Genomic DNA, 220,948 nt, shown 5'->3' with positions numbered 1-220,948 from the left:
GGGTTGGAACCACTTTACCCTCCTTTGTAAGTCTGGCAAATGTTCTTTGGTCCAGCGTCGCCAAAACAAGTCTGCCAAATACTGGACTCTGCGCCATCTACGTCGGGAGTACAGGTCATTACTGTCAAATCATCCAGGTGGTGATGATGTTTTGGCTTTTATCAGCAATAGATGCTTGGGAGTTAAGGCTTCCACGTCATTTGGGTCAGTAGGGACGCTTGAGATGGGGCGGCTGTTGATAATTGCCTTAACTTCACACAACAAAGTACGTCGTCCTTCTTCATCAACCGTTTGTTGTCTCCCAATGAAACTGAGAACCTTCTTTATTGTCCGTATTTGCCTCTCCCATACGCCTCCAAAATGTGAAGCAGCAGGGGGGTTAAATATCCATGTGATGCCTTTCTCCAACACGGTACTTTGGTTCTTTGCGTTATCCAAAGCACTCACAAAGTGTTTCCCATTATCAGAATGCATCAACTGGACTTGCCCTCTTCTTGCTATGAACCTCTGCAGCGCGTGACTGCATGAGTCCGTGTCCAAAGAACTTGCCACTTCCATGTGTACGGCTCTTATCGTCAAGCAAGTAAAAATGACTCCATACCTCTTCACTATGGTCCTGCCCCTTTTGATTTCAAATGGACCAAAATAGTCCACAGAGGCGCATCTGGCTCGAGTCTTTGACTGGGGAGGTCTGCCATTGTTTGCCTTTCTGGTTTTCTGTGCTGACGTCTGCAAGTTACAAATTGTGACAGAATTATTCTGACAGCTGCGTGGGACTTCAATATCTAGTACTTCTGCCGTACCTTTGACAAGACATGATTCCTGCCACTGAGTCCAAGTTTTTCGGGAACATATTGAAGGATAAGTAAGGTGATATGCAGATCTTTGACAGGATGTTTTGATTCCTCTTGCGTTGTTGACCTGTTTATCCTGCCACCCACTCTTAAGACCAAGGCCACTGGCCGTGACAATATCCCCTCCAGATTCCTCAGGGACTCTGCCACCACCATTGCCCCAATCATCACACATAATAAACCTCTCACTTAAAAGCCTACTGAAATGATTTTTTTTTATTCAAACGGGGATAGCAGATCTATTCTATGTGTCATACTTGATCATTTCGCGATATTGCCATATTTTTGCTGAAAGGATTTAGTATAGAACAACGACTTTTGGTATCTGATAAAAAAAAAGGCTTGCCCCTACCGGAAGTAGCGTGACGTAGTCAGTTGAACATATACGCAAAGTTCCCTATTGTTTACAATGATGGCCGCATGAAGTGAGAGAGATTCGGACCGAGAAAGCGACAATTTCCCCATTAATTTGAGCGAGGATGAAAGATTTGTGGATGAGTAAAGTGCAAGTGAAGGACTAGTGGGGAGTTGAAGCTATTCAGATAGGGAAGATGCTGTGAGAGCCGGGGGTGACCTGATATTCAGCTGGGAATGACTACAACAGTAAATAAACACAAGACATATATATACTCTATTAGCCACAACACAACCAGGCTTATATTTGATATGCCACAAATTAATCCTGCATAAAAACACCTGCGTGTTTGTTACGCTAGCTCCTAGCTCCTCTGCTAGCTCCTAGCTCCATAGAACACGCCAATACAATTCAAACACCTGATCAACACACACAATCACTCAGCCCAAAAGACCGTTCACCTAACCCAAGGTTCATAAAGCTTATATATTTTTAAAAAGTTACGTACATACGCAAAAAAAAGTTGCGCACATACGGTCAAGCGATCAAATGTTTAGAAGCCAAAGCTGCATACTCACAGTAGCACGTCTGCGTCTTTGTCATCCAAATCAAAGTAATCCTGGTAAGAGTCTGTGTTGTCCCAGTTCTCTACAGGCGTCTGTGTATCGAAGTCAAAAGTCCTCCTGGTTAGAGTCTCTGTTATCCGAGTTCTTCCATCTTGACTGCATCTTTCGGGAATGTAAACAAAGAAGCGCCGGCTGTGTACGTGTTGTTGCTGACTACGTTCGAAAAATACGTCCATTTCGCACCGACAACTTTCTTCTTTGCTTGATCAGCTTCCTTCTCCATAATGCAATGAACATGATTGCAACAGATTCACGAACACAGATGTCCAGAATACTGTGGAATTATGAAATGAAAACAGAGCTTTTTCGTATTGGCTTCAATGTGGAAGGCATACCCGTGTTCCCCGGTCTACGTCACGCGCATACGTCATCCTCAGAGGCGTTTCGAACCGGAAGTTTAGCGGCAAATTTAATATGTCACTTTATAAGTTAACCCGGCCGTATTGGCATGTGTTATAATGTTAAGATTTCATCATTGATATATAAACTATCAGACTGCGTGGTCGGTAGTAGTGGCTTTCAGTAGGCCTTTAAACAAAGCCAAGTACCAAAAGATTTCAAGATAACAAGAGTAACTCCCCTTTTTAAAAAAAGGAAGCAAATTAGAACCTGGTAACTACCGACCTGTTTCCATTCTCAGTTCCATTTTGAAAGTAATGGAAAGAATAGTTATGAACAAGTCGATAGATACCTTGCCACTAAAGAACTCATGTACAAATTCCAATCCGGCTTCAGAACAAAGCACTCCACTAACACATGCCTTCTCTATCTGAGCGACCACATCAAACATGAGGTGGACGCGGGCAAATACTGCGGCATGGTCATGCTGGACCTTCAGAAGGTCTTTGACACCGTTAACCACGCTATACTGTTGGATAAGCTCAGAGCAATCGGATTTGATAAAACCTCATCGAGCTGGATGCAATCTTATTTGGAGGGGAGGAAACAGGTGGTAGAGGTGAACAGCACCCTGCCCCCCTCTCAGTAAACTGTGGAGTCCCCCAAGGCAGTATATTAGGGCCTTTACTGTTCCTAATATACGTTAATGACATGTCATCAGCATGCGACTGTGAATTGTTCCTGTTTGCGGATGACTCGGCCCTGCTGGTATCAGACAGGGACAAGTCACAGGTGGAAAAAATCCTCAGTGCTGAACTCCTTAGTATTTGCACCTGGCTCACTGACAACAAGCTATCCATACACTTAGGTAAAGCGGAATCCATCCTATTTGGGTCCCAAATCAACCTTAAGAAAGTCAGTGACTTCACTATTAAAGTGGGTGACATTGTTATCACCAGGAAAGATGAGGTCACTTACCTAAGTTCCATTCTAGAGGCTAATCTTTCCTGTGATAAAATGGCAACCAAGGTAATCAAAAAGGTCAACCAACGAACAAGATGTCTCTACAGAATCTCCTCTCTGGTCAACAAAAGCACCATGAAGATTCTAGCGGGAACTCTCATTCAACCCTTTTTCGACTACGCATGCACCTCCTGGTACCCCATCACCTCCAAAAAACTCAAATATAGACTCCAAACATCCCAGAACAAGCTAGTCAGGTTACTTCTAGACCTCCACTCCAGATCACACCTCACTCCTACCCACTTCTCCAAAGTGGGCTGGCTCAGGGTGGAGGACAGAGTAAAACAACTTGCACTGAGCCTAGTCTATAAAATCCGCTACACCTCCCTGATACCGAAGTACATGTCAAACTACTTCCTTAACGTAAATGACCGCCATAACCACAACACCAGGGGGAGCTCAACAAACCACGTTAAACCCAGATTCCGATCTAACAAGGTCTTAACTCATCTTCTATGCCACATCAATATGGAATGCACTCCCAACAGGTGTAAAAGAAAGTGAATCTCTATCCTCCTTCAAAACCTCACTAAAAGAACACCTCCAAGCAGCTAAAACCCTAGCCTAACACCCTCCCCCCACCACATACCACCTCCCCGGAATAGTAAATAATCAAATGTATATACTTGTTCTTATGCTTTCTGAGCTCACTAATGTTCACTGCTCGCTGTACATATCCTACCAAGTCAGACCTACACTGTTACAATGTCCTTTTTTCAGATGGTATAATTGTTGATGATGTTGATATCAACCCAACCTAACTGGTTGCTTGTTTCTCTCGCGAGATCTGACAATTGATAGGTTGACAACATCCAAACAAACCAAGTCATCTCCAATACATCTCAACATTACACACATCCTCCAGGCTGAGTTAGTCTAGATGATGAAGTAAGCTGGAAACTACATGTAAGTCATATAAAGAAAACATTTAAAAAATTGACTATTATAATAAATAGAATAAAATACATACCCACAGATATTAACTACATTTATTGTACCCAACTTTAGTTGAAGCATACATTGTTTATTGCATAAAGGTCTGGGGACATACATATAAAACAATCACACAACAATATTCATATTACACAAGAGAGTAATAAAGATAATTAATAGAATGGATTATAGAGACCCAACAAATTATTCAAAAAGTCACACATATTAAAAGTAAATGATCTTGTATAAAACACAACTGCTCAAATGATGTATAAAGTAAATATTAATATGCTTCCAGAAGTGGTCCAGAAGATGTTTCAGATGTGAACCAGTAAATATGAACTAAGAGGGATTTATGTGTACTCAAAAGCAAAGGTATGAACACATGTAAAACAAATATGTATATCTTATAAAGGAGTTCATCTATGGAATCATCTACAATTAGAAAATAAAATATGTAACCCTTCATTATTTCAAAAAACATATATAAAACACTATTATGAATAAGTATAAAAGTGAACTATGAATATCTACACATAAAATGTTTATTGTATGTAACATATTTTATGTACTGTTTATTCTCACAATTTCAGTCAAATTGTTCTGTTATTTTAAAGTACACAAATGTGTATATTAACTCATGTACTTGACTGAAATAAAAGCACTAATCTGAAGTGTCTAATCTATAAATGTTAGAATCATATTAACAAGATTGTGTTACACACACAACAATGATGTCACACATGTTATATGTGCTGATGTTGTTAGAAAGTTGATTTTAAATCCTGCATCTTCATTTGCTGCTGCTGTTCTCACCAGCACACTTGTGTTTCTTACACTGGTACTTAGAAGAGAATCTTTCACCACACACACTGCAACTCAACACTTTCTCTCCTGTGTGTGTTCTCATGTGTGCTCTAAGAGTGTTTAGGTAACGGAAGCTTTTGTTGCAGCTTGAACAGGCGTATGGTTTTTCACCAGTGTGTGTTCTCATGTGTACTTTTAAACTTACATTTGTTACAAAACTTTTACCACATTCTGAGCAGGAAAAAGGTTTTCCTCCAGTGTGTATTCTCATGTGTGCGTTGAAACTGGAACTGTGAGTAAAATCTTTACCGCAGACTGAACACGAAAAAGGTTTTTCACCGGTGTGTATTCTCATGTGTTTTTTTAAACTTTCATTTACTGCAAAACTTTTACCACATTCTGAGCAGGAAAAAGGTTTTTCTCCAGTGTGTTTTCTCATGTGTCTTTTCAAATTGTGCCTTTGAGTAAAATCTTTACCACATTCTGAGCAGGAAAAAGGTTTTTCTCCAGTGTGTATTCTCATGTGTATTTTCAAATCGTGCCTATGACTAAAATCTTTACCGCAGATTGAACATGAAAAAGGTTTTTCTCCAGTGTGTTTTCTCATGTGTCTTTTGAAATCGTACCTATGAGTAAAATCTTTACCGCAGATTGAACATAAAAAAGGTTTTTCTCCAGTGTGTGTTCTCATGTGTCTTTTCAAATGTTGACTATGAGTAAAATCTTTACAGCAGATTGAACATGAAAAAGGTTTGTCTCCAGTGTGTGTTCTCATGTGTACTTTTAAAGTGTGACTTACTGCAAAACTTTTACCACATTCTGAGCAGGAAAAAGGTTTTTCTCCAGTGTGTGTTCTCATGTGTGTTTTCAAATCGTGCCTATGACTAAAATCTTTACCGCAGATTGAACATGAAAAAGGTTTTTCTCCAGTGTGTTTTCTCATGTGTATTTTCAAATCGTGCCTATGAGTAAAATCTTTACCGCAGATTGAACATGAAATAGGTTTTTCTCCAGTGTGTGTTCTCATGTGTACTTTTAAAGTGTGACTTACTGCAAAACTATTACCACATTCTGAGCAGAGATAAGGTTTTTCTCCAGTGTGTGTTCTCATGTGTAATTTCAGGTGACTAGGGTATTTAAAAGTTTTGTCACAGTGAGAACATGTGAAGTGTGTGTTGTCAGTGTGACATGTCTTATCATCTTTAGAGTCTTCATCATCAGTGTCAGGAGAGTGTGACGTTGTGTCCTCACTATCTGATAGTGGAGCTAAGAGCTTGTCTGCTTGTGATCCTCCACAGTGGTCTCCATCAGCTTCTGTTGTCATGTGTTGAGTTGAGCTGCTGCTTGGAAGCTCCGCCTCTCTCTTCTCCTCACTCTCACCTTTGACCTCATCATCTTCACTCTTCACACTGATGAGGTGTCTCTTGTCTTCCTCTATGAAGTGGGGGGACAGCCGCTGTTTTTCTTCCTCTTTGACGTAGGAGGGCTGCGGATCCTCCGGTTCCTCTTTTACGTGAAGGGACTGTATATTCTCAATGTGAGGAGTCTGTGACTCTTCCTCTTCATCTTTAAAGTGGGGGGGCTGTGGCTCCTCTTCTTTCACGTGGAGGTTCTGTGACCTCTTCTGCTCCATACTGGAGGACCCCTCCTGCTGCTCAGGTGGACGATATTTTTCACAGACGTCTGCAGGACACAAGAAGACAAACACATGCTGGGATCGACATAGATAAGATTTTACCAATTCAGATTTCATTTTCGATTCTGCTTTACGATTCGGTTATTTGTGGACTCACTTTTGCTTTCACATTCAGTAAACAGGAGAAGAAACAGGTCGATTAGCATCAACTTTGACTAGTTGAGAAGTAACATGAGCGTACAAAGCCAACAGTGACGTCTTAAGAGGCACAGATTTTACGGGTCCCCCATGAGGTGCCAGGGGGCCCTAAGGACAATATTCTGCTTTGAAAATATCTATAAAATAAAAATATTTTTGGCAAGAAATTAACAAAATACTACACGTTATTTTGTGGCAATTACAAAAGAATGTCCAGTATAATTATCAGGACATTCAATCAATCACAACTGGACTGTTAAACTGAACATATATACAGTATATATATATATATATATATATATACATACCCCGCCTTCCACCCCATTGTAGCTGAGATAGGCTCCAGCACCCCCCGCGACTCCGAAAGGGATAAGCGGTAGAAAATGGATGGATGGATATATAAACATGCATATATACAGTCGCGATCAAAAGTTTACATACACTTGTAAAGAACATCATGTCATGGCTGTCTTGAGTTTCCAATCATTTGTACAACTCTTATTTTTTTTGTGATAGAGTGATTGGAGCACATACTTGTTGGTCACTAAAAACATTCATGAAGTTTGCTTCTTTTATGAATTTATTATGGGCCTACTGAAAATGTGAGCAAATGTGCTGGGTCAAAAGTATACATACAGCAATGTTAATATTTGCTTACATGTCCCTTGGCAAGTTTCACTGCAATAAGGCGCTTTTGGTTGCCATCCACAAGCTTCTGCTTGAATTTTTGACCACTCCTCTTGACAAAATTGGTGCAGTTCAGCTAAATGTGTTGGTTTTCTGACATAGACTTGTTTCTTCAGCATTGTCCACACAACTTTGGGAATTTCCCGACGGTAAGTGGTACGTAAATGGTTTCAATTACAGCAAATTGTCATTTATGAATACATTTTAGGCAACACAAAGTCAGGCACATGTGCACTAGCGTTGTTTGGCTTGATAATCATGGCGGAAAAGCTACACGGACTTTGCTACGGTGATTTGCCCTCGGAGTAAACGGAGCCAAGCGCTTGGGTTAATGTAATTTTCCCTCGCTTCCCGCCGTGCATTTAAGAGCGCACTGCTGTGTTTAGATGGAGACAGGTGTGGACAATATTGGAGACACTTCAATCAATCAATCAATCAATCAATGTTTATTTATATAGCCCTAAATCACAAGTGTCTCAAAGGGCTGTACAAGCCACAACGACATCCTCGGTACAGAGCCCACATACGAGCCCACTTGTTCCCACACTAAAAGTATACAGCGAAGGAAAAAACTATTTGATGTTGCTTTTATTTTCTCAATACATTGTCCATCAGCTGCTGTGACTGAGAGTTAATGAGGTGAGGAAACATGCAGCAGGTGATGTGTCGTGAACGTTGTCGCAACTTGTTTATAAAGTTTTTTGTTTATTTTACTGGGATGTTCACTTCTCCTTTATTTAACTGCAAACTGTATCAGTGTTCAATTAACATCAATACTAGCTCAAATGTTTTGTCATCTCATTGAATTGAACGCTGGCTGTGAAGATTGTGTATTCGATGTGAGAGGTGTCACTAGTCTTTATTTTTGTTGGCCAAACTGTTGCACTGAACTACAAGGAGGCGTTGTTGGAGAAGAACAAAGCTTGTTTATTAGACTTCATCTTCATTAGCCAAACTGCTTTGAGTTTTATATTAATATCAAAAAGTAAACGCCATGATTTAATTGTGTTTTTTTCATGTCACAAAGGTGTTATATGTTTGACATGACATATTTCTGCTCTAACTCTTAATGGATCTGTCCCGATACAGCATCCATATATATATATATGTATATATATATATATATATATATATATATATATATATATATATATATATATATATGTATATGTATATATATATATATATATATATATATATATATATATATATATATATATATATATATATATATATATATATATATATATATATATATATATATATGCATGGATGCTTTGGAGCCCCTGCCTCGAAAGAAAATAATGTTTGTTTATAATAATGTTTATTGTTTCACTGTCCCACTGGGGTGAGTTTTTCCTTGCCCGTATGTGGGCTCTGTACCGAGGATGTCGTTGTGGCTTGTACAGCCCTTTGAGACACTTGTGATTTAGGGCTATATAAATAAACATTGATTGATTGATTGTTTGTATATCCTGTAATCATGTTTATTGTGTGTATGTCCTACAATAATGTTTGTGTGTATGTCCTATAATAATGTTTGTGTGTATGTTGTTCTGCCCTCACTATATGTGTTGAGGTTGTACAGCTTGGCAGACAGCTAACAACCAATCCAGGACGTTCTCATAAAGTTCCAAAGCAGATGAATCCATTTAGGCTCTTTATTGTTGTTGATCTTGCTTTGTCTTGCACTGGACTTTTATTTTTTATTGTAAAAAGACTTATCTTTTCCAAGGCTTGTAAGAGCTAACACAACTTGTCTGACTCTCATTGTCTCATAAACTGGACTAACGTCGTAAACCGGAAGTGCCAAAACTAATGACGCGCAGCATTTCCCATCGCCACAAGGTGTCAGTAATAGTCCTCAATCAAACGGGCACAACACTCCCCACCTGGTATAATGTTTTATACCACTATACAGTCTCTTTACGGAGGAGCAACACGACCTCTGATACAGGTCTAGTGTAGATTCTTGGAGTACCTTGTCGGATGATCTTGACGTCTACTTTTCTTTATTTGTTGTCATGGCTGTTGATAGACTTGACCATGAGTCCAGTGGGCCATTCATTTCTTCTCACCTGGCCGTCTTTCAGTAGTACTAGGTCTCCAACTTGCAGGTTAGGCCTTTCTGCATACCATTTTCTCCTAGGTTGTATGGTTGACAGGTATTCTTGTTTCCATCGCTTCCAGAATCTATCAGAGAGAAGTTGGACTTTCCGCCATTGTCTTGAGTGGATGTCTTTCACATTGAAGTCTCCTGGCGGTGCAGATATGACGCCTCTCTTCTGCGTATGATAAAGGGATGAACGACGCTTTGATGCTTGCTCCCGATTGTTTGAGAGGTGGCGACGAGGTGATCGAAAGGGTAACGGGGCAACCCAAGTCTTTGACTCATCTTTGTATACTTCTCTGTTCATAATGTCAAGGAATGCTTGACCATCAGGAGACAAACCTGGTTTATTATCATTCTTAGCTTTTTCAAAAACTTGGCTGCCGAGGTTGTCCATCTCCTCCAGATGTTTGGGGGGTTGCAGACCATGGCACGGATTAGGGCTGCTGAACTTTTCACCGACAGAGAACATGGACTTAGAAATGTTTCTATTAGTCCTGAAGACGTTGATGTTTGCTGGCTTATGAGCTCCTCCAAGACATACTTCCCCGACTATGACCCACCCTAGGTCAAGACGTTGTGCATAAGGTGCCTCGTCAGGTCCATTGTACTGCTCCCTTACTTTATGCACTTGGATGATTTCTCTTCCGAGTAAAAGCAAAATTGCTGCATTGGGGTCAACTGCTGGTATCTTTCCTGCCAGTGGAGCTAGATGAGGATGATGCTGAATAATCTCTGGTGATGGGATCGCCGATCTGTCATCGGGCATCATGTCGCATTCTATAAGTGTGGGGAGAGGTACTGTGGTTTGCATGTCCAATGACTCTATAATGAAGTTGCATGCACGTCTTCCTGCTGTCTCCATTACTCCAGAACATGTCCTCAGTGTGTATGGTGCTGAATCTGATTTGATGCCGAAGAGATAGAAGAAATCTGTTTTAGCTAGGGATCGGTTACTTTGCTCATCAAGGACTGCAAACATTTTGACAGCCTTCTCTCTTTGGCCAGCAGGGTATGCTCTGACTAAACACATTTTGGAACAGGATTTTGGAGTCACTGAATTGCCATAGATCTCAGTACACTTTGATGTCACTGATGGGATGAGATCTTCATTATTCTCCCCGCCTTGATCTTCCTTCACTGGGGAGTTCTCTGTTGTTGGTGGTGGACCAGGGTGAAGCGCTGTTATGTGCCTAGTGCTGTCACGCTCTTTACATTGCACGGCTTTTTCACAATCCTTCGCCATGTGTCTCGTAGATGCGCAAAATCGATAACAGTTGTGTTGCTCTTTCAGATAAGCCTTTCTTTCTTCGAGTGGTTTGTTTCGGAAGCCACGGCATTTACGTAGAGGGTGAGGCTTATTGTGGATGGGACATATTTTATCTGGGTCTTCAGATTTATTTTCTTGGAAGTTGTACTTAGCTTCAAGTACTGTCGCCACTTCAGTTTTCTTTACGGACACTGGTGTCCTGTAATTCGGTTGAAGTCGTTCTTGTCTAGCATTAGTTACGCTACCACTGGTGACACATGCAAAGCTGGGATCATTGCGGATCCTAGCTTCTTCCATAATGAAGTTCACAAAGAAGTGAAATGGTGGATAAGCCACCTTTTTGTCCCTTTTGTATGCTGAGCCTGCACTAACCCATTTTTCTTGGAGACGATATGGTAGCTTGATCAGGATGGGACTAATGCCATGAGCTGTGTCAAGATGAAGAAGACCGGGTAAGAGTTCATTTGACTTTGCTGCGTCCAACTCAAGAAGAAGGTCCCCGAACTCTCTCAGTCTTTGGTTGTCTGTGTTTGAGATATTTGGGAAGTTCTCAAGTTTTTTAAGTAAAGCATGTTCAATTATTTCAGGTGCACCGTATGACTCCTCTAGCCTCTGCCACACCATTTCGAACCCAGCTTCTGCATTATGTATGTACACAACTCTTAATCTCTTAACTTGTTCTGCTGATTGAGGTCCAAGCCATTTAGCCAGCATATCCAATTCCTGGCGTGCACTGAGATCTAGGTCCCTTGTGGAGCCCATGAATGATGCCTTCCAGGCACAGTAATTTTGTGGTTGGTCATCAAACTTGAGAAGACCAGAGCTAACCATCTCTTTACGCATTAGGTATTTAGCCAGGTCTGATGCACCCCGATTGTCGAAGGAAGTTGCTCCTTGTGCGGAAAAGTGACGAGGCTGGGTATGGTGGAATGATTTTTGATATGAAGAATCTATCCTTTGAGTTGCATCATTCCTTGTGAAGGTGTCTTTTGATGGACTTGCAGTAATACGAAGCGGTGGAGTCCCCACGTCTCCCCGATGTGGTTGTTTGTGGTGCTGGACAGGTAGGTAATTGGGCACATGGTACTTTACATTATCCATCTCTTGTTTATTAGCCGTTGTGTTGACCTTAACATCTTCATGGTTGTCCATTGTCTGCTGGCGCGCTGAGGAAGAGGTCAGTCAGTATTGGCTGATTTCAAGAATGGAGTGAGTGTTGGCCATGAGATGCCTCTGACAGTTGCTCCACAAACTCTTTAGTGCTTCTACTGGGCTTAGTACTGGCATATTAAATTCAAATTGGCTTCTTTGGATATCACTTTCTTCTTGAGCTGATATGTCTAAAACATGTGCTTCAGCTGCTGCTGCTTCAGCGGCTTTTGCTGATTTTAACAGGAGCAGATTAGCTTGTATTTCCGCTTGCTGTTTTAGCATTTCTGCTTCTTTTTGTGCAAAGGAAAGTTTAAAGGCCTACTGAAATGAATGTTTTTTATTTAAACGGGGATAGCAGATCCATTCTATGTGTCATACTTGATCATTTCGCGATATTGCCATATTTTTGCTGAAAGGATTTAGTAGAGAACATCGACGATAAAGTTCGCAACTTTTGCTCGCTGATAAAAAAAGCCTTGCCTGTACCGGAAGTAGCGTGACGTCACCAGAGGTTTACAATGCAGCGAGAGAGATTCGGACTGAGAAAGCGACGATTACCCCATTAATTTGAGCGAGGATGAAAGATTTGTGGATGAGGAAAGTGAGAGTGAAGGACTACAGTGCAATGCAGGGTGTATCTTTTTTCGCTCTGACCGTAACTTAGGTTCAAGGGTTCATTGGATTCCACACTTTCTCCTTTTTCTATTGTGGATCACGGATTTGTATTTTAAACCACCTCGGATACTATATCCTCTTGAAAATGAGAGTCGAGAACGCGAAATGGACATTCACAGTGACTTTTATCTCCACGACAATACATCGGTGAAACATTTTAGCTACAGAGCGAACGTGATAGCATTGGGCTTAACTGCAGATAGAAACAAAATAAATAAATCACTGACTGGAAGGATAGACAGAAAATCAACAATACTATTAAACCATGTACATGTAAATACACGGTTAATGCTTTCCAGCTTGGCGAAGCTTAAAAATGCTGTTGCTAACGACGCCATTGAAGCTAACTTAGCAACGGGACCTCACAGAGCTATGATAAAAACATTAGCGCTCCACCTACACCAGCCAGCCCTCATCTGCACATCAACACCCGTGCTCACCTGCGTTCCAGCGATCGACGGAAGGACGAAGGACTTCACCCGATCATCCGTGCGGTCAGCGGCTAGAGCGAACTTGCTAGCGTCGGCTAGCGCGTCTGCTATCCAACAAAGTCTTCCTGGTTGTGTTGCTGTAGTCCGCCGCTAATACACCGATCCCACCTACAACTTTCTTCTTTGCAGTCTCTATTGTTCATTAAACAAATTGCAAAAGATTCACCAACACAGATGTCCAGAATACTGTGGAATTATGAAATGAAAACAGAGCGGTTTTGTATTGGATTCAATGGGCTCCGAATACTTTTGTTTAACTAGTCACGTCACGCGCATACGTCATCATACATAGACGTTTTCAACCGGAAGTTTAGCGGGAAATTTAAAACTGCACTTTATAAGTTAACCCGGTCGTATTGGCATGTGTTGCAATGTTAAAATTTCATCATTGATATATAAACTATCAGACTGCGTGGTCGGTAGTAGTGGCTTTCAGTAGGCCTTTAACACGTGCACGTTCTGCTTTAGCACGTGCTTTTGCAGCAGCAACGCTCACTGACGTCATCCGACTTGAGTGAGATGAATGTGACGATCTTGAACTTCTTTCATGTTCGCTTACGTCTTCTTTTGAATGCTCCATGGTGTGCTGTTTACCACTGGATGTTGAAGAGAATGCTGCATTATGTCTCTGTGAAGCCCGCTGTGCTTTTAGTCTTTTTACAGCTTATACAGCTTCCGGTTCACCGTGCGCTGTTGCGAAAAAGCTAAGTATCGCTCTATCTGTGTGCTTTTAACTGTTCTACAGCTTTCTTTATCACTTCTCAAACATATTTAGTGGCACTATTTAACTTGCAAATCACCCGATCTCTGTCCCACCACCCTTTCCTCAGCTAGCTAGCTGCTAAGCTAGCGCGGAGAAAGGCAGCGCCGGTCAGTAGGAAGCTACTCCCGCAGACCGCGACCACTTCCCTGAGGACAGCAGGAACTTCACTCGGTGACAGAAAACACTGTGAGTAATGGCTTCCTGCGCGTCTTGCACCATACTCACGGAGAGGTTGGCTCTGCTAGAGGGCCGTGTCCGCCAGTTAGAGCAGAGTAATGTCGTAACTTTAGATGTTGCGGACACATCTGCTAGCGTTAGCTGTAGCGAGCTAACTAGCCCAGCTTGTAGCAGTCCTAAGCGGCCTACAAGCTACGGTGTACCGGTTGAGACGCATAATAGATTTAGCTCTTTAGCTAGTCCTACACCCCAGTCTACCGGGCACCACACCTTAGTCATAGGGGACTCCATCACCCGAAACATAAAGCTTAGCAAACCAGCCACAATAAAGTGTATCCCCGGGGCCAGAGCACCTGACATTGAAGCTAATCTTAGGGAGCTAACTCGCAACAGGCCTAGTAAACACGTACGACAGGCTAATCGCACCACTAATTATGCGAATATAGTTGTACACGTTGGCTCCAATGACACTAGAATGAGACAGTCAGAGATTACAAAGAGAAACATAGCCAGGACTTGTGATCTCGCCAGAAAGATGTCCAGGCATCGAGTAATTGTCTCTGGCCCCCTGCCTGCGAGAGGCAATGATGAGAGATATAGCAGATTAGTCTCGCTTAACAAGTGGCTGGCTAACTACTGTAGGGAGCAGGGACTAACGTTTATTGATAACTGGCCCTCTTTCTGGGGCAAACCAGGCTTGCTGATGAGAGACGGCCTTCACCCTAACCAGGAAGGCGCCATCATCCTGTCTAGAAACATAGACTACTATTTAAGTCTCACTTGACTGACTACACTAGAGCAAGCCCGGTCACAGGCAATTACAATGTCTGTTAGTCCGGGTGAGGAGTCAGTTAAGCTAGAACTAGCCAACGCCAGGCTGGATAATCCATGTACGCATAGCAATTCTCTTAGAATAATACACAATTCACATAATGTTTTTTCTGTTGTGTTTGTGTCAGAGGTGGACATGCATTCTACTGAGGTGGCAAATTATGATATGTCCAGTCTATTGCAGCACCAAGCAAACAATCGGAAAATTCCCGTCATATCAATTCCTAGATATGGTCGAAACTATTTAAAGTGCACTACGCATAATAAACGCAACATTGTTAATATTGCCACTACGGATAATCTTAACAAAAACTCGTCAAAACAGCCCAATACCTATAATATGGGCTTTTTAAACATAAGATCATTGTCTCCCAAGGCGTTATTGGTTAATGAGGTCATTAGAGACAACAATCTTAACGTCATTGGTCTTAGCGAAACCTGGCTCAAACCGGACGAATTTTTTGCGCTCAATGAGGCATCTCCTCCTAACTATACGAATGCGCATGTTGCCCGTCCTCTTAAAAGGGGAGGGGGTGTCGCACTAATATACAATGAAAATTTCAACCTTACCCCTAACCTAAATAATAAATATAAATCGTTTGAGGTGCTTACTATGAGGTCTGTCACACCGCTACCTCTCGACCTGGCTGTTATCTACCGCCCCCCTGGGCCCTATTCGGACTTTATCAGTGAATTATCAGAGTTCGTTGCTGATCTAGTGACGCACGCCGACAATATAATGATAATGGGGGACTTTAATATCCATATGAATACCCCATCGGACCCTCAGTGCGTGGCGCTCCAAACCATAATTGATAGCTGTGGTCTTACACAAATAATACATGAACCCACGCATCGCAACGGTAATACAATAGATCTAGTGCTTGTCAGGGGTGTCACCACCTCCAAAGTTATGATACTTCCATATACTAAAGTAATGTCCGATCATTACCTTATAAAATTTGAAGTTTTGACTCTTTGTCAACAAGCTAATAATAATAATAACTGCTATAGCGGCCGCAACATTAATGCTGCCACAACGATGACTCTTGCTGACCTACTGCCTTCGGTAATGGCACCATTCCCAAATTATGTCGGCTCTATTGATAACCTCACTAACAACTTTGACGATGCCTTGCGCGAAATTATTGATAGTATAGCACCGCTAAAGCAAAAAAGGGCCCCTAAAAGGCGCACCCCATGGTTTACAGAAGAAATTAGAGCTCATAAATTATCATGTAGAAAACTGGAACGCAAATGGCGCGTGACTAAACTTGAGGTTTTCCATCAAGCATGGAGTGATAGTTTAATAACCTATAAACGCATGCTTACCTTAGCTAAAGCTAAATACTACTCAAATCTCATCCGCCTCAACAAAAACGATCCTAAATTTCTGTTTAGTACAGTAGCATCGCTAACCCAACAAGGGACTCCTCCCAGTAGCTCCACCCACTCGGCAGATGACTTTATGAATTTCTTTAATAAGAAAATTGAACTCATTAGAAAGGAGATTAAAGACAACGCATCCCAGCTACAACTGGGTTCTATTAACACAAATACGACTGTATATACGACGGACACTGCCCTCCAAAATAGTCTCTCTATTTTTGATGAAATAACATTAGAGGAATTATTACAGCGTGTAAGTGGGATAAAACAAACAACATGTTTACCTGACCCACTTCCTGGGAAACTTATCAAGGAACTGTTTGTATTATTAGGTCCATCAGTGTTAAATATTATAAACTTATCACTTTCCTCCGGCACTGTTCCCCTAGTATTCAAAAAAGCGGTTATTCATCCTCTGCTCAAAAGACCTAACCTCGATCCTGACCTCATGGTAAACTACCGACCGGTCTCCCACCTTCCGTTTATTTCCAAAATTCTCGAAAAAATTGTTGCACAGCAGCTAAATGAACACTTAGTGACTAACAATCTCTGTGAACCTTTTCAATCCGGTTTCAGGGCAAATCACTCTACGGAGACAGCCCTCGCAAAAATGACTAATGATCTATTGCTAACGATGGATTCTGATGCGTCATCTATGTTGCTGCTTCTTGATCTTAGCGCCGCTTTCGATACCGTCGATCATAATATTTTATTAGAGCGTATCAAAACACGTATTGGTATGTCAGACTTAGCCTTGTCTTGGTTTAACTCTTATCTTACTGACAGGATGCAGTGCGTCTCCCATAACAATGTGACCTCGGACTATGTCAAGGTAACGTGCGGAGTTCCCCAGGGTTCGGTTCTTGGCCCTGCACTCTTTAGTATTTACATGCTGCCGCTAGGTGACATCATACGCAAGTACGGTGTTAGCTTTCACTGTTATGCTGATGACACTCAACTGTACATGCCCCTAAAGCTGACCAACACGCCGGACTGTAGTCAGCTGGAGGCGTGTCTTAATGAAATTAAACAATGGATGTCCGCTAACTTTTTGCAACTCAACGCTAAGAAAACGGAAATGCTGATTATCGGTCCTGCTAGACACCAACATCTATTTAATAATACCACCTTAAAGGCCTACTGAAACCCACTACTACCGACCACGCAGTCTGATAGTTTATATATCAATGATGAAATCTTAACATTATAACACATGCCAATACGGCCGGGTTAACTTATAAAGTGACATTTTAAATTTGCCGCTAAACTTCCGGTTCGAAACGCCTCTGAGGATGCCGTATGCGCGTGACGTAACCCGGGGAACACGGATATGCCTTCCACATTGAAGCCAATACGAAAAAGCTCTGTTTTCATTTCATAATTCCACAGTATTCTGGACATCTGTGTTCGTGAATCTGTTGCAATCATGTTCATTGCATTATGGAGAAGGAAGCTGAGCAAGCAAAGAAGAAAGTTGTCGGTGCGAAATGGACGTATTTTTCGAACGTAGTCAGCAACAACAGTACACAGCCGGCGCTTCTTTGTTTACATTCCCGGAAGATGCAGTCAAGATGGAAGAACTCGGATAACAGAGACTCTAACCAGGAGGACTTTTGACTTCGATACACAGACGCCTGTAGAGAACTGGGACAACACAGACTCTTACCAGGATTACTTTGATTTGGATGACAAAGACGCAGACGTGCTACTGTGAGTATGCAGCTTTGGCTTCTAAACATTTGATCGCTTGACCGTATGTGCGCAACTTTTTTTTGCGTATGTACGTAACTTTTTTAAAATATATAAGCTTTATGAACCTTGGGTTAGGTGAACGGTCTTTTGGGCTGAGTGATTGTGTGTGTTGATCAGGTGTTTGAATTGTATTGGCGTGTTCTATGGAGCTAGGAGCTAGCATAGGAGCTAGGAGCTAGCATAACAAACACGCAGGTGTTATTATGCAGGATTAATTTGTGGCATATTAAATATAAGCCTGGTTGTGTTGTGGCTAATAGAGTATATATATGTCTTGTGTTTATTTACTGTTGTAGTCATTCCCAGCTGAATATCAGGTACCGTGAGTATGCAGCCTTGGCTGCTAAACATTTGATAGCTTGACCGTATGTGCGCGTCACGTACGTAACTTTTTAAAAATATATAAGCTTTATGAACCTTGGGTTAGGTGAACGGTCTTTTGGGCTGAGTGATTGTGTGTGTTGATCAGGTGTTTGAATTGTATTGGCGTGTTCTATGGAGCTAGGAGCTAGCAGAGGAGCTAGGAGCTAGCGTAACAAACACGCAGGTGTTTTTATGCAGGATTAATTTGTGGCATATTAAATATAAGCCTGGTTGTGTTGTGGCTAATAGAGTATATATATGTCTTGTGTTTATTTACTGTTGTAGTCATTCCCAGCTGAATATCAGGTCACCCCCGGCTCTCACAGCATCTTCCCTATCTGAATAGCTTCAACTCCCCACTAGTCCTTCACTTGCACTTTACTCATCCACAAATCTTTCATCCTCGCTCAAATTAATGGGGAAATTGTCGCTTTCTCGGTCCGAATCTCTCTCACTTCATGCGGCCATCATTGTAAACAATAGGGAACTTTGCGTATATGTTCAACTGACTACGTCACGCTACTTCCGGTAGGGGCAAGCCTTTTTTTTATCAGATACCAAAAGTTGCAATCTTTATCGTCGTTGTTCTATACTAAATCCTTTCAGCAAAAATATGGCAATATCGCGAAATGATCAAGTATGACACATAGAATAGATCTGCTATCCCCGTTTGAATAAAAAAAATTCATTTCAGTAGGCCTTTAACATTTGACAACCAAACAATTAAACAAGGCGACTCGGTAAAGAATCTGGGTATTATCTTCGACCCAACACTCTCGTTTGAGTCACACATTAAGAGTGTTACTAAAACGGCCTTCTTTCATCTCCGTAATATCGCTAAAATTCGTTCCATCTTGTCCACTAGCGACGCTGAGATCATTATTCATGCGTTCGTTACGTCTCGTCTCGATTACTGTAACGTATTATTTTCGGGTCTCCCTATGTCTAGCATTAAAAGATTACAGTTGGTACAAAATGCGGCTGCAAGGCTTTTGACAAAAACAAGAAAGTTTGATCATATTACGCCTATACTGGCTCACTTGCACTGGCTTCCTGTGCACTTAAGATGTGACTTTAAGGTTTTACTACTTACGTATAAAATACTACACGGTTTAGCTCCAGCCTATCTCGCCGATTGTATTGTACCATATGTCCCGACAAGAAATCTGCGTTCAAAGAACTCCGGCTTATTAGTGATTCCCAGAGCCAAAAAAAAGTCTGCGGGCTATAGAGCGTTTTCTATTCGGGCTCCAGTACTCTGGAATGCCCTCCCGGTAACAGTTAGAGATGCTACCTCAGTAGAAGCATTTAAGTCCCATCTTAAAACTCATTTGTATAATCTAGCCTTTAAATAGACCCCCCTTTTTTAGACCAGTTGATCTGCCGTTTCTTTTCTTCTCTCCTCTTCTCCCCTGTCCCTTGCGAGGGGGAGTTGCATAGGTCCGGTGGCCATGGATGAAGTGCTGGCTGTCCAGAGTCGGGACCCCGGGTGGACCACTAGCCTGTGCATCGGTTGGGGACATCTCTGCGCTGCTGACCCGTCTCCGCTCGGGATGGTTTCCTGTTGGCCCCGCTGTGGACTGGACTCCCGCTGATGTGTTGGATCCACTGTGGACTGGACTTTCACAATGTTATGTCGGACCCACTCGACATCCGTTGCTTTCGGTCTCCCCTAGAGGGGGGGGGGGGGGGGTTACCCACATATGCGGTCCTCTCCAAGGTTTCTCATAGTCATTCACCGACGTCCCACTGGGGTGAGTTTTTCCTTGCCCGTATGTGGGCTCTGTACCGAGGATGTCGTTGTGGCTTGTACAGCCCTTTGAGACACTTGTGATTTAGGGTTATATAAATAAACATTGATTGATTGATTGATACTTTTCTTTATTTGTTGTCATGGCTGTTGATAGACTTGACCATGAGTCCAGTGGGCCATTCATTTCTTCTCACCTGGCCGTCTTTCAGTAGTACTAGGTCTCCAACTTGCAGGTTAGGCCTTTCTGCATACCATTTTCTCCTAGGTTGTATGGTTGACAGGTATTCTTGTTTCCATCGCTTCCAGAATCTATCAGAGAGAAGTTGGACTTTCCGCCATTGTCTTGAGTGGATGTCTTTCACATTGAAGTCTCCTGGCGGTGCAGATATGACGCCTCTCTTCTGCGTATGATAAAGGGATGAACGACGCTTTGATGCTTGCTCCCGATTGTTTGAGAGGTGGCGACGGGGTGATCGAAAGGGTAACGGGGCAACCCAAGTCTTTGACTCATCTTTGTATACTTCTCTGTTCATAATGTCAAGGAATGCTTGACCATCAGGAGACAAACCTGGTTTATTATCATTCTTAGCTTTTTCAAAAACTTGGCTGCCGAGGTTGTCCATCTCCTCCAGATGTTTGGGGGGTTGCAGACCATGGCACGGATTAGGGCTGCTGAACTTTTCACCGACAGAGAACATGGACTTAGAAATGTTTCTATTCGTCCTGAAGACGTTGATGTTTGCTGGCTTATGAGCTCCTCTAAGACATACTTCCCCGACTATGACCCACCCTAGGTCAAGACGTTGTGCATAAGGTGCCTCGTCAGGTCCATTGTACTGCTCCCTTACTTTATGCACTTGGATGATATCTCTTCCGAGTAAAAGCAAAATTGCTGCATTGGGGTCAACTGTTGGTATCTTTCCTGCCAGTGGAGCTAGATGAGGATGATGCTGAATAATCTCTGGTGATGGGATCGCCGATCTGTCATCGGGCATCATGTCGCATTCTATAAGTGTGGGGAGAGGTACTGTGGTTTGCATGTCCAATGACTCTATAATGAAGTTGCATGCACGTCTTCCTGCTGTCTCCATTACTCCAGAACATGTCCTCAGTGTGTATGGTGCTGAATCTGATTTGATGCCGAAGAGATTGAAGAAATCTGTTTTAGCTAGGGATCGGTTACTTTGCTCATCCAGGACTGCAAACATTTTGACAGCCTTCTCTCTTTGGCCAGCAGGGTATGCTCTGACTAAACACATTTTGGAACAGGATTTTGGAGTCACTGAATTGCCATAGATCTCAGTACACTTTGATGTCACTGATGGGATGAGATTATTCTATTACTATTATTTTATTAATATTACATTATTCTCCCCGCCTTGATCTTCCTTCACTGGGGAGTTCTCTGTTGTTGGTGGTGGACCAGGGTGAAGCGCTGTTATGTGCCTAGTGCTGTCACACTCTTTACATTGCAAGGCTTTTTCACAATCCTTCGCCATGTGTCTCGTAGCTGTGCAACATCGATAACAGTTGTGTTGCGGTACAGCTTGATTGGTAGAGCGGCTGTGCCAGCAACTTGAGGGTTGCAGGTTCGATCCCCGCTTCCGCCATCCTAGTCACTGCCGTTGTGTCCTTGGGCAAGACACTTTACCCACCTGCTCCCAGTGCCACCCACACTGATTTAAATGTAACTTAGATATTGGGTTTCACTATGTAAAGCGCTTTGAGTCACTTGAGAAAAAGCGCTATATGAATGTAATTCACTTCACTTCACTCTTTCAGATAAGCCTTTCTTTCTTCGAGTGGTTTGTTTCGGAAGCCACGGCATTTACGTAGAGGGTGAGGCTTATTGTGGATAGGACATATTTTATCTGGGTCTTCAGATTTATTTTCTTGGAAGTTGTACTTAGCTTCAAGTACTGTCGCCACTTCAGTTTTCTTTACGGACACTGGTGTCCTGTAATTCGGTTGAAGTCGTTCTTGTCTAGCATTAGTTACGCTACCACTGGTGACACATGCAAAGCTGGGATCATTGCGGATCCTAGCTTCTTCCATAATGAAGTTCACAAAGAAGTGAAATGGTGGATAAGCCACCTTTTTGTCCCTTTTGTATGCTGAGCCTGCACTAACCCATTTTTCTTGGAGACGATATGGTAGCTTGATCAGGATGGGACTAATGCCATGAGCTGTGTCAAGATGAAGAAGACCGGGTAAGAGTTCATTTGACTTTGCTGCGTCCAACTCAAGAAGAAGGTCCCCGAACTCTCTCAGTCTTTGGTTGTCTGTGTTTGAGATATTTGGGAAGTTCTCAAGTTTTTTAAGTAAAGCATGCTCAATTATTTCAGGTGCACCGTATGACTCCTCTAGCCTCTGCCACACCATTTCGACCCCAGCTTCTGCATTATGTATGTACACAACTCTTAATCTCTTAGCTTGTTCTGCTGATTGAGGTCCAAGCCATTTAGCCAGCATATCCAATTCCTCGCGTGCACTGAGATCTAGGTCCCTTGTGGAGCCGATGAATGATGCCTTCCAGGCACAGTAATTTTGTGGTTGGTCATCAAACTTGAGAAGACCAGAGCTAACCATCTCTTTATGTAGTAGATATTTAGCCAGGTCTGATGCACCACGATTGTCGAAGGAAGTTGCTCCTTGTGCGGAAAAGTGATGAGGCTGGGTATGGTGGAATGATTTTGGATATGAAGAATCTATCCTTTGAGTTGCATCATTCCTTGTGAAGGTACTTTACATTATCCATCTCTTGTTTATTAGCCGTTGTGTTGACCTTAACATCTTCATCGTTGTCCATTGTCTGCTGGCGCGCTGAGGAAGAGGTCAGTCAGTATTGGCTGATTTCAAGAATGGAGTGAGTGTTGGCCATGAGATGCCTCTGACAGTTGCTCCACAAACTCTTTAGTGCGTTCTACTGGGCTTAGTACTGGCATATTAAATTCAAATTGGCTTCTTTGGATATCACTTTCTTCTTGAGCTGATATGTCTAAAACATGTGCTTCAGCTGCTGCTGCTTCAGCGGCTTTTGCTGATTTTAACAGGAGCAGATTAGCTTGTATTTCCGCTTGCTGTTTTAGCATTTCTGCTTCTTTTTGTGCAAAGGAAAGTTTAAAGGCCTACTGAAATGAATGTTTTTTATTTAAACGGGGATAGCAGATTCATTCTATGTGTCATACTTGATCATTTCGCGATATTGCCATATTTTTGCTGAAAGGATTTAGTAGAGAACATAGACGATAAAGTTCGCAACTTTTGCTCGCTGATAAAAAAAGCCTTGCCTGTACCGGAAGTAGCGTGACGTCACCAGAGGAAGGACTCCTCACAATTCCCCATTGTTTACAATGCAGCGAGAGAGATTCGGACCGAGAAAGCGACGATTACCCCATTAATTTGAGCGAGGATGAAAGATTTGTGGATGAGGAAATTGAGAGTGAAGGACTACAGTGCAGTGCAGGGTGTATCTTTTTTTTGCTCTGACCGTAATTTAGGTACAAGGGTTCATTGGATTCCACACTTTCTCCTTTTTCTATTGTGGATCAAGGATTTGTATTTTAAACCACCTCGGATACTATATCCTCTTGAAAATGAGAGTCGAGAACGCGAAATGGACATTCACAGTGACTTTTATCTTGACGACAATACATCGGTGAAACACTTTAGCTACGGCGCTAACGTGATAGCATAGGGCTTAACTGCAGATAGAAACAAAATAAATAAACCACTGACTGGAAGGATATACATAAAATCAACAATACTATTAAACCATGGACATGTAAATACACATAATCTTATTGCAATCTTTACTTGAATAAAAAAGTTTGACATCTACTGACGTAGTGACATTGTAAACTACATTGGCAGACACCATTTTGTTATACCCAAACGGCGTCTGCTCATACATCGCGCTTCCAACAAGATCATGTTTGTTCCCCCCCGAGTTAGAAAGTTCCAGAACTGTTCACGTTATACCATCTCATCTCATTGTGGATCATGTGAATGTTTGAAGTGGAACTAAATGTGATCTCTGAAAGGGGTACACATTATTTCCAAAGCAGGGCCCCCATCCACATATATAATACTGGCATATATCTGATGAAAAACAACATTATTTTTGTTATTTTAATTATAAGTGTGCCAAATCACCTATATTTGAACATTATCTAATGGAAAGGACTGCTGTCTGATAATCACATTAATAACACAATAACAATCATGTGTCTGAGTACACCTATTAATCAAAATTAGTCTAACACGTCATGTTCATGTTAATGATGGAATATAAATTTAGTAAACATGTGAGAGTAAGAAGTAAACAAACCTGTTCTGTGTAACACAACTTGAGGTTTCTTGAAAACAGCCTCCAGTAGTTGACGTAGTCTTTTGTTCTCTTCTTTTGTTCGAGAAAGTTCCTCTTTGTACTCTGCTATCGTTCTTTCGCACATTTTCACACAATCACAACACTTTACACTCACACTTGATCTTAACTAAGCGATGTGTTGATCAAATCCGCGTCTCTTTGTTAGCAGCTAACAAGCTAAGCTAACTAGCATGCTAAGCTAACTAGCGCGCTAAAACAACTAGCAAGCTAAGCGGGCCTAATAATCTCCAAAGTTTACTGAGACGAGTGGAGTTTATCCTGACACGGAGGATGAATAAAGTGTAGTTAGTAGCGATGTGAGGAGATGTGCCGAGGCTTAGAAGCGTTTTTGGAGTAAAGGAGGACTTTGCTGTAGTGTTGTGTCGTTCGCGAACGATTCGTTCGAAAGAACGAATCTTTTGAGTGAACGTACTGAACCGAATCACTTCATGAACTGATTCGTTCCTTTCTCAGTTCAGTTGAGCTCCGCCGCGACCATGCCGGTATGAGTGGAACTGGCGCATTCTGTGACTCACTGAACCCTCGACGTCGGCGAACGACGCAGCCAAGGGCGGGGGGAGGGACTGAGCGAACGATTCGTTCACCGCGGATTAACGACATGAATCACTCAGTGATTCATTTCGTTAAACTCAGCTTGCCCCAATGCCGCGAGTGATTCTCCCCCCGTCGCGGGAATATGTTTCATGCCATTGGCATCCGTTCTCCATTCATTCTCCAAGCTAACGGCTAATGTTGACTCAAGCCACATGAAAACAAACACACGTCCCCATTATCTCAACACATAAAGTTAAAGAAAATCCGTGCAGGCTGAGCAGCAGCGACGCGAGGGGGGGGGGGGGGGGGGGGGGGGGGGTAACGTGTAGGGCAGGCTGTTTTGAGAAAATTTAAAATAAAAATAATAACTAATGTATGTACACATACATAGGCTATTATTTACACAGTTATTGTAACAAAAATACATTTCTCCTTGGGGATTCTGATTCATATTATTATTATTATTATTATTATCCATTCTACTGCAACTGTTGTTGATGTTGTTTAGTAGCTATCATCATCATTATAATAATGCTGATTTGCAATTAAACTGTACTGCTGCTGCAGAAGAGATTCGGTACACGTACTGAACTGGCCACCGTGTGGCGCTGTCAGTCACTGATTCTAGTGATCCGTACTGTCAAAAGAACTGCCGATCCCATGAAAACAAGCCAGATGAAAACAAAATGAGAGTAGACTAGTAGAGGAGACAGAAAGAAGGGGCGGGGGGTAAAGTGTAAGCAGGCTATTTTGAGAAGATTTAAAATAAAAATAATAACTAATGTATGTACACATACATAGGCTATTATTTACACAGTTATTGTAACAAAAATAAATTTCTCCTTGGGGATCAATTCTGATTCATATTATTATTATTATTATTATTATAACTTCTACTGCAACTGTTGTTGTTGTTAGATTAACGCGAGTCCCTACGCAGTGCGCGAATGTCTGCACTGTACTGTCTGTACTACGCACGCCCCCCCCCCCCCCCAATTTTTTTTTTTTTTTTTTTGGGGGGGGGGGGGGGGTGATTCGGTGAACGAATTTTTTGAACGAATTTTAGGAACTGATTCTAGTGATTCAGTACAGTCAAAAGAACTGCCGATCCCATCACTACTTTGCTGCAAAGCGCATATCCTCCACGCATGCGTCACTTAGGGGCGGGGCCAAAGAGTCATAGTGATGGGCAAGTCATGAACGAACCGTTCAAAATGTATATTTTCATGGTGCCCACACAAAAAACATGGCAACTAATGAATGATATTTCAAATATATCAACCGTATTTGACTTTCAATCAGATAAATATGAAAATAATTAACGAGTACTGTTTTTAATACACTTACCGAATTTACTGTATAAGCTGTTCAAGCTAATAGCATTGTTCTTTACTTAAAAAACAACAACTTGACAATAGTTATTGTTTGCACTTTGGCGTAAAATGCACTGAGTGTATTTTTCTGTGAGTGTTTGGAGTTATTACAGGGAACTCAGCTACCATTATACTTTAAAATGCTAATTGCTTCTCCTCATAAATTGTAGCCTGAGTGTTGGAAATTGTAATATTTTTTTAGGGCTGTTTGGCTCGACTGTAATGTGTGCACTAAACACATGGACTGATACATTCTTGCATTTGCACTTGTTGCGTTGACCAGCATTCCTCCAATGGGGAATTCAAATTGCTAGTCTCTCCCAGATTCTTTTTATGGCAATACGCTAATATGTTTATATTCAATCAACAGGCAGTAATTGGTATTTTGTGGTTTATTCTCCAAGCTTAGAGGACAAACTGAGACCAATCCAGCATACCAGCGTTCCCCAGCCCGGTCCAGATCGGTCTAGCTCGGTCTCCCCCCCCCCTGTCCCCCCAAGCTCAGCACTGCCCTGTGCTCGTTATCTTAGGAATGTTATGGCAGTCTCAACAGCGCTCTGCCTGTCTACTCAAGGACACTCGAATCCAAGCACTTTGTACCACACGAGACATTAGCTGATGTAAATATGACTATAGGAGTTTTAGAAAGAAGTAACACTTAAATATGGATATGATTCTGATCTGCTTCCATCACACTACAAGCTACATTATTGCATTCCCCTTATATTGACTCCTACTAGTCATGCTGCATCCTTTCAGTTATATTGAATGTATATGGAACTGTATGTCTGTATGGAAATGTTAATGTTTATTACTATGCTGGAGTGTAATTGTGTTTTATTTGTCATCCAGAGTGTGTGTGCTCCTTTAAGAATGGCAGTATGTGAGGTGAGTGACTGAGTAAGTGAGTGGGCAAGTGAGGTGAGGGAGTGGAAGCAGTTAATGTGCAGGAGCGTTAGTAGCTTAGTGGATGTCCGGTTGGCTTTGTGGAAAACATAAATAAAGTGACAGAGTTGCAACGAATCGACAACTGTTGGGTCGTCATTCCAACCCAACAACGGAACTGTAGGACCCACTGCCGGGTAAAGTGGAGGGTGTTACCCCCGACGATACATCGGCCCTGGAGGGAATGTCTCCCCTGCGCTCCTCGACCACTGTCTGGGAGCTGACAATCAGGAAAGGTGTACAATTCTGCATCCGAGAGAACACAACCATTGCAGCCCAACCATCCATTCATCCATTTTCTTCTGCTTATCCGAGGCCGGGTCGCGGGGGCAGCAGCCTAAGCAGAGAAGCCCAGACTTACCTCTCCCAGCCACCTCATCCAGCTCCTCCCGGGGGATCCTGAGGCGTTCCCAGGCCAGCCGGGAGACATAGTCTTCCCAAAGTGTCCTGGGTCTTCCCCGTGGCCTCCTGCCGGTCGGACGTGCCTGAAACACCTCCCTAGGGAGGTGTTCGGGTGGCATCCAGACCAGATGCCCAAACCACTTCATCTGTCTCCTCGATGTGGAGGAGCAGCGGCTTTACTTTGAGCTCCTCTCGGATGACAGAGCTTCTCACCCTATCTCTAAGGGAGAGCCCCACTCATTTCGGCCGCTTGTACCCGTGATCTTGTCCTTTCGGTCATAACCCAAAGCTCATGACCATAGGTGAGGATGGAAACGAAGATCGACCGGTAAATTGAGAGCTTTGCCTTCCGGCTCAGCTCTTTCTTAACCACAACGGATCGATACAGCGTCCGCATTACTGAAGATGCCGCACCGATCCACCTGTTGATCTCACGATCCACTCTTCCCTCACTCGTGAACAAGACTCCGAGATACTTAAACTCCTCCAAATGGGGCAAGATCTCCTCCCCAAATTGGAGATGGCACTCCACCCTTTCCCGGGCGAGAACCATGGACTCGAACTTGGAGGTGCTTATTCTCATCCCAGTCGCTTCACACTAGGCTGCGAACCGATCCAGTGAGAGCTGAAGATCCTGGCCAGATGAAGCCATCAGGACCACATCCTCTGCAGAAAGCAGAGACTGAATCCTGCAGCCACCAAACCGGATCCCCTCAACGCCTTGACTGCGCCTAGAAATTCTGTCCATAAAAGTTATGAACAGAATCGGTGACAAAAGGCAGCCTTGGCAGAGTCCAACCCTCACTAGATACAGGTCCGACTTACTGCCGGCAATGCGGACCAAGCTCTGACACTGATCGAACAGGGAGCGGAGCCCCAAAATCAGACAGTCCGATACCCCATACTCTCTGAGCACTCCCCACAGGACTTCCACGGTCGGCCATGCATCCAAAATGTAACATCATCTTGAGGACAAGCAAAGTGTCTGTTGTTTTATAATTTAATAATCTATTTAATAAGGAATGTTCAGAGAATTATTATTTTTTTTAGTATTTATTGGAGGCTTCAAAAGACACAAGTTGTCCGTTTACAGGAGAGTGTCGGTGAGGCACACACATTTTATCTTAGCTCAGGAATGCATGGGGGAAGGGTTGGAGATAAGCGGGAAACTCTTAGTTAGGAAAAGTAAACACACTCTAAGTAAGGCGAGACATTAGTCTGAATATGATGCATCTAGCAAAGTGAGACAGGCAGAAGAAACAAAGCAATACAGCATAAACATGTCAGAAAAAATACTTGAAGAGGAATCTTTAAAGGCCTACTGAAAGCCACTACTAGCGACCACGCAGTCTGATAGTTTATATATCAATGATGAAATCTTAACATTGCAACACATGCCAATACGGCCGGGTTAACTTATAAAGTGCAATTTTAAATTTCCCGCTAAACTTCCCGTTGAAAAAGTCTTTGTATGATGACGTATGCGAGTGACGTCACTAGTTAAACGGAAGTATTCGGAGCCCATTGAATCCAACACAAAACAGCTCTGTTTTCATCTCATAATTCCACAGTATTCTGGACATCTGTGTTGGTGAATCTTTTGCAATTTGTTTAATGAACAATGGAGACTGCAAAGAAGAAAGTTGTAGGTGGGATCGGTGTATTAGCGGCGGACTACAGCAACACAACCAGGAGGACTTTGTTGGATAGCAGACGCGCTAGCCGGCGACCTCACCTTGACTTCCTACGTCTCCGGGCCGCCGACCGCATCGTCGATCGCTGGAACGCAGGTGAGCACGGGTGTTGATGAGCAGATGAGGGCTGGTTGGCGTAGGTGGAGCGCTAATGTTTTTATCATATCTCTGTGAGGTCCCGTTGCTAAGTTAGCTTCAATGGCGTCGTTAGCAACAGCATTGTTAAGCTTTGCCAAGCGGGGAATTATTAACCGTGTAGTTACATGTCCATGGTTTAATAGTATTGTTGATCTTCTGTCTATCCTTCCAGTCAGGGGTTTATTTATTTTGTTTCTATCTGCATTTGAGCCCGATGCTATCACGTTAGCTCAGTAGCTAAAGAGCTTCACCAATGTATTGTCGTGGAGATAAAAGTCACTGTGAATGTCCATTTCGTGTTCTCGACTCTCATTTTCAAGAGGATATAGTATCCGAGGTGGTTTAAAATACAAATCTGTGATCCACAATAGAAAAATGAGAAAGTGTGGAATCCAATGAGTCAGCTTGTACCTAAGTTACGGTCAGAGCGAAAAAAGATACGTCCTGCACTGCACTCTAGTCCTTCACTCTCACTTTCCTCATCCACAAATCTTTCATCCTCGCTCAAATTAATGGTGTTCTCGTCGCTTTCTCGGTCTGAATCTCTCTCGCTGCATTGTAAACAATGGGAAACTGTGAGGAGGGGGCGGACTAATCGACAGTCCTAGGAGAACTTTATTCAAAGTACTAGAACAAGACTGCAGTTCCTGTGAGGAGCCAGGTCAGATGTATACTTCCATTTGATGTCATCGACCCTTGTCTGAAAGTTGGACCTTGAAAAATGCTGAATGTCATCGTATCAAATAGGACACAGATGGTGCCATGTCTCTCTTACACAGTGTCAGTCAGTTTACAATTTTGGGGCCCTGTTGCTGACCAAAATACTGACCCCCCCCCCACTTGGCCGTCAGTGGCCTGTCCGTTACAACATCTTCACAACTCCCCAAGATAGGAGACACTCAGCATCCTTGGGAAGTCGACCCCAGGGGCTGGCCTATGTATGTTTATGTGGTGTTTTATGAGCCCTCACATTCAGTGGATGTCAGCATGATGGGACATTGTTTACCAGAGACTGGCTGGGTGAGGACACACAAGGCCGATGCAAAAGAGGAACAACATTCTTCCTACAAAACACCAATTCTGATGCACCATTAGATACTGAAGTGAACTAATTAACTCATATTATGTTTTGCTTATGGTGAAGGTTTATATTCACCTTGGGGAAAGCTAAGAACCAAGTTTAAGTAAATAGTAGTATTTCAGTTTAAAAACATAATAAGATAAGGCCCCTTAGTTTGACATTCGCAGGTGGGCTGGATCACTCCTCATAGGGAAGAAGCCCTAATTTGGACTTCGGAATGCAGAAGTGATAGCCCTATCCTTGAAGCCCTAACCTTGAGAAGAGACTACATGTCATAATTCTTTCCCTTGAAGCAGAGACAAACGTGTGTGTGTGTGTGTGTGTGTGTGTGTGTGTGTGTGTGTGTGTGTGTGTGTGTGTGTGTTTTGGAGGGGTCCAAAGTAGTCATAGTGGGGGCTGTGCCCTAGTCGAGCTTTATGCTTAGCAACACCCCTAGTGGGAGGTTCCAGTTTCTGGATCATCTGAGAGGTCACAGACATGTTCTCTTCTGGAGGAAGATGTAGGCTATTCCTGCCCTTTTCCAGCTAAAACGAAGAGGCATAGTACCTAAAAATAATAATAAATACCTTCCCTGTGATTGATAATATCTACATTCATCATTGCTGAAGGACTTGTGATGACACATCTAGTCCTTGGAGGTGAACTGGTAACGTCAACATGAAGGACTGAAATCATTTCTGAGTCAAACAATATTTTCTGTCTTATCAAAACCACCACACTGAGAAATTACTTGCAAATGTTTATTCCTTCTTCAAAAGCACATCCCACTTTTTACTTTCATCCTCATCTTTGTGTAAACTTCAAAATGAAAACAGGAGATTTGAGAGATTATACACAAAATCATTTTACAGAGGAGATCAAGCTTATTTTATTCCTTCATATTACTTACATTTCTTCCACAAAACTCACATTTGTATGCACATCTGTATAATGGATGATAATGAACCAAAGCTGCTAAAATTGCAAGCCAACAGCCAGTTCTTAGAAATAGTGGTCCATCTTTGTGGATAGATAATGAATCATGAGCATACAACACTATAAAACGCATATGGCAAATAAAAACAGCAAAAATAAGTGCATTAAAAACAATAGTTTTTCATTATTTTCATATATACCTGATTAAAAGTCAAATACGGTTGATATATTTGGAAATATCATTTGTTGCCATGTTTTTTGTGTGGGCACCATGAAAACATACATTTTGAACGGTTCGTTCATGACTTGCCCATCACTATGACTCTGTGGCCCCGCCCCTAAGTGACGCATGCGTGGAGGATATGCGCTTTGCAGCAAAGTCCTCCTTTACTCCACACACGCTTCTAAGCCTCGGCACATCTCCTCACATCGCTACTAACTACACTTTATTCATCCTCCGTGTCAGGATAAACTCCACTCGTCTCACTCAACTTTGGAGATTATTAGGCCCGCTTAGCTTGCTAGTTGTTTTAGCGCGCTAGTTAGCTTAGCATGCTAGTTAGCTTAGCATGCTAGTTAGCTTAGCCTGTTAGCTGCTAACAAAGAGACGCGGATTTGATCAACACATTAGAATCAATGGTTGTGACGTTGATTTAACATTGAATTTTGGTCATTTCCAAACCAATATTCTACAACAAAAATACAACGTTGAAACAACATGCTTTTTGACAACGTTTATTCAATGTCAGGTTGTGACGTTAAATTGACCGTTGAAATTTGGTCATTTCCCAACCAATATTCTACAACATTGAAACAACATGCTTTTTGACAATGTTGGGTTGGGACGTTGATTTAACATTGAAATGTGGTCATTTCCCAATCATTATTCTACAACACAAATACAACGTTGAAACAACATGCTTTTTGACGACGTTTAATCAATGTTGGGTTCTGATGTTGATTTGACCATTGGAATGATGCATTTTGTGGCTTTTAATGCCTCACAATCAAACTATTTTATGTTAAAATACTGAACAGATGTTTATTAGGGTAAAGTAAACATCTGTTCAGTATTTTATAGGGGTGTAACGGTACACAAAAATTTCGGTTCGGTACGTACCTCGGTTTAGAGGTCACGGTTCGGTTAATTTTCGGTACAGTAAGAAAACAACAAAATATACATTTTGGGGTTATTTATTTACCAAATTTGCAAAATCTTCCACCAAAAATATTTTTCTTAGTGTAATATTTGATGTGAAGTAATGGGAACCTTGGATAGGTCAATAATTCATAATAACGTTGATTTTGATTCAATATTATGTTTTGAGCAATGACAGTTTGAAAGAAAAAAAAACCCAGCTTTGTTTTATTAGTCAACATTGCAACTTTTTCTAAATCACATTTAAAGGCCTACTGAAATGAATTTTTTTTAATTTAAACGGGAATAGCAGATCCATTCTATGTGTCATACTTGATCATTTCGCGATATTGCCATATTTTTGCTGAAAGGATTTAGTAGAGAAAATCGACGATAAAGTTCGCAACTTTTGCTCGCTGATAAAAAAAAGCCTTGCCTGTACCGGAAGTAGCGTGACGTCACAGGAGCTAGTATTCCTCACAATTTTCCGTTGTTTACAATGGAGCGAGAGAGATTCGGACAGAGAAAGTGACGATTACCCCATTAATTTGAGCGAGGATGAAAGATTCGTAGATGAGGAACGTTACAGTGAAGGACTTGAGAGGCAGTGATGGACGTATCTTTTTTCGCTCTGACCGTAACTTAGGTACAAGCTGGCTCATTGGATTCCACACTCTCTCCTTTTTCTATTGTGGATCACGGATTTGTATTTTAAACCACCTCGGATACTATATCCTCTTGAAAATGAGAGTCGAGCACGCGAAATGGACATTTAAAGTGACTTTTATCTCCACGACAATACATCGGTGACACACTTAGCTACTGAGCTAACGTGATAGCATCTGTCTCAAATGAAGATAGAAACAAAATAAATAAACCCCTGACTGGAAGGATAGACAGAAGATCAACAATACTATTAAACCATGTACATGTAACTACACGGTTAAAAATTCTCATCCTGGTAAGGCTTAACAATGCTGTTGCTAACGACGCTAAGGCTAATTTAGCAACTTAGCAACCGGACCTCACAGAACTATGATAAAAACATTAGCGCTCCACCTACGCCAGCCAGCCCTCATCTGCTCATCAACAGCCGTGCTCACCTGCGTTTCAGCGATCGACGGCGCGACGAAGGACCCAATGTGTCACCATACAAACTGCTCTGTTTTCATCGAACAATTCCACAGTATTCTGGACATCTGTGTTGGTGAATCTTTTGCAATTTGTTTAATGGACAATGGAGACTGCAAATAAGAAAGTTGTAGGTGCGATCGGTGTATTAGCGGCGGACTACAGCAACACCAACACCAGGAGGTTGTGTTGTGTTTGAGCAGGATAACAGACGCACTACCGTGAGTACAGCTTTGGCTTCCAAGCATTTGATCGCTTGCCCGTACGTGCGTGTCGCTATGTGCATGTCACGTACGTAACTTTGGGGAAATATATGTTTCTTGCCGACTCTGATGGCGGTCGGGGTGTCGTCGAAAGCTACAACGCCCGCCGCCGCTCTGTAGCTAAGTTAGCTTCAATGGCTCGTTAGCAACATCATTGTTAAGCTTTGCCAAGCTGGAAATTATTAACCGTGTATTTACATGTTCATGGTTTAACAGTATTGTTGATCTTCTGTCTATACTTCCAGTCAGGGTTTTTTTAAATTTTGTTTCTATCTGCATTGGAGCCTGATGCTATCACGTTAGCTCCGTAGCTAAAGAGCTTCAACGATGTATTGTCGTGGAGATAAAAGTCACTGTGAATGTCCATTTTGCGTTCTCGACTGTCATTTTCAAGAGGATATAGTATCCGAGGTGGTTTAAAATACAAATCCGTGATCCACAATAGAAAAAGGAGAGAGTGTGGAATCCAATGAGACCTTGTACCTAAGTTACGGTCAGGGCGAAAAAAGATACACTGCACTGTACTCTAGTCATTCACTCTCACATTCCTCATCCACGAATCTTTCATCCTCGCTCAAATTAATGGGGTAATCGTTGCTTTCTCGGTCCGAATCTCTCTCGCTCCATTGTAAACAACGGGGAATTGTGAGGAGTCCTACCTCTTGTGACGTCACGCTACTTCCGGTATAGGCAAGGCTTTTTTTTAATCAGCGACCAAAAGTTGCGAACTTTATCGTCGTTTTTCTATACTAAATCCTTTCAGCAAAAATATGGCAATATCGCGAAATGATCAAGTATGACGCATAGAATGGATCTGCTATTCCCGTTTAAATAAGAAAAATTCATTTCAGTAGGCCTTTAAAGTTAACTGGTCCTGAAGGTACCTTGCATGATAAACATGTACTTTGAAATAGGCATGTACCTTGGTGTTAGATACATACACTTTGATATAGGCATGTACCTTGGTGTTACACACATGTACTTTGATATAGGCATGTACCTTGGTGTTACACACATGTACTTTGATATAGGCATGTACCTTGGTGTTACACACATGTACTTTGATATAGGCATGTACCTTGGTGTTACACACATGTACTTTGAAATAGGCATGTATCTTGGTGTTACACACATGTACTTTGATATAGGCATGTGCCTTGGTGTTACACACATGTACTTTGAAATAGGCATGTACCTTGGTGTTACACACATGTACTTTGATATAGGCATGTACCTTAGTGTTACACACATGTACTTTGATATAGGTATGTACCTTGGTGTTACACACATGTACTTTCATGTACCTTGGTGTTACACACACGTACTTTCATGTACCTTGGTGTTACACACATGTACTTTGTTATAGGCATGTACCAGATAAGTGTTTTTACACCATTTCCTTACTGTGTACAAAACTGGAACTATTTTGCATGTATGCTGGTGTGGAAGATACAACAAAAGGAAAAGGGGATGGAGTCAGAGGTCACCAGCACATGGAGGAGATCAGCCTTTACCACTGTTTCAAGTGACATAATAAAGGGTTTACACGTCACCTTCGACCAACAAACAGAGCTTAGTCACAGGTCTCAGGAACACACCGATGCTGGTCCTCAACCGGGCCTGTCGAACCCGTCCTTGGTTGTCGTTAATCACGTCGCTCACACGGCCCATCGTCCATGAATTTCGTGGGGACGAGTCATTCACAATAAGGACAATATCATCTTTGCTGATATTCCTCTGGGGTTGGAACCACTTTACTTGCCCTCTTCTTGCTATGAACCTCTGCAGCACGTGACTGCATGAGTCCGTGTCCAAAGAACTTGCCACTTCCATGTGTACGGCTCTTATCGTCAAGCAAGTAAAAATGACTCCATACCTCTTCACTATGGTCCTGCCCCTTTTGATTTCAAATGGACCAAAATAGTCCACAGAGGCGCATCTGGCTCGAGTCTTTGACTGGGGAGGTCTGCCATTGTTTGCCTTTCTGGTTTTCTGTGCTGACGTCTGCAAGTTACACATTGTGACAGAATTATTCTGACAGCTGCGTGGGACTTCAATATCTAGTACTTCTGCCGTACCTTTGACAAGACATGATTCCTGCCACTGAGTCCAAGTTTTTCGGGAACATATTGAAGGATAAGTAAGGTGATATGCAGATCTTTGACAGGATGTTTTGATTCCTCTTGCGTTGTTGACCTGTTTATCCTGCCACCCACTCTTAAGACCAAGGCCACTGGCCTTGACAATATCCCCTCCAGATTCCTCAGGGACTCTGCCACCACCATTGCCCCAATCATCACACATAATAAACCTCTCACTTAAACAAGGCCAAGTACCAAAAGATTTCAAGATAAGAGTAACTCCCCTTTTTAAAAAAGGAAGCAAATTAGAACCTGGTAACTACCGACCTGTTTCTATTCTCAGTTCCATTTTGAAAGTAATGGAAAGAATAGTTTATGAACAAGTCGATAGATACCTTGCCACTAAAAAACTCATGTACAAATTCCAATCCGGCTTCAGAACAAAGCACTCCACTAACACATGCCTTCTCTATCTGACCGACCACATCAAACATGAGGTGGACGCGGGCAAATACTGCGGCATGGTCATGCTGGACCTTCAGAAGGTCTTTGACACCGTTAAGCACGCTATACTGTTGGATAAGCTCAGAGCAATCGGATTTGATGCAATCTTATTTGGAGGGGAGGAAACAGGTGGTAGAGGTGAACAGCACCCTGTCCCCCCCCCCCCCCCCCCCTCAGTAAACTGTGGAGTCCCCCAAGGCAGTATATTAGGGCCTTTACTGTTCCTAATATACGTTAATGACATGTCATCAGCATGCGACTGTGAATTGTTCCTGTTTGCGGATGACTCGGCCCTGCTGGTATCAGACAGGGACAAGTCACAGGCGGAAAAAATCCTCAGTGCTGAACTCCTTAGTATTTGCACCTGGCTCACTGACAACAAGCTATCCATACACTTAGGTAAAGCGGAATCCATCCTATTTGGGTCCCAAATCAACCTTAAGAAAGTCAGTGACTTCACTATTAAAGTGGGTGACATTGTTATCACCAGGAAAGATGAGGTCACTTACCTAAGTTCCATTCTAGAGGCTAATCTTTCCTGTGATAAAATGGCAACCAAGGTAATCAAAAAGGTCAACCAACGAACAAGATGTCTCTACAGAATCTCCTCTCTGGTCAACAAAAGCACCATGAAGATTCTAGCGGGAACTCTCATTCAACCCTTTTTCGACTACGCATGCACCTCCTGGTACCCCATCACCTCCAAAAAACTCAAATATAGACTCCAAACATCCCAGAACAAGCTAGTCAGGTTACTTCTAGACCTCCACTCCAGATCACACCTCACTCCTACCCACTTCTCCAAAGTGGGCTGGCTCAGGGTGGAGTACAGAGTAAAACAACTTGCACTGAGCTTAGTCTATAAAATTTGCTACACCTCCCTGATACCGAAGTACATGTCAAACTACTTCCATAACGTAAATGACCGCCATAACCACAACACCAGGGGGAGCTCAACAAACCACGTTAAACCCAGATTCCGATCTAACAAGGTCTTAACTCATTCTCCTTCTATGCCACATCAATATGGAATGCACTCCCAACAGGTGTAAAAGAAAGTGAATCTCTATCCTCCTTCAAAACCTCACTAAAAGAACACCTCCAAGCAGCTAAAACCCTAGCCTAACACCCTCCCCCCACCACATACCACCTCCCCGGAATTGTAAATAATCAAATGTATATACTTGTTCTTATGCTTTCTGAGCTCACTAATGTTCACTGCTCGCTGTACATATCCTACCAAGTCAGACCTACACGGTTACAATGTCCTTTTTTCAGATGGTATAATTGTTGATGACTGAAGTATGCTGATATCAACCCAACCTAACTGGTTGCTTGTTTCTCTTGCGAGATCTGACAATTGACAGGTTGACAACATCCAAACAAACCAAGTCATCTCCAATACATCTCAACATTACACACATCCTCCAGGCTGAGTTAGTCTAGATGATGAAGTAACCTGGAAACTACGTGTAAGTCATATAAAGAAAACATTTTAAAAATTGACTATTATAATAAATATAATAAAATACATACCCACAGATATTAACTACATTTATTGTACCCAACTTTAGTTGAAGCATACATTGTTTATTGCATAAAGGTCTGGGGACATACATATAAAACAATCACACAACAATATTCATATTACACAAGAGAGTAATAAAGATAATTAATAGAATGGATTATAGAGACCCAACAAATTATTCAAAAAGTCACACATTTTAAAAGTAAATTATCTTGTATAAAACACAACTGCTCAAATGATGTATAAAGTAAATAATATGCTTCCAGACGTGGTCCAGAAGATGTTTCAGATGTGAACCAGTAAATATGAACTAAGAGGGATTTATGAGTACTCAAAAGCAAAGGTATGAACACATGTAAAACAAATATGTATATCTTATAAAGGAGTTCATCTTTAGAATTATCCACAAATAGAAAATAAAATATGTAACCCTTCATTATTTCAAAATACATATATAAAACACTATTATGAATAAGTATAAAAGTGAACTATGAATATCTACACTTAAAATGTTTATTGTATGTAACATATTTTATGTACTGTTTATTCTCACCTTTTCAGTCAAATTGTTCTGTTCATTTTAAAGTACACAAATGTGTATATTAACTCATGTACTTGACTGAAATAAAAGCACTAATCTGAAGTGTCTAATCTATAAATGTTAGAATCATATTAACAAGATTGTGTTACACACACAACAATGATGTCACACATGTTATATGTGCTGATGTTGTTAGAAAGTTGATTTTAAATCCTGCATCTTCATTTGCTGCTGCTGTTCTCACCAGCACACTTGTGTTTCTTACACTGGTACTTAGAAGAGAATCTTTCACCACACACACTGCAACTCAACACTTTCTCTCCTGTGTGTGCTCTCATGTGTGCTGTAAGAGTTTTTAGGTAACGGAAGGTTTTGTTGCAGCTTGAACAGGAGTATGGTTTTTCACCAGTGTGTGTTCTCATGTGTACTTTTAAACGTACATTTGTTACAAAACTTTTACCACATTCTGAGCAGGGAAAAGGTTTTTCTCCAGTGTGCATTCTCATGTGTGCGTTGAAACTGGAACTGTGAGTAAAATCTTTACCGCAGACTGAACACGAAAAAGGTTTTTCACCAGTGTGTATTCTCATGTGTTCTTTTAAACTTTGATTTACTGCAAAACTTTTACCACATTCTGAGCAGGAAAAAGGTTTTTCTCCAGTGTGTTTTCTCATGTGTCTTTTCAAATTGTGCCTTTGAGTAAAATCTTTACCGCAGATTGAACATGAAAAAGGTTTTTCTCCAGTGTGTATTCTCATGTGTGTTTTCAAATTGCTGCTTTGAGTAAAATCTTTACCACATTCTGAGCAGGAAAAAGGTTTTTCTCCAGTGTGTGTTGTCATGTGTTCTTTTAAACTTTGATTTACTGCAAAACTTTTACCACATTCTGAGCAGGAAAAAGGTGTTTCTCCAGTGTGTTTTCTCATGTGTCTTTTCAAATCCTGCCTTTGAGTAAAATCTTTACCGCAGATTGAACATGAAAAAGGTTTTTCTCCAGTGTGTATTCTCATGTGTGTTTTCAAATTGTTGCTTTGAGTAAAATCTTTACCACATTCTGAGCAGGAAAAAGGTTTTTCTCCAGTGTGTGTTGTCATGTGTTCTTTTAAACTTTGATTTACTGCAAAACTTTTACCACATTCTGAGCAGGAAAAAGGTGTTTCTCCAGTGTGTTTTCTCATGTGTCTTTTCAAATCCTGCCTTTGAGTAAAATCTTTACCGCAGATTGAACATGAAAAAGGTTTTTCTCCAGTGTGTATTCTCATGTGTGTTTTCAAATTGTTGCTTTGAGTAAAATCTTTACCACATTCTGAGCAGGAAAAGGTTTTTCTCCAGTGTGTTTTCTCATGTGTCTTTTCAAATTGTGCCTATGAGTAAAATCTTTACCGCAGATTGAACATAAAAAAGGTTTTTCTCCAGTGTGTGTTCTCATGTGTCTTTTCAAATGTTGACTATGAGTAAAATCTTTACCGCAGATTGAACATAAAAAAGTTTTTTCTCCAGTGTGTGTTCTCATGTGTACTTTTAAACTTTGACTTACTGCAAAACTTTTACCACATTCTGAGCAGGAAAAAGATTTTTCTCCAGTGTGTGTTCTCATGTGTGTTTTTAGACGACAACGGTCATTAAAAGTTTTGTCACAGTGAGAACATGTGAAGTGTGTGTTGTCAGTGTGACATGTCTTATCATCTTTAGAGTGTTCATCATCAGTGTCAGGAGAGTGTGACGTTGTGTCCTCACTATCTGATAGTGGAGCTAAGAGCTTGTCTGCTTGTGATCCTCCACAGTGGTCTCCATCAGCTTCTGTTGTCATGTGTTGAGTTGAGCTGCTGCTTGGAGGCTCCGCCTCTCTCTTCTCCTCACTCTCACCTTTGACCTCATCATCTTCACTCTTCACACTGATGAGGTGTCTCTTGTCTTCCTCTATGAAGTGGGGGGACAGCCGCTGTTTTTCTTCCTCTTTGACGTAGGAGGGCTGCGGATCCTCCGGTTCCTCTTTTACGTGAAGGGACTGTATATTCTCAATGTGAGGAGTCTGTGACTCTTCCTCTTCATCTTTAAAGTGGGGGGGCTGTGGCTCCTCTTCTTTCACGTGGAGGTTCTGTGACCTCTTCTGCTCCATACTGGAGGACCCCTCCTGCTGCTCAGGTGGACGATATTTTTCACAGACGTCTGCAGGACACAAGAAGACAAACACATGCTGGGATCGACATAGATAAGATTTTACCAATTCAGATTTCATTTTCGATTCTGCTTTACGATTCGGTTATTTGTGGACTCACTTTTGCTTTCACATTCAGTAAACAGGAGAAGAAACAGGTCGATTAGCATCAACTTTGACTAGTTGAGAAGTAACATGAGCATACAAAGCCAACAGTGACGTCTTAAGAGGCACAGATTTTACGGGTCCCCCATGAGGTGCCAGGGGGCCCTAAGGACAATATTCTGCTTTGAAAATATCTATAAAATAAAAATATTTTTGGCAAGAAATTAACAAAATACTACACGTTATTTTGTGGCAATTACAAAAGAATGTCCAGTATAATTCTCAGGACATTCAATCAATCACAACTGGACTGTTAAACTGAACATATATACAGTATATATATATATATATATATACATACCCCGCCTTCCACCCCATTGTAGCTGAGATAGGCTCCAGCACCCCCCGCGACTCCGAAAGGGATAAGCTGTAGAAAATGGATGGATGGATATATAAACATGCATATATACAGTCGCGATCAAAAGTTTACATACACTTGTAAAGAACATGATGTCATGGCTGTCTTGAGTTTCCAATCATTTGTACAACTCTTATTTTTTTTGTGATAGAGTGATTGGAGCACATACTTGTTGGTCACTAAAAACATTCATGAAGTTTGCTTCTTTTATGAATTTATTATGGGTCTACTGAAAATGTGAGCAAATGTGCTGGGTCAAAAGTATACATACAGCAATGTTAATATTTGCTTACATGTCCCTTGGCAAGTTTCACTGCAATAAGGCGCTTTTGGTTGCCATCCACAAGCTTCTGCTTGAATTTTTGACCACTCCTCTTGACAAAATTGGTGCAGTTCAGCTAAATGTGTTGGTTTTCTGACATAGACTTGTTTCTTCAGCATTGTCCACACAACTTTGGGAATTTCCCGACGGTAAGTGGTACGTAAATGGTTTCAATTACAGCAAATTGTCATTTATGAATACATTTTAGGCAACACAAAGTCAGGCACATGTGCACTAGCGTTGTTTGGCTTGATAATCATGGCGGAAAAGCTACACGGACTTTGCTACGGTGATTTGCCCTCGGAGTAAACGGAGCCAAGCGCTTGGGTTAATGTAATTTTCCCTCGCTTCCCGCCGTGCGTTTAAGAGCGCACTGCTGTGTTTAGATGGAGACAGGTGTGGACAATATTGGAGACACTTCAATCAATCAATCAATGTTTATTTATATAGCCCTAAATCACAAGTGTCTCAAAGGGCTGTACAAGCCACAACGACATCCTCGGTACAGAGCCCACATACGAACCCACTTGTTCCCACACTAAAAGTATACAGCGAAGGAAAAAACTATTTGATGTTGCTTTTATTTTCTCAATACATTGTCCATCAGCTGCTGTGACTGAGAGTTAATGAGGTGAGGAAACATGCAGCAGGTGATGTGTCGTGAACGTTGTCGCAACTTGTTTATAAAGTTTTTTGTTTATTTTACTGGGATGTTCACTTCTCCTTTATTTAACTGCAAACTGTATCAGTGTTCAATTAACATCAATACTAGCTCAAATGTTTTGTCATCTCATTGAATTGAACGCTGGCTGTGAAGATTGTGTATTCGATGTGAGAGGTGTCACTAGTCTTTATTTTTGTTGGCCAAACTGTTGCACTGAACTACAAGGAGGCGTTGTTGGAGAAGAACAAAGCTTGTTTATTAGACTTCATCTTCATTAGCCAAACTGCTTTGAGTTTTATATTAATATCAAAAAGTAAACGCCATGATTTAATTGTGTTTTTTTCATGTCACAAAGGTGTTATATGTTTGACATGACATATTTCTGCTCTAACTCTTAATGGATCTGTCCCGATACAGCATCCATATATATATATATATATATATATATATATATATATATATATATATATATATATATATATATATATGTATATATATATATATATATATATATATATATATATATATATATATATATATATATATATATATATATATATATGTATATGTATATATATATATATATATATATATATATATATATATATATATATATATATATATATATATATATGCATGGATGCTTTGGAGCCCCTGCCTCGAAAGAAAATAATGTTTGTTTATAATAATGTTTATTGTTTGTATATCCTGTAATCATGTTTATTGTGTGTATGTCCTACAATAATGTTTGTGTGTATGTCCTATAATAATGTTTGTGTGTATGTTGTTCTGCCCTCACTATATGTGTTGAGGTTGTACAGCTTGGCAGACAGCTAACAACCAATCCAGGACGTTCTCATAAAGTTCCAAAGCAGATGAATCCATTTAGGCTCTTTATTGTTGTTGATCTTGCTTTGTCTTGCACTGGACTTTTATTTTTTATTGTAAAAAGACTTATCTTTTCCAAGGCTTGTAAGAGCTAACACAACTTGTCTGACTCTCATTGTCTCATAAACTGGACTAACGTCGTAAACCGGAAGTGCCAAAACTAATGACACGCAGCATTTCCTATCGCCACAAGGTGTCAGTAATAGTCCTCAATCAAACGGGCACAACACTCCCCACCTGGTATAATGTTTTATACCACTATACAGTCTCTTTACGAAGGAGCAACACGACCTCTGATACAGGTCTAGTGTAGATTCTTGGAGTACCTTGTCGGATGATCTTGACGTCGACTTTTCTTACTTTGTTGTCATGGCTGTTGATAGACTTGACCATGAGTCCAGTGGGCCATTCATTTCTTCTCACCTGGCCGTCTTTCAGTAGTACTAGGTCTCCAACTTGCAGGTTAGGCCTTTCTGCTTACCATTTTCTCCTAGGTTGTATGGTTGACAGGTATTCTTGTTTCCATCGCTTCCAGAATCTATCAGAGAGAAGTTGGACTTGCCGCCATTGTCTTGAGTGGATGTCTTTCACATTGAAGTCTCCTGGCGGTGCAGATATGACGCCTCTCTTCTGCGTATGATAAAGGGATGAACGACGCTTTGATGCTTGCTCCCGATTGTTTGAGAGGTGGCGACGAGGTGATCGAAAGGGTAACGGGGCAACCCAAGTGTTTGACTCATCTTTGTACACTTCTCTGTTCATAATGTCAAGGAATGCTTGACCATCAGGAGACAAACCTGGTTTATTATCATTCTTAGCTTTTTCAAAAACTTGGCTGCCGAGGTTGTCCATCTCCTCCAGATGTTTGGGGGGTTGCAGACCATGGCACGGATTAGGGCTGCTGAACTTTTCACTGACAGAGAACATGGACTTAGAAATGTTTCTATTAGTCCTGAAGACGTTGATGTTTGCTGGCTTATGAGCTCCTCCAAGACATACTTCCCCGACTATGACCGACCCTAGGTCAAGACGTTGTGCATAAGGTGCCTCGTCAGGTCCATTGTACTGCTCCCTTACTTTATGCACTTGGATGATATCTCTTCCGAGTAAAAGCAAAATTGCTGCATTGGGGTCAACTGCTGGTATCTTTCCTTCCAGTGGAGCTAGATGATGATGATGCTGAATAATCTCTGGTGATGGGATCGCCGATCTGTCATCGGGCATCATGTCGCATTCTATAAGTGTGGGGAGAGGTACTGTGGTTTGCATGTCCAATGACTCTATAATGAAGTTGCATGCACGTCTTCCTGCTGTCTCCATTACTCCAGAACATGTCCTCAGTGTGCATGGTGCTGAATCTGATTTGATGCCGAAGAGATTGAAGAAATCTGTTTTAGCTAGGGATCGGTTACTTTGCTCATCCAGGACTGCAAACATTTTGACAGCCTTCTCTCTTTGGCCAGCAGGGTATGCTCAGACTAAACACATTTTGGAACAGGATTTTGGAGTCACTGAATTGCCATAGATCTCAGTACACTTTGATGTCACTGATGGGATGAGATCTTCATTATTCTCCCCGCCTTGATCTTCCTTCACTGGGGAGTTCTCTGTTGTTGGTGGTGGACCAGGGTGAAGCGCTGTTATGTGCCTAGTGCTGTCACACTCTTTACATTGCACGGCTTTTTCACAATCCTTCGCCATGTGTCTCGTAGATGCGCAACATCGATAACAGATGTGTTGCTCTTTCAGATAAGCCTTTCTTTCTTCAAGTGGTTTGTTTCGGAAGCCACGGCATTTACGTAGAGGGTGAGGCTTATTGTGGATGGGACATATTTGATCTGGGTCTTCAGATGTATTTTCTTGGAAGTTGTACTTAGCTTCAAGTACTGTCGCCACTTCAGTTTTCTTTACGGACACTGGTGTCCTGTAATTCGGTTGAAGTCGTTCTTGTCTAGCATTAGTTACGCTACCACTGGTGACACATGCAAAGCTGGGATCATTGCGGATCTTAGCTTCTTCCATAATGAAGTTCACAAAGAAGTGATATGGTGGATAAGCCACCTTTTTGTCCCTTTTGTATGCTGAGCCTGCACTAACCCATTTTTCTTGGAGACGATATGGTAGCTTGATCAGGATGGGACTAATGCCATGAGCTGTGTCAAGATGAAGAAGACCGGGTAAGAGTTCATTTGACTTTGCTGCGTCCAACTCAAGAAGAAGGTCCCCGAACTCTCTCAGTCTTTGGTTGTCTGTGTTTGAGATATTTGGGAAGTTCTCAAGTTTTTTAAGTAAAGCATGCTCAATTATTTCAGGTGCACCGTATGACTCCTCTAGCCTCTGTCACACCATTTCGAACCCAGCTTCTGCATTATGTATGTACACAACTCTTAATCTCTTAGCTTGTTCTGCTGATTGAGGTCCAAGCCATTTAGCCAGCATATCCAATTCCTGGCGTGCACTGAGATCTAGGTCCCTTGTGGAGCCCATGAATGATGCCTTCCAGGCCCAGTAATTTTGTGGTTGGTCATCAAACTTGAGAAGACCAGAGCTAACCATCTCTTTACGCATTAGGTATTTAGCCAGGTCTGATGCACCCCGATTGTCGAAGGAAGTTGCTCCTTGTGCGGAAAAGTGACGAGGCTGGGTATGGTGGAATGATTTTTGATATGAAGAATCTATCCTTTGAGTTGCATCATTCCTTGTGAAGGTGTCTTTTGATGGACTTGCAGTAATACGAAGCGGTGGAGTCCCCACGTCTCCCCGATGTGGTTGTTTGTGGTGCTGGACAGGTAGGTAATTGGGCACATGGTACTTTACATTATCCATCTCTTGTTTATTAGCCGTTGTGTTGACCTTAACATCTTCATCGTTGTCCATTGTCTGCTGGCGCGCTGAGGAAGAGGTCAGTCAGTATTGGCTGATTTCAAGAATGGAGTGAGTGTTGGCCATGAGATGCCTCTGACAGTTGCTCCACAAACTCTTTAGTGCGTTCTACTGGGCTTAGTACTGGCATATTAAATTCAAATTGGCTTCTTTGGATATCACTTTCTTCTTGAGCTGATATGTCTAAAACATGTGCTTCAGCTGCTGCTGCTTCAGCGGCTTTTGCTGATTTTAACAGGAGCAGATTAGCTTGTATTTCCGCTTGCTGTTTTAGCATTTCTGCTTCTTTTTGTGCAAAGGAAAGTTTAAAGGCCTACTGAAATGAATGTTTTTTATTTAAACGGGGATAGCAGATCCATTCTATGTGTCATACTTGATCATTTCGCGATATTGCCATATTTTTGCTGATCGGATTTAGTAGAGAACATCGACGATAAAGTTCGCAACTTTTGCTCGCTGATAAAAAAAAGCCTTGCCTGTACCGGAAGTAGCGTGACGTCACCAGAGGTTTACAATGCAGCGAGAGAGATTCGGACCGAGAAAGCGACGATTACCCCATTAATTTGAGCGAGGATGAAAGATTTGTGGATGAGGAAAGTGAGAGTGAAGGACTACAGTGCAATGCAGGGTGTATCTTTTTTCGCTCTGACCGTAACTTAGGTACAAGGGTTCATTGGATTCCACACTTTCTCCTTTTTCTATTGTGGATCACGGATTTGTATTTTAAACCACCTCGGATACTATATCCTCTTGAAAATGAGAGTCGAGAACGCGAAATGGACATTCACAGTGACTTTTATCTCCACGACAATACATCGGTGAAACACTTTAGCTAAGGAGCGAACGTGATAGCATTGGGCTTAACTGCAGATAGAAACAAAATAAATAAACCCCTGACTGGAAGGATAGACAGAAAATCAACAATACTATTAAACCATGTACATGTAAATACACGGTTAATGCTTTCCAGCTTGGCAAAGCTTAAAAATGCTGTTGCTAACGACGCCATTGAAGCTAACTTAGCAACGGGACCTCACAGAGCTATGATAAAAACATTAGCGCTCCACCTACACCAGCCAGCCCTCATCTGCACATCAACACCCGTGCTCACCTGCGTTCCAGCGATCGACGGAAGGACGAAGGACTTCACCCGATCATCCGTGCGGTCGGCGGCTAGAGCGAACTTGCTAGCGTCGGCTAGCGCGTCTGCTATCCAACAAAGTCTTCCTGGTTGTGTTGCTGTAGTCCGCCGCTAATACACCGATCCCACCTACAACTTTCTTCTTTGCAGTCTCTATTGTTCATTAAACAAATTGCAAAAGATTCACCAACACAGATGTCCAGAATACTGTGGAATTATGAAATGAAAACAGAGCGGTTTTGTATTGGATTCAATGGGCTCCGAATACTTTTGTTTAACTAGTCACGTCACGCGCATACGTCATCATACATAGACGTTTTCAACCGGAAGTTTAGCGGGAAATTTAAAACTGCAATTTATAAGTTAACCCGGCCGTATTGGCATGTGTTGCAATGTTAAGATTTCATCATTGATATATAAACTATCAGACTGCGTGGTCGCTAGTAGTGGCTTTCAGTAGGCCTTTAACACGTGCACTTTCTGCTTTAGCACGTGCTTTTGCAGCAGCAACGCTCACTGACGTCATCCGACTTGAGTGAGATGAATGTGACGATCTTGAACTTCTTTCATGTTCGCTTACGTCTTCTTTTGAATGCTCCATGGTGTGCTGTTTACCACTGGATGTTGAAGAGAATGCTGCGTTATGTCTCTGTGAAGCCCGCTGGGCTTTTAGTCTTTTTACCGCTCTGCCCTCACTATATGTGATGAGGTTGTACAGCTTGGCAGACAACTAACAACCAATCCAGGACGTTCTAATAAAGTCCCAAAGCAGATGAATCCATTTAGGCTCTTTATTGTTGTTGATCTTGCTTTGTCTTGCACTGGACTTTTATTTTTTATTGTAAAAAGACTTATCTTTTCCAAGGCTTGTAAGAGCTAACACAACTTGTCTGACTCTCATTGTCTCATAAACTGGACTAACGTCGTAAACTGGAAGTGTCCAAACTAATGTCACTAGTTTGGGCACTTCCGGTTTACTATGTTAGTCCAGTTCATAAACAATGAGAAGTAGACGAGTTGTGTTAACTCCTATGTCCTATAATCATGTTTATTGTGTGTATGTCCTATAATCATGTTTATTGTGTGTATGTCCTATAATCATGTTCACCTATAAAAACACCATAGTTAAAGGTCAGTTATTTTCATGTTGCTGCTGACATTTAAACGTGTCCTCTTAAACCAGCGCACTTTATTTCAATGTTGTTTTTTTTAGATTGGAGATTTAATTGGACTTTTCTTATATTACTTTCAAGGCTTTTAATTTTTTTCTTGTCTCAAAACCCCTCTTAGGTTGGGATTCTATAATACAAAACCTACTTTTCTTTCTTGTTGGTACCTGTTTTTGTGTATTTGGATTCAGGAATTATCTTTTTTTAGAATGCTTTTCGATCCGAAACGATGCAGTTAGTTGAAAATTCAGTACATAAAAATTCAGTTAAAAAAATGCAGCGCTGAAAAATGTGCTGCTTCAAAAAGCAAGACTCACTTCCGTTAAAAGACTAAAACCATGGAGCCTGTCTCAGAAGCAGCCAATGAGGTGTCAGGTTTAAAGTCACGTGACTCGGGTCTTGCAAAACAGCACAAAAAAGGAAATGAACTTTGCTACCTGGGGATAATACAACATAATTAACATTTAAATGCTGCCTGCTGGATGTTTTCAAACTATAGAAATGATTCCAATGGTTAAAATCTGCACTTTTGAGTGACATACGAGTTAGTAGGTGTCATGACATGCAGTTCAAGTGACTGTGGTACACAATGTGACCAGCAGATGGTGCTGGATAATGATGTTCAAGTAAACGTAAGGAAGAAGACACAAGCGCTGTTTCAACCCTCTGCGCATCCACTCGGCGCAGACGTGATCCCATGTACAAATATCGCGACATGCTAATTTAGCCGCTATCAAAACAACTAGCCCGTCACTGCTGATTTCATTTCAACAATTAAAAATAGGAACTTGATAGTAAATAAAGCCACGTTTCCACTGCTGGATGCTGTGTTCAATCGTGTCCATGATGTTTTAACGTTTAGGGGACGTGCTGTCATGAAATAAATAAAACATATTCCGGTGGTGGTGGTCAATGTCACTACTCCATAGGTACCGGAAGACTACGTCACTTCCTGGACTTACAATTGTTTTTACAAAGGTGCTTTTGAAACGTCACATTCTGTGATATTTGAATATTTTATTAATGTTTTGTATAAAAACTAGCTTACATAGGAGTAAAAGGGAACAAAATATAAACATGAACAAGGGGTAGATGTAAAAAATCAGGGAGTATTATGGCCACCATTTCAATCACTTTCACTCTTCTGTCATTGCAATGAATGACGTAAGGGGGCGCCACTGACTCACATCATGTGATTTATTTTTTAAATGTTGATTTTTTTTTTTTTAACAATCCACTTACTTATTTTTAAAAGATCAGTATGTCATCTTTTATGTGACATTGTTATTCAAGTAAAGATGACAAAAAAGAAAACTATGGTAGTGACAACATGCAGGAACATAACTGACGTAAAACAAGTAAAAAGGAAGTGACGTTGTCTTTGTGCACGCGTGCATTGATCAAGTCTTCCTGAACCGACCGTGCAGGGATTCTAAAACTGTGGTACGTGTACCACTAGTGGTACGCAGGCATCACCTAGTGGTACGCCAAATATCATTTCATTATTTAAGTACAGTGTTTTATTTTCCTACATGCAAACACAGTGTTACTGTTCAAACTGTGTGTAATGTTACAGTAACTAAAAATATTAAATATGCTTGTTAAATAACATTGGTATGGTATGGTATAGTATAACGTGTCTTTCTTGTTTTTAATGAATAATTAAGGCCTACTATGCTACTGTATTTTAATGCTGTTCATGATGGTGGTACTTGGAAATCCAAGTATTTTCTGAGGTGGTACTTGGTGAAAAAAGTTTGACGTAGTGACATTGTAAACTACATTGGCAGACACCATTTTGTTATACCCAAACGGCGTCCGCTAATACATCTCGCTTCCAACGAGATCCCGTTTCCCCCCCGAGTTAGAAAGTTCCAGAACTGTTCACGTTATACCATCTCATCTCATTGTGGATCATGTGAATGTTTGAAGTGGAACTAAATGTGATCTCTGAAAGGGGTACACATTATTTCCAAAGCAGGGCCCCCATCCACATATACAATACTAGTACATATCTGATGAAAAACAACATTATTTTTGTTATTTTAATTATAAGTGTGCCAAATCACCTATATTTGAACATTATCTAATGGAAATGACTGCTGTCTGATTATCACATTAATAACACAATAACAATCATGTGTCTGAGTACACCTATTAATCAAAATTAGTCTAACACGTCATGCTCACGATGGAATATAAAGTTAATAAACATGTGAGAGTAAGAAGTAAACAAACCTGTTCTGTGTAACACAACTTGAGGTTTCTTGAAAACAGCCTCCAGTAGTTGACGTAGTCTCTTGTTTTCTTCTTTTGTCCGAGAAAGTTCCTCTTTGTACTCTGCTATCGTTCTTTCGCACATTTTCACACAATCACAACACTTTACACTCACACTTGATCTTAACTAAGCGATGTGTTGATCGAATCCGCGTCTCTTTGTTAGCAGCTAACAAGCTAAGCTAACTAGCATGCTGAGCTAACTAGCGCGCTAAAACAACTAGCAAGCTAAGCTGGCCTAATAATCTCCAAATTAGCTTGCCTAATAATCTCCAAAGTTGAGTGAGACGAGTGGAGTTTATCCTGACACGGAGGATGAATAAAGTGTAGTTAGTAGCGATGTGAGGAGATGTGCCGAGGCTTAGAAGCGTGTGTGGAGTAAAGGAGGACTTTGCTGCAAAGCGCATATCCTCCACGCATGCGTCACTTAGGGGCGGGGCCAACGTGTCATAGTGATGGGCAAGTCATGAACGATTCATTCTAAATGTATGTTTTCAATGTGCCCACACAAAACATGGCAACAAATGATCTTTCAAGTATATAAACTGGATTCGACTTTCAATCAGAAAAGTATGAAAATAATTAACTAGTGCTGTTTTTAATGCACTTATTGAATTTACTGTATAAGCTGTTCAAGCTAATAGCATTGCTCTTTACTTAAAAAACAACAACTTGACAATAGTTATTGTATGCACTATGGCGTAAAATGCAATTTATGTATTTTTCTGTGAGTGTTTGGAGTTATTACAGGGAACTCAGCTACCATTATACTTTAAAATGCTAATTGCTTCTCCTCATAAATTGTAGCCTGAGTGTTGGATATTCTAATATTTTTCAGGGCTGTTTGGCTCGACTGTAATGTGTGCACTAAACACATGGACTGATACATTCTTGCATTTGCACTACAAGCTACATTATTGCATTCTCCTTATATTGACTCCTACTAGTCATGCTGCATCCTTTCAGTTATATTGAATGTATATGGAACTGTATGTCTGTATGGAAATGTTAATGTTTATTACAATGCTGGAGTGTAATTATGTTTTATTTGTCATCCAGAATGTGTATACTCCTTTAAGAATGGCAGTATGTGAGGTGAGTGACTGAGTAAGTGAGTGGGCAAGTGAGGTGAGGGAGTGGAAGCAGTTAATGTGCAGGAGCGTTAGTAGCTTAGTGGATGTCCGGTTGGCTTTGTGGAAAACATAAATAAAGTGACAGAGTTGCAATGAATCGACAACTGTTGGGTCGTCATTCCGACCCAACAACGGAACTGTAGGACCCACTGCCGGGTAAAGTGGAGGGTGTTACCCCCGACGATACATCGGCCCTGGAGGGAATGTCTCCCCTGCGCTCCTCGACCACTGTCTGGGAGCTGACAATCAGGAAAGGTGTACAATTCTGCATTCGAGAGAACACAACCATTGCAGCCCATCCATCCATTCATCCATTTTCTTCTGCTTATCCGAGGTCGGGTCGCGGGGGCAGCAGCCTAAGCAGAGAAGCCCAGACTTCCCTCTCCCAGCCACCTCATCCAGCTCCTCCCGGGGGATCCCGAGGCGTTCCCAGGCCAGCCGGGAGACATAGTCTTCCCAAAGTGTCCTGGGTCTTCCCCGTGGCCTCCTGCCGGTCGGACGTGCCCGAAACACCTCCCTAGGGAGGCGTTCGGGTGGCATCCTGACCAGATGCCCAAACCACCTCATCTGTCTCCTCGATGTGGAGGAGCAGCGGCTTTACTTTGAGCTCCTCTCGGATGACAGAGCTTCTCACCCTATCTCTAAGGGAGAGCCCCACTCATTTCGGCCGCTTGTACCCGTGATCTTGTCCTTTCGGTCATAACCCAAAGCTCATGACCATAGGTGAGGATGGAAACGAAGATCGACCGGTAAATTGAGATCTTTGCCTTCTTCACCACAACGGATCGATACAGCGTCCACATTACTGAAGATGCCGCACCGATCCACCTGTTGATCTCACGATCCACTCTTCTCTCATTCGTGAACAAGACTCTTAAGTACTTAAACTCCTCCAAATGGGGCAAGATTTCCTCCCCAAATTGGAGATGGCACTTCACCCTTTCCCGGGCGAGAACCATGGACTCGAACTTGGAGGTGCTGATTCTCATCCCAGTCGCTTCACACTCGGCTGCGAACCGATCCAGTGAGAGCTGAAGATCCTGGCCAGATGAAGCCATCAGAACCACATCCTCTGCAGAAAGCAGAGACCTAATCCTGCAGCCACCAAACCGGATCCCCTCAACGCCTTGACTGCGCCTAGAACTTCTGTCCATAAAAGTTATGAACAGAATCGGTGACAAAGGGCAGTTTTGGCAGAGTCCAACCCTCACTAGATACAGGTCCAACTTACTGCCGGCAATGTGGACCAAGCTCTGACACTGATCATACAGGGAGCGGACCGCCAAAATCAGACGGTCCGATACCCCATACTCTCTGAGACCTCCCCACAGGACTTCCCGGGGAACATCATCTTGATGACAAGCAAAGTGTCTGTTGTTTTACAATTTAATAATCTATTTAATAAGAAATGTTCAGAGAATTCTTTTTTGTTTTAGTATTTATTGGAGGCTTCAAAAGACACAAGTTGTCCGTTTACAGGAGAGTGTCGGTGAGGCACACACATTTTATCTTAGCTCAGGAATGCATGGGGGAAGGGTTGGAGATAAGCGGGAAACTCTTAGTTAGGAAAAGTAAACACACTCTAAGTAAGGCGAGACATTAGTCTGAATATGATGCATCTAGCAAAGTGAGACAGGCAGAAGAAACAAAGCAATACAGCATAAACATGTCAGAAAAAATACTTGAAGAGGAATCTTTAAAGGCCAACTGAAAGCCACTACTAGCGACCACGCAGTCTGATAGTTTATATATCAATGATGAAATCTTAACATTGCAACACATGCCAATACGGCCGGGTTAACTTATAAAGTGCAATTTTAAATTTCCCGCTAAACTTCCCGTTGAAAAAGTCTTTGTATGATGACGTATGCGAGTGACGTCGCCAGTGAAACGGAAGTATTCGGAGCCCATTGAATCCAACACAAAACAGCTCTGTTTTCATCTCATAATTCCACAGTATTCTGGACATCTGTGTTGGTGAATCTTTTGCAATTTGTTTAATGAACAATGGAGACTGCAAAGAAGAAAGTTGTAGGTGGGATCGGTGTATTAGCGGCGGACTACAGCAACACAACCAGGAGGACTTTGTTGGAAAGCAGACGCGCTAGCCGGCGACCTCACCTTGACTTCCTACGTCTCCGGGCCGCCGACCGCATCGTCGATCGCTGGAACGCAGGTGAGCACGGGTGTTGATGAGCAGATGAGGGCTGGTTGGCGTAGGTGGAGCGCTAATGTTTTTATCATAGCTCTGTGAGGTCCCGTTGCTAAGTTAACTTCAATGGCGTCGTTAGCAACAGCATTGTTAAGCTTCGCCAAGCTGGGAATTATTAACCGTGTAGTTACATGTCCATGGTTTAATAGTATTGTTGATCTTCTGTCTATCCTTCCAGTCAGGGGTTTATTTATTTTGTTTCTATCTGCATTTGGGCCAGATGCTATCACGTTAGCTGAGTAGCTAAACAGCTTCACCGATGTATTGTCGTGGAGATAAAAGTCACTGTGAATGTCCATTTCGTGCTCTCGACTCTCATTTTCAAGAGGATATAGTATCCGAGGTGGTTTAAAATACAAATCTGTGATCCACAATAGAAAAAGGAGAAAGTGTGGAATCCAATGAGCCAGCTTGTACCTAAGTTACGGTCAGAGCGAAAAAAGATACGTCCTGCACTACACTCTAGTCCTTCACTCTCACTTTCCTCATCCACAAATCTTTCATCCTCGCTCAAATTAATGGGGTAATCGTCGCTTTCTCGGTCCGAATCTCTCTCGCTGCATTGTAAACAATGGGAAACTGTGAGGAGGGGGCGGACTAATCCACAGTCCTAGGAGAACTTTATTCAAAGTACTAGAACAAGACTGCAGTTCCTGTGAGGAGCCAGGTCAGATGTATACTTCCATTTGATGTCATCGACCCTTGTCTGAAAGTTGGACCTTGAAAAATGCTGAATGTCATCGTATCAAATAGGACACAGATGGTGCCATGTCTCTCTTACACAGTGTCAGTCAGTTTACAATTTTGGGGCCCTGTTGCTGACCAAAATACTGACCCCCCCACTTGGCCGTCAGTGTCCTGTCCGTTACAACTTCTTCACAACTCCCCAAGATAGGAGACACTCAGCATCCTTGGGAAGTCGACCCCAGGGGCTGGCCTATGTATGTTTATGTGGTGTTTTATGAGCCCTCACATTCAGTGGATGTCAGCATGATGGGACATTGTTTACCAGAGACTGGCTGGGTGAGGACACACAAGGCCGATGCAAAAGAGGAACAACATTCTTCCTACAAAACACCAATTCTGATGCACCATTAGATACTGAAGTGAACTAATTAACTCATATTATGTTTTGCTTATGGTGAAGGTTTATATTCACCTTGGAGAAAGCGAAGAACCAAGTTTAAGTAAATAGTAGTATTTCAGTTTGAGCACATAATAAGATAAGGCCCCTTAGTTTGACATTCTCAGGTGGGCTGGATCACTCCTCATAGGGAAGAAGCCCTAATTTGGACTTCGGAATGCAGAAGTGATAGCCCTATCCTTGAAGCCCTAACCTTGAGAAGAGACTACATGTCATATTTATTTCCCTTGAAGCAGAGACAAAAGTGTGTGTGTGTGTGTGTGTGTGTGTGTGTGTGTGTGTGTGTGTGTGTGTGTGTGTGTGTGTGTGTGTGTGTGTGTGTGTGTGTGTGTGTGTGTGTGTGTGTGTGTTTTGGAGGGGTCCAAAGTAGTCATAGTGGGGGCTGTGTCCTAGTCGAGCTTTATGCTTAGCAACACCCCTAGTGGGAGGTTCCAGTTTCTGGATCATCTGAGAGGTCACAGACATGTTCTCTTCTGGAGGAAGATGTAGGCTATTCCTGCCCTTTTCCAGCTAAAACAAAGAGGCATAGTACCTAAAAATAATAATAAATACCTTCCCTGTGATTGATAATATCTACATGCATCATTGCTGAAGGACTTGTGATGACACATCTAGTCCTTGGAGGTGAACTGGTAACGTCAACATGAAGGACTGAAATCGAGTCAAACAATATTTTCTGTCTTATCAAAACCACCACACTGAGAAATTACTTGCAAATGTTTATTCCTTCTTCAAAAGCACGTCCCACTTTTTACTTTCATCCTCATCTTTGTGTAAACTCCAAAATGAAAACAGGAGATTTGAGAGATTATACACAAAATCATTTTACAGAGGAGATCAAGCTTATTTTATTCCTTCATATTACTTACATTTCTTCCACAAAACTCACATTTGTATGCACATCTGTATAATGGATGATAATGAACCAAAGCTGCTAAAATTGTTGATAACTAAATGACAAAATGTTCTACAATCAGGCGTTCGGTTGTTTGTAATTTCAAGTATAGTATCTGCTGGAATAGGAAATCACATGTTCTGTAGGACTGTGTAAGGCAAGCCAACAGCCAGTTCTTAGAAATAGTGGTCCATCTTTGTGGATAGATAATGAATCATGAGCATACAACACTATGAAACGCATATGGCAAATAAAAACAGCAAAAATAAGTGCATTAAAAACAATAGTTTTTCATTATTTTCATATATACCTGATTAAAAGTCAAATAAGGTTGATATATTTGGAAATATCATTTTGCCATGTTTTTTGTGTGGGCACCATGAAAACATACATTTTGAACGGTTCGTTCATGACTTGCCCATCACTATGACTCTGTGGCCCCGCCCCTAAGTGACGCATGCGTGGAGGATATGCGCTTTGCAGCAAAGTCCTCCTTTACTCCACACACGCTTCTAAGCCTCGGCACATCTCCTCACATCGCTACTAACTACACTTTATTCATCCTCCGTGTCAGGATAAACTCCACTCGTCTCACTCAACTTTGGAGATTATTAGGCCCGCTTAGCTTGCTAGTTGTTTTAGCGCGCTAGTTAGCTTAGCATGCTAGTTAGCTTAGCTTGTTAGCTGCTAACAAAGAGACGCGGATTTGATCAACACATTAGAATCAATGGTTGGGACGTTGATTTAACATTGAAATTTGGTCATTTTCCAACCAATATTCTACAGCATTGAAACAACATGCTTTTTGACAATGTTGGGTTGGGACGTTGATTTGGCATTGAATTTTGGTCATTTCCAAACCAATATTCTACAACAAAAATACAACATTGAAACAACATGCTTTTTGACAACGTTTATTCAATGTCAGGTTGTGACGTTGATTTGACCGTTGAAATTTGGTCATTTCCCAACCAATATTCTACAACATTGAAACAACATGCTTTTTGACAATGTTGGGTTGGGACGTTGATTTAACATTGAAATTTGGTAATTTCCCAATCATTATTCTACAACACAAATACAACGTTAAAACAAAATGCTTTTTGACAACGTTTATTCAATGTCAGGTTGTGACGTTGATTTGACCATTGAAATGTGGTCATTTCCCAACCAATATTCTACAACACAAATACAACGTTGAAACAACATGCTTTTTGACGACGTTTAATCAATGTTGGGTTCTGATGTTGATTTGACCATTGGAATGATGCATTTTGTGGCTTTTAATGCCTCACAATCAAACTATTTTATGTTAAAATACTGAACAGATGTTTATTGGGATAAAGTAAACATCTGTTCAGTATTTTATAGGGGTGTAACGGTACACAAAAATTTCGGTTCGGTACGTACCTCGGTTTAGAGGTCACGGTTCGGTTAATTTTCGGTACAGTAAGAAAACAACAAAATATACATTTTGGGGTTATTTATTTACCAAATTTGCAAAATCTTCCACCAAAAATATTTTTCTTAGTGTAATATTTGATGTGAAGTAATGGGAACCTTGGATAGGTCAATAATTCATAATAACGTTGATTTTGATTCAATATTATGTTTTGAGCAATGACAGTTTGAAAGAAAAAAAAACCCAGCTTTGTTTTATTAGTCAACATTGCAACTTTTTCTAAATCACATTTAAAGGCCTACTGAAATGAATTTTTTTTTATTTAAACGGGAATAGCAGATCCATTCTATGTGTCATACTTGATCATTTCGCGATATTGCCATATTTTTGCTGAAAGGATTTAGTAGAGAAAATCGACGATAAAGTTCGCAACTTTTGCTCGCTGATAAAAAAAAGCCTTGCCTGTACCGGAAGTAGCGTGACATCACAGGAGCTAGTATTCCTCACAATTTTCCGTTGTTTACAATGGAGCGAGAGCGATTCGGACCGAGAAAGTGACGATTACCCCATTAATTTGAGCGAGGATGAAAGATTCGTAGATGAGGAACGTTACAGTGAAGGACTAGATGAGGCAGTGATGGACGTATCTTTTTTCGCTCTGACCGTAACTTAGGTACAAGCTGGCTCATTGGATTCCACACTCTCTCCTTTTTCTATTGTGGATCACGGATTTGTATTTTAAACCACCTCGGATACTATATCCTCTTGAAAATGACAGTCGAGAACGCGAAATGGACATTTAAAGTGACTTTTATCTCCACGACAATACATCGGTGACACACTTAGCTACTGAGCTAACGTGTTAGCATCGTTCTCAAATGAAGATAGAAACAAAATAAATAAACCCCTGACTGGAAGGATAGACAGAAGATCAACAATACTATTAAACCATGTACATGTAACTACACGGTTAAAAATTCTCATCCTGGTAAGGCTTAACAATGCTGTTGCTAACGACGCTAAGGCTAATTTAGCAACTTAGCAACCGGACCTCACAGAACTATGATAAAAACATTAGCGCTCCACCTACGCCAGCCAGCCCTCATCTGCTCATCAACAGCCGTGCTCACCTGCGTTTCAGCGATCGACGGCGCGACGAAGGACCCAATGTGTCACCATACAAACTGCTCTGTTTTCATCGAACAATTCCACAGTATTCTGGACATCTGTGTCGGTGAATCTTTTGCAATTTGTTTAATGGACAATGGAGACTGCAAAGAAGAAAGTTGTAGGTGCGATCGGTGTATTAGCGGCGGACTACAGCAACACCAACACCAGGAGGTTGTGTTGTGTTTGAGCAGGATAACAGACGAGCTACCGTGAGTACAGCTTTGGCTTCCAAGCATTTGATCGCTTGCCCGTACGTGCGTGTCGCTATGTGCATGTCACGTACGTAACTTTGGGGAAATATATGTTTCTTGCCGACTCTGACGGCGGCCGGGGTGTCGTCGAAAGCTACAACGCCCGCCGCCGCTCTGTAGCTAAGTTAGCTTCAATGGCTCGTTAGCAACATCATTGTTAAGCTTTGCCAAGCTGGAAATTATTAACCGTGTATTTACATGTTCATGGTTTAACAGTATTGTTGATTTTCTGTCTATCCTTCCAGTCAGGGTTTTTTATTATTTTGTTTCTATCTGCATTGGAGCCTGATGCTATCACGTTAGCTCCGTAGCTAAAGAGCTTCAACGATGTATTGTCATGGAGATAAAAGTCACTGTGAATGTCCATTTTGCGTTCTCGACTGTCATTTTCAAGAGGATATAGTATCCGAGGTGGTTTAAAATACAAATCCGTGATCCACAATAGAAAAAGGAGAGAGTGTGGAATCCAATGAGCCAGCTTGTACCTAAGTTACGGTCAGAGCGAAAAAAGATACACTGCACTGTACTCTAGTCAATCACTCTCACGTTCCTCATCCACAAATCTTTCATCCTCGCTCAAATTAATGGGGTAGTCGTCGCTTTCTCGGTCCGAATCTCTCTCGCTCCATTGTAAACAACGGGGAATTGTGAGGAGTCCTACCTCTTGTGACGTCACGCTACTTCCGGTATAGGCAAGGCTTTTTTTTAATCAGCGACCAAAAGTTGCAAACTTTATCGTCGTTTTTCTATACTAAATCCTTTCAGCAAAAATACGGCAATATCGCGAAATGATCAAGTATGACGCATAGAATGGATCTGCTATTCCTGTTTAAATAAAAAAAATTCATTTCAGTAGGCCTTTAAAGTTAACTGGTCCTGAAGGTACCTTGCATGATAAACATGTACTTTGAAATAGGCATGTACCTTGGTGTTAGATACATACACTTTGATATAGGCATGTACCTTGGTGTTACACACATGTACTTTGATATAGGCATGTACCTTGGTGTTACACACATGTACTTTGATATAGGCATGTACCTTGGTGTTACACACATGTACTTTGATATAGGCATGTACCTTGGTGTTACACACATGTACTTTGATATAGGCATGTGCCTTGGTGTTACACACATGTACTTTGATATAGGCATGTACCTTGGTGTTACACACATATACTTTGAAATAGGCATGTACCTTGGTGTTACACACATGTACTTTGAAATAGGCATGTACCTTGGTGTTACACACATGTACTTTGATATAGGCATGTACCTTGGTGTTACACACATGTACTTTGATATAGGCATGTGCCTTGGTGTTACACACATGTACTTTGATATAGGCATGTACCTTGGTGTTACACACATGTACTTTGATATAGGCATGTACCTTGGTGTTACACACATGTACTTTGAAATAGGCATGTACCTTGGTGTTACACACATGTACTTTGAAATAGGCATGTGCCTTGGTGTTACACACATGTACTTTGATATAGGTATGTACCTTGGTGTTACACACATGTACTTTCATGTACCTTGGTGTTACACACATGTACTTTGAAATAGGCATGTGCCTTGGTGTTACACACATGTACTTTGATATAGGTATGTACCTTGGTGTTACACACATGTACTTTCACGTACCTTGGTGTTACACACATGTACTTTCATGTACCTTGGTGTTACACACATGTACTTTGTTATAGGCATGTACCAGATAAATGTTTTTACACCATTTCCTTACTGTTTACAAAACTGGAACTCTTTTGCATGTATGCTGGTGTGGAAGATACAACAAAAGGAAAAGGGGATGGAGTCAGAGGTCACCAGCACATGGAGGAGATCAGCCTTTACCACTGTTTCAAGTGACATAATAAAGGGTTTACACGTCACCTTCGACCAACAAACAGAGCTTAGTCACAGGTCTCAGGAACACACCGATGCTGGTCCTCAACCGGGCCTGTCGAACCCGTCCTTGGTTGTCGTTAATCACGTCGCTCACACGGCCCATCCTCCATGAATTTCGTGGGGACGAGTCATTCACAATAAGGACAATATCATCTTTGCTGATATTCCTCTGGGGTTGGAACCACTTTACCCTCCTTTGTAAGTCTGGCAAATGTTCTTTGGTCCAACGTCGCCAAAACAAGTCTGCCAAATACTGGACTCGGCGCCATCTACGTCGGGAGTACAGGTCATTACTGTCAAATCATCCAGGTGGTGATGATGTTTTGGCTTTTATCAGCAATAGATGCTTGGGAGTTAAGGCTTCCACGTCATTTGGGTCAGTAGGGACGCTTGAGATGGGGCGGCTGTTGATAATTGCCTTAACTTCACACAACAAAGTACGTCGTCCTTCTTCATCAACCGTTTGTTGTCTCCCAATGAAACTGAGAACCTTCTTTATTGTCCGTATTTGCCTCTCCCATACGCCTCCAAAATGTGAAGCAGCAGGGGGGTTAAATATCCATGTGATGCCTTTCTCCAACACGGTACTTTGGTTCTTTGCGTTATCCAAAGCACTCACAAAGTGTTTCCCATTATCAGAATGCATCAACTGGACTTGCTCTCTTCTTGCTATGAACCTCTGCAGCGCGTGACTGCATGAGTCCGTGTCCAAAGAACTAGCCACTTCCATGTGTACGGCTCTTATCGTCAAGCAAGTAAAAATGACTCCATACCTCTTCACTATGGTCCTGCCCCTTTTGATTTCAAATGGACCAAAATAGTCCACAGAGGCGCATCTGGCTCGAGTCTTTGACTGGGGAGGTCTGCCATTGTTTGCCTTTCTGGTTTTCTGTGCTGACGTCTGCAAGTTACACATTGTGACAGAATTATTCTGACAGCTGCGTGGGACTTCAATATCTAGTACTTCTGCCGTACCTTTGACAAGACATGATTCCTGCCACTGAGTCCAAGTTTTTCGGGAACATATTGAAGGATAAGTAAGGTGATATGCAGATCTTTGACAGGATGTTTTGATTCCTCTTGCGTTGTTGACCTGTTTATCCTGCCACCCACTCTTAAGACCAAGGCCACTGGCCTTGACAATATCCCCTCCAGATTCCTCAGGGACTCTGCCACCACCATTGCCCCAATCATCACACATAATAAACCTCTCACTTAAACAAGGCCAAGTACCAAAAGATTTCAAGATAACAAGAGTAACTCCCCTTTTTAAAAAAGGAAGCAAATTAGAACCTGGTAACTACCGACCTGTTTCTATTCTCAGTTCCATTTTGAAAGTAATGGAAAGAATAGTTTATGAACAAGTCGATAGATACCTTGCCACTAAAGAACTCATGTACAAATTCCAATCCGGCTTCAGAACAAAGCACTCCACTAACACATGCCTTCTCTATCTGAGCGACCACATCAAACATGAGGTGGACGCGGGCAAATACTGCGGCATGGTCATGCTGGACCTTCAGAAGGTCTTTGACACCGTTAACCACGCTATACTGTTGGATAAGCTCAGAGCAATCGGATTTGACAAAACCTCATCGAGCTGGATGCAATCTTAATTGGAGGGGAGGAAACAGGTGGTAGAGGTGAACAGCACCCTGCCCCCCCCCCCTCCTCTCAGTAAACTGTGGAGTCCCCCAAGGCAGTATATTAGGGCCTTTACTGTTCCTAATATACGTTAATGACATGTCATCAGCATGCGACTGTGAATTGTTCCTGTTTGCGGATGACTCGGCCCTGCTGGTATCCGGCAAGGACAAGTCACAGGTGGAAAAAATCCTCAGTGCTGAACTCCTTAGTATTTGCACCTGGCTCACTGAAAACAAGCTATCCATACACTTAGGTAAAGCGGAATCCATCCTATTTGGGTCCCAAATCAACCTTAAGAAAGTCAGTGACTTCACTATTAAAGTGGGTGACATTGTTATCACCAGGAAAGATGAGGTCACTTACCTAAGTTCCATTCTAGAGGCTAATCTTTCCTGTGATAAAATGGCAACCAAGGTAATCAAAAAGGTCAACCAACGAACAAGATGTCTCTACAGAATCTCCTCTCTGGTCAACAAAAGCACCATGAAGATTCTAGCGGGAACTCTCATTCAACCCTTTTTCGACTACGCATGCACCTCCTGGTACCCCATCACCTCCAAAAAACTCAAATATAGACTCCAAACATCCCAGAACAAGCTAGTCAGGTTACTTCTAGACCTCCACTCCAGATCACACCTCACTCCTACCCACTTCTCCAAAGTGGGCTGGCTCAGGGTGGAGGACAGAGTAAAACAACTTGCACTGAGCTTAGTCTATAAAATCCGCTACACCTCCCTGATACCGAAGTACATGTCAAACTACTTCCTTAACGTAAATGACCGCCATAACCACAACACCAGGGGGAGCTCAACAAACCACGTTAAACCCAGATTCCGATCTAACAAGGTCTTAACTCATTCTCCTTCTATGCCACATCAATATGGAATGCACTCCCAACAGGTGTAAAAGAAAGTCAATCTCTATCCTCCTTCAAAACCTCACTAAAAGAACACCTCCAAGCAGCTAAAACCCTAGCCTAACACCCTCCCCCCACCACATACCACCTCCCCGGAATTGTAAATAATCAAATGTATATACTTGTTCTTATGCTTTCTGAGCTCACTAATGTTCACTGCTCGCTGTACATATCCTACCAAGTCAGACCTACACTGTTACAATGTCCTTTTTTCAGATGGTATAATTGTTGATGACTGAAGTATGCTGATATCAACCCAACCTAACTGGTTGCTTGTTTCTCTTGCGAGATCTGACAATTGACAGGTTGACAACATCCAAACAAACCAAGTCATCTCCAATACATCTCAACATTACACACATCCTCCAGGCTGAGTTAGTCTAGATGATGAAGTAACCTGGAAACTACGTGTAAGTCATATAAAGAAAACATTTAAAAAATTGACTATGATAATAAATAGAATAAAATACATACCCACAGATATTAACTACATTTATTGTACCCAACTTTAGTTGAAGCATACATTGTTTATTGCATAAAGGTCTGGGGACATACATATAAAACAATCACAAAACAATATTCATATTACACAAGAGAGTAATAAAGATAATTAATAGAATGGATTATAGAGACCCAACAAATGATTCATAAAGTCACACATTTTAAAAGTAAATGATCTTGTGTAAAACACAACTGTTCAAATGATGTATGAAGTAAATAATAATATGCTTCCAGAAGTGGTCCAGAAGATGTTTCAGATGTGAACCAGTAAATATGAACTAAGAGGGATTTATGTGTACTAAAAAGCAAAGGTATGAACACATGTAAAACAAATATGTACATCATATAAAGGTGTTAATCTATGGAATCATCTACAATTAGAAAATAAAATATGTAACCCTTCATTATTTCAAAAAACATAAATAAAACACTATTATGAATAAGTATAAAAGTGAACTATGAATATCTACACTTAAAATGTTTATTGTATGTAACATATTTTATGTACTGTTTATTCTCACCTTTTCAGTCAAATTGTTCTGTTCATTTTAAAGTACACAAATGTGTATATTAACTCATGTACTTGACTGAAATAAAAGCACTAATCTGAAGTGTCTAATCTATAAATGTTAGAATCATATTAACAAGATTGTGTTACACACACAACAATGATGTCACACATGTTATATGTGCTGATGTTGTTAGAAAGTTGATTTTAAATCCTGCATCTTCATTTACTGCTGCTGTTCTCACCAGCACACTTGTGTCTCTTACACTGGTACTTAGAAGAGAATCTTTCACCACACACACTGCAACTCAACACTTTCTCTCCTGTGTGTGTTCTCATGTGTGCTGTAAGAGTGTTTAGGTAACGGAAGCTTTTGTTGCAGCTTGAACAGGAGTATGGTTTTTCACCAGTGTGTGTTCTCATGTGTGCTTTTAAACTTACATTTTTTACAAAACTTTTACCACATTCTGAGCAGGAAAAAGGTTTTTCTCCAGTGTGTATTCTCATGTGTGCGTTGAAACTGGAACTGTGAGTAAAATCTTTACCGCAGACTGAACACGAAAAAGGTTTTTCACCAGTGTGTATTCTCATGTGTTCTTTTAAACTTTGATTTACTGCAAAACTTTTACCACATTCTGAGCAGGAAAAAGGTTTTTCTCCTGTGTGTTTTCTCATGTGTGCTTTGAAATTGGAACTGTGAGTAAAATCTTTACCGCAGACTGAACACGAAAAAGGTTTTTCACCAGTGTGTATTCTCATGTGTTCTTTTAAACTTTGATTTACTGCAAAACTTTTACCACATTCTGAGCAGGAAAAAGGTTTTTCTCCTGTGTGTATTCTCATGTGTGCTTTGAAATTGGGCCTGTGAGTAAAATCTTTACCGCAGATTGAACACGAAAAAGGTTTTTCTCCAGTGTGTGTTGTCATGTGTTCTTTTAAACTTTGATTTACTGCAAAACTTTTACCACATTCTGAGCAGGTAAAAGGTTTTTCTCCAGTGTGTGTTCTCATGTGTACTTTTAAACTTTTACTTACTGTAAAACTTTTACCACATTCTGAGCAGGAAAAATGTTTTTCTCCAGTGTGTTTTCTCATGTGTGCTTTGAAATTGGAACTGTGAGTAAAATTTTTACCGCAGACTGAACACGAAAAAGGTTTTTCACCAGTGTGTATTCTCATGTGTTCTTTTAAACTTTGATTTACTGCAAAACTTTTACCACATTCTGAGCAGGAAAAATGTTTTTCTCCTGTGTGTTTTCTCATGTGTGCTTTGAAATTGGAACTGTGAGTAAAATTTTTACCGCAGACTGAACACGAAAAAGGTTTTTCACCAGTGTGTATTCTCATGTGTTCTTTTAAACTTTGATTTACTGCAAAACTTTTACCACATTCTGAGCAGGAAAAAGGTTTTTCTCCAGTGTGTGTTCTCATGTGTGATTTCAAATTTCCATTTCTTACAAAACTTTTACCACATTCTGAGCAGGAAAAAGGTTTTTCTCCAGTGTGTGTTCTCATGTGTACTTTTAAAGTTTGACTTACTGTAAAACTTTTACCACATTCTGAGCAGGAAAAAGGTTTTTCTCCAGTGTGTGTTCTCATGTGTATTTTCAATTTACTAGGAGATTTAAAAGTTTTGTCACAGAGAGAACATGTGAAGTGTGTGTTGTCAGTGTGACATGTCTTATCATCTTTAGAGTGTTCATCATCAGTGTCAGGAGAGTGTGACGTTGTGTCCTCACTATCTGATAGTGGAGCTAAGAGCTTGTCTGCTTGTGATCCTCCACAGTGGTCTCCATCAGCTTCTGTTGTCATGTGTTGAGTTGAGCTGCTGCTTGGAGGCTCCGCCTCTCTCTTCTCCTCACTCTCACCTTTGACCTCATCATCTTCACTCTTCACACTGATGAGGTGTCTCTTGTCTTCCTCTATGAAGTGGGGGGACAGCAGCTGTTTTTCTTCCTCTTTGACGTAGGAGGGCTGCGGATCCTCCGGTTCCTCTTTTACGTGAAGGGACTGTATATTCTCAATGTGAGGAGTCTGTGACTCTTCCTCTTCATCTTTAAAGTGGGGGGGCTGTGGCTCCTCTTCTTTCACGTGGAGGTTCTGTGACCTCTTCTGCTCCATACTGGAGGACCCCTCCTGCTGCTCAGGTGGACGATATTTTTCACAGACGTCTGCAGGACACAAGAAGACAAACACATGCTGGGATCGAAATAGATAAGATTTTACCAATTCAGATTTCATTTTCGATTCTGCTTTACGATTCGGTTATTTGTGGACTCACTTTTGCTTTGACATTCAGTAAAAAGGAGAAGAAACAGGTCGATTAGCATCAACTTTGACTAGTTGAGAAGTAACATGAGCGTACAAAGCCAACAGTGAGGTATTAAGAGGCACAGATTTTACGGGTCCCCCATGAGGTGCCAGAGGGCCCTAAGGACAATATTCTGCTTTGAAAATATCTATAAAATAAAAATATCTTTGGCAAGAAATTAACAAAATACTACATGTTATTTTGTGGCAATTACAAAATAATGTCCAGTATAATTCTCAGGACATTCAATCAATCACAACTGGACTGTTAAACTGAACATATATACATAAATATACAGTATATATATATACATATATGTATATATATATACACATATGTCCACACGACTTTGGGAATTTCCCGATGGTAAGTGGTACGTAAATGGTTTCAATTACAGCAAATTGTCATTTATTAATAGATTTTAGGCAACACAAAGTCAGGCACATGTGCACTAGCGTTGTTTGGCTTGATAATCATGGCGGACAAGCTACACAGACTTTGGTACGGTGATTTGCCCTCGGAGTAAACGGAGCCAAGCGCTTGGGTTAATGTAATTTTCCCTCGCTTCCCGTCGTGTGTTTAAGAGCGCACTGCTGTGTTTAGATGGAGACAGGTGTGGACAATATTGGAGACACTTGTTCCCACACTAAAAGTATACAGCGAACGAAAAAACTATTTGATGTTGCTTTTATTTTCTCAATACATTGTCCATCAGCTGCTGTGACTGAGAGTTAATGAGGTGAGGAAACATGCAGCAGGTGATGTGTCGTGAACGTTGTCACAACTTGTTTATAAAGTTTTTTGTTTTTTTTTACTGGGATGTTCACTTCCCCTTTATTTAACTGCAAACTGTATCAGTGTTCAATTAACATCAATACTAGCTAAAATGTTTTGTCATCTCATTGAATTGAACGCTGGCTGTGAAGATTGTGTATTCGAAGTGAGAGGTGTCACTAGTCTTTATTTTTGTTGGCCAAACTGTTGCACTGAACTACAAGGAGGCGTTGTTGGAGAAGAACAAAGCTTGTTTATTAGACTTCATCTTCATTAGCCAAACTGCTTTGAGTTTTATATTAATATCAAAAAGTAAACGCCATGATTTAATTGTGTTTTTTTCATGTCACAAAGGTGTTATATGTTTGACATGACATATTTCTGCTCTAACTCTTAATGGATCTGTCCCGATACAGCATCCATATATATATATATATATATATATATATATATATATATATATATATATATATATATATATATATATATATATATATACATATTACGGTTGTGAACGATAAACTGATGCGACCGAGTATTCGGTTCAACAAGTGAGCGATTAGATTGCATCGGTAGCAGACTCCTCAATCAATGCGAATAATCCATGAATTCCTATCTGAATCGGTTATAGAGTCATGGATCGGTTATCGCGAGACTTTGCATGGGTTGGCTAGATTACAATATGCGTCAGCGTCTCTAAAACAACGCGAGAGCTGAAGCTACTCGCCAACGCGGTAGCCGCCTAGCTGGTATTAGCACGAGTGATAAACAAGAGACAACACGGAAAATGAATGTGGAGGAGAACGAAAGCGTCAGTCTGACCGAAGGTGATAATGGACCGAGAAAGATGTTCAAAAAACCCCACTACAGTGGTGGAAAGAGCAGCAGGACTTGCCACTGCTGTCATCTCTGGCTAAAAGATGCTGCATCCCGGTGTTGTGCCAGGAAACTCACCCCTGCCGTAAAATGCACCCCCTGACGCGGGAGCGCGCTGACGTCACTCGTCTCGAAAAGTATATCTAAACTCTGCTGTAAAGACCGAAGTGGCTGAAATCGCCTCTTTTAAATCGCCTCTTTCGGCATAAAAAAGTACATAAAGTGAAATAATCAAAGTTTTCTTTACTTGTGGATGGATTACAAATTGTGAGCCTTTAATGATTTCGTCGTCATTCAAGTGGCTGAAATCGCCTCTTTCGGCATCAAAAAGTACATCAAGTGAAACACACGGAATCTGAACGTGTGTTCAGTACTGCGGGAGACATTGTTTCCCAAAACGTAGTCTGCTCAAACATGAGCATGTGGATCTGTTGATTTTCCTTAAAAAAATTCTGCCCTCCAAAAAAACAGAGGACAGTGATGATGAAAATGCACAGGCATAGTGTAGTGAACTGCTGCTTTTTGACCTGGGAAACATTACCTCTCACACAGTAGTTTGATTTTTCTTTTTACATATGTATTTATTTTCTCTATTCTTTTACACAAAGCACTTGTCACTGTCCTAATTGTTGCCACATTTTGAGATGTGTACTAGGTGTGTAACTTGTTTACATTGCACCTTTGTTACCTACCTCTAGTGTTCATTGTTACCTACCTCTAGTGTTCAAAACACTATATGCTCAGGTTGAAATATTGAATCTTTGTTACCTACCTCTAGTGTTCATTGTTACCTACCTCTAGTGTTCAAAACACTATATGCTCAGGTTGAAATATTGAATCTTTGTTACCTACCTCTAGTGTTCATTGCTACCTACCTCTAGTGTTCAAAACACTATATGCTCAGGTTGAAATATTGAATCTTTGTTACCTACCTCTAGTGTTCATTGCTACCTACCTCTAGTGTTCAAAACACTATATGCTCAGGTTGAAATATTGAATCTTTGTTACCTACCTCTAGTGTTCATTGCTACCTACCTCTAGTGTTCATTGTTACCTACCTCTAGTGTTCAAAACACTATATGCTCAGGTTGAAATATTGAATCTTTGTTACCTACCTCTAGTGTTCATTGCTACCTACCTCTAGTGTTCAAAACACTATATGCTCAGGTTGAAATATTGAATCTTTGTTACCTACCTCTAGTGTTCAAAACTATGCTCAGGCTGAAATATTGCACTTTGTTGTTACTATTCTGTGCTACTTTTACCTCTGGAGTTCCCATCCTACAATTCAGCCAGAATTTTTTTGGTCCAAATCTAAAGATAAATACATTGACATGTGATTTTGTTGTTCTGGTTTTTTTTTGCCAGTGCCATAAAGCCACAATGCTTGGGGATTTGGAGTCTTGAATATTAACCGTCAAATCGAATCGTATCGTTCGGAATCGAATCGAATCGGTCTGTAATAAAAGGATATCGTTTTTGAATCGAATCGTAACCTGTGTATCTAGATGCATATTGAATCGTTTATCAGAGAGAGATGTGCAACCCTAATATATATATATATATATATATATATATATATATATATATATATATATATATATATATATATATATATATATATATATATATATATATATATATATATATACACATATATGCATTGATGCTTTGGAGCCCCTGCCTCGAAAGAAAATAATGTTTGTTTATAATAATGTTTATTGTTTGTATATCCTGTAATCATGTTTATTGTGTGTATGTCCTACAATAATGTTTGTGTGTATGTCCTATAATAATGTTTGTGTGTATGTTGTTCTGCCCTCACTATATGTGTTGAGGTTGTACAGCTTGGCAGACAGCTAACAACCAATCCAGGACGTTCTAATAAAGTTCCAAAGCAGATGAATCCATTTAGGCTCTTTATTGTTGTTGATCTTGCTTTGTCTTGCACTGGACTTTTATTTTTTATTGTAAAAAGACTTATCTTTTCCAAGGCTTGTAAGAGCTAACACAACTTGTCTGACTCTCATTGTCTCATAAACTGGACTAACGTCGTAAACCGGAAGTGCCAAAACTAATGACGCGCAGCATTTCCCATCGCCACAAGGTGTCAGTAATAGTCCTCAATCAAACGGGCACAACACTCCCCACCTGGTATAATGTTTTATACCACTATACAGTCTCTTTACGGAGGAGCAACACGACCTCTGATACAGGTCTAGTGTAGATTCTTGGAGTACCTTGTCGGATGATCTTGACGTCGACTTTTCTTTATTTGTTGTCATGGCTGTTGATAGACTTGACGATGAGTCCAGTGGGCCATTCATTTCTTCTCACCTGGCTGTCTTTCAGTAGTACTAGGTCTCCAACTTGCAGGTTAGGCCTTTCTGCATACCATTTTCTCCTATGTTGTATGGTTGACAGGTATTCTTGTTTCCATCGCTTCCAGAATCTATCAGAGAGAAGTTGGACTTGCCACCATTGTCTTGAGTGGATGTCTTTCACATTGAAGTCTCCTGGCGGTGCAGATATGACGCCTCTCTTCTGCGTATGATAAAGGGATGAACGACGCTTTGATGCTTGCTCCCGATTGTTTGAGAGGTGGCGACGAGGTGATCGAAAGGGTAACGGGGTCACCCAAGTCTTTGACTCATCTTTGTATACTTCTCTGTTCATAATGTCAAGGAATGCTTGACCATCAGGAGACAAACCTGGTTTATTATCATTCTTAGCTTTTTCAAAAACTTGGCTGCCGAGGTTGTCCATCTGCTCCAGATGTTTGGGGGGTTGCAGACCATGGCACAGATTGGGGCTGCTGAACTTTTCACCGACAGAGAACATGGACTTAGAAATGTTTCTATTAGTCCTGAAGACGTTGATGTTTGCTGGCTTATGAGCTCCTCCAAGACATGCTTCCCCGACTATGACCCACCCTAGGTCAAGACGTTGTGCATAAGGTGCCTCGTCAGGTCCATTGTACAGCTCCCTTACTTTATGCACTTGGATGATATCTCTTCCGAGTAAAAGCAAAATTGCTGCATTGGGGTCAACTGCTGGTATCTTTCCTGCCAGTGGAGCTAGATGATGATGATGCTGAATAATCTCTGGTGATGGGATCGCCGATCTGTCATCGGGCATCATGTCCCATTCTATAAGTGTGGGGAGAGGTACTGTGGTTTGCATGTCCAATGACTCTATAATGAAGTTGCATGCACGTCTTCCTGCTGTCTCCATTACTCCAGAACATGTCCTCAGTGTGCATGGTGCTGAATCTGATTTGATGCCGAAGAGATTGAAGAAATCTGTTTTAGCTAGGGATCGGTTACTTTGCTCATCCAGGACTGCAAACATTTTGACAGCCTTCACTCTTTGGCCAGCAGGGTATGCTCTGACTAAACACATTTTGGAACAGGATTTTGGAGTCACTGAATTGCCATAGATCTCAGTACACTTTGATGTCACTGATGGGATGAGATCTTCATTATTCTCCCCGCCTTGATCTTCCTTCACTGGGGAGTTCTCTGTTGTTGGTGGTGGACCAGGGTGAAGCGCTGTTATGTGCCTAGTGCTGTCACACTCTTTACATTGCACAGCTTTTTCACAATCCTTCGCCATGTGTCTCGTAGATGCGCAACATCGATAACAGATGTGTTGCTCTTTCAGATAAGCCTTTCTTTCTTCGAGTGGTTTGTTTCGGAAGCCACGGCATTTACGTAGAGGGTGAGGCTTATTGTGGATGGGACATATTTTATCTGGGTCTTCAGATGTATTTTCTTGGAAGTTGTACTTAGCTTCAAGTACTGTCGCCACTTCAGTTTTCTTTACGGACACTGGTGTCCTGTAATTCAGTTGAAGTCGTTCTTGTCTAGCATTAGTTACGCTACCACTGGTGACACATGCAAAGCTGGGATCATTGCGGATCCTAGCTTCTTCCATAATTAAGTTCACAAAGAAGTGAAATGGTGGATAAGCCACCTTTTTGTCCCTTTTGTATGCTGAGCCTGCACTAACCCATTTTTCTTGGAGACGATATGGTAGCTTGATCAGGATGGGACTAATGCCATGAGCTGTGTCAAGATGAAGAAGACCGGGTAAGAGTTCATTTGACTTTGCTGCGTCCAACTCAAGAAGACGGTCCCCGAACTCTCTCAGTCTTTGGTTGTCTGTGTTTGAGATATTTGGGAAGTTCTCAAGTTTTTTAAGTAAAGCATGCTCAATTATTTCAGGTGCACCGTATGACTCCTCTAGCCTCTGCCACACCATTTCGAACCCAGCTTCTGCATTATGTATGTACACAACTCTTAATCTCTTAGCTTGTTCTGCTGATTGAGGTCCAAGCCATTTAGCCAGCATATCCAATTCCTGGCGTGCACTGAGATCTAGGTCCCTTGTGGAGCCCATGAATGATGCCTTCCAGGCACAGTAATTTTGTGGTTGGTCATCAAACTTGAGAAGACCAGAGCTAACCATCTCTTTACGCATTAGGTATTTAGCCAGGTCTGATGCACCCCGATTGTCGGAGGAAGTTGCTCCTTGTGCGGAAAAGTGACGAGGCTGGGTATGGTGGAATGATTTTTGATATGAAGAATCTATCCTTTGAGTTGCATCATTCCTTGTGAAGGTGTCTTTTGATGGACTTGCAGTAATACGAAGCGGTGGAGTCCCCACGTCTCCCCGATGTGGTTGTTTGTGGTGCTGGACAGGTAGGTAATTGGACACATGGTACTTTACATTATCCATCTCTTGTTTATTAGCCGTTGTGTTGACCTTAGCATCTTCATCGTTGTCCATTGTCTGCTGGCGCGCTGAGGAAGAGGTCAGTCAGTATTGGCTGATTTCAAGAATGGAGTGAGTGTTGGCCATGAGATGCCTCTGACAGTTGCTCCACAAACTCTTTAGTGCGTTCTACTGGGCTTAGTACTGGCATATTAAATTCAAATTGGCTTCTTTGGATATCACTTTCTTCTTGAGCTGATATGTCTAAAACATGTGCTTCAGCTGCTGCTGCTTCAGCGGCTTTTGCTGATTTTAACAGGAGCAGATTAGCTTGTATTTCCGCTTGCTGTTTTAACATTTCTGCTTCTTTTTGTGCATAGGAAAGTTTAAAGGCCTACGGAAATGAATGTTTTTTATTTAAACGGGGATAGCAGATCCATTCTATGTGTCATACTTGATCATTTCGCGATATTGCCATATTTTTGCTGATAGGATTTAGTAGAGAACATCGACGATAAAGTTCGCAACTTTTGCTCGCTGATAAAAAAAGCCTTACCTGTACCGGAAGTAGCGTGACGTCACCAGAGGTTTACAATGCAGCGAGAGAGATTCGGACCGAGAAAGCGACGATTACCCCATTAATTTGAGCGAGGATGAAAGATTTGTGGATGAGGAAAGTGAGAGTGAAGGACTACGGTGCAATGCAGGGTGCATCTTTTTTCGCTCTGACCGTAACTTAGGTACAAGGGTTCATTGGATTCCACACTTTCTCCTTTTTCTATTGTGGATCACGGATTTGTATTTTAAACCACCTCGGATACTATATCCTCTTGAAAATGAGAGTCGAGAACGCGAAATGGACATTCACAGTGACTTTTATCTCCACGACAATACATCGGTGAAACACTTTAGCTAAGGAGCGAACGTGATAGCATTGGGCTTAACTGCAGATAGAAACAAAATAAATAAACCCCTGACTGGAAGGATAGACAGAAAATCAACAATACTATTAAACCATGTACATGTAAATACACGGTTAATGCTTTCCAGCTTGGCAAAGCTTAAAAATGCTGTTGCTAACGACGCCATTGAAGCTAACTTAGCAACGGGACCTCACAGAGCTATGATAAAAACATTAGCGCTCCACCTACACCAGCCAGCCCTCATCTGCACATCAACACCCGTGCTCACCTGCGTTCCAGCGATCGACGGAAGGACGAAGGACTTCACCCGATCATCCGTGCGGTCGGCGGCTAGAGCGAACTTGCTAGCGTCGGCTAGCGCGTCTGCTATCCAACAAAGTCTTCCTGGTTGTGTTGCTGTAGTCCGCCGCTAATACACCGATCCCACCTACAACTTTCTTCTTTGCAGTCTCTATTGTTCATTAAACAAATTGCAAAAGATTCACCAACACAGATGTCCAGAATACTGTGGAATTATGAAATGAAAACAGAGCGGTTTTGTATTGGATTCAATGGGCTCCGAATACTTTTGTTTAACTAGTCACGTCACGCGCATACGTCATCATACATAGACGTTTTCAACCGGAAGTTTAGCGGGAAATTTAAAACTGCAATTTATAAGTTAACCCGGCCGTATTGGCATGTGTTGCAATGTTAAGATTTCATCATTGATATATAAACTATCAGACTGCGTGGTCGCTAGTAGTGGCTTTCAGTAGGCCTTTAACACGTGCACTTTCTGCTTTAGCACGTGCTTTTGCAGCAGCAACGCTCACTGACGTCATCCGACTTGAGTGAGATGAATGTGACGATCTTGAACTTCTTTCATGTTCGCTTACGTCTTCTTTTGAATGCTCCATGGTGTGCTGTTTACCACTGGATGTTGAAGAGAATGCTGCGTTATGTCTCTGTGAAGCCCGCTGGGCTTTTAGTCTTTTTACCGCTCTGCCCTCACTATATGTGATGAGGTTGTACAGCTTGGCAGACAACTAACAACCAATCCAGGACGTTCTAATAAAGTCCCAAAGCAGATGAATCCATTTAGGCTCTTTATTGTTGTTGATCTTGCTTTGTCTTGCACTGGACTTTTATTTTTTATTGTAAAAAGACTTATCTTTTCCAAGGCTTGTAAGAGCTAACACAACTTGTCTGACTCTCATTGTCTCATAAACTGGACTAACGTCGTAAACTGGAAGTGTCCAAACTAATGTCACTAGTTTGGGCACTTCCGGTTTACTATGTTAGTCCAGTTCATAAACAATGAGAAGTAGACGAGTTGTGTTAACTCCTATGTCCTATAATCATGTTTATTGTGTGTATGTCCTATAATCATGTTTATTGTGTGTATGTCCTATAATCATGTTCACCTATAAAAACACCATAGTTAAAGGTCAGTTATTTTCATGTTGCTGCTGACATTTAAACGTGTCCTCTTAAACCAGCGCACTTTATTTCAATGTTGTTTTTTTTAGATTGGAGATTTAATTGGACTTTTCTTATATTACTTTCAAGGCTTTTAATTTTTTTCTTGTCTCAAAACCCCTCTTAGGTTGGGATTCTATAATACAAAACCTACTTTTCTTTCTTGTTGGTACCTGTTTTTGTGTATTTGGATTCAGGAATTATCTTTTTTTAGAATGCTTTTCGATCCGAAACGATGCAGTTAGTTGAAAATTCAGTACATAAAAATTCAGTTAAAAAAATGCAGCGCTGAAAAATGTGCTGCTTCAAAAAGCAAGACTCACTTCCGTTAAAAGACTAAAACCATGGAGCCTGTCTCAGAAGCAGCCAATGAGGTGTCAGGTTTAAAGTCACGTGACTCGGGTCTTGCAAAACAGCACAAAAAAGGAAATGAACTTTGCTACCTGGGGATAATACAACATAATTAACATTTAAATGCTGCCTGCTGGATGTTTTCAAACTATAGAAATGATTCCAATGGTTAAAATCTGCACTTTTGAGTGACATACGAGTTAGTAGGTGTCATGACATGCAGTTCAAGTGACTGTGGTACACAATGTGACCAGCAGATGGTGCTGGATAATGATGTTCAAGTAAACGTAAGGAAGAAGACACAAGCGCTGTTTCAACCCTCTGCGCATCCACTCGGCGCAGACGTGATCCCATGTACAAATATCGCGACATGCTAATTTAGCCGCTATCAAAACAACTAGCCCGTCACTGCTGATTTCATTTCAACAATTAAAAATAGGAACTTGATAGTAAATAAAGCCACGTTTCCACTGCTGGATGCTGTGTTCAATCGTGTCCATGATGTTTTAACGTTTAGGGGACGTGCTGTCATGAAATAAATAAAACATATTCCGGTGGTGGTGGTCAATGTCACTACTCCATAGGTACCGGAAGACTACGTCACTTCCTGGACTTACAATTGTTTTTACAAAGGTGCTTTTGAAACGTCACATTCTGTGATATTTGAATATTTTATTAATGTTTTGTATAAAAACTAGCTTACATAGGAGTAAAAGGGAACAAAATATAAACATGAACAAGGGGTAGATGTAAAAAATCAGGGAGTATTATGGCCACCATTTCAATCACTTTCACTCTTCTGTCATTGCAATGAATGACGTAAGGGGGCGCCACTGACTCACATCATGTGATTTATTTTTTAAATGTTGATTTTTTTTTTTTTAACAATCCACTTACTTATTTTTAAAAGATCAGTATGTCATCTTTTATGTGACATTGTTATTCAAGTAAAGATGACAAAAAAGAAAACTATGGTAGTGACAACATGCAGGAACATAACTGACGTAAAACAAGTAAAAAGGAAGTGACGTTGTCTTTGTGCACGCGTGCATTGATCAAGTCTTCCTGAACCGACCGTGCAGGGATTCTAAAACTGTGGTACGTGTACCACTAGTGGTACGCAGGCATCACCTAGTGGTACGCCAAATATCATTTCATTATTTAAGTACAGTGTTTTATTTTCCTACATGCAAACACAGTGTTACTGTTCAAACTGTGTGTAATGTTACAGTAACTAAAAATATTAAATATGCTTGTTAAATAACATTGGTATGGTATGGTATAGTATAACGTGTCTTTCTTGTTTTTAATGAATAATTAAGGCCTACTATGCTACTGTATTTTAATGCTGTTCATGATGGTGGTACTTGGAAATCCAAGTATTTTCTGAGGTGGTACTTGGTGAAAAAAGTTTGACGTAGTGACATTGTAAACTACATTGGCAGACACCATTTTGTTATACCCAAACGGCGTCCGCTAATACATCTCGCTTCCAACGAGATCCCGTTTCCCCCCCGAGTTAGAAAGTTCCAGAACTGTTCACGTTATACCATCTCATCTCATTGTGGATCATGTGAATGTTTGAAGTGGAACTAAATGTGATCTCTGAAAGGGGTACACATTATTTCCAAAGCAGGGCCCCCATCCACATATACAATACTAGTACATATCTGATGAAAAACAACATTATTTTTGTTATTTTAATTATAAGTGTGCCAAATCACCTATATTTGAACATTATCTAATGGAAATGACTGCTGTCTGATTATCACATTAATAACACAATAACAATCATGTGTCTGAGTACACCTATTAATCAAAATTAGTCTAACACGTCATGCTCACGATGGAATATAAAGTTAATAAACATGTGAGAGTAAGAAGTAAACAAACCTGTTCTGTGTAACACAACTTGAGGTTTCTTGAAAACAGCCTCCAGTAGTTGACGTAGTCTCTTGTTTTCTTCTTTTGTCCGAGAAAGTTCCTCTTTGTACTCTGCTATCGTTCTTTCGCACATTTTCACACAATCACAACACTTTACACTCACACTTGATCTTAACTAAGCGATGTGTTGATCGAATCCGCGTCTCTTTGTTAGCAGCTAACAAGCTAAGCTAACTAGCATGCTGAGCTAACTAGCGCGCTAAAACAACTAGCAAGCTAAGCTGGCCTAATAATCTCCAAATTAGCTTGCCTAATAATCTCCAAAGTTGAGTGAGACGAGTGGAGTTTATCCTGACACGGAGGATGAATAAAGTGTAGTTAGTAGCGATGTGAGGAGATGTGCCGAGGCTTAGAAGCGTGTGTGGAGTAAAGGAGGACTTTGCTGCAAAGCGCATATCCTCCACGCATGCGTCACTTAGGGGCGGGGCCAACGTGTCATAGTGATGGGCAAGTCATGAACGATTCATTCTAAATGTATGTTTTCAATGTGCCCACACAAAACATGGCAACAAATGATCTTTCAAGTATATAAACTGGATTCGACTTTCAATCAGAAAAGTATGAAAATAATTAACTAGTGCTGTTTTTAATGCACTTATTGAATTTACTGTATAAGCTGTTCAAGCTAATAGCATTGCTCTTTACTTAAAAAACAACAACTTGACAATAGTTATTGTATGCACTATGGCGTAAAATGCAATTTATGTATTTTTCTGTGAGTGTTTGGAGTTATTACAGGGAACTCAGCTACCATTATACTTTAAAATGCTAATTGCTTCTCCTCATAAATTGTAGCCTGAGTGTTGGATATTCTAATATTTTTCAGGGCTGTTTGGCTCGACTGTAATGTGTGCACTAAACACATGGACTGATACATTCTTGCATTTGCACTACAAGCTACATTATTGCATTCTCCTTATATTGACTCCTACTAGTCATGCTGCATCCTTTCAGTTATATTGAATGTATATGGAACTGTATGTCTGTATGGAAATGTTAATGTTTATTACAATGCTGGAGTGTAATTATGTTTTATTTGTCATCCAGAATGTGTATACTCCTTTAAGAATGGCAGTATGTGAGGTGAGTGACTGAGTAAGTGAGTGGGCAAGTGAGGTGAGGGAGTGGAAGCAGTTAATGTGCAGGAGCGTTAGTAGCTTAGTGGATGTCCGGTTGGCTTTGTGGAAAACATAAATAAAGTGACAGAGTTGCAACAAATCGACAACTGTTGGGTCGTCATTCCGACCCAACAACGGAACTGTAGGACCCACTGCCGGGTAAAGTGGAGGGTGTTACCCCCGACGATACATCGGCCCTGGAGGGAATGTCTCCCCTGCGCTCCTCGACCACTGTCTGGGAGCTGACAATCAGGAAAGGTGTACAATTCTGCATTCGAGAGAACACAACCATTGCAGCCCATCCATCCATTCATCCATTTTCTTCTGCTTATCCGAGGTCGGGTCGCGGGGGCAGCAGCCTAAGCAGAGAAGCCCAGACTTCCCTCTCCCAGCCACCTCATCCAGCTCCTCCCGGGGGATCCCGAGGCGTTCCCAGGCCAGCCGGGAGACATAGTCTTCCCAAAGTGTCCTGGGTCTTCCCCGTGGCCTCCTGCCGGTCGGACGTGCCCGAAACACCTCCCTAGGGAGGCGTTCGGGTGGCATCCTGACCAGATGCCCAAACCACCTCATCTGTCTCCTCGATGTGGAGGAGCAGCGGCTTTACTTTGAGCTCCTCTCGGATGACAGAGCTTCTCACCCTATCTCTAAGGGAGAGCCCCACTCATTTCGGCCGCTTGTACCCGTGATCTTGTCCTTTCGGTCATAACCCAAAGCTCATGACCATAGGTGAGGATGGAAACGAAGATCGACCGGTAAATTGAGATCTTTGCCTTCTTCACCACAACGGATCGATACAGCGTCCACATTACTGAAGATGCCGCACCGATCCACCTGTTGATCTCACGATCCACTCTTCTCTCATTCGTGAACAAGACTCTTAAGTACTTAAACTCCTCCAAATGGGGCAAGATTTCCTCCCCAAATTGGAGATGGCACTTCACCCTTTCCCGGGCGAGAACCATGGACTCGAACTTGGAGGTGCTGATTCTCATCCCAGTCGCTTCACACTCGGCTGCGAACCGATCCAGTGAGAGCTGAAGATCCTGGCCAGATGAAGCCATCAGAACCACATCCTCTGCAGAAAGCAGAGACCTAATCCTGCAGCCACCAAACCGGATCCCCTCAACGCCTTGACTGCGCCTAGAACTTCTGTCCATAAAAGTTATGAACAGAATCGGTGACAAAGGGCAGTTTTGGCAGAGTCCAACCCTCACTAGATACAGGTCCAACTTACTGCCGGCAATGTGGACCAAGCTCTGACACTGATCATACAGGGAGCGGACCGCCAAAATCAGACGGTCCGATACCCCATACTCTCTGAGACCTCCCCACAGGACTTCCCGGGGAACATCATCTTGATGACAAGCAAAGTGTCTGTTGTTTTACAATTTAATAATCTATTTAATAAGAAATGTTCAGAGAATTCTTTTTTGTTTTAGTATTTATTGGAGGCTTCAAAAGACACAAGTTGTCCGTTTACAGGAGAGTGTCGGTGAGGCACACACATTTTATCTTAGCTCAGGAATGCATGGGGGAAGGGTTGGAGATAAGCGGGAAACTCTTAGTTAGGAAAAGTAAACACACTCTAAGTAAGGCGAGACATTAGTCTGAATATGATGCATCTAGCAAAGTGAGACAGGCAGAAGAAACAAAGCAATACAGCATAAACATGTCAGAAAAAATACTTGAAGAGGAATCTTTAAAGGCCAACTGAAAGCCACTACTAGCGACCACGCAGTCTGATAGTTTATATATCAATGATGAAATCTTAACATTGCAACACATGCCAATACGGCCGGGTTAACTTATAAAGTGCAATTTTAAATTTCCCGCTAAACTTCCCGTTGAAAAAGTCTTTGTATGATGACGTATGCGAGTGACGTCGCCAGTGAAACGGAAGTATTCGGAGCCCATTGAATCCAACACAAAACAGCTCTGTTTTCATCTCATAATTCCACAGTATTCTGGACATCTGTGTTGGTGAATCTTTTGCAATTTGTTTAATGAACAATGGAGACTGCAAAGAAGAAAGTTGTAGGTGGGATCGGTGTATTAGCGGCGGACTACAGCAACACAACCAGGAGGACTTTGTTGGAAAGCAGACGCGCTAGCCGGCGACCTCACCTTGACTTCCTACGTCTCCGGGCCGCCGACCGCATCGTCGATCGCTGGAACGCAGGTGAGCACGGGTGTTGATGAGCAGATGAGGGCTGGTTGGCGTAGGTGGAGCGCTAATGTTTTTATCATAGCTCTGTGAGGTCCCGTTGCTAAGTTAACTTCAATGGCGTCGTTAGCAACAGCATTGTTAAGCTTCGCCAAGCTGGGAATTATTAACCGTGTAGTTACATGTCCATGGTTTAATAGTATTGTTGATCTTCTGTCTATCCTTCCAGTCAGGGGTTTATTTATTTTGTTTCTATCTGCATTTGGGCCAGATGCTATCACGTTAGCTGAGTAGCTAAACAGCTTCACCGATGTATTGTCGTGGAGATAAAAGTCACTGTGAATGTCCATTTCGTGCTCTCGACTCTCATTTTCAAGAGGATATAGTATCCGAGGTGGTTTAAAATACAAATCTGTGATCCACAATAGAAAAAGGAGAAAGTGTGGAATCCAATGAGCCAGCTTGTACCTAAGTTACGGTCAGAGCGAAAAAAGATACGTCCTGCACTACACTCTAGTCCTTCACTCTCACTTTCCTCATCCACAAATCTTTCATCCTCGCTCAAATTAATGGGGTAATCGTCGCTTTCTCGGTCCGAATCTCTCTCGCTGCATTGTAAACAATGGGAAACTGTGAGGAGGGGGCGGACTAATCCACAGTCCTAGGAGAACTTTATTCAAAGTACTAGAACAAGACTGCAGTTCCTGTGAGGAGCCAGGTCAGATGTATACTTCCATTTGATGTCATCGACCCTTGTCTGAAAGTTGGACCTTGAAAAATGCTGAATGTCATCGTATCAAATAGGACACAGATGGTGCCATGTCTCTCTTACACAGTGTCAGTCAGTTTACAATTTTGGGGCCCTGTTGCTGACCAAAATACTGACCCCCCCACTTGGCCGTCAGTGTCCTGTCCGTTACAACTTCTTCACAACTCCCCAAGATAGGAGACACTCAGCATCCTTGGGAAGTCGACCCCAGGGGCTGGCCTATGTATGTTTATGTGGTGTTTTATGAGCCCTCACATTCAGTGGATGTCAGCATGATGGGACATTGTTTACCAGAGACTGGCTGGGTGAGGACACACAAGGCCGATGCAAAAGAGGAACAACATTCTTCCTACAAAACACCAATTCTGATGCACCATTAGATACTGAAGTGAACTAATTAACTCATATTATGTTTTGCTTATGGTGAAGGTTTATATTCACCTTGGAGAAAGCGAAGAACCAAGTTTAAGTAAATAGTAGTATTTCAGTTTGAGCACATAATAAGATAAGGCCCCTTAGTTTGACATTCTCAGGTGGGCTGGATCACTCCTCATAGGGAAGAAGCCCTAATTTGGACTTCGGAATGCAGAAGTGATAGCCCTATCCTTGAAGCCCTAACCTTGAGAAGAGACTACATGTCATATTTATTTCCCTTGAAGCAGAGACAAAAGTGTGTGTGTGTGTGTGTGTGTGTGTGTGTGTGTGTGTGTGTGTGTGTGTGTGTGTGTGTGTGTGTGTGTGTGTGTGTGTGTGTGTGTGTGTGTGTGTGTGTGTTTTGGAGGGGTCCAAAGTAGTCATAGTGGGGGCTGTGTCCTAGTCGAGCTTTATGCTTAGCAACACCCCTAGTGGGAGGTTCCAGTTTCTGGATCATCTGAGAGGTCACAGACATGTTCTCTTCTGGAGGAAGATGTAGGCTATTCCTGCCCTTTTCCAGCTAAAACAAAGAGGCATAGTACCTAAAAATAATAATAAATACCTTCCCTGTGATTGATAATATCTACATGCATCATTGCTGAAGGACTTGTGATGACACATCTAGTCCTTGGAGTTGAACTGGTAACGTCAACATGAAGGACTGAAATCATTTCTGAGTCAAACAATATTTTCTGTCTTATCAAAACCACCACACTGAGAAATTACTTGCAAATAATTATTCCTTCTTCAAAAGCACGTCCCACTTTTTACTTTCATCCTCATCTTTGTGTAAACTTCAAAATGAAAACAGGAGATTTGAGAGATTATGCACAAAATCATTTTACAGAGGAGATCAAGCTTATTTTATTCCTTCATATTACTTACATTTCTTCCACAAAACTCACATTTGTATGCACATCTGTATAATGGATGATAATGAACCAAAGCTGCTAAAATTGTTGATAACTAGATGACAAAATGTTCTACAATCAGGCGTTAGGTTGTTTGTAATTTCAAGTATAGTATCTGCTGGAATAGGAAATCACATGTTCTGTAGGACTGTGTAAGGCAAGCCAACAGCCAGTTCTTAGAAATAGTGGTCCATCTTTGTGGATAGATAATAAATCATGAGCATACAACACTATAAAACGCATATGGCAAATAAAAACAGCAAAAATAAGTGCATTAAAAACAATAGTTTTTCATTATTTTCATATATACCTGATTAAAAGTCAAATAAGGTTGATATATTTGGAAATATCATTTGTTGCCATGTTTTTTGTGTGGGCACCATGAAAACATACATTTTGAACGGTTTGTTCATGACTTGCCCATCACTATGACTCTGTGGCCCCGCCCCTAAGTGACGCATGCGTGGAGGATATGCGCTTTGCAGCAAAGTCCTCCTTTACTCCACACACGCTTCTAAGCCTCGGCACATCTCCTCACATCGCTACTAACTACACTTTATTCATCCTCCGTGTCAGGATAAACTCCACTCGTCTCACTCAACTTTGGAGATTATTAGGCCCGCTTAGCTTGCTAGTTGTTTTAGCGCGCTAGTTAGCTTAGCATGCTAGTTAGCTTAGCATGCTAGTTAGCTTAGCTTGTTAGCTGCTAACAAAGAGACGCGGATTTGATCAACACATTAGAATCAATGGTTGTGACGTTGATTTAACATTGAAATTTGGTCATTTTCCAACCAATATTCTACAACATTGAAACATGCTTTTTGACAATGTTGGGTTGGGACGTTGATTTGACATTGAATTTTGGTCATTTCCAAACCAATATTCTACAACAAAAATACAACATTGAAACAACATGCTTTTTGACAACGTTTATTCAATGTCAGGTTGTGACGTTGATTTGACCGTTGAAATGTGGTCATTTCCTAACCAATATTCTACAACATTGAAACAACATGCTTTTTGACAATGTTGGGTTGTGACGTTGATTTAACATTGAAATTTGGTAATTTCCCAATCATTATTCTACAACACAAATACAACGTTAAAACAACATGCTTTTTGACAACATTTAATCAATGTTGGATTCCGACGTTGATTTGACCATTGAAATGTGGTCATTTCCCAACCAATATTCTACAACACAAATACAACGTTGAAACAACATGCTTTTTGACGACGTTTAATCAATGTTGGGTTCTGATGTTGATTTGACCATTGGAATGATGCATTTTGTGGCTTTTAATGCCTCACAATCAAACTATTTTATGTTAAAATACTGAACAGATGTTTATTGGGATAAAGTAAACATCTGTTCAGTATTTTATAGGGGTGTAACGGTACACAAAAATTTCGGTTCGGTACGTACCTCGGTTTAGAGGTCACGGTTCGGTTAATTTTCCGTACAGTAAGAAAACAACAAAATATACATTTTGGGGTTATTTATTTACCAAATTTGCAAAATCTTCCACCAAAAATATTTTTCTTAGTGTAATATTTGATGTGAAGTAATGGGAACCTTGGATAGGTCAATAATTCATAATAACGTTGATTTTGATTCAATATTATGTTTTGAGCAATGACAGTTTGAAAGAAAAAAAAACCCAGCTTTGTTTTATTAGTCAACATTGCAACTTTTTCTAAATCACATTTAAAGGCCTACTGAAATGAATTTTTATTTATTTAAACAGGAATAGCAGATCCATTCTATGTGTCATACTTGATCATTTCGCGATATTGCCATATTTTTGCTGAAAGGATTTAGTAGAGAAAATCGACGATAAAGTTCGCAACTTTTGCTCGCTGATAAAAAAAAGCCTTGCCTGTACCGGAAGTAGCGTGACGTCACAGGAGTTAGTATTCCTCACAATTTTCCGTTGTTTACAATGGAGCGAGAGAGATTCGGACCGAGAAAGTGATGATTACCCCATTAATTTGAGCGAGGATGAAAGAATCGTAGATGAGGAACGTTACAGTGAAGGACTTGATGAGGCAGTGATGGACGTATCTTTTTTCTTTCATCCTCGCTCAAATTAATGGGGTAGTCGTCGCTTTCTCGGTCCGAATCTCTCTCGCTCCATTGTAAACAACGGGAAATTGTGAGGAGTCCTACCTCTTGTGACGTCACGCTACTTCCGGTATAGGCAAGGCTTTTTTTTAATCAGCGACCAAAAGTTGCAAACTTTATCGTCGTTTTTCTATACTAAATCCTTTCAGCAAAAATATGGCAATATCGCGAAATGATCAAGTATGACGCATAGAATGGATCTGCTATTCCCGTTTAAATAAAAAAAAATTCATTTCAGTAGGCCTTTAAAGTTAACTGGTCCTGAAGGTACCTTGCATGATAAACATGTACTTTGAAATAGGCATGTACCTTGGTGTTAGATACATACACTTTGATATAGGCATGTACCTTGGTGTTACACACATGTACTTTGATATAGGCATGTACCTTGGTGTTACACACATGTACTTTGAAATAGGCATGTACCTTGGTGTTACACACATGTACTTTGATATAGGCATGTACCTTGGTGTTACACACATGTACTTTGATACAGGCATGTGCCTTGGTGTTACACACATGTACTTTGATATAGGTATGTACCTTGGTGTTACACACATGTACTTTCATGTACCTTGGTGTTACACACATGTACTTTGTTATAGGCATGTGCCTTGGTGTTACACACATGTACTTTGATATAGGTATGTACCTTGGTGTTACACACATGTACTTTCATGTACCTTGGTGTTACACACATGTACTTTGAAATAGGCATTACCTTGGTGTTACACACATGTACTTTGATATAGGCATGTACCTTGGTGTTACACACATGTACTTTGAAATAGGCATGTGCCTTGGTGTTACACACATGTACTTTGATATAGGCATGTACCTTGGTGTTACACACATGTACTTTGAAATAGGCATGTGCCTTGGTGTTACACACATGTACTTTGATATAGGTATGTACCTTGGTGTTACACACATGTACTTTGATATAGGCATGTACCTTGGTGTTACACACATGTACTTTGATATAGGCATGTGCCTTGGTGTTACACACATGTACTTTGATATAGGTATGTACCTTGGTGTTACACACATGTACTTTGATATAGGCATGTACCTTGGTGTTACACACATGTACTTTGATATAGGCATGTGCCTTGGTGTTACACACATGTACTTTGATATAGGCATGTGCCTTGGTGTTACACACATGTACTTTGATATAGGCATGTACCTTGGTGTTACACACATGTACTTTGATATAGGCATGTACCTTGGTGTTACACACATGTACTTTGATATAGGCATGTGCCTTGGTGTTACACACACGTACTTTGATATAGGCATGTACCTTGGTGTTACACACATATACTTTGAAATAGGCATGTACCTTGGTGTTACACACATGTACTTTGAAATAGGCATGTACCTTGGTGTTACACACATGTACTTTGATATAGGCATGTGCCTTGGTGTTACACACATGTACTTTGATATAGGCATGTACCTTGGTGTTACACACATGTACTTTGATATAGGCATGTACCTTGGTGTTACACACATGTACTTTGATATAGGCATGTACCTTGGTGTTACACAGATGTACTTTGATATAGGCATGTACCTTGGTGTTACACACATGTACTTTGATATAGGCATGTACCTTGGTGTTACACACATGTACTTTGATATAGGCATGTACCTTGGTGTTACACACATGTACTTTGAAATAGGCATGTACCTTGGTGTTACACACATGTACTTTGATATAGGCATGTACCTTGGTGTTACACACATGTACTTTGATATAGGCATGTACCTTGGTGTTACACACATGTACTTTGAAATCGGCATGTACCTTGGTGTTACACACATGTACTTTGATATAGGTATGTACCTTGGTGTTACACACATGTACTTTCATGTACCTTGGTGTTACACACATGTACTTTCATGTACCTTGGTGTTACACACATGTACTTTGTTATAGGCATGTACCAGATACATGTTTTTACACCATTTCCTTACTGTGTACAAAACTGGAACTATTTTGCATGTATGCTGGTGTGGAAGATACAACAAAAGGAAAAGGGGATGGAGTCAGAGGTCACCAGCACATGGAGGAGATCAGCCTTTACCACTGTTTCAAGTGACATAATAAAGGGTTTACACGTCACCTTCGACCAACAAACAGAGCTTAGTCACAGGTCTCAGGAACACACCGATGCTGGTCCTCAACCGGGCCTGTCGAACCCGTCCTTGGTTGTCGTTAATCACGTCGCTCACACGGCCCATCGTCCATGAATTTCGTGGGGACGAGTCATTCACAATAAGGACAATATCATCTTTGCTGATATTCCTCTGGGGTTGGAACCACTTTACCCTCCTTTGTAAGTCTGGCAAATGTTCTTTGGTCCAGCGTCGCCAAAACAAGTCTGCCAAATACTGGACTCGGCGCCATCTACGTCGGGAGTACAGGTCATTACTGTCAAATCATCCAGGTGGTGATGATGTTTTGGCTCTTATCAGCAATAGATGCTTGGGAGTTAAGGCTTCCACGTCATTTGGGTCAGTAGGGACGCTTGAGATGGGGCGGCTGTTGATAATTGCCTTAACTTCACACAACAAAGTACGTCGTCCTTCTTCATCAACCGTTTGTTGTCTCCCAATGAAACTGAGAACCTTCTTTATTGTCCATATTTGCCTCTCCCATACGCCTCCAAAATGTGAAGCAGCAGGGGGGTTAAATATCCATGTGATGCCTTTCTCCAACACGGTACTTTGGTTCTTTGCGTTATCCAAAGCACTCACAAAGTGTTTCCCATTATCAGAATGCATCAACTGGACTTGCCCTCTTCTTGCTATGAACCTCTGCAGCGCGTGACTGCATGAGTCCGTGTCCAAAGAACTTGCCACTTCCATGTGTACGGCTCTTATCGTCAAGCAAGTAAAAATGACTCCATACCTCTTCACTATGGTCCTGCCCCTTTTGATTTCAAATGGACCAAAATAGTCCACAGAGGCGCATCTGGCTCGAGTCTTTGACTGGGGAGGTCTGCCATTGTTTGCCTTTCTGGTTTTCTGTGCTGACGTCTGCAAGTTACACATTGTGACAGAATTATTCTGACAGCTGCGTGGGACTTCAATATCTAGTACTTCTGCCGTACCTTTGACAAGACATGATTCCTGCCACTGAGTCCAAGTTTTTCGGGAACATATTGAAGGATAAGTAAGGTGATATGCAGATCTTTGACAGGATGTTTTGATTCCTCTTGCGTTGTTGACCTGTTTATCCTGCCACCCACTCTTAAGACCAAGGCCACTGGCCTTGACAATATCCCCTCCAGATTCCTCAGGGACTCTGCCACCACCATTGCCCCAATCATCACACATAATAAACCTCTCACTTAAACAAGGCCAATTACCAAAAGATTTCAAGATAACAAGAGTAACTCCCCTTTTTAAAAAAGGAAGCAAATTAGAACCTGGTAACTACCGACCTGTTTCTATTCTCAGTTCCATTTTGAAAGTAATGGAAAGAATAGTTTATGAACAAGTCGATAGATACCTTGCCACTAAAGAACTCATGTACAAATTCCAATCCGGCTTCAGAACTAAGCACTCCACTAACACATGCCTTCTCTATCTGAGCGACCACATCAAACATGAGGTGGACGCGGGCAAATACTGCGGCATGGTCATGCTGGACCTTCAGAAGGTCTTTGACACCGTTAACCACGCTATACTGTTGGATAAGCTCAGAGCAATCGGATTTGATGCAATCTTATTTGGAGGGGAGGAAACAGGTGGTAGAGGTGAACAGCACCCTGTCCCCCCCCCCCCCCCCCCCCCCCTCAGTAAACTGTGGAGTCCCCCAAGGCAGTATATTAGGGCCTTTACTGTTCCTAATATACGTTAATGACATGTCATCAGCATGCGACTGTGAATTGTTCCTGTTTGCGGATGACTCGGCCCTGCTGGTATCAGACAGGGACAAGTCACAGGCGGAAAAAATCCTCAGTGCTGAACTCCTTAGTATTTGCACCTGGCTCACTGACAACAAGCTATCCATACACTTAGGTAAAGCGGAATCCATCCTATTTGGGTCCCAAATCAACCTTAAGAAAGTCAGTGACTTCACTATTAAAGTGGGTGACATTGTTATCACCAGGAAAGATGAGGTCACTTACCTAAGTTCCATTCTAGAGGCTAATCTTTCCTGTGATAAAATGGCAACCAAGGTAATCAAAAAGGTCAACCAACGAACAAGATGTCTCTACAGAATCTCCTCTCTGGTCAACAAAAGCACCATGAAGATTCTAGCGGGAACTCTCATTCAACCCTTTTTCGACTACGCATGCACCTCCTGGTACCCCATCACCTCCAAAAAACTCAAATATAGACTCCAAACATCCCAGAACAAGCTAGTCAGGTTACTTCTAGACCTCCACTCCAGATCACACCTCACTCCTACCCACTTCTCCAAAGTGGGCTGGCTCAGGGTGGAGGACAGAGTAAAACAACTTGCACTGAGCTTAGTCTATAAAATCCGCTACACCTCCCTGATACCGAAGTACATGTCAAACTACTTCCTTAACGTAAATGACCGCCATAACCACAACACCAGGGGGAGCTCAACAAACCACGTTAAACCCAGATTCCGATCTAACAAGGTCTTAACTCATTCTCCTTCTATGCCACATCAATATGGAATGCACTCCCAACAGGTGTAAAAGAAAGTCAATCTCTATCCTCCTTCAAAACCTCACTAAAAGAACACCTCCAAGCAGCTAAAACCCTAGCCTAACACCCTCCCCCCACCACATACCACCTCCCCGGAATTGTAAATAATCAAATGTATATACTTGTTCTTATGCTTTCTGAGCTCACTAATGTTCACTGCTCGCTGTACATATCCTACCAAGTCAGACCTACACTGTTACAATGTCCTTTTTTCAGATGGTATAATTGTTGATGACTGAAGTATGCTGATATCAACCCAACCTAACTGGTTGCTTGTTTCTCTTGCGAGATCTGACAATTGACAGGTTGACAACATCCAAACAAACCAAGTCATCTCCAATACATCTCAACATTACACACATCCTCCAGGCTGAGTTAGTCTAGATGATGAAGTAACCTGGAAACTACGTGTAAGTCATATAAAGAAAACATTTAAAAAATTGACTATGATAATAAATAGAATAAAATACATACCCACAGATATTAACTACATTTATTGTACCCAACTTTAGTTGAAGCATACATTGTTTATTGCATAAAGGTCTGGGGACATACATATAAAACAATCACAAAACAATATTCATATTACACAAGAGAGTAATAAAGATAATTAATAGAATGGATTATAGAGACCCAACAAATGATTCATAAAGTCACACATTTTAAAAGTAAATGATCTTGTGTAAAACACAACTGTTCAAATGATGTATGAAGTAAATAATAATATGCTTCCAGAAGTGGTCCAGAAGATGTTTCAGATGTGAACCAGTAAATATGAACTAAGAGGGATTTATGTGTACTAAAAAGCAAAGGTATGAACACATGTAAAACAAATATGTACATCATATAAAGGTGTTAATCTATGGAATCATCTACAATTAGAAAATAAAATATGTAACCCTTCATTATTTCAAAAAACATAAATAAAACACTATTATGAATAAGTATAAAAGTGAACTATGAATATCTACACTTAAAATGTTTATTGTATGTAACATATTTTATGTACTGTTTATTCTCACCTTTTCAGTCAAATTGTTCTGTTCATTTTAAAGTACACAAATGTGTATATTAACTCATGTACTTGACTGAAATAAAAGCACTAATCTGAAGTGTCTAATCTATAAATGTTAGAATCATATTAACAAGATTGTGTTACACACACAACAATGATGTCACACATGTTATATGTGCTGATGTTGTTAGAAAGTTGATTTTAAATCCTGCATCTTCATTTACTGCTGCTGTTCTCACCAGCACACTTGTGTCTCTTACACTGGTACTTAGAAGAGAATCTTTCACCACACACACTGCAACTCAACACTTTCTCTCCTGTGTGTGTTCTCATGTGTGCTGTAAGAGTGTTTAGGTAACGGAAGCTTTTGTTGCAGCTTGAACAGGAGTATGGTTTTTCACCAGTGTGTGTTCTCATGTGTGCTTTTAAACTTACATTTTTTACAAAACTTTTACCACATTCTGAGCAGGAAAAAGGTTTTTCTCCAGTGTGTATTCTCATGTGTGCGTTGAAACTGGAACTGTGAGTAAAATCTTTACCGCAGACTGAACACGAAAAAGGTTTTTCACCAGTGTGTATTCTCATGTGTTCTTTTAAACTTTGATTTACTGCAAAACTTTTACCACATTCTGAGCAGGAAAAAGGTTTTTCTCCTGTGTGTTTTCTCATGTGTGCTTTGAAATTGGAACTGTGAGTAAAATCTTTACCGCAGACTGAACACGAAAAAGGTTTTTCACCAGTGTGTATTCTCATGTGTTCTTTTAAACTTTGATTTACTGCAAAACTTTTACCACATTCTGAGCAGGAAAAAGGTTTTTCTCCTGTGTGTATTCTCATGTGTGCTTTGAAATTGGGCCTGTGAGTAAAATCTTTACCGCAGATTGAACACGAAAAAGGTTTTTCTCCAGTGTGTGTTGTCATGTGTTCTTTTAAACTTTGATTTACTGCAAAACTTTTACCACATTCTGAGCAGGTAAAAGGTTTTTCTCCAGTGTGTGTTCTCATGTGTACTTTTAAACTTTTACTTACTGTAAAACTTTTACCACATTCTGAGCAGGAAAAATGTTTTTCTCCAGTGTGTTTTCTCATGTGTGCTTTGAAATTGGAACTGTGAGTAAAATTTTTACCGCAGACTGAACACGAAAAAGGTTTTTCACCAGTGTGTATTCTCATGTGTTCTTTTAAACTTTGATTTACTGCAAAACTTTTACCACATTCTGAGCAGGAAAAATGTTTTTCTCCTGTGTGTTTTCTCATGTGTGCTTTGAAATTGGAACTGTGAGTAAAATTTTTACCGCAGACTGAACACGAAAAAGGTTTTTCACCAGTGTGTATTCTCATGTGTTCTTTTAAACTTTGATTTACTGCAAAACTTTTACCACATTCTGAGCAGGAAAAAGGTTTTTCTCCAGTGTGTGTTCTCATGTGTGATTTCAAATTTCCATTTCTTACAAAACTTTTACCACATTCTGAGCAGGAAAAAGGTTTTTCTCCAGTGTGTGTTCTCATGTGTACTTTTAAAGTTTGACTTACTGTAAAACTTTTACCACATTCTGAGCAGGAAAAAGGTTTTTCTCCAGTGTGTGTTCTCATGTGTATTTTCAATTTACTAGGAGATTTAAAAGTTTTGTCACAGAGAGAACATGTGAAGTGTGTGTTGTCAGTGTGACATGTCTTATCATCTTTAGAGTGTTCATCATCAGTGTCAGGAGAGTGTGACGTTGTGTCCTCACTATCTGATAGTGGAGCTAAGAGCTTGTCTGCTTGTGATCCTCCACAGTGGTCTCCATCAGCTTCTGTTGTCATGTGTTGAGTTGAGCTGCTGCTTGGAGGCTCCGCCTCTCTCTTCTCCTCACTCTCACCTTTGACCTCATCATCTTCACTCTTCACACTGATGAGGTGTCTCTTGTCTTCCTCTATGAAGTGGGGGGACAGCAGCTGTTTTTCTTCCTCTTTGACGTAGGAGGGCTGCGGATCCTCCGGTTCCTCTTTTACGTGAAGGGACTGTATATTCTCAATGTGAGGAGTCTGTGACTCTTCCTCTTCATCTTTAAAGTGGGGGGGCTGTGGCTCCTCTTCTTTCACGTGGAGGTTCTGTGACCTCTTCTGCTCCATACTGGAGGACCCCTCCTGCTGCTCAGGTGGACGATATTTTTCACAGACGTCTGCAGGACACAAGAAGACAAACACATGCTGGGATCGAAATAGATAAGATTTTACCAATTCAGATTTCATTTTCGATTCTGCTTTACGATTCGGTTATTTGTGGACTCACTTTTGCTTTGACATTCAGTAAAAAGGAGAAGAAACAGGTCGATTAGCATCAACTTTGACTAGTTGAGAAGTAACATGAGCGTACAAAGCCAACAGTGAGGTATTAAGAGGCACAGATTTTACGGGTCCCCCATGAGGTGCCAGAGGGCCCTAAGGACAATATTCTGCTTTGAAAATATCTATAAAATAAAAATATCTTTGGCAAGAAATTAACAAAATACTACATGTTATTTTGTGGCAATTACAAAATAATGTCCAGTATAATTCTCAGGACATTCAATCAATCACAACTGGACTGTTAAACTGAACATATATACATAAATATACAGTATATATATATACATATATGTATATATATATACACATATGTCCACACGACTTTGGGAATTTCCCGATGGTAAGTGGTACGTAAATGGTTTCAATTACAGCAAATTGTCATTTATTAATAGATTTTAGGCAACACAAAGTCAGGCACATGTGCACTAGCGTTGTTTGGCTTGATAATCATGGCGGACAAGCTACACAGACTTTGGTACGGTGATTTGCCCTCGGAGTAAACGGAGCCAAGCGCTTGGGTTAATGTAATTTTCCCTCGCTTCCCGTCGTGTGTTTAAGAGCGCACTGCTGTGTTTAGATGGAGACAGGTGTGGACAATATTGGAGACACTTGTTCCCACACTAAAAGTATACAGCGAACGAAAAAACTATTTGATGTTGCTTTTATTTTCTCAATACATTGTCCATCAGCTGCTGTGACTGAGAGTTAATGAGGTGAGGAAACATGCAGCAGGTGATGTGTCGTGAACGTTGTCACAACTTGTTTATAAAGTTTTTTGTTTTTTTTTACTGGGATGTTCACTTCCCCTTTATTTAACTGCAAACTGTATCAGTGTTCAATTAACATCAATACTAGCTAAAATGTTTTGTCATCTCATTGAATTGAACGCTGGCTGTGAAGATTGTGTATTCGAAGTGAGAGGTGTCACTAGTCTTTATTTTTGTTGGCCAAACTGTTGCACTGAACTACAAGGAGGCGTTGTTGGAGAAGAACAAAGCTTGTTTATTAGACTTCATCTTCATTAGCCAAACTGCTTTGAGTTTTATATTAATATCAAAAAGTAAACGCCATGATTTAATTGTGTTTTTTTCATGTCACAAAGGTGTTATATGTTTGACATGACATATTTCTGCTCTAACTCTTAATGGATCTGTCCCGATACAGCATCCATATATATATATATATATATATATATATATATATATATATATATATATATATATATATATATATATATATATATATACATATTACGGTTGTGAACGATAAACTGATGCGACCGAGTATTCGGTTCAACAAGTGAGCGATTAGATTGCATCGGTAGCAGACTCCTCAATCAATGCGAATAATCCATGAATTCCTATCTGAATCGGTTATAGAGTCATGGATCGGTTATCGCGAGACTTTGCATGGGTTGGCTAGATTACAATATGCGTCAGCGTCTCTAAAACAACGCGAGAGCTGAAGCTACTCGCCAACGCGGTAGCCGCCTAGCTGGTATTAGCACGAGTGATAAACAAGAGACAACACGGAAAATGAATGTGGAGGAGAACGAAAGCGTCAGTCTGACCGAAGGTGATAATGGACCGAGAAAGATGTTCAAAAAACCCCACTACAGTGGTGGAAAGAGCAGCAGGACTTGCCACTGCTGTCATCTCTGGCTAAAAGATGCTGCATCCCGGTGTTGTGCCAGGAAACTCACCCCTGCCGTAAAATGCACCCCCTGACGCGGGAGCGCGCTGACGTCACTCGTCTCGAAAAGTATATCTAAACTCTGCTGTAAAGACCGAAGTGGCTGAAATCGCCTCTTTTAAATCGCCTCTTTCGGCATAAAAAAGTACATAAAGTGAAATAATCAAAGTTTTCTTTACTTGTGGATGGATTACAAATTGTGAGCCTTTAATGATTTCGTCGTCATTCAAGTGGCTGAAATCGCCTCTTTCGGCATCAAAAAGTACATCAAGTGAAACACACGGAATCTGAACGTGTGTTCAGTACTGCGGGAGACATTGTTTCCCAAAACGTAGTCTGCTCAAACATGAGCATGTGGATCTGTTGATTTTCCTTAAAAAAATTCTGCCCTCCAAAAAAACAGAGGACAGTGATGATGAAAATGCACAGGCATAGTGTAGTGAACTGCTGCTTTTTGACCTGGGAAACATTACCTCTCACACAGTAGTTTGATTTTTCTTTTTACATATGTATTTATTTTCTCTATTCTTTTACACAAAGCACTTGTCACTGTCCTAATTGTTGCCACATTTTGAGATGTGTACTAGGTGTGTAACTTGTTTACATTGCACCTTTGTTACCTACCTCTAGTGTTCATTGTTACCTACCTCTAGTGTTCAAAACACTATATGCTCAGGTTGAAATATTGAATCTTTGTTACCTACCTCTAGTGTTCATTGTTACCTACCTCTAGTGTTCAAAACACTATATGCTCAGGTTGAAATATTGAATCTTTGTTACCTACCTCTAGTGTTCATTGCTACCTACCTCTAGTGTTCAAAACACTATATGCTCAGGTTGAAATATTGAATCTTTGTTACCTACCTCTAGTGTTCATTGCTACCTACCTCTAGTGTTCAAAACACTATATGCTCAGGTTGAAATATTGAATCTTTGTTACCTACCTCTAGTGTTCATTGCTACCTACCTCTAGTGTTCATTGTTACCTACCTCTAGTGTTCAAAACACTATATGCTCAGGTTGAAATATTGAATCTTTGTTACCTACCTCTAGTGTTCATTGCTACCTACCTCTAGTGTTCAAAACACTATATGCTCAGGTTGAAATATTGAATCTTTGTTACCTACCTCTAGTGTTCAAAACTATGCTCAGGCTGAAATATTGCACTTTGTTGTTACTATTCTGTGCTACTTTTACCTCTGGAGTTCCCATCCTACAATTCAGCCAGAATTTTTTTGGTCCAAATCTAAAGATAAATACATTGACATGTGATTTTGTTGTTCTGGTTTTTTTTTGCCAGTGCCATAAAGCCACAATGCTTGGGGATTTGGAGTCTTGAATATTAACCGTCAAATCGAATCGTATCGTTCGGAATCGAATCGAATCGGTCTGTAATAAAAGGATATCGTTTTTGAATCGAATCGTAACCTGTGTATCTAGATGCATATTGAATCGTTTATCAGAGAGAGATGTGCAACCCTAATATATATATATATATATATATATATATATATATATATATATATATATATATATATATATATATATATATATATATATATATATATATATATATATATACACATATATGCATTGATGCTTTGGAGCCCCTGCCTCGAAAGAAAATAATGTTTGTTTATAATAATGTTTATTGTTTGTATATCCTGTAATCATGTTTATTGTGTGTATGTCCTACAATAATGTTTGTGTGTATGTCCTATAATAATGTTTGTGTGTATGTTGTTCTGCCCTCACTATATGTGTTGAGGTTGTACAGCTTGGCAGACAGCTAACAACCAATCCAGGACGTTCTAATAAAGTTCCAAAGCAGATGAATCCATTTAGGCTCTTTATTGTTGTTGATCTTGCTTTGTCTTGCACTGGACTTTTATTTTTTATTGTAAAAAGACTTATCTTTTCCAAGGCTTGTAAGAGCTAACACAACTTGTCTGACTCTCATTGTCTCATAAACTGGACTAACGTCGTAAACCGGAAGTGCCAAAACTAATGACGCGCAGCATTTCCCATCGCCACAAGGTGTCAGTAATAGTCCTCAATCAAACGGGCACAACACTCCCCACCTGGTATAATGTTTTATACCACTATACAGTCTCTTTACGGAGGAGCAACACGACCTCTGATACAGGTCTAGTGTAGATTCTTGGAGTACCTTGTCGGATGATCTTGACGTCGACTTTTCTTTATTTGTTGTCATGGCTGTTGATAGACTTGACGATGAGTCCAGTGGGCCATTCATTTCTTCTCACCTGGCTGTCTTTCAGTAGTACTAGGTCTCCAACTTGCAGGTTAGGCCTTTCTGCATACCATTTTCTCCTATGTTGTATGGTTGACAGGTATTCTTGTTTCCATCGCTTCCAGAATCTATCAGAGAGAAGTTGGACTTGCCACCATTGTCTTGAGTGGATGTCTTTCACATTGAAGTCTCCTGGCGGTGCAGATATGACGCCTCTCTTCTGCGTATGATAAAGGGATGAACGACGCTTTGATGCTTGCTCCCGATTGTTTGAGAGGTGGCGACGAGGTGATCGAAAGGGTAACGGGGTCACCCAAGTCTTTGACTCATCTTTGTATACTTCTCTGTTCATAATGTCAAGGAATGCTTGACCATCAGGAGACAAACCTGGTTTATTATCATTCTTAGCTTTTTCAAAAACTTGGCTGCCGAGGTTGTCCATCTGCTCCAGATGTTTGGGGGGTTGCAGACCATGGCACAGATTGGGGCTGCTGAACTTTTCACCGACAGAGAACATGGACTTAGAAATGTTTCTATTAGTCCTGAAGACGTTGATGTTTGCTGGCTTATGAGCTCCTCCAAGACATGCTTCCCCGACTATGACCCACCCTAGGTCAAGACGTTGTGCATAAGGTGCCTCGTCAGGTCCATTGTACAGCTCCCTTACTTTATGCACTTGGATGATATCTCTTCCGAGTAAAAGCAAAATTGCTGCATTGGGGTCAACTGCTGGTATCTTTCCTGCCAGTGGAGCTAGATGATGATGATGCTGAATAATCTCTGGTGATGGGATCGCCGATCTGTCATCGGGCATCATGTCCCATTCTATAAGTGTGGGGAGAGGTACTGTGGTTTGCATGTCCAATGACTCTATAATGAAGTTGCATGCACGTCTTCCTGCTGTCTCCATTACTCCAGAACATGTCCTCAGTGTGCATGGTGCTGAATCTGATTTGATGCCGAAGAGATTGAAGAAATCTGTTTTAGCTAGGGATCGGTTACTTTGCTCATCCAGGACTGCAAACATTTTGACAGCCTTCACTCTTTGGCCAGCAGGGTATGCTCTGACTAAACACATTTTGGAACAGGATTTTGGAGTCACTGAATTGCCATAGATCTCAGTACACTTTGATGTCACTGATGGGATGAGATCTTCATTATTCTCCCCGCCTTGATCTTCCTTCACTGGGGAGTTCTCTGTTGTTGGTGGTGGACCAGGGTGAAGCGCTGTTATGTGCCTAGTGCTGTCACACTCTTTACATTGCACAGCTTTTTCACAATCCTTCGCCATGTGTCTCGTAGATGCGCAACATCGATAACAGATGTGTTGCTCTTTCAGATAAGCCTTTCTTTCTTCGAGTGGTTTGTTTCGGAAGCCACGGCATTTACGTAGAGGGTGAGGCTTATTGTGGATGGGACATATTTTATCTGGGTCTTCAGATGTATTTTCTTGGAAGTTGTACTTAGCTTCAAGTACTGTCGCCACTTCAGTTTTCTTTACGGACACTGGTGTCCTGTAATTCAGTTGAAGTCGTTCTTGTCTAGCATTAGTTACGCTACCACTGGTGACACATGCAAAGCTGGGATCATTGCGGATCCTAGCTTCTTCCATAATTAAGTTCACAAAGAAGTGAAATGGTGGATAAGCCACCTTTTTGTCCCTTTTGTATGCTGAGCCTGCACTAACCCATTTTTCTTGGAGACGATATGGTAGCTTGATCAGGATGGGACTAATGCCATGAGCTGTGTCAAGATGAAGAAGACCGGGTAAGAGTTCATTTGACTTTGCTGCGTCCAACTCAAGAAGACGGTCCCCGAACTCTCTCAGTCTTTGGTTGTCTGTGTTTGAGATATTTGGGAAGTTCTCAAGTTTTTTAAGTAAAGCATGCTCAATTATTTCAGGTGCACCGTATGACTCCTCTAGCCTCTGCCACACCATTTCGAACCCAGCTTCTGCATTATGTATGTACACAACTCTTAATCTCTTAGCTTGTTCTGCTGATTGAGGTCCAAGCCATTTAGCCAGCATATCCAATTCCTGGCGTGCACTGAGATCTAGGTCCCTTGTGGAGCCCATGAATGATGCCTTCCAGGCACAGTAATTTTGTGGTTGGTCATCAAACTTGAGAAGACCAGAGCTAACCATCTCTTTACGCATTAGGTATTTAGCCAGGTCTGATGCACCCCGATTGTCGGAGGAAGTTGCTCCTTGTGCGGAAAAGTGACGAGGCTGGGTATGGTGGAATGATTTTTGATATGAAGAATCTATCCTTTGAGTTGCATCATTCCTTGTGAAGGTGTCTTTTGATGGACTTGCAGTAATACGAAGCGGTGGAGTCCCCACGTCTCCCCGATGTGGTTGTTTGTGGTGCTGGACAGGTAGGTAATTGGACACATGGTACTTTACATTATCCATCTCTTGTTTATTAGCCGTTGTGTTGACCTTAGCATCTTCATCGTTGTCCATTGTCTGCTGGCGCGCTGAGGAAGAGGTCAGTCAGTATTGGCTGATTTCAAGAATGGAGTGAGTGTTGGCCATGAGATGCCTCTGACAGTTGCTCCACAAACTCTTTAGTGCGTTCTACTGGGCTTAGTACTGGCATATTAAATTCAAATTGGCTTCTTTGGATATCACTTTCTTCTTGAGCTGATATGTCTAAAACATGTGCTTCAGCTGCTGCTGCTTCAGCGGCTTTTGCTGATTTTAACAGGAGCAGATTAGCTTGTATTTCCGCTTGCTGTTTTAACATTTCTGCTTCTTTTTGTGCATAGGAAAGTTTAAAGGCCTACGGAAATGAATGTTTTTTATTTAAACGGGGATAGCAGATCCATTCTATGTGTCATACTTGATCATTTCGCGATATTGCCATATTTTTGCTGATAGGATTTAGTAGAGAACATCGACGATAAAGTTCGCAACTTTTGCTCGCTGATAAAAAAAGCCTTACCTGTACCGGAAGTAGCGTGACGTCACCAGAGGTTTACAATGCAGCGAGAGAGATTCGGACCGAGAAAGCGACGATTACCCCATTAATTTGAGCGAGGATGAAAGATTTGTGGATGAGGAAAGTGAGAGTGAAGGACTACGGTGCAATGCAGGGTGTATCTTTTTTCGCTCTGACCGTAACTTAGGTACAAGGGTTCATTGGATTCCACACTTTCTCCTTTTTCTATTGTGGATCACGGATTTGTATTTTAAACCACCTCGGATACTATATCCTCTTGAAAATGAGAGTCGAGAACGCGAAATGGACATTCACAGTGACTTTTATCTCCACGACAATACATCGGTGAAACACTTTAGCTACGGAGCGAACGTGATAGCATTGGGCTTAACTGCAGATAGAAACAAAATAAATAAACCACTGACTGGAAGGATGGACAGAAAATCAACAATACTATTAAACCATGTACATGTAAATACACGGTTAATGCTTTCCAGCTTGGCAAAGCTTAAAAATGCTGTTGCTAACGACGCCATTGAAGCTAACTTAGCAACGGGACCTCACAGAGCTATGATAAAAACATTAGCGCTCCACCTACACCAGTCAACCCTCATCTGCACATCAACACCCGTGCTCACCTGCGTTCCAGCGATCGACGGAAGGACGAAGGACTTCACCCGATCATCCGTGCGGTCGGCGGCTAGAGCGAACTTGCTAGCGTCGGCTAGCGCGTCTGCTATCCAACAAAGTCTTCCTGGTTGTGTTGCTGTAGTCCGCCGCTAATACACCGATCCCACCTACAACTTTCTTCTTTGCAGTCTCTATTGTTCATTAAACAAATTGCAAAAGATTCACCAACACAGATGTCCAGAATACTGTGGAATTATGAGATGAAAACAGAGCGGTTTTGTATTGGATTCAATGGGCTCCGAATACTTTTGTTTAACTAGTCACGTCACGCGCATACGTCATCATACATAGACGTTTTCAACCGGAAGTTTAGCGGGAAATTTAAAACTGCACTTTATAAGTTAACCCGGTCGTATTGGCATGTGTTGCAATGTTAAGATTTCATCATTGATATATAAACTATCAGACTGCGTGGTCGCTAGTAGTGGCTTTCAGTAGGCCTTTAACACGTGCACTTTCTGCTTTAGCACGTGCTTTTGCAGCAGCAACGCTCACTGACGTCATCCGACTTGAGTGAGATGAATGTGACGATCTTCAACTTCTTTCATGTTCGCTTACGTCTTCTTTTGAATGCTCCATGGTGTGCTGTTTACCACTGGATGTTGAAGAGAATGCTGCGTTATGTCTCTGTGAAGCCCGCTGGGCTTTTAGTCTTTTTACCGCTCTGCCCTCACTATATGTGATGAGGTTGTACAGCTTGGCAGACAACTAACAACCAATCCAGGACGTTCTAATAAAGTCCCAAAGCAGATGAATCCATTTAGGCTCTTTATTGTTGTTGATCTTGCTTTGTCTTGCACTGGACTTTTATTTTTTATTGTAAAAAGACTTATCTTTTCCAAGGCTTGTAAGAGCTAACACAACTTGTCTGACTCTCATTGTCTCATAAACTGGACTAACGTCGTAAACTGGAAGTGTCCAAACTAATGTCACTAGTTTGGGCACTTCCGGTTTACTATGTTAGTCCAGTTCATAAACAATGAGAAGTAGACGAGTTGTGTTAACTCCTATGTCCTATAATCATGTTTATTGTGTGTATGTCCTATAATCATGTTTATTGTGTGTATGTCCTATAATCATGTTCACCTATAAAAACACCATAGTTAAAGGTCAGTTATTTTCATGTTGCTGCTGACATTTAAACGTGTCCTCTTAAACCAGCGCACTTTATTTCAATGTTGTTTTTTTTAGATTGGAGATTTAATTGGACTTTTCTTATATTACTTTCAAGGCTTTTAATTTTTTTCTTGTCTCAAAACCCCTCTTAGGTTGGGATTCTATAATACAAAACCTACTTTTCTTTCTTGTTGGTACCTGTTTTTGTGTATTTGGATTCAGGAATTATCTTTTTTTAGAATGCTTTTCGATCCGAAACGATGCAGTTAGTTGAAAATTCAGTACATAAAAATTCAGTTAAAAAAATGCAGCGCTGAAAAATGTGCTGCTTCAAAAAGCAAGACTCACTTCCGTTAAAAGACTAAAACCATGGAGCCTGTCTCAGAAGCAGCCAATGAGGTGTCAGGTTTAAAGTCACGTGACTCGGGTCTTGCAAAACAGCACAAAAAAGGAAATGAACTTTGCTACCTGGGGATAATACAACATAATTAACATTTAAATGCTGCCTGCTGGATGTTTTCAAACTATAGAAATGATTCCAATGGTTAAAATCTGCACTTTTGAGTGACATACGAGTTAGTAGGTGTCATGACATGCAGTTCAAGTGACTGTGGTACACAATGTGACCAGCAGATGGTGCTGGATAATGATGTTCAAGTAAACGTAAGGAAGAAGACACAAGCGCTGTTTCAACCCTCTGCGCATCCACTCGGCGCAGACGTGATCCCATGTACAAATATCGCGACATGCTAATTTAGCCGCTATCAAAACAACTAGCCCGTCACTGCTGATTTCATTTCAACAATTAAAAATAGGAACTTGATAGTAAATAAAGCCACGTTTCCACTGCTGGATGCTGTGTTCAATCGTGTCCATGATGTTTTAACGTTTAGGGGACGTGCTGTCATGAAATAAATAAAACATATTCCGGTGGTGGTGGTCAATGTCACTACTCCATAGGTACCGGAAGACTACGTCACTTCCTGGACTTACAATTGTTTTTACAAAGGTGCTTTTGAAACGTCACATTCTGTGATATTTGAATATTTTATTAATGTTTTGTATAAAAACTAGCTTACATAGGAGTAAAAGGGAACAAAATATAAACATGAACAAGGGGTAGATGTAAAAAATCAGGGAGTATTATGGCCACCATTTCAATCACTTTCACTCTTCTGTCATTGCAATGAATGACGTAAGGGGGCGCCACTGACTCACATCATGTGATTTATTTTTTAAATGTTGATTTTTTTTTTTTTAACAATCCACTTACTTATTTTTAAAAGATCAGTATGTCATCTTTTATGTGACATTGTTATTCAAGTAAAGATGACAAAAAAGAAAACTATGGTAGTGACAACATGCAGGAACATAACTGACGTAAAACAAGTAAAAAGGAAGTGACGTTGTCTTTGTGCACGCGTGCATTGATCAAGTCTTCCTGAACCGACCGTGCAGGGATTCTAAAACTGTGGTACGTGTACCACTAGTGGTACGCAGGCATCACCTAGTGGTACGCCAAATATCATTTCATTATTTAAGTACAGTGTTTTATTTTCCTACATGCAAACACAGTGTTACTGTTCAAACTGTGTGTAATGTTACAGTAACTAAAAATATTAAATATGCTTGTTAAATAACATTGGTATGGTATGGTATAGTATAACGTGTCTTTCTTGTTTTTAATGAATAATTAAGGCCTACTATGCTACTGTATTTTAATGCTGTTCATGATGGTGGTACTTGGAAATCCAAGTATTTTCTGAGGTGGTACTTGGTGAAAAAAGTTTGACGTAGTGACATTGTAAACTACATTGGCAGACACCATTTTGTTATACCCAAACGGCGTCCGCTAATACATCTCGCTTCCAACGAGATCCCGTTTCCCCCCCGAGTTAGAAAGTTCCAGAACTGTTCACGTTATACCATCTCATCTCATTGTGGATCATGTGAATGTTTGAAGTGGAACTAAATGTGATCTCTGAAAGGGGTACACATTATTTCCAAAGCAGGGCCCCCATCCACATATACAATACTAGTACATATCTGATGAAAAACAACATTATTTTTGTTATTTTAATTATAAGTGTGCCAAATCACCTATATTTGAACATTATCTAATGGAAATGACTGCTGTCTGATTATCACATTAATAACACAATAACAATCATGTGTCTGAGTACACCTATTAATCAAAATTAGTCTAACACGTCATGCTCACGATGGAATATAAAGTTAATAAACATGTGAGAGTAAGAAGTAAACAAACCTGTTCTGTGTAACACAACTTGAGGTTTCTTGAAAACAGCCTCCAGTAGTTGACGTAGTCTCTTGTTTTCTTCTTTTGTCCGAGAAAGTTCCTCTTTGTACTCTGCTATCGTTCTTTCGCACATTTTCACACAATCACAACACTTTACACTCACACTTGATCTTAACTAAGCGATGTGTTGATCGAATCCGCGTCTCTTTGTTAGCAGCTAACAAGCTAAGCTAACTAGCATGCTGAGCTAACTAGCGCGCTAAAACAACTAGCAAGCTAAGCTGGCCTAATAATCTCCAAATTAGCTTGCCTAATAATCTCCAAAGTTGAGTGAGACGAGTGGAGTTTATCCTGACACGGAGGATGAATAAAGTGTAGTTAGTAGCGATGTGAGGAGATGTGCCGAGGCTTAGAAGCGTGTGTGGAGTAAAGGAGGACTTTGCTGCAAAGCGCATATCCTCCACGCATGCGTCACTTAGGGGCGGGGCCAACGTGTCATAGTGATGGGCAAGTCATGAACGATTCATTCTAAATGTATGTTTTCAATGTGCCCACACAAAACATGGCAACAAATGATCTTTCAAGTATATAAACTGGATTCGACTTTCAATCAGAAAAGTATGAAAATAATTAACTAGTGCTGTTTTTAATGCACTTATTGAATTTACTGTATAAGCTGTTCAAGCTAATAGCATTGCTCTTTACTTAAAAAACAACAACTTGACAATAGTTATTGTATGCACTATGGCGTAAAATGCAATTTATGTATTTTTCTGTGAGTGTTTGGAGTTATTACAGGGAACTCAGCTACCATTATACTTTAAAATGCTAATTGCTTCTCCTCATAAATTGTAGCCTGAGTGTTGGATATTCTAATATTTTTCAGGGCTGTTTGGCTCGACTGTAATGTGTGCACTAAACACATGGACTGATACATTCTTGCATTTGCACTACAAGCTACATTATTGCATTCTCCTTATATTGACTCCTACTAGTCATGCTGCATCCTTTCAGTTATATTGAATGTATATGGAACTGTATGTCTGTATGGAAATGTTAATGTTTATTACAATGCTGGAGTGTAATTATGTTTTATTTGTCATCCAGAATGTGTATACTCCTTTAAGAATGGCAGTATGTGAGGTGAGTGACTGAGTAAGTGAGTGGGCAAGTGAGGTGAGGGAGTGGAAGCAGTTAATGTGCAGGAGCGTTAGTAGCTTAGTGGATGTCCGGTTGGCTTTGTGGAAAACATAAATAAAGTGACAGAGTTGCAATGAATCGACAACTGTTGGGTCGTCATTCCGACCCAACAACGGAACTGTAGGACCCACTGCCGGGTAAAGTGGAGGGTGTTACCCCCGACGATACATCGGCCCTGGAGGGAATGTCTCCCCTGCGCTCCTCGACCACTGTCTGGGAGCTGACAATCAGGAAAGGTGTACAATTCTGCATTCGAGAGAACACAACCATTGCAGCCCATCCATCCATTCATCCATTTTCTTCTGCTTATCCGAGGTCGGGTCGCGGGGGCAGCAGCCTAAGCAGAGAAGCCCAGACTTCCCTCTCCCAGCCACCTCATCCAGCTCCTCCCGGGGGATCCCGAGGCGTTCCCAGGCCAGCCGGGAGACATAGTCTTCCCAAAGTGTCCTGGGTCTTCCCCGTGGCCTCCTGCCGGTCGGACGTGCCCGAAACACCTCCCTAGGGAGGCGTTCGGGTGGCATCCTGACCAGATGCCCAAACCACCTCATCTGTCTCCTCGATGTGGAGGAGCAGCGGCTTTACTTTGAGCTCCTCTCGGATGACAGAGCTTCTCACCCTATCTCTAAGGGAGAGCCCCACTCATTTCGGCCGCTTGTACCCGTGATCTTGTCCTTTCGGTCATAACCCAAAGCTCATGACCATAGGTGAGGATGGAAACGAAGATCGACCGGTAAATTGAGATCTTTGCCTTCTTCACCACAACGGATCGATACAGCGTCCACATTACTGAAGATGCCGCACCGATCCACCTGTTGATCTCACGATCCACTCTTCTCTCATTCGTGAACAAGACTCTTAAGTACTTAAACTCCTCCAAATGGGGCAAGATTTCCTCCCCAAATTGGAGATGGCACTTCACCCTTTCCCGGGCGAGAACCATGGACTCGAACTTGGAGGTGCTGATTCTCATCCCAGTCGCTTCACACTCGGCTGCGAACCGATCCAGTGAGAGCTGAAGATCCTGGCCAGATGAAGCCATCAGAACCACATCCTCTGCAGAAAGCAGAGACCTAATCCTGCAGCCACCAAACCGGATCCCCTCAACGCCTTGACTGCGCCTAGAACTTCTGTCCATAAAAGTTATGAACAGAATCGGTGACAAAGGGCAGTTTTGGCAGAGTCCAACCCTCACTAGATACAGGTCCAACTTACTGCCGGCAATGTGGACCAAGCTCTGACACTGATCATACAGGGAGCGGACCGCCAAAATCAGACGGTCCGATACCCCATACTCTCTGAGACCTCCCCACAGGACTTCCCGGGGAACATCATCTTGATGACAAGCAAAGTGTCTGTTGTTTTACAATTTAATAATCTATTTAATAAGAAATGTTCAGAGAATTCTTTTTTGTTTTAGTATTTATTGGAGGCTTCAAAAGACACAAGTTGTCCGTTTACAGGAGAGTGTCGGTGAGGCACACACATTTTATCTTAGCTCAGGAATGCATGGGGGAAGGGTTGGAGATAAGCGGGAAACTCTTAGTTAGGAAAAGTAAACACACTCTAAGTAAGGCGAGACATTAGTCTGAATATGATGCATCTAGCAAAGTGAGACAGGCAGAAGAAACAAAGCAATACAGCATAAACATGTCAGAAAAAATACTTGAAGAGGAATCTTTAAAGGCCAACTGAAAGCCACTACTAGCGACCACGCAGTCTGATAGTTTATATATCAATGATGAAATCTTAACATTGCAACACATGCCAATACGGCCGGGTTAACTTATAAAGTGCAATTTTAAATTTCCCGCTAAACTTCCCGTTGAAAAAGTCTTTGTATGATGACGTATGCGAGTGACGTCGCCAGTGAAACGGAAGTATTCGGAGCCCATTGAATCCAACACAAAACAGCTCTGTTTTCATCTCATAATTCCACAGTATTCTGGACATCTGTGTTGGTGAATCTTTTGCAATTTGTTTAATGAACAATGGAGACTGCAAAGAAGAAAGTTGTAGGTGGGATCGGTGTATTAGCGGCGGACTACAGCAACACAACCAGGAGGACTTTGTTGGAAAGCAGACGCGCTAGCCGGCGACCTCACCTTGACTTCCTACGTCTCCGGGCCGCCGACCGCATCGTCGATCGCTGGAACGCAGGTGAGCACGGGTGTTGATGAGCAGATGAGGGCTGGTTGGCGTAGGTGGAGCGCTAATGTTTTTATCATAGCTCTGTGAGGTCCCGTTGCTAAGTTAACTTCAATGGCGTCGTTAGCAACAGCATTGTTAAGCTTCGCCAAGCTGGGAATTATTAACCGTGTAGTTACATGTCCATGGTTTAATAGTATTGTTGATCTTCTGTCTATCCTTCCAGTCAGGGGTTTATTTATTTTGTTTCTATCTGCATTTGGGCCAGATGCTATCACGTTAGCTGAGTAGCTAAACAGCTTCACCGATGTATTGTCGTGGAGATAAAAGTCACTGTGAATGTCCATTTCGTGCTCTCGACTCTCATTTTCAAGAGGATATAGTATCCGAGGTGGTTTAAAATACAAATCTGTGATCCACAATAGAAAAAGGAGAAAGTGTGGAATCCAATGAGCCAGCTTGTACCTAAGTTACGGTCAGAGCGAAAAAAGATACGTCCTGCACTACACTCTAGTCCTTCACTCTCACTTTCCTCATCCACAAATCTTTCATCCTCGCTCAAATTAATGGGGTAATCGTCGCTTTCTCGGTCCGAATCTCTCTCGCTGCATTGTAAACAATGGGAAACTGTGAGGAGGGGGCGGACTAATCCACAGTCCTAGGAGAACTTTATTCAAAGTACTAGAACAAGACTGCAGTTCCTGTGAGGAGCCAGGTCAGATGTATACTTCCATTTGATGTCATCGACCCTTGTCTGAAAGTTGGACCTTGAAAAATGCTGAATGTCATCGTATCAAATAGGACACAGATGGTGCCATGTCTCTCTTACACAGTGTCAGTCAGTTTACAATTTTGGGGCCCTGTTGCTGACCAAAATACTGACCCCCCCACTTGGCCGTCAGTGTCCTGTCCGTTACAACTTCTTCACAACTCCCCAAGATAGGAGACACTCAGCATCCTTGGGAAGTCGACCCCAGGGGCTGGCCTATGTATGTTTATGTGGTGTTTTATGAGCCCTCACATTCAGTGGATGTCAGCATGATGGGACATTGTTTACCAGAGACTGGCTGGGTGAGGACACACAAGGCCGATGCAAAAGAGGAACAACATTCTTCCTACAAAACACCAATTCTGATGCACCATTAGATACTGAAGTGAACTAATTAACTCATATTATGTTTTGCTTATGGTGAAGGTTTATATTCACCTTGGAGAAAGCGAAGAACCAAGTTTAAGTAAATAGTAGTATTTCAGTTTGAGCACATAATAAGATAAGGCCCCTTAGTTTGACATTCTCAGGTGGGCTGGATCACTCCTCATAGGGAAGAAGCCCTAATTTGGACTTCGGAATGCAGAAGTGATAGCCCTATCCTTGAAGCCCTAACCTTGAGAAGAGACTACATGTCATATTTATTTCCCTTGAAGCAGAGACAAAAGTGTGTGTGTGTGTGTGTGTGTGTGTGTGTGTGTGTGTGTGTGTGTGTGTGTGTGTGTGTGTGTGTGTGTGTGTGTGTGTGTGTGTGTGTGTGTGTGTGTTTTGGAGGGGTCCAAAGTAGTCATAGTGGGGGCTGTGTCCTAGTCGAGCTTTATGCTTAGCAACACCCCTAGTGGGAGGTTCCAGTTTCTGGATCATCTGAGAGGTCACAGACATGTTCTCTTCTGGAGGAAGATGTAGGCTATTCCTGCCCTTTTCCAGCTAAAACAAAGAGGCATAGTACCTAAAAATAATAATAAATACCTTCCCTGTGATTGATAATATCTACATGCATCATTGCTGAAGGACTTGTGATGACACATCTAGTCCTTGGAGTTGAACTGGTAACGTCAACATGAAGGACTGAAATCATTTCTGAGTCAAACAATATTTTCTGTCTTATCAAAACCACCACACTGAGAAATTACTTGCAAATAATTATTCCTTCTTCAAAAGCACGTCCCACTTTTTACTTTCATCCTCATCTTTGTGTAAACTTCAAAATGAAAACAGGAGATTTGAGAGATTATGCACAAAATCATTTTACAGAGGAGATCAAGCTTATTTTATTCCTTCATATTACTTACATTTCTTCCACAAAACTCACATTTGTATGCACATCTGTATAATGGATGATAATGAACCAAAGCTGCTAAAATTGTTGATAACTAGATGACAAAATGTTCTACAATCAGGCGTTAGGTTGTTTGTAATTTCAAGTATAGTATCTGCTGGAATAGGAAATCACATGTTCTGTAGGACTGTGTAAGGCAAGCCAACAGCCAGTTCTTAGAAATAGTGGTCCATCTTTGTGGATAGATAATAAATCATGAGCATACAACACTATAAAACGCATATGGCAAATAAAAACAGCAAAAATAAGTGCATTAAAAACAATAGTTTTTCATTATTTTCATATATACCTGATTAAAAGTCAAATAAGGTTGATATATTTGGAAATATCATTTGTTGCCATGTTTTTTGTGTGGGCACCATGAAAACATACATTTTGAACGGTTTGTTCATGACTTGCCCATCACTATGACTCTGTGGCCCCGCCCCTAAGTGACGCATGCGTGGAGGATATGCGCTTTGCAGCAAAGTCCTCCTTTACTCCACACACGCTTCTAAGCCTCGGCACATCTCCTCACATCGCTACTAACTACACTTTATTCATCCTCCGTGTCAGGATAAACTCCACTCGTCTCACTCAACTTTGGAGATTATTAGGCCCGCTTAGCTTGCTAGTTGTTTTAGCGCGCTAGTTAGCTTAGCATGCTAGTTAGCTTAGCATGCTAGTTAGCTTAGCTTGTTAGCTGCTAACAAAGAGACGCGGATTTGATCAACACATTAGAATCAATGGTTGTGACGTTGATTTAACATTGAAATTTGGTCATTTCCCAACCAATATTCTACAACATTGAAACATGCTTTTTGACAATGTTGGGTTGGGACGTTGATTTGACATTGAATTTTGGTCATTTCCAAACCAATATTCTACAACAAAAATACAACATTGAAACAACATGCTTTTTGACAACGTTTATTCAATGGCAGGTTGTGACGTTGATTTGACCGTTGAAATTTGGTCATTTCCCAACCAATATTCTACAACATTGAAACAACATGCTTTTTGACAATGTTGGGTTGGGACGTTGATTTAACATTGAAATTTGGTAATTTCCCAATCATTACTCTACAACACAAATACAACGTTGAAACAACATGCTTTTTGACAACGTTTATTCAATGTCAGGTTGTGACGTTGATTTGACCATTGAAATTTGGTCATTTCCCAACCAATATTCTACAACTTTGATACAACATGCTTTTTGACAATGTTGGGTTGGGACGTTGATTTAACATTGAAATTTGGTAATTTCCCAATCATTATTCTACAACACAAATACAACGTTAAAACAACATGCTTTTTGACAACATTTAATCAATGTTGGATTCTGACGTTGATTTGACCATTGAAATGTGGTCATTTCCCAACCAATATTCTACAACACAAATACAACGTTGAAACAACATGCTTTTTGACGACGTTTAATCAATGTTGGGTTCTGATGTTGATTTGACCATTGGAATGATGCATTTTGTGGCTTTTAATGCCTCACAATCAAACTATTTTATGTTAAAATACTGAACAGATGTTTATTGGGATAAAGTAAACATCTGTTCAGTATTTTATAGGGGTGTAACGGTACACAAAAATTTCGGTTCGGTACGTACCTCGGTTTAGAGGTCACGGTTCGGTTAATTTTCGGTACAGTAAGAAAACAACAAAATATACATTTTGGGGTTATTTATTTACCAAATTTGCAAAATCTTCCACCAAAAATATTTTTCTTAGTGTAATATTTGATGTGAAGTAATGGGAACCTTGGATAGGTCAATAATTCATAATAACGTTGATTTTGATTCAATATTATGTTTTGAGCAATGACAGTTTGAAAGAAAAAAAAACCCAGCTTTGTTTTATTAGTCAACATTGCAACTTTTTCTAAATCACATTTAAAGGCCTACTGAAATGATTTTTTTTTTATTTAAACGGGAATAGCAGATCCATTCTATGTGTCATACTTGATCATTTCGCGATATTGCCATATTTTTGCTGAAAGGATTTAGTAGAGAAAATCGACGATAAAGTTCGCAACTTTTGCTCGCTGATAAAAAAAAGCCTTGCCTGTACCGGAAGTAGCGTGACGTCACAGGAGCTAGTATTCCTCACAATTCCCCGTTGTTTACAATGGAGCGAGAGAGATTCGGACCGAGAAAGTGATGATTACCCCATTAATTTGAGCGAGGATGAAAGATTCGTAGATGAGGAACGTTACAGTGAAGGACTTGATGAGGCAGTGCAGGACGTATCTTTTTTCTTTCATCCTCGCTCAAATTAATGGGGTAATCGTCGCTTTCTCGGTCCGAATCTCTCTCGCTCCATTGTAAACAACGGGGAATTGTGAGGAGTCCTACCTCTTGTGACGTCACGCTACTTCCGGTATAGGCAAGGCTTTTTTTTTATCAGCGACCAAAAGTTGTGAACTTTATCGTCATTTTTCTATACTAAATCCTTTCAGCAAAAATATGGCAATATCGCGAAATGATCAAGTATGACGCATAGAATGGATCTGCTATTCCCGTTTAAATTAAAAAAAATCATTTCAGTAGGCCTTTAAAGTTAACTGGTCCTGAAGGTACCTTGCATGATAAACATGTACTTTGAAATAGGCATGTACCTTGGTGTTAGATACATACACTTTGATATAGGCATGTACCTTGGTGTTACACACATGTACTTTGATATAGGCATGTACCTTGGTGTTACACAAATGTACTTTGATATAGGCATGTACCTTGGTGTTACACACATGTACTTTGATATAGGCATGTACCTTGGTGTTACACACATGTACTTTGATATAGGCATGTACATTGGTGTTACACACATGTACTTTGATATAGGCATGTGCCTTGGTGTTACACACATGTACTTTGATATAGGCATGTACCTTGGTGTTACACACATGTACTTTGAAATAGGCATGTACCTTGGTGTTACACACATGTACTTTGAAATAGGCATGTACCTTGGTGTTACACACATGTACTTTGATATAGGCATGTGCCTTGGTGTTACACACATGTACTTTGATATAGGTATGTACCTTGGTGTTACACACATGTACTTTGATATAGGCATGTACCTTGGTGTTACACACATGTACTTTGATATAGGCATGTGCCTTGGTGTTACACACATGTACTTTGATATAGGCATGTACCTTGGTGTTACACACATGTACTTTGATATAGGCATGTACCTTGGTGTTACACACATGTACTTTGATATAGGCATGTGCCTTGGTGTTACACACATGTACTTTGATATAGGCATGTACCTTGGTGTTGCACACATGTACTTTGAAATAGGCATGTACCTTGGTGTTACACACATGTACTTTGATATAGGCATGTGCCTTGGTGTTACACACATGTACTTTGATATAGGTATGTACCTTGGTGTTACACACATGTACTTTCATGTACCTTGGTGTTACACACATGTACTTTGTTATAGGCATGTACCAGTTAAATGTTTTTACACCATTTCCTTACTGTTTACAAAACTGGAACTATTTTGCATGTATGCTGGTGTGGAAGATACAACAAAAGGAAAAGGGGATGGAGTCAGAGGTCACCAGCACATGGAGGAGATCAGCCTTTACCACTGTTTCAAGTGACATAATAAAGGGTTTACACGTCACCTTCGACCAACAAACAGAGCTTAGTCACAGGTCTCAGGAACACACCGATGCTGGTCCTCAACCGGGCCTGTCGAACCCGTCCTTGGTTGTCGTTAATCACGTCGCTCACACGGCCCATCGTCCATGAATTTCGTGGGGACGAGTCATTCACAATAAGGACAATATCATCTTTGCTGATATTCCTCTGGGGTTGGAACCACTTTACCCTCCTTTGTAAGTCTGGCAAATGTTCTTTGGTCCAACGTTGCCAAAACAAGTCTGCCAAATACTGGACTCGGCGCCATCTACGTCGGGAGTACAGGTCATTACTGTCAAATCATCCAGGTGGTGATGATGTTTTGGCTTTTATCAGCAATAGATGCTTGGGAGTTAAGGCTTCCACGTCATTTGGGTCAGTAGGGACGCTTGAGATGGGGCGGCTGTTGATAATTGCCTTAACTTCACACAACAAAGTACGTCGTCCTTCTTCATCAACCATTTGTTGTCTCACAATGAAACTGAGAACCTTCTTATTGTCCGTATTTGCCTCTCCCATACGCCTCCAAAATGTGAAGCAGCAGGGGGGTTAAATATCCATGTGATGCCTTTCTCCAACACGGTACTTTGGTTCTTTGCGTTATCCAAAGCACTCACAAAGTGTTTCCCATTATCAGAATGCATCAACTGGACTTGCCCTCTTCTTGCTATGAACCTCTGCAGCGCGTGACTGCATGAGTCCGTGTCCAAAGAACTGGCCACTTCCATGTGTATGGCTCTTATCAACAAGCAAGTAAAAATGACTCCATACCTCTTCACTATGGTCCTGCCCCTTTTGATTTCAAATGGACCAAAATAGTCCACAGAGGCGCATCTGGCTCGAGTCTGACTGGGGAGGTCTGCCATTGTTTGCCTTTCTGGTTTTCTGTGCTGACGTCTGCAAGTTACACATTGTGACAGAATTATTCTGACAGCTGCGTGGGACTTCAATATCTAGTACTTCTGCCGTACCTTTGACAAGACATGATTCCTGCCACTGAGTCCAAGTTTTTCGGGAACATATTGAAGGATAAGTAAGGTGATATGCAGATCTTTGACAGGATGTTTTGATTCCTCTTGCGTTGTTGACCTGTTTATCCTGCCACCCACTCTTAAGACCAAGGCCACTGGCCTTGACAATATCCCCTCCAGATTCCTCAGGGACTCTGCCACCACCATTGCCCCAATCATCACACATAATAAACCTCTCACTTAAACAAGGCCAAGTACCAAAAGATTTCTAGATAACAAGAGTAACTCCCCTTTTTAAAAAAGGAAGCAAATTAGAACCTGGTAACTACCGACCTGTTTCTATTCTCAGTTCCATTTTGAAAGTAATGGAAAGAATAGTTTATGAACAAGTCGATAGATACCTTGCCACTAAAGAACTCATGTACAAATTCCAATCCGGCTTCAGAACTAAGCACTCCACTAACACATGCCTTCTCTATCTGAGCGACCTCATCAAACATGAGGTGGACGCGGGCAAATACTGCGGCATGGTCATGCTGGACCTTCAGAAGGTCTTTGACACTGTTAACCACGCTATACTGTTGGATAAGCTCAGAGCAATCTGATTTGATAAAACCTCATCGAGCTGGATGCAATCTTATTTGGAGGGGAGGAAACAGGTGGTAGAGGTGAACAGCACCCTGCCCCCCCCAGGCATCCCCCTCCCAACCAACAGGTGTAAAAGAAAGTGAATCTCTATCCTCCTTCAAAACCTCACTAAAAGAACACCTCCAAGCAGCTAAAACCCTAGCCTAACACCCTCCCCCCACCACATACCACCTCCCCGGAATTGTAAATAATCAAATGTATATACTTGTTCTTATGCTTTCTGAGCTCACTAATGTTCACTGCTCGCTGTACATATCCTACCAAGTCAGACCTACACTGTTACAATGTCCTTTTTTCAGATGGTATAATTGTTGATGACTGAAGTATGCTGATATCAACCCAACCTAACTGGTTGCTTGTTTCTCTCGCGAGATCTGACAATTGACAGGTTGACAACATCCAAACAAACCAAGTCATCTCCAATACATCTCAACATTACACACATCCTCCAGGCTGAGTTAGTCTAGATAATGAAGTAACCTGGAAACTACGTGTAAATCATATAAAGAAAACATTTTAAAAATTGACTATTATAATAAATAGAATAAAATACATACCCACAGATATTAACTACTTTTATTGTACCCAACTTTAGTTGAAGCATACATTGTTTATTGCATAAAGGTCTGGGGACATACATATAAAACAATCACACAACAATATTCATATTACACAAGAGAGTAATAAAGATAATTAATAGAATGGATTATAGAGACCCAACAAATTATTCAAAAAGTCACACATTTTAAAAGTAAATGTGTCTTGTATAAAACACAACTGCTCAAATGATGTATAAAGTAAATAATAATATGCTTCCAGAAGTGGTCCAGAAGATGTTTCAGATGTGAACCAGTAAATATGAACTAAGAGGGATTTATGTGTACTCAAAAGCAAAGGTATGAACACATGTAAAACAAATATGTATATCTTATAAAGGAGTTCATCTATGGAATCATCTACAATTAGAAAATAAAATATGTAACCCTTCATTATTTCAAAATACATATATAAAACACTATTATGAATAAGTATAAAAGTGAACTATGAATATCTACACTTAAAATGTTTATTGTATGTAACATATTTGATGTACTGTTTATTCTCACCTTTTCAGTCAAATCGTTCTGTTCATTTTAAAGTACACAAATGTGTATATTAACGCATGTACTTGACTGAAATAAAAGCACTAATCTGAAGTGTCTAATCTATAAATGTTAGAATCATATTAACAAGATTGTGTTACACACACAACAATGATGTCACACATGTTATATGTGCTGATGTTGTTAGAAAGTTGATTTTAAATCCTGCATCTTCATTTACTGCTGCTGTTCTCACCAGCACACTTGTGTTTCTTACACTGGTACTTAGAAGAGAATCTTTCACCACACACACTGCAACTCAACACTTTCTCTCCTGTGTGTGCTCTCATGTGTGCTGTAAGAGTGTTTAGGTAACGGAAGCTTTTGTTGCAGCTTGAACAGGAGTATGGTTTTTCACCAGTGTGTGTTCTCACGTGTACTTTTAAACTTACATTTGTTACAAAACTTTTACCACATTCTGAGCAGGAAAAAGGTTTTTCTCCAGTGTGTATTCTCATGTGTGCGTTGAAACTGGAACTGTGAGTAAAATCTTTACTGCAGACTGAACACGAAAAAGGTTTTTCACCAGTGTGTATTCTCATGTGTTCTTTTAAACTTTGATTTACTGCAAAACTTTTACCACATTCTGAGCAGGAAAAAGGTTTTTCTCCAGTGTGTTTTCTCATGTGTCTTTTCAAATTGTCCCTTTGAGTAAAATCTTTACCGCAGATTGAACATGAAAAAGGTTTTTTTCCAGTGTGTTTTCTCATGTGTGTTTTCAAATTGTAGCTTTGAGTAAAATCTTCACCACATTCTGAGCAGGAAAAAGGTTTTTCTCCAGTGTGTATTCTCATGTGTCTTTTCAAATTGTTGCTTTGAGTAAAATCTTCACCACATTCTGAGCAGGAAAAAGGTTTTTCTCCAGTGTGTTTTCTCATGTGTCTTTTCAAATCGTGCCTAAGAGTAAAATCTTTACCGCAGATTGAACATAAAAAAGGTTTTTCTCCAGTGTGTATTCTCATGTGTGTTTTCAAATTGTACCTATGAGTAAAATCTTTAACGCAGATTGAACATGAAAAAGGTTTTTCTCCAGTGTGTTTTCTCATGTGTATTTTCAAATTGTACCTATGAGTAAAATCTTTACCGCAGATTGAACATAAAGTTTTTTCTCCAGTGTGTGTTCTCATGTGTATTTTTAGACGACAACGGTCATTAAAAGTTTTGTCACAGTGAGAACATGTGAAGTGTGTGTTGTCAGTGTGACATGTCTTATCATCTTTAGAGTCTTCATCATCAGTGTCAGGAGAGTGTGACGTTGTGTCCTCACTATCTGATAGTGGAGCTAAGAGCTTGTCTGCTTGTGATCCTCCACAGTGGTCTCCATCAGCTTCTGTTGTCATGTGTTGAGTTGAGCTGCTGCTTGGAGGCTCCGCCTCTCTCTTCTCCTCACTCTCACCTTTGACCTCATCATCTTCACTCTTCACACTGATGAGGTGTCTCTTGTCTTCCTCTATGAAGTGGGGGGACAGCCACTGTTTTTCTTCCTCTTTGACGTATGAGGGCTGCGGATCCTCCGGTTCCTCTTTTACGTGAAGGGACTGTATATTCTCAATGTGAGGAGTCTGTGACTCTTCCTCTTCATCTTTAAAGTGGGGGGGCTGTGGCTCCTCTTCTTTCACGTGGAGGTGCTGTGACCTCTTCTGCTCCATACTGGAGGACCCCTCCTGCTGCTCAGGTGGACGATATTTTTCACAGACGTCTGCAGGACACAAGAAGACAAACACATGCTGGGATCGAAATAGATAAGATTTTACCAATTCAGATTTCATTTTCGATTCTGCTTTACGATTCGGTTATTTGTGGACTCACTTTTGCTTTCACATTCAGTAAAAAGGAGAAGAAACAGGTCGATTAGCATCAACTTTGACTAGTTGAGAAGTAACATGAGCGTACCAAGCCAACAGTGACGTCTTAAGAGGCACAGATTTTACGGGTCCCCCATGAGGTGCCAGAGGGCCCTAAGGACAATATTCTGCTTTGAAAATATCTATAAAATAAAAATATCTTTGGCAAGAAATTAACAAAATACTACATGTTATTTTGTGGCAATTACAAAAGAATGTCCAGTATAATTCTCAGGACATTCAGTCAATCACAACTGGACTGTTAAACTGAACATATATACATAAATATACAGTATATATATATATATATATATATATATATATATACATACCCCGCCTTACACCCCATTGTAGCTGAGATAGGCTCCAGCACCCCCCGCGACTCCAAAAGGGATAAGCGGTAGAAAATGGATGGATGGATGGATATATATACATATACACATGCATATATACATTCACGATCAAAAGTTTACATACACTTGTAAAGAACATAATGTCATGGCTGTCTTGAGTTTCCAATCATTTCTACAATTCTTATTTTTTTGTGATAGAGTGATTGGAGCACATACTTGTTGGTCACTAAAAACATTCATGAAGTTTGCTTCTTTTATGAATTTATTTTGGGTCTACTGAAAATGTGAGCAAATGTGCTGGGTCAAAAGTATACATACAGCAATGTTAATATTTGCTTACATGTCCCTTGGCAAGTTTCACTGCAATAAGGCGCTTTTGGTAGCCATCCACAAGCTTCTGCTTGAATTTTTGACCACTCCTCTTCACAAAATTGGTGCAGTTCAGCCTAAACTTGTTTCTTCAGCATTGTCCACACGACTTTGGGAATTTCCCGACGGTAAGTGGTACGTAAATGGTTTCAATTACAGCAAATTGTCATTTATTAATACATTTTAGGCAACACAAAGTCAGGCACATGCGCACTAGCGTTGTTTGGCTTGATAATCATGGCGGAAAAGCTACACGGACTTTGGTACGGTGATTTGCCCTCGGAGTAAACGGAGCCAAGCGCTTGGGTTAATGTAATTTTCCCTCGCTTCCCGTCGTATGTTTAAGAGCGCACTGCTGTGTTTAGATGGAGACAGGTGTGGACAATATTGGAGACACTTGTTCCCACACTAAAAGTATACAGCGAAGGAAAAAACTATTTGATGTTGCTTTTATTTTCTCAATACATTGTCCATCAGCTGCTGTGACTGAGAGTTAATGAGGTGAGGAAACATGCAGCAGGTGATGTGTCGTGAACGTTGTCACAACTTGTTTATAAAGTTTTTTTGTTTTTTTTTACTGGGATGTTCACTTCTCCTTTATTTAACTGCAAACTGTATCAGTGTTCAATTAACATCAATACTAGCTAAAATGTTTTGTCATCTCATTGAATTGAACGCCGGCTGTGAAGATTGTGTATTCGAAGTGAGAGGTGTCACTAGTCTTTATTTTTGTTGGCCAAACTGTTGCACTAAACTACAAGGAGGCGTTGTTGGAGAAGAACAAAGCTTGTTTATTAGACTTCATCTTCATTAGCCAAACTGCTTTGAGTTTTATATTAATATCAAAAAGTAAACGCCATGATTTAATTGTGTTTTTTTCATGTCATAAAGGTGTTATATGTTTGACATGACATATTTCTGCTCTAACTCTTAATGGATCTGTCCCGATACAGCATCCATATATATATATATATATATATATATATATATATATATATATATATATATATATATATATATATATACATATATGCATTGATGCTTTGGAGCCCCTGCCTCGAAAGAAAATAATGTTTGTTTATAATAATGTTTATTGTTTGTATATCCTGTAATCATGTTTATTGTGTGTATGTCCTACAATAATGTTTGTGTGTATGTCCTATAATAATGTTTGTGTGTATGTTGTTCTGCCCTCACTATATGTGTTGAGGTTGTACAGCTTGGCAGACAGCTAACAACCAATCCAGGACGTTCTAATAAAGTTCCAAAGCAGATGAATCCATTTAGGCTCTTTATTGTTGTTGATCTTGCTTTGTCTTGCACTGGACTTTTATTTTTTATTGTAAAAAGACTTATCTTTTCCAAGGCTTGTAAGAGCTAACACAACTTGTCTGACTCTCATTGTCTCATAAACTGGACTAACGTCGTAAACCGGAAGTGCCAAAACTAATGACGCGCAGCATTTCCCATCGACACAAGGTGTCAGTAATAGTCCTCAATCAAACGGGCACAACACTCCCCACCTGGTATAATGTTTTATACCACTATACAGTCTCTTTACGAAGGAGCAACACGACCTCTGATACAGGTCTAGTGTAGATTCTTGGAGTACCTTGTCGGATGATCTTGACGTCTACTTGAACCGGAACCGGAATACTTCCGGTTCCGGTTCACCATGCGTGACTGCTCGCCGTCTGTTCGCTGTTGCGAAAAAGCTAAGTATCGCTCTATCTGTGTGCTTTTAATTGTTCTACAGCTTTCTTTATCACTTCTCAAACATATTTAGTGGTACTATTTAACTTGCAAATCACCCGATCTCTGTCCCACCACCCTTTCCTCAGCTAGCTAGCTGCTAAGCTAGCGCGGAGAAAGGCAGCGCCGGTCAGTAGGAAGCTACTCCCGCAGACCGCGACCACTTCCCTGAGGACAGCAGGAACTTCACTCGGTGACAGAAAACACTGTGAGTAATGGCTTCCTGCGCGTCTTGCACCATACTCACGGAGAGGTTGGCTCTGCTAGAGGGCCGTGTCCGCCAGTTAGAGCAGAGTAATGTCGTAACTTTAGATGTTGCGGACACATCTGCTAGCGTTAGCTGTAGCGAGCTAACTAGCCCAGCTTGTAGCAGTCCTAAGCGGCCTACAAGCTACGGTGTACCGGTTGAGACGCATAATAGATTTAGCTCTTTAGCTAGTCCTACACCCCAGTCTACCGGGCACCACACCTTAGTCATAGGGGACTCCATCACCCGAAACATAAAGCTTAGCAAACCAGCCACAATAAAGTGTATCCCCGGGGCCAGAGCACCTGACATTGAAGCTAATCTTAGGGAGCTAACTCGCAACAGGCCTAGTAAACACGTACGACAGGCTAATCGCACCACTAATTATGCGAATATAGTTGTACACGTTGGCTCCAATGACACTAGAATGAGACAGTCAGAGATTACAAAGAGAAACATAGCCAGGACTTGTGATCTCGCCAGAAAGATGTCCAGGCATCGAGTAATTGTCTCTGGCCCCCTGCCTGCGAGAGGCAATGATGAGAGATATAGCAGATTAGTCTCTCTTAACAAGTGGCTGACTAGCTACTGTAGGCAACAGGGACTAACGTTTATTGATAACTGGCCCTCTTTCTGGGGCAAACCAGGCTTGCTGATGAGAGACGGCCTTCACCCTAACCAGGAAGGCGCCATCATCCTGTCTAGAAACATAGACTACTATTTAAGTCTCACTTGACTGACTACACTAGAGCAAGCCCGGTCACAGGCAATTACAATGTCTGTTAGTCCGGGTGAGGAGTCAGTTAAGCTAGAACTAGCCAACGCCAGGCTGGATAATCCATGTACGCATAGCAATTCTCTTAGAATAATACACAATTCACATAATGTTTTTTCTGTTGTGTTTGTGTCAGAGGTGGACATGCATTCTACTGAGGTGGCAAATTATGATATGTCCAGTCTATTGCAGCACCAAGCAAACAATCGGAAAATTCCCGTCATATCAATTCCTAGATATGGTCGAAACTATTTAAAGTGCACTACGCATAATAAACGCAACATTGTTAATATTGCCACTACGGATAATCTTAACAAAAACCCGTCAAAACAGCCCAATACCTATAATATGGGCTTTTTAAACATAAGATCATTGTCTCCCAAGGCGTTATTGGTTAATGAGGTCATTAGAGACAACAATCTTAACGTCATTGGTCTTAGCGAAACCTGGCTCAAACCAGACAAATTTTTTGCGCTCAATGAGGCATCTCCTCCTAACTATACGAATGCGCATGTTGCCCGTCCTCTTAAAAGGGGAGGGGGTGTCGCACTAATATACAATGAAAATTTCAACCTTACCCCTAACCTAAATAATAAATATAAATCGTTTGAGGTGCTTACTATGAGGTCTGTCACACCGCTACCTCTCGACCTGGCTGTTATCTACCGCCCCCCTGGGCCCTATTCGGACTTTATCAGTGAATTCTCAGAGTTTGTTGCCGATCTAGTGACGCACGCCGACAATATAATCATAATGGGGGACTTTAATATCCATATGAATACCCCATCGGACCCTCAGTGCGTGGCGCTCCAAACCATAATTGATAGCTGTGGACTTACACAAATAATACATGAACCCACGCATCGCAACGGTAATACAAAAGATCTAGTGCTTGTCAGGGGTGTCACCACCTCCAAAGTTATGATACTTCCATATACTAAAGTAATGTCCGATCATTACCTTATAAAATTTGAAGTTTTGACTCATTGTCAACAAGCTAATAATAATAATAACTGCTATAGCGGCCGCAACATTAATGCTGCCACAACGATGACTCTTGCTGACCTACTGCCTTCGGTAATGGCACCATTCCCAAATTATGTCGGCTCTATTGATAACCTCACTAACAACTTTGACGATGCCTTGCGCGAAATTATTGATAGTATAGCACCGCTAAAGCAAAAAAGGGCCCCTAAAAGGCGCACCCCATGGTTTACAGAAGAAATTAGAGCTCATAAATTATCATGTAGAAAACTGGAACGCAAATGGCGCGCGACTAAACTTGAGGTTTTCCATCAAGCATGGAGTGATAGTTTAATAACTTATAAACGCATGCTTACCTTAGCTAAAGCTAAATACTACTCAAATCACATCCGCCTCAACAAAAACGATCCTAAATTTCTGTTTAGTACAGTAGCATCGCTAACCCAACAAGGGACTCCTCCCAGTAGCTCCACCCACTCGGCAGATGATTTTATGAATTTCTTTAATAAGAAAATTGAACTCATTAGAAAGGAGATTAAAGACAACGCATCCCAGCTACAACTGGGTTCTATTAACACAAATACGACTGTATATACGACGGACACTGCCCTCCAAAATAGTCTCTCTATTTTTGATGAAATAACATTAGAGGAATTATTACAGCGTGTAAGTGGGATAAAACAAACAACATGTTTACTTGACCCACTTCCTGGGAAACTTATCAAGGAACTGTTTGTATTATTAGGTCCATCAGTGTTAAATATTATAAACGTATCACTTTCCTCCGGCACTGTTCCCCTAGCATTCAAAAAAGCGGTTATTCATCCTCTGCTCAAAAGACCTAACCTCGATCCTGACCTCATGGTAAACTACCGACCGGTCTCCCACCTTCCGTTTATTTCCAAAATTCTCGAAAAAATTGTTGCACAGCAGCTAAATGAACACTTAGTGACTAACAATCTCTGTGAACATTTTCAATCCGGTTTCAGGGCAAATCACTCTACGGAGACAGCCCTCGCAAAAATGACTAATGATCTATTGCTAACGATGGATTCTGATGCGTCATCTATGTTGCTGCTTCTTGATCTTAGCGCCGCTTTCGATACCGTCGATCATAATATTTTATTAGAGCGTATCAAAACACGTATTGGTATGTCAGACTTAGCCTTGTCTTGGTTTAACTCTTATCTTACTGACAGGATGCAGTGCGTCTCCCATAACAATGTGACCTCGGACTATGTCAAGGTAACGTGCGGAGTTCCCCAGGGTTCGGTTCTTGGCCCTGCACTCTTTAGTATTTACATGCTGCCGCTGGGTGACAGCATACGCAAGTACGGTGTTAGCTTTCACTGTTATGCTGATGACACTCAACTCTACATGCCCCTAAAGCTGACCAACACGCCGGACTGTAGTCAGCTGGAGGCGTGTCTTAATGAAATTAAACAATCGATGTCCGCTAACTTTTTGCAACTCAACGCTAAGAAAACGGAAATGCTGATTATCGGTCCTGCTAGACACCAACATCTATTTAATAATACCACCTTAAAGGCCTACTGAAACCCACTACTACCGACCACGCAGTCTGATAGTTTATATATCAATGATGAAATCTTAACATTATAACACATGCCAATACGGCCGGGTTAACTTATAAAGTGACATTTTAAATTTGCCGCTAAACTTCCGGTTCGAAACGCCTCTGAGGATGCCGTATGCGCGTGACGTAACCCGGGGAACACGGATATGCCTTCCACATTGAAGCCAATACGAAAAAGCTCTGTTTTCATTTCATAATTCCACAGTATTCTGGACATCTGTGTTCGTGAATCTGTTGCAATCATGTTCATTGCATTATGGAGAAGGAAGCTGAGCAAGCAAAGAAGAAAGTTGTCGGTGCGAAATGGACGTATTTTTCGAACGTAGTCAGCAACAACAGTACACAGCCGGCGCTTCTTTGTTTACATTCCCGGAAGATGCAGTCAAGATGGAAGAACTCGGATAACAGAGACTCTAACCAGGAGGACTTTTGACTTCGATACACAGACGCCTGTAGAGAACTGGGACAACACAGACTCTTACCAGGATTACTTTGATTTGGATGACAAAGACGCAGACGTGCTACTGTGAGTATGCAGCTTTGGCTTCTAAACATTTGATCGCTTGACCGTATGTGCGCAACTTTTTTTTGCGTATGTACGTAACTTTTTTAAAATATATAAGCTTTATGAACCTTGGGTTAGGTGAACGGTCTTTTGGGCTGAGTGATTGTGTGTGTTGATCAGGTGTTTGAATTGTATTGGCGTGTTCTATGGAGCTAGGAGCTAGCATAGGAGCTAGGAGCTAGCATAACAAACACGCAGGTGTTATTATGCAGGATTAATTTGTGGCATATTAAATATAAGCCTGGTTGTGTTGTGGCTAATAGAGTATATATATGTCTTGTGTTTATTTACTGTTGTAGTCATTCCCAGCTGAATATCAGGTACCGTGAGTATGCAGCCTTGGCTGCTAAACATTTGATAGCTTGACCGTATGTGCGCGTCACGTACGTAACTTTTTAAAAATATATAAGCTTTATGAACCTTGGGTTAGGTGAACGGTCTTTTGGGCTGAGTGATTGTGTGTGTTGATCAGGTGTTTGAATTGTATTGGCGTGTTCTATGGAGCTAGGAGCTAGCAGAGGAGCTAGGAGCTAGCGTAACAAACACGCAGGTGTTTTTATGCAGGATTAATTTGTGGCATATTAAATATAAGCCTGGTTGTGTTGTGGCTAATAGAGTATATATATGTCTTGTGTTTATTTACTGTTGTAGTCATTCCCAGCTGAATATCAGGTCACCCCCGGCTCTCACAGCATCTTCCCTATCTGAATAGCTTCAACTCCCCACTAGTCCTTCACTTGCACTTTACTCATCCACAAATCTTTCATCCTCGCTCAAATTAATGGGGAAATTGTCGCTTTCTCGGTCCGAATCTCTCTCACTTCATGCGGCCATCATTGTAAACAATAGGGAACTTTGCGTATATGTTCAACTGACTACGTCACGCTACTTCCGGTAGGGGCAAGCCTTTTTTTATCAGATACCAAATGTTGCAATCTTTATCGTCGTTGTTCTATACTAAATCCTTTCAGCAAAAATATGGCAATATCGCGAAATGATCAAGTATGACACATAGAATAGATCTGCTATCCCCGTTTGAATAAAAAAAATTCATTTCAGTAGGCCTTTAACATTTGACAACCAAACAATTAAACAAGGCGACTCGGTAAAGAATCTGGGTATTATCTTCGACCCAACACTCTCGTTTGAGTCACACATTAAGAGTGTTACTAAAACGGCCTTCTTTCATCTCCGTAATATCGCTAAAATTCGTTCCATCTTGTCCACTAGCGACGCTGAGATCATTATTCATGCGTTCGTTACGTCTCGTCTCGATTACTGTAACGTATTATTTTCGGGTCTCCCTATGTCTAGCATTAAAAGATTACAGTTGGTACAAAATGCGGCTGCAAGGCTTTTGACAAAAACAAGAAAGTTTGATCATATTACGCCTATACTGGCTCACTTGCACTGGCTTCCTGTGCACTTAAGATGTGACTTTAAGGTTTTACTACTTACGTATAAAATACTACACGGTTTAGCTCCAGCCTATCTCGCCGATTGTATTGTACCATATGTCCCGACAAGAAATCTGCGTTCAAAGAACTCCGGCTTATTAGTGATTCCCAGAGCCAAAAAAAAGTCTGCGGGCTATAGAGCGTTTTCTATACAACCGGCTCCAGTACTCTGGAATGCCCTCCCGGTAACAGTTAGAGATGCTACCTCAGTAGAAGCATTTAAGTCCCATCTTAAAACTCATTTGTATAATCTAGCCTTTAAATAGACCCCCCTTTTTTAGACCAGTTGATCTGCCGTTTCTTTTCTTCTCTCCTCTTCTCCCCTGTCCCTTGCGAGGGGGAGTTGCATAGGTCCGGTGGCCATGGATGAAGTGCTGGCTGTCCAGAGTCGGGACCCCGGGTGGACCACTAGCCTGTGCATCGGTTGGGGACATCTCTGCGCTGCTGACCCGTCTCCGCTCGGGATGGTTTCCTGTTGGCCCCGCTGTGGACTGGACTCCCGCTGATGTGTTGGATCCACTGTGGACTGGACTTTCACAATGTTATGTCAGACCCACTCGACATCCGTTGCTTTCGGTCTCCCCTAGAGGGGGGGGGGGGGGGGGGGGGGGGGGGGGGTTACCCACATATGCGGTCCTCTCCAAGGTTTCTCATAGTCATTCACCGACGTCCCACTGGGGTGAGTTTTTCCTTGCCCGTATGTGGGCTCTGTACCGAGGATGTCGTTGTGGCTTGTACAGCCCTTTGAGACACTTGTGATTTAGGGTTATATAAATAAAAATTGATTGATTGATTGATACTTTTCTTTATTTGTTGTCATGGCTGTTGATAGACTTGACGATGAGTCCAGTGGGCCATTCATTTCTTCTCACCTGGCCGTCTTTCAGTAGTACTAGGTCTCCAACTTGCAGGTTAGGCCTTTCTGCATACCATTTTTTCCTAGGTTGTATGGTTGACAGGTATTCTTGTTTCCATCGCTTCCAGAATCTATCAGAGAGAAGTTGGACTTTCCGCCATTGTCTTGAGTGGATGTCTTTCACATTGAAGTCTCCTGGCGGTGCAGATATGACGCCTCTCTTCTGCGTATGATAAAGGGATGAACGACGCTTTGATGCTTGCTCCCGATTGTTTGAGAGGTGGCGACGGGGTGATCGAAAGGGTAACGGGGCAACCCAAGTCTTTGACTCATCTTTGTATACTTCTCTGTTCATAATGTCAAGGAATGCTTGACCATCAGGAGACAAACCTGGTTTATTATCATTCTTAGCTTTTTCAAAAACTTGGCTGCCGAGGTTGTCCATCTCCCCCAGATGTTTGGGGGGTTGCAGACCATGGCACGGATTAGGGCTGCTGAACTTTTCACCGACAGAGAACATGGACTTAGAAATGTTTCTATTCGTCCTGAAGACGTTGATGTTTGCTGGCTTATGAGCTCCTCTAAGACATACTTCCCCGACTATGACCCACCCTAGGTCAAGACGTTGTGGATAAGGTGCCTCGTCAGGTCCATTGTACTGCTCCCTTACTTTATGCACTTGGATGATATCTCTTCCGAGTAAAAGCAAAATTGCTGCATTGGGGTCAACTGTTGATATCTTTCCTGCCAGTGGAGCTAGATGAGGATGATGCTGAATAATCTCTGGTGATGGGATCGCCGATCTGTCATCGGGCATCATGTCGCATTCTATAAGTGTGGGGAGAGGTACTGTGGTTTGCATGTCCAATGACTCTATAATGAAGTTGCATGCACGTCTTCCTGCTGTCTCCATTACTCCAGAACATGTCCTCAGTGTGCATGGTGCTGAATCTGATTTGATGCCGAAGAGATTGAAGAAATCTGTTTTAGCTAGGGATCGGTTACTTTGCTCATCCAGGACTGCAAACATTTTGACAGCCTTCTCTCTTTGGCCAGCAGGGTATGCTCTGACTAAACACATTTTGGAACAGGATTTTGGAGTCACTGAATTGCCATAGATCTCAGTACACTTTGATGTCACTGATGGGATGAGATTATTCTATTACTATTATTTTATTAATATTACATTATTCTCCCCGCCTTGATCTTCCTTCACTGGGGAGTTCTCTGTTGTTGGTGGTGGACCAGGGTGAAGCGCTGTTATGTGCCTAGTGCTGTCACACTCTTTACATTGCAAGGCTTTTTCACAATCCTTCGCCATGTGTCTCGTAGCTGTGCAACATCGATAACAGTTGTGTTGCGGTACAGCTTGATTGGTAGAGCGGCTGTGCCAGCAACTTGAGGGTTGCAGGTTCGATCCCGGCTTCCGCCATCCTAGTCACTGCCGTTGTGTCCTTGGGCAAGACACTTTACCCACCTGCTCCCAGTGCCACCCACACTGATTTAAATGTAACTTAGATATTGGGTTTCACTATGTAAAGCGCTTTGAGTCACTTGAGAAAAAGCGCTATATGAATGTAATTCACTTCACTTCACTCTTTCAGATAAGCCTTTCTTTCTTCGAGTGGTTTGTTTCGGAAGCCACGGCATTTACGTAGAGGGTGAGGCTTATTGTGGATAGGACATATTTTATCTGGGTCTTCAGATTTATTTTCTTGGAAGTTGTACTTAGCTTCAAGTACTGTCGCCACTTCAGTTTTCTTTACGGACACTGGTGTCCTGTAATTCGGTTGAAGTCGTTCTTGTCTAGCATTAGTTACGCTACCACTGGTGACACATGCAAAGCTGGGATCATTGCGGATCCTAGCTTCTTCCATAATGAAGTTCACAAAGAAGTGAAATGGTGGATAAGCCACCTTTTTGTCCCTTTTGTATGCTGAGCCTGCACTAACCCATTTTTCTTGGAGACGATATGGTAGCTTGATCAGGATGGGACTAATGCCATGAGCTGTGTCAAGATGAAGAAGACCGGGTAAGAGTTCATTTGACTTTGCTGCGTCCAACTCAAGAAGAAGGTCCCCGAACTCTCTCAGTCTTTGGTTGTCTGTGTTTGAGATATTTGGGAAGTTCTCAAGTTTTTTAAGTAAAGCATGCTCAATTATTTCAGGTGCACCGTATGACTCCTCTAGCCTCTGCCACACTATTTCGACCCCAGCTTCTGCATTATGTATGTACACAACTCTTAATCTCTTAGCTTGTTCTGCTGATTGAGGTCCAAGCCATTTAGCCAGCATATCCAATTCCTCGCGTGCAGGTCCCTTGTGGAGCCGATGAATGATGCCTTCCAGGCACAGTCATTTTGTGGTTGGTCATCAAACTTGAGAAGACCAGAGCTAACCATCTCTTTATGCAGTAGATATTTAGCCAGGTCTGATGCACAACGATTGTCGAAGGAAGTTGCTCCTTGTGCGGAAAAGTGATGAGGCTGGGTATGGTGGAATGATTTTGGATATGAAGAATCTATCCTTTGAGTTGCATCATTCCTTGTGAAGGTACTTTACATTATCCATCTCTTGTTTATTAGCCGTTGTGTTGACCTTAACATCTTCATCGTTGTCCATTGTCTGCTGGCGCGCTGAGGAAGAGGTCAGTCAGTATTGGCTGATTTCAAGAATGGAGTGAGTGTTGGCCATGAGATGCCTCTGACAGTTGCTCCACAAACTCTTTAGTGCGTTCTACTGGGCTTAGTACTGGCATATTAAATTCAAATTGGCTTCTTTGGATATCACTTTCTTCTTGAGCTGATATGTCTAAAACATGTGCTTCAGCTGCTGCTGCTTCAGCGGCTTTTGCTGATTTTAACAGGAGCAGATTAGCTTGTATTTCCGCTTGCTGTTTTAGCATTTCTGCTTCTTTTTGTGCAAAGGAAAGTTTAAAGGCCTACTGAAATGAATGTTTTTTATTTAAACGGGGATAGCAGATTCATTCTATGTGTCATACTTGATCATTTCGCGATATTGCCATATTTTTGCTGAAAGGATTTAGTAGAGAACATAGACGATAAAGTTCGCAACTTTTGCTCGCTGATAAAAAAAGCCTTGCCTGTACCGGAAGTAGCGTGACGTCACCAGAGGAAGGACTCCTCACAATTCCCCATTGTTTACAATGCAGCGAGAGAGATTCGGACCGAGAAAGCGACGATTACCCCATTAATTTGAGCGAGGATGAAAGATTTGTGGATGAGGAAATTGAGAGTGAAGGACTACAGTGCAGTGCAGGGTGTATCTTGTTTTGCTCTGACCGTAACTTAGGTACAAGGGTTCATTGGATTCCACACTTTCTCCTTTTTCTATTGTGGATCAAGGATTTGTATTTTAAACCACCTCGGATACTATATCCTCTTGAAAATGAGAGTCGAGAACGCGAAATGGACATTCACAGTGACTTTTATCTCCACGACAATACATCGGTGAAACACTTTAGCTACGGAGCTAACGTGATAGCATCGGGCTTAACTGCAGATAGAAACAAAATAAATAAACCACTGTCTGGAAGGATAGACATAAAATCAACAATACTATTAAACCATGGACATGTAAATACACATAATCTTATTGCAATCTTTACTTGAATAAAAAAGTTTGACAACTACTGACGTAGTGACATTGTAAACTACATTGGCAGACACCATTTTGTTATACCCAAACGGCGTCTGCTCATACATCGCGCTTCCAACAAGATCACGTTTTTTCCCCCCCGAGTTAGAAAGTTCCAGAACTGTTCACGTTATACCATCTCATCTCATTGTGGATCATGTGAATGTTTGAAGTGGAACTAAATGTGATCTCTGAAAGGGGTACACATTATTTCCAAAGCAGGGCCCCCATCCACATATATAATACTGGCATATATCTGATGAAAAACAACATTATTTTTGTTATTTTAATTATAAGTGTGCCAAATCACCTATATTTGAACAGTATCTAATGGAAAGGACTGCTGTCTGATAATCACATTAATAACACAATAACAATCATGTGTCTGAGTACACCTATTAATCAAAATTAGTCTAACACGTCATGTTCATGTTAATGATGGAATATAAATTTAGTAAACATGTGAGAGTAAGAAGTAAACAAACCTGTTCTGTGTAACACAACTTGATGTTTCTTGAAAACAGCCTCCAGTAGTTGACGTAGTCTTTTGTTCTCTTCTTTTGTTCGAGAAAGTTCCTCTTTGTACTCTGCTATCGTTCTTTCGCACATTTTCACACAATCACAACACTTTACACTCACACTTGATCTTAACTAAGCGATGTGTTGATCAAATCCGCGTCTCTTTGTTAGCAGCTAACAAGCTAAGCTAACTAGCACGCTAAGCTAACTAGCGCGCTTAGCTAACTAGCGCGCTAAAACAACTAGCAAGCTAAGCGGGCCTAATAATCTCCAAAGTTGACTGAGACGAGTGGAGTTTATCCTGACACGGAGGATGAATAAAGTGTAGTTAGTAGCGATGTGAGGAGATGTGCCGAGGCTTAGAAGCGTTTTGGAGTAAAGGAGGACTTTGCTGTAGTGTTGTGTCGTTCGCGAACGATTCGTTCGAAAGAACGAATCTTTTGAGTGAACGTACTGAACCGAATCACTTCATGAACTGATTCGTTCCTTTCTCAGTTCAGTTGAGCTCCGCCGCGACCATGCCGGTATGAGTGGAACTGGCGCATTCTGTGACTCACTGAACCCTCGACGTCGGCGAACGACGCAGCCAAGGGCGGGGGGAGGGACTGAGCGAACGATTCGTTCACCGCGGATTAACGACATGAATCACTCAGTGATTCATTTCGTTAAACTCAGCTTGCCCCAATGCCGCGAGTGATTCTCCCCCCGTCGCGGGAATATGTTTCATGCCATTGGCATCCGTTCTCCATTCATTCTCCAAGCTAACGGCTAATGTTGACTCAAGCCACATGAAAACAAACACACGTCCCCATTATCTCAACACATAAATAAATAAATGATAAATGGGTTATACTTGTATAGCGCTTTTCTACCTTCAAGGTACTCAAAGCGCTTTGACAGTATTTCCACATTCACCCATTCACACACACATTCCCACACTGATGGCGGGAGCTGCCATGCAAGGCGCTAACCAGCAGCCATCAGGAGCAAGGGTGAAGTGTCTTGCTCAAGGACACAACGGATGTGACTAGGCCACATAAAGTTAAAGAAAATCCGTGCAGGCTGAGCAGCAGCGACGCGAGGGGGGGGGGGGGGGGGGCGGCGGAGGGGGGGAGGGTAACGTGTAGGGGGGGGGGGGGCGGAGGGTCACGTGTAGGGCAGGCTGTTTTGACAAAATTTAAAATAAAAATAATAACTAATGTATGTACACATACATAGGCTATTATTTACACAGTTATTGTAACAAAAATAAATTTCTCCTTGGGGATTCTGATTCATATTATTATTATTATTATTATTATCCATTCTACTGCAACTGTTGTTGTTGTTGTTTAGTAGCTATCATCATCATTATAATAATGCTGATTTGCAATTAAACTGTACTGCTGCTGCAGAAGTGATTCGGTACACGTACTGAACTGGCCACCGTGTGGCGCTGTCCGTCACTGATTCTAGTGATCCGTACCGTCAAAAGAACTGCAGAAGAGATTCGGTACACGTACTGAACTGCGGCCACAGTGTGGCGCTGTCAGTCACTGATTCTAGTGATCCGTACCGTCAAAAGAACTGCCGATCCCATGAAAACAAGCCACATGAAAACAAAATGAGAGTAGACTAGTAGAGGAGACAGAAAGAAAGGGCAGGGGGTAAAGTGTAAGCAGGCTGTTTTGAGAAGATTTAAAATAAAAATAATAACTAATGTATGTACACACACATAGGCTATTATTTACACAGTTATTGTAACAAAAATAAATTTCTCCTTGGGGATCAATTCTGATTCATATTATTATTATTATTATTATAACTTCTACTGCAACTGTTGTTGTTGTTAGATTAACGCGAGTCCCTACGCAGTGCGCGAATGTCTGCACTGTACTGTCTGTACTACGCACGCCCCCCCCCCCAATTTTTTTTTTTGGGGGGGGGGGGGGGGGTGATTCGGTGAACGAATTTTTTGAACGAATTTAAGGAACTGATTCTAGTGATTCAGTACAGTCAAAAGAACTGCCGATCCCATCACTACTTTGCTGCAAAGCGCATATCCCCCACGCATGCGTCACTTAGGGGCGGGGCCAAAGAGTCATAGTGATGGGCAAGTCATGAACGAGCCGTTCAAAATTTATATTTTCATGGTGCCCACACAAAAAACATGGCAACTAATGAATGATATTTCAAATATATCAACCGTATTTGACTTTCAATCAGATAAATATGAAAATAATTAACGAGTACTGTTTTTAATGCACTTACCGAATTTACTGCATAAGCTGTTCAAGCTAATAGCATTGTTCTTTACTTAAAAAACAACAACTTGACAATAGTTATTGTTTGCACTTTGGCGTAAAATGCACTGAGTGTATTTTTCTGTGAGTGTTTGGAGTTATTACAGGGAACTCAGCTACCATTACACTTTAAAATGCTAATTGGTTCTCCTCATAAATTGTAGCCTGAGTGTTGGATATTGTAATATTTTTGAGGGCTGTTTGGCTCGACTGTAATGTGTGCACTAAACACATGGACTGATACATTCTTGCATTTGCCCTTGTTGCGTTGACCAGCATTCCTCCAATGGGGACTTCAAATTGGTAGTCTCTCCCAGATTCTTTTTATGGCAATACGCTGATGTTTATATTCAATCAACAGGCAGTAATTGGTATTTTGTGGTTTATTCTCCAAGCTTAGAGGACAAACTGAGACCAATCCAGCATACCAGCGTTCCCCAGCCCGGTCCAGATCGGTCTAGCTCTGTCCCCCCCTGTCCCTCCAAGCTCAGCACTGCCCTGTGCTCGTTATCTTAGGAATGTTATGGCAGTCTCAACAGCGCTCTGCCTGTCTACTCAAGGACACTCGAATCCAAGCACTTTGTACCACACGAGACATTAGCTGATGTAAATATGACTATAGGAGTTTTAGAAAGAAGTAACACTTAAATATGGATATGATTCTGATCTGCTTCCATCACACTACAAGCTACATTATTGCATTCCCCTTATATTGACTCCTACTAGTCATGCTGCATCCTTTCAGTTATATTGAATGTATATGGAACTGTATGTCTGTATGGAAATGTTAATGTTTATTACTATGCTGGAGTGTAATTGTGTTTTATTTGTCATCCAGAGTGTGTGTGCTCCTTTAAGAATGGCAGTATGTGAGGTGAGTGACTGAGTAAGTGAGTGGGCAAGTGAGGTGAGGGAGTGGAAGCAGTTAATGTGCAGGAGCGTTAGTAGCTTAGTGGATGTCCGGTTGGCTTCGTGGAAAACATAAATAAAGTGACAGAGTTGCAACGAATCGACAACTGTTGGGTCATCATTCCAATCCAACAACGGAACTGTAGGACCCACTGCCGGGTAAAGTGGAGGGTGTTACCCCCGACGATACATTGGCCCTGGAGGGAATGTCTCCCCTGCGCTCCTCGACCACTGTCTGGGAGCTGACAATCAGGAAAGGTGTACAATTCTGCATCCGAGAGAACACAACCATTGCAGCCCAACCATCCATTCATCCATTTTCTTCTGCTTATCAGAGGCCGGGTCGCGGGGGCAGCAGCCTAAGCAGAGAAGCCCAGACTTCCCTCTCCCAGCCACCTCATCCAGCTCCTCCCGGGGGATCCTGAGGCGTTCCCAGGCCAGCCGGGAGACATAGTCTTCCCAAAGTGTCCTGGGTCTTCCCCGTGGCCTCCTGCCGGTCGGACGTGCCTGGGTGGCATCCTGACCAGATGCCCAAACCACTTCATCTGTCTCCTCGATGTGGAAGAGCAGCGGCTTTACTTTGAGCTCCTCTCGGATGACAGAGCTTCTCACCCTATCTCTAAGGGAGAGCCCCACTCATTTTGGCCGCTTGTACCCGTGATTTTGTCCTTTCGGTCATAACCCAAAGCTCATGACCATAGATGAGGACGGAAACGAAGATCGACCGGTAAATTGAGAGCTTTGCCTTCCGGCTCAGCTCTTTCTTAACCACAACGGATCGATACAGCGTCCGCATTACTGAAGATGCCGCACCGATCCACCTGTTGATCTCACGATCCACTCTTCCCTCACTCGTGAACAGGACTCCGAGATACTTAAACTCCTCCAAATGGGGCAAGATCTCCTCCCCAAATTGGAGATGGCACTCCACCCTTTCCCGGGCGAGAACCATAGACTCGAACTTGGAGGTGCTTATTCTCATCCCAGTCGCTTCACACTTGGCTGCGAACCGATCCAGTGAGAGCTGAAGATCCTGGCCAGATGAAGCCATTAGGACCACATCCTCTGCAGAAAGCAGAGACCTAATCCTGCAGCCACCAAACCGGATCCCCTCAACGCCTTGACTGCGCCTAGAAATTCTGTCCATAAAAGTTATGAACAGAATCGGTGACAAAAGGCAGCCTTGGCAGAGTCCAACCCTCACTAGATACAGGTCCAACTTACTGCCGGCAATGCGGACCAAGCTCTGACACTGATCATACAGGGAGCGGAGCCCCAAAATCAGACAGTCCGATACCCCATACTCTCTGAGCACTCCCCACAGGACTTCCACGGTCGGCCATGCATCCAAAATGTAACATCATCTTGAGGACAAGCAAAATGTCTGTTGTTTTATAATTTAATAATCTATTTAATAAGAAATGTTCAGAGAATACTTTTTTTTTTTTGAGTATTTATTTGAGGCTTCAAAAGACAAAAGTTGTCTGTTTACAGGAGAGTGTCGGTGAGGCACACACATTTTATCTTAGCTCAGGAATGCATGGGGGAAGGGTTGGAGATAAGCAGGAAACTCTTAGTTAGGAAAAGTAAACACACTCTATGTAAGGCGAGACATTAGTCTGAATATGATGCATCTAGCAAAGTGAGACAGGCAGAAGAAACAAAGCAATACAGCATAAACACGTCAGAAAAAATACTTGAAGATGAATCTTTAGCCAAAACAAGTACCACGAAAATGTTGAATTTTGCTATTACATCATCAGTAAGCCAACGTTTGGCCCAGGAATCACAGGATATAGATTCACAATACAAGCACCATGATTGCACCAAAACACACACACACACACGCACGCACGCACGCACGCACGCACGCACGCACGCACGCACGCACACACACACACACACACACACACACACACACACGTGGCACAATAATACATAGTACCATAAATCAAAGCTAGAACCAAATAACTGTCATGACCTGTCATAGTAGGTCAGACCTTGTTCTGGTTTGTGTTGTAATGTTCATGATTGCTGCTCACATGCTTAGTATGTATTACACGTGACACATCCTCGTGCTGCAACGTGACATTCATGCATGACATCACTCCCGGAGAGGCAGGAATAAAGTAAATGTTGCATGTTTTCATTTAGGACAAACACAAAGATTTTAACTTGGATTAGTGGTTTGAAAATAGTAACGCTTTACTTGTTACTGAAAAAGGTGGTCATATCAGAGCATTGCGTTACTAAGTAACACGTTACCAGCATCACTGGAAGTGCTCCAGTATAAGGGGCGGACTAATCGACAGTCCTAGGAGAACTTTATTCAAAGTATCAGAACAAGACTGCAGTTCCTGTGAGGAGCCAGGTCAGATGTATACTTCCATTTGATGTCATCGACCCTTGTCTGAAAGTTGGACCTTGAAAATTGCTGTATGTCATCGTATCAAATAGGACACAGATGGTGCCATGTCTCTCTTACACAGTGTCAGTCAGTTTACAATTTTGGGGCCCTGTTGCTGACCCCCCCCCCCCCCCACTTGGCCGTCAGTGGCCTGTCCGTTACAACTTCTTCACAACTCCCCAAGATAGGAGACACTCAGCATCCTTGGGAAGTCGACCCCAGGGGCTGACCTATGTATGTTTATGTGGTGTTTTATGAGCCCTCACATTCAGTGGATGTCAGCATGATGGGACATTGTTTACCAGAGACTGGCTGGGTGAGGACACACAAGGCCCACGCAAAAGAGGAACAACATTCTTTCTACAAAACACCAATCCTGATGCACCATTAGATACTGAAGTGAACTAATTAACTCATTTTATGTTTTGCTTATGGTGAAGGTTTATATTCACCTTGGAGAAAGCGAAGAACTGAGTTTAAGTAAATAGCAGTATTTCAGTTTGAGCACATAATAAGATAAGGCCCTTTAGTTTGACATTCACAGGTGGGCTGGATCACTCCTCATTGGGAAGAGGCCCTAATTTGGACTTCAGAATGCAGAAGTGATAGCCCTATCCTTGAAGCCCTAACCTTGAGAAGAGACTACATCTCAATATTATTTCCCTTGAAGCAGAGACAAATGTGTGTGTGTGTGTGTGTGTGTGTGTCTGTGTGTGTGTGTGTGTGTGTGTGTGTGTGTGTGTGTGTGTGTGTGTGTGTGTGTGTGTGTGTGTGTGTGTGTGTGTGTGTGTGTGTGTGTGTGTGTTTTGGAGGGGTCCAAAGTAGTCATAGTGGGGGCTGTGTCCTAGTCGAGCTTTATGCTTAGCAACACCCCTAGTGGGAGGTTCCAGTTTCTGGATCATCTGAGAGGTCACAGACATGTTCTCTTCTGGAGGAAGATGTAGGCTATTCCTGCCCTTTTCCAGATAAAACGAAGAGGCATAGTACCTAAAAATAATAATAAAAACCTTCCCTGTGATTGATAATATCTACATGCATCATTGCTGAAGGACTTGTGATGACACATCTAGTCCTTGGAGGTGAACTGGTAACGTCAACATGAAGGACTGAAATCATTTCTGAGTCAAACAATATTTTCTGTCTTATCAAAACCACCACACTGAGAAATTACTTGCAAATAATTATTCCTTCTTCAAAAGCACGTCCCACTTTTTACTTTCATCCTCATCTTTGTGTAAACTTCAAAATGAAAACAGGAGATTTGAGAGATTATACACAAAATCATTTTACAGAGGAGATCAAGCTTATTTTCTTCCTTCATATTACTTACATTTCTTCCACAAAACTCACATTTGTATGTACATCTGTATGATGGATGATAATGAACTAAAGATGCTACAATTGTTGATAACTAGATGACAAAATGTTCTACAGTCAGACATTCGGTTGGTTGTAATTTCAAGTATAGTATCTGCTGGAATAGGAAATCACATGTTCTGTAGGACTGTGTAAGGCAAGCCAACAGCCAGTTCTTAAAAATAGTGGTCCATCTTTGTGGATAGATAATAAATCATGAGCATAAAACACTATAAAACACGTGTGGCAGATAAAAAGAGCGAAAATAAGTGCATTAAAAACAATACTTTTTCATTATTTTCATATATACCTGATTAAAAGTCAAATACGGTTGATATATTTGAAATATAATTTGTTGCCATGTTTTTTGTGTGGGCACCATGAAAACATACATTTTGAACGGTTCGTTCATGACTTGCCCATCACTATGACTCTTTGGCTCCGCCCCTAAGTGACGCATGCGTGGAGGATATGCGCTTTGCAGCAAAGTCCTCCTTTACTCCACACACGCTTCTAAGCCTCGGCACATCTCCTCACATCGCTACTAACTACACTTTATTCATCCTCCGTGTCAGGATAAACTCCACTCGTCTCACTCAACTTTGGACATTATTAGGCCCGCTTAGCTTGCTAGTTGTTTTAGCGCGCTAGTTAGCTTGGCATGCTAGTTAGATTAGCTTGTTAGCTGCTAACAAAGAGACGCGGATTTGATCAACACATCGCTTAGTTAAGATCAAGTGTGAGTGTAAAGTGTTGTGATTGTGTGAAAATGTGCGAAAGAACGATAGCAGAGTACAAAGAGGAACTTTCTCGGACAAAAGAAGAGAACAAAAGACTACGTCAACAACTGGAAGCTTTTTTCAAGAAAGCTCAAGTTGTGTTACACAGAACAGGTTTGTTTACTTCTTACTCTGTCGTGCCGTCTCCTTCCCCCTTCGTCATACGTAACACTTAGCTCAGCACCCAGATGTATGGTGTACCACAAATGTCAAAAAAAAAAAATCTAACCTCCCTAAGAATGTTAGACTACACTTTAAAGTTAAACGACTTAAACATACATGTAATACATTCAGGTGTGCTTAATTTCGTAAGTAAGGAAATAAGCATTAAGGATAAACATCACACCACTGACATTTAGCTCGAGAATATATTTATATTTCGCTATCTAGTGCCTGGCAGCACAAGCCAGATCTCCAAAGGCCCCTAAATCTGTTAAATTCACATGTGTTTACATCAGTGAAACATGGAGGCCGGGATTTCAATAGCGCTCCTACACATCCATAACTCACACCTCCCAACATCTATTTTGTTGGAGCTGCTGGTGCCTCGTACCTCTTGGCAGACAGTCAGTTATTTAATACTTATACTACTAATCAATTCTAATATCTTAGTTTCCCTAAACAACACAACTACAGTAAGAAAAGACAAACACTGTAGTTGCCCAACACACCAGCACTAAATGACACACTAACAACATGCAAAGTACTTAACTTATGTGCTCTAGAATGTAATCTTTTTTACCTCAGCAGTCAAAAAAGAAAGACAATTCCAGCACCATGCATGCTTATGCTCCATCCTAACATTTGATATACGCCCCTGGCCACACTCACAATGCATATTCTGACTAGGGTTGTACGGTATACCGGTATTAGTATAGTACCGCGATACTAATGAATCATTTTTGGTACTATACCGTCTCTGAAAAGTACCGGTCCGCATCACAAAATCTTCTTTCTTTAAAAAAAATGTATATTATGTTTATAAACTCAGGAAATACGTCCCTGGACTCATGAGGACTTTGAATATGACCAATGTATGATCCTGTGACTACTTGGTATCAGATTGATACCCAAATTTGTGGTATTATCCAAAACTAATGTAAAGTATCAAACAACAGAAAAAAAGGGATTAGATAAATCATGTTCAAAGAGAAAGTAAGGAGATAATAACAGTAAATGAACAAGTAGATTAATAATTCATCTTCTACCACTGGTCTTTAATAATGTTGACAAAATAATAGAATGGAAAATGACACAATATGTTACTGCATATGTCAGCAGACTAAATTAGGAGCCTTTGTTGGTTTACTTACTACTAAAAGACAAGTTGTCTAGTATGTTCACTATTTTATTTAAGGACAAACTTGCAATACGAAACATATGTTTAATGTACCCTAAGATGTTTTGTTAAAATAAAGCCAATTATGCAATTTTTTGTGGTCCCCTTTATTTAGAAAAGTACCAAAAAGTATCTAAATAATGTTGGTACCGGTCCCAAAATATTGGTATCGGGACAACACTAATTCTGACTTGTTGTTTTTAACATGGTTTAGTGCGGGCAAACCACAACTTGTAAGAATAAAATGACTTATGTCACTTTGTGACCCCACACAACACACACATGCTCAGGCCTCTGTTAGGAAGCAGGGAGGGGTTCAACAAGACAAACAGACACACACGCACCTAAGCTGTGATGATTGTATTCTATATGTGTTATGCACACGCTGATATGTGAATGTGTTTATTGGGTAGTGTTGCGTGTGACCAGTCTTCCTCCCGGGGAATAAAAGTCACTGGTCAATCCCAAGTTCTTTCAGATGACATATATGTTGAGTAAGAAGGACCATCAAGACAGAATAGGAATATTATCAAGTTTTACTAAAGCTTTAGGAGACCTGTCTTACAGTGCGCTAATACCAGCATCTAGAAGCGGTCTGAAAACATACTTGCCAACCTTGAGACCTCCGATTTCGGGGGGTGGGGGGTGGGGGGCGTGGTTGGGGGTGGGGTGTGGTTAAGAGGGGAGGAGTATATTTACAGCTAGAATTCACCAAGTCAAGTATTTCATATATATATATATATATATATATATATATATATATATATATATATATATATATATATATATATATATATATATATATATATATATATACATCCTGAAAATATGCAAACAAAACTGTGTTTAGATAATTGATACTTCAAACTTGCATAAATAAATCTTAAAGAATGTAACATAACTTGGCTTCTGAGAGCTTCAAAATGTAATGAATAAAATGCTAAAGTTGTTGATAAACAAGCAATTATTTTAATAATTAAATATGGTAATTTTAAATGAATTATTATGATCATTTAAAATGAATTATTTCAAATATGTTTATTTTAATGTATAATTCTAAGGCTGGTAATAAGGAGTCAGAAAAAATACAAATAACAATAAAATCCATTTTGATGTTTTTAGCTAAATGTAGTAAAAATGTATTCAGTTTTTTTTTTAAATTAATAAATATATTTATTTTTAGGTAAGCTAAACAAAATAATACTGTAACAAACAGTCCAGGGTGTCCCAAGTTACCGGAGTGTGTTAGGTAAGGAGGAGTTTTGTTCCTCCAGAGTTGCCGTAGGGCTGTGACGTAGGGTGTGTGTGGTTTTGGAAGAAGGTGTGTGAAGTTTACAATAAAGAAGCGGTGGCTACCGAAGCTGCTCTAATGTCTCCCGTTTATTATTTTCTTCTATAAGTACATTGTATAGGCGAACCCAGGACACTCGGCTACAATACAATTTATCTCTAGTCTGGATAATTTAGTTCTTGTCACCCTGTTGTCCTCCCGTCTCTTCCCCGAGAATGGCTCCATGAGCTGGGCAAGCGCCTGGAGATGCCCTACGTCAACAACACGGTCGGCGGCCCGTCGGTGCGCAGCTCGTACATCGCCGCCCTCTACTTCACCCTCAGCAGCCTGACCAGCGTCGGCTTTGGCAACGTGTGCGCCAACACGGACGCCGAGAAGATCCTCTCCATCTGCACCATGTTCATCGGCGGTACCGGACGCCTCGTGTGGAATAACGTGATTGGGCAGGCACGCTGTTTATATCGTGGGAAAGCGGACGTGAAAAAAGGCTGTCCTCACTCAGGTCCGCATGGAGCTGGAGGGGGCGTGGCCTCCATCTCCGGCTGAAAATCGGGAGATTTTCGGGAGAATATTTGTCCCGGGAGGTTTTCGGGAAAGGCGCTGAATTTCGGGAGTCTGCCGGAAAATTCGTGAGGGTTGACAAGTATGTCTTAAAATCCAACGGGAAGAGACAACTTATTGAATACGAAAACAGCCCCCACCCTGCCCAGAAAGGAATACAGCCTCATTGTTCTAATACTGATAAGGTAAAAAGGGAGTACACTAACTCCCACATTCCAACGCCTTCAAGGTAAAAAACAGAGTTTACTTGCGGACATAAGATACAAGCAAAAAAAGAGTACCGGTACACATGGAAAAATATTAGTTGCTTTAAACATGACTATGAATAAAGAAAGAACTCTTTAAAATATATGCATTCTCCACAGTAGCTATAACCCAATAGGTCTTATCAGGAGATATTCTACTCGGCCTTAACTGCTTAGTGCACAAAAGCCCTTGTCTAAAACTGGCTCCTCATCCAGCAACAAGTCGCAGGACATTGGATCCAATCCAGCAAGGTTCATTGGGGATGACTGAGGGTGCGCGTGACTTTTATAATTGTTCTCCTTTATTGACCTATGTCAGTGAAGCTACAGGAATGTATATGCAACATGTTAGACGCACACGCGTTAATAGGCTTTAACATTGAAACAACATATAACACATTCATTTTCACACTGCTGCAGCCACATACCTCACCACATCAATCAATCAATCAATCAATCAATCAATGTTTATTTATATAGCCCTAAATCACAAGTGCCTCAAAGGGCTGCACAAGCCACAACGACATCCTCGGTACAGAGCCCACATACGGGCAAGGAAAAACTCACCCCAGTGGGACGTCGGTGAATGACTATGAGAAACCTTGGAGAGGACCGCATATGTGGGTAAACCCCACCCCCCCCCACCCCCTCCCCTAGGGGAGACCGAAAGCAATGGATGTCGAGTGGGTCTGACATAATATTGTGAAAGTCCAACACATCAGCGAAAGTCCAGTCCATAGTGGGGCCAGCAGGAACCATCCCGAGCGGAGACGGGTCAGCAGCGTAGAGATGTCCCCATCCGATGGACAGGCTAGCGGTCCACCCCGGGTTGGGAGCAGAGTAGAAAAGAAAAGAAAAGAAACGGCAGATCAACTGGTCTAAAAAAGGGGGGTCTATTTAAAGGCTAGAGTATACAAATGAGTTTTAAGGTGAGACTTAAATGCTTCTACTGAGGTAGCATCTCTAACTTTTACCGGGAGGGCATTCCATAGTATTGGAGCCCGAATAGAAAACGCTCTATAGCCCGCAGACTTTTTTTGGGCTCTGGGAATCACTAATAAGCCGGAGTTCTTTGAACGCAGATTTCTTGCTGGGACATATGGTACAATACAATCGGCAAGATAGGCAGGAGCTTGACCGTGTATTATTTTATACGTAAGTAGTAAAACCTTAAAGTCGCATCTTAGGTGCACAGGAAGCCAGTGCAAGTGAGCCAGTATAGGCGTAATATGATCAAACTTTCTTGTTTTTGTCAAAAGTCTAGCAGCCGCATTTTGTACCATCTGTAATCTTTTAATGCTAGACATAGGGAGGCCCGAAAATAAAACGTTACAGTAATCGAGACGAGATGTAACGAACGCATGGATAATGATCTCAGCATCGCTTGTGGACAAAATGGAACGAATTTTAGCGATATTACGGAGATGAAAGAAGGCCGTTTTAGTAACACTCTTAATGTGTGACTCAAACGAGAGAGTTGGGTCGAAGATAATACCCAGATTATTTACCGAGTCGCCTTGTTTAATTGTTTGGTTGTCAAATGTTAAGGTGGTATTATTAAATAGATGTCGGTGTTGAGCAGGACCGATAATCAGCATTTCCGTTTTCTTAGCGTTGAGTTGCAAAAAGTTAGCGGACATCCATTGTTTAATTTCATTAAGACACGCCTCCAGCTGACTACAATCCGGCGTGTTGGTCAGCTTTAGGGGCATGTAGAGTTGAGTGTCATCAGCATAACAGTGAAAGCTAACACCGTATTTGCGTATGATGTCACCCAGCGGCAGCATGTAAATACTAAAGAGTGCAGGGCCAAGAACCGAACCCTGGGGAACTCCGCACGTTACCTTAACATAGTCCGAGGTCACATTGTTATGGGAGACACACTGCATCCTGTCAGTAAGATAAGAGTTAAACCAAGACAAGGCTAAGTCTGTCATCCCAATACGCGTTTTGATACGCTCTAATAAAATATTATGATCAACAGTATCGAAAGCAGCGCTAAGATCAAGAAGCAGCAACATAGATGAAGCATCAGAATCCATCGTTAGCAATAGATCATTAGTCATTTTTGCGAGGGCTGTCTCCGTAGAGTGATTTGCCCTGAAACCGGATTGAAAAGGTTCACAGAGATTGTTAGACGCTAAGTGTTCATTTAGCTGCTGTGCGACAATTTTTTAGAGGATTTTCGAGATAAACGGAAGGTGGGACACCGGCCGGTAGTTTACCAAGAGATCAGGATCGAGGTTAGGTCTTTTGAGTAGAGGATGAATAACCGCTTTTTTGAATGCTAGGGGAACAGTGCCAGAGGAAAGTGATACGTTTATAATATTTAACACTGATGGACCTAATAATACAAAAAGCTCCTTGATAAGTTTCCCAGGAATTGGGTCAAGTAAACATGTTGTTTGTTTTGTCCCATTTACACATTTTGACAATTCCTCCAATGTTATTTCATCAAAGAGAGAGAAACTATTTTGGAGGGCGGTATCCGTCGTATATACAGTCGTATCTGTGTTAATAGAACCCAGTTGTAGCTGAGATGCATTGTCTTTAATCTCTTTTCTAATGACTTCAATTTTCTTATTAAAGAAATTCATGAAGTCATCTGCTGAGTGGGTGGAGCTACTGGGAGGAGTCCCTTGTTGGGTTAGCGATGCTACTGTTCTAAACAAAAATTTAGGATCATTTTTGTTGAGGTGGATGAGATTTGAGTAATATTTAGCTTTAGCTGAGGTAAGCATGCGTTTATAAGTTATTAAACTATCACACCATGCTTGATGGAAAACCTCAAGTTTAGTCGCACGCCATTTGCGTTCCAGCTTTCTACATGATCATTTCTGGGCTTTAGTTTCTTCTGTAAACCATGGGGTACGCCTTTTAGGGGCCCTTTTAAGCTTTAGCGGTGCTACACTATCAATGGTGTCGCGCAGGGCGTCGTTAAAGTTGTTAGTGAGGTTATCAATAGAGCCCACATAATTTGGGAATGGTGCCATTACCGAAGGCAGTAGGTCAGTAAGAGTCGTCGTTGTGGCAGCATTAATGTTGCGGCTGCTATAGTAGTTATTATTATTATTATTAGTTTGTTGACAATGAGTCAGAACTTCAAATTTTATAAGGTAATGATCGGACATTACTTTAGTGTACGGGAGTCTCGTAACTTTAGAGGTGGTGACACCCCTGACAAGCACTAGATCTATCGTATTACCGTTGCGATGCGTGGGTTCATTTATTATTTGTGTAAGACCACAGCTATCAATTATAGTCTGGAGCGCCACGCATGGAGGGTCTGATGGGGTATTCATATGGATGTTAAAGTCCCCCATTATGATTATATTGTCGGCGTGCGTCACTAGATCAGCAACAAACTCTGAGAATTCACTGATGAAGTCCGAATAGGGCCCAGGGGGGCGGTAGATAGCAGCCAGGTGGAGAGGCAGCGGTGTGACAAACCTCAAAGTGAGCACCTCAAACGAGTTATATTTGTTATTTAGGTTAGGTGTAATATTATAGTTTTCATTGTATATTAGTGCGACACCCCCTCCCCTTTTAAGAGGTCGGGCAACATGTGCATTGGTATAGTTAGGAGGAGATGCCTCATTTAGCGCAAAAAAATCGTCTGGTTAGAGCCGGGTCTCGGCGAGACCAACGACGTCAAGTTTGTTGTCTCTAATGACCTCATTAACTAATAACGTTTTGGAAGATAATGATCTTATGTTTAAAAAGCCCATATTATAGGTAGTGGGCTGTTTTGAGGATTGTTTGTTGAAACTATCCGAAGTAGCAATATTAATAATGTTGCGTTTATTATGCGTAGTGCACTTTAAATAGTTTCGACCATATCTAAGAATTGATACGACGGGAATTGTCCGATTGTTTGCTAGATGTTGCGATAAACTGAACGCATCATAGTTAGCCACCTCAGTAGATTGCATGTCTGCCTCTGACACGGTCACAAAAGAAAAAACATTATGTGAGTTGTGTTTTATTCTAAGAGAATTGCTATGTGTGCAGGGATTATCCAGCCTGGCGCCGGCTAGTTCTAGTTTAAAAGACTTCTTACCCGGACTAGCGCTTCTTTGGTTAGCTTTTCCCTTTGTTGTTAGCCCCGCTCGGCATCCCCGCTTCTGCTTCCGCTCACACCGCTTACGTCGTCTCCATTGGCGGTCACCGCTAGCACTTGACTCCGCTGCTACAAAGGCCGCTCGATGTAGCCCGCGAAGTATTCCCATGCTAGCGAGGAGGTCCACCGTACATGCATCTTTCAGTCTATAACGACCCGATCCATCCACATCCAGAATAGTCTGTCGGTCGTATGTGATCACAGAGTGTTCACGCTTTGAGCCAGCCATGAAATTGACAGAAATGACGGGTGTTTTTTGCCAAATTGCTCTACACTCCCAAGAGCGTCACCGAGCTGCTGCATAGCAATGCGCCGCCATCTTGAGACAGATGCTATCATGTTAGCTCATGCTAAAGAGCTTCGTCGATGTATTGTCGTGGAGATAAAAGTCACTGTGAATGTCCATTTCGCGTTCTTGACTCTCATTTCCAAAAGGATATAGTATCCGAGGTGGTTTAAAATACAAATCCGTGATCCACAATAGAAAAAGGAGAGAGTGTGGAATCCAATGAGCGAGCTTGTACCTAAGTTACGGTCAGAGCGAAAAAAGATATGTATTTCACTGCAATGTAGTCCGTCACTCTAACGTTCCTCATCCACAAATCTTTCATCCTTGCTCATATTAATGGGGTAATCGTCGCTTTCTCGGTCCGAATAGCTCTAGCTGCGTTGAAAACAATAGGAAAATATGAGGAAGTGAACAACTGACAACGTCACGCTACTTCCGGTAGGGGCAAGGTTTTTTTTTTATCAGAGACCAAAAGTTGCGAACTTTATTGACGTTCTTCTATACTAAATCCTTTCAGCAAAAATATGGCAATATCGCAAAATGATCAAGTATGACACATAGAATGGATCTGCTATCCCCGTTTAAATTTTAAAAAATCATTTCAGTAGGCCTTTAAATGGCGCAGGGCGTTCAAGCTCCTCCGTTACTCCGCTCGCCATGACCACGCTGTGTGTGGACTGAACATGCGCAAACTTTTTTTTCTTTCTTCGTAAAGCAAACGGATCACGTGTGTGCCGATCCGAAGATATTGATCCTCACGGATCAATGTTGATCCGTTGCACCACTACTATATATACATATTGTGACGTATGGGTTCAAACCAACCTCCCAGAGACAGTTCTGTTAAGTTTCAAATGCAGCAGGGTTGCTTTATTATGTCACTTTTCTGAAAACAGGTTAACTTAAATTCCTCCCGATTGGGGCTTCCTTTTAAACAAACAAATTATCTCATTTTTCGTGCCTTGATCAGGTCTCCTAAATTGCCTGGAACACAGAGCAGAGAAATCTCTGATCAGCACAAAGTTCAATAAATCACAACATTCAATGAATCCAACTTATTACACCTTTAGCAGACTAATCTACAAATTACATTTCAGTGGACCAACACACTTACCGCCCGATGGGAGCAGACCTTTCCCAGCAGGGAGCCAGCCACACAATGAGTCATACACTGAGGTGCTATTTAAGCAAACACAGTGATTGCCAACCTGACACAGCTGCCTTGGAGCAGGTGGCCACACATCAACCTGATTGAGGATAGAATTAGGGATGCATTTGCCTTCAATTACCAGACCCAGAGGTTGGCGTAGTTTGACTGCCTGGTGCATACTCTCACTGTGATGGCTGGCCCTCTGCCTAGTCTCACCTGTTCGGGGGTATTGTGATGCTCCACAATATATATATACATATATACACATATGTATATATATATATATATATATATATATATATATATATATATATATATATATATATATATATATATATATATATATATACACATATATATGTATATATATATACACATATATATATATATATATATATATATATATATATATATATATATATATATATATATATATATATATATGTATGTATATATATATATATATATATATATATATATATATATATATATATATATATATATATATATATATATATATACATATATATATATATATATATATATATATATATATATATATATTACACATATATATATATATCTCATCGGGTCCCATATAAAAGCGCTATTCATATTTATAAATATCTATGTATATCTTCAGTCTACATTTTATTACTATCTTATTTCAATAACCCCACAATATCTGGCACACGCATTAGTTTATTCAATTTTGCATTAAATTATTCGTATTGATTTCTTTCGGCCTTCTTATTTCTTCATCTATTTTTAAACGTTTTTTCTCAAGCCTCACCTCCATCGTCTTTTGGCGTCTTTCACCTGCTAGCGTCCTATGTTTTATATTTCACTTATCTTTATTTGAACCCCGGGGTTTTTACACAATGTGAACCTGGAAAGATACACACTTAAAAAAACAGTCTGCAGCGATCTACTGCACAAAAACATGTTTTTTTGACATGCACCTCCGTTTGTCACTTTCTCTCAGCTTTTCTTCAACTTGCTTTTTCGCATACAACTACATCCTGGATGCATCTCTTCCTCACACTTGCAACACCATGTTTCTGTGTCTATTCTCCTCCAAAACTTCTCATACTTGCCTCTCTCTGTCCGCTGTGTCCACACTTCTCACAATCTGTCCAACTATGTTCTTCTTTATCTCGTCCATTATCTTCCTGTCCCCACTCTGGGACAAAAACACTCCATCACGCGTCCCAAACTCTTCACACTCACGCTCAAAATCACCATCCATTTTTACTCTTTTAACAACACGTAAATCCATCAACAAATCAGTGTTATAAAATTCAACAATATCAACAACAATCCAAAACCATATAATGTCATACATCCCTCTCTCTGATTTACATCAGTTTTCGAGGGCCGCAAACCTCCTCAGCGTATACTGAAACGTTGCACCGAGATGAACACGTCTGTCAATCTCACTAGTCTACGGGGCGGCAAGGCCCTAGATGTCACTTACAACTTTATTCACTTCTTCACACTAATGACGTGACTCTCGACCTTAAGACAAATTAGCCCACTACCTATTTACAATTTGTGTTTCCAGGACAATGCCCGAAACACGAGTGAGTCACCCCTCACTCGGAGCCCGTCGCGGCGGACGTCTCTGTGGCACTAATTTTCTTTCTCTTTTCGTATGACCTTAACACTGTTCCAAAAACATTGAAAATCACCAACACTTATTTCTCACCCTATCATGTCTGTGTAAGCCATTTGGTATCAGACAAACTTTGTTTTTCTTTTCCTGTGAATAATGTTGTAAAGATTTCAGTACAGTTCATACAATAACTTGTTGTTCCTAAGTGCATGTTAACGTACTGAATGCATTGTGTGACTGAGCAGAGATGGATGTTACTAAAACATGTGATTGTCTTGTTGTCTTGCAGACGTCTGTGAAGAACATCTTCACCCTGAGCAACAGAAGTGGAGCTTCAGGATGCGGACGGAGGAGCCACAGCCCTCTCACATTAAGAAGGAAGAGGAATACCCACTGAACCCCCATTTTAAAAAGGAAGAGGAGGACCCACTGACACGCCATTTTAAAAAGGAAGAGGAGGACCCACCGACACCCAATTTTAAAGAGGAAGTGGTAGATCCACTGAGCCCTCACATTGAGGAGGAAGAGGTGGATCCACTGACACCCAATTTTAAAGAGGAAGAGGAGGACCCACTGACACCCAATCTTAAAGAGGAAGTGGTGGATCCACTGAGCCCTCTCATTAAGGCGGAAGAGGTGGATCCACTGACACCCCATTTTAAAGAGGAAGAGGAGGAACCACTGACACCCCATTTTAAAGAGGAAGCGGTGGATCCACTGAGCCCTCACATTAAGGAGGAAGAGGAGGACCCACTGAGCCCTCACATTAAAAAGGAAGAGGAGGAACACAGCATCAGTCAGCAGGGAGAGCATCTTGAAGGACTGGAGGAGGTTGATGTCACCAAGATGCCAGTGACTGGTGTCCCTGTGAAGAGTGAAGATGATGAGGTCAAAGGTGAAAGTGAGGAGAAGAGAGAGGCGGAGCCTCCAAACAGCAGCTCAACTCAACACATGACAACAGAAGCTGATGGAGACCACTGTGGAGGATCACAAGCAGACAAGCTCTTAGCTCCACTATCAGATAGTGAGGACACAACGTCACACTCTCCTGACACTGATGATGAACACTCTAAAGATGATAAGACATGTCACACTGACAACACACACTTCACATGTTCTCACTGCGACAAAACTTTTAATGACCGCTGTCGTCTAAAAACACACATGAGAACACACACTGGAGAAAAACCTGTTTCATGTTCAATCTGCAGTAAAGGTTTTACTCGAAGGGACCATTTCAAAAAACACATGAGAACACACACTGGAGAAAAACCTTTTCCCTGCTCAGAATGTGGCAAAAGTTTTGTAACAAATACAAATTTAAAAGTACACATGAGAACACACACTGGAGAAAAACGTTTTTCATGTTCAATCTGCGGTAAAGGTTTTACTCGAAAGTACAATATCAAAAGACACATGAGAACACACACTGGAAAAAAACCTTTGTCATGTTCAATCTGCAGAAAAGGTTTTACTCGAAAGTACCATTTCAAAGTACACATGAGAACACACACTGGAGAAAAACCTTTTTCATGTTCAACCTGCGGTAAAGATTTTACTCGAAAGTACCATTTAAAAGTACACATGAGAATACACACTGGAGAAAAACCTTTTTCCTGCTCAGAATGTGGTAAAAGTTTTTCAGAAAATAAAAATTTAAAATTCCACATGAGGACACACACTGGAGAAAAACCTTTTGCATGTTCAATCTGCGGTAAACATTTTACTCAAAAGCCCCATTTCACAAGACACATGAGAATACACACTGGAGAAAAACCTTTTTCATGTTCAACCTGCGGTAAAGATTTTACTCATAGGGAATCTTTTAAAATCCACATGAGAACACACACTGGAAAAAAACCTTTTTCCTGCTCAGAATGTGGTAAAAGTTTTGTAATAAATGAAAGTTTAAAAGTACACATGAGAACACACACTGGAGAAAAACCTTTTTTCATGTTCAATCTGCGGTAAAGATTTTACTCAAAAGCCCCATTTCAAAAAACACATGAGAATACACACTGGTGAAAAACCTTTTTCATGTTCAATCTGCGGTAAAGATTTTACTCGAAGGGACCATTTAAAAAAACACATGAGAACACACACTGGTGAAAAACCTTTTATATGTTCAGTATGTGGTACAAGTTATATAGAAAGACATCAATTAAAAGTACACATGAGAAAGCACTCTGGTGAAAAACCATACTCTTGTTCAAGCTGCAACAAAAGCTTTCGTCAACTATACACTCTTACAGTACACATGATAACACACACAGGAGAGAAAGTGTTGAGTTGCAGTGTGTGTGGTGAAAGATTCTCTTATATGTACCAGTGTAAGAAACACAAGTGTGCTGGTGAGAACAGCAGCAGCAAATGAAGATGCAGGATTTGAAATAAACTGTCAAAACTTTAACTTTGACTTTCTAACAACATCAGCACATATAACATGTGTGACATCATTGTTGTGTGTGTAACACAATCTTGTTATTATGCTTTTAACATATTTAGAGTACATACTTCAGATTAGTGCTTTTATTTCAGTTAAGTACATGAGTTAATATACACATTTGTGTACTTTAAAATGAACGGAACAATTTGACTGAAAAGGTGAGAATAAACAGTACATAAAATATGTTACAAGCAATAAACATTTTAAGTGTAGATATTCATAATTCACTTTTATACTTATTCATAATAGTGTTTTATATATGTTTTTTGAAATAATGAAGTGTTACATATTTTATTTTCTAATTGTAGATGATTCCCTAGATTAACTCCTTTATATGATATACATATTTGTTTTACATGTGTTCATACCTTTGCTTTTGAGTACACATAAATCCCTCTTAGTTCATATTTACTGGTTCACATCTGAAACATCTTCTGGCCCACTTCTGGAAGCATATTATTATTTACTTTTTACATCATTTGAACAGTTGTCTTTTTTACAATTTTAAAATGTGTGACTTTATGAATCATTTGTTGGGTCTCTATAATCCATTCTATTAATTGTCTTTATTACTCTCTTGTGTAATATGAATATTTTTGTGTGATTGTTTTATATGTATGTCCCCAGACCTTTATGCAATAAACAATGTATGCTTCAACTAAAGTTGGGTACAATAAATGTAGTTAATATTCGTGGGTATGTATTTTATTCTATTTATTACCACAGTAAATTTTTTCAATGTTTTCTTTATATGACTTACATGTAGTTTCCAGGTTACTTCATCATCTAGACTAACTCAGCCTGGAGGATGTGTGTAATGTTGAGATGTATTGGAGATGACTTGGTTTGTTTGGATGTTGTCAACCTGTCAATTGTTCTATTTAAACATGTTGTCAGATCTCGCGAGAGAAACAAGCAACCAGCTCTATTCAATCAATCAATGTTTATTTATATAGCCCTAAATCACAAGTGTCTCAAAGGGCTGTACAAGCCACAACGACATCCTCGGTACAGAGCCCACATACGGGCAAGGAAAAACTCACCCCAGTGGGACGTCGGTGAATGACTATGAGAAACCTTGGAGAGGACCGCATATGTGGGTAACCCCCCCCCCCTCTAGGGGAGACCGAAAGCAACGGATGTCGAGTGGGTCTGACATAACATTGTGAAAGTCCAGTCCACAGTGGATCCAACACATCAGCGGGAGTCCAGTCCACAGCGGGGCCAACAGGAAACCATCCCGAGCGGAGACGGGTCAGCAGCGCAGAGATGTCCCCAACCGATGCACAGGCTAGTGGTCCACCCGGGGTCCCGGCTCTGGACAGCCAGCACTTCATCCATGGCCACCGGACCTATGCAACTCCCCCTCGCAAGGGACAGGGGAGAAGAGGAGAGAAGAAAAGAAACGGCAGATCAACTGGTCTAAAAAAGGGGGGGTCTATTTAAAGGCTAGATTATACAAATGAGTTTTAAGATGGGACTTAAATGCTTCTACTGAGGTAGCATCTCTAACTGTTACCGGGAGGGCATTCCAGAGTACTGGAGCCCGAATAGAAAACGCTCTATAGCCCGCAGACTTTTTTTTGGCTCTGGGAATCACTAATAAGCCGGAGTTCTTTGAACGCAGATTTCTTGTCGGGACATATGGTACAATACAATCGGCGAGATAGGCTGGAGCTAAACCGTGTAGTATTTTATACGTAAGTAGTAAAACCTTAAAGTCGCATCTTAAGTGCACAGGAAGCCAGTGCAGGTGAGCCAGTATAGGCGTAATATGATCAAACTTTCTTGTTTTTGTCAAAAGTCTAGCAGCTGCATTTTGTACCAACTGTAATCTTTTAATGCTAGACATAGGGAGGCCCGAAAATAATACGTTACAGTAATCGAGACGAGACGTAACGAACGCATGAATAATGATCTCAGCGTCGCTAGTGGACAAGATGGAACGAATTTTAGCGATATTACGGAGATGAAAGAAGGCCGTTTTAGTAACACTCTTAATGTGTGACTCAAACGAGAGAGTTGGGTCGAAGATAATACCCAGATTCTTTACCGAGTCTCCTTGTTTAATTGTTTGGTTGTCAAATGTTAAGGTGGTATTATTAAATAGATGTCGGTGTTGAGCAGGACCGATAATCAGCATTTCCGTTTTCTTAGCGTTGAGTTGCAAAAAGTTAGCGGACATCCATTGTTTAATTTCATTAAGACACGCCTCCAGCTGACTACAATCCGGCGTGTTGGTCAACTTTAGGGGCATGTAGAGTTGGGTGTCATCAGCATAACAGTGAAAGCTAACACCGTACTTGCGTATGATGTCACCCAGCGGCAGCATGTAAATACTAAAGAGTGCAGGGCCAAGAACCGAACCCTGGGGAACTCCGCACGTTACCTTGACATAGTCCGAGGTCACATTGTTATGGGAGACGCACTGCATCCTGTCAGTAAGATAAGAGTTAAACCAAGACAAGGCTAAGTCTGACATACCAATACGTGTTTTGATACGCTCTAATAAAATATTATGATCGACGGTATCGAAAGCGGCGCTAAGATCAAGAAGCAGCAACATAGATGACGCATCAGAATCCATCGTTAGCAATAGATCATTAGTCATTTTTGCGAGGGCTGTCTCCGTAGAGTGATTTGCTCTGAAACCGGATTGAAAAGGTTCACAGAGATTGTTAGTCACTAAGTGTTCATTTAGCTGCTGTGCAACAGTTTTTTCGAGAATTTTGGAAATAAACGGAAGGTGGGAGACCGGTCGGTAGTTTACCATGAGGTCAGGATCGAGGTTAGGTCTTTTGAGCAGAGGATGAATAACCGCTTTTTTGAATGCTAGGGGAACAGTGCCGGAGGAAAGTGATAAGTTTATAATATTTAACACTGATGGACCTAATAATACAAACAGTTCCTTGATAAGTTTCCCAGGAAGTGGGTCAAGTAAACATGTTGTTTGTTTTATCCCACTTACACGCTGTAATAATTCCTCTAATGTTATTTCATCAAAAATAGAGAGACTATTTTGGAGGGCAGTGTCCGTCGTATATACAGTCGTATTTGTGTTAATAGAGCCCAGTTGTAGCTGGGATGCGTTGTCTTTAATCTCCTTTCTAATGAGTTCAATTTTCTTATTAAAGAAATTCATAAAATCATCTGCCGAGTGGGTGGAGCTACTGGGAGGAGTCCCTTGTTGGGTTAGCGATGCTACTGTACTAAACAGAAATTTAGGATCGTTTTTGTTGAGGCGGATGAGATTTGAGTAGTATTTAGTTTTAGCTAAGGTAAGCATGCGTTTATAAGTTATTAAACTATCACTCCATGCTTGATGGAAAACCTCAAGTTTAGTCGCGCGCCATTTGCGTTCCAGTTTTCTACATGATAATTTATGAGCTCTAATTTCTTCTGTAAACCATGGGGTGCACCTTTTAGGGGCCCTTTTTTGCTTTAGCGGTGCTATACTATCAATAATTTCGCGCAAGGCATCGTCAAAGTTGTTAGTGAGTTTATCAATAGAGCCGACATAATTTGGGAATGGTGCTATTACCGAAGGCAGTAGGTCAGCAAGAGTCATCGTTGTGGCAGTTTATTACTTCTTCTTCTTACTGGCAGTTTGCAGCCATGACTTGAAAGGTTCATACTGCCACCTACTGGACTGTAGAATGTAGTGTGGGCCATAGGACAGAAGGAGGAAATCCCGTTAAGAACCTGTGGAGGGCAGCAATACACCTAAGATGTTCTACTAGTCTGCTGGAAATAGAAAGAAAAGTCTTAACGTGGGCATTATAGTTCTATATTTTTAATCAGTGCATACATGTGCACATATATGTCGTTTTATGTAGGCTACCTTTTATTTTGTTTCCCGAGTATCCTGGTTCCTTGATTTTTGTAAGTAAAAATAATCTTCAATCGCGCTGCTGGATCAGTTTGAATTACTGGATGGATAGCGGGAAAAGGAACAATATGTGACAAGGAAGGCTGTGCATGGTGCGAGTCAGACAAGATGCCAAGTGGAACAAACATTTGAACAAAGGGGTTATAGGAACAATGGTAAATGGGTTGTACTTGTATAGCGCTTTTCTACCTTCAAGGTACTCAAAGGGCTTTGACACTATTTCCACATTCACCCATTCACACACACATTCACACACTGATGGCGGGAGCTGCCATGCAAGGCAATAACCACGACTCATCAGGAGCAAGGGTGAACTGTCTTGCCCAAGGACACAACGGACGTGACGAGGTTGGTAGTAGGTGGGGATCGAACCAAGAACCCTCGGGTTGCTGGCACGGCCACTCTCCCAACCGCGCCAATCCCTTTCAGTGTTTTATGCAACTGACTCTGACTTTGTCTTACCTCTCTATTTTTGGAGGTAAAACTCTGGAGCTTTTGAAGTGTATTTCTGGTCTTGTCATCGTCGTCCGGACAGAAGGGCGACACGGCAGTGCGGCTGGATCAAAAGAGACGTCGGAGACGCTTTACTGAAGCAAAAGTTGCTTTATTACCAGCGAGCGTCATTTACACAGGACTGCAGTTCCTGGGAGGAGGTCAGGTCAAATATGGAGGACTCCTCTCCCGGAGAAGCCAAACCATCGTTTTATATATTCCTTCTTTCACTGTCTGGGTGTGCGCTAAAGCTAAACAGCACCACCTGACCACGAAAGGAGATGTTGGTGTGTAAGTGTCTGGAAAACAACTGCTTTAAGTCATAACTTAAAGGTTGGCGTTTGAGCTAGACAGGTAGTCTCCTTTCAAGGATATGGTTGTCACTTTTGCATTCCGAAGTCCCAATTAGGGCCTCTTTTCCTACGAGAAGTGATCCAATTCACATGCGAATATCAAACTAAGGGACCTTATCTTATCATGTGCTCAAACTGAAATACCACTGTTTACTCAAACCTGATGGTTTGCTTTCTCCGAGATGAATATGAACATTCACCAAGTGTAGAACATGATATGAGTCAATTAATACACTTCATTTTACGTACTCAGGAGTTTGCACTTAACCTGCTCTCTGGAATATTCCCCCGGTGACTGTGTGAGTTTTGTGTAAACATGTTGATACACATTGTTACAAACTGAGAGGAACATCAACCTCTCATAAATATTGTGTGTCTGAAACTGTCTCGTTTTTATGAACAACATAAAACAATCAGTGCATCATCCTCACATGACAATTCATCTTCCTATAGACAATCTATTCAAGAATAGTGTTAATAATAAATATGACGTTAGTAAACATGTGAGAGTAAGAAGTAAACAAACCTGTTCTGTGTAACACAACTTGATGTTTTTGATGTTGTCGCTCCTTCTCCTCTTTTGTTGGACAAAGTTCCTCCTCGTACTCTGCTATCGTTCTTTCGCACATTTTCACACAATCACAACACTTTACACTCACACTTGATCTCTGCTTAGCGATGTGTTTTGATCACTTCCGCCTCTCTTTGTTAGCAGCTAACAAGCTAAGCTAATTAGCAAGCTAAGCTAGCTCCATAAGCATCAAAGTGGGACTACTGTAACACCGTTATTTTTGGCGGTAACTAGTAGTCTAACACGTTATTTATTTATATTCAGTAACTCAGATACCGTTACTACATGATGCGTTACAGCGTTATTTTACATTATTTTTTTATGTATTATCGGCTAGAAATTGAGACAATCTGAGTGTGTTTTACTGGAGAGCTGCAGAAGAGGCGCCGGAGAAGAGGCGCGCTGTGAGTGTGTGTGCGTGTGTGTGTGTGTGTGTGTGTGTGTGTGTGTGTGTGTGTGTGTGTGTGTGTGTGTGTGTGTGTATCTGGGGCGGGGGAGGGGGGGGGGGTCTGTGTTTACTAACAAGACATCATGGCGGAGCCAAAGTCGAGTTTCTTAACATGGAGATAATCTCACTACTTTTCTTTTGTCCAGCACAGAGGAAATAACATTTTAGTTTAATGTAAATTGTGTCTTGGATCAAAGATCCTATCTACTACCCAAAACAGCAATTATAATCTGCTGAAACAGCTACAAAAGCAACATGCTTCGACCAAGCTAGTAAAGAGAGACACTTCACCTCCAACACCATTGAAGCAACAGCGGCTGGATTTTAACGGAGGGACTGCTAGCCAGGACAACATTGTCAGAGACATTGCAGCGTATGTGCTAGAAGACATGCAGGCTATTTCTACAGTGGAGTCACCTGCTTTCAAGTAGCTAATTAGCATGATATCGGGCGTCAAACAGCAAATGGCACGGAAAACATGTTCCACGGACCTGGACACAGTGGACAGTGAGTACATAAACATGGAAAGCAAGCTAAAGAAAACACTCCAAAGTCTGCCTCTGCTCATCATTCAGCACTGAAGGTACACACACTCTGTCAATTCTCTTATATACTCTTTCATTCTAGACTTCTAAAGTGTTGGATTATCACATTACTCTAAATGTATAGACTATAAAGTTCACAAACATAAAGAGGGATCCTAGTGGGCCAGGCCAATCTTTCCTTATCTCTAAATAAAACTGGGGAAATGTGTAGTGTTCTGGGCTTCAGTACAGTGTTGATCTCATGAAGACATGATTTTATTTCACAATTCCTTGAGAGAAAAAAATGCCTGGTTAGGCTTTGTGTATGTCATGTGTGCCTTCCTTGGGTGAAGCCAGGTTTACAGCTATGTTGTGACATGTTGTTATTATATTGTTTATTACTTATGTGTGTTATGTTGCAGCTATTTAAAATAGTTTTGTCAATTTGTTCTGGCCTGAAATAAATTGGCCCTTTGGAACATATCTTTGTCTTTGTGTGTTGTACGTAGACCACATTGCTTAGCAGAGTTCAGTGATGCAAATGCATGTCAAGCTGATCAACAGATTGTATTATTCTCCAGTGCAATAACAGGACTGAAATGAAGGCTAAAAGGGCATTAATGGGAGCTTTAAAAAAAAAGAAGAAGTAACTAAAAAGTTACTTTTCACAGTAACGCATTACTTTTTGGTGTAAGTAACTGAGTTAGTAACTGAGTTTATTTTGAAATAAAGTAACTAGTAACTCTAACTAGTTAATGTTTTTCAGTAACTAACCCAACACTGGGTGTCAAACTATATATATATATATATATATATATATATATATATATATATATATAGATATATATATATATATATATATATATATATATATATATATATATATATATATCTATATATATATATATATATATATATATATATATATAGATGTATATATAGATATATATATATCTATATATATATATATATATATATATATATATATATATATATATATATATATATATATATATATATATATATATATATATATATATATATATATATATATATATATATACTGTACAGTATATATATATATATATATATATATATATATATATATATATATATATATATATATATATATATATATATATATATATATATAGATATATATATATCTATATATATATATATATATATATATATATATATATATATATATATATATATATATATATATATATATATATATATATATATACTGTACAGTATATATATATATCTATATATATATATATATATATATATATATATATATATATATATATATATATATATATATATATATATATATCTATCTATCTATATATATATATATATATATATATATATATATATATATATATATATATAGTTTATGGAGGCCTGTCACACCTCCACCGGTGCCTGTGGTGGACTGTGCATGGCAGGGACGTCACGCGCAAACGTCATCATACATAGAAGTTTTCAACCGGAAGTTTCCCGGGAAATTTAAAATTGCACTTTATAAGTTAACCCGGCCGTATTGGCACTGGGAGCAGGTGGGTAAAGTGTCTTGCCCAAGGACACAACAGCAATGACTCGGATAGCAGAAGCAGGAATCGAACCTGCAACCCTCAAGTTGCTGGCACGGCCACTCTACCAACCGAGCTATACCGCCGGTGGGGGTGAAGAGCTGGTTTACCTGTTTTTCTCGCGAGATCTGGAAGCGAGAGCTGCTTACGTGTTTCTCTCGCGAGATCTGATAACACTGCGCGCGAACCAAACACGGCGAGGATAAAGCAAGATGGCGTCTGACGGTGAAGACGTTATTGCAGTCGTCACAGTTCAGTGTTCTTAATCTGTGCGTCCATGTACACATATATGTCCTTTATTAGACTCTATTAAATAGAGTAAATATCGTTAATAACTGTTTGCATCCGGTTATATTAGTCTGAGCGCACTTTGACGCTTCTCGAGCTAGCTTAGCCTGCTAGTTAGCTTAGCTTGTTAGCTGCTAACAAAGAGAGGCGGAAGTGATCAAAAACACATCGCTAAGCAGAGATCAAGTGTGAGTGTAAAGTGTTGTGATTGTGTGAAAATGTGCGAAAGAACGATAGCAGAGTACGAGGAGGAACTTTGTCCAACAAAAGAGGAGAAGGAGCGACAACATCAAAAACATCAAGTTGTGTTACACAGAACAGGTTTGTTTACTTCTTACTCTCACATGTTTACTAACTTTATATTTATTATTAACACTAGTCTTCAATATGTTGTATGTAAGAATGTCGAAACAATTATTATTAATGTACTTGTTTATTTGCTGTTAATATCTGGTTACTTTATTTGAGACCATAATACTGGAAATGATGTAATATTTTACTGGAGGGGCGTCACTAGCTTTTAAGGACAGGGGGGGCTTAGCCCCCAGGAGATGCACAGGATGCGAGCGAGTGCAAGAGCACAAAACTTCACAAACGGCTAACAAAGAATTAGAAATTAATAATTGTTATTATTATTATTTCAGTCGCTTTATTTTCAATCTGTGTTCAGTACATCAACAAACATGGGTTTGCACAGTGACATTTTGTTTACAGCATCAACAAGAAAATGACTTGCATGATCCTTCAAGATACACTGAAACACAATGAAAGTCATGGCATTAGCCTCTATGTTATTCATTCACAACATGAAGGCTAATGCCACCACTTTAGCTCACAATACAATAATTGTATGTTCCCAAATATTTTGAAGTTGCACAGATTACATTTTGGGCACATATGTGACTAAAATGGTTGTAAATTCAAGCCCTGGAAATATTACTTAATTACTTGAATTAAAGTAATATCTGGATCGGGATAATTAAGCTTGTATATAATATATTTATACATATAGTATGGCAAGCCGTTAAGGAAATTAAACATATATGGAAGTCTGAATAGAAATGAGAAAGGTTTATATATACTGTAAATAAGAAAGACTTAGAGTCCGTCTGCTGATCTGAAAAAGAGCCAAAGCTGTCAAAGAGCTGAGGGACCATCTTCAAAGTGCAATGCTGAAACAAATAATGCAAACAATAAAATGTAACTTCCAGGGCTTGAGATTAATGTAGCCGCGTCGTCCCGGGGACGGTAAAAAAAAATGCACGGGACGAAATGAAATGCTCCCCGGGACGATGGCTTTTAACCATTTTTTTTCTTTTTCTTTTTATGTATTTATTAATTTTACATTTTATATTAAATGTCTTGGTTTTTTCACCCTCTGAAAATCCTATGAAATGTTTAACAAGCCGTCCTATAATAATACAACAGCTATTAAAGGCCTACTGAAATGAATTTTTTTTATTTAAACGGGGATAGCAGATCTATTCTATGTGTCATACTTGATCATTTCGCGATATTGCCATATTTTTGCTGAAAGGATTTAGTATAGAACAACGACGATAAAGATCGCAACTTTTGGTATCTGATAAAAAAAAGGCTTGCCCCTACCGGAAGTAGCGTGACGTAGTCAATTGAACATATACGCAAAGTTCCCTATTGTTTACAATGATGGCCGCATGAAGTGAGAGAGATTCGGACCGAGAAAGCGACAATTTCCCCATTAATTTGAGCGAGGATGAAAGATTTGTGGATGAGTAAAGTGCAAGTGAAGGACTAGTGGGGAGTTGAAGCTATTCAGATAGGGAAGATGCTGTGAGAGCCGGGGGTGACCTGATATTCAGCTGGGAATGACTACAACAGTAAATAAACACAAGACATATATATACTCTATTAGCCACTGTAGTGGATTGTCCGAAGCTTAAACAGGCAACAAAAGTAGTTTAGTACAACAACTTTATTTACCCATTATCAGAAGTGCAGGTTGAATTAAGTTGGCCGTGCAGACAGACCACATGTTACTCCGGAGTAAACAAGACACACACAAGCCAAAATCACTGTCGAGTTCCGGTCTTCTGCCATTTTTTATATGTCTCTTGTGCGTCATTGTTTGTTATCTAATGCGTCACGATTGTTTTGTTTTGGTTTTGTCTGTTCCAAAACAACCTTGTATCTCTTAGTCATATTTGGAAATTCTAAACATTCTGTAGACAGGTTGGCACAACTCCATATTCACCTTTGTCCCACTGGCACAGAATAGAAGAGAAATTAAATGAGCGTACATTCTTATTAGACATGCAATATAGGTGAAAGGTCAGAAATTCTACTACATACCCGCCTTCCAGGGTCTTAAGACCCTGGACCAAAACAATTTCTGATGTAGACCACATGTTAAATCTCTACCACAGATAGAGGCAAAAACCTCAATGTTTTTATACGAGGCAAAAATTCCGTCTATGACCCTCCTTCAGAGCGATCGCTGTTACCAGCCTGCAGTAAAACCATCTCACAGAACACAATTAGTGGCCTACCCTTTGATTTAGTAAAGGAATAACAAATACTTTGATCATGAACATCATTGAACATAAATAGATGAATGTATATAGACTTATGACTGTAAGACATTTGCAAAAATATTTTTCCCGGCATTTGCAATGGATGTAGTTACCAATATTGTTAATTACCAATTAATTTTGAACACACAACTGAATTTCGTATGAGTCCATGTTCGATTAGTGCTCGTATAGATGGCTCGGTGGTGCCTCAGGCTGGTGGCCTGCCGACACCTCGTTGGGCTTTTGGCTGCCTTGGTGAAGAAAGAGATCCACTCAAACAGTCTGTCTCTTCTTGGGGTGTGGTTCAGTCCATTGGGCAGACTGTGCAATGGCATGTGCGCGCTGGCCGCTTTGGGGAAAAGCTGAGAAAAAGTTGGAGCTGTGGGGGCTTTGGGGAAGGCGGGGGCAGAGTATGGGGCGTGGGGGCTTTGGTCCAGGCCCTCGGCTTGCTTCAGGCCTCCTCGCTGCTTCGGCACTCCCGACACTTCTTTCCACAGTTGCTGGAGTCCCGGTGGACACATTGGCTGGCAACCTTAGTTGTTCTCGTCATCGCTGGCAAGGTGTTGTCTCTCCTCTCGGTTCCTTCCAGTCAGGTATCGGGTGTTGGTCCTGGATTGGCTTTGACCGTGCCCCTCTTAGCGAGTGCAAGGGAATCTGGAGTGGCTGCTTTCATCCTCAAATCTGCACAGAGGAACTGGCACACAAATTCTACATTTTGCAAACTTACTATTTTGGTCTCATGGTCTTTCCACCTTCCTAGGAAGCTGCTGGTCCTGAGAAGTGCTGATCTTGTGACTGAAGAAGATTAACCTGTTTTCTTAAATTAGGTGCCGTTGTTTGACCTAATCTTTTTGGGGAAACCATGTCGGATTATTAGATAATTCACAAAACATTTAATTACTGAATTGGCACCCTCCTTTGAGGTTGGGGTTGCTTCCACCAACCACTGCAATTGTCAATCTAAATCATTACGTTCCTTTATCCTTGTACCGGGTTGATCATATTGATTAAATAAAACCTCAACACGCTCAAACTTGACCCAATCCAAACTCACCTCCCCCCTCTGTCCCTCTCACAGGGACAGTGTTAGTCGTAGTAATAATAATAGTAATAGTAGTAGTAGTATTAGTAGTTTCAGAAACATCCAAGAAAAAGAAAAGGCAGCTGATAGTCATGCGCAGCAAGAACAGAGGCGGAGGACAGGTCATGTTTGAGGTCACTGTTCGCTTTTGCAATAGTACTTTGATATTTTACAACACCTAGTGAATTATTGTGGCCTCAATAATTCACTAAATAGTTGTGTTTAATTTAGTCTATCTATGATGGGACAATGCACAGAAACATTAAGTTCAGAAACAGATATGTTCTGTACCAGATTATATCTAAATAGCTACTTTCCATCTGTAGTCCCTGGCTACCTAAATTAAAGGGATCCAAAAATCAAGCAATAAAATTATGACACTAATTAATCATAATAAATATATACATTCATAATAATCAATAATTGATCAAAAAATAATCATACTGTAGCATGTAATCAATGATAAGAAAAGTCACCTAATGCCCCTTCATGGACACATACTTAATATACAATTCAACCACACCTTATTTACATCATCACACAAAGACCATACATGCTCTTGTTCACATCTGTCATCATTCGTAACAACAACCAAGCTTTTAACAGCCATACCTCACAATTTACAACAAAAATGCTCTCATAGATAAATATAATACTCATTAAATTGATGTGTCAACATAATGCCCCTCTTAGTGACCATGTGAGCAGCCTTGATTGCTCCAAAGCCACTTTTTAATTTCAATTTTCTATTCCTTTTGTTATAACGTGGAGAAGGCTAATTGGTCTGTACATGTTCTGGTCTTCTTTATTTCCTGCTTTATGGATTTAATCATAGTAGCAGTTTCTCGACGTGGTAGGGAAAGTGTTTTCCGTTATTGATTTATTTATCAATTGTTGTTATACGAGCAATAATACAATCCTTATATGTTTTTAGGAAGATAGTGTCCAACCCATATATATATCTCTAGACCGTGAGTCTGATAATGCAGTGAAGATTTTGTTTAACTTTGTTTCATTTGTTAATTCTAAAATTAGTCCATCCTGAATAAATGACAATTATTTGCACTGATTTTGAGGGATTTTTTATTCAGGGTTTGTACAGACTGGATGAAATGTTCATTAAAATTATTACTTATGTCCAGACTATCTGCGATAGTAGCGCCATTGATATTTAATGTTATAGTGTTGTTTCTTGTTTGCTCTTTTTCCGTAAGTTTGTATCTGGTTTTCCATAACTTTCTAATGTTCCCTTTTGCAGCTTTGATTAATTCTAAGTGAAAGTCAGCCTTAGACTTCCGCATAAACATTGTAACTTTGTTCCTCCAAACTTTTAAAATCATACGATCTGTATTTAGACCTGTTTTAATTGCTCTTTTGAGAGCTGAGTCCCGATGTCTTTATTAGAATCCAAATTGTTTTATTAATCCAATGGTATTTTTATTTTACACTCTTCTTTCTGGTTTTGTATTCGTGTATTTACAGATGTTCTCTTTGATTTTTGTCATCCAATTGTAATTCTAGTAGGGCTGCTTATCATTTGTATCATGTAGAAGCCGTTTATAATATCCTTAAGTTTCTTTCTACGTTTTTTATTTAACCAGTCCAGATTAACGTCCCCCATGACGTTACTTCTTTCATACTATGCTGTTTGAGGATGTCTGAAAATGAATCAAGAAAAATGTCTTTAGCTGTGGTCGGTCTGTATACTACAATTACCTTGAAATACATTTCTGAGGAAAATGTGATTTTAATTTCAACATACTCAAATTGATCTACTTTTAATGTTTTCCCTTTCATAAATCATAATTCCTCCCCCCTTTGTCACTCGATCTGTCTTTTCTGTAATCTTGTCCCCCGGGACATTAATTAGAACAAAAGGTGTTGTGGGTTTTAACCATGTCTCTGATAGACAAGGTAATCCGGATTAGAGTCTGACAGTAACTGCTGTATTTGTTCAGTATGTTTCCTGTGGTAGAAAGTTTAATAATGCGGACACGTTTGTTACTGAATACTTTCTACAGACTTCTGTCTCTCTGCGACTTTGTGTATGTAATAAGCAACTATAAATATTTGATATGCTTAAATTTTATTTTAGCTCAGCTGTTGTGTAGCTGCTAGCTCCTTGTAGCCTACAGCAGGAATGTCCAAATTGCAACCAATAGCTTTGTTTTTAACAGACAACCGAAATAATTGATAATGTGGTATTAGCGTATCGGTTCAATCAGCGGCAGCTGCCCTGTTTTATCATTTGACCTACATTTTTGGTTTCGTAGGCAGGACAGAGAGCAAAGGAACAATGTGGGTCATTAGTTGTCCATCTTATACCATTCTAATTGTTGTAAGGATAGTTCACATGAGCGGCCATACCTTGAGTCCCACCATATATAAGAGTCAAAAGGCTCCTATTATGAGTCGTCTAATTGGTGATCATACACTTTGGCGGTTTGGGTGGCAGGGCACACGGACACACCTCAGTCAGCCAGTGCTAGGACAGTTGGAGCAGTCCCCGTCTTCCACTCGTTCCTGGGAGGCGTCCCCAGTAGTTGTCAGCTGATGTCGTGCTGTCAGGCAACATCAGGAAGTTCCTTCTGTGCGGTATTGAATTGTCAGAGCACAGTTCGTAAGCAGGTCATTACAAGGTGTGTGCAGGTTGACCACAAAGGAATGCTTCAAAGATTGTGTTGAACATTGTCCGTTGACACTTATGTCCAGCAGGGGTCTGTTTGTATCCTGCTGTTCGTCCTGCTGTCACACCTGTATTTTTTGTGAGCATGTTCTGGCTACAACTTTGGAGCTTGTCTTGTTCAGAGAAGTTGGCAGTCCCCCTGCTGCATATCCTTTCCACCCTCGCTTGACCTAGCACAACCGTGGCTACCACCCAAGTCCGTCTGTATGGTTTTACGTTTTGTTGAGGTTTTTTCCTCCAGAATTTGGAACTCAAAACATGTACACCCATCGTTTTCATATCCTCTCGGTTAGTTCAATTTTGCATATCACGTTTTAAAATTACAGTCTTAACTATCCCATTAATTGCTAATCAATAACCGTAATTCAAAGATTATGCGTACTACTTCATGTGTATTTAAGTACCCTTTTAATTCACTTAAAGATGATCTATAAGTTAATTTAAACTATCATTTGTCTATCAGTAGGCGCGAGCAAGCTGTCATGCTTGCACTCTGACCTCCCGCTGTACGTGATATTCTCCAAAACAAAAGAATGTATTTATTCACGTTTCTCCTTATCTTTCAGCTAAATATTTTAATCTTTTAACTTTTAACGTCCGCACTGTTTTTATTTTTATTGTCTGCATTTTAATTTTGCTTTTATTTTCTTTCATTTCACTTTGTTGTCTGTGAAGCACTTTAAGTCTGCCCTTTCCTGGAAAAACGCCACACAAACAAACCTTGCCTTGCCTGTCTCCGACTGGTTATCCAACCTAGTCACAACAAACACACAAGGCCATGCTCTAAGCGCCAGGCTTAATCACACTTCTCCTCTTTTTAACAGTTTACATATCGGCTCTTATTCTAATTATTAATGTAGGCTGTTATTTGTAATTATTATTCAACACTATTCACACCAAACAGTTGTAAAGTTATAGTTATTCGCATTATACTCTCAAAATCTATAGCTAACTTGACAGCTGTTGAGATTTGGTTTGCCTCCTTCATCTCAGTGGCCTAGTGTTTAGAGTGTCCGCCCTGAGATCGGCAGGTCGCAAGTTCAAAACCCCGGTCGAGTCATACCAAAGACTATCAATCAATCAATCAATCAATGTTTATTTATATAGCCCTAAATCACCAGGTCCACCCGGGGTCCCGGCTCTGGACAGCCAGCACTTCATCCATGGCCACCGGACCTATGCAACTCCCCCTCGCAAGGGACAGGGGAGAAGAGGAGAGAAGAAAAGAAACGGCAGATCAACTGGTCTAAAAAAGGGGGGGTCTATTTAAAGGCTAGATTATACAAATGAGTTTTAAGATGGGACTTAAATGCTTCTACTGAGGTAGCATCTCTAACTGTTACCGGGAGGGCATTCCAGAGTACTGGAGCCCGAATAGAAAACGCTCTATAGCCCGCAGACTTTTTTTTGGCTCTGGGAATCACTAATAAGCCGGAGTTCTTTGAACGCAGATTTCTTGTCGGGACATATGGTACAATACAATCGGCGAGATAGGCTGGAGCTAAACCGTGTAATATTTTATACGTAAGTAGTAAAACCTTAAAGTCGCATCTTAAGTGCACAGGAAGCCAGTGCAAGTGAGCCAGTATAGGCGTAATATGATCAAACTTTCTTGTTTTTGTCAAAAGCCTTGCAGCCGCATTTTGTACCAACTGTAATCTTTTAATGCTAGACATAGGGAGGCCCGAAAATAATACGTTACAGTAATCGAGACGAGACGTAACGAACGCATGAATAATGATCTCAGCGTCGCTAGTGGACAAGATGGAACGAATTTTAGCGATATTACGGAGATGAAAGAAGGCCGTTTTAGTAACACTCTTAATGTGTGACTCAAACGAGAGAGTTGGGTCGAAGATAATACCCAGATTCTTTACCGAGTCGCCTTGTTTAATTGTTTGGTTGTCAAATGTTAAGGTGGTATTATTAAATAGATGTTGGTGTCTAGCAGGACCGATAATCAGCATTTCCGTTTTCTTAGCGTTGAGTTGCAAAAAGTTAGCGGACATCCATTGTTTAATTTCATTAAGACGCGCCTCCAGCTGACTACAGTCCGGCGTGTTGGTCAGCTATAAAAAATTTGGGAGCCAAATCACCAAAATTGATTCCCGGGCGCGGCACCGCTGCTGCCCACTGCTCCCCCCACCTCCCAGGGGCGATCACGGGGATGGGCCAAATGCAGAGGACAAATTCCACCACACCCAGTGTGTGTGTGACAATCACTGGCACCCCAACTTTAACTCTAACTTTATTCTGTCATGCCATTATCCTCTTCTAGCTCAACATCCAGAAGTATGGTGTACTGCAATGTCTAAATAAAAATATAAATTACTCCAAACTAAAATGTCAGACTGCACTTTAAAGTTACTTTTATTAAATTAATTTCCAAACTAACCACCACCACAGCAGACATCTTCCTCAATCCTATCCCAATACTCCCATAAATTAAAAGTGTTTCACAACAGTGGTTAAGTAGTTATTTTAAGTAATAGATCTCAATATGTAGAAATTAATAAGACTAAATCTTTACCAGAAAGAGTAACTTGACAGAGTATATGAACTAACTTCTTGAGAATAATAATTGATCATAAATATGTTGGAAGCCACATATTGAATATATTAAAGAAAAATATCCAAATCCATTGCTATTCGGTATAAAGTTAAGACATGCTGAATAAGAAATGTCTGCATATGTTATGTCATTCATTTATTTTTCCATATGTAATATTGTTTTGAACTTTGGGGAAATGTTTATAGAAGAAATATAGACCCAATACTTAAACTTAAAAGGCTCATTTCAATATCACACAAAGCATTATTGTTATGATCATACCAATCTATTTTTTATAAGTCATAATGTGTTAAATGTTCAGATAATTTAATTTTAAAACAATGGCAATTATGTTTCCGAGTAAAGAACAACAGCCTTCCAGTTTGTATTCTTAGCTTGTTTACATTATGAGGAGAAAACTATCATTTACGGGGGATATTGATTTTTGAAATAGGTCAAGTAAAATAAAATAAAAACACAAATGTATTTCAGTTTTAGGAGTTAAATGATGTACCATCCTCAGTGATGAGCTGAACACATGTAGTTTTTTGTTATGGTTTTGGAGACCCTTGAAAGGTAAAGTTTTTTGAACATTATAAAATATAGTAACAATTACTTTCATCTTTTAACATTGATGTTCCAGGTAATTTAATGTTCAGTAAATGTATATCATAGGCCAAAATAAGCTTTGGCTTCCGCCTATTCTTTTTTTCGGTCATTCTTTTTCTTTTTTGTTCTGTGTGTAAATGTGTATGATTGTTAATATGTCTAATTTACTGTTAAACTGCTCACACAAATTGGTTGATGGTTGATTATATGACCAAAATAAACTTATTTCATCTATTCATTCATTATCTATCGCACTCATAGTTTTATTCCATTTTGCATGTAATTATTCCTATTGATTTCTTCCCATTTCACTCAAACAACTAAACAAACAAACAATTAAACAAACAAACAATTAAACAAACATGCAGCTAACCACAATCAATAGCATACCATTTACGAATACCTTCATTTGTCACTTTCTCATCTTTTCTTCACTTTCGTTTTCCTTTACAAACAACATCCTGTATCCATCTCTTCCTTACACTTCACACAATGTTTCTATTTTCTGTTCTCCTAGAAACCATTCACATAACGTAAGGTTATAAACATCCTTTTCCCATATTTTCTCAAACCATCCTCTTCACCCTTAATCTGTTTTTTCACCTGCTCTCTCTTCCTCTCTCTCTCACTTTCTGTCCTTCTCTCACAATACAACCACAATAATCCAAAATAATCAGTCTTATAAAATAATTTTAGCTTTAGATATGATTTAGGGCAGTGGTTTTCAACCTTTTTTCCCAGTAAAATAAAAAAAAATACGGCATAATGTCATCATTTTCTGATTTATTAAATTGTATAACAGTGCACCATATTGCTCATTTGTTGTGGTCTTACTTGACTTATTTGGACAAAAAAATATAAGAATAACTAAAACGTTTTAAAAATTAAACCAATGATTAAATTATAATAAAGATTTCTATACATATAATCAATCATCAACCTTCTTTGGATATTGCAATAGAGATCCATCTGGGCTCGTGAACTTAATTCTAAATATTTATTTTGTTGAAGAATTATTCTTCTATAATTGAATTGTCGCTATTTTAAAATATTTAAAATCTCAGGTACCCCTTGGCATACCTTCAAGTACCCCCCTTTTTTGTCCGGGCGGAAACACCATACCCTCCTTTGAGAACTACTGGTTTAGCCTATAAAAAATCATTTGTCTCATACATCATTAGACTGTACAACTCCTCTTTGGGGGGGCTAGGATGACAGGGAATGCAAAACAATAACAGTGCAATACTTTTTTATATCATGGTCGTTAATGCCTAGTTTCTCTTATTTTACTGTTCTATTTTTATTCTCCTTGTAATATTTCTCTATTTTGTTTCCATTTATACCCTTATTAGTTACTGTTTACTTTTTACTTCTTCTTCCTGAGGGAACTCTCCTGAAGGAATCAATAACGTTTTATCTGTCTATCTATCTATCTATTACTAACCCGAGCACAATTCATGACGTCATGCTCATCTTGCAGACAGTTATTTCCATTTTGTTTTATTCTCTACTTGTAATTCTACATGCACCAATGTCACATAGAAATTTGCTTTTTTTGTTATTGATTTACATTATTATTTCTGGTTTACTTGCTGTCCGTTTACTTAATTTCTCATTTTTTGGTCTGTCTTCCTTCTGATTAGAATTTGTTTAACGCTTCTCTACGTTTTGTTTTGACTATGGCGCTGAGTGTTGGCGAGTCTTATCTGTACTTCTTCAGACTCTATGTTTCACAGTTTGCACAGATGCCCTTAGATGTTTTTAGAATATAAATTTAACTTTTATTTTATTGTGTGTTTATTCCTAAAAAAATAAAATGTCAATGTATGATCAATTTATCTTTATCAAATTTAAATTCAATATTATTAATTTATTTGTTGTATAACTATTAATTCAAAGTTACAATGTGTCCTACTCTATGATGTGCATGTGTTTGTCTCAACTTCCACACAGGAACTGGATGGATCAGATAAGCAGCAAGGCTGTTCAATACAGTATATTACACACATAATTAATGACTAATGAATTTAACAATGCTTCAATGTCCCAGTCCAAATGTATGTATTGATATTTAAATGTTTATTTATTCATATACAGTATATTTTATTTGTGCTATTATCAAAACCAACCTGTCAGCCTTCTCTTCAGATTGAGTACAGCTGTCTACTATATATATTTATATATAGTTTTTTATTTATTTATTTATTCATTCTTTAAACCTAGCTCAATGCTAAACTAATCCAATACTATGCTAACAGTGTCACACCTCTTCGGCCCAATGCCTCGTACAGCTGACACTCACACGGCCTCGCCACTTCTGACACACTCTTATCTCAAAATGTCTCCCAGCTGAGACTCCTTTTTTTTTTTTTTCTTTATATGCGTCACACAGTCACTCACACAGAGAATTTACCAGCGAGCAAGAGCCTTTTTTCCCTTACTCAAAATCTCAGTGTGTAAAACAACTGTAATATCGCACAGTCACAATCACCAGTATAGTTTAAAACAAATTCAAATGACTGGAATTCGCTCGCAGCGCCAAAGAGGGGGAGCTTCCCTGCTTAGGCTGCTGCCTCCGCGATCCAACCTCTTGATAAGCGGAAGAAAATAATTATATGGATGGATCATTCACTCATGTGTTTTCTGTACATAACTTTGTCTACTTTCTCACACGCACACACATTTTAGACAATTTCCCAACTTTTACAGATAGCGGGGCTGTGAGAAAAAGCGTGAAGGGAGGTTGCGAGAGGGGGGGGGAAGAAGGGGGTAATTAAACCAGATAAGAAAGCAGGTGCTACACAAAAATTATTAAATTACGCATATATCTAAATGTACCAACATAAACTGACTCACTCAATACACACACATTTCAGCATTCATCATTATACACACACATTGTTAATATACCATACCACCCCATTGTCCGGACAAATATAAACAACTAATGCACGCGTGCTTTTGTGGAATCGGCCGTCTCATATCACAAAAACCAGGTTCCATCATTGCTCATAAAACGCCGATTTACCCGTTTCATTGGAGCAACACCTGCGTTATCCCTGACCAACACGGAAAAACCTGGCCTAACGCCCAGTAGGACCACTGGAAATCACCCAGCAATCCTACAGACTCGTGTCTGGTCAGTCCATACAGTTTCACCAAGTTTCACCAAAGCTCTACCATATGCAGCCCGATCAATACCTGTCTATTTGCAGCAAATTTCCAAATTCGTCGTGACAGCTATACGCTCAGTTCATCTCCTTTACCGGAGTCAATGAGCGGTCACCTATAAGAGGCTTTTCCCACCGCTGCAGTTTCCACATAAACAGATATGTCGCACCTTCATAGACGTCATCAATTTATATGGGCCAAATGTCACACCAGTTAGCAAATCTTGCCTATAATTTAGCTGTATCCAACTCTGACTAATCTGATGCACTTGCAGCAAGAAGCATCCTCTGCCAGCAACGACAGAGGATGAAGAGGTTAAAAGAAATTTTTCGTCTCACATAGTCTACGCTTCAAAAACACTCCAAACCACCAAAATTCTATCAACAATCCCCTTATGTTAAAAACAAGAAATCACAAGTTTTCAACAAACACACAGACAAATGATCACATATAAAACAACTCAATCCAACCATTATTTACCCCATTCCAGGTTGTTTTTGGAGAACCTGACTAAACCTATCTTTTATCAAAAATAGATTCAGCAATTAGTCTTATCGATCCGGCTCTCTCCAGGCAGAAAATGTTTACACTTTAAGCAAAACGCTTACCTTGTTATGCGCGCGTGCAGCACACTGTCTGCCTGACAGAGAGAGTGGGAGCGGCTGTCGACCTGTAGCTTCTAAACCATCCTGTTCGTGACGCCAATTTGTGTAGTGGATTGTCCGAAGCTTAAACAGGCAACAAAAGTAGTTTAGTACAACAAATGTATTTACCCATTATCAGAAGTGCAGGTTGAATTAAGTTGGCCGTGCGGACAGACCACATGTTACTCCGGAGTAAACAAGACACACACAAGCCAAAATCACTGTCGAGTTCCGGTCTTCTGCCATTTTTTATATGTCTCTTGTGCGTCATTGTTTGTTATCTAATGCATCACTATTGTTTTGTTTTGGTTTTGTCTGTTCCAAAACAACCTTGTATTTCTTAGTCATATTTGGAAATTCTAAACATTCTGTAGACAGGTTGGCACAACTCCATATTCACCTTTGTCCCACTGGCACAGAATAGAAGAGAAATTAAATGAGCGTACATTCTTATTAGACATGCAATATAGGTCAAAGGTCAGAAATTCTACTACACCACAACACAACCAGGCTTATATTTAATATGCCACAAATTAATCCTGCATAAAAACACCTACGTGTTTGTTATGCTAGCTCCTAGCTCCTATGCTAGCTCCTAGCTCCATAGAACACGCCAATACAATTCAAACACCTGATCAACACACACAATCACTCAGCCCAAAAGACCGTTCACCTAACCCAAGGTTCATAAAGCTTATATATTTTTAAAAAGTTACGTACGTGACGCGCACATACGGTCAAGCTATCAAATGTTTAGAAGCCAAAGCTGCATACTCACGGTACCTGATATTCAGCTGGGAATGACTAAAACAGTAAATAAACACAAGACATATATTTACTCTATTAGCCACAACACAACCAGGCTTATATTTAATATGCCACAAATTAATCCTGCATAAAAACACCTACGTGTTTGTTATGCTAACTCCTAGCTCCTATGCTAGCTCCTAGCTCCATAGAACACGCCAATACAATTCAAACACCTGATCAACACACACAATCACTCAGCCCAAAAGACCGTTCACCTAACCCAAGGTTCATAAAGCTTATATATTTAAAAAAAAGTTACGTACATACGCAAAAAAAAGTTGCGCACATACGGTCAAGCGATCAAATGTTTAGAAGCCAAAGCTGCATACTCACGGTAGCACGTCTGCGTCTTTGTCATCCAAATCAAAGTAATCCTGGTAAGAGTCTGTGTTGTCCCAGTTCTCTACAGGCGTCTGTGTATCGAAGTCAAAAGTCCTTGACTGCATCTTTCGGGAATGTAAACAAAGAAGCGCCGGCTGTGTACTGTTGCTGCTGACTTCCTTCGCAAAATACGTCTGCTTCGCACCGACAACTTTCTTCTTTGCTTGCTCAGCTTCTTTCTCCATAATGCAATGAACATAATTGCAACAGATTCACCAACACAGATGTCCAGAATACTGTGGAATTATGAAATGAAAACAGAGCTTTTTTGTATTGTATTCAATGGGGAAGGCATACCTCTGTTCCCCGGGCTACGTCACGCGCATACGTCATCCTCAGAGGCGTTTCGAACCGGAAGTTTAGCGGCAAATTTAAAATGTCACTTTATAAGTTAACCTGGCCGTATTGGCATGTGTTGCAATGTTAAGATTTCATCATTGATATATAAACTATCAGACTGCGTGGTCGGTAGTAGTGGCTTTCAGTAGGCCTTTAATGTAACAATACAATAAAACAAATATATTTAATGATGTTTTTTTCATTATTTTAACAATAGGCTAATGTATATTACTTTATATAGATTCTACAAGAAACACAAAACTTAAAAACTAAATTATTTACAATTGCAGACACAAGGTTCTTGTTCTGCAGTGCTGTGTGCTAATGTGCTTCGTACACCTGCAGGACCGCAAGCAAGGTCGCAGAGAAAATGCGGACTGGATTTTGAGTGATGTGGGCATTTTCTATATAAACAAGTGGAATGAATTGGATACCGACCCACTAAAGGGGCTCTCTCTCTACCTTACGCTATGAAGTGAGGGGAAACTGAGTGAATAATGACAGGTTATATGATTATTTATTTAAACTCATATTCGGGCCACTTTATAATGAATATGTCGGCATGTATTTGTAAAAAAAAAAAAAGATTTATTTATTTTAGTTTTTTTTTAACACCAAATTATTTAGGGGGGCTTAAGAACATTTTAGGGGGGCTTGAGACCCCCTAAATTAGGCCTAACAACACCAATGTTTTACTGCATATTTCAGCAACTAAATTAGGAGCCTGTGTAGCCTGTTTTAAAATGGTTTTATTAGTAATTCTATATGAAATAATAGATCACAAAATCAATTTCAGTCCTGTCGTCCTGGCTTGTTTTTATTTTCCTGCGAATAATGTTGTAAAGAGCAGCGTGTTTGTGCGTCACTGAGATTTCAAGACAGTTCATATGATAACTTGTTTTTCCTACGTGCATGTACAAGTACTGAATGCATTGTGTGACTGAGCAGAGATGGTGTGTTTGTCTTGCAGACGTCTGTGAAGAACATCTTCACCCTGAGCAACAGAAGTGGAACTTCCGAATGCGGACAGAGGAACCACAGCCCTCCCACATTAAGAAGGAAGTGGAATACCCACTGATCCCCCATTTTAAAAAGGAAGAGGAGGACCCACTGACACCCCATTTTAAAGAGGAAGAGGAGGACCCACTGACAGCCCATTTTAAAGAGGAAGCGGTGGATCCACTGAACCCTCACATTAAGGAGGAAGAGATGGATCCACTGACACCCCATTTTAAAGAGGAAGAGGAGGACTCACTGACACCCCATTTTAAAGAGGAAACGGTGTATCCACTGAGCCCTCACATTAAAGAGGTAGAGATGGATCCACTGACACCCCATTTTAATGAGGAAGAGGAGGACCCACTGACACCCCATTTTAAAGAGAAAGCGGTGGATCCACTGAGCCCCCACATTAAGGAGGAAGAGGAGGACCCACTGAGCCCTCACATTAAAGAGGAAGAGGAGGAACACAGCATCAGTCAACAGGGAGAGCATCTTGAAGGACTGGAGGAGGTTGATGTCACCAAGATGCCAGTGACTGGTGTCCCTGTGAAGAGTGAAGATGATGAGGTCAAAGGTGAAAGTGAGGAGAAGAGAGAGGCGGAGCCTCCAAGCAGCAGCTCAACTCAACACATGACAACAGAAGCTGATGGAGACCACTGTGGAGGATCACAAGCAGACAAGCTCTTAGCTCCACTATCAGATAGTGAGGACACAACGTCACACTCTCCTGACACTGATGATGAAGACTCTAAAGATGATAAGACATGTCACACTGACAACACACACTTCACATGTTCTCACTGTGACAAAACTTTTAAATACCGCTGTCGTCTAAAAACACACATGAGAACACACACTGGAGAAAAACCTTTTTCATGTTCAATCTGCAGTAAAGGTTTTACTCGAAGGGACCATTTCAAAAAACACATGAGAACACACACTGGAGAAAAACCTTTTTTCTGCTCAGAATGTGGTAAAAGTTTTGTAACAAATACAAATTTAAAAGTACACAAAAGAACACACACTGGAGAAAAACTTTTTTCATGTTCAATCTGCAGTAAAGGTTTTACTCGAAAGTACGATATCAAAAGACACATGAGAACACACACTGGAAAAAAACCTTTGTCATGTTCAATCTGCAGAAAAGGTTTTACTCGAAAGTACCATTTCAAAGTACACATGAGAACACACACTGGAGAAAAACCTTTTTCATGTTCAACCTGCGGTAAAGATTTTACTCGAAAGTACCATTTAAAAGTACACATGAGAATACACACTGGAGAAAAACCTTTTTCATGTTCAACCTGCGGTAAAGATTTTACTCAAAGGGACCATTTCAAAGTGCACATGAGAATACACACTGGAGAAAAACCTTTTTCCTGCTCAGAATGTGGTAAACGTTTTGTAACAAATACAAATTTAAAATTACACATGAGAACACACACTGGTGAAAAACCTTTTTCATGTTCAATCTGCGGTAAAGATTTTACTCAAGTGTCCAATTTCAAAGCACACATGAGAACGCACTCTGGTGAAAAACCATACTCCTGTTCAAGCTGCAACAAAAGCTTCCGTTACCTAAACACTCTTACAGTACACATGAGAACACACACAGGTTAAAAACCATACTCCTGTTCAAGCTGCAACAAACGTTTTCGTTACCTAAAAACTCTTTCAGTACACATGAGAACACACACAGGAGAGAAAGTGTTGAGTTGCAGTGTGTGTGGTGAAAGATTCTCTTCTAAGTACCAGTGTAAGAAACACAAGTGTGCTGGTGAGAACAGCAGCAGCAAATGAAGATGCAGGATTTGAAATCAACTGTCAACACTTTAACTTTTACTTTCTAACAACATCAGCACATATAAAAAGTGTGACATCATTGTTGTGTGTGTAACACAATCTTGTTAATATGATTCTAACATTTATAGATTAGACACTTCAGATTAGTGCTTTTATTTCCATCAAGTACATGAGTTAATATACACATTTGTGTACTTTAAAATGAACAGAACAATTTGCCTGAAAAGGTGAGAATAAACAGTACATAAAATGTGTTACAGTAGAGCTTTTATGTGTAGATATTAATAATTCACTTTCATACTTAATCATAAGTGTTTTTGTATAGGTTTTTCGAAATAATGAAGGGTTACATATTTTATGTTTTAATTCTAGATGATTCCTTAGATGAACTCTTTTCTATGATATACATATTTGTTTTACATGTGTTCATACCTTTGCTTTTGAGTACACATAAATCCCTCTTAGTTCATATTTACTGGTTCACATCTGAAACATCTTCTGGACCACTTCTGGAAGCATATTATTATTTACTTTATACATCATTTAAGCAGTTGTGTTTTATACAAGATCATTTACTTTTAAAATGTGTGACTTCATGAATCATTTGTTGGGTCTCTATAATCCATTCTGTTGATTATCTTTATTAATCTCTTGTGTAATATGAATATTGTTGTGTGATTGTTTTATATGTATGTCCCCAGACCTTTATGCAATAAACAATGTATGCTTCAACTGAAGTTAGTTACAATAATTTGTTAATATTTGTAAGTATGTATTGTATTCTATTTAGTATTGCACTCCATTTTTTTTAGGTTTTCTTTATATGATTTATATGTAGTGTCCAGCTTACTTCATCATCAATATTAACTCCTAAACATGTGATTACCTTTATTCCTTTCATTTCAATATTAACCATCATAATTTGTGTTTTACATTTTTACAATCTCCAAATATGATATATTTAGTTTTATTGAAGTTTAGTGACAGTTTATTGATGTGCAGCCATCTTTTTATGGTCAAGTTTTCTCTGGATAAAATAAGATGAGAGTTAAATCAAGCGGTAATGAAGGTGAAGAAGGGAAGATTATTATATACATAATTATATATAGTTACACTCAGTAGTGAAAATTAAAGACACTTTCATCCTGTTCATTTGAGCAAAGAAAAAGAGTAAAGTGTAATATTCTAAACAATAGAAGAATATTAATATGAGCAGTCAATATTCCAACATTGTGAAGCTGAGCTATGGTAAAAAAACATATTCAGCTTTAAAGGCTTTATGAGAGTGATGTAATTATCACAATCAGAAATACTTTATTAATCCCCGAGGGGAAATTAAAATGTTCAGCACTGTTATAAACATGTGAATATTCAATGTAATAATATATTATATTAATACCATAATAAAGTGGTACGTTTGGGGATGTGTAATATTGTTTGTAAGAACATCCTGAATGTTTTTGTGCTAGAATTGTTTGAATTAGTAGAGAGTGAAAAAAAATGAGGCAGTAATGATAATAATGGTTTGTTTTAAGCCTGTTTATGAATAATTAAAGTTAATTAAAATACGAAAATGGAGCTTCCATCCTCAGTGAGCTGAACTCCAGCAGTAAAGATGAGATAAATTATGTGGAAAGGTCAGAAGTCAAATGTTTCTTCAGGAAATACATGGAGCCTCTGCTGCCACCCAGCGGCCGTTGGAAAGAATGCATACATTTTGTTTGACCTCCTTAAAGCTGCTTTTTACTTCCTGTCCTGTTTGTGTCCAAGTCTGTAGTGTGGGCCATAGGACAGAAGGAGGACATTCTGATAATAGCCTGTGGAGGGCAGCAATACACCTAAGATGTTCTACTAGTCTGATGGAAATAGAAGTAATGTAAGAATGTGGGTGTTGTTGAGAAGATGATGCAGGTGTTCTGTCGAATTTAGCTACCTGTAAAAATGCGTTACTTATTCTAGTCCATTTGTGAAATACATTTTTTTCCTAAATTATAGTCTCCTCACTTTATCCAGACAGTCTTTAGGACAAAAGACCCTGGGAGGAATTTGCCCTTTAAAAGGGAAACCTATTCACTGTGGCAGGACAGTATCAAGATGAATTCATCACATTTGTATAATCGGCTATGAGGCATTTTATTATCATTGTACACCCCTTACCTTTGGGCTGATACTGAGGGTGACTGTGTTGACCAGTTTGACGCGTGCAAATGATTGAATGTCCAGTTCTGTAGAATTGTGTTTGGATATGACAATCCGTTTATTCCAAGCTATCAAAATTAAATCAAATGTAGGTTATAGAACATTATGTATGCTGACCTTGAATGGCACATTGTCACAGCAGGGAGACCTGACCACACACGACACGGTCGAAAACTGTTTGTCCTCCATGCAATCGCCCCACCAGTGCTCACACCTGAACCCAATTAAAGGAGGCTACCATGGCAACCGCACCATATCAACGGTCCCATCCCTGTCAATACTTCCTGGTTGTCAAGAGGAAGTGGGCGGAGCAATCTGCCGAATAGGAAATTCAGCATGAACTGAGGCCAGCAATCAATTAGAGGAAACAAAATATAAACAACTAAGGAAATTTGACTCCAACATATCCCTTTAATTCCTGTCTGTTTGCTATTAGACTTCTGGCATTCCACTGAACAATCAACATGGCGTTGGATTGTGGTCACATGACTCCGTCTCGTCTACTGTCTGTAGTTCACCTTGCACCTGTTCCCAAGATAGTTCTTTTACATTTAAAAACTTTGCTGCTGCTTTGACGATTATTTTGATCTTCTCAGTCTTATTTCTTGCCTGTTCTGTACACTTTATTACGTATGCCAGGAACACAACTAGTTTGTCCATGGAAATTCCTGTATTTGCTGCCTCTTGTTCTTTATTACTTGAACTTATTCTCACTTGTGTCTTGTTCTGCACTTTCTTGATGTCTTACTTTAACTGCCTCTGCGTATGTAATATTTCTTTCTACTCTGATTTGCTGTACTTCTGTTGTCTGTTTCCTTATGACACAGCCCCCATACGCTGCTGTGTGATTCCCGCCACAGTTACAACACTTGACCTGTTCATTGTCTCCACATTGTCCGTATTCATGCTCCCCTCCACACCTTCCACATCTCATCTTAGCATGACACACACTAGCTATGTGCCCATAGCGTTGGCACTTGAAACAGCGTACTGGGGGTGGGACGTAAGCTCGAACGTAGAAGCTTAAAGGCCTACTGAAAGCCACTACTACCGACCACGCAGTCTGATAGTTTATATATCAATGATGAAATCTTAACATTGCAACACATGCCAATACGGCCGGGTTAACTTATAAAGTATGCGCATGACGTCCCAAGGTCAAAGGAAGTATTCGGACCCAATGTGTCACCATACAAACTGCTTTGTTTTCATCGAACAATTCCACAGTATTCTGGACATCTGTGTTGGTGAATCTTTTGCAATTTGTTTAATGGACAATGGAGACTGCAAATAAGAAAGTTGTAGGTGCGATCGGTGTATTAGCGGCGGACTACAGCAACACCAACACCAGGAGGTTGTGTTGTGTTTGAGCTGGATAGCAGACGCGCTACTGTGAGTACAGCTTTGGCTTCCAAACATTTGATCGCTTGCCCGTACGTTCGTCTCGCTATGTGCATGTCACGTACGTAACTTTGGGGAAATATATGTTTCTTGCCGACTATGATGGCGGCCGGGGTGTCGTCCAAAGCTACAACGCCCGCCGCCGCTCCGTAGCTAAGTTAGCTCCGTAGCGTCGTTAGCAACAGCATTTTTAAGCTTCGCCAAGCTGGAAATTATTAACCGTGTATTTACATGTTCATGTTTTAATAGTATTGTTGATCTTCTGTCTATCCTTCCAGTCAGGGTTTTTTTAAATTTTGTTTCTATCTGCATTGGAGCCTGATGCTATCATGTTAGCTCCGTAGCTAAGTTAGCTTCAATTGTTAAGCTTCGCCAAGCTGGAAATTATTAACCGTGTATTTACATGTTCATGGTTTAATAGTATTGTTGATCTTCTGTCTATCCTTCCAGTCAGGGTTTTTTAAAATTTTGTTTCTATCTGCATTGGAGCCTGATGCTATCACGTTAGCTCCGTAGCTAAGTTAGCTTCAATTGTTAAGCTTCGCCAAGCTGGAAATTATTAACCGTGTATTTACATGTTCATGGTTTAATAGTATTGTTGATCTTCTGTCTATCCTTCCAGTCAGGATTTTTTTAAATTTTGTTTCTATCTGCATTGGAGCCTGACGCTATTACGTTAGCTCCGTAGCTAAAGAGCTTCAACGATGTATTGTCGTGGAGATAAAAGTCACTGTGAATGTCCATTTCGCTTTCTCGACTCTCATTTTCAAGAGGATATAGTATCTGAGGTGGTTTAAAATACAAATCCGTGATCCACAATAGAAAAAGGAGAGAGTGTGGAATCCAATGAGACCTTGTACCTAAGTTACGGTCAGAGCAAAAAAAGATACACTGCACTGTACTCTAGTCATTCACTCTAACGTTCTTTATCCACGAATCTTTCATCCTCGCTCAAATTAATGGGGTAATCGTCGCTTTCTCGGTCCGAATCTCTCTCGCTCCATTGTAAACAACGGGGAATTGTAAGGAGTCCTACCTCTTGTGACGTCACGCTACTTCCAGTATAGGCAAGGCTTTTTTTTTATCAGCGACCAAAAGTTGCGAACTTTATCGTCATTTTTCTATACTAAATCCTTTCAGCAAAAATATGGCAATATCACGAAATGATCAAGTATGACACATAGAATGGATCTGCTATTCCTGTTTAAATAAAAACATTTCATTTCAGTAGGCCTTTAAAAACCTTATCATGATTCTTTCCAGGAGGACTTCCTCGACAAACTGCACTAGCACAAATTCGCTCTCCGTCTTTTCTCCGTTTCTAAATGCCATCATTCTCTTCATCATTGTGACAGTTCGCCCTTTTATTTCTCCTTTCAAATCATCTACATTTTCACCTCTTGGGATTCCTGTCACGACTCCTATTGCCTCCTTTCGTTCTCCCACTTCAATGTTTTCCTTTATTATCTTGTTGCACAGCTTTTGCAACCGCATTGCTTTGTTCTTTTGCTCTCCATTTTTACACTTGATCAAAAGCCGTCCGTCCCTGAGCACCTTCGCCATCTCCACCTCTCCAATGTCCTTCTTTAACCCCTTAACCAGTGTCATCAAACTAATATCATTCATGTCTTGATCTGATTTAAATTTATATATGATCTTGCAGATGTCTACGATAATCTTTTTCCTCTTTTCTATTCCTTCATCATCTTCGTGTACTCTTTTTGAACTCCACTTTCCTTCATGCCCTCCTCTCCACTTCTTTCCTCTCTCCCCTCTAGTCCTATCCATGTCCATACCTTCCTCATACATCCCCTCACTATCCCCTTCCATCTCCATCCAGTCACAAATCAGTTTATGCTCAACTTGTCCATTTTACATTTTCAAAACAAAGACATACAACTTATTTCTGTAAAAATATTCAAATATTTAACAATGTATTGAAACAACAGTAGCATAAGGAAATAAAAAAAAGAAACAAAATAAATATAACACTCATGATATTATTTTTGTCTTTGATGCTAATCGTTTTTATAACGTATTTTAGAATGTGGGAGGTTTTCATGTTCTTTTTAAATTTCCTTTGCCGTTATATATATTATATATGCAAATATATACATATTATAGTTGCATATAATATATACGCAAATATATACATATTATATTTGCATATATATATATATGTATATTTTTGCATATATATATATATATATATATATATATAAGGACAGAATTTAACAAACAAATATTTGGTTTACATTTTCCTTGTAGACATAACAGTTTGACAGCATTCTCCAATGGAACATTCTGGAGAAACATCCTGGATGAATTTGGATAGAAGTGAGTTACAAAGTTAAACTTTTTGAATGAGTTAACTTTATTTGTGATGATTTATCTCTTATGCTCAGTCCATTTTTTCCAAATTAATTTGAGGGAAGTTGTCACCGCCTGCTGCCACCTTGTGGTTTGTATTGTCAGTTTTCCTCTTTTGGTGCAGTTGACCTTACATTTCTCCTTCCTCCGAGAGTTCCTGTGTTGCCCTTGTGGGCGGAGTTGTGGGACGTGCACAGCTGCTTCCAATTGACCCTGGTGCTACTTAAGCAGCACCTTGACAGCTGGATGGCACTCTGCGATTCCACTCCACGCCAGTTGATTCTATGCTTCGAGTATTTTGCTACCTTGGCCATTCCCAGTGCCATCCATCTTGGTGTTGTTTTGTAGTGTGCACGTCTTGTAACTCCAAACCAAAATGAGTTTATTTTGGTATATAAGTAGCTTTTGTTTTTTTACCCACAATGCACATTTTGTCTTCTCTTTTTCGCAGCGTCACTTTTTCGTTACCTCCTGTTTGGATTGTTTTTGTGAGTAGATTTCCACAGTAAAAGAAGTGTTTTACTCAGTGTCCTGCACATCCTTGGGTTCCTCTTAACTGTGTTGAACAGCACTCTGATAGAAGGAGTTCCTCCAAAACGCAACACCCTTTGGCGGACAAGTTTGTGATTAAAGGCTATACATATCAAATGAAAGGGACAAGTGGTAGAAAAAATGGATGGATTTACAGTAAAGCTCTGTGGGATGATGTACATTATTGACTTTTCCCTAACATTCCAAACTTTCCCATGTTTTCTGAAATTGATGTTTGAGGGATTCTAAGAAAGGGGAAAAAACAACTTTAAAAAACAATTGTCATGTGTAGTTTTTTAATAAGAAATGTAGATGATTAAAAACAAAACTATCCTTCATAACCTGCCACATATAATGTTGCCATTTTCTCTAATCTGCATATTGCATTAAGGGGACTTACATATAAAACAATCACACAACAATATTCATATTACAAAAGAGAGTAATAAAGATAATTAAAAGAATGGATTATTGAGACCCAACAAATGATTCATAAAGTCACACATTTTAAAATTGTATAAAGGACAACTGCTCAAATTATGTATAAAGTAAATAATAATATGCTTCCAGAAGTGGTCCAGAAGATGTTTCAGATGTGAACCAGTAAATATGAACTAAGAGGGATTTATGTGTACTCAAAAGCAAAGGTATGAACACATGTAAAACAAATATGTACATCATATAAATGAGTTCATCTATAACATCATTAATAATTAAAAATGATTTCTAAATATCTCTATACACATAAAATGTATTTGTAACATGTTTTGTCCTGTTTATTCTCACCTTTACAGTCAAAGTGTTGTGTTAATTTTTAAATAAAAGTATACAATGTTGTATATTAAAACATGTACTGAACTGAAAAAAGCAATAATCTAAAATATCTAATCTATAAATGTTAGAATCTATGTGCTGATGTTGTTAGAAAGTCAAGGTTAAAGTGTTGACAGTTTATTTCAAATCCTGCATCTTCATTTGCTGCTGCTGTTCTCACCAGCACACTTGTGTTTCTTACACTGGTACTTAGAAGAGAATCTTTCACCACACACACTGCAACTCAACACTTTCTCTCCTGTGTGTGTTATCATGTGTGCTGTAAGAGTGTTTAGGTGACGAAAGCTTTTGTTGCAGCTTGAACAGGAGTATGGTTTTTCACCAGAGTGAGTTCTCATGTGTACTTTTAATTTGTACCTTTGAGTAAAATCTTTACCGCAGATTGAACATGAAAAAGGTTTTTCACCAGTGTGTGTTCTCATGTGTACTTTTAAACTTTCATTTCTTAGAAAACTTTTACCACACTCTGAGCAGTAAAAAGGTTTTTTACCAGTGTGTGTTCTCATGTGTTCTTTTAAACTTTGATTTCTTGCAAAACTTTTACCACATTCTGAGCAGGAAAAAGATTTTTCTCCAGTGTGTATACTCATGTGTGTTTTGAAATATTGCCTTCGAGCAAAACCTTTACCGCAGATTGAACATAAAAAAGGTTTTTCTCCAGTGTGTGTTCTCATGTGTACTTTTAAATGTTGTTTTATTACAAAACTTTTACCACAATCTGAACAGGAAAAAGGTTTTTCTCCAGTGTGTATTCTCATGTGTACTTTTAAAGGGCTTCTTCGTACAAAAGCTTTACCACATTCTAAGCAGGAAAAAGGTTTTTCTCCAGTGTGTGTTCTCATGTGTTCTTTTAAACACTGACTTTTTACAAAACCTTTCCCGCAGATTGAACATAAACAATTTTTTTCTCCAGTGTGTCTTCTCATGTGTGCTTTGAAATGGTACCTTTCAGTAAAACCTTTACCACAGATTGAACATGAAAAAGGTTTTTCTCCAGTGTGTGTTTTTGTGTGTTGTATCAAATGCCCCTTCTGGGGGAATCCTTTACTACAGATTGAGCACAAGAATGTTTTTTCTCCAGTGTGAATTCTCATATGTTCTGTCAGCATTTGTTTTAGTCTAAAATCTCTACCGCATTCTGAGCAGGAAAAAGGTTTTTCTCCAGTGTGTATTCTCATGTGTTCTTTCAAATGTTTCCTACGAGTTAAACCTCTACCACAGATTGAACATGAAAAAGGTTTTTCTCCAGTGTGTATTCTCATGTGTGTTTTTAGACGACAATGGTATTTAAAAGTTTTGTCACAGTGAGAACATGTGAAGTGTGTGTTGTCAGTGTGACATGTCTTATCATCTTTAGAGTGTTCATCATCAGTGTCAGGAGAGTGTGACGTTGTGTCCTCACTATCTGATAGTGGAGCTAAGAGCTTGTCTGCTTGTGATCCTCCACAGTGGTCTCCATCAGCTTCTGTTGTCATGTGTTGAGTTGAGCTGCTGCTTGGAGGCTCCGCCTCTCTCTTCTCCTCACTTTCACCTTTGACCTCATCACCTTCACTCTTCACAGGGACACCAGTCACTGGCATCTTGGTGACATCAACCTCCTCCAGTCCTTCAAGATGCTCTCCCTGCTGACTGATGCTGTGTTCCTCCTCTTCCTCTTTAATATGAGGGATCAGTTGGTCCTCCTCTTCCTTTTTAAAATGGGGGATCAGTGGGTATTCCTCTTCCTTCTTAATGTGGGAGGGCTGTGGCTCCTCCGTCCGCATCCTGAAGCTCCACTTCTGTTGCTCAGGGTGAAGATGTTCTTCACAGACGTCTGCAAGACAAACACACCATCTCTGCTCAGTCACACAATGCATTCAGTACTTTTACATGCACTTAGGAAAAACAAGTTATCGTATGAACTGTCTTGAAATCTCAGGAATTCACAGGAAAAGAAAAACAAACCAGGACGACAGGACTTTTACTATGGATGGACGATATGGTTTAAAATTGATTTTGTGATATATTATTTCATATATATATATATACATACACAGGCTCCTAATTTAGTTGCTAAAATATGCAGCAAAATATTACATCATTTCTAGTATTATTTTCTCAAATAAAGTAACCAGATATTAACAGTAAATAAACAAGTACATTAATAATAATTGTTTCGACAAAATACAATTAGAAATGACACAATATGTTACTGCATATGCCAGCTGCCAAATTAGGAGCTTTTGTAACCCGCTTTGAAATTCTTCTATTATCATTCATACACCAAATGATATATCGTGACATATATTGTTATTAGGATATAGATTTGAGGTCATATTGCCCATACCAAACATTGGTTCGCCGAGTCATTTTGTTTGGCCCACCAAATATATTTATTTTCTATATTCTTCAGATGTGTGTGTATGTTTAAAATGTGGTACTACTGTTCTACATCACGTGGAAGTGTCATGTCATGGGGTTGGTGTGCTTTTAATTAGGGGTGTGACGATACGGTCAGCTCACCAAAGGATACTCGATATTGGCTTTAGGAGAACGAGACAATATTTTGGTGGTTAACATGATTCTTACACATATGTGTACTTCATGTGTATATGAATGTACTTTTCCTTGTGTGCTTAGTTTTACTGTAACTTCATTGTGGATAATATCTATAAACAACCTCAATTGTTTTTCATATTTAATTTGAAGGACTGTTTACTTATCTGACAATTTCAAAGGAAACTGCACTTTTTAAAAATGTCACCTATCATTCACAATCCTTATGTAAGACATATGTTTTTAAGTTTTATGAATTCTAATTAGTAAATAAACGAGAGCAAAAATCAGCTAACATTGGAGTCAATGGGAGCTCCTTTATTAGACCCACAAAGTCCTCCAAATAACCATCCAAAAACTGCCAACAATACTCCATTTACATTTTGTGACCTGAATATTAACCAAGTATTAGCGATATTGTTATTATAAGCGCTAACGTTAAGGACCTACTTTTAGCGGCGCATTGATCACAGAAGTAACTAGCTTATGCTGCTATATTGACATACTGAGCTGCTTTCTCGCCTCTAAGATGCTGAAAGCTAATTCTAGACTACAAATCATGCTTCTCACTTATGTAGTAGAAGGTTGTGGACATAAACCGAGAACTTGCTCAACTTTGACACCCAACTTAGACCTGGAGACGGAAATACGCTTTTTTGCACCTACCCTTTTTTAACCCTTTGAGAGGATGAATTCTTCATCTAAACGGGAAGATATGAACATCCCATCAGTCGGCATCCCAGTGAGAGCAGACATTGTATGCTTAAAATGAGCAAGATATGTAAATATGACATGTTATTAAGAATGTTACTACATTACATATATACTTATAGTGTGTATTTAAAATGTTGATCAAGGTTTTAGGATGTTATTTAGAGCACTTTATAGGCAGAATAGAGCGGCTACCAATGACTCAATTGTTAGCTAACTTTTGCTAAGGTTTATTTTCTATTGAGGATGCATTAACCATCGACTTGCTGGCCTTGTGGTTAGAGTGTCTGCCCTGAGACTGGAAAGTTGTGAGTTCAAACCCCAGCCGAGTCATACCAAAGACTATAAAAATGGGACCCATTGCCTCCTTGCTTGGCACTCAGCATCAAGGGTTTTGGGTTAAATCACCAAATGATTCCCGAGCGCGGCCACCGAGGAGCTTTTTAACTCTCATCTCATCCACCCCCGGGGCCTTGCCACCGAGGAGCTTTTTAACTACCTCGGCAACCTCAGCCCCAGAAATAGGAGAGCCCACCACAGATTCCCCAGGCACTGCTTCCTCATAGGAAGATGTGTTGGTGGGATTGAGGAGGTCTTCTAAGTATTCCCTCCACCGATCCACAACAGCCGCAGTAGAGGTCAGCAGCACACCATCCTCACCATACACGGTGTGGACAGTGCACTGCTCCCCCCCCCTTAGGAGGAGGATTATGGACCAGAATCGCTTCGAAGCCGCCTGGAAGTTGTTTTCCATGGCTTCCCCAAACTCCTCCCATATCCGAGTTTTTTCCTCAGTGACCGCTGAAGCCGCACTTCGCTTGGCCTGTCGGTACCTGTCCGCTGCCTCTGGAGTCCTATGAGCCAAAAGGACCCGATAGGACTCTTTATTCAGCTTGACGGCATCCCTCACTGCTGTTGTACGCCAGCGGGTTCTAGGATTACCGCCACGACAGGCACCAACCACCTTGTGGCCACAGCTCCAATCAGCCGCCTCGACAATAGAGGCACGGAACATGGTCCACTCGGACTCAATATCCAGTACCTCCCTCGTGACATGTTCAAAGTTCTTCCGGAGGTGGGAATTGAAACTCTCTCTGACAGGAGACTCTGCTAGGCGTTCCCAGCAGACCCTCACAATGCGTTTGGGCATGCCAGGTCTGTCCGGCATCCTCCCCCACCATCGGAGCCAGCTAACCACCAGGTGGTGATCGGTAGAAATCTCTGCCTCTCTCTTCACCCGAGTGTCCAAAACATGAGGCCGCAAATCCGATGACACAACTACAAAGTCAATCATGGAACTGCGGCCGAGGGTGTCCTGGTGCCAAGTGCACATATGGACACCCTTATGTTTGAACATGGTGTTTGTTATGGACAATCCGTGACGAGCACAAAAGTCCAATAACAAAGCACCACTTGGGTTCAGATCCGGGCGGCCATTCTTCCCAAGCACGCCTCTCCAGGTTTCACTGTCGTTGCCAACATGAGCGTTGAAGTCCCCCAGTAGAACAAGGGAATCACCCGAGGGAGCACTCTCCAGGACTCCCTCAAGGGAATCCAAAAAGAGTGGGTACTCTGAGATGCTGTTTGGTGCGTAAGCACCATCAACAGTCAGGACCCGTCTCCCCACCCAAAGGCGGAGTGAAGCTACCCTCTTGTCTACTGGGTTAAAGTCCAACGTGCAGACTTTGAGCTGGGGGGGGGGCAACAAGAATTGCCACCCCAGCCCGTCGCCTCTCATTGCTTGCAACGCCAGAGTGGAAAAGAGTCCAGCCCCTCTCGAGAGAACTGCTTTTTTGTGAACTTCTGGATCTGCCTCCCGGGAGCCTTTTGGCTATGGAGACCAGCTGCTGGGTCTCTGCCACACCAGAGTCCGTTTGGAGAGACTGGAGGAGATGCGGATGAAGAAACAGGGCTGCGGAGCTGGCGCTGAGAGCCGGGACGGACAAGCTTCACAGTGCCTTGGCTGAATGAGCAGGTATCGGACACCTCGGTCTCCTTGGACGTATCCTCGCTCATCCGTGCGGACTGGACACTGACCGAGAGTAGGTGGGCAGCCGAGGGTAGAGGCGGCTCTCTGGGTTGCTTTGTTTGGTCTGCTCCTGTCTCTGGCCATGTTCCCCCCCACCCCAGCAGGCGATGGCGTGGAACACCGCAGAGGTCACCACAGTGTATATGTTTTTGTTGTTGTTGTTTTACTTTTGTGGCTGTGTGTAGAAGTGACTGCTCTTTTAATGTCTTTAATGTAATTTGTGTTCTTTGATGTTTCCCTCTTACACACATGTTTATGTGTGCTATGGCTACGAGGTTGTTTTTCTCTTTGGCCTCAGTCTGGACCCCCTCTCCAGGGGCCCAGGCTTAGACTGAATTTTTTTTTCTCCTCCCTCCCCAGCATTTACTTGTTTCTCACCTTTTTTGTAAGGGGTGCCGGAAGTTGGCAGACCCGTCAGCGATCCTGTTCTGTCTCCCTGTAATGTTTGTCTGCTCTTAAATGGGATTGTGCTGAAATTCTTAATTTCCCCTCTGGGATTATTAAAGTAATTCTGATTTTGATTGCGTTTTTATTGGCCGTCTTCAAAGTAATGAACTTTACGGAACAATTTCTTAAAATTTTGATTTGCCGGAAGTTTTATCAGTCACAAATACTGCCTCAGTTTGCACTCGGACAACTTTACCACGAGGGGGCTGTCAAAAGAAAGACTTTAGAAAGACAAGAAAACTTTGCTAATTAGTACTAATAAACTAGATTGATTGAGACATTGCTGGACAGCAGAGAAGTAACTAAATCCAAATAAACGTTGAATATATTTTTTAAAAAGATATCTGGCTTGTATCTTCAGTAGGGATATAAATCGTAAAAAATGTATCGATATGATACTCTAATCGATATTCCTTATCGATACCAGTATTTATCAGTAGTCTTATCGGTACTACATGTAATGTGTGGAAATAAAAAAGTGGGAAAAAGGCATTTTAAATATTCCTATTAGCACAAGAGGTTGAACACCTCCAACATGATGTTCTGTAACATCTCAGAGCAGGGAAGTCTTTTATCAACAGCTGTTTATTTGAAGTCTTAAAGAAGTCAACTATGTGTGCAGTGCAAGGTGAAATGCAGTTATGTCATCTTCTTGTCAATAACACACACATCAAATTTTGCGTGTTGTTGCTTCCTTATTTGTCATTATTCAAAGCTGATTTTAATGTGTAGCAGCGGCAGCTGAACTCAATGTGACAACGTGTCATAGTTACGTCAGTCAGCTGGAATTAAAAATACAAATAGTTGTGTTGTTAGTCCAGAATCTTCACGGTCCTCATGGACAACATAATTAGGAACCGGTACTAAAAAAAATGGTACTTGGTATACATCCCTAATCTTCACCACTAAACCTTTGAAATATGCTGACATGTGTGCTGCTAAAGGTAAATAAACAGTAGCCATATTGAATGTTTGCCTTCATTTGACCACGTGATGTAAGGAGGACGGCCTCTAGGTCACATGGTTACACCCCAGCAATTACATTGTTGATGATTGATGAGCATTCATTTTTAAATGGTGGTGTTAAAAAGCAAGTATATCTCCATCTTTAGTCATAAATGTGGCCCCCGGATGAACATGTGTCACAAACATTGTATTAGATGATATGTGGATGTTGTGCTTACTTGGACTGTGATGAAGCTGTGAGGACTCAGGTGGTTTGTCTTCATGCTCTTCAGTCTTTACAGAGACAACAGTCAGTGGAAACTTGGTGAGATCAGCCTCCTCCTGCCCTACAGGACACTCTCCCTCCTCTTCCTCTTTAAAATAGGGGGGCTGTGGATCCTCCTTGTCCCCTTTAAAATGTGAGGGCTGTGGATCCTCTAAAGTGAAACTGTCCCCCTGCAGATGAGGGAGAGATTCTTCTTGGTGTCCAATCAGCTGAAGGATGTCTACAGGACACAAACAAAACACATTTTAACTCCTACATGCTAAATATTAAATCGTACATGAAATATAGGGCTGTGGCTATTTTTCCATTAATCGAGTTACTGGATAAAACAGTGTTGCTTGGTTTTTATGAACAATGTAAAACAATCAGTGCATCATCCTCACATGACAATTCGTCTTCCTATAGACAATCTATTTAAGAATAGTGTTAACAATAAATATAAAGTTAGTAAACATGTGAGAGTAAGAAGTAAACAAACCTTTTCTGTGTAACACAACTTGATGTTTTTGATGTTGTCGCTCCTTCTCCTCTTTTGTTGGACAAAGTTCCTCCTCGTACTCTGCTATCGTTCTTTCGCACATTTTCACACAATCACAACACTTTACACTCACACTTGATCTCTGCTTAGCGATGTGTTTTGATCACTTCCGCCTCTCTTTGTTAGCAGCTAACAAGCTAAGCTAACTAGCAGGCTAAGCTAGCTCGAGAAGAATCAAAGTGCGCTCAGATTAATATAACCGGATGCAAACAGTTATTAACGATGTTTACTCTATTTAATAGAGTGTAATAAAGGACATATATGTGTACATGGACGCACAGATTAAGAACACTGAACTGTGACGACTGCAATAACGTCTTCACCGTCAGACGCCATCTTGCTTTATCCTCGCCGTGTTTGGTTCGCGCGCAGTGTTGTCAGATCTCGCGAGAGAAACACGTAACCAGCTCTTCCCTCCTCCCACCCCCGGTACAACTATTTCAACATTCTGAAAATAAAAATAAACTTTTACATTTTACATTTTCAAAACAAAGACATACAACTTATTTTTGTAAATAAACAGTAGCTTATATGACCCCTTTAAATCATAACTTGCCTTTTTAGAGCGAGACGAGTCCTGGCTCCTCAGCTTCATGCGGGACGGAGTGGTAGGAGGCGTGGGCGAGGTTGACTGGTCCCCAGACAGGTGTTGTACCGAAATTTGTTACCCATCGGAATTTGTAACTCCGGGGGGCGATGTTCCCATGGCGTTTGTTTGATGGTTAAACGGCAAGCCCAAGGAGGAGGAGAAGAAGAACGCTTGCGTAAATTGCGTAAACTATCCTTAATGCTGAAACGTCAGTTGTCAGAATTTCAGCATTAATGAATTACACATATTCTGGAAATCAATGACTTACTTTCATTATAGTATGAGTCCATTGTATCAGCTGTTGATTCTCTCTCACACACATACATTTTCCAATATAGATAAGGATAGTTTACGCCATTTACACAAGCGTTCTTCTTCTCCTCCTCTTTGGGCTTGCCGTTTAACCATCAAACAAACGCCATGGGAACATCGCCCCCTGGAGTTACAAATTCCGATGGGTAACAGATTTCGGTACAACACCGGCAGCCCCGCTTTTGTTTCCTCTCCCGCCGCCGCCTGCGTCGCCTGCTGAGTCCGATAACAATCCACAGAGATTTCTGCGGTCTCGCTATCTCGTCGGGTATGTTGTGCAAGCGGTGTAAATCGCTGGAGACAGATATCCTGTGTAGAAAACCAATGTCCAGCAGGTTTTGAGGACTGTGTTGTGTCGCGACGGTAGACAGACATAACCAAAACACTATAAAACATAAAAGGAAGCACCGAAAGTGGGAGTGCGCGCCACCATCTTGTTAATAGTCATTTGTATTCCGAAATACAAATTATTAGGGCCTCTTCCCTATGAGGAGTGATCCAGCCCACCTGCGAATGTCAAACTAAGGGGTCTTATCTTATTATGTGCTCAAACTGAATTACTACTATTTACTTAAAGGCCTACTGAAATGATTTTTTTTATTTAAACGGGGATAGCAGATCCATTCTACGTGTCATACCTGATCATTTCGCGATATTGCCTTATTTTTGCTGAAAGGATTTAGTATAGAACAACGACGATAAAGTTTGCAACTTTTGGTCGCTGATAAAAAAAAGCCTTGCCTGTACCGGAAGTAGCGTGACGTCACAGGAGGAAGGGCTGCTCACATTTCCCCATTGTTTACACCAGCAGCGAGAGAGATTCGGACCGAGAAAGCGACGATTACCCCTTTAATTTGAGCGAGGATAAAAGATTTGTGGATGAGGTACGTGAGAGTGAATGACTAGCGTGCAGTGCAGGACATATCTTTTTTCGCTCTGACCGTAACTTAGGTACAAGGGCTCATTGGATTCCACACTTTCTCCCTTTTCTATTATGGATCACGGATTTGTATTTTAAACCACCTCGGATACTATATCCTCTTGAAAATGAGAGTTGAGAACGCGAAATGGACATTCACAGTGACTTTTATCTCCACGACAATACATCGGTGAAGCTCTTTAGCTACGGAGCTAACGTGATAGCATCGTGCTCAGATGCAGATAGAAACAAAATACATAAACCAATGACTGGAAGGATAGACATAAAATCAACAATACTATTAAACCATGGACATGTAACTACACGGTTAATGCTTTCCAGCTTGGCGAAGCTTAAAAATGCTGTTGCTAACGACGCCATTGAAGCTAACTTAGCAACAGGACCTCACAGAGCTATGATAAAAACATTAGCTATCCACCTACGCCAGCCAGCCCTCATCTGCTCATCAACACCCGTGCTCACCTGCGTTCCAGCGATCGACGGAAGGACGAAGGACTTCACCTGATCATCTGTGCAGTCTGCGGCTAGCGTCGGCTAGCGTGTCTGCTATCCAAGTCAAAGTCCTCCTGGTTGTGTTGCTACAGCCAGCCGGTAATACACCGATCCCACCTACAACTTTCTTCTTTGCAGTCTCCATTGTTCATTAAACAAATTGCAAAAGATTCACCAACACAGATGTCCAGAATACTGTGGAATTTTGAGATGAAAACAGAGCTTTTTTGTATTGGATTCAATGGTGTACCAATACTTCCGTTTAACTAGTGACGTCACGCGCATACGTCATCATACATAGACGTTTTCAAGCGGAAGTTTAGCGGGAAATTTAAAATTGCACTTTATAAGTTAACCCGGCCGTATTGGCATGTGTTGCAATGTTAAGATTTCATCATTGATATATAAACTATCAGACTGCGTGGTCGGTAGTAGTGGCTTTCAGTAGGCCTTTAAACTTGGTCGTTCGCTTTCTCCAAGGTGAATATAAACCTTCACCATAAGCAAAACATAATATGAGTTAATTAATTCACTTCAATATCTATTGGTGCATCAGAATTGGTGTTTTGTAGGAAGAATGTTGTTCCTGTTTTGCGTGGGCCTTGTGTGTCCTCACCCAGCCAGTCTCTGGAAAAAAATGTCCCATCATGCTGACATCCACTGAATGTGAGGGCTCATAAAACACCACATAAACATACATAGGCCAGCCCCTGGGGTCGACTTCCCAAGGATGCTGAGTGTCTCCTATCTTGGGGAGTTGTGAAGAAGTTGTAACGGACAGGACACTGACGGCCAAGTGGGGGGTTTGATTGATTGATTGATTGATTGAGAAGTTTATTGACATCTTAAAGAATTGAATCCATGTAATGCTTTAAAAAGGCAAATGGATGGCACAAAAAGCCACCATTGTGGTCCATTAAGTCAGTATTTTGGTGAGCAACAGGGCCCCAAAATTGTAAACTGACTGACACTGTGTAAGAGAGACATGGCACCATCTGTGTCCTAATTGATACGATGACATTCAGCAATTTTCAAGGTCCAACTTTTATTTCAGCCACGCCTTCTTCTCGTTAACAACGATGCCAAAATAATGCCAAAAGAATGCCGTCAGAACTAATAAATAAGAAAAACAGAACTTACAATTAGTCTGATATCAAATAGAAGAAAACACATTGATTTCACATACAAACCCCGTTTCCATATGAGTTGGGAAATTGTGTTAGATGTAAATATAAACGGAATACAATGATTTGCAAATCATTTTCAACCCATATTCAGTTGAATATGCTACAAAGACAACATATTTGATGTTCTAACTGATAAACATTTTTTTTTTGTGCAAATAATCATTAACTTTAGAATTTGATGCCAGCAACACGTGACAAAGTTGGGAAAGGTGGCAATAAATACTGATAAAGTTGAGGAATGCTCATCAAACACTTATTTGGAACATCCCACAGGTGAACAGGCAAATTGGGAACAGGTGGGTGCCATGATTGGGTATAAAAGTAGATTCCATGAAATGCTCAGTCATTCACAAACAAGGATGGGGCGAGGGTCACCAATTTGTCAACAAATGCCTGAGCAAATTGTTGAACAGTTTAAGAAAAACCTTTCTCAACCAGCTATTGCAATGAATTTAGGGATTTCACCATCTACGCTCCGTAATATCATCAAAGGGTTCAGAGAATCTGGAGAAATCACTGCACGTAAGCAGCTAAGCCCGTGACCTTCGATCCCTCAGGCTGTACTGCATCAACAAGCGACATCAGTGTGTAAAGGATATCACCACATGGGCTCAGGAACACTTCAGAAACCCACTGTCAGTAACTACAGTTGGTCGCTACATCTGTAAGTGCAAGTTAAAACTCTCCTATGCAAGGTGAAAACCGTTTATCAACAACACCCAGAAACGCCGCCGGCTTGGCTGGGCCTGAGCTCATCTAAGATGGACTGATACAAAGTGGAAAAGTGTTCTGTGGTCTGACGAGTCCACATTTCAAATTGTTTTTGGAAACTGTGGACGTCGTGTCCTCCGGACCAAAGAGGAAAAGAACCATCCGGATTGTTCTAGGGTGAAAGTGTAAAAGGCAGCATGTCTGATGGTATGGGGGTGTATTAGTGCCCAAGACATGGGTAACTTACACATCTGTGAAGGCGCCATTAATGCTGAAAGGTACATACAGGTTTTGGGGCAACATATGTTGCCATCCAAGCAACGTTACCTTGGACGCCCCTGCTTATTTCAGCAAGACAATGCCAAGCCATGCGTTACATCAATGTGGCTTCATAGTAAAAGAGTGCGGGTACTAGACTGGCCTGCCTGTAGTCCAGACCTGTCTCCCATTGAAAATGTGTGAAGCCTAAAATAGCACAAGGGAGACCCCCGGACTGTTGAACAACTTAAGCTGTACATCAAGCAAGAATGGGAAAGAATTCCACCTGAGAAGCTTCAAAAATGTGTCTCCTCAGTTCCCAAACCTTTACTGAGTGTTGTTAAAAGGAAAGGCCATGTAACACAGTGGTCAACATGCCCTTTCCCAACTACTTTGGCACGTGTTGCAGCCATGAAATTCTAATTTAATTATTATTTGCAAAAAAAAATAAAGTTTATGAGTTTGAACATCAAATATGTTGTCTTTGTAGTGCATTCAATTGAATATGGCTTGAAAAGGATTTGCAAATAATTGTATTCCGTTTATTTTTACATCTAACACAATTTCCCAACTCATATGGAAACAGGGTTTGTACATTATCAGAAAGAATCATACCTCATTGGCCTCACAAACTCCGAGGGAATAAAGTTTATTTTCAAGCCGAGACTCCATTAACCTCTTACATCGAATGCTTGCTGTCTCATGCTGCTTCCCTTATTCCGTCACATATTAATTGTCCCCCCAACAATGTGACCAAACCGGAACAAAAAATATGTCCCCCTCCAATTGACATGGGTTTTGTAACAAAAATAAAGTTAACCAAAGGAAACACATTTTTAATCACAATGTATTTAATGTACTCTAACCAACTGTGAAATTATATAACATACAGTTGTGCTCTTAATCAGCGTTTGAACACTGCTGATTGGCATTCTCAATTCCTTGGATATCTTTGTATTCCCCTTTCCTGTTTTATGCAGTTTAATTACCTTTTCTCGTAGACCCTTTGACAATTCATTTGCCTTCCCCATGACTCAGAATCCAGAAACATGTGTGCAGCACTGGATGAAAGATGCAATGGTCTGTCAGAAGCCCAGAAACTCACTGACCTTTTATACACACACATTAATTACAAACAAACATGTCACAGGTGAGGATTGGAACCTTGATTAGCCATTCAAACCTGTTTGTGTCAACTTTTGTGCATGTTATCAGATCAAAGTCACTGGGGTATGTACACTATTGATCAGGGTCATTTGGGTACTTTCTTTTGTCATTTTGATTTAAAAAAGAGTAAACACAGTTGTTTGCCAATAAATAGCTTCACACAACCATTAAGCATGAGTGGAAGAAAGGTTTTTGTGTTGTCATTAATATTCTCTGAAGAATGGCCAAGAAATCATCAATTCTGCCAGGGTATGTAAACTTATGAGCACAACTGTATATACAATGTGCTTCTGTCAGCAGCTACACTTTTCCTAACTAAGAGTTTCCCGCTTGTCTCCAACCCTTCCCCCATGCATTCCTGAGCTAAGACAAAAGGTGTGTGCCTCACCGACACTCTCCTGTAAACAGACGGCCTTTGTCTGTTGAGGCCTCCAATAAATACTCAAAAAAAAAAGGTATACTCTGAACATTTCTTATTAAATAGATAATTACATTGTAAAACAACAGACACTTTACTTTTGCTTGTCCTTATGTCCCTGCAAGATGATGTTTTGCAGGATGAATAAAGTGCATCGGTTGGGGACATCTCTGCGCTGCTAACACTTCTCCGCTCGGGATGGTTTCCTGCTGGCCCCACTGTGGACTGGGCTCTTGCTGTTGTGTTGGATCCACTATGGACTGGACTTTCACAATATTATGTCAGACCCACTCGACATCCATTGCTTTCGGTCTCCCCTAGAGGGGGGGGGTTACCCACATATGCGGTCCTCTCCAAGGTTTCTCATAGTCATTCACACCGACGTCCCACTTGGGTGAGTTTTCCTTGCCCTTATGTGGGCTCTGTACCGAGGATGTCGTTGTGGCTTGTGCAGCCCTTTGAGACACTTGTGATTTAGGGCTATATAAATAAACATTGATTGATTGATTGATTGATGTTACGTTTTTGACGCATGGCTGCAATGGTTGTGATCTCTCTGATGCAGAATTTTACACCAGCAAACCAGCAAAGCAGTAATTATAGTCTGCAAATTGTGTTGTTGTTGAATGATATTTATCTGATTTAAAGGCAAATACAGTTTATATACTTGTCTGTCTATCTGTGTTGGCCCTGCGATGAGATGGCGACTTGTCCAGGGTGTACCCCACCTTCCGCCCGAATGCAGCTGAGATAGGCTCCAGCACCCCCTGCGACCCCGGAAAGGGACACGCGGTAGCTCAATGGATGGATGGATCATTTGCTGCCGTGCTTTTTTTTGTAGACACCATGCAAACATACATTTAGAATGAATCGTTCATGACTTGCCCATCACAACGACTTATTGGCCCCGCCCCTAAGTGACGCATGCGTGGAGGATATGCGCTTTGCAGCAAAGTCCTCCTTTACTCCACACACGCTTCTAAGCCTCGGCACATCTCCTCACATCGCTACTAACTACACTTTATTCATCCTCCGTGTCAGGATAAACTCCACTCGTCTCAGTCAACTTTGGAGATTATTAGGCCCGTTTAGCTTGCTAGTTGTTTTAGCGCGCTAGTTAGCTCAGCGTGCTAGTTAGCTTAGCGTGCTAGTTAGCTTAGCTGGTTAGCTGCTAACAAAGAGACGCGGATTTGATCAACACATCGCTTAGTTAAGATCAAGTGTGAGTGTAAAGTGTTGTGATTGTGTGAAAATGTGCGAAAGAACGATAGCAGAGTACAAAGAGGAACTTTCTCGGGCAAAAGAAGAGAACAAAAGACTACGTCAACTACTGGAGGCTGTTTTCAAGAAACCTCAAGTTGTGTTACACAGAACAGGTTTGTTTACTTCTTACTCTCACATGTTTACTAACTTTATATTCCATCATTAACATGAACATGACGTGTTAGATTAATTTTGATTAATAGGTGTAGTCAGACACATGATTGTTATTGTGTTATTAATGTGATTATTAAACAGCAGTCATTTCCATTAGATAATGTTCAAATATAGGTGATTTGGCACACTTATATTTAAAATATATGTACTAGTATTGTATATGTGGATGGGGGCCCTGCTTTGGAAATAATGTGTACCCCTTTCAGAGATCACATTTAGTTCCACTTCAAACATTCACATGATCCACAATGAGATGAGATGGTATAACGTGAACAGTTGTGGAACTTTCTAACTCGGGGGGAAAAAACGGGATCTCGTTGGAAGCGCGATGTATGAGCAGACGCCGTTTGGGTATAACAAAATGGTGTCTGCCAATGTACTTTACAAGGTAGTTGTCAAACTTTTTTCACCAAGTACCACCATCATGAACAGCATTAAAATACAGTAGCATAGTAGGCCTTAGTTATTCATTAAAAACAAGGAAGACACGTTATGTAACAAGTTTATTTAATATTTTTAGTTACTGTAACATTACACACAGTTTGAACAGTAACACTGTGTTTGCATGTAGGAAAATAACACACTGTACTTAAATAATGAAATGATATTTGGCGTACCACTAGGTGATGCCCGCGTACCACTAGTGGTACACGTACAACAGTTTTTGAATCCCTGCACGATCGGTTCAGGAAGACATGATCAATGCACGCGTGCACAAAGACAACGTCACTTCCTTTTTACTTGTTTTACGTCAGTTATGTTCCTGCATGTTGTCACTACCATAGTTTTCTTTTTTGTCATCTTTATTTGAATAAGAATGTCACATAAAAGATGACATACTGATCATTTAAAAATTACAGAGCCCCTAAAGGGACATGGGTAAATTAAGGCCCGGCCGGGGGCCACATGCGGCCCGTTGAGCTTTTCAATCTGGCCCGCCGGACATTCCCAAATAATTGTTTTAGATCTTTAAGATGGAAAGTGTAGCTGCCATTATGATGTGCAGTCATGTTTTCTAATGACCGTAAGTCTTCAACTATACAAAGTATTTCCATGGTTGGAATCTGCGCTTATGGGTGATGTACTAGTTACTTTGGTAATCTAATTAGTTACTATGGTAATCTAATTAGTTACTATGGTCATCTAATTAGTTATTATCGTAATCTACGGCACAGCAGCTCAGACGAGGCACCAGGCAGTGTGGGCGGGATGACTTTCCACAGACACGGAAGGAGATTTTCACAACAAAGTTCTAAAGCTTAGTGATATATAGAATAGAATAGTAAGTACTTTATTAATCCCTGCGGGAAATTCAGCAAATATCAGATTGTAGGTGGGTTTATTTTGTACCCTTCACGTTCATATTTCACTGTTTGTTGCGTTTCACTTGATTGTAAAATATGTCGGTCGAAAGGGGGCGTGACGTTCATAGTTTGTCAATATTCAGTGTTTTATCGTTCATAGAAAAATGTAAAAATTCCATTACGTTTTTTAGGGCGGTCTGTCATAACGTTTTTAAGCATTCAATCAGATATTTTTGTGAGGTTTTGTATTAGTGTTCCTAAAAATAGATATACCGGCCCCCAGACACATTTTTTTCTCTAAATGTGGCCTCCGAGTCAAAATAATTGCCCAGGCCTGCCCTAAAGGGACATGGGTACAATTTTTTTTTAGATATGTATCTTCTGCGCACCAGATAGATTCTGGTGCACACTAGTTAGTTTCGAGGAAGCAACTTCCTCAGTTGACCTCTGACCTGGTCCACAGAGATGACTAATGTCTGCGTAGAGGTGGTGGTGGAGGTGGAGGGGGGTGTTGAGGGGAGAAGAAGAGAGGGTGACTGCGATGAGGAGTGGGGGGTGGGGAGGACACGTGCTGGTTGAAGAAGTTCTTCAACTCATTGGCCCTCTCTATTGTCCCCCCTACTGCTCTGGTCTTTGTCTTGTGGCCTGTGATGGTTTTCACACCTTCCCAGACCTCCCTCATGTTGTTCTGCTGCAGCTTCTTCCTGTAGCTGTCCTTAGCCTTCCTCACCTCCCGCTGTGCTGCTCTCATTGCCTCCCTGTCTCCACTCCTGAAGGCAGCTTTCTTCTTGTTGAGGACAGCTTTAACCTCCTGTGTTACCCAGGGTTTGTTATTAGGGTAGCACCGAACAGTCTTAGCAGGGCAGGTCACGTCTACGCAGAAGTTGAGGTAATCCGTAAGACAGTGAGTCAGACCATCAATGTCCTCACCATGTGGAAACTGTGTACCATTTGTCTGTCACACAATGACATCACACTAAGACATTCAGTGACAGTTTTCCAGTGTTTATCAGTGATTTTTCTTTAGTTTTTTAGAATTTTGGTACAGTAAAAACCAAAAAAGTGTTTGCTAGTGAAATTTTCTGAATCTTGTAGGTATATTCTTGCTATCGTTTACATTTTCAGAATGTATAATATTGTGTTTTAGAGAAATGCTTTGACATTTTGTTATTATTGTTAAAAATATATGGAATCAATTAGGGATGTCCGATAATGGCTTTTTGCCGATATCCAATATTCCGATATTGTCCAACTCTTTAATTACCGATACCGATATCAACCGATACCGATATCAACCGATATATGCAGTCGTGGAATTAACACATTATTATGCCTAATTTGGACAACCATGTATGGTGAAGATAAGGTACTTTTTAAAAATAATAATAAAATAAGATAACTAAATTAAAAACATTTTCTTGAATAAATAAGAAAGTAAAACAATATAAAAAAAGTTACATAGAAACTAGTAATTAATGAAAATGAGTAAAATTAACTGTTAAAGGTTAGTACTATTAGTGGAGCAGCAGCACGCACAATCATGTGTGCTTACGGACTGTATCCCTTGCAGACTGTATTGATATATATTGATATATAATGTAGGAACCAGAATATTGATAACAGAAATAAATGGGGGGAGGGAGGTTTTTTGGGTTGGTGCACTAATTGTAAGTGTATCTTGTGTTTTTTATGTTGATTTAATAATAAAAAAATAAAAAAAAACACGATACAGATAATAAAAAAAACGATACCGATAATTTCCGATATTAAATTTTAACGCATTTATCGGCCGATAATATCGGCAGTCCGATATTATCGGACATCCCTAGAATCAATTTTTGGCAGCAGCAAAGTGGTCATTTGGGTAGTTTTTAGCTCTAAAAATGGTATTTCAGTAGTTACTTGATTTATATATATATATATATATGTAATGCACATAAAGGTATTCTAGTAGAATATGCAGAGATAAGATGTGTCAATATTAAATTATTACTTGAAATACATTTTTGGCAGCAACAAAGTGGCCATTTGGGTAGATATTTGCTCTAAAAAGGGTATTTCAACAAGTAAACAGTACAGTAGGTACTTGATTTTGATATTAGTAATGCTCATAAGCAGGGGTCTCAGACATGCGGCCCGCGGGCCAATTGCGGCCCGCGAGACGTTATTTTGCGGCACCCGTCTTAATATGAAAGTTTAATGTTAGTGCGGCCCGCGAGCATACTTGCCAACTCCCGAATTTCAGTGCCCCTCCCGAAAACCTCCCAGGGCAACCATTCTCCCGATTTTCACCCGGACAACATTATTAAGAGCGTGCCGTGATGTCACTGCCTTTAGCGTCCTCTACAACCTGTCGTCGCGTCCGCTTTTTCACCATACAAACAGCGTGCCGGCCCAGTCACATAATATATGTGGCTTCTGCAGACCCACGTAAGTGACTGCAAGACGTACTTAATCAACAGCAATACAGGTCACACTGAGGGTGACCGTATAAACAACTTTATCACTGTTAAAAATATGCGCCACACTGTGAACCCACACCAAAAAAGAATGACAAACACATTTCGGGAGAACATCCGCACCGTAGCACAACATAAACACAACATAAACACAACAGAACAAATACCCACAATCCCTTGTAGCCCTAACTCTTCCGGGCTACAATATAGATAGAATAGTATAGAAAGTACTTTATTGATCCCTGGGGGAAATTCAGCACCACAGTTTGCTCGCAATAGACAATGATAATAATAATAATAAATAATTAAAGCTGCAAGCAGTGATTGACGGGACCGACTTTGACGGCACATAAAATCCAAACCGGAGCAGTAATTAAAACTCTTTCGTCAACTTTTAGTCAGAAGGGTTCAATCTCTCTCCTGTACTAGTTTGAAGACGACACGATAAATGCGCTCAGAGAAGCTAATGTTTGAAAAAAGGTATCCAGTTTTTACAAAACGTTTGTTTTGAAGGGGTAATTGCAAACTTCCTGTTGATTTTTGCTGGGGTTGTCAATATATGAAATGTAGGTCTAAGTGAGACCTACATAGAGGTTTTTGTTTCATGTCTCTAATACATTCCTACTGGAAGTTACAGGCAGTTGTGTCTGAATTTTCTTCCTAGGGGGCGCTAGAGCGCAATTTTGAGTTTTGGGGTTGGGTTTTTTATTAGATCGCAATTTTTGCCAGTCCTGATGTGTGTGTCCAGTTTGGTGAGTTTTGAAGCATGTTAAGAGGGTCAAATTACAGCTCAAAGAAGCAAAAGTGACTGTTTTTAGTAAACTTTTGTTCTGAAGAGGGAATTGCCAACTTCCTGTTGATTTTTGCTGAAGGATGTCAATGTATGAAATCTAGGTCTAATTCAGACCTACATAGAGGTTCTTGTTTCATGTCTCTACGACATTCCTACCGGAAGTTATAAGCAGTTTTGTCTCTGTTTTTTCCTACGGGGCGCTAGAGCGCAATTTTGAGTTTTGGGTTGTTTTTTTTTTTATTAGATGGCAATTTTCGCCAGTCCTGATGTGTGTGTCAAATATGGTGAGGTTTGAAGCATGTTAAGGGGGTCAAATTACAGCTCAAAGAGGCGGCCGGTATAATAATTATAAAACCTTACAATTTCAATAGGGTCCTCTGTCCCAAAGGGACATTGCAGTCCCTAATAATAAATAATATAATATATATAATATATTATATATAATATATGAATAATATAAATATATTCTACATTTAAGTGCAGTCAAGGAACATGTGCATTATACAGTCTGATGGCTGTCGGTATGAAGGACCAATTTTACACCCCCCCGCTACCACCAAATCACGCCCCAACCCCAGCCCCCCCCCCCACACACACACCTCAACCCTCCCCCCAGGGAGATGAGAGAGCGAACCGGGTTGAATTTTAAAACCAGTCTACTGAGGCAACAAGATTTCTTCAAGAAAGCAACCAAAAAGAGCGATGCAGCAGTCAAAGCTAGCTACATGGTGAGCAAGATGGTTGCTAGGGCGGGAAAGCCATTCAAAGAAGGTGAATTCATTAAAAAGTGCATGTTAGATATTTTTTAAGAAATATTTTTAAATAAATATTTTCTTGCGGCCCAGCCTCACCCAGTTTCTGCATCCAGTGGCCCCCAGGTAAATTGCGTTTGAGACCCCTGCTCATAAGGGTATTCTAGTAAAATATGCGTGTGTAAATATGCGATGTGTAACTATCAAAATATTACGTAAAGCAGAATCTAAAATGAAATCTGAATTGGTAAAATCTTATCTATTTCCATCCCAGCATGTGTTTGTCTTCTTGTGTCCTGCAGACGTCTGTGAAAAATATCGTCCACCTGAGCAGCAGGAGGGGTCCTCCAGTATGGAGCAGAAGAGGTCACAGCCCACCCACTTTAAAGATGAAGAAAAACAGCTGCTGTCCCCCCACTTCAAAGAGGAAGACAAGAGACACCTCATCAGTGTGAAGAGTGAAGATGATGAGGTCAAAGGCGAAAGTGAGGAGAAGAGAGAGGCGGAGCCTCCAAGCAGCAGCTCAACTCAACACATGACAACAGAAGCTGATGGAGACCACTGTGGAGGATCACAAGCAGACAAGCTCTTAGCTCCACTATCAGATAGTGAGGACACAACGTCACACTCTCCTGACACTGATGATGAACACTCTAAAGATGATAAGACATGTTCTCTCTGTGACAAAACTTTTAAAAACCATCGTAATCTGAAAAGACACATGAGTACACACACTGGAGAAAAACCTTTTTCATGTTCAATCTGCGGCAAAGATTTTACTCATAAGCATGGTTTGAAAATACACATGAGAAAACACACTGGAGAAAAACCTTTTTCCTGCTCAGAATGTGGTAAAAGTTTTGCAGTAAATCAAAGTTTAAAAGCACACATGAGAACACACACCGGAGAAAAACCGTTTTCCTGCTCAGAATGTGGTACAAGTTTTGCAGTAAGTCATAGTTTAAAAGCACACATGAGAACACACACTGGAGAAAAACCTTTTTCATGTTCAATCTGCGGTAAAGATTTTACTCATAGGCACAATGTGAAAAGACACATGAGAAAACACACTGGAGAAAAACCTTTTTCCTGCTCAAAATGTGGTAAAAGTTTTTCAGAAAGTCAAAGTTTAAAAGAACACATGAGAACACACACTGGAGAAAAAACTTTTTCGTGTTCAATCTGCGGTAAAGATTTTACTCACATGTCCTATTTCAAAAAACACATGAGAATACACAAGGGAGAAACCCCTTTTTCCTGCTCAGAATGTGGTACAAGTTTTGGACTAAGTCAAAGTTTAAAAGTACACATGAGAATACACACTGGAGAAAAACCTTTTTTGTGTTCAGTCTGCGGCAAAGATTTTACTCACAGTTCCTGTTTCAAAGCACACATGAGAATACACACCGGAGAAAAACCATTTTCCTGCTCAGAATGTGGTAAAGGTTTTGTAAAAAATGTAAGTTTAAAAGTACACATGAGAACACACACTGGTGAAAAACCATACTCCTGTTCAAGCTGCAACAAAAGCTTTCGTTACCTAAACACTCTTACAGTACACATGAGAACACACACAGGAGAGAAAGTGTTGAGTTGCAGTGTGTGTGGTGAAAGATTCTCTTCTAAGTACCAGTGTGAGAAACACAAGTGTGCTGGTGAGAACAGCAGCAGCAAATGAAGATGCAGGATTTGAAATCAACTTTCTAACATGAGCACATATAACATGTAGAGGCAGGGATTTCTTTCTCACTTGTCACCTGGGATAGTTGGTGTGGCTAAGTCTGTGGGCGGAGTGTGTGGGGCTGATTGCTGAATATATAACACCTGCACCTCTCTGTGAATTGTTTTGGCTTGTATGGAGAGAGTGTGAACCTGGGTGCCGTTACTTCTGTTGACCGCAAAGGGAATCGCAAAAGGACCACAAACCATCTGAATGTAATGTATTGTATTTTTACTCAAAGGGAACATAAATCCCCCTCAAAACAGCAGTAATGACTTCATGTTGCATCCTTGGACCCAGCGTGTCAGACAGAACCCTGCTTTCCACTCTCAGTGACTAATTACTTTCTGATAGTCACACAACATAACATGTGTGACATAATTGTTGTGTGTGTAACACAATCTTGTTAATATGATTCTAACATATTTAGAGTAAATACTTCAGATTAGTGTTTTTATTTCAGTCAAGTACATGAGTTAATATACACATTTGTGTACTTTAAAATGAACAGAACAATTTGACTGAAAAGGTGAGAATAAACAGTACATAAAATATGTTACATACAATAAACATTTTAAGTGTAGATATTCATAATTCACTTTTATACTTATTCATAATAGTGTTTTATATATGTATTTTGAAATAATGAAGGGTTACATATTTTATTTTCTAACTGTAGATGATTCCATAGATGAACTCCTTTATACCAGTGGTCCCCAACCACCGGACCGATTGGTACCGGGCCGCACAAGAAATAAATTAAAATTTTTATTTTTATTTTTTTATTAAATCAACATAAAAAACACAATATATACATTATATATCAATATAGATCAATACAGTCTGCAGGGATACAGTCCGTAAGCACACATGATTGTATTTATTTATGAAAAAAAACAATCTTTTTTTTTTTTTTTAATTTCCTCCCCACACCCCTGGTACGTGGGACAAATTTTCAAGCGTTGACCGGTCCGCAGCTACAAAAAGGTTGGGGACCACTCCTTTATATGATGTACATATTTGTTTTACATGTGTTCATACCTTTGCTTTTGAGTACACATAAATCCCTCTTAGTTCATATTTACTGGTTCACATCTGAAACATCTTCTGGACCACTTCTGGAAGCATATTATTATTTACTTTATACATCATTTAAGCAGTTGTCTTTTACACAATTTTAAAATGTGTGACTTTATGAATCATTTGTTGGGTCTCTATAATCCATTCTATTAATTGTCTTTATTACTCTCTTGTGTAATATGAATATTGTTGTGTGATTGTTTTATATGTATGTCCCCAGACCTTTATGCAATAAACAATGTATGCTTCAACTAAAGTTGGGTACAATAAATGTAGTTAATATTTGTGGGTATGTATTTTATTCTATTTATTATCGCAGTACATGTTTTAAATGTTTTCTTTTATATGACTTACATGTAGTTTCCAGCTTACTTCATCATCTAGACTAACTCAGCCTGGAGGATGTGTGTAATGTTGAGATGTATTGGAGATGACTTGGTTTGTTTGGATGTTGTCATCCTGTCAATTGTTCTATTTAAACATGTTGTCAGATCTCACGAGAGAAACAAGCAACCAGCTCTATTACTTCTTCTTCTTACTGGCAGTTTGCAGCCATGACTTGAAAGGTTCATACTGCCACCTACTGGACTGTAGAATGTAGTGTGGGCCATAGGACAGAAGGAGGAAATCCCGTTAAGAACCTGTGGAGGGCAGCAATACGCCTAAGATGTTCTACTAGTCTGCTGGAAATAGAAAGAAGAAGAAGAAGGAGGGGAAAGCAAGATGGCGTTTGATGGAGAAAGTCTAAACGTGGGCATTATAGTTCTGTATTTTTAATCAGTGCATACATGTGCACATATATGTCGTTTTATGTAGGCTACCTTTTATTTTGTTTCCCGAGTATCCTGGTTTTTGATTTTTGTAAATAAAAATAATCTTCAATCGCGCTGCTGGATCAGTTTGAATTACTGGATGGATAGCGGGAAAAGGAACAATATGTGACAAGGAAGGCTGTGCATGGTGCGAGTCAGACAAGATGCCAAGTGGAACAAACATTTGAACAAAGGGGTTATAGGAACAATGGTAAATGGGTTATACTTGTATAGCGCTTTTCTACCTTCAAGGTACTCAAAGGGCTTTGAAACTATTTCCACATTCACCCATTCACACACACATTCACACACTGATGGCGGGAGCTGCCATGCAAGGCAATAACCACGACTCATCAGGAGCAAGGGTGAAGTGTCTTGCCCAAGGACACAACGGACGTGATGAGGTTGGTAGTAGGTGGAGATCGAACCAGGAACCCTCAGGTTGCTGGCACGGCCACTCTCCCAACCGCGCCAATCCCTTTCAGTGTTTTATGCAACTGACTCTGACTTTGTCTTACCTCTCTATTTTTGGAGGTAAAACTCTGGAGCTTTTGAAGTGTATTTCTGGTCTTGTCATCGTCGTCCGGACAGAAGGGCGACACGGCAGTGCGGCTGGATGAAAAGAGACGTCGGAGACGCTTTACTGAAGCAAAAGTTGCTTTATTACCAGCGAGCGTCATTTACACAGGACTGCAGTTCCTGGGAGGAGGTCAGGTCAAATATGGAGGACTCCTCTCCCGGAGAAGCCAAACCATCATTTTATATATTCCTTCTTTCACTGTCTGGGTGTGCGCTAAAGCTAAACAGCACCACCTGACCACGAAAGGAGATGTTGGTGTGTAAGTGTCTGGAAAACAACTGCTTTAAGTCATAACTTAAAGGTTGGCGTTTGAGCTAGACAGGTAGTCTCCTTTCAAGGATATGGTTGTCACTTTTCCATTCCGAAGTCCCAATTAGGGCCTCTTTTTCTACGAGAAGTGATCCAATTCACCTGCGAATATCAAACTAAGGGACCTTATCTTATCATGTGCTCAAACTGAAATACCACTGTTTACTCAAACCTGATGGTTTGCTTTCTCCGAGATGAATATGAACATTCACCAAGTGTAGAACATGATATGAGTTGATTAATACACTTCATTTTACGTACTCAGGAGTTTGCACTTAAAGGCCTACTGAAAGCCACTACTACCGACCACGCAGTCTGATAGTTTATATATCAATGATGAAATCTTAACATTGCAACACATGCCAATACGGCCGGGTTAACTTATAAAGTGCAATTTTAAAATTCCCGCCACACTTCCGGTTGAAAAAGCCTTCGGAGGATGAGTATGCGCGTGACGTCAATCATTGAACCGGAAGTATTGAATACAATACAAAAAAAGCTCTGTTTTCATTTCATAATTCCACAGTATTCTGGACATCTGTGTTGGTGAATCTTTTGCAATTTGTTTAATGAACAATGGAGGCTGCAAAGAAGAACGTTGTAGGTGGGATCGGTGTATTAGCGGCTGGCTGTAGCAACACAACAAGGATTACTCACTTGGATAGCAGACGCGCTAGCCGATGCTAACCGGCCACCGCACGGATGATCGGGTGAAGTCCTTCGTCGCGCCGTTGATCGCTGGAACACAGGTGAGCACGGGTGTTGATGAGCTGGGCAGATGATGGCTGGCTGGCGTAGGTGGAGCGCTAATGTTTTTATCATAACTATGTGAGGTCCGGTTGCTAAGTTGCTAAGTCAGCCCTAGCATCGTTAGCAACAGCATTGTTAAGCTTTGCCAGGCTGAGATCTATTAACCGTGTAGTTACATGTCCATGGTTTAATAGTATTGTTGATCTTCTGTCTATCCTTCCAGTCAGGGATTTATTTATTTTGTTTGTATCTGCATTTGAGACAGATGCTATCACGTTAGCTCATGCTGATTAGCATGAGCTTCGTCGATGTATTGTCGTGGAGATAAAAGTCACTGTGAATGTCCATTTCGCGTTCTCGACTCTCATTTTCAAGAGGATATAGCATCCGAGGTGGTTTAAAATACAAATGCGTGATCCACAATAGAAAAGGGAGAGAGTGTGGAATCCAATGAGCCAGCTTGTACCTAAGTTACGGTCAGAGCGAAAACAAATATGTATTTCACTGCATTCTAGTCCGTCACTCTAACGTTCCTCGTCCACGAATCTTTCATCCTCGCTCAAATTAATGGGGTAATTGTCCGAATAGCTCTAGCTGCGTTGAAAACAATAGGAAAATATGAGGGACTGAACAACTGACAAAGTCACGCTACTTCCGGTAGGGGCAAGTTTTTTTTTTATCAGAGACCAAAAGTTGCGAACTTTATCGACGTTGTTCTATACTAAATCCTTTCAGCAAAAATATGGCAATATCGCAAAATGATCAAGTATGACACATAGAATGGATCTGCTATCCCCGTTTAAATAAAAAAAAATCATTTCAGTAGGCCTTTAACCTGCTCTCTTGAATATTCCCCCGGTGACTGTGTGAGTTTTAGTCCGTCCTCTGCGCTGGATGGACGCTTTTCTGCTTGCTCTCGCTTGCTCTCGCTTCTGCTTGCATTTTTTGCTACTATCTGCTGCTATTTTCTTACACAAAGAGCAACAGCTCTTGGATACTTACCAAACCAGTGGGACTATATTTTCTTTTAGATAACAGAGGCATTTTTCAATATTTTTACGACGTCCTCAACACTACGCGAGGAGGCCTACCATTCAAGATAAGCCTGAGCCCGAGCCTGTGCTACAGTGCTAAAGGTAATCAGCATAAGATGCCTCCTTTCTCTACGGAAGATTACCACAAACTGCTAAAGAAGATTTTACTGTTGGAAATAAAAATGAATCGGTTGGAAGTGAATTTAGAAGTGAATGGACAATGTGGCTACAACACCACTCTAGCACTCCTGTCGACTGAAAACACTGGACAGCACCATGCTACAACCCAGCTAACTAGCAACAATGAAGCTACGAAGAAACGGGAGGTCCCTGTAGAGGGTAATAAATCTACCAGTGAAAATCCTCCCTGGAACACACTTGGTGCAAAGCCAAAGAGAAGACCACCTCCCTGCGACAAGGGAGAATGGATATCTGGCAGGACCCAGCGCCCCGATATCTCTGATCTGACCGGCTGGCCTGCGCTACCATCTTCAGCCAGGCATACTGCGTCATCAACTCCACTGCCACGTAGGACACAGCAGCGGACAGCTGAGAAGAGGAGAACTACCAATAAACCTCCCCAGCAAGCAAGTGTCCAACTAAAGAACAGGTTTGCCCCACTGTTGATGGACAATGGATCCCCCTCTGATTGCCTGAATAACCCACCATCACCACGCAGAAGGGTAAGACCTGCTAACTTTACACCACAGAGAAAGCTAACGAGAGCTCCTGAAAATCTGATTGTGGGGGACTTTTCTGTAAAAGATATGAAAAGCAATAATAACACCAAAGTACTCTGCTTTCCGAAGGATATGGTATCTGACATGGAAAAAAGAATCCTGGAAATTGTCGCTGCACACCCAAATGTGAAAAATATCATCCTGCACATTGGTTTTAATGACATTGTAAAACAACAATCAAGAGAGCTGAAAGAGCACTTCAATAAACTCTTTGAAACAGTCAGCGCTGTGAATGCTGACGTTTTTATCAGTGGTCCTCTACCCCCAATCAGGAGAGGAGCTGAGAGATTCAGTAGACTTTACTCGCTGAATGAGTGGCTATCAAGTGCACTTCTTGCTCGTTCAATGCATTTTATTGACAATTTTAGCTTTTTCTGGGACCGCAGGCATCTTTTTAAGGCAGACGGACTTTGCCTGAATAAGATGGGAGTAAAGCTATTCATGAACAACATGTTTCACTTCCTGCATCTTGCATCTATCATCACTGCCAAGGACAAGAGACAAGAGGAGCCACCGAGGAAGGAAGACACAACACAGCCTATCAGGAACGTCGAAGGAGGACCGCCACTGCAAAAGGAGAACGTCGACCATGAGATACACCAGAGCAAAGAGGAGAGGTGTCTATCCTCCACTACCGCCCCTCCCTCCATTCTGAATGCATGTGAAGATCCCTCCCCCACATCCCCCAAGCCATCCACGTCTCCATCTTTCTCCCTCCCTCAAGTAGACCTTTCTCCCCCCTTCTCCCCCTTGGAGTTCCGGGAGCTACCCCCACTCACGCCCCACCCTACTCAGATTTTTACCCCCCTAGATCATCGCTCACCTCCACCACCCCCTCCACGAAGGCGTGCTCCACAACCCCCCAGCCATACTTCACCTTTCTCACGCCAACCCCTTACACGCCCTCAACGTCCACCTTCAGTAGTTCGTCCCAGCTCTGACGCTGCTCACTCCCCCTCCCCCTTACGGCAAACCCCGCCTCGCCCTGACAGCAGTCCTGAATATTTCTGATACAGAAAAGGGTTCAGCAGTAGACCACATTATCAGCTGGGCCCAAGGTTGCCTACATCAAATCATGGCACCTTCTACATCCCTGTTGTGACTACCAAGAGAGTAAACATTGGGAAACTTAGCCACCCTGCTAACCTAAACAATCTCATTCCTATTATCTCCAAATCAAAGCCAACATCGAAGCCTGTCAATAACACCATCAGGATGGGTCTGCTCAATGTCAGGTCTCTGAATAGCAAATCATTTTTAGTCAATGATTTTATTAGCACTTCTAAACTTGACTTTATGTTTTTAACTGAAACATGGCTGGAACAAAATAACAGTGCAAGCATTCTGATCGAGACAGCACCCCCCAACTATAACTTCATTGATATATGTAGATCGGGGAAAAGAGGTGGAGGGGTTGCTGCTATATTTAAAAACATGTTTCAGGGGAAACAGATGTCACTCGGTGAGTTTACATCATTTGAATACCTGTGTGCTGTGTTGAAATGCTCTCCCAAAATTCTCTTGTTAATTATCTACAGGCCACCTAAATATTCTGCAAATTTTTTTGATGATTTTACTGAACTATTGTCTAGCATCTCCACTGACTTTGACTGCCTGGTTATAACTGGTGATTTTAATTTTGATATTGACGATTTAAATGACAAGGGCGCAAAAGAACTTTTTACTATTTTAGACACATTTGAACTGTCTCAACATGTGAAAGAGGCTACACATTATAAGGGACACACCCTGGACCTGATTATCACAAAAGGTCTCAATGTTTCTGATGTTCTTGTGATTGATCCTTCATTGTCTGATCATTTCTGTGTTTTCTTTAATATTTCTGTAATTCCGGACACACAAACAGAATCAAAGAATGTCAAAAAGCGGTACATAAATGAACATGCTAATGTCCTCTTTAAAAACGCCATCTCCTCACTACCACCTCTAAACCCATGTCATGCTGATGATCTTGTAAGCAACTTTAATTCCAAAATTGTGAATATCATAGATATCATTGCACCTGTTACAGTTAAAACGATTTCTGGCAAGCAAAAGGCACCCTGGAGAAAATCTGCTGCTGTAACAGCCCAGAGAAGAGAGTGCAGGAAGGCTGAACGAATCTGGCGGAATACAAAACTTCATATTCACCATGACATCTATAAAGAGAGCCTCCAGGCCTACAATTTAGTCTTAAAAAGTGCTAGAGAAACATTCTTCTCCAATATCATAAACAGCAACACAAATAAGGCCAAAACCCTATTCACAATCGTTGACAGACTGACTAAACCCCCAACACAAATACCAGCCGAACTCCATTCCACGCAGAAATGCAATGACTTTGCATTCTTTTATACTGATAAAATTGAAGGCATCAGACGCACCATCAATATCTCAAGTAAAAAAGTTGGATCACCACCCCATTTAGGCAAAAGTAACACAGCAATGATGGCAAGCTTTAATGCCATAGACTCTAAAACTCTAGTGGAAACGGTGACAGCTCTAAAGTCATCCACCTGCTGCCTTGATGTTTTACCTACCAACTTCTTTAAGAATGTTTTTGACTGCCTATCAACAGACATCTTGCAAATAGTTAATAATTCTATTAAATCGGGCAATTTCCCGAAGGCTTTCAAAACTGCAGTCATTAAACCTCTTCTAAAAAAGCAGAGCCTAGATGCCTCTGTTATCAACAACTACAGACCAATTTCAAATCTACCATTCATAAGTAAAATAATTGAGAAAGTTGTCCTCCAACAACTAAATCACTTCTTGGCTTCTACTGGCTGCCACAACAACTTCCAGTCAGGATTTCGACCTCTTCATAGCACAGAGACGGCCCTTCTTAAAGTTATAAATGACATCCGTCTAAACACAGACTCTGGCAAAACTTCAGTATTAATGCTTTTGGACCTCAGTGCTGCATTTGACACTGTCGACCACTCAATACTTTTGGACAGGTTGGAAAACTGGGTGGGGATCTCAGGCACAGTTTTAAGCTGGTTCAAGTCATATCTACAAGATAGGAACTATTTTGTTTCCATTGGTGACTTTGTATCAGAACCAACCAACGTAACGTGTGGAGTCCCCCAAGGTTCAATCTTGGGGCCGACTTTATTTAACATCTATATGCTCCCACTAGGACAAATCATGCAAAATAATAACATTGACCATCATTGCTATGCCGATGACACCCAAATCTATGTAGCGCTATCACCAAATGACTATCGCCCCATAGATCTTCTGTGCCAGTGCATTGAGCAAGTCAAACACTGGATGTGCCAAAATTTCCTACAACTAAATGAAGATAAAACTGAGATAATTGTTTTTGGTGCTAAAAAAGAAAGGTTTAAAGTCATCCAACACCTTCAATCACTGTCCCTGAAAACCTCAAATAAAGCCAGAAATCTTGGGGTTATTTTAGATTCTGATTTACATTTCGACAGTCACATCAAATCAGTAACAAAATCGGCCTACTATCACCTCAAAAATGTAAAAAGACTTAGAGGGCTCATGTCAGCTCAAGACTTAGAAAAACTTGTACATGCCTTTATTACCAGTAGGCTAGACTATTGTAATGGTCTCCTTGCAGGTCTTCCCAAAAAAACTGTCAGGCAGCTACAGCTTGTTCAGAACGCTGCTGCTAGAGTTCTAACAAAGACCAAAAAATGTGAGCACATTACACCAATTCTTAAATCCTTACATTGGCTCCCTGTACATCAGAGAATAGATTTCAAAATCCTCCTGCTCACATATAAATCACTACATGGTCTAGGGCCCAAGTATATCACTGATATGCTCCCACTATATACGCCCTCTAGATCACTAAGATCTTCTGAGACCAATCTGTTAGCGGTTCCAAGAGTAAACTCAAATCAAGGGAGATCATCATTCAGTCACTATGCAACACATAGCTGGAATAAACTTCCTGAAGATGTCAGACTCTCCCCAACTCTCACTACTTTTAAAACTAGACTGAAGACTTTTATGTTCACCTTAGCTTTCAGCTAAATCTTTTAATCTTTTAACTTTTAACGTCTGCACTGTTTTTATTTTTATTTTTATTGTCTGCATTTTAATTTTGCTTTTATTTTCTTTAATTTCACTTTGTTGTCTGTGAAGCACTTTGAGTCTGCCTTGTGTATGAAAAGCGCTATACAAATAAAGTTGCCTTGCCTTGCCTTGCCTTGCCTAAACATGTTGATACACATTGTTACAAACTGAGAGGAACATCAACCTCTCATAAATATTGTGTGTCTGAAACTGTCTCGTTTTTATGAACAACATAAAACAATCAGTGCATCATCCTCACATGACAATTCATCTTCCTATAGACCAGGGGTGTCAAAGTCAAATGGACGGAGGGCCAAATAAAAAATTTAGCTACAAGCCGAGGGCCGGACTGTTCGAATGTTCATTGAAAAATTTTTAAATGACGCATATAGTCTAGTGAACCTAATTGAACCTACTGAAAACCTAACAAATATATTCCAATATGATCAGATAAATAAAGCAATATTTTCTTATGGCTCTGTCAGTAATCTTTAATTTTCAACAGACACAAAAGACAAGTTTCCTTTATATAAAAATCCCCATAACATGAACATTAAATGAAAGAAACCGGTATTCAAGGCACCATCAGTAGCCTATATTTTCTATTTTAGCAAAAGTGGGCTAAATTTACTTCAAAGAAAAAAACAATAATAGCAATTTTCTATCATCCACTCAACTGAAATATTTTTAAAATATAATTAAATTGAAATACAATAAAATAAAGTGCAAAAATCTATAAATCTAAAACAACACTTTGTTTAAGGAGAAGTAACATGCAGTGAAAACAAATATTAAACTTTAACTTTTAAACTTGAATTGAGTAAAAACTCTAAATATGTGATTGCACAGTAATGTTCACATTAAACCCCCCTCCTCCCTCCGTGGGAGGGAGGCGAGTTGGGTGCCCGAAATCCCCCGCTGGTTTCGGCCCGCCCCTTGGCGCGCGTGGCACGGCGGGCTCCGCGACCCGACGGCTGGCCCTCGTGGCTTGACGGCGGGCGCGTCCCGACGGGCCGCGCGTAGGGGTCAAACGCAGAAGTCTCAGGGCCTCGTGGTGAGGGGGTGGCCTGCGGGTTTCGGCCCGCTTGACCCCCCCGCTCCGCTTGGCGCGCGCGGCACATGACGGGTTCCGCCACCGACGCTCGGGCTGCAGCCCGACGGTGGTGCGGGCCCGGCGGTGACGCGCGGTTTGGGGAAACAAAGCAGAAGTCTCAGGGCCTCGGGGCCGGGTTTCGGCCCGCCCCCTTGGCGCGCGTGGCACGGCGGGCTCCGCGACTGACGGCCGGGCTGCAGCCCTTCGGCCGGCAGGCGCGTCCCGGCGGGCCGCTCGCCCCCTTTCGGAACCTTGGACCGGCATCCGCTTGGTGCGTGTAAAAGATCTGCGGTCTAAAAAAAAAAAAAAAAAAAAAAAAAAAGATCTGCGGTCTGCGGGCCGGTTCTAATAATAAATCAAGATCATCCCAAGGGCCGTAAAAAACCTTCTCGCGGGCCGGATATGGCCCGCGGGCCTTGACTCTGACATATGTGCTATAGACAATCTATTCAAGAATAGTGTTAATAATAAATGTAAAATTAGGAAACATGTGAGAGTAAGAAGTAAACAAACCTGTTCTGTGTAACACAACTTGATGTTTCTTTCGCTCAGACTAATATAACCGGATGCAAACAGTTATTAACGATGTTTACTCTATTTAATAGAGTGTAATAAAGGACATATATGTGTACATGGACGCACAGATTAAGAACACTGAACTGTGATGACTGCAATAACGTCTTCACCGTCAGACGCCATCTTGCTTTGTCCTCGCCGTGTTTGGTTCGCGCGCAATGCTGAGATCTCGCGAGAGAAACAAGTAACCAGCTCTTTTCCCCCCGACCTCGGGTACAACTATTTCAACATTCTGAAAATAAAAGTAAACTTGTCCATTTTACATTTTCAAAACAAAGACATACAACTTATTTCTGTAAAAATATTCAAATATTTAACAATGTATTGAAACAACAGTAGCATAAGGAAAGAAAAAAAAGAAACAAAATAAATATTACACTCATGATATTATTTTTGTCTTTGATGCTAATCGTTTTTATAACGTATTTTAGAATGTGGGAGGTTTTCATGTTCTTTTTAAATGTATTTTGCCGTTATATATATTATATATATATCAGCATACTTGCCAACCTTGAGACCTCCGATACCGGGAGGTGGGGGCGGAGGCGTGGCTGGGGGCGTGGTTAAGATGGGAATATGTTTAAGCTAGAATTCACCAACTCAAGTATTTCTAGTGACGTGCAGTCACTAGAGGCAGGGGAGGCGGGGCCTCACCTGCCATCATGGAAAGAAAAAAAATGTAAAAAGAAAAAAAAATTAATTAAATTGTTATATGTATCCAGTGATTATACTAAAGTTATTTTCCATTTAACTTCACCAGTTTTAGATTATTTTTATTTTCACATTTGCCGTTCAAATACTGAGAAGAGACGATACGGTGATCAGCAGCCAGTTGAGGCACGTCACTGCGTTGTGCCTCAACATGGATCGTGCGCAATGACTCGGCTAACTGCTGGCCTGCTGTGCAGTGAGACCGTATTGCTAAATGAATTATATTATACATGTCCATAGTTTAGTTAGCTGAGGTATATAATGTACAGTGTATTTTGTCAACAACTGTATGTGTGTAACGTATTTCTTGTGCTGAGCGATCATAAAACTGCTGCGAAGACACACTGTGAGAGGCTCGCCTCATAACCCCGCCTCCTGGTGCCAAGCACCTCCGCCGCAGAATGCACCGCCCGACGGGAGCGCCGCGGCCACACCAACCAAAGCCCACACCCAAACCCTCCACGTGCAAGACCGAATCCACCCAAAAAAGTCACTTAACAAGAAGCCAAAAAGTGCAAAAACAACAACGCTCGCGCTGGAGGAGCCGCGAACGATCGCAGGGACACAACATTAGGTACACCTGCAGACTGAAGCACGGATTTCATATTTCATTCATTCACAACTCTTCCAACACGAACACCACTGTTCCCGCACTTATAAGTAAAGGTAAGACCATAATAACGTTATTTTTATTAAATGTGCTTTTTTGTGTGCTACAGTTTGTATGTGTAAAGTTAAAGTTAAGTTAAAGTACCAATGATTGTCACACACACACTAGGTGTGGTGAAATTTGTCCTCTGCATTTGACCCATCCCCTTGTTCACCCCCTGGGAGGTGAGGGGAGCAGTGGGCAGCAGCCGCGCCCGGGAATAATTTTTGGTGATTTAACCCCCAATTCCAACCCTTGATGCTGAGTGCCAAGCAGGGAAGAATGCTGGTATGAGCTTTTAAACATAACCCTTTAACTGCTGCCAATCAAATGGTGAATAAGATACTCTTTAGGGTTCATATGTTTGTAAATCTGACTGTGATGATGCAGTGCCTCACCAGACATTAACCTCACCGCACGCCACTGACACACACGTTTGTCTCTGCTTCAAGGGAAATAATTATGACATGTAGTCTCTTTCAAGGTTAGGGCTTCAAGGATAGGGCTATCACTTCTGCATTCCGAAGTCCAAATTAGGGCCTCTTCCCTATGAGGAGTGATCCAGCCCACCTGTGAATGTCAAACTAAGAAGCCTTATCTTATGTGCTGAAACTGAAATACTACTATTTACTTAAACTTGGTTCTTCGCTTTCTCCAACCCCACCCACCCCCCACCCCCCAATCTCCCGAATTCGGCGGTCTCAAGGATGGCAAGTATGCGCCAGCCTCTGGGGTCGACTTCCCAAGGATGCTGAGTGTCTCCTATCTTGGGGAGTTGTGAAGAAGTTGTAACGGACAGGACACTGACGGCCAAGTGGGGGGGTCAGTATTTTGGTCAGCAACAGGGCCCCAAAATTGTAAACTGACTGACACTGTGTAAGAGCGATATAGCACCATCTGTGTTTTATTTGATACGATGACATACAGCATTTTTCAAGGTCCAACTTTCAGACAAGGGTCGATGACATCAAATGGAAGTATACATCTGACCTGGCTCCTCACAGGAACTGCAGTCTTGTTCTAATACTTTGAATAAAGTTCTCCTAGGACTGTCGATTAGTTCGCCCCTGATACTGGGGCACATCCAGTGATGCTGGTAACGTGTTACTTAGTAACGCAATGCTCTGATATGACCACCTTTTTTCAGTAACAAGTAAAGCGTTACTATTTTCAAACCACTAATCCAAGTTAAAATCTTTGTGTTTGTCCTAAATGAAAACATGCAATATTTACTTTATTCCTGCCTCTCCGGGAGTGATGTCATGCATGAATGTCACGTTGCAGCACGAGGATGTGTCACGTGTAATACATACTAAGCATGTGAGCAGCAATCATGAACATTACAACACAA

General features: G+C 40.8%; 7 protein-coding genes and 1 pseudogene across 10 annotated transcripts in view; 3 read left to right on the top strand and 5 right to left on the bottom strand.

Annotated features, from left to right (window-relative positions):
- Nucleotides 1–4,200: 4,200 nt before the first annotated feature.
- On the bottom strand, nt 4,201–24,930 carry LOC133640617 (gastrula zinc finger protein XlCGF57.1-like). 2 transcript variants are annotated; one of them, XM_062034139.1, is made up of 2 exons: nt 24,515–24,930; nt 4,201–6,620 (listed from the first exon to the last, which is right to left on the bottom strand). In XM_062034139.1, exons 1-2 carry the CDS (start codon nt 24,636–24,638, stop codon nt 4,924–4,926), a joined length of 1,821 nt encoding a protein of 606 aa, XP_061890123.1. In that variant the 5' UTR covers nt 24,639–24,930; the 3' UTR covers nt 4,201–4,923. The 2 variants fall into 2 exon arrangements, with proteins under 2 accessions (XP_061890123.1, XP_061890124.1); XM_062034140.1 differs by lacking the exon at nt 24,515–24,930 and adding an exon at nt 7,080–7,100.
- Nucleotides 24,931–38,351: 13,421 nt separating this feature from the next.
- Nucleotides 38,352–78,326, bottom strand: LOC133640878 (zinc finger protein 850-like; annotated as a pseudogene).
- Nucleotides 78,327–90,602: 12,276 nt separating this feature from the next.
- Nucleotides 90,603–104,888, bottom strand: LOC133640591 (oocyte zinc finger protein XlCOF6-like). Its single transcript, XM_062034096.1, has 2 exons — nt 104,427–104,888; nt 90,603–93,294 (listed from the first exon to the last, which is right to left on the bottom strand). Exons 1-2 carry the CDS (start codon nt 104,548–104,550, stop codon nt 91,346–91,348), a joined length of 2,073 nt encoding a protein of 690 aa, XP_061890080.1. The 5' UTR covers nt 104,551–104,888; the 3' UTR covers nt 90,603–91,345.
- A 10,847-nt stretch (nt 104,889–115,735) lies between these two features.
- Nucleotides 115,736–180,226, bottom strand: LOC133640636 (gastrula zinc finger protein XlCGF57.1-like). Of its 2 annotated transcripts, XM_062034166.1 has the most exons (3): nt 180,162–180,226; nt 180,003–180,070; nt 115,736–117,986 (listed from the first exon to the last, which is right to left on the bottom strand). In XM_062034166.1, the coding sequence occupies exons 1-3, from the start codon at nt 180,173–180,175 to the stop codon at nt 116,461–116,463; spliced, it is 1,608 nt and encodes a 535-aa protein (XP_061890150.1). In that variant the 5' UTR covers nt 180,176–180,226; the 3' UTR covers nt 115,736–116,460. The 2 variants fall into 2 exon arrangements, with proteins under 2 accessions (XP_061890150.1, XP_061890149.1); XM_062034165.1 differs by lacking the exons at nt 180,003–180,070; nt 180,162–180,226 and adding an exon at nt 131,228–131,671.
- LOC133640618 (oocyte zinc finger protein XlCOF22-like) lies at nt 138,699–151,721 on the top strand. The gene is made up of 2 exons (XM_062034141.1): nt 138,699–139,108; nt 149,894–151,721. The coding sequence occupies exons 1-2, from the start codon at nt 138,985–138,987 to the stop codon at nt 151,573–151,575; spliced, it is 1,806 nt and encodes a 601-aa protein (XP_061890125.1). The 5' UTR covers nt 138,699–138,984; the 3' UTR covers nt 151,576–151,721.
- LOC133640625 (oocyte zinc finger protein XlCOF22-like) lies at nt 160,142–178,543 on the top strand. Its single transcript, XM_062034150.1, has 2 exons — nt 160,142–160,537; nt 176,011–178,543. The coding sequence occupies exons 1-2, from the start codon at nt 160,435–160,437 to the stop codon at nt 177,660–177,662; spliced, it is 1,755 nt and encodes a 584-aa protein (XP_061890134.1). The 5' UTR covers nt 160,142–160,434; the 3' UTR covers nt 177,663–178,543.
- A 4,412-nt stretch (nt 180,227–184,638) lies between the features above and the next one.
- On the bottom strand, nt 184,639–193,052 carry LOC133640593 (oocyte zinc finger protein XlCOF6-like). The gene is made up of 3 exons (XM_062034097.1): nt 192,612–193,052; nt 192,087–192,353; nt 184,639–186,993 (listed from the first exon to the last, which is right to left on the bottom strand). Exons 1-3 carry the CDS (start codon nt 192,712–192,714, stop codon nt 185,318–185,320), a joined length of 2,046 nt encoding a protein of 681 aa, XP_061890081.1. The 5' UTR covers nt 192,715–193,052; the 3' UTR covers nt 184,639–185,317.
- Nucleotides 193,053–199,682: 6,630 nt separating this feature from the next.
- LOC133640662 (zinc finger protein OZF-like) overlaps nt 199,683–220,948 on the top strand; it is a 23,288-nt gene continuing 2,022 nt past the window's right edge. Inside the window, exons 1-2 of one of the 2 annotated variants that reach the window (XR_009824194.1) lie at nt 199,683–200,121; nt 205,793–207,425. Coding sequence is in view for 1 of the 2 variants with exons in the window: in XM_062034210.1 (XP_061890194.1) it covers nt 199,998–200,121; nt 205,793–207,168 (1,500 nt within the window). In the remaining variant the exon portion in view is untranslated. Of the gene's footprint in view, nt 200,122–205,792; nt 208,575–220,948 lie in introns of those variants that run through there. The other variant, XM_062034210.1, reaches the window with a different exon arrangement.

The sequence above is a fragment of the Entelurus aequoreus genome, linkage group LG23 (genome assembly GCF_033978785.1).
Source record: "Entelurus aequoreus isolate RoL-2023_Sb linkage group LG23, RoL_Eaeq_v1.1, whole genome shotgun sequence".
In the NCBI taxonomy this organism is placed as follows: domain Eukaryota; kingdom Metazoa; phylum Chordata; class Actinopteri; order Syngnathiformes; family Syngnathidae; genus Entelurus; species Entelurus aequoreus.
Note: the sequence above shows the minus strand (reverse complement) of the source record. Positions and strands in the feature narration are given on the sequence as shown.

Coding starts and splice junctions, on each gene's coding strand:
- LOC133640591 (XM_062034096.1), bottom strand. CDS start 104,550: ATGTGCGAAAGAACGATAGCAGAGTACAAAGAGGAACTTTCTCGGACA. Junction 93,295..104,426: donor AGTTGTGTTACACAGAACAG/GTTTGTTTACTT, acceptor TGTGTCCTGCAG/ACGTCTGTGAAAAATATCGT.
- LOC133640636 (XM_062034165.1), bottom strand. CDS start 131,351: ATGTGCGAAAGAACGATAGCAGAGTACAAAGAGGAACTTTCTCGAACA. Junction 117,987..131,227: donor AGTTGTGTTACACAGAACAG/GTTTGTTTACTT, acceptor TGTGTCCTGCAG/ACGTCTGTGAAAAATATCGT.
- LOC133640625 (XM_062034150.1), top strand. CDS start 160,435: ATGTGCGAAAGAACGATAGCAGAGTACGAGGAGGAACTTTGTCCAACA. Junction 160,538..176,010: donor AGTTGTGTTACACAGAACAG/GTTTGTTTACTT, acceptor TTTGTCTTGCAG/ACGTCTGTGAAGAACATCTT.
- LOC133640617 (XM_062034139.1), bottom strand. CDS start 24,638: ATGTGCGAAAGAACGATAGCAGAGTACAAAGAGGAACTTTCTCGAACA. Junction 6,621..24,514: donor AGTTGTGTTACACAGAACAG/GTTTGTTTACTT, acceptor TGTGTCCTGCAG/ACGTCTGTGAAAAATATCGT.
- LOC133640593 (XM_062034097.1), bottom strand. CDS start 192,714: ATGTGCGAAAGAACGATAGCAGAGTACGAGGAGGAACTTTGTCCAACA. Junction 192,354..192,611: donor AGTTGTGTTACACAGAAAAG/GTTTGTTTACTT, acceptor TGTGTCCTGTAG/ACATCCTTCAGCTGATTGGA. Junction 186,994..192,086: donor ACAGCTTCATCACAGTCCAA/GTAAGCACAACA, acceptor TTTGTCTTGCAG/ACGTCTGTGAAGAACATCTT.
- LOC133640618 (XM_062034141.1), top strand. CDS start 138,985: ATGTGCGAAAGAACGATAGCAGAGTACAAAGAGGAACTTTCTCGGACA. Junction 139,109..149,893: donor AGTTGTGTTACACAGAACAG/GTTTGTTTACTT, acceptor GTTGTCTTGCAG/ACGTCTGTGAAGAACATCTT.